Consider the following 259,139-nt stretch of genomic DNA (forward strand, 5'->3'; position numbering starts at 1 on the left):
AACATGAAATTAAATTGGTAACACTTTACAATAAGGTACACAAAAAAAGTAGTTACTGTTCGAAAAATAGTATTTTTTCCATAATAATCTGTTCAAAGTAAGATATATGTGGATGACTGAATAACTTTGTCTTGTAATTGAATTGAAGACACAACATATCACCATTTTCCACATCACATCTGTCTGAACTGGCTATGGCGTCCCTGGCGTAAATAAAAGCAATCACTGTGGCATGGTGCCATGGTTTAATTGTATTTTGCAACATCAACTCTAAACAATGAGTAGCAAACCTATCTATAAAGTTCAGGCCAAAAAAAACTTTCCAAAGCTCCACACCAATATTGATGAAACCGTTTCATTTCTATATCTGTAGATCAGTATTTTTGGCACATATTGCTTTCTTTAGATCGTGGATTTTCCTATAAAACATTAAAACAATACAGAACTCCTGAGGGGACCATCATTTGAAGGTTTTACTGAAATAATTTACTGTCCATCAGAGACCTAAAATCCCTCATCTGGTGAGCTATAGACACAAGCAGAAAAACAACAACAACAAAGTTATTAAGTGTCACATTTTTGTAAGCTAGCTAGTTCACTATGAGAGATGTGTTTCTGATATTTTTGCCATTTCCCATGTCATCAGCTACAAGGCGGATGTAGAAATGTACTGGGGGTTAAAATGTTAAATAGTTTTATTTTTTATTTTTTTACAAAATTTAAGTACGCTCCATTTAAACAAACAATCCACATAGCCTTCTCCATCCGTCAATGAACACGTGCACATTTTCCTCATCTTAATAAACATGGTTTATCGATCATTTTCCTTCTCACTTCCTGTCCCTCTTGCTTTTCTCTTTTCCCCCTTCTGTTCATTTGGACCAGTTGACACGATGACGCGGACATTACAGAGCAAACAAGCTCATCAGCCAGGGGGTCATCACAGGTCATCTTCAGCTCAGAGGTCAGCAGCAGCTAGTCTGAGAGCAGCTAGAAGAGCAATGTCGCTGTCATTGGTAATTACCACGGGAGATTAGCATCGCTGGGACCTTTAAACCTGACTATGATTGCTGGTAGACATGGGGAAAGTAACCGCTCAGTAACCTGTAAGCCCAAAAAATGTCTGGGACGTTACATCATTTATCCAGTGACCATGGCGATAGAGGCGAACCAATCGTCACACATGAATCCAGTGTGTGGACCACAGAGTAGATGTAATAGCACATGATGAATAATAATTCTTTGCACATCCTTTCGGCTACAGCCTTTTATTTAGCAGAGCTGAACCCTCCAACCTGCCTGCGGTATTTACAAAGTCTGTCAGGTCGTGAGAGACAGAAACCGTCTGAGACGTCACTGATTACTGCACATTCCTTGCAAAGAGCCTCTGATGGAGGAGGGGGGTTAATGGCACAGGTGAGTATGGCTGTGGTGTGTGTGTGTGTGTGTGTGTGTGTGTGTGTGTGTGTGTGTGTGTGTGTGTGTGTGTGTGTGTGTGTGTGTGTGTGTGTGTCGGTCCATGTGTGAGCCGCCAAACGCAGACATTCACACACATGAATCTAAGCTGCTCAATCAGCTGCTCAAATGCACACAGACACATTAGTTTGGAATGAATCACTCACACTTCACAGCACAACATACTCCCATCACCTGCCTTTGCTTTCATAACGATGTTCACCCCGTACAAAATAAATCACACCTTGTCTAATTTAAGAATTGATTTGTGTACGTGTATGTCACAGCATACCAATACAATAGTGTTCATAATGGATGGTTCCGGAAAATCCAGAATAGCATGTACTATAGCATTTGTGATATTGTATCCACGCTTAATGTGTAAACAGCTTTCTACAAATTGACCTGCAGATAAGTTAATGTCTGTACAGTAATTGTTATTTTTCATGGTTTTGTTTATTGCAAAATGGATTGAGTTGCATTGGTTTGTGTATGACATCTCTGGTTTGAACTATTTACACATCCAGCAAGCAGGGTGCAACATTCACTTTCATTTGGAGTCATATTTCTGTCCACCTGATGAACATGATTCCAATATTCTTTGTCCTTTTAGCACTGGTTTACCAACTCTTGACAAAAAAAACATTGTATTATTTTGCAGCCAGATGTTTTGATCAGTTAGCCGCTGACTTTATCTTAAGACACTTTGTTGCAGTGCAGGTACTGTACAGTAGGTTTAATAAACCTACTGTACAGGTTTATAAAAGCGTCTTTAACAATAAACAAACTGTGTTCCAATACCCATACTATCTACTATTTCGTATGGTAGAAAAAAGATTTAAGATTTCCCAATTCTTGTGGCCAGATTTAGTACGGTTAGAAATACCCGGATGTCTACAACATCCGGCAGAGATTTTCAGTGTTGAAAACAGCATGCTAGTTGGGCGATTCTGACCCAAAATCCAGTGCGTACCGAAATTGACGTCACATTGATGGAGCCTCCATATGAAAACAAACAGGGATGCGACAGATATAAAAGCAAGGGGCAAGATCAAGGCGCAATGTTATTGTGAAATAAATAAGTAAAAGTATGTGCAAGTGTATGCCTACTGCATCCTAACTAGATTATTTTTATGATCAGATGGAAAAAGTAGAATATAAAAAAGAAAGAGTATGCAATTTGGAACGCAGGGTTTGTTATTTAATTCCAAGTCATGCAAAACAAAATACAATTTATAAACTAAAACACTTGGGTAGGGTTAGTGCAGGATGAGGGCAGGGCTTTGCAAAGCGAGAGCATTACTGGTGTGAGATGAGACCCAAATCCCTGTTACTGACATCCAAAGCCCAAGTGATATGTCCATCCTTTACCCTTACCATTTGCCTTAGACATAAGCAGTGTTGGGGAGGAAGCTGGGTTGTCAGCTCACCTGTGAAAATATTTGGTTACGGTATTGTTTTTACTGTTTAGTTTTTTTTTGCTATAGTTTAACCTCCTCCATTCTAAAGTAATTGGTAGTTTTCTAAGCTATGCTTTCAAAGGAGCTTCCCCCGAAACTGGACATGAGTCATTTGGCAGAATCGTCTGACATTAGCGTAATTACAAGCTTTGTGTGATATTTTTTAGGTCATCTGTTGACATTGCTGAAGCTCATGGGTTCCTCCGATACCTCCCAGGCTATAGTCAATCACCTGGCAGGGTCAGTCATGAGACAAGGGTGAAGGTGAAAGGTCAGTGGTGTTCGTTGGACCGAGCGGCCGCCGGCACAGTCAGTGTCCTCAGGGAAACTCCAGTGACCCAAATGAACCTTGTCTGCTCACTGGAGGAACAACACCATTGGTAGGCAACGTTCAAACACACAAATCACCAAAACAAGCCATCAGATACATGTCCTTAAAAGTAAGCACAACCAGTGTGTGTGCAGACACACACAGACACACAGATACACACACACACACACACACACACACACACACACACACACACACACACACACACACACACACACACACACACGCACGCACACATACAAAGGCTTGAAATGTCTGTGTGAGCTCCTCAGAGGGTGTTTAGCTCTAACCCCTGTGCGTCTCAGTAAACAGTGTTTTGAACTGAAGAGTGTGAAAGAAGAAGTTTATGCTCCTGTCACTTGTCCTTTTTAATCCCAACACTTTGAATACATATTTATCTAACAGCAAAAGACAGTCAACAGCCATATGCACCCATGCAATCTGCACACACACACACACACACACACACACACACACACACACACACACACACACACACACACACACACACACACACACACACACACACACACACACACACACACACACACACGCACTGTGCAAGCCTTGAAATGACTCACCCGTGCACAGATTACCTCTCATCTCTGTCAATGGAAGGTTTTCCCCTCTGATTTCGGGACCTGTTTTGGGGGGCTTTTAAGTAAACTAATCTTTGAGCAAATACCACAGGCTGTTTCTGAAGTCTGCACATAATGGGAAGTCTTAATATATTGGAATAAGAGCAAACAGACTCAACAAGAGGCTGGCTGGAAGTTTGGGATCAAAGCTCCGGGGCACAAAGGCAGAGATTTAGCTTGTTAGAGCCTTCGTCACTATTCCACAGCCAAGTATTGTCTCTGCGTTTCTCTCCTCAAGTTCTTTGAATTCCTGCTCAGTGTAAAACGCTTATTGTTATCCGCGGCTTTTACCGGCACAAACCGTGTTCTTGAACATCTCTACTCTGCCTTTTCAGGCTCCCCTCTATTGAAGGGAAGATTAAAAAAAGAAGGGGGGAAGAAAAGAGCAGGGGAACATCAAACAGACTGACATTGTGGGTTCATGTTTTGCTGCTCAGTTATTGTCGACGGACTTGACCGGGGTGTAGTGAATCCCAGCAGCTTGAAAACACTTCTTTTCTGTGGTTGTGTTTAAAGTGGTTGTTGGGCCCAGTTGCTATGTATACCGGGCGTGTTCCAGGTGTATTTGTACACCATGCAGACTTGCTGTGTGTCTAAGCAGGTTCTCTCCCCATCCCAGCTCCCCTTTTTTTTAGTCATAAAACCGTTTGATGATTTTGGCGTACGTGATCACTGGGTTTGTCTTCATCAGATCCAAATACAGTGTAAAGGCATTGCACAACATTTAGTGGAAATGATTTTGTTACCAAGGAAGCGGCACCGCAGTTAACAACTCCCACAACACACGTGAACAGGTTTCATTGTTGTGAGGGCCGATCCGTATGCGAGCCCTGCGGTTGTATTGATGTTGTTCGATCCATTAGAGGCTATTACACATTGCTTCCATCTGATTGTATCCAATAAGTGCCTGCACTGTAAAATGTAAATTGTTCTGTTCATTTATCTTCAGAAATCTCCTTCTCCCAACGTTACAGTGTGTGGGAGGTTTAAACCCCTGTGATGTTTGCATAGCACACCTGTGCAAAGCAGGTCAACACTTTTCCAGTGTCGGTGGGTGTACAGCTTATTTGAGCCTCAGAGTTGATTAATTGTTCATATGTGTACACAATAAGCAAGATGAGTGTTAAGTGGTTGAAGACAAAAATCATCAATATATGTACTAGGGGGGAACGGGGGAATCTGAGGCATCGGGTAATGTGAGCCATCCCCTGTATCTAGGCAACGGAAAGCATTTGTGGTCATGTGAGATATATGTTTTCAAGCCCCTCTCATTTCCCCATGGCCCTGAAAAAGAGGACCTCATGGTGCTGTGGTAAGCATGTTTTTTTCACCAAAATAGGTATTTTGCATGTAAAAGTGAATTTTCTTGCTGTCAACTTAATCAACTGTTGTGTCAAAGTAAATGTATTCACGTAGAAAAACTTCTATCATACGTGTTGATGAACTACCAACATATGAAACCATTTGATGCTGATAATTGGAGATTAGCCTGAAATGCTAATAGAGGTAGTTTTTTCTCAAATTGTGGTGGTGGGGGAAAGTGAGCCAAATGCTGTGGGGGAAAGTGAGCCACTGTCTCACTTTCCCCCACCATGAGGCACAAGTTAAGTTTAGTCTTAAACATATTTTAATGTAATATTACATAACATATTTTATATTTTAATGTCATACACATTGTAGAAAAGCCATCATGCCAAGGAAATACACCAGGAATACGACCTGGGGCAACCACACGGAAAGAGCACCTTCTCATCTTTCCCTGTAACCTTCAGGGCTGGAATTTACAGTAGGCCTTGTTGTAGAGTATGACAGGCTGATGTTATAATCCAGTTGGGTCTTCTCCTGTGTTCTGAGTCCCAGGCTGTTCTTGCTGGTTCTGATTTTCCTATGCTTTGACCCCCAGACACTAGCTGGCTTTAAGGGTCCTGTGTTCTGACCCCCAGACTGTGTTCTAATCTAACTGGTTCTATCTTTCATTTGAATCTTAAAACCTTTTGAATTATAATATGTTGTATTTGATTTTGTTCAGAGTTACTTTCAAGTGTTTAGAAAATTTCCTTTGCTTAATTGACCAAACCCCATCATTCTTTTACTAGTCCGACATTAGTTCTGAAATGTGTGGCTAGCTTTCAGGATTCTTACTGTTACAATATGTGTTGTTATGGTAGTTTCAGAGTGGAAAAAGTAAGTGGATCAGTTTACCCCACAGCTGGGGTAAAGTGAGCCACATGACAACTTTTTTTAAAACAATCATATTTTCACTGCCCTTTGTCTTGAAAACATTCTGCTAATGCCCATTTCTAGGAAACATCCTGAATTAATGGGAAATGTGTAAATTTGAGTGATAAATCATTTTAGCTCCCTTAGAGGGGAGTAAATGTAAAAAGTGGCTCAGATTACCCCGTTCTCCCCCACATATTTTTTTTTATGTTTCCACAGAAAAATATGATTCCATTTAATTTAAATGGCTCCAACTAGAGGACCAACACAATTAGTACACAAAAGAGATGAAAAGAAAACTCTCACACAGAGGCCATTGTAGCCCAGTACTTCCCTTATTATCCTAAACAGAAGCACTGATCTCAACATTACCAAACACGTCAAAAAACAAGCAAAGTGACAACAACACAACACAACTTCCTTGTGGCTTGAAGTTGTAGGTCAAGACATTTGTTCAACTACTCAAATTTGGACTCTAAGTGAAAGCACTCCAGAGATGTACTAAATAATAACAAATGACAGTAAATAAAGGAATTCCGCCGAAAAAAAATCATACATTTCAGTCCAATGTTTTCCTGATTTGAATGTGTGACCAAGCCCTTGTATTTTCTGAAAACTAAGCAGTGAACCACACTGTTGCACTGGATGACTTGCAGTTTATTTTGATACACAGCCCTGCTCCTGCCCAATGTTGATTCATCCGCCATTGAAAATAGTCCCCTACAAATGTTCTATTTCCTTTTGTCTGAGAAACGTTAGTTAATATCTAAAAGGCTAAACAAAAATAGGACTAAAGGACTTGGGACTGAGCACAACGTGCAGGATAGGGAAGTCAGAAAGTATTGTCTTGTGCTTTAACCCGTACTTATGACCTGCGACTTATTGGAATTTAATTTAGTTTTAATGAAACCAAGGCGTGTAAGACTGTAAGATTTTCTCACTTTTCAACCAAAAGTGAAATTATTTACTGGAAATTGTTCATTCTTTTTTTGCTTTAGAAGTTATCTGTTTTTGTTCTTGATCTTCTTTTTGGCAGGACTTCAGACACTAATCAACTTTTTGGTAAACACTGCCTGATTATTCATCAACAGATTACAGCGAAGCCTTTTCTTTCTCTTTTGAAGGGATTAGTGGAAGATGTTAACAGCACGAGTGGCAAAACCTTTTAGTTTCCTTTCCTCACCGCACTGCGCTTTTAAGATCTTTTGTGCCACCACCTGCATCTCTTTAAATTCACAACTTCCACCCGAGCTTGGCAAAGCTGATGGTGCTTCCTGGCACATGATAACTTGTTATTATTTTACAAAAGGTCATGATAAAGGATGCAGAATAAAGTATGACGTGGCTGTGATTGTTGCAGCATGCCAGTGGAGGTCATGAACTACGTTTGGAACATTTCTGTCTGTTTCACCTGTCTGTTGTTCAGTCATTGTTGTTGTCTGTTTTTCCTGCTTGTCAAACAAAAGACTCATAGTTCAACAGAAACTTAAAGACCTTCAACACTTTCCCAAGAAGTGTTTGACATATTCAGGTACATAACTTTCACTATGGCCAGAAGGAACAGGGTCAGATTTGACTTTCCATGCCATAGTTCATGCCCTACTCTGTTGTTTTCTTGTCACTCGCAAAAAAAAATGCACCCCAAGCTAAGGAATCACATTTACCTACAAGCAACTTTAAAAGGTTAAATCACTGCTCATGGCACATCAGATATGTGTAAATAGGATCATTTGAACGGTAACGGTAGGTATGGGAGTGCTGGTATCTTTCTGATATGTGAGTGCAGGCATTGTGCACATTCATGCATGCAACCTGTTTCACATGCAATGATAGTTTCAGTAGCTTTAGTAGTATAATTATATACAGTAGTATACGTAACATATAACTTGTGTGAAGGCTATTGACTAAAACCACGTGAACATACATCAATGGTTGCACATATTTGTTTAGATGTTTGTATGCATGTTCACAGGAAACTCCTAATTTTAGCCTTTAATCTGTAAATCCTGCTACAGACATATCTCATCATAAGGTGAAGTTATTACAGCTTATGGTTAAAATGTTACAATATTTAAGACTGGTAAGGTTTGCTGTAGTGTAATGGAATTATGCACTGTAAAACAACAACAGCAACAACATAGTCTACCAGGGCAAACTGTACAAGTAGTCTGGCAGGTTTAAAGCAAGTTTCCAGATTAACAATACTAATATGAAACCAGCTATTTGATAATGAAAACATAACTGACGGAATACACAAAAGGTGCTTTGTAAACATCCATTAGATGTAGTTGAGCTTGTTGGCAGAGAGCATACACTGTTCTTCAGTGTGACGATAGAAAACCCACTGGGACGCAAACAATAGACCAAAAGGGAACAACTTTTGACGTGGATGTCAGTTATTGCTGTTCATTGTGACTTTAGTCATGATAATATGTTTCACACATGATGGGTTTGGCCCTAGTAACATCTTCTGTGATTAGTTATTAGAAGAAACAAGAGTGTCCCGACAAGTGAAACTGAAGGCAAATCTATCCAGAGCAGAGGTCGTCTACTTGGTTCCAAGTGTTTAAGCACTAAATCCACCTGTCACAGCAGTGGAAAGTCATTAGTTGGCACTAATAAACTGAAAAGCAGATGAATTGAAAAAAGCCACGTGCATAGAAATTAGAAGGAATTTCCTGCTTTGTGAAACCAAGGTGTTTGTTTATGTCTGTTTATATTTTGTTCCACCGAAAAGCCGTTACTTATCTATCCTTCTTCCCTGTGGCTGCAGGTTGCCACCTTTAAACGGCATGTTGCCCTCTGTTTGCACCTTAGCTGCCAGGTTACATCAGACAGACACATAAACACACACACACAAACACATGCTCGCGTTGGCAAGAATGCATCTCGGCTCGCATTCAGTAATGGGTCATGGCATGCCTGAGTTTTATAGTTGCGTTTATTTGCCATGGAAGACTCGGAGTTTCGCCCTGATGCTGAGTGAGAACTCTCCCAGGGGTTCACTAAGGGTTCGCCAGCCTACGACTGTGTGTGTGTGTGTGTGTGTGTGTGTGTGTGTGTGTGTGTGTGTGTGTGTGTGTGTGTGTGGTGTGTGTGTGCGTGAGTTTGCACAAATAAACAGGTGAGCCACAGGGTGATTATGCTGTCAACTGCTGCTGACTCATACACATCTCCACCAAGTTAATTAGAGGTGGCAGAGCATACCTGGGTTTTCACACACGCATAAATACATATACAGTATGTACACACATAGGCAAACACGTACAACACAAAAAGATTAGAGAGAAGAAGACAACCGATGTATATAAATAAACTTGCGTGCCATCCGTTGGTGTACACTCAATACCTTGATGCAGTTTGACACCATCATCCAAGTTGCACATACAGTACATACACACCTGCAGCGCTCCTTACTTCGGTATCAATTTTTTCCCAGGAAACCTCCAACACTAGTGTACATAGAGTTATTATCATGAACGTTAAGAAGTTGCTGTAGCTAGATAAATATAATACTGAATGTTCCACTAAGATATGACTAGGGTTAGCCAGTGTATTCCTATGCAGGATACGACTATTTTAATCCTATTGTGTCGTTTTTATCCCAAAGACTTTATCCCAAACACAAAAAAAATTAAAAAAATTTAATCAACAGTGGATAGTAGCGAAAAAGTTATAATTCAAGTATGAATTTTTCATTGAGAAATAAAATTATGAACAGTGCATTAATTATTTTTGCCTTGATCTCACTATAGTGTGCTGTGAGGAAGTGTTTTTTTCTCCAACATTTCGATCAGTGTTTTTGCATGTTTAGGCCCGTTAACTGCAAACTTTTCATGCTCTACTTTACTGCTGACGATTAAACATGTTGCAGTGATTCAGACTTTTAACCCGTTCGTCAGCCAGAAGTTTCCACTGATAAAGCCAAAGTGATATAATGCATTTGCCGAGGACTGAGTAATCTATCATCAATCCTGATTTGTTGGTTAGGCACCATTATTGATTATTGTCGTAAAATAACTGAGTTGGAGAAAATGTATCTTATAAACAGAACATGAAATCTTTACACGTCATAAAAAAAAAATCTTTTTTGTGTGTGGGGAGCGGGGGGACTGGAAAGTTAAAAAAATACATATCATAAGTTTTCGAACAATGGTCACCAGAAATGTAATGAAATGGGATTTGCAGTGTGTGCATGAACAGGGTTCTTTTACAATACACAATTTCACGATTGTTGTTACCTACATAGTTTGGATGTAACTTCTCTTTACCTGCTTTTGTTTTTACACTGCAGCTGCTGTGACAGTGAAACCACCATGGGACAATTTCACCAGAAGGACACATAGAGAAAACCTCTACAGCAGCAGATTACATGAGTCCAATCACTTCCGTTTGTCCTCGTTCTGTTGTTGGTGATTAGATGACAGGGTTTACAGTTTCTAGAAGGTGAGATCCGAGCCCCTCCATTGGCCTGTCGTGCCATTGCATAATAATCCATTTTGAGAGCACACAGTGCCCTGCGGTCATTTTGTCACTGACACCGAGTCACACCTATGAGAATACACTGGGACGATGTACACTTACAGTATGTCTTTGTCTCATGTGGTCTGTGTGAGTATATGGTGTCGACTCTTTACCTTAAGGGGAACATTACATCTGAGCCGGTTACCCAAAATAAACACTGGATCAGGCTAACACTCACATCATTCCAAAGTAAAAAAATAAATAAAAAAAAGCTGATCTGCATGATGGGGCAGTGCTTAGTAATGTGAAATTGTCGGAGTGGAGTTTGCATCAGACCCTAAAGGAAAAGCAAATTTAGCGTATGGATAGACGATATAGAAACAACTATATAATATTTGGGGGGGGACACATTCTCCAAAATATTATAATTGCTCAAATATATACTGTATATTTATATGATTTAGAATGTTTGTCTTGGTAGGACCTCCAGACCTCATGGCAGATTTATTTTTCAGACACATTATGATCTCTCGAGTATAAACAAAGGTAGAATGAACATTATCATATCTTCTTCGTAACAAGTTATGTTACATAATGTGTCATGTTCACATTTTTAAGAACACTTAACTGCTTAATTATTATTCAACATTACTGTGTCAAGAACAATGCAGACTTAAGCTTGACTGTGAAGGATATCTGCATCAAACATCTTGAATCATGATTAAGTTTCAAGAGTCTGCTAATTGATTTCTATAACATTTGAAAGCAATGGCTTCCTGGATGGAACGAAATAATAAAAAAAATCATATGTGATGTATTTGAAATTGGTCAGTAGTAATGGTATGGTAAATTGACTTGTATAGCGCTATATCTCCGTTTATCACAGACCCAAAGCGCTTTACATTGTTTTTGTACACATTCACCCAGTCACACACACATTCATACACCGATATCAGCAGCTACCACGCAGGGTAGGCTTAGCACTAGGGTGCTAAGCTAACTAAGCTAACTATCGGGAGCAATTTGGGGTTCAGTGTCTTGCCCAGGGACACTTCGACATGTGGCGGGGAGACGGGGGATCGAACCTCCGACCCTGCACACCAGAGGCGAACTCCCTACCCACTTCGCCACTGCCGCCCGTAAAGTATTAGTATGTGAAGTATTAGAGAGAATGAAACAGTGGTGTATACATTTAAGTAATGGAAACTTTAATGTGTCCGTTCATTTGATACATTGCTTTTTCACAATGTAAACAAATACTTTCCAGACATTATTTCCCATCAAACATTGCTGTGCTGTTATCATTGTAACCATGGTACTGAAGTAGGTTCCAGTGCTGTATTCATGCTTATTTATTGTATACATACGTTACGTTGCTAAAAAAAAAACTTTTAGAGTCCACATATGCCGGCGAATGAATGCCATAATAACCCTGAGCAAATCTATAAGGCCTGCATTTTGAATTGTAAACCAAAGCGAGGCGAAGCGCTGTTTCACATTTCACATGCTCACTTACAAGATGCATTTTTCATAACTCCTTGACTTAGGGTCCTCCCAGGGTGTGGATGGAAATACAGAGAACAGTCCACCTAAAATGTAAACAGCAGTTTCTAATTTCTCGGCCTTAATTTCAATGTAAACCAAACCAATCGCTCCCCCTGCTCGCGCTCAAACCACCAAACTTGATGGTTTCTTGGTGTTCCTTGCCCCAGGCCACCCATTTGGCACATCGTTCCATACTGTGTGGCTCATTACTGGAGGTTTCAGAGGAAAGAAGAGGCACACAAAAGTCACTCTTTTGGTTTTTTGTTGCCATGTCAGGTTTGCTTTTGGAAAAAATAAGGAAACTCTTCTGTGATCGGGATATTTCTTTAGCTTCTGTCGGAGCCAAACAACAGGTCTAGGTTATTCTTTCAAACTTCAGCCTCGTTTAAAGAAAAAAAAGTTTAATGTATCACTACATTCAAACAAGTTGAACCCCACAAACCAGTTCTTATGTAGAGATAAGTTGCGACTCAATATCTACTCTCAATTAACTGCCAGGACTTACTAACTAAACATACCATCCTGGATGAATACTACCGACTCTGAAAGACAAAAATCTTTATGTAAATATTATCAAGCGATACCTGCATTTACAAAGGATTCAAAGGATTTAAAGGATTTAAGTGTCATTTATCACTTAATGTTACAGCTCATGAAGCCACATTGGTGTTCTGCTTCCATAGTCGATTAGAAATGTTTCCTATAGGAACCAATTTACAGTTTAAAAAAGTTGTAATGTTCTTCTTTTTCTTTTACCCACGATGGATGTAATACCTGATGCAACCCGATCCTGTAAAGCAAGATTTACTGAACACACTGTACTCTCAGTCTTTTTTTCTTTTGACCTCCGCTTTGATTTCTTTGCTCGGCTCCAAATAATAGGCATCAAAGCTCTCTGGAGACAGCGTTTACTGGGTGTGACATGTTCAGTGTATACACATATATGTGACACGCCGATAGACGGGACCCACTTCGCACGGCAACACAATTAAGACCAGGATGTGGCCTATATGACATAAACCTCCATACCGCAGCGTGTAAGGGAACATCCTTTCCGGTAGATGAGTCTTGAGTGAATCCAGGCCTCTGCAGCATGGATCACTTGTGCTTGTATTGGACGCCTGTTCCTGGAATGCCGTTTACTGCTGTTTGGATCTGAATATTATTTAAGGAGCACCTACACTGCTCAGGCAATTTTTAACAATCTTTAACCATTCATTAACCACTAACTGTCTTTTTTTCCCCTTATTTGCACGGATAACAAGATCAATACCCGATGAGAATTCATGCTCTAGTGAAAAATGTATCAAGTGAACCACGAACGGCTGCAGTGACATTCAGTCCATATCACCTTAAACTCTAAAACAAACTGTCCCTTGATTACACAGCTATAAAGTAATCAGCCGGGAGATAGCAGGAGCTGCATTATCAGCCCCTATTAAGCAATCCTTCCCTTCACCACGGGTGTGTTGCCACCGTGTTGGCCCGAGCCTGCAGGTCATCTGTTTCCTTTGTCAACACTGATATGGCTTTCACAAGGCCAAGAGCTGCCCTGCGCCTCGTTAACCAATCCATATAATGGGAGCCAGGATTGACACTGTGAATCCAACGGCACACACGTACACAGCTACTGGGTCTGATAAGCCTACAGTCAAGCTGCTATTGATTTATATTAAGGTTTACATGTGATGCAGAAAATATTCTCTGATGTGTATTTTATGATGTATTTTTAGCATTATTTCCAATTATTGATTTGAAAGGTTAGGAATTTCAGCATATGGACTATAAAATAAAGCTAAATGTTGGCATATTTTCTGAATTAAATTATTATTTTGACGTTTCACGTCAAAGACAAGGGAAAGATGAGAAATCCTTCAAGCGCGATTCACAGTAAAAACAATCTTCTATGGACTGTTTGGTCATGAAACGTATCAACTGTATTGATTACTGATGATAAATTGTTTTATTGACTGCCTGTAAATGAATTAGCTGGTGGTCACACATGACAAAGTTCACAACTTTATCATAATTTGTGATATTATTTTACAGCGGCAGTTCTGATCTGTGCAGCCAAAAGTTCATCTGTAAGCAATCACCTAGGTCAGCGTTTAGTCTTTTGAAATGTTGCACAATTCTGACTTGATTTAGCAAATAATGCTATTTTCTTTCAATATGTATTTGACTCTGATTTCACTTTCATTCTTATTGTGAGCCTCAAACACAGCGAAGGCACACAGTAGCTCTGTGCGAGAACTTTTACTCACTGTGTAACAACTTTCTTTTTTTCCTCTTTTACCAAAGATCATGGAAGGACACACATTCAGAGGGAGACGGTATGTATTAAATGCAAAATGAGTTTGAAGGCTAAAGCGTCAGAGCTGTGGGGAAATATTCAGAGCAAGAAAAAATTAAAGAAAAACAATCACAGTAACGTTACACCTATTACGTTCCAATCAGCACAAGCCCATTAAACACAGATTAGATGTACGGTCGACAAACATTTATTCTAAAAACCACAAATAGGTTTATGTGATAACAGGTGCAAATGGACTTGGCATTATTCACCTGTCCTATACAATTGTAACATTAGCTGATGATTAAGTTAAAGCTACTTGGTTTACAGTAATCAGGGTGTGGTTGAGCGGTTGTACAAATTGGACCTAAGTGTGAATCATCAAAGGTGTAGTCGACTATCGCGTGATTCACTGATGGAAAGTGCTGTTGTGTATGTCATTCTTTAGTTTGATCCTTGTCATTTATTAATGACTGTATTAGTAACAGTCATATTTTGTCTATTGAGAAGCTTTTGTTTTATTATTACGATGCATCTATGAGTATGTTGGCATCAGGTAAAGGTTACGGCTCAGGTGGTATACTCTCTGACAGCTGCAAAATTGGTTCACTTAGGGACACATCAACTAAGAATGGATTGCGCTCGCTAATAGCTCCATGAATTGTGGCAAAATAGCGCCCGCAATCTTTTCCTTTTTAGCAGCGTATCCACTAGGGAATTTGCACTAACGTACGTATATACCGGCACTTAAACGGCCACAAAGTTTTGCAGCTGGGATCAGTATCCCCATGTTTTGCATTTACGTGAGTGAGCGGGCAGGCCCGCTATCAAGGGGGAAACACCTGTACAGTTGTCCCGGGCCCAGGAGGGATGGAGAGACACTCGTGACAAATGACCTAAACAAGGACATTCTCATCCCACTTCTGTACTGGAGCATGTAATGCAATTTCCCCCCTTTGAGCGTGCTCTGTGGATAGTGTGCTATTTTTAAAATTTCATTTGCACCAGTTTAGCGCCCGCAAAAGCGGCGCAATCCTTTAGTGGATGTGGCCCTTATAATGCAATCTCAAGAAAATTGTCTTATTATGCAACATCACAAAAAATGTAAACATTTCGAGCACCAGGACAACCTCACACATAAATACATTCACAACCTTTGCTAGAGATTTGTAGTGAGACAAACATTTGGATTATATGTTTCAAGCAACAAGAGCATTAAGGTTTCCCAGAGTCACCTCAGCAGCTACTGTACAAGTTGAGTCAGCGATACTGGAGAAGGCTTGTTGTCAAATTGTTTGTCTAAATCTCTGAATATCTCCTCACGATCCTCTACCTGTCCGCAGAGTGTCCTGTCTAAGAACAGTGTCCTGTCCGAATGTGGGCTGAAATAAAATCTAGTGTTAATACACAGCCTAGGCTCTGTAAACAGGCAGGCATGTTGCTAGCTACGGTACTAGTTGGTGTTTTCAGAAAAACACCTTAATGTTACATATCATAAACTATTCATTACTTCTGATTCCTTATCATAAGACCTGAAAAGTTGTGTGGAATTAATTGTTGGGAGCATTGTATTGGGTAAAATACTTAGTTTTGAGTTTAAACATATTATAAAGCAAAAGTTCCTTAAGTTTTTAAGATTTGTTTGTCTGAAAGTAATCAATGAAACTTTTAATTAAAGTTGCTACGAGGAACTTTTAAACATTTAATTCAAATGTTTGCTCTGATGATCATTAATTACATGTAACTGCAAATGAGACCATCAGTGCAAAGAATGCTATTTTTATAAATATTTTCTTAATGCCTTTGCCATGGGTATGCTCACCCAGGAACTACACCTGGTGTAGTAAAAAAGAACTACCGCTTTTGTCCAAAGGGGGTGCAAGAATGAAAACAAACTGAAAGTTCCTCTGAGCACCTTTAAACAGTGGAAAATCAAAAACTACTTTCATGAGCTTAAACTTGTGCTGCATTTCCCAAATGTTTTTAATTGAATCTTCTCACATAAAATCAAAGTACCTGGAGCTTTTCTTGAATCTCTTGTCAAGCTGTTATGATGTTGCTTAAAAACAATGAGTCAATCTGGTGCTTGAGTGAGTTAGTTGACTAACACAAGTGTTTGAAACAGTTGTCTTTCCACGCAATTGTCTGGAAAATGGATTAATGAAGTCGGGATACTCCCAGGTTTCACAATATTGAATATGAAGCCTGAGCAGTCTGAAGAAAAACATAATGTAAGCGTCCAGCTGCGGCCAAGCTTTATGAGTCACCAAACTGTGGAACTTTTTCTGAGCCTAAGGAGCTGCACGCAAAAACATGGGCGGTTGATGATTTGGTCGGTGTGGTTGTCACACACTCATAATGAACACCTCATCTGTTGGCCTGGTGCTGCCGTTTTGGCTGGACATCGAGAGCAGAACCACCTCAAGGCCCAGTTGGTGGGCCATAGCTTACAATATTTTGGGTTTGAAGGGTGCTCTCTGTAGAAATGTAACCATTTTAAATTGTTTCACTCCATATCAACATGGATTCTCTGCCCATCATAATGGTACAAGTAGCACTCTGACACTAAAAAAGCCGTCTGTTCTGAGTCACCTTTCCCTGTGTGAACAGGTAAAAAGATAATGTTCAATATCTCTGAGCAGCAAACACAACATTACTCTCACATGGGGTGGTGAAATCTCAAAAGCTGGACAAATACTTCCAAAACTATCAGCACAGTTGGATAACTATGTAGAAGTAAATGCTGTAATTTGGGTGAACCAACTTTATAAATCTTATTGATTTTCAAGCACAGAGGCGAATGCAAATAGAAACAGACATGTGTTTTTAAGCTTCTAAACATGGGACCTGTATCACATTTATATCAACAAGAAGCTTCTTATATGCAGCACATGCGGAGTGTACACAACTGTAAATATTAGTTTTTGTTGTTGGAGCACAACAATGCCCTTAGTCAGTATAAGAAGGATGGAACTTTAACGATCCCTGCGGGGAAATTGGGGAGATCATATTGAAAATATGAAAAGATGTTTTTCCGACTTCATGAGGGTGCAGCGCGGCAACGACATAAAGAGCAAGTTTTCTGCCTTTGTCATTTTAATATGGCTCGGCGGTGTTTAGGGGTTTTGGAGTTTGGGAACAAATGTCACTCCTTGTCACGGCTGCTGTTTGCTTCCCCTCTGTGCTGCTCCCTCGCCTTGTGACTTCTGTTTATGCAGAAGTGGGGGCTCGGCTTCTTATGCCCCCTTTACAAAGGAGTGCAGCTCGTGTCGTTCTCTATGTTAATGGCGCTCCCTTTTGTGTGTGTGCTGCACATGTCGATAACTCCCAGCTTTAATCCAAGCCTGTGTCTTGGGAGTGGAACATTCCCCGGTGGCGCGCGTGCAAGGATTAGCCGCAAGGGTCGCTGTAACGACGCCCTAATCTACAGCAGGCCTGTTCTTCAGCTACTTTGGTGCTTTGAATGCATCTCTATAGGAAACACAATAAGGGCGCTAGACATCCCGGCTCTGCATATGCATGGCTTTAGTATACCTCTTACAATAAGAGGCAGGTTTTTTGAGAGGGATGCGACTTGTCATGCATTCCCAAAACCAGAAAGTATTTGTGTGTGAGTGTGTGTGTGTGTGTGTGTGTCTTGAGTCAGCTACATATGTGTCGAAATTATTCCTGGACTGCCTAGAGTGAGATATCAAAAGTTGAAGGCTGTTGTTTATCTGCCAAGCGATCCTTTCGTGACTGGATATACTGATATAATACATGACACATGCACATTCTCCCACTAACAACGGCCACGGTCAGCCCACTTGTGTAAGCAGCAGTAGCAGATATAGCCTGACTAATGGCTGCAGATACACTTCATACAAGCTGTGGGTGTTACCTCAAGCCTTTGTTTGCCCTGTCACTCAAACTCTCGCAGGTTAAGTGGAGGTAGGCTACATGTTGATATTCGGTGTCCTGATCTCCCCCCCTCTTCATGACCGATCGACCCGGGAGCAGAAGTTCACAGCTCCCCTGTCCTGCAGGTGAACCGTGAGATGTGCTCTTGTATGAAGGTGTTTTACATTGTAGAGATATGAGGTCTGAGGGCATCTGGAGTGCGAAAAGACCTCTGATGACTGACAGATGGAGAAAGGTAGAAGAAGAGAGAACATGTCGGCCCAGCCCTTATTTAGCTCGGTGGTTCAGTAGGTTAACCCCCTTAGGGCCAAGAGTACGAAGAGATTGAAGTCAAGAACGAAGGACAGCAGGGTCAACATTGAACAATTTGAAACATGGAATGTTTTCTTGCTTTTTGTGTCCTAATAAAAAGATACATTTTGGGATAAGTGCTTACGTCCTCAATTCCAACTGTTTTTATATTGTGAAAACTCCCATTAGTCACATGTAAATAAGATTAAAATCCACTAATTATTTGAGCTTGTATTAAGGCACATTAACCTAAGTAAAGGAATCTGAAGAATATCTTCTTCCACCACAACATACTGCTAATTTAATACTCCTGCGTTCCAATTTGTTTCCATGATTTTAAGCTATAAAAATTGTTTCTGTAAAATATGTAGGGGAGAACGGGGGAATCTGAGGCATCGGGTAATATGAGCCACCCCCTGTATCTAGGTAACGGAAAACATTTGTGTTCATGTGAGATATATGTTTTCAAGCCCCACTCATTTCCCCATGGCCCTGAAAGAGAGGACCTCCTGGTACTGTTGTAAGCATGTTTTTTTCACCAAAATAGGTATTTTGCATGTAAAAGTAAATTGTCTTGCTGTCAACTTAATCAACTGTTGTGCCAAAGCAAATGTATTCACGTAGAAAAACTTCTATCATACATGTTAATGAACTAGCAACATATGAAACCATGTGATGATGATAACTGAAGATTAGCCTGAATTGCTGAGAGAGGTAGTTTTTTTCTCAAATTGTGGTGGTGGGGGAAAGTGAGCCAAATGCTGTGGGGGAAAGTGAGACACTGTCTCACTTTCCCCCACCATGAGGCACAAGTTAAGTTTAGTCTTAAACATATTTTAATGTAATATTACATAACATATGTTTTATTTCAATGTCATACACATTGTAGAAAAGCCATCATGCCAAGGAAATACACCAGGAATACGACCTGGGGCAACCACACGGAAAGAGCACCTTCTCATCTTTCCCTGTAACCTTCAGGGCTGGAATGTAGAGTAGGCCTAGTTGTAGAGTATGACAAGCTGATGCTATAATCCAGTTGGGTCTTCTCCTGTGTTCTGAGTCCCAGGCTGTTCTCGCTGGTTCTGATTTTCCTATGCTTTGACCCCCAGACTGTGTTCTAAACTGGTTCTATCTTTCATTTGAATCTTATTAAAACCTTTTGAATTATAATATGTTGTATTTGATTTTGTTCAGAGTTACTTTCAAGTGTTTAGAAAATTTGCTTTGCTTAATTGACCAAACCCCATCATTCTTTTACTAGTCCGACATTAGTTCTGGAATGTGTGGCTAGCTTTCAGGATTCTAACTGTTACAATATGTGTTGTTATGGTATAGTTTCAGAGTGGGAAAAGTAAGTGGATCAGTTTACCCCCTTGATTTTTCTGGTCTGTCTCAGTTTACCCCACATGACAACTTTTTTTAAAACAATCATATTTTCACTGCCCTTTGTCTTGAAAAAAGTCTGCTAATGCCCATTTCTAGGAAACATCCTGAATTAATGTGAAATGTGTAAATTTGAGTGATAAATCATTTTAGCTCGCTTAGAGGAGCAAATGTAAAAAGTGGCTCAGATTACCCCGTTCTCCCCTAAGTGTCATTGTGAACGAGTAGATTTCAGTTTGGCTGTAACAAAAATCATTTTCTGTACAGCTTTGGAGGATTTTGTTGGACGTAGATGAGATGTGAAGGAAATACACAAAATAAGGAAAACATGACAAGGAGAATGGACTAAATAATGCTGTCATTTACAATGTTGTTAATCATCTAATGTTAGTGTTTCATAATGTTTAGGTAGAACTGATGTTTTGTAACGACAATATCTATGTCCTTCATTCTGTGTTTTGGAGTGAAAATTGAAGCAGGAAGGTAAACGGAGAAGCAGAAAAAGCCAGAGGGCAGGCACAGAGTATGGACCAAGCAGAGAGAAGTTTTCGTCACCTCTTTAGCAGCTGCTTCTGCCAGACACGCCATCCTGCGTGGGTTCACTGACATGCATTACTTCACCTGCCCTGTGGTTACCCAGCCAGAGACCAAAAACATTGCATCAGGACAACTTCATTTTATACAGGTTTGGTATGTCATCCATTCATCCTCACACCAGCTCCTTTATTCCATGCAGGACTATTCTTAAAATGTATATCTTACTTTATTTACAACTTGTTACGTTTTATTTAGTTGCATACCGAAAAAGAGCAGATTTATCACTATGGTTTCACTGAAAGAAGCTTGAAAAAAACGGAAAACGGAGACATCCAGTATCACATCATTTTCTGGCAATCATTTTTAGCCCTATTAATACATTGCAATTCCTTATTACATTGAAATGAACAAGGGTCCGCATGTGTAGTAAATTAATCATGACCCCTTTAAAAACAAATCATTACAAAAAGAACCTCAAATTTAGCAAATAAATACACATATTTAAACATAATAATAACAGTAAGTATGTGATTGAGATATTTATTTATTGATATGATTTATTGTATTGTAATCCACTGTATTCAGATACAACTTTGGATGTAAACTCAAACTCATTTAGTTTCCTTTCAGTTTTGTAAAAGTAAAAATAGACATGGTTATTTCAGTAATGGAGGCCTCGGGACATGTGGCAGTTACACATTATGCAGACACAGACACTCAGGAGACTTTCCAAACAAAGGCAGCCTCCGGGAAAATGACAGTTACACAATTGTGCTTCTGAGTGACTTCTGAGGTTTCTGTTACGTGTCATATTGTTATATAAATGATCCCCATTACATAAAAAAAACACAGATGGGACAGGGTTATCCATATTGCTTATCCGTATCACTAACATACACGACTTACATACATGAGCATTACCCTATACTCAAATGGATCCCAGGGGATTCAGTCATACGTCACCAGAGTTGTCGGTCAGTATCATGTTTTTCCTGTTCACATTATGATACCATTTGGTTACTGGTGTCAGTCAGAAAGACCTGTTGTGTTTTGGATATTAACACATGCTGTGCCATATACAGTAGGTGACTCTTTGCCGTTGCACACCGGTCTATTATTTCAGGAATAGACATTTGTTTTACGCACCATGTCTAACACTGTTATCTGTCATAAATTAGCCTGGTACCGCCTGCCTACCTACTTCCGCTCAATTTTCATTTCCCTTCAATAGTCAGTTTGGGTGTGCGGTATGTTAGTGGGGTTTCTCCTGCAGATTTTCTACTGGTCCAATCAGTGAACAGAAGGGAGTGGCGGAGAACAATGACATGCGTCACGACCAAACGTTATGCGATCGGTTGGCAGATCCAGAGTGGCACTGGGCAGATCCAATAGTTTTAAACTTGAACAGACACCCGCCTGCTAGTGAGTATACGTTTGTCAATTGAGCGATTGTAGACTTTATGTACAAATGAAATTAAGTATGGTGATCTGGTAGGACCAGGCTAGTCATAAATGGTTTCAGAACCTAAACGTGTCAAAAGCTATGAATAAATAGCAACTGTTGGAGAGCGATGCTAGAGATTTGTAGTTTACGATAATGTTTCCCCAAGGCATCATGCAGTGTACTGTGTAGCTATCAATGTACCTGTGTGTCCATCTTACTCCATCTGCTGTTGTGGATCAAGTTCAAGATCAAGTTTTGGATTCCAAATGTGACCTTTCAGATTTCTAAGCAAAGTATCAATCTGGTGTACCAACATCTAAATGTGATTCTGCAGTTCCAGTCTCATCTGCTACTGCTCTTTGTTCCTCATCAAGACAGACTGAATCATCACTACTTGACAGCTGCATTTTATATCTGATAGAATCTTTTGCTATTAAGGTTTTAAAGCCAACCGGTCACAGATGTCAACAGCTGAGGGGCAGATAAACAGTGGGTGCCAACATAGTATAGCTTAAAATATTTCAGTTTCATTTGTTGCCTGTTTGCTGTTAATTTTTTTCACCAAGCTTCTAGTTGCTGGTTGTCTTTGATTAATGGGAAGTGTAACTTAGATAATAGCCACAGGAAGTAGGTGAGGGTTAGATGAGGCTGCCAGGATTAAGGAAATAAAATTGATCTTTTCCATGGACAAGAAAGGTTGTATTTTTGTAGAAGTTTACGTTTTTAATTGGTTTACTTTTGGATTCTGGACCAGTCAAATAAAGCCTTTTGCAAAAGGTAGAAATTAATATATGTAATTGTTTTTCATCAAACTAATGCAACCAAGCAAACGTAAAAAAAAAAAAAAAGATAAAAAATGAAGCTTCCTAAACATAAACTGACAACATTTGTCCCATTCTTGCCAAACAAAATGAGAAAACGGTTAGCAGAGGGACAGAGAAAAGGATACTATAGGTGTACTGTCCCTTACCAAACAAGCACTCCCAGAATCCTGTGGTAAAAAAACAAAGACACACTTATTTAAGTCACAAGACAAGAAGGAAAGTCTACTCAAACTGGGAGCAGTATCTTCACAAACTATTCTTGGACAGTTTGCAGCACTGACCGTGAAACCAATGACATTTGGAGGTGGCTTTTATAAAGTGCTATAATTGTTTTCATATTGTAGAAGCCATATTTTTATGTCCTTACGTTTTGGATGTCTCAACCAGTGTGGAATTTACTGTGTCACTACAAATGATAACATTCACAAGGAATAGCACTAATGAAATAACAAGTCTTTACATGCTTATCTGTACATTATGTGAGCTTAAATTAATATTTACAATTCCCAAGTTGGTTCAGAGCCATGTGAAGCTACATTACATCTGTGTCCTTAACTGCACTTTAAGTGTGTGTGTGTGTGTGTGTGTGTGTGTGTGTGTGTGTGTGTGTGTGTGTGTGTGTGTGTGTGTGTGTGTGTGTGTGTGTGTGTGTGTGTACCTATGTGGGATCCAGGTGCATGTCAGGAAATGAGCCATGGTTTCAGCAGAAATATCTATTAGCGGGTATGTAGCCTAAGGGTAAGGCGCTGAACATTATGAAAAACACGCAGCTGTTATGCGTGTAGGATTTCACGTCTATATGGTGTTGTGTGTACAATGGAGGGTCAGTATCTGATAAGAGCCAGGGTATGCAAATGTATCTGAATATTTCTGCAGATACTTTAAACCGCTATAAACATATTTTTTGTCAAGTCATAGACTTTCCCAAACTAACATTTAATACAGAACAGGATTACATTTTGGGTAATAAATAGTCAAAGGATATCTTTGTGTGGCCTATGGTGGATATTCAAACGCAATTGGTAAATTATTCGAGCTACAAGTATATTTGCAGGGTTATGTTTAGCTGTGTCATATATATGTTTTCTCATATGTGAGTCGAAGTTTACTTTTGAAGCTTTGTATTCTCTGGACTGAAATGTTCAATTTGAGTTTTCTCCTGCTAGACCAAATTGAAGTCTCCTTCTAAAAGTGCATAGAAAAGAGAATAATTGCTGCATATGTTGAGATCAGATGAGATAGTAGAAAACCACATCTTTTGCTTCCGCTTTTATGTCTGGCTGTGAAGAGAAAAAAAGCTGAGCATATTCCATCATCTGTCAACATGTGATCATTACTGCTACTTTAAAATTATTGCTAGTGGTAATTATTTCCATTGTTAGTTGTTTTATAGATTTACAAAAGCAAAGACAAATCGAAAACCACCTGAAACAGATGCGGGGCTGACCAAACCTTTCTATCCGGATAGCGTGACTGCTGACTACAGAAGTGTTCTGACTATAAACTGAAGTCATGATTTCTGTTCAAGGACCTGGGCCTTTGCCAAGATGACAGTTTTATGGTTGTTGAATGGAGAGCAAAAATACTGATGCAAAGTGGCCAACAGTTATCAGGTAAAGAGCAACTTAGGGGAAATCATTCTGAAGAGACGTTTCGAAAGTTCACTTTTTTTGTATGCTGTCAAGAAGGCCGGAACAAAGTGTGAAGTTCCACTCATAAGACTCAAATCCCATACACAGATTCCTGACACTGAAAACTGTATGTGCATTTTGGTCAGGATCTCATTTGGGATTATTCAAGTTTCAACCAATGTTTTTTTGACACAATGCAGAAATTAGTTTATAATGTGACTATAGCTTGAGAGAACAATGGTGGATAAGTTTCGGAGCAATGTTGTTGCTTGTTTCTAGGTGTGAACATGACTATGCCTATCAACAATCAGCACTGTTTAAACTAGATAAAGCCAATCCATTACCAACTCAGGTGTCTGACCATTCAAATCTGGGTTTTGAGTCAACACGTGTAACACCTGTACTGATAAGTTGCTCAAAAGTTTACCTACTAAAAATCCTCAGACAAAGACCTGAGAGATTTAAAATGCCGTTATTATCAGCATGTGAAATGACAGCCGTTTTATTCCACAGGCAGCGGTTAGTCATTTCAATACAACCAGCACTCTTTTATATAACCTTTCTCCATGACTTATTACAGCAGTAGCGTCCGAATATTGCTTTGTTCCTATATGGTTGAGTATTTAAAAGATACTTACATTATTTCCTTTTCACTTGACATGCAGGTACATTAGAGTGTGTGCTATAGATGGATACACATTATTCAAATAAGTATATATACAGTATATATGCAGTATATGAATAACCTCTGCATACTTGTCTGTTCCCCTTCAGACTGAAACAGTTTTAAGTAGCTGTCCAAGCACATGTCACTGTCACTGCACCCATGTGTCATGTCATCTCATCAATCAACATCAATGACTTTTCATTAACTATGCAAAGTTCACCTTTTCTGAGGTGAACTTTCTTCTGTGACAGTTCCGATCCCTCATTTGTATATGATGCACACAAGCCCACTGTGAATGTCAGTATCAATGCACAACATCGCACCTGTACATCTGTAAATTCAAATAACGTGTCAAAAAGGCACATCGGATCCTTCAACTGCTGATATTTGCCTGTCAATTATAGGCCATCAGACCAGTATATTGCTTTCCACTCACACACGGGAATTATGTTCTGTTTTTATTTTTGGCTGCGTGGGGAGATGTTTGGGTGGATTATATTCAGTTTATTGTGTATTTGATGTATTTGCAATGTATATTGTGTATGTATTGTTGTTTTTGTTTCTCGACATCATTGCAAATAAGGGTCACCCCTCAATGTTATCGTGAGTATAAATAAAGGTTAAATAAATAAATAAAAATTCAAAGTGAGGAACAAAGGATTTTGTAAATATGGGTACATTTAGTGCTTTAAATGAAAACCCACCAAACTGGTAAATTGTTGGCGGGTAACATAGTAAAGCTACTAGGCAAGGCAAGGCAAGTTTATTTATATAGCACAATTCAGACACAAGGCCATTCAAAGTGCTTTACAGGGGCAAGATTAAAAAACACAATACACATTAGAAAAGCGAATGAATAAAACATTTAAAAGCGAATGAATAACATTCAAATTAAATAAAAATTGCAGGTTAAAATGGAAACAGAAAAGTACATTTTGTCTACTAGCCAATTTTGTCTGGTGGTGATCAGTAGGCTGCAGAAACGATGCGACAATTCAGTGTTGCCAGATTGGGCTGTTTTCAGCCCAAAGAACTTGGGCGGTTCTGTGTGTGTTTGGCTTGGAAACGTAATCTGGTTATATTGACTGGTGATCAGAAAAGTTCATTTAGAGCCCTGGGTACTTTGCAAGAGGAACTGTGTGTACGAAAGAAGAGGGATGGGATGGATGCTTTCAGAAGAGGAACCAGGAGTTTGGACGTGTTGCATCGGTGCTGCGGGTGTGTGTACATTGTATTGAGAGACAACAGCGTTGCAGCGTGTGCCTGTGCATGCTTGTATGAGCCACTGTATTGGAATGCTGGCCCCGGGCACTCAGCAGCTCACAGCTTTAACTTCTGTAAACAAACTAATAGCAGGAGGCTGGAGGACCACACAGCCTCTCTGGTGAAACACTAACTGCTGCCTGTAGTCCCATACTACTGCTGCTGTGGACACAGAGACTGGTGTTGTAGATGATTTACATTACTGAAGGAGGCCTTAAGTACTGGCTTTGAATATTATCTTTACTTTAGTTCAAATGTAATGCACATGGTTCACATAAAGGAAAAAAGTAGAATCCCTTCACTGCTTTATGCTACTAACTAGTTTTTGCAGCATTATCTGTAACGCATCTTTAAAAGTCATGAAGTAAGTAAAGTAAAATATGGAGTCATTCTTTGAGCCTTGAAGTATTCTGTGCAAGTTCACAGATGCACATTTGCCTGGTCTAGATGGTGACCTGCGGAGTTGATTAAAGTCCTCATTGGGTCAGTATAGTGAAAATCAATGCTTTTGCTATAAAGTATGGCAGTTGACAGCGAAAAGTAAACCCAAACCATGCGTGTATTTAGAGAACTGTATACAGTCTTCCAAGATTGCGCGTCGGGTCATTCCATTCAAAGTGGCTCATCAGAGATGTACTATGCCAAAAAAAGTTGTATCCGGCCTCTTCGGTGCATAGAGAGTGAGCATCCAAGTCTTTATTTGGCTGAGCTGGCTGATTTCCTGCTGGCTCCCTGCACAGACGTAAGCACAGACATCATTTACTTAAACAGCTCTTGTAAAACCCTTGCAGTGGTAAGAAGACTGAATGGCTGAAATTGTGATAACACAAAGTCCTGTTGGACTGTTTGAGATGCCCCAAAAAAGTGAACTCGTCATTTAATGGACAAGTTTTTTTCTGATGATTGTACTCTCTTATGATAAACAGCTCCACCACACAGTGTAGTTCTGGGGGCTGGAGCCAGGTCAGCTTCATCTGGTTATTTTGTACTATATCATCCCTATTCTCAATTCCAAGACTGCAGCCCGTGCTTAAAGCTATAGCGTGTAGCTTTTCATGAATGTTGGTTACATTCAAGCTATTGCCAAATGAGTTGACACAAAGTTGTACTCTCTATATTTCTCTGTATGGCAGCGTTTACAAATTGGAGTCGCCGCCCACCCGCACTGGTGCAGGAGCTCGAGAAGTGCCCAAGAAATGTTTCAGTTGTTGATTCTAATGCTAAGAAATAACTGGAGGTACAGCAGAAGGTGTTATGCCTCGTTTCCACCGAGTAGAGCGGGTCGGGTCGGAGTGGTTCGGTCCGGTTACTTTGGCTTTCCTTTTGCTAAAAGTTGGGTAGGGTACGGATATATCGCCGTCTCTGTGCGTTTAGTGGCGTATTACGCTCACAACAACACGGGGAGAGTAAATAAAGAAGCGGCTGGTTTGAAAGAGCAAAAACGAGAGACCGCTGGCTAGACCACAGTTGTTCCACAGCCCCATAGTTTGAACAATATTCTGGCGGCGGCTATCGCAGTCCAGCCTAAATCCCGCCCCACAAGTAAGGGTAGGGTCGGTGGTGGAAACACCACCGAGATTCTTAAAAGTGAGCTGTCCCGCTCTGAGCCGCTCCGACCCGCTCTACTCGGTGGAAACAAGGCATTAGATCCATGCCTTGAACTGAAAGCTTAGCTCATGTAGATACTCCAACAGTGTTGTTGTAATTACTCAGAATTCCTCATGGGGGCGACAGAAGTTACGCACCTTATCTTTAAGACCACTTATTGTATTATAAAGCACAGCAAAGGATGAATTTGGGGAGTATCTGTGTCCGTGTTGTCTCATATATTACTGTAAGATCAAGACCTCAAAGGTGACTGAGGTTAACAACTACGGTCATTTTAAGAAGACAATGGATGTCATGGAGACTGGTACCGAAACGACATGTCATTATTAAACTATATCCATATTTTGAACCATCATCACGTCACAATCTCCTGTGGATAAAAACTAAAATATTTGATTAAATCAAATACAAATGAGACAAAAATTCAACCATTCAACAACACAACAAAAAATCTCACACAGTAGAAGCTTAAGGTTGAAGCAATAATTGCACCTACGCATAAACAACTCAAATACAACAAACTTTGCATGACTTGGGTTTGAGTTTGATGCTGCTCTTTGATGTTGTTGTGCCTATAGTCGAGCTGATCCCAGGTCAATGAGCAGCCCACTGAGGTGTCAGCCTGCCTCAGTCCTGCCTTTGTTTTGCTCCCTGATAACAATCCAACTGTCACATCATAATGAGCTGAAACAGGTTGGATGACATGCTAAACATCCAAGAAACCTCCCTGTGCACTCGCCTTCTGCACAGCCGTCACACGCGATGGGCAACCCTTGGGTGTTGAAAGAATACATCGCAGCTCTGCCTCTGTGTCAAAGTGTGTGTGTGTGTGTGTGTGTGTGTGTGTGTGAGTGCGTGTGCGTGTGTGTGTGTGTGTGAGTGCGTGTGTGTGTGTGTGTGTGTGTGGGTTTGTGTAAACCAAATGCTTTCAGTAACATCTACACAAATCTTGGGAATTCGGTGTGCAAGTGTCTACATGCTAACATAATTTATTCGATCATGTGTGCGAGTGTCTGTGTTTGTGTACGTGTATATGTGTGTGTGTGTGTGTGCATGTGCAGAGTGGAGCGCTGTATGCCTGTATGCTGGCTGTAGACCCATGATGGATGTGCGTTGAGGAAATCTTTAATCTGTAATGATACTCTGATTGTAGAGCTTATGAAATGTATTAAACAATGCAAATGCATCACATTCAATTTCCTGCTGCACACAAGGGAGTGGGGGTGGTTTGTGTGGGGGCTGAAGGCAATTAAATATGGAGTGCGGAATTGATTTTGGAGTTTCCTTACCTTTCCTGTTCCATCATACAGTCATTACTGTACACAGATATGTTCTTTCCTAAAGTATGTGTACTTAACTTTAGACTTTTCTTTTTTCACAATATGTTTATTGTCTTTTCTTTTTTTATTACAACACAATGAAACAAAACAATTATAATAAAATATGTATTATAAATAAATAAAAAAACACAACATATAAAAAAAATGTAAAGGGTAAATGTGTCTTGTATTTGCATCTGTAATGCTTGCCATGTATGGCTCCCAGAGTTTAATAAAGTCCCCCCGCTTGCCCCTTAGCTATGTATGTGAGCCTTTCCAGTCCAATACAGCGCGACAACTCCTTAATCCACATGGCCAGTGTTGTAGGATCCACACTCCTCCAACATAGTGCACTGGCTCTCTTTGCCTGAAGCAGTCCAAAGTCTAGTAGTCTGGCCCTTCTCAACGCATGTGGAGAGTCCTTTGGGTACACTCCAAGCACACATAATTTGGGATCCAAAGGGACCCTAATTTTAAAGATCTCTTACAAACATTGTATAACTTCATTCCAGAAATCCTGGATCCTTGAACATTCCCATTAGCAATGGAATAGAGTTCCTTTCTACTTAACTTTAGACTTAATGTTTTTTTATTGTATCCTGTATTACATTACATTTCAGTTGGGACTTTTCTCGTAATGATCGTAGGCGATTCATATAGCTTCTTTTTTCAAAATAAACATACATAGTATTCAAACACATAGTCATAGTGACAAAAAAGGCTAAACTATTACACAGTAAAAAAAAATATCTATATAGTTTTAAAAAAAGCCCCATTAAAAGCATAGGTAAGGTAAGGTAAGGTAACTTTATTTGTACCCGAGGGTAGATTTGGTTGCAGTTAAAAAGAATTGGCTGCTTACACACGCAGACAACATTAAAGGTCCCATATTATGCTAAATGCACTTTTTAAATGTGTTCTAACATATCCATGGGGCCACGGTGTGCCTAGAGACTGCCAAAATATCAAAAAAAATAACAATCTCTCCTTTTCTCACTCTCCCCCTTTCTGAAACCCCCACCCCTCCCCCCAATATACTCCAGTCAAAATTCTGGCCGTCTATTACGTAATAGACGGCACAGCCACCTCCCCATATTTTCTTTATATGTCCATGCTTCCGATGCTTCCCCCCACATTAGTAAAGTCCACCAGTTGTCTAAAAAAAAAAAAAAAAAAAAAAAAAAAAAAAAAAAAAAAAAAAGTCTGATAACCCCACTCCCCCATTTCTTATTGGTCCACGGCTCCGAGATCCGATGGATGGCTGCATGTTGTTTTCCCCGCTAAGCGACAAGATCCCCATAGTGCAGCAAACCATGCAGAGTGTTGCATAAACCAACACAGAAGCATTCTGCTCATAATCCACTCATTTATCTTAATCACAGCAGTCTTAATAATGCTGCGTTTATAACGAGACAAAGCTTAGGGAACTACTTGTGTAGTAATTCCATCGGTGAAACTAAAAGGAATCTCCTCAATGGTTGTTTGCCTGTTATTTACCTAGTGTAGCATGTAGCTTCGGGAGTAGCACCCAACGTTTGCACCTATTACACTAAATTAGCTTTCACATTGCAGTTTAATAATGCCTCGTTTTTAACACCACAAAGGGTGGGAAGTTATTCCTGTATAAATCAAACTGTGAGGCTACTGTTTTCGAGTGTTATTTTTAGCCGTTAGCGCACATGTAGCTTCGGATTTAGCATCCAACGTTTGCACCTATTGCACTAACGTAGCTTTCCCATTGGAGTTTAATAATGCCTCGTTTTTAACACCACAAAGGGTGGGAAGTTATTCCTGTATAAATCAAACTGTGAGGCTACTGTTTTCATTGGTTTTAATCATGTCAAACTGTTATGTTAAAGTATGGCTTCGCTTCGGCCGGTAAACACGCAGTGTCTCTCTAGTATCGCGAGAACACGGCACAGACGGTGGGAGAGCCCATATAAAGAAAGCCCGGCAGAGACGGTGGGAGGGGCTAGCCAGATCGCACCAATATAGGTCATCCGGAGACCAGAGGAACATCAGGGTATAGAGGCTTGCTACAATAAATGATCTGAACGGGTTTTTCAGCAAACATTTAAAAAAATAAGTATTAGGGACTACTTAGACCATATAAAATTGACAGCAAAGTGCATAATATGTGAGCTTTAACAACATCGACAGACAGTGACATAAAAGCGACAACAGTGCTCCAGACATAGGAACATAGATTAAAAGCATACAAAAAGGTATTACTATCAAAAGATAAATAAATACTGAATACAAGCCATCGCATGGCAGATACAAAAAACAAGGTCAGAATAAATAAATAGATGAAGAAGGCCATACAGTCCATAGGTTAATAAGTTAGTGTCTAGCATCTACTATTATCTATTGTTATACTGAGCAAACAGTGCCTGAATAGTTATCAGCAGAATTATTAAAACTCACAGGGAGCAAGTGATTAGAAGTAGGACTAGCCCCTTTCTTCATGCAAACTTTTTTGCTTGTCCTAGTAAAAAAAATAGATGCCAAATTCAACTCAGCCTTTATTCATTATATAATTTACACCTCTGCTTTTCCGACTGTGACATGTATGAATGCAGAGTCCTATCGGTTTAATGTTTTTCCTATAGGCTACTCTATGGCTGGTGTCCACATTTGGAAGTCGTAACTATAGACATTGTGTAAATGAAAGAGAAGAAAAAAAGGGAAAATATAGTTGTAATCTCTTTTCACTTTAAAATAATTGATAAAGACTTTACATACAAAGAACATCGGCAATTTGATGCACTTTTGCAGATATAACTGCCCAAACATTACTGAAAGTGAGTAAAATGGTTTCGACCACCAGCTTTAACATAAAAATGTTAATTGATAAGTAAGTGTTATACATGTAAAATAACTCTCTAAAGGGGCATTTCTGCATTATGAGTACTTCAGATTCTTTAATGTATTTATTAAAAACCCTCCCAAAGATAGACCATTTGACTTGAACTTGTAATGGAGTTTCTTTTTCTATTCTTTTCCTTAAAGAGATCCTATTATACTACTTTTCTGGTCTTCATTTCTTGTTAAAAACTGCTATAGAGCAACTTGACACGAATCACATCACAAAAAACTATGTAGATTTTCGGGACACTCTTCCTCTTACCCTAGCGAGCACAGCAGTCTCTCTCTACACACTGCTTTGAGCTTCTCCGACCCTCCCCCCCTGCTGCAAACCCCACTCCGTTGAGATTGGTTACCTTCCTTCCAGCAGCGGGAAATTTTCAGGAAGCTGGGGGCATGCAGCCGGAGCTTACCTGAGCGGCAGCATTACCATACATGGAAACATGACAGAAACGACCCGAGCGTGACAGAAACAATCCGGAAATTTGAACGAGTTCGGCTCGACCGGCTGCCATAGTGTTTAGTGCTCTGCATAGCCACCCCAGACGGTCAGCAGGGAATATGTCGAAATGCATGTACGTAATTTTTTGATACTCTAGTATGGTTAAACATGACTATAAATCATTATAACAACGTTTATAGGTCATAAAAGTCGAAAAGTATCATAGGTTCTCTTTAATGCCTTTTATACCAAAGGCTAACTGTATGCACAGCCTGACAAACACCTGTGAATGATGACATAGTTGCTGTTGATTTCAGACTCAGATGAGCACTAATCCATTACAGAAGAACCTGTTTCTCAATTCATTGTAAAAAAAAAGGTGTTTTCCTGACTGCGGGAAGATGTCAGGGAAGATTACTTTGGAAAGCCAGAGAGATCCCCAGCTGTTGGGACATGTATCATTATGCAATATAGCTGGCAATTCCTTTTCCCATTTTAAGAAGCAGGATGGCTGAATGAAAAAAGGGTAATTCGCTAGTTGATGCTGCGCTCCTCCTCGGAGAGTATCCGCATTTGGGTGTGGAACGTCAACATGCCCATCAATCAAGGTCAAGCTCTAAATTAGACACCTGGCAAACAGCTCAGTACAATCAACCCGTACATGCTTTTGTTTGTCGTAATTGGGTGCTTTATGCTAACGTTAGTCATGCATTGTGACTGGTGACTATTTTAAAAATCACATTCCTTGTGCGCATGTCTCCATAGTGTAATGTGAGTCATCATTATTTATGCTTATATAACATCTGCCATAGTATTTTGTAAAGTTATCTATGGAGTGCACTGTGCAGCCTCTTCTCAAAGGCTCTGTTCCTGACACACTGTTTACTGGTTTGAAGATGCTGTGTGTTTCCACACACAATGGCAAAGGGTCCAGGATGAATGGATAATTAATCACATCGGTTGTGGTCATAATGTCACACCAAGGCAGATTATCGCTGGAGATTTGCTTGTGGCTCCATTTTCTTTCACATTCATTATTTGCATCCTCCCACTGCTCCCTTAGAGCTCCACACTAGCACGCACACTTCCCATGCTGTCCCATAACATTACTGTGCATTCTCTTTTCCTTCTATTTTTGGTTAATTAACTAAACCCTTCTCTTTTCAGATGACGTTTTTCCTTGTTTCCACATGGAAAAAATCCTACTCCAACTAAAATAAACATACAGGAAAGTGGCCCTCTATTAATTGTCTTTGTTCCTGAGCTCTATTGTATTTGAACTTATATCCTGTCATGTATGTTCCATATGTGTCTGTTCTTTCCAGTTTGAAGAAACACTTTGAAGTATTTCAGCTCAGAACTGAAAGGTAAAGACGAAGGGAGAATAAAAAATTAAATGAGAAATGACACCAAGATAAGGTGAGAGCTGCAGAGTTTATTACAACTTATTTTACTCCTCATTTGATTGCATCCTGTTCATTATGGTCACATTTAATTCACCAAGTTAAAGGTACCATGTTGAGTTTTCTAGTTGTGTGTGCGCGCCAACGCATGAGGAACACCTCACATCCATGTGAGTCCATGTGTTCCATGTCATTTCGATGATCGACATTTGGGGAAAGTAATGAGTCAAGGTAATGAGTCAATAAGCTTAGCAATGTGCCAACAAAGACAGTAAAGAAGACGAACTGGAAGCTATCTACACATGGATGTAAACGATGCATGATGTTAAACAATAATATGCTGAGGAGGAAGTTAATTGTTTTACGGGAAAAAAATGTGTTTTGGTGAGAAACTCTGACTTTAAACATAACTTTTGCAAATTCCACATAGCACCTTTAACTTCTAAGATCTGAGAAAACAGCAAACATGACTACAACATCGGGTTTAGACTACATGATAACAGCCCGGTTATTGCCCAATTTCTAGAGTTTTCAGGAACAACAGAGGGCGACAAACAATTGATCATTTAATCTTGTGTAGTGACATAGTGGACGACAAATCCATCACTCTTACCAATTTTCCACTGAGACAGAGCCGGTGCCTAGTTACAAACCATTGCCGTCTGTAGCACAAATAAGCTTGACCAGTCGTGTTTTTCTATGTAAGCTCCCAAAGCAAAGCCAGAAGCATCAGAATACATTGCAAAAAAACAATGGAGTCCGATGTTTTTGTTGTTGCGCTCAAAGTTAGCGCTATCGTTACTGGGCCTGTGGAGCTGATACAAACATGAACAACAGTGACATAATGACATGGCTCTCCTGCCTGTGGAAAAGCAGATCGGTTTTTAGAGGTTTCGCTGGTTGAACCGTGACAGAACACTTGCAGGCTCGGTTTGGGTAGGGCTGGATTTTTTTGGGGCCTGTGAATATCTCCTCATTATCCACAACCTGTCCATACTGTGTGTGCGCGTGCTGAAAATAAAATGATGTGTCAATACAAAGTCTAGGCTTTGTAAACTGAAGTGTTGATAGATACAGTGGGACACCTTTGTTTACATACCAGATAACAGAGCCTAGGTTGTGTATAAATACCATTTTTTTTCAGCGCATACACATGGACAGGAGATATTCCCTGATTTGACAATAGAGATTTTGACAACACACATATTTCGGAGTCGCATCTTTCGGAGTCGCTTACTCCACCCTTAAAGGCATACTAAGCGAGCTCCAGCGAATGTTTGTTTATGTTTATACTAACCGCGGCAATAGTTGACGCTCAGAGCGAGTGACCAGGCCGGGTCGTTCCCCGAAACGTCAGTCAGCAACGTTCTTGCAGCTGCTGGCTTCGAGACAGCTTTTTTAGAACGCTGTGAGCTGCTGTGTGTAAACAACATACAGTATATTTGGACCACTTTGCTTGATCTAATTTTGTTCTCAGATAAGTTTGGCTAAACTCTTGGTTTTGGCTTGTTTATTTCTGGTTGCTTCTTGCTTAGTTGTTTTGTACTGACATCTGTATGTAAAATGGGCATGTTCCCAAACTTCAGAATTTCCTTTGGTGACTACAGTGTTATTCTATCTGATAGAAATTATGCTCACAACCACAAACTTAAGACCAAATTTAAATGAATTAAATCCCAATTGAAGTAATAGTCACAACACCATTACATCCACACTGGAGCTCTATTTCCAGGTGCTATAGTCACATCGGCTACACAGGGAGTTGACACCATACTCCCATTAACTAATTATTTTCTGATCACACTCAGTGATTGACATGTTGCTGTTGCTGCAGATTGCACATGTGCAAAACGCACAAAGGGCCACACACACACACACACACACACACACACACACACACACACACACACACACACACACACACACACACACACACACACACACACACACACACACTCACACGCAAACAGTGGATTGCTCCAGGCTTCGGGTGCTCTGTCTGACAGGTCGTGGGAGGATCAAAGTTCAGATTTTGAATGCACTGTAAAGGAAAACAACAGAGGAGAGGGAGTCAGGGAAGAACAGATCGAGAGACAAAGGATTGATAAAGCCCATCAGGATTTATATTAACAGGAAAAAGGGGGCGGGGTTGATTTACAGAAAGGCGTGGGCGAGGACTGGACCAGGGTCAGGCAGAGGAGAGGAACGACATGATGAAAGTAAGAGATTATCCTCGTAATAGAGGAAACAGTTTGCGCTGTATCAAGCCATATTTGTCAGGTAGAACACTGAGGTCCTCCCCCGGCTCGCCTCCCCCCCTTTCCTCCCTCCTTGGCGAGTGGAAGCAGGATGTCTTTCATCCAGTTCAGCTGAGGGATCAAAGCTGAAAGGCTACTCGGCTGAAACTGACCTCCATTTGCACTGCTGCGCGCTTCTCCGCACCTCTCCAACATACACAATCCTATAGTTCTCTGCACATCCCCTCCACCACCTCCCAGTCAACCCCCCACCATCATGCTATTTCCCTTCCTGTATGTCACACTACCTCATCCACTTAACACGGGAACTCTCTCAATGCCTCCAACCCATTGATAGTACAATTTATAGCCTCCATATTAACACTACAACACACCGCCTTTAATCTGCACTATTTCCACGGTACAATCCGATACATCACGTGTTATCAGATGTGCAGATGTTCAGATAATGTCCTATGGGCTAACGTACATCTTGTGTTTTATTTGTGTTGGTTGAATAACCTGTTCACAATAGCAATACGCTGCGCTGTACTTCAAAGAGCCGCCGGTGTTTAGCTTCCTCTCTGTCTTCTTTCTCACTGTTTTCACTACAAACAGCCTCTCTTTCCTTAACTCCCCACCCACACACACTTTAATGTATATACATACAGCATGTGTAGACTGTGTATATACACACACTCTCAAACGTAAAGGCCTGTATTGTTTAAGCCCCAAAATAAATCAGACATTTTTTTTTTGTTTTTGCATTGGTTGCAAGGATCTCTGTTTCTGTGTAGTTTTTCTGTAGTTACTTGCTTGTGCACATATTCAACTCTTCATACACACATTTTCTTAATGTGCATGGATTCGTAAACCAAAATATAGGCACCTTCCTACTTTATTCACTTAATTACCTGCCTGTTAACATGACAAGTTTCATTTACACATTACATCACGTGTTACCAATGGATACATTAAAGCACAGAATGGACCTAGAAAAATGTAAAATAAAATCCAACGCAACACAACTGCAAGTACATTTCTGTGTTCAGTTTTCATTGAGGTTTCAGATAGGTGTGGCTGTTGGCTTTGGTTCTTAGAATGCTGTCTCTTTTGCTTTAAATTTGTTTGTGTCTGATTTATTATTTTCTTTTTCTTTTCCTTTTACTTTCATGTTGTTCTTCCTATAATACCATTATTTTCTCTCCAGTGAAAACATGCCTAAATACTGAACTGAAAGCCATCAAGGTGTGCATGGTCACATTTGGATTCATGTTTACTTTTTCCTCCCATCAGATTGCTCCTTTCTTAAATTTTAAGACAAATTAAATGTTGGCCAAGTTCATGGACAGTTGCTTGTGTTTAGCTGTTTACAACATTTGCTTATTCATTTTATTTTATTTAGTTGATATTCCTCAGTGTTAGGTAGGAATTAACGTATTTTGGTATCACGTCAAATTGAGGAAATTGCATTGCCTCTCGTATGAAAACATTTCATATGACACTTACTGCAATAATCGTATTGGTTAACAATAGTTTATATGGAGCTAATATATAGCGGCTCCATTAATAATGGGTTATTGTAGATTAAACTCTCACATTCCCATTGACCCTAATTTTTTAAGTTTTTAACAAAGTTGTTTGTCCATTCACCTTTTATGTAGCTTACATCTTTAGCTCTCCTCCTGCATCAAACCACAGAGGAGAGGCAGAGTTCATAAATGATATTCTTGGGCGCCCCCTTCTGGGCTGTATCAACAATTTATTTTCCCTTTTTTTTCTGGAAATTTTTGGTCGGCACAAAAAGAGGGGAAAATCCTGAGGACACAGGGATGCTGCCTGCCAAGGCCTGAATCCATACGGTCATTGATGTAACAAAGGAAATGAAGACGTACTACTAAATCATTTGTGAGACAATATGTCGCATGTTAAGTCCAGTTAATATTCACTGAGGCCAATTGAGTACTTCCTAAGCGTGTTAAATCCATACAGGCTGATCCGTGGGATAGAAAAACCCATGTGTGTGCATTAGAGGGCTCATTCAAGTTAAGACCCTCTCTTCCTTTCACACAGTGGAAAATAAGATATAATGTTATTTTCAGTTTGTGTCGTGAGGGATTTTTAATCCCTAACTTCTCCTTAGATCCCCTAATATCCCCAATTATATGTTTTACTTTAAATTCCACTTCTTAGCGGTTTTATTTCAAACCTTTACACATTAATTTGATTTACATATCACTCAAATAATATTAATTTTCTCATGAAATAAAAAATATACTTGACACGTTTTACTAAAATAATGCGATGCAGACATAATAAAAACGTGGTATCAAATGAAAAAAGTCTCTAATCTTTCCAAAAAATAAGTTTTTATTTCAGTATATAAAAAAATAATTTTATGGTTGAATTATATGAAGTGGTCTAGCAACAGTGGGAATGTCTCAATACTAATGCAGCATCTGACCAATGACGACATGAAAGAAGAACCTGAGTGAATAACATTTTATTACTCTCCTCTTGATTGCAATTGGCACGGCCCCATTCCGCACACAAATAACCCGCAGCTGTAACCCAGTCCACCTGTTATAAACACAAACAGTTATGAACACACTCCGACCTGCCACATCTCATCACAGAGGAAGCACACACTGCAGCATGCATCCATGACTTTAGCTGGCCCCTGTGGACCGAGGCTGTTTCTTCTCAAAGTTAACCGACTCATTTGAGAAATTGGTGAAAACCTATATGAGTCAAATTGCTGTACGACATCTCTTTGGAAAGACAATATTGTGTCATAGGAAGTCACTCTGGCTCTACTTTACATCTCCAGCAGCCTTGTGTGGCTTTTTTCATTTGACTTTCTAGACTTTTCCCAGAGAGCGTCTCTCCACAGTTCTCAGGGGCAGATCCTGTCTGTGCCTCCTGAGACACAGTAGCCTGTTGTCTGGCCTGGGGGGGGCCGACGAGGTGGTGTTTTGAGAGGGCCAGGAACATGTTATGTTAACCTGGGTGGTAAAAGCCTGAACATATTTTGGAAAATGCCCCCTTTATACCCTCTCACGTCCAACCTCTCTCACTTTTTTTTTACACCTAAGTGTGGGAATCCTCCAATCTTGCCTGTGTGTTAATACTTACTGGATTTACACACAAAACAAACTCATTCACATATTTGAGTAAAATACTGAGGTCCAGTTTCCTCCAACTGCAACCTTGTCCCTGAAGAAAGTTTGGACTAGCCACCAGAGGCATCATCATTGAATTTCATAATACGTTTTCCTCACATTTTACACATTTATTTACTCAACCGTTCGATTCCAAATGTATGGTCTAATGCTGTTTCAAAAACCCCTTTATTGTTATTTATCTTTTTAATTTGCGATTAATTGATTTGTGCAATAGGTTCTTAACACAACATTGACACCATGTTAAAATAGAGCAAAATCAGAATTCATTTGGAGTTGTGTTTGTGTGATGAATTCTGTCTCCTCTATGCTCCCTCTGGAAAGTTGACAGGGACTTTAGAGTGAGGTGATAAGTGCCTATGAGTTTGCCACAACTTGTTTAATAAGAACACGTTGATTGGAGCGGCTTTAAATACTGTGAAAGAAGAAAATCAACACATGCACCGACTGTAAGTGTCGTTTTAGCCCCCAATGATAATACCTTTGAAAGGCTTCCTGTTCCACTATTCTTGCCATTCCTTGTCCACAATCTTCGCTAAAAATAGTTTTCACTGGAATTACTTTCTACTCAAAGACATAGTTCCTGTGAAAACTGTTGAAAGTATGTTCTGTGGATATTCCAGAGTAACAATGATACTGTTTCTGAGAAGAGTTATTACTGCTGTTGAGTTTTTAACCACACTATATAATACGCTAACGTTTGGTTAAGCTGTGGTTAACTGAATATATCAGTCTTTATAACTTGGTTATCCCTTGACTTTTCCTCTAGATCCACCACTAGGCCAAGAGCTTGTTTTGTTTTTTTGTGAAATCTGATTCATGTAATTCATCTCAGAATGAATTTGAATCACTTTGGACATCCATTGACTTCTCATCTAGCGCCATCATACGTCCAAAACTTTGGCTCTTTACCAAACACTTCTTAAACTGAGAACATTCCCATCAACCTCAACTGTTGGGAAGCTATCCTAGCATTATCAATATGAGCATGTTGGTGCTTGTGCTAATGTTAGCACAAAGCTCAAACCATGCCCTTATGCCCCAGTACAGTCTCATAGTGCCCCTGGAGTGGCCTTTTCAAACCCTTGTTTTTTTTGTTTAAACATAATTTATATGATACTGTGAGCACCCCAAATTGTATTCTGACGGAGTCGGAATTCTCAGAGATGGACATCTTCAGAGAAAAGAAACCAAAACCGCATGACTACAAACATCTACTTGGCAAGATACCACTAGAGGTGAGGGAGAAATTAAGTGTTTTGGGTGAACTAACCCTCGAGGTCATGGGAGAGATATCATCAGAGGTGGATCGGATTATTTTTGGCCCACTTGTTGTAAAATCCTTTTTCTGCAGCCCCTCCCTCATCCCTCCATCCATTTATTGGTCGTATTATCCAGCCACTGTGTCAAGCAATGTGTCAGCACTCAGACTGAAAGACTCTCTGTTCCCCTCAACTATTCCCTCTTCCATTGTGTTGATCTGGATGCTTTTCCAATCATATAAGCCTGGCACAGGCCTGGATTTCCGGAGCCCAAAATGTGAGCCCAGGGAAATGGACTCCTCCGGGGGAAAAGGGGGAGCAGCCGGACATGGAGCGCCACTCAGAAGCAAAAACCCCAAAAATCTGGGGTTTATATCAAATCTTCCTGTCTTATATTAACAGCAGTGCCACAGGCTAGTGATTAGCCACACATGGGTCAGAGGTTGCTAAGCCTCACTGAATTTCCCTTTGGAATCCATATTCCGTCTACTCTATGAAATGCAAAGTACAGGCAGGGATTGGATTTGTGCCTTGCCGTTAATGACATACAGTATCATTGTTGCTCACTTAAGAGTGACAGAGACACACTGAATAGCAATATGGAATTAATTTTCTCAACATTGGTTATAATGAGAGAAAATAGAAGTAATTAACTTTTATGATCTAGTTTTCTTGATAGATTGCAGCTTTTTTGCGATGGCACACGGAGCAACATACGTAGATATTATGCTTTGTGATGTGCCTCACAAAGACCTGCCCAGGTTATTCTAATGTCAACACTGAGCATATGATCTCACTGCAGCGATCTTTGACATTGAGGGATTCAAACTTGTTTGATGTCTTACAGTTGAAATGCCCTGTGCAGGAAGGAAGTGCTCACCCACTGGTCGCCTGTTCCATCTTCAGGAGCTCTATGGGAGGGAGGGAGGATTTCAGTGCAATATTTACAGTGACCTTTTCCTCTCACTGGCCAGGGGCCCATGGGAAAAAACTGGAGAAGACAAACAATGAACAATAGGGTTCAGGGATGAGCAATGGTGCCAGCGCAGCATGTGCCATTTCGGGATGTGGATTACAGAGGGGTGGAGGGTGGGGGGTCACCGCAAAGATCAAGGCTCCAGCAGGGTCCCTCAGGAGCACACCTGGGACACCTGCTCAGAAAGCCATGTGCTATTTAAAGACACAACAAGCCATCACGTGTTCCTCGTCAGCAGAGGGTGAAGATGTTTAGAGGAAAAAGTTTGGCATTCTTTGATATTGCATGCTCTCCTGCCAAGAGTTGGATGAGAAGATCGATATTTATTTCCATTTAATATGAAGCTATGGCCAGCAGCTAGTGTGAAGACTGGAACCAGGGGGAACCAGCTGGAGCTAGTATATATGCCAGTGGCTAGCCAAGAAATTGTGCAGCACATAAACTTTAAGTTAACCACAACATGTCATGTTTACTCTTGCTTTTATTGTGCAGATTTATATAAAATGAAAAAATACAAAAATAAGAATACAAGATCTAATGTTTTATTACTGAGCTGTAGGGTTGATTTGGTAACCTCCAGACAAAGCCAGGCAAGCTGTTTCCAGTCTTTGTGTTCCGTAAAACCTGTCTGTAGATTCACCAGTTAGTATGTGTGATCACTGATGTGCATCTGAACATGTGCCCATTCAATGGCAAAGGCTGTACCACTGAGACCAAGATAGAAATCTTCCAGCGTCATTGCTGTAAGTTGATGTTTATGTAGCCAAACAGCCCCTGTGTTGCATCAGCATCTGTGCAAACTCCCAAGTCACAGTTTGATCCCTCAATTATCAGATTACCCCGTCTAATTGGACAATATGGTTTCCCTGGGGATTGGGCCTTGCCTTATCACAGAAATTCTTTCTGCCCTGCACAATTTGGTGAGATAAATGTAATGGTATCACTGTAGCAGTGTGTGCCTGGGTGGTCTCTGTTGCATTTCTAATGATGCTGCGCCTTTCCCAGAACAAGTGGAAATACCTCAGTGATGCACCGTGAAAAGAGAAGAGAGGAAAGAGGCAAGGCTCCCATTGGGCCTCAAAATTCTCACACAAAGGACATCCAACACTTCAGAGGAGCACATGGGCTAATAATGCTTAGATGTTGTTACAGCACATCAATATTACACAGTAGTTCTTATCAATCATGTCAGACTGTAAACCTCTGCCATCATAAAAAAGACTTCACGTGCAAACGTGTAAATCAAACCGCTTGAAGCTCTCGTTTTTCCAGCCTCCGTCAATCTCCTGAAAATGTTAGTACAACATACACTTTAGCACTTTAACATTTATGTAACATTTCACCTTATGGAACTATGATGCAGATACCCTATTACAATATATATATTATACAATTGTTTTATTATCATTAATGCATTAAAATGGAAGCATTTGAATGTCGCAGTTAAACATTTTTTGAAGCATATTTTAAAAGATGATCACATGTTTTTACAACTTTTTCGTCTCCACTCCTGACCTCTGTCCACTTCCATTATGTTTACATCTGTTTATATATTTACATATACTTACTGTACATTTATATTCAAAGCACATGTTCATAACATTATATTAATATCTGTCCAGAGTTTAATTTTTTATTTATTTATACACTTCTGTTTATACCACCAATACGTATCTCTCCACATTACAGCATCTATTCTACTGTACAGTATTTTATTCTGCATTCATATTTAATATCTATTTTATACTTCACATTACATTTTACATGTTTACACTATTATATCTCTTTGCAATTTTTTGTATTTTGTATTCTCTTGTGTGTTCTTCTTTCTTCTTTTTATGTTGCATTGTTGGAGGAAGAGATAAAGAGAATCAAGAGATTTTCCATTGCCAACGACCAATTGCCTGTATTTGTTGAACATATGATAAAGAAGAAAGAAACGTTAAACTATACCTGCACAACTGCAGTCCACTTTAGTGTGATAAAAATGAAACTATATCCTGATAGTACTTTAGTAATTAGGCTACTGGTTACTTTTCCCTGCCGATGGTTATATCCCGGACAGAGTCAAATGATGTGGAAAGGGCTGCACATACACTGTTTAATTTTCTAAATATTGCTATTTATTCTTCTTCATTTAGAATTAAATTTGAAGTCATACAGATTAATTTATCACAGAGGACACAACACATGAAACATATGTAATTGTGTGTAAAGGTTGTCATAGTATTTATCAGGAGGAGTAGGACATATAAATTAAATGACAAATAAATAAATGACATGTATTTGTATTCAATTACATTTTTATTTTGCATCGTGGACAAAGTAAACGTTTTTAAATGTGGAAAAAGCTAACTGATACACTTTTTTAGACACAAAATATGCTAAATATGGTATTGTGTGTATATGTTGTCATAGTATTTATCAGGAAGAGTATGACTGAATGAAAAATAAATAAATTACATGTATTTTTATTTTATCATACCTTATTTTGAAGGCTGTATCTGGAACGGAAAGCCGGAAATAGTCACGTGATACAGGAAACGGTCTCTGCAGTCGAGCTGCTGTAAACTGTAAGTTATCATCTTTCTGTATGATATTTCTTTACTTAACCCTCAAGGATAATGTCTTGGTAACTATGGTATGACATGTGATAGTGTAAGCTGTTTCGAAGATTAAATGACAGCCACTGTTGACGCTTCCGACGTAAGGAATAGCTTAGCTTAGCCTAAGAAGCTAACGTTAGGTGTCAGACTTGTAAACAAAGGAGGTTAAGCTTTCTCTAAATTCACTATTGTGATGTTTCGTATTAGTCTTTTGGATAGTAATGATGGTCCATGATAGAAGCAACAGCTGACAGATGTGCATAATGATGTTACCGAACTCCTTTGACATTACTATCAATTTAAAGATGCTGTTGCGTTGATTGTGAAGCAGGAGACAATTCATCACGTATTCCTGTCAATTAATGTCTTCTACTATATTCGGCTTGTTAGTGCCACAACAAGCACCACGTATGTTTTAATCTAGCCGTGATCACTGGTTTAACTGCTTTATTCGCAAACGTACCGTCGAGTGCCTACATCTCTGTCTTTCTTCTTCTATATTTTTGTTTGTCTCAAATTAGTGACTCATATAGAGTTTAGTATACAGTCAGTGCTAAATAAATAAATATGCTGTCATGCAGAAGCATTTCTATTTACATAGTCCAGTAACACATATCAATGTGTACAATCTGAACAGCATACAACACTGTCTGCCCTGAGTGACCATCTCAGTGTTTTCGGGCAAAAGTGTTTGAAGCAAACAAGCTCTGTTGAACCCACTGTACAGTACACTGCCTGTCTAGCATCAAATGGTAGGTAGGACCTCCGCATGAGAACAACTGCTGTAGTTGGTTACTCATTACAAGTCCAGTAGGCAATGGGCATGATTTATCTAATCTCCTAACTTCTGTAAACATTGTGGTATCCATTCCAATAAAATAAATTAAGTAAATGCCTAATAACACAGAAATAGTGGACTCTTTAAAGACAAAGCAGGGCTCTAGAGTCTAGACCAAAGGCAGGAGTGCCTACATACATTATTTTTTGAATCTGCCTCATGAGCGCAGGTATCGCAAGACACCAGAGTATATGCAGATTATCTCAAAATGACATTTATCGGCTCGATGAATCAGTCTATCTATCACTACATTTAAGTGCTTGTTTATTGAAAACGAATATAGTCGCTGGAACCAGTTATAATGTGATCTCAGCTTCTTTTGTTTTTTAATGATAAATCAAGCCTAACGTTCCTCTCATATCTACAGCATGGTTTCAGCTGTCCATGCACTATACAGATGTTTCCCAGTAGGTCTTAAGGTTAAAATATTACTTACTTAAAAGACCTTACGTCTTCCCTATATGGTGATATTGTTTAAGCCTCATTAAGTGCAGTGTTTTCCAACAGAACTGAGACTAAGCCTTTATAATACCCTCCTCTTGTGTACTTTTGTCCAATATTGTTCTAACACACTTTCTCTAAGTAGGCTTTCTTTGGGGAAACTGTACCCGACTGTGTGTGTTTGTTCAACTGATTGATTATATGAGAGAGTGAATGAGAGTAAGTGATTGACAAGTCGGTTGTCATTGAGCTCCTCCATCATTTGTGTTGACATCCACGCCTACGTCAAGTCCTCGGAGTCTTTCAGCCTGCAGAGCTCTGTGTGTGTCTCCCTCTCCTCTCCACAGTCAGTACTGCTTAGCTGGGGGTAGGGAGGGGGGGGGGGCAAAGCTACACTGCTCCATTTCCTGCAACCCCCCTCCCTATCCCCTCCTCCTCTTGAGGCTCTAATTGAAAAATTTGGGTGGCCCTGCTTGTTTGTTTTGGTGGAATGTGGTGGGTTGTATTTTTTGAGGCTTTTCCTCAGTGCCGCTGCTCCGTAGAGCTCAGGGTGAGTGAGCGGCGGGGGTCAGACCCAGAGAGCCTTGTTTGTGAAGCAGCACTCTGCAGTCTGACACACCTGGTGGTAGAGCCTCTGACAGGCACGCTGGGACACTGCTATTCGCCCTGTGGTTTCTTTGACGCAGACACAGACAGTCAGACAGACAGACAGACAGACAGACAGACAGACAGACAGACAGACAGACAGACAGACAGAGGTTCGGGCTGGGAAAACAATAGGTTTACAGCAAAGCTCCAAGAGACGAGATCAATGATAGAGACGGCTTATTCAGTGTGTGGACCATTGCAAGAGGCAGACGTATTGAAACAATTTGTTGATTAATACAGTGACATAAAATGAATCCATCCATGATCAGTTCAGTTTAAGTCAGTCTCAATTACAGGGACTTGGGTGGTTTATGTTGTGTTATGTGACAATAAACTGATTATTTAGGGTTTTAGATTGTTTTTTGATTGTATTTGATTGACAGACAAGATGATGTCCTAGATCAGACATGATCACTATTTTCTTATATTTCTTAGACCTAAGATGAGAATTAAAATAATTGTGAATTACAGCTGGTTAATTATTTAGTGAATTCCAGGGCTGTAACCAACAACAATTTTGGCATTTCCAATTGTGAACATTTGCTGCTTTTCTCAGTTTTTTTATATTGTAGATTTAATACCTTTTAGGTTTTGGCATGTTAAACTAGCTTAGTCGGACGCCCTTATATTTAAATTACTTTTACTATTTTTTCTTAATTGATTACACCTATAGTATTAATCGAGTCAATTGTCAGAGAATTATTCTGCAACAATTACAATTTGTTGTTCATTGTTCTTATCTTTAATTCTCTATTCTTCTATGCTGGTAAATTTAATATTTTTGGGTGCTAAACCGTTTGCCCCCCAAAAAGATTTGGACGACTTCAATGGTCGTGTTACGAAAAAACGGGAGTTACGAAATTGTTGTGGGTATTTGTCAATGTTAGGGATGCACCGATCCACAATTTTTAGTTCCGATCCGATTCCGATATCTGGGTTTCGGATATCGGCCGATACCGATACTGTCCGATACGATATCATAATTGTTATACATTTTTTTGTTGGTGGTGATGTTATGTATAAGGCTAGGAAGGCTTAAGCAATTCTAATTTAAAAGATGAAGAAATATACACAAATGCATATAGGTTTATCTTAAAGGCAGACTATGCAATATTTTAATGAAAATATCAATTATAGAGTCACACAAAATAAATCCTTCTTAATGATCACTTGTGCCCCACTAGAATATGTGGTGGTCTGTTTGTCTGCACAGTCTTCCTCTCTCTGGCTGTATTTTACAAAGTAGAATGTGACACAGTGCAGAAGCCTCTCCACTTCCTTGACTTGGGTTAGCTTTGGTTAGATCACTGGCTAACAAACTGATATGTACTGTATGTCAAATTAGAAAGTGGTGTCCTCTCTCCCTCCACCGAATGTCGGCGCATGCTCGCACGACTCGTTCGCTCTTTCATAGTAAAAAAAAAAAAAAAAAAAAAAAATAATAATTTAATTTTTATTTTATTTTCTATATCGGAGCTGTCAGTCCGACATCCGATACGCAGATTTCGGCCATATCGGACCCGATACCGATACTGGATCGGATCGGCCCCATCCCTAGTCGATGTGTTAATACACTTTATTGATAGAACAAACACATAGGGAAAACAATTGGCAGATTTAGATGCAGGTCTATAAGAATGAACAAAAAAAATAAAAAATCAATTGATGAATTGATGACGAAAATATTAATAATAAGTAAAAGGGTTGATTTGTGTTAATATGCACAACATTGTTTGCCTAACTCATGATAGCATGTGACTGTGTGAGGATGGTTCTCACGCTGCTTTGTGTTTCTTATGTAAAAAGGCCGGAGGCAGCAGCAGTGTTGTAGCCAGGCTCCTGAGGGTTCAAATCTCTCCATTTCGCCATGTCATCGGGCAAAGCCGCCTGTCTCCAGTCTCCTAATCCTCCGAAAACATCTTCCTGCATTCGAAAGCCCATACTTCATATTTCTGTTTATTGCTCCAGGATTATTATATGGGAAATTGAGGGACTTGCCTTGGTTAGGGCCTAACTCTGAAAATCACTTGAGACTGACAAACAAACAAACAGACAGCCCCCAAAGATAATAAAGCCTGTGGGCAGACATCATTTGTGATGGTCGGATAGTGCAGCCTGTAGGCAGGCACACACACACACATCACTATTACTCTGTCCTGTCTCTCTGTCACGAAAGACTCTCCCTATTAAAAACGCAGGGACCGGCCTGCATTGCATGGGAGAAGAAGCTGAGTCACTGTGGAACAACTCAGTGACTGGATCGCTGACCGTAGTATAGCATCTGTCTTCAAACAGAAACCTGCACAGTTCCACGTTATTTAAGATCCATTTATTTGAAACATGATAGCCTTTTTTTTGGAGTTGATCAGCGCTCCATAGCTCGCTCCACATCTTAGAGGCACGTCGTTGCGGTGTTGGCTTGGGTGTGAGAGAACACTGTGGAGTTGTTCAGGTCTGTGTGATCAGACCCACTCATCTCAAGCTGGCTGATGTTTGGCCCGCTCTGTCCATTCAGAGAGGAGGCAACTTTGATGGAATCTGGTGTTTGTGTAATGTGTAAAAAATGTGTGTGTGTGTGTGTCTGAGTCGTGGGGTGTGGGAGGTTCTGAGATGTTTTTGATGGGAGACGGTGGGGGTAATGGGGTGATGAACTGTCTAAATGGGTCCCTTTGTGCCCCCCTAAACTCATTACACACTCTCTCTCTCTCCCTCTCACTCACTCACTCACTCACTCACTCACTCATTCACTCACTCACTCACTCACTCACTCACTCACACACACACACACACACACACACACACACACACCTTGATCATTTTAGATTTTTATCCAGAAATATTTTGATTCATATTATGGTTATTTTCATATATTTATTTTACAATTGACCAATTCATTTTGTTCCATGTATGAAATGTCAGAACATTACAAAAACACCAGTTTTTTTTTTACACACTCAATTTTGTTTGACCAACACAACTTTGCCGTACAACTGGGAAAAGCCGAAAATCCTTAGTGGAGAAGAAAATGTTTGGCATTATTTACTTTTTAAATAAATGTCACTAGTTATAATGTTGATTAATAGTCTGTCCATTAAGTCATTGGTTAAGCAACTACTCGTTTCAGTTTTAGATCATTCAAGTCAGGTTATTGTTACTTGACATTTAGTGGAATCATATTTCTTATGAGAATTAATTTTTTTAGCAAAATTCTCTCAATCGACACAATTATATTATTGTATACGTAATATATTTATTTTTTGACATTGGGACATTAATTAAATCCATGAAAGTCAATCTTTATTGTCTCTTGTATTCTTAGTTTAATGAATTAATCACAACCTACTACCAATTGAAAAGGATTTATATGGAAAATGTTGTGGCGTATTTACTGTAAATGGTCTTTGCTGCGGACCAGTTGATCATGGTGAGATTAATACAAACACTTGTGTTGTATGCCAGCTATGTGCCAGTAATCAAAAGCATCAAGCTTCTATTGTGTATGCTGAAAATAGTAGCTGAGATCATGAGAGGGTTTTCTACAGCGTATTTGCTGTGTGCGGCCCTCGTCTTTCCTCACACCAGTAGCAGGGGGAAATAAAGTCCAAATCCTGATCTGGAAAACTTGGTGTCTACATGACACTGCCTTGTCACTTTTTCCTCTTTTTTTTTCAATATTTTTTTTAAAGGTGGAGTCAGCAATTCTGGAGAATGCTTGTTGTCAAAATCAGTGAATATCTCCTTGCAGTCCGCTTACCTCTACGTACTGTGTGTGCGCTGAAACAAACCTAGCACTGTAAATAGACAGGCATGTTGATATCTATGATGGGCCCCCTTTGTTTATATACCCATTGTTTACATACCAGTTTACAAAGTCTAGGCTGTGTACCACTGGATGTTAACACTGGATTTTATTTTCAGCACACACAGTACGGACAGGTAGCTAAATGTGAGGAGATATTCACATATTTTTACAATAAGGTGTTCTCCAGAATCACTGACTCCACCTTTAACTGAACTCAAAATGAATCCATCGCTGCCATCTACCCAGATCATTGTGCACGGCATTTTTTGGGTGCAGTGCAGTGTGTGTGGAAATGAAATGGTCTCATGTTACGAACAAATTTGTTTGGAGCTTTAATGGAAATGTGTCTGCGTACTCCAGCACAAAGCCAAGAGAGGCTTTTGACTGCACGCTGTTTTGCTGCAAGAGCCCCAGCCTCAGACTTCCACAGCCTACCACACCGATTAGAGCCAAGCCCGCTGTTTGTCAGTCAGCCTGAGTGAGAGAGAGAACAGAGACAGAGATAGAGAGACACAGAGAGAGAGAGAGAGAGATAGAGAGATCTGGTTGTGTGTTGTCGTTGATTTATTTTTAGCCCTTCACAGTACGACATGGCTTGACACATGTTGGAAGTATAGGTGGGGTATGTCGTCTTATGGGGGATCCCCTGATGCCCCCTAGAGGTTAATACCTTTATCCCTCTTGTGGAAAATGTTGTAGCTTCAGAAACAATTCTTTTGTTTTCCTCTTCATACTTTACGGACAAGTTCATTCATTTTCAGTCTGTATGAAGTTATAGTTTCTGTTACCTAGCTAGCTTACAGGATATTTCTGATGGTGTGTTACATAAGTTTGCAAGAAGAGTCCCCCCTTTAGTGTGTGCGTGTGTGTGCGTGTGTGTGCGTGTGTGTGCGTGTGTGTGTGTGCGTGTGTGTGCGTGTGTGCGTGTGTGTGTGTGTGTGTGTGTGTACGCTGGTGTTATAGAGAGGGGTCTGGGCAGTGTTCCCGTGTCCATGCACAGCCCCCAGAGTAAAGTAAACACAGCGGCTCTTTTCTCATCCCAGCCGTCAGCAGGCTCTCCCTAGGCCCGCGCCAGAGACCACACACCCAGACCACACACACATACACATACACATACATACATACACACACACACACACACACACACACACTGCCCAGACCTCTCCGCAGATCCTTCCACATACTCTCATACGCACAGACCACACAACACCAGCTCGGGCCCCTCGCACGCAACCTAGCTGAGCTGTCATTCTGCCCAGCGTGTGAGTGTGTGTGTGTGTGTGAGGGGGAGGGGGGGGGGGGGCAGGCTATCTGTGTGTTTGTGCACGTGTATTTCCAAGATGAGGGGGGGGGGGGTGCAGGATAGTCTAGAAACACTCCTGGAAGCAGAATCATAATCTTACTACGAAATAAAGATCCCAGTCCTCTGCCTTTCGCCGCTCCCCACTCCTCTAAACATATGGGATTGATGAAGGCTACACGGAGCTCTTGTTTTAGGCCTGTGTTAACCTCCTATCTCCTGCATGTCGGATCCATAGCCCCTCCATTTCCTCTGACAGGCAGCAGCAACAACCTGGGCTAAATCCCCATTGGACAGTTATTTTGTTAACGCCAGGATGTTGGCGACGATGGGGGGTGGGGAGGGGTGCTGTAGCAGGTTCCTATACCCTTGGAGCTTTCTAGGTCAAGATGTGTTGCTGTCCAGCTGGGGTTTTTGTTGTGTCATCATCATGTGCCTAAATACATCTCTCAATATGAAGCAGTCCTACACTAACCATGACCTCATTGTTAATAAAATAATTGAATTAACACGTCGTCTCTGACAGTGTTGACCAAGTCTGAACATTTAATAGGCATCATGAAAGTCGACTTTATGGCAGAACAGTTGCATTTGATTGCGCAGGTGTACCCAATAAAGTGACTGCGGAGCGAAAAGCAATAATACGTTTGTAATGTTTATGTGAACTCACCATGTCTAATGAGATGGTTGTACTCGCACATGGCGCTGCCGCCTGAAGTATGCCACTTCACATGTGGGGTTGGGGTACAGTTTGCAATTATGTTATTCATCCATCAAAGAATGACTTGATTAATGGGTAAATTGTTTGGTCTATAAAATGTAAAGAACATTGTGAAATATGTCCAACTCCAAATCAGTCCAAGGTGATGTCTTTATATGTCTTGTTTCTCTCTTCAGACACAATGCAGAGATAAAGTGGCTAAAGCAGCATTTTCTTTTATTGTTTGATGACCATGACATTTTATTTTTTTGTTTTTAAACGAGTTTTTAATGAATTGAATTTATATTAGTAGGCTGTACTATTTACTATTAAAGAAAAACAATAACTTTTTTTTTGGCAATTTTAATGTGACCTGTTGTGGGTTAAAATAATGAAGTTACAGCCCTGGTGAATAGCTCCTGATTGGTGAACTCGCTGCATCAGGGTTTGACATTTTGATTTCCTTTTTACAGGAAAGTCTCTTGAACCACTAGACTAATCAGTGTCGTGCTGTGTCAGTTTTGATTTCCTTGATATCGGTAGCCCTCCTCCCCCATGTTTGCTCCTGGAATTCTTCTTGCACCTCAGTTGTACGCCTACACCTAATTAGTGACTGTATAACTGTGCAAAAGGTTACCGCCATTGAACTCGCTGCAGGTCCGAGTGTCTAGATCGGTCGGGCCTTTTTGTCAGACCTGGCAGTCATTTATTAGCATTAGCTAGCATCTGTAGTCCTGCTGAAATACATCCTTTCATTTTTTTCAACATTTGGAATCTTTCCATCTCTTCCTTTGCTCAGACCCAACCTGAACTGATTTGCATGGGTGCTCCTCGGTTGGTACCCTAATCTGTGTGCTGTATTGTGTGGGCTTATGTGGAATGATTGGGGAGGCCAGGTTTATTTATTCTTCGCTGTAAGGTTTACATTCTTCCTTTCCTCCCTGCTCTCTGTCTGCTCCTTCATTCTTGGCTCCCCCTCTCTATTTTTCCTATTATCTGAGAGATAACTGCTGCAATGCATACATTGTTTGGAGACCTACCGGGTGGGGAAATGAACACACGTTGCCAGCCAAATGCGGCTCGTATTTTGCTGTCCCCCAGTCAATTCTTAAAACCTTAATGTCCGTCTGGTGATTAACATTCTTACCATATTCATATTTGTAGAGGGTGGTGGGTTAACAATGATATACAGTACGGTTCAAGGTGACAAGGCACGCTTTACTGCAGATGTGTTTCGTTTAACAACTGGGAAATGTTTGTCTATTTTTCTTGGAGCAGTAAACACGCCTATTATATATCTTATAATTTTAGAAGAAGCTTTCACCAGGACTTTGATTTTTTTTTGTTTTTATTGTACTCTGCAGTCTTCACTTAAATGAACTAGGAACAATTAAAATGGTTGTTAAAACTCCTGATTCAATTTCTGTTAATGCGCCAATTTCTTGACACCCTGACCTGTTTAGTGGCGATTGCTTGAATATGAGCTTTTGTTCGTGTGTGTGGAGTTATTTGACCTGTGTGATACTGACCGTGTCTTTTCTCCAGTCCAGGTGGTGATTGAGCCAGTGTGTTGCTGTCTCCCCCCCCCCGGCCACCATGTCTCGTGCCCGTCAGCCCCCGCTGGTCACGGGCATCTCGCCCAAAGAGGGAGCGGCCTGGACCAAAGTCACCATCCGCGGAGAGAACCTGGGCACGGGCCCAGCCGACCTCATCGGTAAGACATCTTACAACCACACCACTAACCACACACGCAGCTCTGTCTCGGTATAAAATGCCGTAGTCTCCACATGTTTGTTTAATTGTTTTAAAATGAATTTCTGTTCAGCAATATTGATTCGTCAATATTCATCCTTCACATGGCTCCACTTGATAATTTTCCCTTCTTCCTGTCTTCATAAAATATGTTATGTTGGTATATAAATAACTATATCAAGATATATAGAGTGTATATATTTTTACATGAGCACACAGATTATGTAATTAATACTGATTTTATTTATTGCAAAAAATCATTCTTGGGTGATGTTTATTTTTATTTTGTATATCTCTCTGTGGTGTGTGTGTGTGTGTGTGTGTGTGTGTGTGTTTGTTTGTGTGCTTAATTCTGGCCATTTACCCTCGGTTCGGGTATGTAGAGTATTAACTGATTTTATTAACGTATCTATCAACAAACCATAGCGACCCCCTTTTTTAAACAGGCTGGTGTAGTGTTTGTTTTCGTTTAAATGATACGTAAGTGGACATGACGCCCGACCCCTTTCCTCCCGTTCAAATTATGAATTTCATCACTTTTTCACTATTCAGGTTTTACTTTTAAGAAAAAAGTTTTTTTTAAGTTAAGTAGAAAGAACTATGTTTAAGCAACTTGTTTTTATATATATATATATGCAAGTAAAAATGTACTTTTCATTTAAAGTGGCTGGTGTTACTTTTACATGTTTCTTCATAAATTGAGGCATTTTGCTTCTTAAGTAAAATTAATTTAAATCATGTACCGTAACATGCAATTATGACGAGAGATTTTTTTATACATGAAAACATCTGAACAAATTGCATTGTTCTGAATATCACACTTCAGCTCCTTATTCTTTCCAATGTCTCCTGTCCCCCACTACTTTGGTTTGAGCGGAGGAGGGGAGAGGGGGAATGCAGCAGGCCGGTGGACTCACTCACTACTCCACGCTTGGCATGCTGCGCTAGGCCCGTAATACGGGTCTATTTCTGACCATGAAACGTCCCTGGGGCCAGGAATTACACAATTAGATATGCACAAATGTGTGCGAGTGCTTATGTATTCAAACAAAGTGGCCAGCGGAGAACAGAGGCAGGAAATGGGGCTCTAATGGGCATATTATTCAAGGTTTTATGGGCTATTTGTTGATCGGCTTTCACAGGCTTTTATGATGTTTGATTATACACACGTGAAGCTTTCCGAATCCCCCCGCCTGGAAAAGTCAAATCACAGTCATCCCTGTCTGTCTTCTAGTGTCCAAATAGTTTCCCTTAAGAGGGTTCTAAAAGGAGGGGGACAGATGTAGGGGCAGAGTGCTCGACGGGACAATAATGATCCACTTAGCACTGAAGTGACACAGGTTAGCTTAAAGGAGCTGAGTGAGAGGGAGGAAGGAAGGTCACGGCCACCCACGCCCATGTTGACCCCAACTTGAGCTTTGACCCGTGGTGATAGTTTGACTAAACTCGCTGATGGACGCCAATTCTGTCTTGAGTGAGCCCTCTTGTTACTCTGTGTGTGTGTGTGTGTGTGTGTGTGTGTGTGTGTGTGTGTGTGTGTGTGTGTGTGTGTGTGTGTGTGTGTGTGTGTGTGTGTGTGTGTGTGTGTGTGTGTGTGTGTGTGTGTGTGTGTGTGTGTGTGTGTGTGTGTGTGTGTATCTCTCAGCCTTTTCACCTTTTCCGTCTCTCTTTCTGTCTTCCGTGTCAGGACTGTCAATCTGCGGCCACAACTGCCTGCTGACGGCCGAGTGGATGTCGGCCAGTAAGATAGTGTGCCGCGTGGGTCCTGCCAAAGACGACAAGGGAGAGATCATCGTCACCACCAAGTCCGGAGGCCTGGGCACCTCCACCGTCTCATTCAAACTGATCAGGCCAGAGAGGATTGGTAAGACTCACCAGACAATTCTTTTTTTAAATGTATTCACTGATCCAGGCCAATACGTTGCAACAGGGGGAATCTGATGATGATCATTCTTTAATCTCCGTTTTAACTTTCTTATTTTTCTGGATTCGTCTCTTAAATGTTTAGTCTGTTAAAATGTCAACAGCAAAAAAAGAAAAAGAGTGAAAAGTGCATATCACAAGTTCCAAGAGCTCAAGGTGATGTCTTGACATTGTTCCTTTCTTTCCAAGCAGTAACTCAAAGCCAAAGTATACACTCAAATGACAATGATAGAAAGCAGAGACGAGCGGGAAATCCTCAATCTCAAAAGGCCAAAAGCAGTATCTTCTGCATGGTAAACAATGACGACAAACAGATGAATCGATTATCAAGAGAGCTGCTGAATAATTTACAGATCAGCAGCAGCCAAGTCAAGGGAAGTTTATAAAGCCCAACATTACAAGGTTGTCCCAGAAGGCCCTTTATGCTTGCAGTAGTGATTCAGATAATAATAATAAAATATAAAAATATATTTTCGGGATAAAGTAATAGGAGAAGCATTTGGAAGAGCAGCAGAGCAGAGATCTGTAGCCTGCTAAAGAGCTCCACGGTTTACGACTTTAAAAACCAAACATTCAAATAGACACAAACCTCTCTTCCTTTTTTATGACGCAAATTATTTTGTATTTACAGTCGATTTCTCTATGCCGCATACAGGTTGCAAATCTGTCAATCTGTTTTTTTTTTTGAAATGGCCCGTGTTTCCTTTTTGCATTTGTTTTCGTGAGTTGCAGAAAAACAAACGCAACACATAATTCTTAATTGTTTATTACAACGCATGGGAACATCATTAAAATATGAAGCATGAATCAATTGATGAATGTTTTTTTTCGGTCATATATTATAGGGTACAAACGTAACAAGTTGCGTGAATGTGCTACTGAAAAAAAAAAATCCACATACATGTTTACATCAATTCATTTCCAACAAATTAGAATTCACACAATCATTGACAAAAAAAAGGTATAGGCTTATTTTGACCATCCTGTAATTCATTTAATAAGCAAGAGAATCCATTGCAACAAAAAGAGAAAAATAATTATTCAGTTTTGCAGTTGTATACAGTTTTGTAATCCCTAATTATTTTACATTTGAGCTTTTTTTTTATAACTCAACATAGAGGCGCACACAGAAGTCAATAACAGTAAATGGTGTCTTTTTGTACGTGTACAGAGAGTGTAGTTCTCACATCTGGGATGTGTTGTGGAGCTCAGTGACGTGTGTCATGCCCCTGCCCTGTCCTGCAGGTATCCTGGACCAGTCTGCTGTGTGGGTGGATGAGATGAACTACTACGACTTGAGGACCGACCGCAACAAAGGCATCTCCCCCCTCTCCCTGAGACCCAGCAATCCACTGGGCATCGACATAGACAAGTAGGAGAAACACACCAAATACACACAATCACACCGCCGTAAACACGCGCGCTCTACTTATTGAGTCATGGTTTACATCCCTTAAACAGAAACAAACTCTCCCCATATGCAGGCGTTTGAAATATTGTGCCAACACAGCAATGGCTGAACAGCCTCTAACCGCTGCTCACAGGGAGTGGAAACAGAATCATTTTGTATAAAGCAGAGAGGACGACGAAAGAAAGGCATTTGGAAAGAACTAAAGCGGCGACCCACACACGTTTGTATACCGCCTGAGAGAAGGCAGCGTGGTGGTGCTGCCTCCCACGCGCCCTGGCAGGGGAGTGCAGGAGTTGTGATATGTAGTTTGTGTTGTCAGGTCCTGGCATTTCTAGCTTAGTGTTTGTTTGGTTTAGAGGGGCCGGGGGCAAGTGACCGCTCGTGGCCAGAGACGAGACCCCAATAAACAGACCGTACCACTCACTCTTCTCCCAGGGATGCATTAAACATTCCTAAAAAAGTCCACACACAATTCTCTTTGACACTAATACATGGACACACTGTCATCTGTGTGCATTAACGCATATACATGTTGATCTGACATAGGAAGAGTTTCAAAATGAAATACTCCTCTAAGCATTTAATCTGACGAGTTGTTTGTTAGTGGAAGAGCATCACTCTTTGTATGGTGATGTCACTCCATGGTTATTCAGCTGTAGCTGTTTGCACCAGCTGTTTGTTACATCATACTTGGCCTAGATATAGCGTAAGTGTTTAAATGTGCAGTATGTAAAGTCACTAGGTTAAAACAGGTCACACCATACAAGCTCCTTTATACATACAGTAAAGCTCAGGTGTAACTAAACATTTCCATATGATTTACTATAAGGTGTTACCAGCTGACAAAGCTAGATTGCTACAAAAACACAATATGTCACCTGCCTAAATTTAATAGGGGTGATATGGACAACATATATTTGACATGGCATCCATTAAAGGTGAAGTGAGCACCTTCATTCATACAGTGATCACTTATATAGTGTGCGCGTTTCATAAAGCCGATCTCTGTCACTCGCTCTGCATGTAATGGGCAAATAAACTTTTCGGGGATCCCGAAACTGGTATCCAATCAGAACGCTACAAACCGACACCCGTCTCAGTGCCGGTGCACGTGCAGAGCGACAGATGAGTGAATGTGTATGCGCCTACAATGGCGGAGCAGGTAAAAATCCTTCCCAATGTCTGTTTTGATAGTTTTTATCATGGTTTATCACACTTATGGATCTGAGATGATGCTAGATAACTTGCTGCTTGAAGACTGCAGTGCACTAATGTGGGGACGAGGGAGGGGACTGCTAACTGCAGTCAGTGACAGGAAGTTAGCTAAACTGACCATTCCGCTTACTGAACCTTTAAAGCTTTAAATCATAACCCACAAAATAACAGTGTGACTCAAATTACGAAATTATATTGCAAAAAAAATTGCACACAATAAGGTCACGAAAAACATGTATTTCTCCACCTATACCAGATGTACATATGGAGAATAGAACAAATGCAAACAATATAATCGAGCAATACTCGTCACCATGCAAAAGATGCATATATTGCTTGCTTCAGACAAAGTGCAGTAGCACAATATCTTTTTCAGGGAAGAGATTCCTAGAGTTTTAACGCTGCAACCCAATTTATTTTAGTGAAACACTACAAGCAAGAAGTTACTAAGAACTTCAATTTACTCAAAAACATGTATAGGTGGCATGTGCAACCCAGTCCAGGTTTTAAGAGGAAAGGGTCTTATCTGGTCTAAGATTGGAGGGCAACTAGACTGTCTTTAGGAGGCATCTTACTGTTTGATGGAGTGTTCCCTTACATACATACTCAAATACTTTTTTAAATTTGTCATAATTTGTTTTGTTTGTGAGTTCAACGACACAGAGAAATAATGAAAGGCTTAAAAAAGAAACCCAAAAAAGTACAAAAGAACAATCGCTGCTCTCTTACTCTATTCTTAACCATTGCAATTTCTCTATCTTCAGTATAATATTCAGTGACCAAAATATTGAATATACAGTGCATGTGTGTTCGTAATTGCATACTGTATATGTGCTTAAATATTGAGGACAGTTGAACTTTCACTCAGTTGTGCTATAGTTTCCTTTTGAACATTGCAACAACACTGCAGAAGTAATATGAGGTCATACACATGCATGATTGTGTGTATGTGTCTTTGGTTTAGTGTGTGCATACGTCATCAAGTGTATTCTTGTGCATGGCTCTTTTTGGTTCACAGACCTTCATACTGCACTGTCCGTTTGTTGCTTTTTCTACGTGTGTGTGTGTGTGTGTGTGTGTGTGTGTGTATGACTGCAGAGTGGGTGGTGCTGGTGGTGGCGGGGGCTTTGGTTTGTGTAGGCCACGGGTCATTAGTAGAGATCAAGCTTCCCCTAATGAGTGCTGGGTCCTCCAGGGGAACCCAGGCGTCACACACTGCACTTCCCACGCCAAGCTGTACCCAGACCAGACACTTTTTGGCCAAACACTGCCCCCTGCTGGGAAAAAAACTCACCCCAACATCACATTAAAAATGCTTCTCACAAATTACACAATTAGTATATTTAGCCAAAAAACACCTCACTTCAAATTTGTGGTTTATGTTTCCATACATTTCTCCTGATTAAACATTATTAGAGTGTATCCCTCCTCCTCACCCCTTTGCATTAGGTACAAGCACTCTGATGGATCCCTGGCTCATATGTCTTGGTTCTGTCCTAAACTCCACAATGTCTGGTCAAGCGTGTTTCGTTGTTATTCAGATGTCTACAGCCACATCCTCCATCCCAACCCAGAAACGGCCATTCTAGGCTCGTCACAACAACTAGAGACTTTAGGTCGTATGAAAGCTTTGTCTATCCAGTATGGGATGGTTATCGCTTTAAAAATCGAACATTTTTAAGGTTTGAAATATGAGATAGCCACCTGCTTTGATAAGTGGCTCATGGAGTTCTCAAATAAACTATACATGGAGAAAATCCCTTATGAGATCTCAGGGAATGCAGGAAAATTTAAACCGATATGGCAGCCTTTCCTTCGACCATACAGCAGCGCTGAAGTGACCTTCATGACACCTTTTTGACTTTTATTTTTTGCTTAACATTTACCTTTAGTTTAAACAATGTCCTTAGAAACACGTTAAGTAGAGTAGACCATGTTAGTTGTTTATTTTATTTTGTCTCTTGTTTGTGTGTTCACTTTTTCAGTTGTGTGTTTGTGTGACTTTAGAGAATTTAAAACATCATTAGAGTTTGTACTGGCGGGTTTGATCCTTTACTGTTTATAGTCTGTACATCTTTTAATACAGTGGCGTTCTCCTGTCTTCCTCTTTGTTTACCTTTCTTCTCTCAGAGGCAAAATCCCGCCCAAAGACATGGAGCTGACCTTTCCCGGAATGAGTGGAGACTTCACCTGTGAGAACTTCTCTGCCACCTTGTACCTCATAGAAAACCATGCAGGCTCCAGGTACGTCCTTTTATCACTAATCTTAAAATACAGTTCCTATAACTAATAGTCATGAAGAGAAAAGTAATAATTAAACATCCCTCCCCATGTTCACTTGCATAACTTTATAGTCCTTTTAAAGGTTTAGTCAGCGATTCTGGAGAACACTTGTTGTCAAATTCAACTTTTTCAACAATTTGCTAATCTGTAATCTGTAAAAGATCTGGTGTTTATCCACAGCCTAGGCTCTGTACACTGGTGTGTGAACAAAGGCTATGTTAACGAAGGGGACCCACCGTAACTAGCAACCTAGGCTGTTGATTAACTGTATTTTTTTTCAGCGCACACACACTGACCGTTAGTGGATCATGAGGAGATGTTCAATTATGATGACGAAAGTGATTCAAACCCTAACCCTTACCCTAACCCTTACCAGGAATTGTGATTTTCTTTTCATTTACAGACCGAAAGAAAATAAATCAAAATATTAATCGATAATGAAAATAAGTGTTGCAGACTGTCAATGACTAAATTGGGATGAAATTGAGTAAGTTTGAATCCATGGAGAAAAGAAAAGACGTAGAATTCTTAAAGCTAGGTTATTATCAAGGCGTTCCGTTTCTAAGGATGTAGTTTCTTGGCCACATCTTCACATGGTCGTTCGGTTGAGAGTGTGAATATTTGGGTATGTACTGTAGACGAGGGGGCTGCAGCCTGCTGACCCAGAAGCCTGCTGAGCTTGGTTGACTGTCATGTTGGGGGCAGAGGAGAGTTATTTTGGACTCTCCTGGCTTCCGCCCCGCCTGCTTAGCCTTCCAGTAACCCAGACCCCAGGATCCAACATGACCAGGGGCCTCTGTTTGGAGCTCGCTGGGTGACTGTTTCTTCCTGCGGAGGAAACCTCACTCAGGACTCTTGACACACGTACTCACATTGCCCCAAAACCGTGTGTGTGTGTGTGTGTGTGTGTGTGTGCGCGTGCGTGCGTGAGTGTGTGTGTGATTTTGTTAGAGATGCATTTGTGTGCGAGCTAAAATAACAAAATGATATAATGTTTAATATAATGCGGGGCTGAATTGAGTACTTGACTAATTTATGAGCAAATTCAGTCAGATGGAAATGAGCAAACTGCTATCATACCGGTACAAATAATCTTTTCTCTGTGAGACTAATGTTGTTTTTGTACATGGTCCCTGACGAATCAACTAATGAACCAAACTAATGTATCGCCAGCCCTTTTATTAAGTAAAGTTGTTTTTTGTTTCCCCAGTTTTGAGAACTTGAAGTCGGCTGCCGGTAATCTGAAGAAGCAGGCCACTAAAAAGAACGAGGGGAGTCTGGCCTATGTGAAAGGAGGCCTCAGCACGTTCTTTGAGGCCCAGGACGCTCTGGCAGGTGAGAGGGATTAACACATTTTTTGTGTGTGCTGTGGAACCGCACCAAATGACCCACCAATTAATACACAAACTTCCAAATCATCACTCTTCAACTCTACTCCGAAAAAGAGCTCTTGATTTTTTGGAAAGTGCGCAAGCGTTCGTGTCCTGGGCCCTTTTTTTTTTTTTTTTTTTACTCTCCCCACATGTGGTTTAGCAGCGGTTGATTAAAGAGGCTCATTTGGCCGCTGTGTGAAAACCCTCCAGTTTCTGCTTCAGCTACGCCAGCCAACCACAACACGGCTAATTCACCTTCATCAAAATGAGATCAGCTCTCACCTGTCACACACACACACACACAGTCTCACTTGAGTTTCCCTATAGCCTGTAACTAGATGCGCGCACGCACGCACGCACGCACACACACCCACACACACACACACACACACACACACACACACACACACACACTTGGCCAAATTGACCTTCGAATGCCAGAGAAATTTCAAGGTAGCAAGAGACTGACTGCTGTCGCTCTGCCAGGTACCTCACATCAATTGTTTGCTTCATCATTCATACTTTTGTCTGTTTACCCTCTTCTCCCGCCATAGCCGCTCAGTTACTTCCCTCGACTATTTATATGTTCACTTTTTCTGCCTCCATCATTATTATTATTGCTTTCCGTATGTTTGTGCCCCGGTTGGGAGAGAGGCAATGTTTTCATTGTTAGTGGCTGAATCTAAATAAACGGAGCAGCCCCCAACACAATGCAGGCCAGAGTATTAGGACTGATAGTGCTGATAACAGGCCCAATATGACCAATGGGAACAATGCACAGTCATTCTCACGTTCAGACTGAGCGTGCCTACTGTGTGCCCACTTCGCCAATGGGAAATGTTACAGTCTCTCTGCAGACGAAGGAAGTGGAACACCACGGATGTACTCAAGTGACCTGTGAACTAACAGGGCATAGTGATGCTTTATGGCCTGTGTGACAAGGTTGGATTGCCCACTTTAAAAAATATTTTTTTTTTGATTTTTGTATGAATACTTTTAGAAGGTAAACTTGTGGGTAGATGTAAGAGTAGGTGTAGACTTCGGTGTAAACAAAAAAAAAGGAGTTAACATTCTGCCTGGGCCACTGATCGAAAGGAGTGTTTACTTTACTCTGTGTCTGCTGAATGCGTAAATATGCAACTGTTTGGTAACACATCGATGCTAAATACTTTATAAGGTGATAATATGTCAGTGTTTACAGTTTGTGCTACCTCACTCAAGTGAACAAAAATAGCATTAAATGCTGCTTCTTTTTTTCACAATATGTTTATTTTCATTTTCCTTTTTTCCACAACAATTAAATGCTGCTTTAGAATTAGATCTCACATCTGTATTGCATAAACAATGCTATGATAATATTTTTTTTCAAGAGGCTCGCATGATTATTTTTAGCTGTTAGCATTCTCCAAATTTTTTTTAGCTTGACATTCTCTATACTTTGCACTTGTTTCCACTCTCTATGAGTTGGTGCCCTTTATGGAAACAACACAGAATACAGGAGCCATTAGAAGCTCTGGTGGCTTAAACTGGGCTCACTCTTATGGCTGATTATTACTATGACGGATACACTATAAACGAACATCAACAAACGTGCTGGCTCGCCAAAAATATGGCTACAAAAAACCCAAGATATGGTATGAAGGAAAAAAAGGAGGCTCACTCTGTCTACACTTTTCAAATGTCATTTCCACTCAAAAGTTGGTCCTGTATTTAACCCAGCAACTTGAAGATAATTTTTTAAACTTCCTGACTTTGGTCTTCTCACCATGACTCATTACAGCACTACGCCATCCTTTCTCGTCCAATATTTGGCTCTGAGTCATAAAAAAACTGAAGTGGTAGCCCAGAATGGATAGCTCAAGTGGAGATATTCTGTATACTTAGGTATGGTCAGCCAAACCGACATACCAGCCGACATGCTGCTCACAGCCAGCCAGCTCCACACAGCTCTGCAGTCACTCACTGCCACGCTTGGTTAGCACAGCTGTCTTGAGAAACTGTGAATCCTTTCTTTGTCCCTTGGCAGCATTTGACAAGTCTCTGTTGTTCTGGGTCCTTTCCAAATGAACCTCACCTGAGATGTAGCTAAGAAAAAATTAAAAGAAATTCGCTTTGAAAAAGAGTTATTAACGGTGTACATGTGTGTTTTTTTTTTCTTTCTTGAATTTGCTGTATTGCCTCCAGCCTTCTCAATCACCATCAAGACATTTTTTCTTGTCTCATCTTGTGTTTATTTTCTCTTCTGCTTGCATGTGAGATTTTTATTGATGACTTTAATAGAAGTCTGGAGTTATTTTTTGATGCATTGCAAAGCGTCCCCGCTGCCGGCAAGGTTGGAAACAAGGAAGAGAGGCCAAATCTGGGGAAAGAAATGAGGCGGATAGAAAATATTTAGAGCAAGCGGCAGGACTATGACTTTCAACATCCGTGGGGTTTCTCTCCCTCCCTCTCTTTCTCTCGTCCCCCACTAATTGCGTCTTAATTGCTCTCCAATAGAGCTAACCATCTCCAACCCCAAAAAAGCAAAACAAAATCCCATGTCTCATTTTTAATGAACTATGAACTCTGTGTCTACAGTTTAGACTTTTACATCTGCAAACCACAAATCTTGTTAATTGCAGTTGCCGTTTGGGTTCGTTAGCTAATGCAGGCTCTTGGCAAATAGAGAAGTAAAAATTGGGAACTCCAGGCAGCCTTTTATGCTGGGGTTTTGTACTCAGAACTTCAGATTCAGTAGTGCATGATCAAGTCGCGTGGCCTCAAAAGATTAGCATGCTACAAGTATCTCCATCCCAACCGTCTGAAGAGTATGGTGGCGAAGACCTGTTATCGACCATTGTACCCTAGGTACAGTGTCTTTGTCAATGTAATTTAAAAAAATTCAGTGTTACTTCTGCATTTATTAAGTCAGGTCGGCCCGCAGTTTTTAAACACCACAGTTATTTACATCAAATCAATAGGTGGTATGGCATGATATCGGATCCGAAATTTGTATCTGCAGATTCGCAGAGTTCATGTATCGGAATTGGGTGAATCCTTAGTTACACGGAAAAAAAGTTGTTGTTGATGTTATACTACTTTATACTAGGTAGGCATAGTAGACAAAAGTGTATCAAAATGTATTTAAATCAGATGGGGTTTGAACCAGTGGGGATTTGAACCCTGAATATTGCTAGACGCTAGAGTGAGTGATACTACTGTACCTGAGGTTTGGACCCAGAGACGTAATACAGCATCATACAGGTTCTCAGTGTCAGACAGGGTTCAAAAGAAGTCAAAGGTTAGATCCTCTTGAGTTGTAAATGTAGTCAGTCAAACTTTGTCAGGTGGCCTCGTTACTATTGATAGGTCAGACTTTATTTTGTAGTGGTCTGATTCGTATTCCACTTTCAAGACATCTCAAATTATTTCTGCTTACACTATTGGTCGAAATTTTGGTTGATGTAATATTGAACTTGTTTGCAGAAGGATGTAATTTTTGGGATATGGAAAACAAGTGGGCCTATAAACATTCCATGTGAACCACCGCAGATGGCTGATAGGAAATGGACAGGTTTTTTGGGAGCAGTGATTGTTTTTGGTCGTGGAGCCTCACTGACAAGCCGAGACTGAAACTTCTGAGACCAAGCTTCTCTCCGGCTGACTGGCCAAATGACTGACAGTGCGTCAGGGAGTCCGCGAATTGTTTCCACTGAAATGTTGAAATTTGAGAGTTTTTTCATTGTTGTGTGAAAGGGAAGTCTCCCAGTGATGCAGGAAACGGAACGGCTACCGTGGTTCCAAAAATGCCAGATTCCCAGGGCCCGTTCCCCATTGCCCCCCCAGCCCCCGGCAGGAGTCAAAACATCTCCAGCTTTAGAATCCAGGGACACTGTATTTTTATTCTTATTCATTTCTTTTCCCTCCCCTCCGACGCTTCCAGGAAGTGAAGCGGGAGCTGCGGGCTCTTCCTCGGGTCCTGGCTGCGTGTGTGTGTTATCCGGACTCTGACCTGATGTTTAGGTTAGCCGTGACGTCACCGTCCCTTCAGTGTGTGTGTGTGTGTGGGTGTTTGTGTGCGTGTGTGTGACAGATGCAGAGGACACACAGCTGGCGAGGGGAGAGTGTGGAGACGTGAAGCAGACCTGCGAGCGAGCGATGTGTGTGTGTGTCTGTGTGTGTCTTAGGGCCAAACACACAGGAAGACTATCAATCCTGTGCTATCCATAACCCCCCCCCCCCCCCCCCCCCCCGACACACACACAGCTACGATTCCTTTGTCCTAACCTGCATCTGGCCCATTTTTCTGTCTGTCGGCGAGTGAGCAACAAGAGAGAGGTCCACCAAAGGGCCAGCGGGACGTCCATACTGATTAGGGCAATGGCATGTTTGAACAGTGTGCTTTAGGAATACCTCAGCGACTGCCTTGAGGCTTCTGTCTGTCAGACCAAAACCCACATATTTATTTACAGAACTCTCGCCCCCTTCTCTTTGCCCCGCTCTCTCCCTCTGCTGTCTCCCATGCTTCTGCTAACAGCCCCATGTATTTGTAGTGGAAGAACTGAACTGTGGGAGGAGAGGGGAAGGCATGGAACTGTTGGATAGGAGAGAAGAAGTTTTCTCTGCTTCATTCTTGAGATGTCTGCTTGTTGCATATTTGAATCGCTGCTCCACAAGTATGTATGAGAAGGTCTCCTAAGCCTTCCCCACCTCTCGAGCACTCTGTCAATAAACCTCCACTGCGGCTCTCAGCGCCCAGCTTGCCCACTACTGCACACCATTTATTTATTCACTGGCGTAGCCCTCACCGCTCGCTAAGGCCTCTCCTTTCTCCCGCTCTCTGTTTTCTCTCCTCGTTCCCCCTCTTTTTTTAAATTCCTTCTCCCGCGTAAAGCTCCTCATGCTAAGTGATGGATACAAGCCATCAGACAGTCCCCCCTCCTCCCACCAACGGATCAACAGTCATTTTTGGCATCCAAAGACCTTCAGCTCGGCTCTCCCAAAATGTTATTTTACAGAGAGCCGAAACATTTTCGATTCACATTACATCCAGGGCAAAGGGCTCCAAATGTCCCAAGACCACAAGCATGTGCTGTTAATGGCTCTGCTTTAGGTGAATTGATCCGGTACAGTCACAACAACAGGAACAAAGTCAGAATCTCCCTGTTGCGTGGGAACATGGGGGAGGGGGGCTCAATAAGCGGCATCTGTGGGCGGAGATCGGCGAGGTTATCTCCAATCTACCACTGGGGTAGGGCCTGTTTATTGTTTTACCTTCGGTTCCTGAAATTGAAAATGTTCCTGTCTCCTGGGGATTGCACGTTGGTTACTCTACAGTGAAGAGAACCGTTTTTCACTTTGCTTTCCCCTATTTTTTTTCTGTTTTCACATCGTACCACCTCCACAATCAAGCCCACATTTATTAGTGCTTCTATTTTAATCATTTGATTATGCTATATGTTTTCCCTTCACACTCATTTCATAATGCAATTCTGACTTTTGTGTTGCAGCGATCCACCAGAGGCTGGAGTCTGATGGTACAGAGCGGGTGGAGGGATCAATGACTCAACGACTAGAAAACATTCTCAACAGTAAGTGTCTTTTCAGTCCAAACCCAGCAGAATTGGCACATTGTGTTTATTGACTCCCCATGTTACTGTACATGTTATGTTTTTTGGGAAACGTGTGCAGCCTTCTCGATTTTGATGTGCATCTATTCGTGCTGTTACGGTAGAAGCACACTCTTGTCTGGTACCATAACATCTGGGATAGACGCACACCGAAGTCTGACCATGTTTTCTACTAAACCGCTGATCCAACAAATACTTCACACTTGGCACTGCATTCCCTTGTGTCCGCAGCAACACACCCACCAAGTGTGAAATAGATCGGATGAACGTTTGCAGAGAAACTGGAAGAACAGACAGACCCATCTTCCTTTTATGAAACAAAACATGTCCTCTCACATAGGCCCCATTGTATGTGTCATTTCATACATTTTTAGACCATGATAATCACACGTACCATATCTCAAGCTGGTTTGAAACACCATATATGAATTTCTATTTATTTATTTATCTCATTGAGAAACAGGGTCTCATTATCAAGAGACTTGTTTACGACAATTGAACATAACAACAATCAGTTACAGACAGACAGACAGACAGACAGACAGATTTATAGTTTAAAAGATGCATGAAAAAGCTTAGTCCTTAAGCATTGATGAGAACAAATTGTTTATTTTCTGAAAAAAAAGTATCTAAATGTATTGGTACAATTGGAAAAATAAACCATTATTATATTAATCTTTTCATATTGCATCATAGCACAGGGGAAAATGTTTTTAGGGACCTTTCCGAATGATTCTCTTCTCCAAAAATCCAACCCCCTTCAATCCATTCACTTCTTTAGCTCCTTTATTTTAGAAACATTATCTTTAATGTTGGCTTCCTACGGAAGATTAAAATCAGAAAAGCGAAATTTTCCAGGTCATTAATTCAAACAACTTCACAGTCACTTACCCACTCATCTAATCTCTGGTTTCCTAAATATCTTAATGGCAGAGAAATAAAACCGCAGTCTCAGTCCTCGTCTGCGAATAGAAGAATACGGGCGCAGATTGTAGTTCTCTGTAAAGTGACAACCTTTTATGCTTCAGAAATGAATGGCCCTGATCTTTTTCACAATATTTATTTTTTTATTTTTGATTGTTAAAGCTAGTGGGGAGCAGCGGACTTTGAGTTGAGATCATTTAGACCAGGGGTCCCCAAACTACGGCCTTTTATTGGCCCGCGGCCAATTTTAAAAAGATAATGTAATATGGCCCTTTGAATTCTTCTTCTTTTTTTTTTTTTTTGCATTTCTTAGTTAACCCACTAGTGCAGGGGTGTCAAACACTGATTGATTGGCCCGTGGCACATTTTAAAAATATAATGTAATATGGCGCTTTTAATTTTTAAATAATTTAAATGCACTCATTATATTACAGAGAAATATGTCCCATAAAAGAAAATGAGCAACAAGCCCATCCCAGAGGACCCTGCATAATATTTTATTTTAAATTAATATTATTATGGAAAATCTATGCGTCCTTCTCCAATAGCTTCTAATTCATCTGACACAGTGTCTCCATTTTTTTTCATACAAAATTCTTCAGATTTAGCCTCTTAATTTCCCTCTCAAAGTGCACCAGATTCATGCATTTCGCTTTAAAAACTTTAAAAAATCTCCCGGGGGGGCATACCCCCGGACCTCCCTAGGAGGGTCGGGACCTCGGCTGGATACTATTTTCACCCTGCTGGACATTGGACGCAAAGGCAGAAAACACAGGGTGTATCATTGGCATATAAACAAGAGGGGAAATGGGTCTGTTTAATGTGCAAGGAAAGTGTTGCCGTGAAGAAGGATTACAATTTACGAAGACACTATGAAACTAAACATCAGAGCAGCTACATGTCCTGATAAATGTGTTATTTTTGCAAAGTGGCCCGGCCCTTCGTAGATTTTTCTGTATGTGGCCCTTAGTGAAAAAAGTTTGGGGACCCCTGATTTAGACGTAAATATATATGTTTTTCCTATATATTATACATATACGGTACTTTGAATACATTTTTTTTGACATTTTTCTATATTTCTTAGGTAATAATAACAAAATCCCTTTTTGCCTTCCTCTCCCTGCACATTACTTAGACTTTTTACAGTGAGTCATTAGATTGTGATTTTAACAAAACAATAAAAAGAGAAAAATGCTCAAAGTGATAATGATAAGAGATAGGCTGATGCTCTGTACTACACAGCACACTGACACACCAAACACATGCACATTGTGTCACCTTTGTAGATCTTCCCCCCTTTTTTTATGAACAGCTCTTGTGTTCCCGCCCTCTCATCTGATACATGATAATTTGACTGTTTTAATGGAGGGTCAATAAGCAGGTCCTTTTCCCGGAGTCCAGAGTAAATAAACCTCCCAGCCGGACGTAGCTTTCATCCCCACAGCCCCAGACTTGTGGGCCCAGGGCAGGCCACCGTTCAAAACCCAATGCGTCAAACACACATCGCCAATCGGTCAATCGCAAAATAGGGAATGCTAGTTTCATGACAACTCAGATTAACTGGTGAAAAATTTGAAATATTCCTCTGTTCGCTCCCATGCTGTTTTTTTTTCCTTTGGGGGTTTTGTTTTGGGGGTGGGGTTTTTGTTTTGATTAGAAGAACTTTTTTTTTTCTTTTTTTTTCTATTCGACTGCACATCGGAGGCCACCCACGAAGCCAGTTTGCTGTGCAAAGGTTTCACTGAGCTGTCCGACTACGAGATAGCTGTCACTTTCAGTCTTAACCGTGTCAGAAAGCATACAGAGCAGGAAGAAAACCAGAGACCGACACTAAAAGGGAAATGTGGTATCAACATTTATTTTTATAGTATCCCAGTTTCTCCCTTTTCTCCCGCCTCTGCCACTTGCACTAACTAACTCTCTCTCGCTCTCTCTCTCTCTCTCTCTCTCTCTCTCTCTCTCTCTCTCTCTCTCTTTCCTCGTAGGAGCGAGTGACACCGCCGATACTCTTTTCCAGGAGGTCTTGGGGAGGAAAGACAAAGCTGACTCCACACGCAATGCACTCAACGTCCTGCAACGTTTCAAGTTTCTCTTCAACCTGCCACTCAACATTGAGCGCAATATCCAAAAGGTACTATCCCCATTGTACAGGTGTGCACCTAAAAAAAATAAAAATAAAAAATTCAATAAAAAGTTAATTATTTTCTGTAATTTAATTCAAAAAGTGGAATTTTCATATATTCTAGATTCATTATACAAAAAGTCAAATTAATCTAGAATACACTTACTTTTCAGAAGGTTGACATTTCTGAATTGTAAATTTTTTTTGTAATTTTCTAATATTTTGAGATACTGGATCATTTATTCCATGAGCTGTAAACCATAATCGTCCTAATTAAAAAAAGGCCTAATATATTTCACTTTGTGTCCGTAGCATAACGTGTTTAGGTCTGGCTATTTGTACGGCTTATTGTTTTCATCGTGGTGTTCAGGAAACTAATCTGGAAATAATATATCTATAGCCATTACTAGACATTGTCATCTAAAAAAGGGAAGAAATAAATAGTGCTTGCAGTAGAAGGTGAACAGAGTCCTGTGGTTTAATATTCCTCGGTTATTATAAAAGCCAGCAGAGCACTCATAAAACTTAATGCCTCCCGTGAGAGACTTCCCATGCCATTACACGCCCTCCCCCCCCCATCTTTAACTTCACCTCACTTCACTTTACTTAATTTTATTGTCCTTTCACCGGAAACTGGCCTCATGGCAAGGATTAAATACAAAAATATACACATATAAAAATAACTCAAAAGCACAGCAGCATCCACCAAAAACAAATAAACCAAGCTACCAGAACCACTTCTTTACAAATGTAGAAACAAATGAACTCATAACAAGCAAAGTCATATTTGTATGTGTAATAATAAAGGCAGTAGATTTTTCATTCATAATTTTTTTTGTCTTTAGCATGAAGTTGTTATGAATAGCTTTTAAATATTTTCCTTCCAGTTTCAACAAACATTGTCATGCATTTTCAAAATCGAGCTTAATACAGTAAAATAAATTTATACAATTTTTGAAGTCTTACTTGTCTCAAGCTACCCCCCCACTGCCCTAACAGTAAAATATTGTGAATTCCTTTTAATTATTAATTTATTTTTATTAGAAACTTGTGTTTGAATGCATTGTTATCTCTCCGTCCCCAGTATGTACTGCTGTCATCAGAGTGTGAAGGTGTAAATACACAGTGAGTTTCACGATGATTTGGAAATGAACAAAAAAAAAACGGAACTGTATTTTTTTCCTCTCAGGGAGATTACGATGTGGTGATCAATGACTACGAGAAAGCCAAATCTCTCTTTGGAAACACTGAGGTCCCTGTTTTCAAAAAAGGTAAACTCAATTTTTTTTCTATTTCGTTATTTTCTTATTTTTTTTATACTTATCAAAAAATTAAATGAAGTAAAACATTCAATTTCAATGGTTCTCATTGTAACCTCCTCTTTCTCGGCTCTAGTGTATGCCGAGGTGGAGACGAGGATCAGATCTCTGAGGAGTCTGTTATTGGAGAAACTGCTGGAGACACCGTCAACACTGCACGACCAAAAGAGATACATCAGGTCTCCTTTATATATAAATATACTTTTTTTTTTATAATCCTGCGACGGCTATTTCATACAAAATGTCTGTATTCCTTCCAGTCGTCATGTTGTGGTCTTTGCACATCTCGTACTCTTATGATTTGTTTTTTCCTAATGTGTTCATTATCTGCACGACTGCATGTTAAGAATGTTTCTTCTTTTTTAATCTGGCAGTTTCCACATTTCTCTTACACAATCTGTGTCTGTTTACATTCAATATAAAGCCATGATGACATATCTCTTACACCCTTTTGATTCTTTGATGTCTGCCTGTGTCATCCTCCATCCTCTTCACTTTTTCTCTGAACCTTTACCAATCTTGTCAGCTCTCTTTTGTCCCTTTCTCTTTTCCTCTCTTCCCTCCATTTTTTCTTTACCTCTTTTTCTTCTCCCTCCCTCCATCCGTCTGTCCGTTTCATACTTGTGGTCTCTCCCGATTTATTATTGTTAAGACCGACCTGTCAGGATCACAGAGACCAGCTCTCGACCACACGGCAACATCTTTCATCCTGCTGCATTAGGCACGGCTCTGAACGCCCACTCAGCTCCTGTTTACTCTAGCTGTGTGTGTGTGTGTGTGTGTGTGTGTGTGTGTGTGTGTGTGTGTGTGTGTGTGTGTGTGTGTGTGTGTGTGTGTGTGTGTGTGTGTGTGTGTGTGTGTGTGTGTGTGTGTGTGTGTGTGTGTGTGCGTGCGTGCGTGCGTGCGTGCGTGCGTGCGTGCGTGCGTGCGTGCGTGCGTGCGTGCGTGCGTGCGTGCGTGCGTGCGTGCGTGCGTGCGTGCGTGCGTGCGTGCGTGCGTGCGTGCGTGCGTGCGTGCGTGCGTGCGTGCGTGCGTGCGTGCGTGCGTGCGTGCGTGCGTGCGTGCGTGCGTGCGTGCGTGCGTGCGTGCGTGCGTGCGTGCGTGCGTGCGTGCGTGCGTGCGTGCGTGCGTGCGTGCGTGCGTGCGTGCGTGCGTGCGCATGAGTCTCGCGCTACCCTTTGGAAGATGCCACCAAACGAGAAACAAATGAGCAGTGGGGTTGGTAGGATGACAGTAGAGGGAGCCAGGCCACAGCTCAGAGAGAGGGAGTCATCTGATATCCTGTAGGTTTCATAGTGACGTGTGGATGTCAGATGTCTGTTCCCAGGACATCAACTCCATGGAGAAATATGATTATGGGCAGAGAGATGGATCAGAGGGTGAAGTGCATGTGAAGCTTGGCTCTTTTTTTAATATTTTAATTCATACAAGTTCTCTTCATATGTAATAAATTATTAAATTGATATTATGTTTTAGAATATTACTTTAGATTTGTATTTGCTATTTGACATGGATCCTTTCTTCTCTTACGCTTTATTATTACCTGTGATACAATAGAGTTTGTCTTTATTGTATCATTTTTAAGTGCATGTACGGATTAATATATTAGGCTAACTGTGGTAGGCCAATGTGATTTGGTCTTATTTCGAACTGTTTTGGTTAGAGCCTGGCCAACACAGGCATTTAGGGTTAATACTGATAATATTTAATGTTTACTGAGAACATAATCAAATGTTTTGCCTTAAAAAGTATTACATTTGGACTTCGGTCTAAGATATGCAGAACATGTTGTAATTTAATTAAAATTGTTATTATAATAATTTGTATCCCTTATCTGAAATAAATAAATGTACATCTTGGGTACATTTAAATGCTTTTCTTGACTGTATGGCATCATTTGAATTTTGCAGGAAGCATTTCTGAAGGCTTGTGGTGGAATAACACCTTACTACTAAAAGAGGAATTGTTTTCTTAAACTGGAGAGAGGCAACATTAGCTTAATTGTTTGAGTATCCCCCCCCCCCCACGCTTTGAATGTAATTATAACCCTTGTGTGTTCTGTGCAGGTACCTGTCTGACCTGCACGCTCCCGGTGACCCGGCATGGCAGTGCATCTACGCCCAGTACAAGTGGATCCTGCAGCTAATGCAGAACTGCAGAGATGAGTTCATCAGTGGCGAGAGAGGTGAGTGACTAACATATCACATCAGCCACACACACTGAGCTAACTCACTTTACATTTGAAGTGAAAAGCCCCTATTTAGCGTTTCCAATCAAGCTGAGAAAGAGAAAGAGCCAGCTGCGTCTCAAAGTTGTACCAGCTCTCTGGCTGCATTCCCCTCTCTCTGTCACCGCCCTCCCCTGCCTGCCCGCCTGCGCCGCTCGAGGCCCGCGTGTTTATTTTTTCATGAATGTATGAATAAGATGAAAGTGAGAGAGCATTGGCTTTGGATTTGGGTTTCAGGGCTTGACATGTTGCTGCACACGCACACATTAAAACGCTCCTTCTCGCTCACACACACACACACACACGCAGCTTCACAGATGGATTGGAACAATTAACCCCAATTAAGCCGTTCCTCTGTTAAATCAGCCAGCAGAAAAAAATGTGAACGTGAAACCGTCCGCTCAGAAAGAACAGCGATTCGCCTGCCACACTTAGACAGACAGACAGACAGATACACACACACACACACACACACACACACACACACACACACACACACACGTACACCCATACTTCCATACTTACACAAAGGCACCCATACAAATACATTGTGAGTGGGTGGCTGTTTCACATAGTGCAGCTGGAACATAAACATGTCTAATGCTAAGGGTAACAGTGGTTTCCGGGGCTCAGGCTTGATGGATCTGGGGGTTAGTTTGCTCCCTGCCTCTCCACAGTTAAGTATCATCCTGATTATCATGTCCGTGATGGCCCCTTTTCAGTCAACACAAGCATTCCACAGCAGAGCAACATGTGGCAGAGTGTACATCTGAAATCCCATGCAAATCACATGCAAACCCAACTATTGCTGAAAATTGCCAGTTTGCAAAAAAGCACCAAAACACACACACACACTCGGAAACGGACATTTACAGAACGTTTATTTTCTTTAATTGAATGTTGTAAGGCATATAAAATACAACTTTGGGATTCAAAAGGAACATATCATCCAAACAATATTCCATGCACAATACAATGCTGACACATAAATAAACACATTTAGTCCTCATACCATAAACAGGCCATTTGTCAGTGTCTTCCAAAACGACCTCTTTGACTTTTCCGAGTGTTTTCTCATCCGCCACATTTAAGCTCTCTTTAAGTTTAGGTAAGTAAAGATCAGTTTCATATTCAAAAGCACCCACATTTGACGGTTTCCATGCCCACCGCCTTTCTAAGACTTTTTAATTTTTTTGTGGTGCTATGATTAAAGTCACGCCACCTCCGTCACCGGAAGAGGACAGTCTAATTCACACAACCACATGAGGTCACTTTAAACGTGGGTCGTTTTAAAGGTACCCTGTGGAGTTTCTTCATAGATAAACACAATTTGGTTTACATTCAGTGTTTCTTATTAGAACATTTGCAAACCGAATTTTGTAATATTTTGAAACCTGAACTCTAAACATCCACGTTAGCAGCACTCTTCTTCCCTGCATTTTGCTGGCGCAATTTGTCTCTGTCGTTGGAATAATGCAAAACCATCAGCGGGAAATGTTTATCTTGTCACCCACAAGCTTTATTAAGAGAACTGTTTCAAGATGGAAATTGCTCACTGGGAAAATATGGTAAAAGAAAAAAAACACATTAAAAAAGAAATGAATACTCAGAAAAGGTTTTCGTCCCCATTTTCGTGTTTCCTTTTGGTTAAGCATCTTATCAGCTATCACCGCCAGTAATACGTTTTTTACTTCAAAATATGTGTTTTTTTCACAAATTCTGTAGCATTAAATAAAAAAAACATTTAAACAGGAGTCAGTTAAAGTGTGTGTGTGTGTGTGTGTGTGTGTGTGTGTGTGTGTGTGTGTGTGTGTGTGTGTGTGTGTGTGTGTGTGTGTGTGTGTGTGTGTGTGTGTGTGTGTGTGTGTGTGTGTGTGTGTGTGTGTGTGTGTGTGTGTGTGTGTGTGTGTGTGTGTGTGTGTGTGTGTGTGTGTGTGTGTGTGTGTGTGTGTGTCCTTTTGGGCCTGTGGTCATCATGTATAGCGGAATTTGACTGTGGCCACTTCGTCAAAACACCTTACAGCCAAGTGCTGTTCCTGGTGGCTTGGTTTGAATGGTAGTACGGCTCCCAATACAAACACAGCATTACTACTACTCAGATCTCCACAGGGTAACCCAACTGTGTTCAAACAAATAACAAACACTGTCATTTTTCTTGTGAAGAAATGTTTTATATAGGCTATGTGAGGTAAAACAGACACACACACAGACACACACACACACACGGTGAGCACCATCATTCTGTTTTTCTGTAATTTCTGCTCTTGTTGTTTGTCTAAGCCAGCTGTCTGCTGTCCCCCTATATCTATCTCTTCCCCTCACACAGACACACACCAACACACACACACACACACACACACACACACACACACACACACACACACACACACACACACACACACACACACACACACACCTGGTAGCTATTTGCCATCTTTGCTTCTCACCTCTCGCCCGAGTAGGAAACCCATGCCTCTTGAAACATCCCTCCACCCAGGCAGGCCGTGAACAGCCACCATCACTAAACCACATCCACTCCATTCCCCCTGACCCCACTCTTCCTCCCCCAACCCTAGGCCCTTACCCTTCCTCTCAAATAGCCAGCATCCCCCCTTTACTGGTACCTCACAGGCCTAAACCTCTATGCTGCAGGCACGTTCACCCGCTCTGTGTAATAAGGGGCCATGTTGTGTTCTATTGTCAGCATCACACGTGGCAGGAATTATTCTTCTGTGAAGCCTCAGCCATGTCTGCAGTAACTGAGGTCATTTTTTCTGTCTTTTGTGTTTCTCCGTCCAGAATATGAGGCCATAGGCCGTTCTGCTGTTATTATGATTCCATTAATTACAGTGTAAATTGCCTCAAACGTGAAATAGCCCCATCCATCTGTGTTGGAACGAAAGCCCCGAAGCCTGACTTTCCCTGTGAGGAAGCATAGGCGCGCAAGTTGCTTCCGTATGTCTAAACACCCCCATCGTGCGCCGGTGCTGCAATCCGACTCTGCCCGATTCAATTATGAACTGCAGTACTCTTACTTCCTGAACAGCGCTTCTTCTGCCAATATCAATACAATTAGCAGGACATTTTGTCCGTAGGAAAATAGGTTTGTCAGTGAACAATTTGAGTCATTCTAGTCTTCATACTTTTGGATGTGAAACATACGGTTGTGATTTTAGGCGCAGTCTGTACCATTGCAGGAGAAAACGTGTTAATTATTACACTTCAATTAGCCTTTTAATCATGTGTTTGTGTGTGTATCAGTGTACAGGGGTGGGGGTAATATTCTTGAGGGCCATTTTTTCTGGTTTCACTTTTTTATCCTCCTAGAAATCCAGAAACGTATCAGTTCATTTATATAATTTGTACTGTGTTTATTCGTTGTATCTATAAAAAAAAAGATATAAAGATTGGCTAAAAAAAAATTGATAAAAAACTAAAAGATAGACACACAAACATAGACACACAAACATATGTGTGTGTGTGTGATCAGTCAGTGACCCCTTAGGGAACAGGAACTCATCCGACCTGCAGAAAAACCTCAGACCTGGTGAGGAAGTGAGCAGAGGAGACATACATTGTCTCGGTGTCTTACACACACACACACACACACACACACACACACACACACACACACACACACACACACACACACACACACACCCTGGTTCCTTTTATTTTAACCTTCCAACTTGTAGCCACAAACACCAAAGCAACAGAATGTATAGCAACAGATCTGAGCACCAAACTAAAGCAGCTTTGTACACATACAGCGTTACACCTAAACGGTCTCACACACAGACACACACTTACACTTGTGCATTCTGAGGACGGTGGGGGTTCGGCTGACACCTGGATCAACAGCAGCTCTCATCCCTGTAAAAAGAGAGGAAAACATCACAGAGGCACACTCTGCACAGCTCCATAGTGTGTGTGTGTGTGTGTGTGTGTGTGTGTGTGTGTGTGTGTGCGTGCGCAAGCGCAAGCTTTGTGTGTTTACAGATCATCTGACTAAATTGAGAACTACCTTACATTTTTCCAGGCTGAATAGCAGTGGTGTGTGCAAGGCCAGTGCGACCGCATTTGCTCCTTTGCGTGGGCATTTCTCAATACATGCTTACACACTACATTCAGCCTGTGACTCACCAGAACACTTTTCTTTGTTTGTGTGTGTGTGTGTGTGTGTGTGTCAGTGTCAGACTCATGTTTTGGAGATGCGCCCATCCGTTTAACCTTAATTTGAAAGCTTACATGTAGGCGTTTTGCAGCAATGAACAAACTCGTGTTTCATTTTCATTGTTGTAAGTTTGATCCCCTCTCACCTCAGCACTACGGCGTTTCACTTTCATTCCTCTTTAGTCAACTTTAGTCATCACCCTTTTCTCTTATCCTTCATTGATCTCATAGATTCGTTGTTGCATTGAGTGTATCTCGCCGAGATAGTGAGGAGTCTGTGTGGTTGCATCCCTGACTTGTCGCTGCTGCAAAGCTCCCTGTTGCCATCTAGTGGAGCTCTGGGTTGTTGCCATAGTATCGGCCCGTTAATGGAGCCCAGTGTGGCCGGCCGTAAACTCACTTCACCCCGGCACTCACAAAAAAAGCCCTCCCCCCCAGCTCTGTTTCCCCCACACCCATGGAAACAACGGGACATTCTCTCAGCTGTGGTCCACTGGCCCGGGATGGATCAGAACACAAATAAAGAAAGGCCGAGAGGGGCGCGGGAGGATTGTTTGGTGTGAAAGCCTGCTGGGCTTATTGAGGAATGTGGAATTATGAAAATGGCTTCTTTTGATTATTTGATATCTGAAGTATGTGTTTCTTTCTCCTACGAGTTCATTTTTCATTCCCTCTCTCTCTCTCTCTCTCTCTCTCTCTCTCTCTCTCTCTCTCGTTATGTCTGCAGTGGGTGTCGGAGCCCTGGACGTGGAGGGGGATACCCGTCCATCGGCCCTTGGGAGGCTCAGCCACAGTGCGTCTCTGAATAGAGGGGGCAGCCTGCGAACACCTCGACCTAGCAGTGAGTGCCGCAATCAAATTACAACAACTCGCCCACACACACACACACACACACACACACACACACACACACAAACTCAGTGCTTGCGAGGGGCTTCCCTGTTTGAGCCACACTCTGACTGTGCATTTGTTTGTTTGTGTGTGTGTAACACTTTTTTGCACATGTACAAGTGTTTAGGGGAATCACAGTGTTTCATAGTCATGCGTAAAGGAACTGCAGTGCGTCTCCCTTACATCAGGCAGTACGGTTATAGTACAAACAAAAAAACAAACAAACAAGTGGTGTGCCTGGAAAGCTTAATAATTGTATCTTTGAATATTTGATTTGAAGAAGCCCTCTAATATGTTCAAGCCAGTGCAGTTTAAAGTCCCCCCCCCCCTCACCCCATCACTTTCCAGTAGGCCTAGAGCATAGATAGGTATTGTATCAGAGGGTCTGTGTAATCCAGTATGTGTGTCTTTGTTCCAGCCTGGCGCTTTGAAACACCTCAACAGGTGCAGTTTGTGGAGAAGCTGTCGGATGTTGTGATCGGTCAGTTGCCGAACTTCTGGAAGCTTTGGATCTCTTACGTGAATGGAAGTCTTTTTAGTGAGGTAAACACCTTAGACCCTTTTACACTGACTGGAAACCAGTGTACTGAAAACATATTTATAAAATGTCACATTTTCAAAACAAACTTTTGGATGGAGTTGACCCTACTCACAAAACCCGTTTTTGCAATTTAGATTGTTTGATATTCTTCTCTGAGATTTCTGCCTCCGACCCAAAACAAGTGGTGTGGGCAGAATTTCATTTTTGATACGTTTGGAATTTTGTCTTACAGCAGTTTCCCTGTCCCTGTGGTTATACAAAACACGCTGTGAACAAACTATTCCCTTTGAAAGCTGCTAAGAGTTAGAAAATATTTTTTTGCGGTAGATTGGCCCTATTAACTTTATAGCTAAAATAAAATAAAAAAATCTATGCATTACAGGCCTGTAGTAATTATTTTGCTGTTATATAATTACACCACTAGGTTATATTCAAATAAACATTGCAATAGATCTAGCTGAATGCTGTGTTTTAGCTTCTGTAAATGTCATTTTCTTGGTCTAAATAAGAGTACTGAAACCTAAACATTAAAGAAAAATATTCAGAAAATGTTCTTCTTAAAAACCCATAATAAACCCAGAGATTTGTACAGGTTTTGATATAAATTGTAAAATGATGAACAACTAGACCTTTTTTTTTATTCAAATTAAAAGTAATTCATCTGAGGATCGTCGTGCTGACCAAGTGATGTCGATGAATATCATATAACTGCAATGTCCCAGCTCTGATCTTAATGGAGACCTATTGTTGCTCTTCATAACCCTCTTTTTCCTCTGAATTGCCTGTCTGCCTCTACGCTGTTAAGTATGGAATTAAAGCAGAGCGTCAAAACATAATCAATAAAGAATGCTGTACCTGTATTACGTGTTGCCATTGGTAGATTATATTTAACATTAGTGTTTCTTGTGTTTGTTTGTTTTCTGCAGACTGGAGAGAAATCTGGACAGGTGGAAAAATCCAAGAAGAATGCCAGACAGAGACAGAATGACTTTAAAGTAGGCCTCATTCTGGCTATTTCCTCTGGAATTTTAATTATGATATTCTTCAGTTGTTTTTAGAATAAATGCCACCTGCAGTAAACCTGATGTTGTTATGTGTTTGCTGCGTGTATTCATAGAAAATGATCGAGGATATGACCAACCAGCTGGTGAAGCTGGTTCGAGGGGCTCTTCTCCCCACCACCCTTCCACAAGGCGAGCTGAGTATTTACGGAGGCTGGGAGAACAAGACGGAGCTCACTGGAGCCTGGCTCACACAAGTCATACACACAGTCAGGTGCTCACACTCCACTGTTTGAACACATGTGTCATTGAGATTACATGCTGTCCTGACATGGTTATACAGTATGTCACCATAGCATTTACTCTCTCCCTGTTTCTGTTTCTGTGTCTTGTCTTGTCCCTCGTCCAGGGCTTGTCATGAGGCTCAGTCTGCTCTGGAGATCCCAAATGACTTGCTGCAGGTGATCCAGGATCTGCTGCTGGAGTTGAGAGTTCACTGCCTCATGGTGACTCTGCTGCACACCACAGAAGGTGGGCTGAGCAGGGTTAAAAGTATAAGGGTTATCCTCTTAGGTTATAAGTGACCTTCATTGAAAATGAAAAATGTAAGGCTCCCAGAAACATGCCTTATTATATTTTGTTTGGTTATGTTATGTTACATGCAATTTTGTGTGTATTGAGTTATGCCAAAATAGCAAATATTATGATGATTATTAACTGAAGTCAACGTATTTGGTAAAATTATGCAAACACAACCTGTATATTTTGGTGTATTACTTTGTGTTAAATTATTTTGTTATTTTATTATTATTATTAGCTACAGAAACAAAACAATATCATTTTGCAGATGAATAAAATAACTATCTTTCTATCCATCTACAAAACGTTTTGATTAAGTGTGTTAACACTGGAAAACAGTCAGTATGTTCTTAAACAAAAAGCCTTGATCCCTTAGCATGCTGCTGTCCATATCCACTTCTGTCTAGGCCTATAGATTTAATATTAAATCTTTAAAATCACATTAGTTTTTCTATTTTTCACTTATCAATTGTAATGAGCTGTGTCATTCTGAAGTTACAGTTTGATTAGCGTCTGTTGACGCATTGTAGTGTATCATTTCCTGATAGCACAGAATGGTAAAGTGCTTTGGTTTCTTGTGTACTAAATGAAAAAATGGCATACCATAACAATTATTATACAGGAATACCTGCATACAATAAATAAGTACTGTATATCGTATGGAATTTAGACACAGGAACAGATCTTTTCTAAAAATACAAATTGAAGATTTAGGACAACATTGTTCCCCTCTTCAATCCTAGTATGGACAGTAAAGTGCTATATCTGTTTATGCTGCTTTCCTCCATTGTGTATTTGGTCAGTGTCCTCATTTCTCACCATTTACCTCAAACAACTTCCAAGGTAGTAATGGAGAAAGTGTTATGAGACCAAAACCAGACATGCTCACTTTCACTTGTGGTTAGGCATGGTCATTTTGAGAAAGAGCAACTGCTTTTCACTTACCTTTCCCCCACACTTGCATCAAATTGTGGTCTGAGGAGGTATAGTAAGATTTTGTATTATTTTACTTAATTCTATTTATATTTGTCATGTGTAATGACCCTGTATGAAAGAAAGGTTTCCAGTCATTTCCCTTTTGATTCATATTTGTGCCTTTTACACATTTAGATGTCAAGAGGCTCGCTGAGAAGGAGGACTGGGTTGTTGACAATGAAGGAATCACCAGCCTGGTAAGGATGTGTTATTGCATCAAACAAAATGCCTTATTAGAATCAGAAATGATGGTCATACTTTAACAAATTGTCATTCACATGTCAGAGACACACAAAGACAAGGGCTATTTATTTTTCCCTTCAAAAATAAGAAGTGAATGGACTTTTACTAACATCTCTATGCATGTTTTATGTAAAATAGAATTCCCTTTAACCATTTAATAATGTGTATTGTTATATTTGTCACATGTTTTCATTCCTACTGAAGATACCAACCCTTATGATGCAGTTAAAGATTTTAGGATATTTCCAGAAGCCATTTTCTTTTAAATGTTCTCTTCCCCTTGTTTGTTTTTTGCAGCCTTCGCAGTTTGAACAATGCATGGTGCAGATGCTGCAGTCGCTCAAGGAGCCGCTGGAGATCAAACCAGGAGAACTCAATGTGAGATAATCAACTGCAAACACAATGATATTACTAATAACCTTAAGGAACAAACGCAACACATCGTGTCAATAAAAACCCACAAAATAACTTTAAAGTAACTTGTGTATGTATAGAAGGACTTTTCTGATATCTTTTGTCCCTCAGGTGCTGCTGTTGGAGCAGGTCCAGGACCAGGCTGCAGAGCTCAGTGTGGGCATCATGAGGGTAAGATGTGTCGGCCATTCCTAAGCCCTTTAGGTTAAAGGGGACCTATTATACTACTTTTCTGGTCTTAATTTCTTGTTTTACACTGCTATAGAGCAACCTGACACGAATCACATCACAAAAAACTATGTAGATTTTCGGGAAGCTCTTTCTCTTATTTTGGCGATCCAGCACGTCCTGTCAACACTTGAGTGTGTGTGCTTCGGCAATCTCTGCTCCCTCCGCCTGTGCATCGGCCATCTCCGCTACCCCCCCCCCCCCCCCTCCTGCAAACCCCACTCCGTTGTGATTGGTTACCTTCCTTCCGGAACACTTTCAGTGGCGGGAAGCGCGAGCATGGACCTATAAGGGCGCGAGGCAGACGCGAACAGGGAAGTGACAGCATTACCATACATGGAAACATCCGCGTGGTCACGTCACAAATTTTTATGCGACGTCACAAATTATGAAAGGGTAGACCGCTTTGAAGACGTGACTTCTCGACTGGCTAGAATAGTGTTTAGTGCTCTGCACAGACACCCCAGACGGTCAGCAGGGAATACGTCGAAATGCATGTAAGTCATTATTTGATAATTTAGTATGGTTAACCATGACTATGAATCATCATAACAACGTTTATAGGTCATAAAAGTCAAAAAGCATCATAGGTCCTCTTTAAGGTTAATATGTGTGTACCTCTGTCATCTGTTTTTCACACCATGTGTTCATGTGTTCAACCCAGGTTTTCGTAAACAGCTTGGAGAAGCTCAGCACAAAGACAGACAAAGACATGAACACGTCTCAGTATGTTTTTTTTTTCTTTTTCAAGATTGAGCCTTTTTTTGATATCTTTGATTATAATGTGCCTGACTCTGACGTCATGTTAACATCTCTCCTGTTGCACGCAGCAATATTGCAGTGGACATGTCTTCTCCGGATCGCTTTGCTGGTGTTCAAGAGGGTTTCACTCCAACATCTGTAAGTGTGATGTTTTTTTTTTATTTATTACTATTTCCTTTAAACTGTCTGGGGTTATAATACGCCCGAAATCCCACTGCCATCGTCACCAAAGCGTGGGCTCTCTCTACTTCTACACAACCAAATCAACAACACGTGTCTCAAGTCAAACCACCAAATGTTATCAGGCTGTTTCCTGGTTGTGGACAAGAAGCAGATACGTCCTCGTTTCCTGTAAGTTGTTCTTGATGAAAAGGAGGGGGTTCAGAGCAGAGGAGGACAAGTGGAGGAGCAGGGCGTCGAGTGCTTCTGGTAAAGGGAAATGGAGCAAGGTGCAGACGGGGGTTTTCCCCCTAGGCCCAGATATGTGTAGCGGGGCTAAGGCAGCCACACATTCCACTGAGTGCAGCTGACCAGACTTATCACTGGTCTCTCTCTAACATGATATTAACTCTAGTGTTTGGCATGTTGGCTAGACGGAAACCACCACCTACAAACGAGAACAGCACCTGGCATCCATCACCACCAGATACACCTCAGTTTTACATCAGTCCACTCATGTCTCTTTATCTTGTCCGTAGGTCTTTAGGCTCGTCTAGATCAAGTGCGCAAAAAAACAAATTGCTGCCAATGACGACATCATTTGTGGTTTTCTAAATCTAGGCTAACCAGTCTGTCATTGCCCCTGTCAGGGTTTATGAAGCATTGTGTTTGTGCATTCGTACTTTTTAACTAGTGTTTTTAATGGCGAATGTGAGTTGTATACATTCAGAGTGAGGACATTTTGGGAAGTAGGGACATATTAGGAAAAATTTAGACACTTAAGAAATTGGGGCATTTTTGCAAAGGACATTTTAGCAAGGCGTAAATGTGTTGGGAAAGTGTGGACCTTTTGAGAAATCATTTAGCAAAGTGAAGATGTTAGAAAAATAACCATTTTTGCAAAGCTTGAAGATTTTTTCACGGCATTTTAGGAAGTGAAGACTTAGGGACACGCAGAAAAGGGCGGACATTAATAGAAAGCGAGAGGATTTTTAGGGTGGAGTTGAAGAGATTTTTGGGTTAATTTAACACAATAAAAGTAAACACAGTAAAAGGGGAGGACATATTTGAAAAGTGAGAACTTTTTAGGAAGTGAACACATTTTTGGAGATCAAAGACATACAGAATTAGGATCAGTTTGAAAAGTTAGGACACTTGGAAAGGGTGGACATTTTAGAATACGGGTGCAGTTTTAGCAAATTGAGAATTGGAGAGAAGAAGGTATTTTAGAAAAGTGAAGTTATTTCAGCCAAAGGGGGTAACATTAGGTATTAGGGGGTAGGGTGTCCTTACTTTTTACTCAGTTAGAATATGCATTTATGTTGATGTCTTTTGTTTAATGATTAAAACAATGATATGTTTTGCTGTCTTCCTGCAATTAGAACTTTCTTTTCCAGAAATAAATACAAAACAAGATTAGACATCAATATGTGAACATTTCTTAATGAATAACTGAATATTTAATGGGGTGTCGTGCATTTCGTGCATAAACCTTGAAACTTGCCAAGAGAGGAAAGAGAAGACTTTTAAGCCAAGTAAGATCATTTTAGTGAAGTTAGGTGATGGAAAAAATTAGTACAGTTCAAGAACATGACTATGTTTTGTACGATTTTTTTTTTTTTTTTTTTTTTTTTTTTTTAAGAAACCTGGCTGAGTTATAGTCAGGGCACAGTTTGTGGTTATGTATGTAGTTGTGAGAGGTCTGGGGTCTAAGGAATGCATTATCTTTAAGACAATCTTCCTCAAGTATAAAAGTATGAACGTGTTGTTGTTTTTTGTTGCGTGTAGGAGCAGCGTCTACTGATCATCCTCAGTAACTGCCAATACCTGGAGAGACGCACCTTCCTGAACCTGGCCAATCACTTTGAGAAACACGGCTTCACGGGGACCGAGAAGATCACGCGGGTCAGCATAACACACATCTCCTATCACAATATAATTAGCATTCAAACTGTAGGGACCTCACATAAAGGGAGGAGGACTTAACACGTTGATGAGAAATGTGTGGTCTCTTCTTTCAAAACCAAAGCTGGTGAGAGACGCTGAAGGCTCTCTTCTGAGCTAGAGATATGACTCCTACCTTTTAAGAGAAAGTAAAGGTTGTTGTGTTGGAAGGTCACTTCCACATTTTCTTTTCTTCACACTTAGACACAGACAAACAGTCACACCGCTGCACACAATGACTAACGGCTGAATCACAAAGCAAAGAAGTGCTCACTTGGTTTTCCAGTAGAACAGGCCAACAACGTTTTCTTTGAAAGATCGATTTAGGCTTTGAATCGTTTTAATTATGATCATTTATTTGTCATTAGAAACATATAGTGATGATATGATCACGATATGACTGAATTCGTCATTCCTAATATATACAACTCCAAGGCAAAAATATGGGAATAAAACAAAACAAAAGCAGTCTTGACGTTTTTCATTTTACACATTGGAGGGAAGGCAATGCATAAGAGTCACATCGTAAGTGCTGCAATGCCTAAAAAAATTTACCGACAGCAATTCTGATAACCAAGTATCTATCGGTCTTTTTTCTGGTTTTATATGTGCTAATGAATATCTTGGGCTGTTGGTAAGACAAAGCAAGACATTTGAAGATGTCAGCTTAGTATCTGGGAACTTGTGATCTATTCACACCAGCTGTAGTACCTGGGTGAGCCTTGATCAGAGCTGGTAATATAACCTTATAATTATTATCATGATTTAGCTTTTAATGCCAACCCTACATACCACTGTCAAACTCAGTTCAAGGATTTTGACAGATGATTGTCAGAAGCTCTCACGTTAAAATTGTGGGCATGCAACTTAAGAAAGACGACAAAGCTAAAATTCAGACATTCATTATGTGTGTGTACAGTATTACAAATTGCTTAAAGGTAGAAGTGACGTTAAAAAAGAAATAGTGTATACATGTATTTCTCAGTTTCTTTGTGGTAATATTATGTATCCTTGACCACCAGGTGAGTGTGGACGCTGTACGAGAGCTGGACAGGAAACTGTTTGAGGCGTACATCGAGAGGAGAGCTGACCCCATAGCAGGCTCCTTGGAGCCCGGCATCTACGCCGGATACTTTGACTGGAGAGACTGCCAAACACCTACAGGTACTGCACTGACTGCTTGCATGGCGTTAGGATTCAAGATGCAAGATGCTTATTTGTCATATGCACAACAATTACAGCAGCAGTCATTGGCAATAAAACACCTCTCAACAATGAAATATAGAGCAGAAAGAAAAAGGAGAGACACCTGCGATGTATATCGGAGATGACGGTAGGGAAATCCCCTGTTGAAACCACTTACTGACCCCGAAAATATCCGACATTAGCCCCGCTGGCAGTCCTGTGGGACGGGAACCCAACAGCTCCGCGCTCATTGTGTTGTTGTGGTTGTCATGTGTCATTTGTAAAGTACGGCTCTTTGATGATTTACTGTAAGGATTGATGATATCATTCTATTGGTTGCCCCTGAGAGCCTTGTGGCCTTTGTGTGTGTGTGTGCGTGTGCGTTTTCGTGCCTGCACATTTTCGTGGGTGTTCCTGAGCTCCGTCTGACTTTCTGCTCACCAGATGCACACTAAACCCAGGTGAAACTTAAATGTGTATATGTGGTTTACCTTAGCTCAGGAAGTGAAGCAATATGTCAGAATGTGTGTGCAGGAGCCTCTGGGCGAGTCTTCAGATGGGCAGCAGGTTTGAAGCGGCAGCATTGATCGAAAGTTGGGCCTGGCTCTGGTTTGTTCCTGCCTGCTGAGAGCTTGAGTGTGTTGGGCCTCATGTGAAAGCGGAACATTTTGGACACTAAACCACAGATCTAGGATATGATACTTTCACTTGTTGCACTTTTGGTGTGGGACTCGTGTTGGTGTGTGGGTGCTGCAAGGCATTAAAGATCTAGTTTCAGTACTTTCAGTCTGTTTCACTGTTTAGGAGTTTAAACTTCAGGCATCACATTGCCAACCGGGAGAATATACCCCTCTCTCTCTTTCTCCTCGCTGAACAGTGTGAAGTAAAACAATGTTTATTCATTAAAACTGTGAAGATTTTATTCAACTTTTAACCATGTATTGTTGGACTGTATATACCGACCGTTTGCTGAAATCAAACATGATACTTGTGTGAGCAGAGCCGCGCCTATTAGGACCTATAATATCAAAGCAATATTTACCTTCGGTTTGGATATCTGCTTTTCTTCTCCCTTCATCACTACAACTCCAAAAATCTTCTAATCATAAATGATCAATTAGGGTCATGATCATTTTGACATTGCCATAGAAACTTCTCTTATGAATTTGGTGTCGATACAACTCCTAACTCTAGGTATTAATACCACTATTCAGATTGACACATAATGGCCACTGTATTTCTTCTGTCTGCATTACCTGTGTGCTGTGTGCATCAATTGACACATGTCAAATGATGCCACACTTTGTGATGTAGCTGTTGTGTCTTGCACTTTGGACTCGTCACACACCTTATATTTTTCCATGTTTTATGCCCCCCCCCCCCCCCCCAGAAAATGTGGTGCTGATCTAATCATCTACCAACAACTAATGGATTTCTGTTGATGTTTTGCCTTCTTCTCCCTCAGGTGTGAGGAACTACCTGAAGGAAGCTCTGGTCAACATCATTACAGTTCACGCCGAGGTACAAACAACCTGCGCACTTCTTAGACACCATTTAAACATCTCTCATTCTTTGTTCTTTTATCAATCCCTCAATGTGTCAGGTGTAGTTATTCTAGTGCTTGTAACCCCGACTCTGTCCGTCGCAGGTCTTCACCGTGTCTAAGGACCTGGTTCCTCGGGTTTTGTCTCAAATTGTTGAGTCGGTTGCAGACGAGATGTGTCGTCTCATGCAATGTGTGTCCTCCTTCAGCAAGAACGGAGCCCTGCAGGTACGCATGCACAGACACACACACACACACACACACACACGCACACACGCACATACACACATATAGTTACAGGGCCGTTTATCACTCATAATAAGACCCTGACTCATAAGTAGACCCCCACACTTGTCGGGGATTCACCTGATAATGCCGTATTTCAGTTCAAGCTGTTGACAGTTGATGTTCGTTTGACTTCATCGGCACTGTTGGCCTTTTTTTTTTTTTATAACCCCCCAACTCCACCCTGCACCATCTTCAGGCTCGACTTGAACTCTGTGCTCTGCGAGACGCCATCGCTGCATACCTAAGCGCAGAAAGCAAGTAAGTGCAACACACACACACTCACACATTCACATTGTGGCATGTACGGGAACTCACATATATGCCCAGTGATTTATGGTAGCGAGTGTCACAAACATAAATCTTAGCAGTCGCACATCCCTCACTACAATCCCTATTTATGTTACTTGGTGGGTTGTGGAAAGGAAGTGAAAGTAATCTGGTTCTGCTGTGTGCACGCACTGTGTGTGTGTGTGTGTGTGTGTGTGTGTGTGTGTGTGTGTGTGTGTGTGTGTGTGTGTGTGTGTGTGTGTGTGTGTGTGTGTGTGTGTGTGTGTGTGTGTGTGTGTGTGTGTGTGTGTGTGTGTGTTAGGAGGTCAGTGTGATGGTCTAGAGCAGGGGTGTCCAAACTTTTTTCATTGAGGGCTACATACAGAAAAATCTACGAAGGGCCGGGCCACTTGGCAAAAATAACACATTTATCAGGACATGTAGCTGCTCTGATGTTTAGTTTCTCTGCCTCCAAGGGGCCCTATGCAGAATTTGATTATGGGGCCCTCTCCAATGTTAGCGCTGCCCAAATCATTAGCTGCATTCCATTAGTAGTTGCACTTCCCCTCGTTCATTTACCCTCAGCCCTTGGTATGACGTACCAGCATACGCTGTATGCCCTCCCGGGAGATTTATTTTAACTTTTTAAAGTGAAACGCATGAATCTGGTGCACTTTTTTAGAGTAAAATTAAGAGACTTAATCTGAAGAATTTTGCGCAAAAAAATTATTTGGAGACACTGTCAGATTAATTACAAGCTATTGAAGAAGGACACATGGATTTTCCATAATAATATTAATTTAAAATAAAATATTATGCAGGGTCCTCTGGGATGGGCTTGGTGCTCCTTTTCTTTTATGGGACATATTTCTTTGTAATATAATGGATGCATTTAAATTATTTAAAAACTAAAAGGGCCTTATTACATAATATTTTTTAAATGTGCCACGGGCCAATCAATCAGTTTTGACACCCCTGCACTAGTGGGTTAACAAAAAATAAATAAAAAATTAAAGGGCCATATTACATTATATTTTAAAAATTGGCCACGGGCCAATAAAAAGCGGGGGCCGTAGTTTGGACACCCCTGGTCTAGAGAAACACACAGTTGTTTCTGAACTGTATTTTTTGGTTTCATGGGTTAATAAATGTGAGATTTTTTGGCAAATAAAGTTGTTGTTGTTTTTCTAGTGCCAGCTTCAAACTGGCTTTGGACGCCCTCCCTCAGCTGCATAGTGGAGCCGATAAGAAGTGAGTCTCACACTGGTTCATGTTAATACTAAAGGGGATTTCACATGATTCATGGATGTTGATATTTTTGATTTTTTTTATCTTTTCCAATCCAAGGTTATTGGAGGAGCAGTTGAACAAGTTTAAGAGCAGCATGCAGCTCCAGCTCACCTGCTTCCAGCCCTCCTGTGTGCAGCCTGTGAAGAGATAAACTCAGTCCACTCTGCACTGCACCGCCTCTCTTTCACATGTGTGCTAATATATCAGCTAAGGAATCTTATCTTTTGACATTCAGTTATCACTAGTTTTTCAATCATCGCTTTTTTTCAGTGTCACTTTCAATTTCTGCTTCACTAGATTGGACACAAATGTCTGTTTTATCTAATCTCAACGACACTAAATGAGTTGATTTCATTGTAACTGTCTAGGACAGTCCCAATCACGTCAGTTATGCTAATCGCATGCGGACTCTCACGCAGCTAACAGGCATGTGGCTAACTGAAAGAAAGTTCTGGGTGCAGTGGGATATAAGGTGAAATATAATTACGTCCTAATTAATGTAAGTGTGAGAGTTGATTTTCCTTTGTATGTGCCAATCTCTATTGAAATAAAATAAGAGAAACTCACTGTAAAGGCCATTTGTTTTTATTTGGTTGCTTTGTCAAAAAAGTTACCCTTACGCAATTGGTGATTTTGACCTCAGCACAAGCAAAAAAATCAAAAAATTTAAATAAATGTATTTGAAAGTTTCTTCATATGGCTGGTCCTTGGCTGGGGATCTGTGAGAGCCAAACCCTTAATGTTTTTATTAGGTCTAATGTTGGAGATTCACTTTGTTGTTGTTAGTAAACACTTTGATCATCCGACATGGATATATTTAATGAACGTTTGATATTTCATTCTGTTTATTAATGTTAACTGCAACAACACGATTCTCCTTAGGTATGAATAAGGTATCTATCCATCCATCCATGCAGAAGTTATGAGTCAACATGTACTTTTAAAGGTCACATGAATGCAAAATGCACACCAAAAACATATACTTATTGATTTGCCCTTCGTTTTTTGTTTGTTTCCACCTAATTTTGCTAAAGATCCAATGTCTCAGTCACCTAATACACACGTATTGGGTAGTTTAACTAACTGACAAATTTACGAGACAAAGAACTTAATCTCTGGTGGACCGATCTTTTCTTATTTCACTATAGTCTGTTGTTTGTTGGTTATCAATACAAATTCTAAATTATTGCATTTTTAATTATCCATTATTGAAGACACCGTTCCCTATAAATGGTATGCTTGTGTTACAGTGTGTGTGTGTGTGTGTGTGTGTGTGTGTGTGTGTGTGTGTGTGTGTGTGTGTGTGTGTGTGTGTGTGTGTGTGTGTGTGTGTGTGTGTGTGTGTGTGTGTGTGTGTGTGTGTGTGTGTGTGTGTGTGTGTGTGTGTGTGTGTGTGTGTGTGTGTGTGTGTGTGTGTGTGTGTGTGTGTGTGTATGACTGCAGACTGGGTGGTGCTGGTGCATCATGGTTCAAACTAGCAGGTTTAGCCATTCATCTCAGGAGCTCGTGTTCACCGTTTCCCTCACACTGTCTGGGGAGGGAGCGCAACAGGGCGTGTGCAGGGTGGGGACACTGCAGGCCGTTAGACAGGCCACATGTAATCAGATGTCAGAGGTAGAAGGTGACAGGAGAAAGTGTGATTAAGATGGTGGGTGTAGGGACTCACTGAGCAAGCAATACGGTTGTGAGGGCAGACAGTGTCACACCCACCACAGCTCACATGAGAAAGTTATACAATACATGAGAGGTTGACTGAGGACATTATGGACGTGCTGTTGGGCTGGAGCAGTATAGTCAACCAATTTAACCTCAACATCTCGATGTACAAGCTACAACTGCTTTGCTTTGAAGCTGTCTGTCGGCTACAACTTTCTGTTATTGTCTCCGCCTTGTAAACCCCGAGCCTTTGCTCTGTCTTGATGTCCACCCCCCCCCCCTCCATCTAGATTTAGGGGAAAGCCGTACAGGGCAGGCAGGAGTTGTTTTGATTCTTTCTGCTTCTAAACTTAGCTCTCCGTCCACCCACGGATTCATTCACAAAATAAGTTCAAAGCCCCAAAGCCTTATCCGTTCTCCGCCAGCTCTGTGTTTACAGTAACAGAGGTGAGAAAGGGGAAGTTATTTTCATGTTATTTTTTATTTGCCGGTACTCTGTTCCATTCAGGAGGTGAGGTGACGAGACCTGCAAAACACATTTTACTCTTTGATGTGACTTGACTTCACAGTGAGTGGGTTAGTAAAAGGATGGAAAAATATGACACATCAGAGGAAATATGATTGAGATCACCTTTAGGGTAAAATGTATGGTTTTTGTAACGGTTGTTTTCTTGAAGTCTAGTAAACATTTTATACATGGTTTATAATGCCTATCATTTTATTGTAAGCAGACATAAGGACACGTGCGTTAGTGAACAGTATATTACAAATAGGTATGCATTTTACGATGTAGTCATTATTTTTCATGAAATTCATAGTTCTAATCTTAACTACAGAAAACCTTGTTATAATACAATGTTCATTTTAACAGTGACCTGGCTAATGCGACATAAAAAAATAATGGCCAAGAGATAGGTGCTATATACAACCCTAGTATAATACTTTTTTTATAATTTTACTTGTTCAAGTTAATGGGCCTATCTGACTCATCTCTTAAAACTTAAAGGAATACTTTACACCCATATGGAACCGGCGTTCTATCATTATAAAATCGCTATTATAATATAATGAATGAGGTTTTTCTTCCCTCAGTCTTCCCTCAGTCTTGGCCCAGCTGTCCTGTTCATCCTAACACATGAGAAAATGTAGGGTTGGACAGTAAGACCATAAAACACTCTTTCTGGCTTTTCTCAGGCAATGATGAACTGATTTCCAAAATGTTTGCACATTTATAATACATAGGATCTCAGAGTTCAATACACCGTCATATGTTCACCAGTGAAGTAGGTCTTTAAGGGACAAACAACGTAAGCAGATTCTTCCTCTTTTTGACATTTGCTTTCAGCCGCCGATTAATACACAACACCTTGGTGCATAAACTATAGGTAAGTTAAGTTAAGTTACTTTATTAGTCAATGGTTGGTTACATTGAAATTTGTCTTTTTCGCATATCCACAAATTAATTAAAATTTCAATAAACAATCATTAAAATGATTTTCTTACATTCTATGGACCAAGCTGAGTCCGTTATTAAAAACCTACTGAACACATGAACGAGAAGGATATTCATGAGTTGCAGCTCTGACTTGTTGTGTGCCGTCTCTTAGCTGTGTTAGTCATTAAGCATCAAAGTTGAAACAACATTAGTCAGTGGATTTCAAAGTCAAACGACTGAAAACTGTTTTTCACAGGTAGGCTCGTCATCAGTGATGACACCTTTCCCTTTTCTTCTAAATCTTTTTTGTGGTGGTGAGTGACAAATGTTTTTGCGACTGTTTTTCCATGGAAGTGGAAACAAACGCTGATCTGTAAAGCAGAAGAAGCCAGGAAGATTTTTTTTCTGTCTCCAGCACAGCGTGGAAAGCGCTGCCGACCTCTCTCTCTCTCTCTATCTCTCTCTCTCTCTAGCTCTCTCTCTCCTCCCCTTGTAATGTCATCACATTGTTTGTGATAATGAAGCGTTTGATTAACCAGCCTCATCCTGCATCTGAACCACACTTCCTGTTCAGCAGACACGCACACATGGTACTACTGACACTATACCCAAAGGGCTCACACATTTATGAACACAGGTCTTCACTCTTTACACTTCAGCCCTTTTATTGTTTGTGTTTGTTTGTTTTATAACAGAAATGTGCTCTGTCAATACAATACATTCAGTTCTGCTCTTTGACAGATATTGATTCATGAAACTTAAAAAACTTACCATGTAATTGAATTATTTGACACACAAGTTAAGTTGAAAAAAGCTTATCTAGAATCAGCTCCCTGAGAGTTTCTAACACAAACACAAGCCACCGGGCAAAAGACTTCAATAATCACTTTCCTCATTTATTAAACAGTGCTGATAGGGTCTCCAAGCAAAGAATAATTCAAAATGATTTAGAAGAAGAATTTGAACAGAGAAAAAACCCACACCACTCTCACGCCTGTACAGTTTATGTATCAGTTTAGCTTAACATAAAGACTGCTAAAGCTAATAGCTAGCCTAGTTCATTCCAATGGTAAAGAAGCTAGTATTACACAATGTATCAAGTGAGGTTTTTGTACAGGTTAAACTAATTGCAATAATAAAAAATAACATTTTATTGGAAGTTATGCACCATGAAATAAATAGTTCTGACCAGGTTCTGATTGGTTCTGGTTCTGACTGATTATTACAGTCTTTGGTTCTGACCAATAAATATAACGATATAATAACATATAACAGCAAATTGATGTTTTTTTTTTTTTTTTTTTACATTTTATACTTTTACTTTTATACAAATGGGCAAATTATTGCCAACCTTGAGAAAGGCCTGTTGAATAACTAGCTGTTTTACCCGTGTGGAGTCTTTGTGTTAAGCTAAACTAAGCCTGCTGGCTCCAGCTTTTTTTCATTTATTTTATTTTTTATTTTTTTTACTGCACAGACTCGAGAGTGGTACCAATCTATACAATGTCAACACATTCAACACATATCAAGAAGTTTCTGTTTTTAACAAATTAAAGCAGTTTCTGGGCCAGAAATCACTCTTCATTCTCTACTGCTTTCTTACCATGTTTAAACTACAAACGTTCATTAAATGTACAAACTATTCTCCCAAATAAAGCAATACACATTATCTACAATGTCAGATAGACAACACTCACTCATTTTCCCCACAGTCAAAATTATTAAAAATGTACAGATCTGGTGGAATTTCGAAAGCTACAGATATATATTTTTTAAGTAGGCTAATGAATCTAGAGATAACAATGAAAGATAAAGGTATAGATTTAAATCAATAAGGTAGCTGATTTTGAGTTATGGATACTTGATTTAGGGAGAAGGGGTGTGATTAAATAAGTTATTCTTCTTCTCACCCCTTTTCCAACATGTAAACCAAGTATTGGACAGTTTATTTTGCTTTGTGCTTTTCATTGTTTGTAAATATTATTTTTGCATGTCTGTCCACTTTTTTGATCATTTTCAAATCCAATCTTCCTTCATCTAACTCTCAGCCATGAAGTGATATTGAGTATTTTTCCCTCCACACTATCTCCATTAAGGCACTCAAGTAGGCTAAGACACAGTTTTGTACAGTACAATTACCTAAGCTGTCGGTTTTCGGTGCATGGTCAGTATGGAAAATGGTGCATTAAATATACAGCAAGTAAAAATGAAAAATATTTTTAAAAATACGACTTTGGTTTCAACTCCACACACACACACACACACACACACACACACACACACACACACACTGACAAACACACACAGGGCAAACAGCCACTAAATGTCCATTATTTTATGTATAACACTGTCCAGGTTTGTCCTCCTGTCCTCAGAGTTGCCTGCTCTCCTGTGTAAAAAGGCTGACGTTTTCAACAGTCACTTGAACCCTCCCTTACAATCACTCCTGCAGGCTGGTGCTGTGGTGATGTGTGACGGCTCTGGGGTAATCCTCAGAGGCATTTATGTGCTCCGGGACAGCCGGGTGTTCATAGCTGCGGTAGTAGTGGCTGCCCATCTGCTGGGTGTAGTACAGGAGCTGACGGGCAAACAGCGGCTCCACCTGAAAACATACATATAGTTTTTAGACGGGGTCAGTGAAAGGCTTTAACCATCATTGTTCTATTTCAGCTAGTTTCTATGAGCTCAAATCTGTATCAAAATATCAAAGCTAATACTTGAAAGCCTGAAAAAGGTATGTTGTGAAAGTTTATAGGGGAAGGTGGGGTGATTTGTGCATTTTGGAAGTTGCAAAACCCCTTGTTTCTAGAAAACCGTGGAAGAAATTGGAAATGTGACCACATATTTAAGAAGAGCCATCCATTTGACTCATCCTGTAAAGAAGGGAGACACAAGGAATAAGATATAAGCACATTTAAGCTCAAAAAACTGTGTTTTGCCTTTCAAAGTAAAATTTCCATGATCAAGGTTTTTCGATTATTGTGTCTGAACAATTATAGACACGTTTGAAAACATTTGACACATGTTTTAGTGCTTTGGTATGCTACACTTTGAGTCTATATAGTTAGCACAATGTCAACCCTAAATTGCTGCATCATGCCTATTATCCAAAATTCTGGGGATGGGGTGATTTGTGCGCAAGGGCCTGGGTGAGTTATAAGTAAGTAAGTAAGTAAAATGTATTTATAAAAGCACATTTATGACAGTTTGCACTGTCCAAAGTGCTGTACATAGTGCATTCAGTAGGTAAACAATGAAGGTACAATAACAATAACCAAAATAAAAGACGTAAAGCCCATACATCCACATAAACACAGATAGTAGTGCAGAGGTAAGATAGTTAATGGGGAGGAAACACCAGGGTGTACATATGGGTTTTGAGCCTTGATTTAAAGGCAGAAATGTAGGGGGAATCACATTTGTCAGGTGGCAGTTGGTTCCACAAGCACGGAGCAACTAGTGCAAAGTACATTTCTGAGAGTTGTGCCAGTGGCATGGCTGTATACGCTGGTCACCAAAAGAAAGTGATTGTCTACAGTAGCTCAGAAGAGAGTGACATCTCAATTCCACTTAACGACACCACTGATGAGAGTTCAGATGGCCAGAAAGATGATGATGGTGACTTTGTCATTGTGACACAATGACGCACAAATCACCCCACTACGTGGGGTGATTTGTGCGACAAGACAACTTTTTTTCCGAAAGCCATATTTCTTAAACAGTTTATTCCAGATCCAAAGTTTTTATTGCCAGGGATGCACAACATCCTGAAATATATGTACATATTTGAGTTGGAGACATAACTGTCAAGGCCTCACTTTAAAATCACTTTGAGTAAAAAGTTGCACAAATCACCCCACCTTCCCCTACTATGGTTTGAAAATTTCAAAATTAGGATTTGAAAGACCTGAAAGTCTGTCAGAGCTGTTCTTTTCATCTTAACAATGTTTCATAACTTTCAATTCACGTTTGACAAAAAAAAAACTTTTGTGGTGGGAACAGGAACCATAATCACAAACAAACTGCATTTGAGCCACTGAAGAGCAGTGCTGTGCCCGTTCTGGACGTGCCCATGGGGCCTTTTTGGATGTACTGTAGATACACGTCTATTTGTGCAGTTACCATATTGTTTTTTTTTCACTGTTTAGTGACGTTGTATTCCTTCACCTTAAAAATGAAATAACTCCTTAATTTTCACTTAACCCAACAAAACAAAAGTCAGACGTCTGGAACCAGAAAGTGAATGTTTCAGAACATTTGAAACGGTATGACTATGAAGAAGTTCTTACAGACTCTCAAATCCTAATTTTCACTTTTCAGAGAACACTTTGAACTCTCGAGAGGTAACTCCCATCATTTCCGGTTTTGTTTCATTGAGCTCATGCTCATGAAATTAACCTGAGTTTGTGTGGAAGTAGGCCTACTGTGTGCAAATATACGAGGAAGGGCCCATTTTCATTTTGACAGTCTATGGGTAGGGCTAATAGAACAGTGCTTTAATACAGCTTGTAGTACAGGGTGGACAGTCACCTGCACAGTGAGGGTCTGCCTTTGCCTCTGCGGATCCAGACAATCGTCTCCAAAACTCAGCTGCACCTGGAATCGAGGCGTCGGCCGACCGTGGAGACCGTAACTCTGGAGCTCTGATTGTCAGGAAGGAGAGATATTGTATCAGATTGGCAGCTTTGATAATCTCAAAAAAAAACTAAATCTAAATCCAAACTGGTAAGATTCAAATGAATTCAGCAGCATTTCACTTGAAGTGGTATGACCTTTGGGGAGATTTGAATGGAAAGTCCTGGTCACAGCAGCTCGTATGTAAATTCAATTAGCTGGCAGTTTGCTTCACAGCTGTCTTAGCATGTGGGCGGGGGGGATGATGTGGCGATGAAGAAGAAGTCACACGAGTGTTGCCTCATTATGAAATACCAGTTTGAAAAGGTTTGTCCACCACAGTCCTTAGGTGAAATGGACTTGGAGGGGGGTTTCGATCATGTAATAAGTTTTGTTCTTAGGTGGCCTTTATCCAAAGTGATTGACAGTCAAATACAAATAATTCAAATCTGCTAAGCTGATCTGCTGATCTACTGTAACTAAGTCTGGGTTGATGAACAACACTTTCTGCTTTTCTAAAGGATTTTTTCCAGAATCCTAAATGTATTTTCCAAACATCTGGATCAAAAATCCTATATCTGCTTCACTTAAAAAAAACATCTTTGTTTAGTGCTGAGATAATAACTTACTCGTAAAAAAAAATCACAATCAAAATACAGCATTGAACATTTCAAGTTCGGCCACTTTTGATCATTGAATATACAGTATGGTATCACTAGAAAAAGTATAATTTTGATATTGGTATCAAACATTGTCTAGGCTCATCTAGACAATCAAAGACAAAGTAACCAAGGACAGTAATGAAGGTGATGGTTTGGCTGCTGTCTCACTCACCTGTGAGGTAGTCCTGTGTGTGGAGGAGTTTACAGGTGACCTCTCGCTCCAGTTTGTTGGGCTTGTCTCCGTACTGGGACAGCCCTCCCTGCCAGTACACTCTGCTCTGACACAGCCTGCGGGCGTAGAGTCCATCTGGGCCCAGCCACAGTAACACTCCCCTCTCCAGGGCGGATGGTGGGGGACTGGGGGGGCACTCGTCGGTCCTCCTCTGGTCCATGGCGGGCAGGGGGACCACCTCAGGGCCCCCGGGCTGCAGGTAGTGCTTCTCTTCTGGGGGGCAGGGAGTGAGGTGGCACCCCTCCGGACTGGAGACGGTCACCTCCCTCACCAGAGCGTCCCGGAAATATACGGACACATGCAACCGGAAGTCTGAAGGACGCAGAGGATACAGGTAAAAGTCAAGAAAACATGTTTTATTTTTTTATTTTTTTCAAATTTTCTGATGTATTATTGATCTTTTCGAATGTTTCTCGGTGTAGTGTTGAGCTGGTGCGATTTTCTCTGCATACATTCATTCCTAAGCTACTAATGGGAGTTTATACAATGACTCCAATATAAGCAAAACTACAAACTGGTGGCAGGCAGCTTCACTGCTGAACTTGATTGTTTTACTATTTCGCTGAATGATCACCCAGTCTGGCTTTAATCTCAGTGACTTTACCAGTTGTTGTAAAGATATTCACGGGTGATATAAGTAGTACATTGAGTTGAAAGTTGACAACTTTTATATTCACACGTGACAAATAATTGTATTGCCCTATCTGCTGCAGCATCCGAAGGTCCGTTGACCTCCAGCAAACAGGTAAACAGAAAAAATTAACTGAACAAACCGTAACAAGCCGTAAACAGTGTGTGAATATGCAGTCAGCGCTAGAAAGCACTTCTGAAGTACATATATCTTCTTAGTCACTTCAGACATGGCTGATCAATCACCAACACATTCAGAGCTTAAACTGAAGCTAGTTTAAGTTTAGAGCCTCCCTCTGACGTATTGTATTTACATTGCAGTCCCTCTTAAGTTTAATTAAAGCTGCATTAAGTCTTTTCGTGCCACTAGGGAGCAGTAAATAATTCAATCTAGCTGAGAGACGCACACAATTAGGCTACATCCTTTAGAAAGTGACAATTACACTCACATGATACATAATAGGATATTCATATGTGTATAAAGATGTCTTCACTGATTGGTTGTAATCCATAGCTTCAATAAAAATAGATTCTAGGGCTACACTGAGCCACACTGAAATCAAATAGAACGCTCAGCTGAGGATGTCACTTTGACCAATTCTGATTCCATACCGTGCAGAGAAAACAAGAGGTGAAGTGAAAGTGTTTACCCGAGAGCGCTTCTGCTGATCTGATGCTGGCGTCCAGTGTGAAAGGCGAGGGCTGGCTGTCAGCGGGACCGTACGAGTAGATTGAGGCTCTGAGCTGGTATCCTGCACACACACACAGCAACAGACAAGCGCTCAATATCAACAAGACAGAGACACATTTACGTGTGCAAGACTTAAAACCTGTTAAGGATGCTGCAGTTGCTTGTATCTCAACATTGAGTACCGTACCATTCTCCATGGAGGGGCCCTGCCATGGCAGGCTGCGGGGGGGACAGGGACACTGGGTGAAGGGTAGCTCGGGCAGGGAGGCCTGCTCTTGACAGTAATCCCTCCAGCCACACTCTGCTGTGGGCATGTACTGAGGCATCTGTACACAGAGAGACGATACCAACATGCACATTTAATAACAATCAATTGCCAAGTGTGTTATTGCTGTCATGTATAATCCTTTATAGACGCATAAAGGGAGCACCACAGCTTGATTAAATGGCAATCAAACCTTTTAAATATATTCATATTGTTAGTATTCAGTCTTAGTTTTGTTTTGTTTTATACGTAAGAAGTTTACATGTTATAGTTTGAGTTATGATACAAAAATTTTACTATTTTGAGACATTATAAAAATAATTAAATACACTAAAAGGAAATGTATTTAATCATTGTCCACCCGAATGCTATTCCTAAGAGTGTGCAGCAGCAGAGACCAATACAACAACAACTTTTTAATGTAGGGAACTCAAATTTACAAAAGATATTACAGACAAAAAACATCAATTTAACCCAGTGAATGGTGGTATTGTGCTGGTAGAATTTAATCTCCTGACATAAGTATTCCTTACATACTGCTTGTGGCTTTGGCACAGACATATATAACATACAGTCTTATACTCATAAACCTGTGACATCTACTCTGCATGTGGTGCATCTGATATCATTGATGCATATACATGGGATGCTTTCTCATCCACTGTTTCTGTTCCACCTCCCTCTCTCTCTCTTTCTCTCTCTCTATCTCTGTCCCTCTCTTACTCTTACGCCCCACCCATATCCTTTCCATGTGTGTGAAAATCACCTGAGGCTGCAGTGCAGGATAGGAGGGGTGCACCTGAAAGCTGGTCGGACTCAGTGGACTGTCCTCCTGTCGGGGTCCTACAGATGCAAGACAGAAAAAGAGACAAAAACTGAACAAACTTACTTTTTTTAAAACACACACACACACGTGTTCATTTTGAATCATGACCTTCACTGGTATTTTACATCACAGAGGAGTCAGCGACCTTTACCAATCACCAAAGGCATAGTCAGAGAATTTCCAACACTCTCAGATAAAAGAGTTTGGCTTATCATTACAGCAACAAATAATCATATGAAAAAGTTCACCAACTTTGTTAAACTTAAAACCACAATAATCCTCATGCTACATTAGTCATTTAGCCTACTCACTCAAAAAAACTAGCCTACTTTTTAAAAGCTGTGTGGTTTTGATATGAGAAGTGTTTTAGGTGGGACTGACTTTTCTTGGCTCCCTCGGGGATGATGCGGTAGACTTTGTACGGGTCTGAGATGTCCAGCTGGCTCCTCTCCACCAGTTCCTCAAAGTCATTGCTCTTGTTGAGGGCGCAGCGGAGACGAGTCTTCCAGGTCGGCGGGTCCGGCTTGTCGATCCCCTCCCGAAACTTGCCTTTAAACAGCGCCCAGGCCTGCAGACAGGTCACCGGTAAAAAGTTGAACAAATACTGACAGGAAAAAGATTTCAACCAAGGTCTCCAAACTTAGCTCCTGCGTGTTTTACAGAGGCCGCAGGAGTGAGTTTTCATGGAAGCAGATAAGAAAAGGAAAAGCTTAGAAGCTTAAACAATTAGCCTAGTTGAAGTCTCACTAAGTAATCAATCAACAGAAACTGAATCCGTATTATAAATATTTCCTGTTGTTCCTCGATTGTTATGACAGTAGACGCATTAACTATGGGTTTGTATCGGGTAAAAAACGCATAAAGAAGAAGTGTTTTCACAATTACATGCCATTCTGACAATAATCGATGCAGCCCTATTTATTTTTCAGTCTTTATGCACAAACACAGTTCTTAAGGCTAGGCCTACATACAATCCTACATTAAGAAATATAAAAATGAAAAAAAAAAAACATTAAAAAGTCTTACTAGTAAAAGTTTATGATTAAGTTGGTTGTAGGCTAATTTAGTAATAAAAGCATCATGATGATAAAAGTATACGTATAGGCTTTTAACTAATATTTACTTTCGCTTGGACTTTAAAAGCACACGGAGCGATGTGTTAGCCTATAGGCCTATATCACTTTACCCTTATTTTTCTATCTTTTATTCTGAATGTGGCACGTGTTCAAGGCTACTCCGCTGTCAGATTCACACCGGAGGAAGCAGCAGCAGGTGTTTTTTTTTTACCTTGAAAAGCGCGGCATCCTCATCCCGGTTGTAGTCCTGTTTCCCGGCGTGTTTCCAGGGTATCCTGAAGATGGACTTCTCGTCGTTCTCCCACACCAGACCGGGATACTTTCCGCACTCCACCTGCTCTATCAACCAGGCGCGCAGTTTTCCGTTGCCGCTGCTCCCGGAGCCTACGTAATCCGCCTCTTGGTTCATCTTCTGAAGCATACAACAACATCCACTGTTACTTCCCCGTGATGCAGTGTGTGCAATGTAGCCTACTGGTGTGTGTTTTGAAAGTAGGCTAGAGATAGTTGTTATGCACAGAAGGATGAGTCTCCAAGTTAAGAGAAAGTGTGCCGGCCCTAGATGCGTATATTCTTACCTGTGAAACTCGAAACCCGTCCAAGTTTTGAAATCAATCAGTCTCAGAAAGCCCTCATCATTACGGCGGGCCCGCTTAAATCCTCCAGCCTAGCGAGCAGCGGGAGGGCGGAGACATCGAGCCGGGGATGCTGAGGAGGACGCACCTGCTGCTGCTGCTGCGAGCCCCGCCCCCCCTCTCTCTCTCTCTCTCTCTCTCTCTCTCTCTCTCGCTCGCTCGCTCTCTTTCTCTCTCCTGCGAAGCTTATCATCGCGGACATAGCGGCCGATCTCCAGTAAGACACCCGGGGAAGCCCTGCCGGCGTCAGCCACAAAGTGTCACACACACACACACACGCACACGTGGAAAATCACGGAACGGAGACGAAAACAATTCTTTGAAATTATAAAGCTTTACGAAAAGTAGCTATAGAGTGATTCTGCAGTAGAATAAAACCACCAGCACAAGTTTGTCCCCATTGGAAGATTATTTAGAAACAGCTGTGATAAAACCGACAATTTGACAACAACAGCCTGACTGACAGATAAGATTAGTAGACTATAAACTGTGATCATGCTTATCACAGAGAAACCAATGTTACTACGGGCATTTGTATGTCCCAGCAGTGAAATTTGGGATTTATGTTAAAATTTGTCATATGATGCTTGATCAATGTAAACACAGTGTTATTATACACCATGGCTTAAATAATTATCACAAAAAAAGTGATTTAATGCAATTTATGAAGCATTTAATAATTGTATGGGTCCAAAAACACCACTTTTGTTCATGTCCCACACCTGTGTTCTCAATGTTGAGATATGTAAATAAAATAAGACATTATTTCAAATGCAATTGTTTAATAAACATATTACTTTACACCATATTAAAATAATTATTTTAGTTTACTGCTTATTTATATGATTTTTTCATCTTAATGTGCCTGTCCCACACATTTGAGTCCTTACCGCAACACTGAACAAATACCATTAGTGACATTTTTTTTCAAAGCCAAACAAATCTAGTTTCTATAGAAAAATAAGTAAGTAAGTGAGCACATGGTTGACAGGCTGGGCCACCCACACTAGGTGACCCTCAAAATCCAGAATAACAAAGTAAATATCATCTTTTCTTTGGAAGTATTAATTGTGTGTCCTTACCATACAACTTAGAAATTGTGTATTTTGGACTACATTTAAAAAATAAGATAATATTACTGTAGTATTCATGTATATTAGTTGCCAAGAGTCAAAGCTAACATAGCAAACCTTGATAGCTGCCATGAATCTGCAATATTAGCAAATATGTCATTTCCGCAACATGTCTTTACCGCAACAGCTTTAGGTGTTGAGGTGTTGCGGTAGAGACAAATTCATTTTTTATTATTTTATTTTATCAGTGATTACAACTATGCACAAAGCTTAGTAATGTTATAAAAATTAAAAAAGGAAAAATATATGAAATTAACATTATTGTAATGTTGCGGTAAGGACATTGAGGAACAAACACATAAGAACAAGTGATGAAAACGATAACAAAATAAACATGTTTCCAGATTAAACTCTTAACGACTATATGCAATGCTGTGTACCTGTTCATATATATTACTGACCCTGATGGTTCAAATTCAAATTCATAGAAGTTGATTTTTTAAATTTGGGAGAGTCAAAAGTGACCATAGTTGCAGAAACACCCAGGTACTACCGTAAATGACGTTATTACCTAACCCTAAAATCTATTTAAAAAAATGATTTGAATCAATAATTCTCGACATATCAACATCCTTTAGCCTACTTCATCACCAATAATAGGCTAATTGAATAACATACTGCGTTCAAAAATTCTGCATGTTTAATCAGATTTCATGTGAAATATTCATAACATTAGTAACTTTTTCTGTCAGATTAATGTAAAAAATAATATGAATAAATATATCATTCAAAAACAAACATAAATGAATAAAATGTTAACATTACAACAAACCTAACATTACAAACAATCCCAAAAAGGTAATACGATGAAAATACACAAATTAAGGGAATTTTTTCATATATAATATGATGGATTGAACACGCAGCTGTATATAAAGTAGTAATACATCTACAGAATTAATGTTCTGCTCATGCTCACATGACCTTAACTTCTAATGGTTTAACTATAGCTTATTTTTCTTAAGGGTGCTGCGAGGAACTTATATATTTCTGAAACAGAGACCATCATTGCAGAAGATGCTATTTTTATATAGTTTTTCTTACTGCCTTTGTCATGGAACTATACCTGGCATAGTAAAAAACACTACCGCTTTTGTCTAAAGGGGGTACAAGAATTAACAAAAACTGAAAGTTCCTCGGAGCACCTTTAAGCAAAGGAGCGAAACACTTAAAATAGTGATCAGTTGTGTCAAGTTCAAACAGAGGCTGAAATGCCCTAAAGTGTATCCATTAAATCACGCACACAATTATAAACATATTTCAGTTTTGTGTAGCAAAGGTTTTTTTAATGACTTTCCAATAATTGTTGTTCCCCTAGACTGGGAACCACTGCTCTTAACAGACAAAAATATGAATAAATAAATATTCACATGAAGAAAGAAATAAGAATATAAGAATAATAATGGATATTTAATTAAAGAAAAATGCAAATGAACACTTTTAGGAGCAGAAAAAGTACAGTAGGTGTTATTAACTCAAGCTGAATACAGACTTTTACTGTGAATCATTTTCATGAGGACATAATAACTGAGGTCTTCTTTAGACTGTGCACACTTTTCACAAAACAAACAGCCATTAAATAAACAAATACTGCTTCTGATACTGTTTGACTGGAAGACACAGTATTCTTCAGCTCCCACACTATATATGGAGAGTAATACTCATATTTCAAGTAGACGACATCATAACGTTACTGCCAGGGGGAGTGCATGGGGCTAAATGTGTTCACATTCTGGCCTGTATGCATGTACAAATTTCCTTGGTGACGCGCTTGACTGCCCTTGCATGTTGTTTTGACAGTTAGAGACGAGGACAGTACACGACATGACGAGGGGGACCAAGATTATGTGTACAAAAAAAATCCCCGCCTTGCTCACATGACTATTATGGCCATTCTGCAAACACGAGATTCAACAACTCATGTTGAAATAGGGAAAAGGAACTTCTGCTGTAGCTTTCCTCTGAATAAGGGTCCAGCTTTTGGGGTCTCAGTGGGGTTTAATGGTCCGAGCAGAAGCCCCTCAGTCTCTGGCTGCCTGAGTTCAGGGTAAAAAGTGACTGAAAGAAGATGTTTTGTTTCTTTCTCTTCAGGTGCCTCCTGTGCCCAGTGCAGGGCTGATGCTGCTGCTGCTTTCAGATTTACGGGTTAAAAGGGTCTCCACCTCCATGTCATCGTCGAGTGAGTTTTTCCCGTATCGGTCCTTATACCAGGCCCGGTACTGCAAAGGGAGGGGAAGGGGGGGGGGGGGGGGATTAAGTTGAATCAGATGAATCAATGACAGCCGGGACAGAATCAAAGAGATTGAGGGTGTTTCCAATTGAGTTAGAAATAAAGACAGACAGGAGGGAAGTGACATCTAAGGTTACCGTTGGTTAAAGTGTTTTATTATGGAGTCAGTTGTGTCTGAAACACCCTCCCAACACAACCTCACAAAACCAACATTCAGAAAAGCAAGCCCGCTTTACCCAGCAACAGGCCAGTTGTGCAGAAGTTGCAACTTTTCTCTCAAAGTTTTTTTTTTCTTCACACAAGCAACTTTGTCACATGTGAATGGCTGAATGGCTTTGAGGAAATACTGTCCGAAAGTGTCAGCCCCTATCATTATCCTTTTGGATCATCATGTCTCTAAGACAGACGGCTTCTTACCAACCTTGGAGAGTGGCCTTTGGGTTATTGAGGCGCAAATAACAAATAACTGTTTTTTCTTAATATCAAAAGTACAACAGAGACCAAGAGCATTCATTCTCTCTGATGTACACTATAGATGCACAACATGAGGACCACCCAGAAAAAGTTTGCCACTGTTCAAAACACCAAAACAATCTGGCAAAACTATAGTAGATTCATCATTGACCATGGTTATAGAGATAATGCCTTAATGTGGGAGTGTGTGCTTGTGTGTATGCATGTTTTCTCTTCTATTTTTTAAGAAGTCCACTAGGCTGAACAATACAATTAATTTCTAACTCCAACAAAAAGGCTATAAATACCTATTCAATACATGGACCTTTTTGAATATGTAGGCTAATAATGCCATCTTTATTGGTATAACTTTAGGTGAGATCAGTGGAGCCGTCTCTCTTACTTGTGTCAGCTCTATGTTTTCAAACTCCTCCAGCTGTCGGAGGAAGCCCAGGTTTGGCCCCGCACACGGCCGGGCGGCCCTCACTGCTGCCAGGCTGTCCACCCAGCCGTGGCTCGTCACAGTCATGATGTAGGCCACCACCACAGTCACACTGCGCGACACGCCTGCAACACTGAGAGCACAGCACAGGGCTTCACAGCATCACCAATACTAATTCACATTCTCCTCTTTACTGTGCAAAGAAGTGAAACTCCCCCCCCCCCTCCTCCCCATAGCTGTTTGATATCAGAAAAGATGAAAGGTAATGAAATCTACAATGAAAGGGTTCACCAAAAATATTTAGTCCCATTTGGTGACAGTGGTGTGGTTGAAAATGAAAACTGGGTTTAATAAAAGATGAGAACTTCCAGCCAATATTCCAATTCCAACCTTGAGAAAAAAAAAAAAAAAAAAAAAACGACAACTCATCGTTTTAAACAAAAATCAACAAACTGAATGTTTATGCCTGTTCCTCTCGACATCCTCAAATGCAAATGACTTCAGTTTCGTACCATATATTACTATACAGGATCAAAGTGCAGTTAAAAAAAACAAGACATAAAAGAAAATTAAGAATGAAAATCCCTTTAAATTCAGTAAGGTTCATTTTGAAACATATCGATAGTATTTTAGATTTCCCCTTACCAGTGGACTAGGCAGCCCTCTCCTTTCAGCCGGGCCTCGTGGATGAACATGATGCTGTCTCTGAAGAACTGAATCCTAGAGGGAAATGATCACACACACTGAATTAACATTTTAATAATACAGACTTTGGATACAAGTATATATTACTCCACCACATTTTATATATCTGTATGTTATGGCAGTATTTCTTTAAAAAGTGTACTTTAGTCAGTCGTTCTTATTGTGTAATATTCCACTCTTGGACTTTTCTTTTTGCATTCACACTTGCCACAGATCAATCCAATCCATAATACCTGTGTGTGTGTGTGTGTGCGTGTGTGTGTGTGTGTGTATGTGTGCATGTGGCTCTGAGGGGCTCTTTATATATCCTGTTGTATAAGTACTCACAGGTTTTGCTTCGAGTGGTCAGCAGCAGATATGCACAGGTACGTCATGTCCTGGAGGGTGAAGAGGGGAGAAATGCACTCTTAATCAAAACATTAGACATTTGTGTTTGTACACATAAACCTGTTGAAAGACTTAAAGCTGGGGTATATGATTTCTGATTGGTCAAAGTGAACATGAGCGGTACACTTTGACCAATCAGAGTGAGGCTCCGATTCTAAAAAGAAAAGAAAAAAATCCGATTCTCTGTTCATATCGGCTGTTGGGACTTGGCACCGACGTTGTTGGTGTAGAGCGTGTCAGGGAGGGACCATAGTGGAGGGACCAAAGAGAACAAGTGGAGCGGTTGAGGTATTTGGATTCGAATCTCTATCCCAACTGCTATTTTCTCCCCAAATCATATACCCCAGCTTTAATGAACAACAGTTAAAAAAGTGCGCCAAGCCTTTTCATCCTGTCAGGTCATCGGTTCCAATACTGGGTCTATAATGAACTTCCTGTTTTCTCGGTGGATGGGACGCCCCCCTGAAACCTTGCCCCTCTGACCCTGCTAGTGTGGTAGGTCATGACAAAATGTTGTTTGGCTGTGTGTGTGTGTGTGTGTGTGTGTGTGTGTGTGTGTGTGTGTCAATGTGTGTGTTTTTTTTGTGCTGTGCACCTGACAGCTGATAGTACATGCAGTGGACAGAAACTACCTTGTCCCGTTATGACTGCAAGCTGCAAAAACCCCTGAGCCCTCTGGGACACAGCGAGCCCTGGAAGCGCTTCAGACAGGTTAGATCGCACACCACAGCTACACACACACACACACACACACACACACGCACGCACGCACACACACACACACACACACACACACACACACACACACACAAACACAAACACACACACACACTTAACTTAAATATTATCAGACTTGCATATATTGAAGGAGAATGTATTCATTTCGGTGAAATTGTAATTATTAACAGAAAAGCCTTTGTATGTCTTTGCACCATTTTAATAACCCATCATGAACATGACTCAGTGATTTGTAAAACCAAACCCATACTAACAAATAGCATGAACACATTCCCAAACTACAAAAGCACAGTCCCACAAATACCACAATCTGCGTTCAAATCTTTGATAAGTGCAGGAAATTATTTTCTTGACTTGAAAAAGTCACTGCTGTTGAGGCTCCTTTCTCGGTCCGTTTTGACATTTTACTTTGCGGTATGTTAATTGATAAAGCCACATACTGTGCAGTAAATGGCAAATCCGACCTGGTGGTTGCAAATTTCTACCTTCCTCTCTCAGGAACCATCATTTCCAAGAAATCAAATGACAGTCAGCAGTTTGACTGTTAGGTATGCAAATAAACCATCCCATCTGGCCATTTGGGCTACAGTGTTAAAAACAGCCCTGAGTCATCATTATGCTACAGAACTCAAAAAAAGGCCCTGGGAGGGCCTTACTTTTGTACATCTTTCCCCTCCCCAAATGAATTGTGTTTTACAACTATTATTTTTTTTACAAACTTGCATATAACATACTTAATGATACAATCTGTATGATGCATGGTTACTAAGTCAATACTGTATATTGTTCAACTAAATCAAATACTTGAGTAATATATAGACTATTGGTGATTGACACATACATTTAGACCAATAATTATTCAGAATACATCACTCAAGCAAGTTAAAAGTTGAACTACTTTGCCGCTTACTCTGGAGTTAGTTTAAGATCCTAGTTTGGACAATTTACCTGTCATGCCAATTTAAAAAAATGAAAATCACATTCCCTCTCTACAGATTTGCTCTGGCGCACATCTGGATTTTTATGCAAGAACAATCCCACGATCAAAGATGTGCACAGCCGGCGGGATTCATGAGCTGATCAATGGAGGGTGGTGCATGCAGTTCAGGGAGTCAGACTTATACATTTCAGTCCCAAAACCTTTTTAAAACGTTTTGGTGGTTGACCAGTTTGGGTAGTGATACTGTAATACGAGTTGCTCTTTCTTTTCAGTGTTCAATGAAACACGCTAGCATGGATGGAGAAAGTGTACAGAACTCTCTGAGTACATTTTCATGCTCGCTTTCAACAAGAAAAGATGAAAGTTGCGAAAGCGGACATCAAGATATGTCATAAACTAGTCAGAGAGAGGAGAATTTCACAAAAATAAAACCAAAACTATTCAACTGAAATTCCAACAGGGCCATGAATTATTATGCTAAAAGTGTATAAAAATGTCCCAGCTGCTAAATAAAAAAATTTAAAAATAAAATAAAAATTTGTCCAAGAAGTGATTTTTTAGGCTTACAGAAATGATGTTCTTACTATTACTACATTTCTACTTTCAACTCACTCACTCACTCACTCACTCACTCACTCACTCACTCACTCACTCACTCACTCACTCACTCACTCACTCACTCACTCACTCACTCACTCACTCACTCACTCACTCACTCACTCCTGTACACACATGAAAACACACTCTTTCAAAAACAAATCGCCACGTCTAAATGAAGCCATACAACTGTATGGACTTCAAGCTGCTGAGCTAAAAAGATCTTGTGTGAACATATATTGCATTGGCATAACAAGATATTTATAGGTTCTCACCATATTGAAGCATCACAGTCATCACAGAAAACAACTTTTTTTAGTGAAACCTGGTGATTTCCAGGTCTTGTGACTGATTCAAAAGCAAAAGATTTCCCATGAAAATAAGAGCATCTGACTTTCACACCAATATGTGTGAAAGTATTTTTCAACAGCCTTTAATAAAAGTCTGGCTTGTATGTAATGGATATCTATTAACATCTCTCTTCTTATGTATCATTTTAAAAAGCATTAAAAATTACCTCATATAATAAACAGATTATTGAAAAATAAACACCAGTGGAAAACAAGGGTGTAGTGAAGATTAGAGCTTAAACAATTAGTTGATTAAAAAATGAATTGATATTAAATGAGTACTTTTTATGAAGCCCAATTGTTTGAGTCAGTTTTCAGGCATAAAATACTTCAACCTTACCGATTCCAGCGTCTCTAATGTGTGGAGCCATGTGTGGACATTTTTTCAGACTGAAAAACTAATCAATTAATGTAAAAAGGAATTGACAGATTAATCAATTGTGACAGTATTTGTGAGTTGCAGCCCTAATAAAATAATAATAAGAAACTTTCAGGATGAGTACTAAGCAGCAGGGACACTGAGGGGGGAGAACAACAATGGTGTGTTCAGGGGAAATTGCACGAGTTTAATGGCTGGATTGATTTGGGGGTAAGAGGGTCACACAGGCCAATATGAGACAGAGAAAACAGCTCACCTCCAGAATGGGTGCAGCTGTGTCATGGATGGACAGGATGTGGGTGATGTTGTTTTTCGCCAATAGCTCCTTGTCTCGTGCATCTGTGGAATCGCAAAATCAGGACATTTTAAATGTTCCTCACATCCAGTCAGAAATCCCCCCCCCCCCCCCCCCACAAAAAGGTCAAACCTTAATGAAGAATTGTCTACCCGACAACAGCCCCCCTCCTCTATGGTCTCCCAAGCAAATGTGGCCTTATGGTTTAAAAGATTTGCTCTTTCGTTTGAACCGAAAGAAAAACCGGAAAACCAATGTTTCTAAAACAGGCAAACAGCTTGGCCCAAAAGCAAGAAACAGTAAATGTTCTAATCAAATTTTGGTCTTCAAAAGGAAGCCAAATGTTTTTCTACCTTGGACAGATGTGTCTTCAGCACTTTTTTTTGCATGCTTTGCAAGTTTACAGGATGCTGATGCCACTGAACTCTTCAGTGGCATCAGGTCAAGTGTGCATTATGAGTTTGTATCAACTGTATTTATAAATATATACGTATATATGAGCACTTCATATTAGTCTTGCAGATTCTTGCAGAGGAAACACAGTCTGATTATATAATTTAAACTGTAAGCTGATGACTTTAAGGTCATAAAATGTATCCAGTCCCCAAGACTGTTTGTCATGTAATAAATATGTGTATGGCTGTCATGGCGGTGCTACGACATTAGAGCCGGTTACAGGCCATTGACACTGCCCTATGAAGCCAAGACGCAGTCACCAAGTGTTACCATTCAATGATTAAGACACAGCTAAAGAAGGGAGCTAACAGCACAGAGTGAAAGCTAACGTTGGTCGGTGAGATACATCTGCTAAAGCTATAACTAAATTAACTACTGATATGTCCTTTGCTGTCATCTCTAAATAAACAGTTTTGATAAACTGACATCCTAGTAATTTCGTCTCCACAAAATGAGACAGAATAAGAACTAGCTTAGCCGAGTAGAAATCGGCGGGAGCTTATGTTCCCATGGCTCAATAGTGCCAGGGCTCAATGTTCCCAGACTCAATGGGGTAATATGTCAGTTTCACTCCTATTCTAACCTCTCCCTGTCCCCTTACCCCATCCCTAACCACCCAGCTGTCATGCCTGAACCTAATCACCTGTCCCCTTACCCTAACCCTAACCACCCTGCTGTGATGCCTGAACCTAATGTCCAATTTCAGGAACATAGGGCTGTGGGATTAATGATGTCCTATTTGGTGCCATACAAACCTGGGAACATTGAGCCTTGGGAACATTGAGTCCTGGGATCATTGGGATGACCCCCAATGGGCTATACCAGTATTTTTGGTGTAGAAAAGCTACCTCAAAATTGTTCAAGTAAATCTATTAACTACTAAGTTTAATATATTTTTTAAGTTTATTTTTATGCGTGTACATACGTTTTCCCCATATTCCCTAACGACTGTATTGGTCTTGGTATTCTGTTGGATCTGTCTAATTAAAGGGATAGTTCAGTATCTTTGTATCTTATTATTCTGTAACTTTATGGACATGGCTGTCATTTTTGCACTTTTTTCACACGTATTTCGGCCATGTATTACTATGCCAACGTGCGTGGTGCAGTGCAGCGTATCAGTCTGCAAATCAGCAGTGGAAAAATCTTAAATTTAGCGTACAATTGAATGGAAATGTATTTATATACAGTATGTGACATTTATCTAGTGGCTCCCTCTGCAACAGTGCAAAGCTGACTTCTGCTACAGCGACACCTCCTGCAAACTCCTTAAAATGAATGCATTGACAGCCATCTCCATAAGATAACAGACTTATAGACTTAAGTACAGGTACTTGTATTAGATCTAATACAACTCCACTTTAAAAAATTAACTATCCCTTTAAAAGGCTTCAAATTGAACTATTACTCAATTTGTGAGCCAAAACATTTTTTTTTTTAAATTCAGCGACACCGTAAGAGAGTGAGAAATTGTGAAACAGGCCATCAAAAATAGATAAAAGATGTGGTTAAACATGAAAAGTTTCAGATTTCCCATTTGGTGGTGGTTCCTTGAATGTGTCATGTTTTTAAAATAAGTGATCCATATTTTCAAGACATTTCCTGTGCAGTCATTATCTCACGTTTGCACGGATAGAAAAACAACCTACTAGTTGCATTTGCAGCATTATGGAAAGATGTGGATGACAATTGAGTGTCCAGGGGACACCCCCATACCGTGGGGCATCCCCTCCCACACCAAACCCTTACATACTCCCAGCCGTCTTCATCCAGCTGCTGACACTACACAGTGCACTCACATACAAAGAAATACAGAGTAATAGTTTTTTTAAAACATCAAACTACACTTCTTCAATCATTTGGCTCCACGCTGCGTCAACTCCACTCTATAGAAACTGAGCTCAGTGTAGCATCTCAACCACATGCCTCTCTGTATGAGGAACTGAAACACACGACACTACTAAATTGTCCTGGAAATAAATACATTCTTCACTCAAATGACAAGAGGCAGGACTTCTTACCTTTGATATTTCCGAGGTAAAGATCAGGCAAGATCTTTAGAAATTGAGTCAAAAGAAGAACATAGCTTGTGTAAGCAAAGTGAGGATGTACTGTAAGGAATAGAACATTAAGGTTTCGGTAATGGTAAGAGAGTTGATGCTATACCTTGTTTATTCCATTACCCATTTCAGCCAAAGGTCTCGAGAAGCAAGTTAGGGACACAATTTGGACAATTCTTTGTTGTTGTTGTTGCTGTCTTTCACCCAGTGCTCCAGAAGTGTTTAGCCCCAGGTCAAGCCCGATCCCCCTCAGTCACCAGGTGTTACTGTGTCCCAATGTTCTCAGAACAACCTATGACAACTTGCAAGTGTGAGCCAGGGTATCATAAAGCCTTTGAGGCGTCCGCAGCACATGCCCTCATGCTTCTTAAACTCAGACCACGCTGCTCGGGATGATGTAATGTGACCTTAGCTTTGGAGCACCCTGCTGGGATATATTTAGAACAGGAGAGGGTCATGGGACTGTCCATAGGCACATACCAACCAGACAAAGATGGCCCAGTGCCAGAGGTCAGAGACGAAGAGATACAACAGAGGCTATCACTTTCTGCTGAGGTGTTCTACCTTACAAGGAGAACTCCTGAATGATGCTCAAAATAACCGCTCAATGAATCTCAATTGAGGTAAAAGTTAGAGGTATACGTGACAGGGGGATGTGCTGTTGCTTAAAGGCCCTGTTTTTTTTCAATTAGCTCCTAAAGTGAAAGTGTCATAGTTTAAAACGCTTATTTCACATGACTTTTACTTTTTTCGTCTGTGCTCCTCTTTCTACTTGAAGTGGCCGGGAAAGCGATTGGAAACAAAGGTGTTGTCACACGCTTCTGTGAACCAATCTGGTTTTATCAATATATATAATAGGTATATATATCTTTTTTTTGTGGGTGGGGGGGATTTCAAAGATCTAAATGCAACAGTTGTGGGGATGTTTGATTATGTTGCCATGTGATCAGACAGTCCGGATCATGCAGATTAGCTGAGTTTTAACTAACAATGTTCTTTCCAAGCTGTAACTTTGATTGTTGCACGTTAAATTGTGAATATTTTTTATTTTATAGAGATACACTTCAGATTTGAGACCCTGTTTTCAGGGGCTGAACTCTGATTCATCTATCAGACATCGCTTTGATTTCTCAAGTGAGTTTTTTTCAATTCTATCACAGCCAATCTATGTTATACATGTATTAGTTAGTAAATAACAAAAAAACCTTGACCAACTGGTCAAAGTGATCACTCTACCCCTTTGAACCCTGAATGTTTACACCAAATGATATGTCAATCAATCGAATAGTTATTTCAGTCTAGACCAAAGTGGTGAACCGACCGGCCGACGTACAAACATTGCCATCTCCAGAGCCATGCACCAAACATTGTTTTATCAGCCTCAGCCTTATACTCATGACTTTTCCTAATTTATGATAATTGTTTATCAATCTGATTTTTTTCTAAGGACTAAGAATTCCCCCTTTTATATTGAATTGTGTTTTGATTGTCAGTGGACATGCTGAATCTACTTCAGTCAGTGCATTTCCAGTAAACAACACGGCTACATCTTCAACCCGTCGCTTTAGGTAGGCCTATTTTTAGCTCCTGGCTTTGTCATGGTGTCTTGTGTTCCTATGTGTGGTTCAATGTGTGGCACACAACTCAGACATGCTGACAGGCAGAGCAGAGTGGAGGCGTTTACAAAAAGCTGCCTGGATGCCTGTCTCAGGTCTGAAGAGCTCATTGGCAAGTGACAAGTCAAACCCATTCATAAACTGACACATCACACCTCAGCAACAAGGGCCTTTTTTGAATAGGCGGTGTATAATAGAAACACCTAATGGCAAAGCCTCACTGTGTGTGTGTGTGTGTGTGTGTGTGTGTGTGTGTGTGTGTGTGTGTGTGTGTGTGTGTGTGTGTGTGTGTGTGTGTGTGTGTGTGGGTGTGTGGGTGGGTGTGTGTGTGTAGGTGTGTGTCTGTGTGTGTGTGTGAGGGAGGAGTGGGTGGGGGCTGTTTCAGACACTAAAGGATATAAGATGTTGATGATTAAATTGGTCTTCAGAAAGAGAAAGAGGAGACATTACTTTGGGTATTACTTTCAACGTTGTTGCCAGTTTGTTTTTGGTAGCCTACAACCAGCAGGTAGTTGTTAGGTCTGCTACAACAAAACACTGTGAAGAACCTAGTTATTCTATGGCTGAAACCAATAATCATGTTAATGGTCGATTAATGATGATTGATTTATTAATTAATTTATTAAATGCCAAATTATTTGATTTGATTTATTTGAAATTCATTGTAAAGACCTGTTTCCTGTTGGCACATTTCGAATAGGCCTACGTCAATTTCACTGATTTGCTAGTGTCACTTTAGGTCAGCTGAACATGCCAGCTTTGTTGCAACTTTGTTTCCAGGCAAACAATCCACACATAATAAATAAAGTGTCCAATAGTTGTTAAAAATATTAGGGGAACAGTGGTTTGTTTGGAACGTCCAGAGCTGGAAAAATATAGCCTAATATATATTTTTTTTTAAAGATTTTAACTCATATAATCGCCTGTTTTCCCTGTTCCACATTGCATAATGTTGCCTTCCGGGGACACTTCCTCAGACATTATTTGGAAATGTGTAGACCATTCAATTCGACTCAAATATTGGAATATTTTACGTGTAAGCCTATCTTAAAATAACACACAACCTTTACATGAATGGTGCCTTTCGGTTCGTTTCCGCACTTTCGCTTTAAAATATGTTTCAATAAAGATAATGTGGAAAGTGCCAAACTTCCTGGATACCCAATAGAGGGGGAACAAAAACGTGCAGTGCAGGTCCGGTAGTAGGCTATATGACCTCCTGTCGGACTCTGATCTGTTGTGTAGGCTACAGCCTAGGAACACCAGCTGGACAGACACTGTACTCCGTCTGAAGAATGGCGTTGTTTTTACTCGGACGTCGTTTCCCTAAAAGCAGAGCAGGCATTAACAGAGTCATGACAGCGATCCAGCCGCACTGGTAACTCACTGTCTTCAATGTGTAGGTTACACTGTGGTGTTTGAATATTAATGCACATCAGATATGGACATATGGCCTTAAACCCCGGACTGCTGCAGTGAGAAAACTGGGAAATGCCTGCCATTGTCGACATGTTCGTCCTTTTTGTTGCAGAATTTCTCTGAATGCTTTGTTTGGTTTAAATCCACTAGATGGCGTAGTAGCCTATAGTCCATATATATTGCACCATGCTATGAATGAAAAAAACATTGAAGAAATGTTTACAATCTACAGGAAAAACACAGTGCAAGTGGTTGTATTCATTGTATAATTGATACTGTAGTGTTGTTTTGGTAGCTGCTTTTATTATTTGTTAGGCTAGTCGTGTGTAGCATTGAAATGTGAGATTTTATATTTAAAAAATATTTTTTAAATGCCATTTATTAAGAACAGCAGCATCCCCTCTGCATTTAGGTAATTCTAGGCTAAATAGCTGAAAAAAGTCTTCAAATACATGCCCACAATTTAGCCTTTTAATGGCTTTCTATAGGAAAGAATTGTGATAATTGGTCGTGCATAGGCTTTTATTCCCTATAAAGATATAACATAATGCATTTATTTGCAGTGTAATCAAATAAATTGTCATGACTGTCATCAGGATTTTGCATCCTACAAGATACGGTTTAGAGGTCAGAACAAATCAAAATAGCTACACTTCTTTTGTTTTACAATTAAGGTGAGACTGCTGTAAAAAACCCTCCTGTACGAAAATAATAACTTTTTCATAATAAGTCAGTGTTAATTTCACAACTCTCACTATCTGGGGAAGTACGGCTAACAAATATTAGTGTAATTTCCAAATCTCCTGCAAGACCACAAAAAGCCTACAGGATCTTTAAAATGTCCACAAGAGTAATTTTCATGTGTGACAATTAGGTGCAGTTTTATGAACGTATCGTTGCAGAGATCTTTCGGTGAGTGACTCATGTTTCACAGTTGGTTACAGTGAGGTGCAAACTGTGAAACCACCACAAGCTTCTAGTGCAGGAAACATTTACTGTAAGCTTTGGGGACCAATTGTGTTGTGCATGTACTGCATCTCCTTCACTTATTAAACTTACTTTATCAAGGTCAAGAAAGATGCATAGACGGATATATATATTCTCTTCTTTTCACCTGCTATGATCATTACTGTACCCATCTAGCTGTGTGTCTCCCTGTAGCACCTCAGTGGCCTCAGGCAGGCAGCATGTTAACGGAGTGGATCTGTACTATGAGCAGACAGGCAGAGGGAAACACCCTGTGCTGCTGATTCCTGGTGCTCTAGGTAAATAAATCCACCAACACAGCTCTGGTTAATAATGGGGAATACCCACCACATACACATACAAACAACATCATATTTGTTCTAGGTACTAATCTAAAAAAAATTTAAAAAATGTGTTTCTCTACTACCACAGGAAGCGCTCGGACTGATTTTGGACCCCAGCTGAAGTCTCTGAATAAGGAACGCTTTACTGTAGTGGGCTGGGATCCCCGTGGTTACGGACATTCCCGCCCCCCAGACAGAGACTTTCCCCCTGACTTCTTCGAGAGGGATGCAAAGGATGGAGTGGATCTGATGAAGGTCTAATTTTAGTCAAATTTTGACCAATGGGTGATATACTAAGAAGCCTACTAAGAGGGATTAGTATATGGTAGAAAGTAACATGGGTCGGTGTGATCAATTGTTTGCTGAGTTTTGAAAAACTTTGAAGCAAGAGGCTGGAATATACATTTGGCATAGGAATAAAAGTGGGAAATGATTATTGTGTAAAATAATGTTTTACATTGATGTATTGCAGCATTCAAATTTCACACCGGCTATATTCAAAACCTTTGCTTTTCGAGAAAATAACAAATATATTAGGGTGATATCAAAATCTCCTGCGACAATTCTGCCTGTCTGACTGTCCCTGTGAAAGCAGCAAATCGTCACTGCAGCTTCATGCTTTATGAATATATCCTTCTAGTGGTCACCTACTTTTGCAATGAGAATAAAGGAAGCACAATTTTCATTATTAAGTGACATTGGAGAATTTGTTAGTGATGTGTAGTATTTAGATTTTTTGATTTTATTGTCAGGCATTGGGCTTTGGCAAGTTCTCTGTGTTGGGCTGGAGTGACGGAGGAATCACAGCTCTGATCGCAGCAGCAAAGAACCCAGACCTGATCCGCAGCATGGTCGTATGGGGATCCAACTCCTTTGTCTCTCAGGAGGACCTCAAGCTTTACGCCGGTAATCCAACTCTACCTTACATTGTCATGCCGGCAAGTATAAAGTCCTATAAACTGTGTGATCTGTGAAAACTCTAATCTCTTCTTTTCTTTTTTTCTTCTTTTTGTGGAAACGTGTAGCGGTGCGTGATGTTTCCAGGTGGAGTGTGAGGATGAGGCAGCCCATGGAGGAGGTGTACGGAGCAGAGGCCTTCGCTAAAACCTGGGAGGCTTGGGTGGACGGGATCGCACAGTTTGCTAAGAGACCGAAAGGTGAAATCATAAAGAGAATGGGAGTCATAATTCAGAAAAATGAAGGAAGCTGTGAAATTGATGATCTTGGTTTATAATAAACTTTATTTTGTATAGCATCTTTGAGAACTATTTTTAAATGTTAGCTTAAAAGTATAAAGACAAAATGTTGACTCTGAAATGCTGTTTGCTCAGGGAGTATCTGCATGGAGCTTCTGCCTATAGTCAGCTGTCCAACGCTCATCATCCATGGAGAGAAAGACCCCATGGTGCCTGGCTTCCACCCAGAATTCCTCCTCAAACACATCAAGGGATCCCGGTGAGACCACACGCACACACGCACGCACGCACACACACACATGGACAGACGCACACACACTCAGACACACAAATGCACGCAAATGCACATACACACAAAAATAAAATACATTTAAACAACAAAATACTACAAGCATCCCGATTTCAGGAAATGACACAGTTTGTTATCCCAAATGTAGATTGCACCTGATGCCTGAGGGGAAACACAATCTCCACCTGAGGTACGCTGATGAATTCAACAAACTGGTGGAAGATTTTCTGCAAGACTGAGTGTTTCAATTAACAGAGTTAATACCAATAGATCCTATATATATATATATATAAAAAAAAAAAAACTGTAATAAAAAAAAAATGTATGAAGCAAGTGGGTGGATATATTGCATGTGTTACTACATTTTTGTTTGATGAATTCAATTATTAGTTCCTTTATAGATTCAGATTTTTACAATACCATATAATATCAAATTAAAGATGATAATATGCAGTAAGCAGTAGGCCTAGGCTATATAAGTTATTTAAAATGAGCCCGATTTGTTTTCACAATAAGTGTATGTATGTTACAGAATAATAAACAGTGTTTTTCAGTACACAAGAGAAAACATGACCAAATGAGTTCAAACTAAAATATTAAGACGACAAAAATGAAGATAGGCTAAGTGACGGATAGAAAATCAGAAAAAAGAACATTTTGTCCTTGTGCCAATTTCTCCTTTGAGGCGATACAAAAACAAAACTAAAAAGATAAAGCATAGGCCTATGTTGGATGGCTGTCAAATAGATCTGCCGTGCTTGCAAATATTTAGATTTTATTTTTAGTTGATTTACGAGGTCAGTATTGTTGTGTCTTTATTTCGTAGCTAGGTCGAGAGCTAGTCCTATACAGTATATCTAGATCAGTTGTGCTCGTTCTGCACATGGACATGGTTCTGCACTCATGTTGCGCTGCACATCTTGATCATCGATGATCGATTGCTTTGGGCTGCCATTATTTTCATTAACCAGGAAGTAGCCGTTTCTTGTGCATGGATCATCCGTGTACGGCTCACGGCTAGCGCGAGTTTCAATGGGATGCTACAAGCGACAGCTAAAAACAAACAAAAAATGACTGAAACACAAGCAGAAAACGGAGCCGTGTGTGAAGCCATCACCGTGCACAACTTCTCGGAGAGGATCCTGGAGCAGACGGTCCACTTCCACGTGATGAAGCACAGCGGCGGGTTCTTCCTGTGGGTCGGGTCGGCCCCGGAGCTGTCCAACCTGGCGGTGTCCATGAGCAGCAAATATGTGAGCTAAACACTTATCTAACTGTTTGGTTTGACTCCGTATGGGCTCCAATAGTTTCTATTAAGACAGTTTTGATTCTAAATATCAATTTATGTCACTAGGGTCATTAAAAGGTTCGTCCAAAAATAATAATTAGGCTTTAATTGGTCCTAGGCTAACCCGTTCTTGCATAGTGGTCACTACAGATTTTAAAAGCTGTTTTCTTATATGGGGGTTTGATGGTATAGTTGCACATCAGCCACTAAAGTGACTTTTACATATTAGGCCTATTTATCGTATTCTATAATTTCACATAGTAGGCTAAAGCCACTCATTGTTTTCATTGCATTAGGAGGAACGAATCCTGGCAGAGTTCGTTTTAAAATGTCAATCTCAAGTCAACTATTTATTTTCTTGTTGATGCTGTAAGGACCCAGTAATTGATAGCTTTTGTTTTTCAAATGATTTAATGCAGATTAGTAACCCTAACCTGTTTCAATGTATTCTTTAGGTGTAGGCTATATTTTGAATAAACTGAAATAAAATGACAGACCAATATTTTTTTGTAAAATTGGTCTTTAATTTAATTCTGAGGGGCTTTAAGAAGTGTTAAAATCGAATTTGCCTTAGGAACCCTGTCTTACTAACATTAACTTTTTTTATGAATCCTTTCATGCATGACAACTTCTGTCAAATTACTGAAGTATTATCTGTTTATCAGACCAAGGGATGCAATATTTTGTGAAAACTATAAAATGCAATATAAAAATATAAAATCCACTGTGGTGGCAACTATACCATCAGACCCCCATGCATAAGAACAGGTTTTGAATCCACTGTAGTGAACACTATGTGTGAATGGGTTAAAACGCATGCAATGGTAACACTTGCATGTTTTCACTTTTAGTTGTATTGTCTCATACCAGATCACACTATGATAACAAAACTATAAAACCAGCGTAGAACCACAGCATGCATGTTGTATGGGAACTTTGCAAAGTAATTCAGGGACTTCCTTGATACCCTTACACATTATTTTGCCATTAGTTTGAACGGCCCTGTATGACTTACAGTTTTAAAGAAAGTAAAACATTATTTTGGAAATGGGAGCAGATGATTCATGTCCCTGCAGATAAGACTCATGCTGTTGTTCTACCTATTGTTTTCTCTTTCTGCAGGATTCAATGCCTTTGTCTACTTTACTATTGGGGGACCCGTCAAATACTGCTCCAAACTCCTTGGCACAGAGATTAGGTAATCAATGTATGACTATTGAATATGTGTTTCTTTTTTTATTATTGCCGCCAGTGTAGAAAGTTATTATAAAGCTGGAAAGTGATTTGCAGCTATTATGTCATTTAGATTTTTTTTTGTAGGTTTTAGCCCAAATCACTACAAATGTACTTTACTGCTTACAATTCTCCAAACCTTGTCTTCCTATAAATTCCTATGTTTTTTTTTGCCTACCCTCAAAAGCAGCCGCTGGCCTCCATTATTTTTGTAAATGTTTTACATTAAAATGCCAACCCTATATGTAACCATGAATCTATGATACAAGTTTGACCAAAATAACAGAAGTTATAATGATGTTCAATATGATGGGTTTGCCGATGTCAAGCAAGTTTGAAGTCTTTAACTTTATATTTGTACCACGTTTGTACCACTGTTTTTAAATGCATGTAAAAACAGCGGATTCTTGACATGTGCAAAACACATACAAAATAGCTTTATAGACATTCAGATGTCCTAAAAGATGCCAAACGTAATGACTCACTCTCTACAACTTTAAAGATGGATGAATTTGGTGTATATGTGTGTGTAGTATCTAAACCAAAAGTGTGATAATTGTCTTATTTCTGTCCGTTTTGCAGCGAAGAAGACCAAAAAGCAAGTTTTTGTGAGTTACAGTGTTCCAATGACGGACTCCAAGCTCAGTCTTTTGGTGGAAAACAGGATCAAAAAGGAGCTGGAGATTCACCCCGAACACTTCTGAACACAATGGATTGTTTCATCGAGCTCTTTGGTAAAGGCACTGTAATCATAACTCCATCACAACACAATAACCACAAACGGTCACAGCGAGTGTTCTTTTATTGACATAATAAATTAAGTGGTTTATTATCAAAACATGTAGGCCTATGGCTTTTTGTACAAATGCATCATATTAAAAAAATAACACTTAGCAAACAGCATTAGTGGTTGAGTTATTTCTTTCTTCTTTTTTTTGCCTCAGAGTGTTTGAACAATTGAAAACATACAATCTAGCAAAAAACATACAGGTTGTTGAAAATACGTGCTGTGTCCTAAATATGATGGTAAAAAAAATGGAGGATGTTTGGATTCAGGTACATTTGGATAAAAATGGTTCATGGGAAGGTTCCTCTATTCACTGTGCTTATATCCTATAAAAGTAGGTTGCGGGTCCATACATTATAAATGAATGGCACATGTATACATACCTTTTTAGATCTTGTTTGCAGTCCTAAGGGATATCTACATAGCAAAGTGTATAAACGTCTACTAATCACAACTAGGTCAGGACTACGCTGTCTATATTCTAATCGTCACAAATGTTTATTTCAAAAAACTGTAAAATATTGTGCTTTCTGGCTAGAGTTACACACCCTATTTGAAGGATTACAATGTTACCACAGTACAGAGAACCAGAATTGAGAACTGGAGTGAAGATATATGCTAATCAAGAAGGTATAATTTGAAGCAACACAATTGCCCCTCGGCAGCATGACAAAATAAATACTGTTTTTTTTTTTTTTTTTTTTTTATTATTACATCCTCTGTTTTGTTAAAAGAACAGAGCCATTGTGATAAAGCCCATTCAAATGCTGAGGTGCATCATTAGACATACAGTAACACACTGACAGGTCCGTTCAACTCTCAGATTTGTTAAGCATTACTCACAGTCTCTATAGGCTACACACAGTCTGCCAAGGTCTCCAGCTGTTCAGACAACCATCATACACCCACATTAACAGCTGTAATGCTTTCTATGTAAAAGGCAGCCTCTACAATGAGCCTCACCTCTGAGGATAAAGTGCCACATTGGACTTCCAGTATACAGGGACCACAAATAAGAAAATAACAGGTCAAACTATTTGTGCCCTCATGCAAATAAAGAGTGGTAGTGGTTTAGCCAATCCCTGGATCTACAATGTGTTGGCTTCAAATCACAAACACTTGATTGTGTGTCTGACAATTAGTGCAAAAATAACTTTTAAGAATTATAAGATGCAGTGGAATGGTCTCTAAACAAGTCCAAACCGCTCGACTTTGCCTCTTCGCTCGCCTGCGTCGACAGTGCAAGAAAATCACAGACACCACTGAATACTTTCATATTATAGAACGCACACACCGACTTCAGACTTCAAACTTAGTCCAGCACAATATTTTTTTTTGGCAACTCCTGAAATAATCATAGTCACTACTACAAACTACACAAATGCACTATCATCATCACCTTATCAAACCTCACCTTTACAACATTTCATCTGGTTCTATTCACCTATTCTTTTTTTTCCCCTTAGAAAGTTTGCTTTTTTTTGCACAAGTCCATAATCATTCAGTCAGTTGTAATGCTTGAGCAATTGATAGCACTGTAATGATGAGACTATTGCTATATGGTGCTGCTCACACCCCATTGGCTACGACACGATTTCCAATCACCTCCCCGCAAGTCGCCAGGGCGTATGTTGCAGGTACCGCTGCCAGAGCGGTGGCCACTGCTACTGTGGCGCCCCCGGTGGCTGAGAGGTGCAATGGCGTGTCGTGGACGCGGGCGTATTCACCCTCAGTCTTGGCTAGCAGGAGGTGCTGCTCCCCCGGATGGAGCAGGGTCTGGCGGGTGAAGCTCTCCCCGTCGGCCAGGCTCTCGGGCAGGGGCTGGCCCCGCGGCTCGGGCAGCAGCAGCAGGCAGATGATGCACAGCAGCGTGCAGCAGGCGAAGATGACGTGGTGCAGGAAGTAGCCCTTCTGGTTGTGGAGCTCCATGATGGGCGCGGTGAGCATGCCGAAGCCCGCGCTGGCCAGCACCAGGCCCAGCCCTCCACCCCTACACACAGAGAGGAAGTATAGTAAAGTCCTTTAGCAGGGTTGTCTGACGTCACTACAACTATCAGGAGCTCTTAATGCTATCGTGCCTAACGTCTAACTGTCGCCCCCCATGAGGAATTCCAACAATACTGTCTGGTTCAACCCCAGCTATTCTTCTTTCCCTTAGAAAAGTTGTTTTCTTTTGTGCACAAGTCCATAATCATTGAGTCAGTTTGAATGCTTGTGCAAATAATAGCACTGTAATGAGACTATTGCTATGATTCTGCTGACACCTTTGGATCATACTTGGTACAAACTAGTTTGTTCGAGGCATAATGAACCCTTTACAGGCACACCTGTCATTCAAAAGTGCACCACATGATTGAACCAAGAAGCAACATAAGAAAAGGGAGAGCACTGTGTCCAAAGATTCAGTATGGACTACTTGCCTAGATGTCAAATTATACTGTGTTTGCAGTCATTACACAAGAAATCAATGCATTTCTATAATAGATATTCTCATATTCAGTTTAATTGTGGTTCTGAGGACACACTGTAACCATTTAAGAGTTAAAAAGTAAACCGTTCCCTATGGATTGCAAATTGAAATGATTTGTCATACACTGCCTGCAACTTCCCCCTGCAGCTGGCCGAAATGAAACATAAAGAAAGGCTCCACCATAGGGTTGTAAATATTTGTTTATGACCATGCAGCATCCAGGCTCACCTGATGACGGTGGGAGTAATTTCTGCGCAAAAGAATATGCTGAGTGTGCTGACTGCGTGAGAAGAGAACATGCCGATGATTGAGAAGGCCACCGAGAATTTCCTGTTCAGAGAGTCTCTCAGAACTGTCCAGAGGAGGACAAGAGAAACGTTAGTTCATACCAGAAACAAGCAACGTGAAACACAGAACAAAAGCTACGCCGAGGGAAACTACTACATTGACCACAGTGACTTATTATAATAAGTATACAACAGCATATGGAACCTCATTTTATATCACAAATGAGCAAACTGTAGTTGTACCTGTGTCGTGGCGCAGGCTATACTTCCCAATCACTGGATGCCATTGGCGAGCATCGGAGAGCAGAAGAGAAAAGAACATGTCGTTAGTAAGCACGAAGGGCAGCACAGTGTTGACTTGAAACAAGCGGAATATAAAAAAGGTCTTCGGGAGAAATCTGAGCAATTTACTGAAGTATGAAATAACGACTACTGTCCAGCATATCTAAATCCAAACTAGCAGAATGAGGGCTCCCATATTAGGCCAAGAGTTGAACTGCAGTTTTAATGACAAACTACTGTTCTAACGACACATGGTTAGAATGCAAAATGTCAGAGTACAACTCTACAAGTCTACTGTTGGATGTCAACTTTCTGCTTTACAATTCCAAGACGGAAATTGATTTTTCTTTTGCTGAACCTTTATTTAGCTTAAGAAACGCGACTACACACGGCAGGTCTGTCAACAGTTCAGCACAGCATATTCTCAACATGCAGATTGAAGTCCATGTCCACACAGACGACATTGTGTTGGTGCCACTCTAGGCGGGCGTGTTTGACAGGTGTTGTAGCAGCAGTAGCAGTAACTAAGGGCTGATTACTCACAGTTGAGTAAGCCCAGCTGTAGTAGAGATGCCAGGGCTGTTATGATCATGAAGGTGAGCAGCCCTCCACGCCGGCCCATTAACCCCACCGCGGGGCAAACCGCCAGGCAGGTTGCCACGGCGATGCCAGCCATAGTGTAGTAGTCGGCGTGACACAAGGCGATAGGCTTTGCCTCTGGGTCCATCATACTGCGGGCGAAGCAGTGGTGGATCCCATAACCTGTCAGCCTGATGAACAAACAACACACAGGGAGACCATAAGAGAGAGGACGGGGATTTTGGTATATACCTGAGACGCGTCATGGTTTACTCACATGCATGCCTGTATATCTGGGGGACATGCTCATGTGTAACGCATGCACTCTGTCAAAACAATGGCTGTCGGCTTTTATTAGAAACGGTCATAAACATGACACACTTACGAGTTGACACAGAGCACCACAATGTTTTTCCACAGGTTCCTGGTGCTCATCATCTTGACAATGCATGTCCTCTTGGGTTTCTTGTGCAGCTCCTGCTCCAGCTCTGGTATAAGGAAACATGAAACATGCACCGTGGTGAGACCCTTGACAGACCAAAGTAATGAGAGAGAGCAGCCGCTAAGGGACATTTAGTACATGCCTTTAGACAGATATAGCACATCCCCTTTGCCACTAATCCTCTATCTGTGTGCTTGGCCGCCATGGGAGATGCAGGAACAATGAGTCAATCACCAAAGCATTAGAGGAAGAGGTGTCGCTGGCAGAGAGAGTGAGAGCTCTGAAGGAACATGTCACTTTAGGCCTACTTTGAGGCTGCAAGGTCGCAGCACAGTTAATTATTAGCATTCTTGATCATCCATTCATTGTTTAAAGGTCACATATTATGCTAAATGCACTTTTTAAATGTGTTCTAACATATCCATGGGTCCACGGTGTGCCTAGAGACTGCCAAAATATTACAAAAAATAACAATCTCTCCTGTTCTCACTCTCCCCCTTTCTGAAACCCCCACCCCTCCCCCCCAATATACTCCAGTCAGAATGTTCCCCTTTTCTGACCTCACAAACTGGAAAGCCAGAAGCTTCCACTGTGCAGCCCACACCCCTATTTCTTATTGGTCCACGGCCCTGACAGACAGAGGGCGAGGCGTATCTGGCTTCGCTTCCGGACAGGGGGCGGGGGCAGCTCAAAGATTGTATATTTACGAGGGGAGTTGCAGCTCTTTTTAAAAAACAGGCCATTGTGAGATTAGCTGAACATCAGCATAGTACAATAAATTATCTGAAAGTTTTTTTCAGCAAACAATTAAAGAAAAACGTATTAGGGACCACTAAGACCATATAATATGGTGTATAATAGTACCGAAAAGTGTATAATATGGGAGCTTTAAGTCATGTAGGCTACTTGTGTTGCCAGGTTTGCCTCTAAAATGGAATAATTTGTTGGGGCCTATTGTTATTGTGAATTTAATATCTTTGGGTTTTCTGCTGTCGATTGGCCAAAATCAAGCAATTTGAAGATGTGACGTCACGTTGGACTCAAAGAAATAGTCAGTTTTCATAATTTTCAAGAAATTATGAATCACAAAAGCAACTGTCAGATTAGACTTTCATTAGTCAGCATTAGACAGAAGTCTGAGTATAATGCTTTTTCATGGAGAGATGACTAAAGATCAAGAGGGGCATGCATGTGTTTGCCTGATTACGATTGCATTTCGTCATGTCAAGAGTCGGAAGATGCTGCTTGAAAGCTACAACGCGTTTGCACATATGAGAATCTTTGAGTCTTTGTAGTGATTAAGAGTCTTTGTCTTTGTTGCATGTCCATTTCATCACACATCAAGAAGCAGCTGCAACACAGCACAGATGATGAGTTAATATAAATTGCATGACGAAGTGGATGACCTCAAAGTGAACTGGATGGGGAAACGCTGATTTTGTTTTAATTTTCATCCTAAATTCCTCCTCACCTGTGAGAACCCCACTTGGCTCGGTTGTCATGTCAACCTGGTTCTTCTTTGCGATGCACAGCATCATGGCTTTGGACCGTCTGTAGTGCTGGGTGGCCAGCAACCAGCGCAACGACTCTGGAAAAATCCTGCAGATAGAGAGAGAGAGAGAGAGAGAGAGAGAGGGGGGGATAGGGATGGGAAGTACATGGAGAAAACAAAAGCAAGGAAGGATGAGCACACATTTGTAAGAGCAAGAATAAGAAACAGACAAAGTGGGAAAGGAGACAAACAATAGAAGAAAGGGGGCATTGTTAGTGAGTGTGCTCAGTGCTGTACTGTACAAGCCATCGCCTGGCTCAGCGGAGAAGATTCTGCTCCCCCTCCGCCCTAGCGTGGAATTCCTCCGAAGGCGGGACTCACCAGACGTAGGGCAGCATCAGAACGAAAGGGCTGATTATGACCATCTGCAAGACCTGCCAGTCATCTCGGTCCGGCCAATTACGGCAGAGAGCAGCAACTCCTGGCATCAGTAGCTGCCCGCCCACCATCAGAAAGCTGGCCACCATGGTCATGGAGAAGCGCCAGGCTGGCAAACAAAGCTCGATCCCTATAATAAAGACACAGAGAGAGGAAGATTAATCCTACGTTCCAAATCACATACTGTTCCTTTTTAATATACTACATACTGCAGCTGATCATAAAAAGTATGTAGTTTGCATGCAGTACAGTAGACATACAATTGCAACCTACTTATATTTGTATTTTTCATCATAACATCGTGCCTTCAACTTGAGTCGTTTGCTTGTACATTATATCTGTCGCATTGCTTGTTGTTTTCACTCTGAGGCTCAGTCGATGTGACAAAACTTCTGCTGCACAGTGGTTTGTGGGTCAGAACCGCCCAAAAAGCATGCTGGTTTGCACACTAAAAATTGCAACTGGATGTAGTAGGACTTCAGGGGTATTTTTCGGCGTACTGCATTAGACCTCATATGTTGGGACATCCTTAATATTTTTGAACCATACTAAATAGCAGAGAAGTATGGGTATTGGAACGCACCCCTAGTTTCACATGAAATATACATTATTGTATTGTTGGCACATCAACAGGGACAAATTAATTATGTAGAAACTGTATGTGTATACAGATATGTCTATAGATGTGATTACCATCATAAACTAAGCAGCTGCCTTAATGGCCTGGAATAGTGTGATTTGTGTCTTTGTTTATTGGGGAGGCCAGTATTGAATTTCCTCTGTAAAAAATTGAGGACACTATTACTGATTGTTCCCCTGAGAGCGCACAAGAAACCCCAGACCTCTTTCAGAGCTGAGGATGAAGTATACACGGCAAGGCTTTTGAGAAGGTTCAGCTGTTTCGGTGAGAGCGTCGCTGTAACCGTCACTTCATTTGCCTCTCTCTCCTCCCTCCCCTACTGCATGTAACATGGTACAGTCCAGATGGCCTGCCCCATATGGCAAGGTCTTTTTGAAGGTGACCACTGTGGGAGGGAGGGGGGAGACTCGCTAACCTGGCCCCATGCACCACCACTTCTTATTGTGGAGAGGGGGAGAAAGAGGGGGAGAGGAGGGAAAAGAGAAAGCAGATACACATGAGCAGAATACAAATGACCCCCCCCCTCCCCCCTCCCAGAAGGACACCAAAAAGTCCCTCAGTTGGCCAGCGGGATCACCAGAGGAATGATAATAAAGAGCAGCGAGAGGGAGGGAAAGAGACAGAGGGAAAAACACTTGGAGTGAGGCGGTGGGAAGAAAGGAGAAATGGAGAAAGAGACATAAAAAGACAGAGGTTTTCAGATAAGACAAAGACAGGAAAGCGATTCAGTTATTAGAAAGCAAGGCAGGAAGGCAGAGCAAAACCAAATAAAGGGATTAATGGAAATCCCTTCATCTCTGTTCCCAGACACATAGTTTTAGAGCTTTGCCGCAGGAACCTAAACAGTTGAAGGAAATTACATCTGAACCATAATCCTCAACCTGCATGTCTTCTCTCTCTCTTCTCTCCCTGTCTATGTGCATCAAATTGCGCTTTTCCATAACATGGTTCCTGCTTTACTCTACTTGCCTTTTTTTGGTTTTCTACCATGATAAAGTACCTGGTACCTACAAAAGTAGGTATCAGGTACCAAATGGTGATTGGTCGGAGATTGAGCCACACTGTGGTCGCTCAACAAGGCATAGCCGCTCCTCATCTTGGTGGCCGATGAGAAATGAGAGAATCGTCCAGCGAAATGGTCAGACAAATTCACACAGCTTCACACAGGTTGTGACAGTATAGACACCTTAACCACCTAATTGGGATACAACTGAAAGTGAATGCACTTGAAATGTTGCTAGTAATCCAGCATTGTCCCTCACAAGAAAACTGTGGGTGCAGTGCACCAGAAGTATAGGTCATAGTTGATCCAGGAAGCTTGAGTGTCTCTGCACATTGCTCGTCTCAGAGGTGCTGAACTGCTGTATACTACGTACTTAGAACCAAACAGACAGACATATATTGGACAGGTGCACAAAAACACAACTCCTGTCAGATTGATGTTGTGGATTAAAACTATGGGGCAATTATTGCAGCAAAGCATATTGCCTTTTGAAATACAGTGAAGTAACAGCATGGATGAAGTGGAATAAAATTGTCGTGGAAAAGTGTTGTCGTACAAGTACCTCAAAAAAATCATACTTAGCCTAAGGACAGTGCCTGTGTACATGTACTGTATTTATCTACTTTGTACCACTGCTGGCGCCCCGTTTTTCTGTCCTGACAAACAACAGTCTTTGTGGTACCCCCTGTCCATAGCGGTCAATAGGTATTGAACACACACACACACACACACACACACACACTAGTGGTATCAACTGTACTGTTGTAAAGGTAATGCATCCCAAAAACCACTCCCCAACTCTCCAAGGAGGTTTCTGATCCTACCGACTCTACTGGGATATCAAAACACACACACGCACACACACATGCACTTGCAAGGACCTTTTGTTCCAGCTGAGTGGGAGAATAGTTCTCCTTGTGCTGATTATCTCATTGCTCCCCCATGTGGGCTGATCCTCCCTCGCCCCCCTCTCCTGCCCACTTTCCCCTCTTGCTCATCAGGGCTAGAGTGGCTCTCTCACCCTTTGTAAGGGCCCCATCCCCCATCCCCCACCTCTACCCATCCCTCCTTCCTTTCCCTCCTCTTCCTTCTCTCACCAAGCATGCAGCTTCTCTGCTGTCTTTACATCTGAAAGCGAAGAGTTGCAGAAGGCGAGTAAAACTAGAACTAAACTAGAATGGAAGAATGAGAAACAAAGAGACGGCAACAAAAAGCAGCTGATCTATTTGGCCACAGTAGTCTGTGATGACAAATGGCTGCCACCACCGCCACCACACACTTTCTGCTGTCTGCTGCTCTCTTGCTAATCTTGCCTGGGGCATGAGAACATAGAGTGCAGAGACAATTGACATGCTAACAGCATGAGTTCAGAGTGAGAGAAACGCGGGCTGTGTTTGCCTGTGTGTGATGTGGACCTATAGGAAGAGTGTATGTGTTGAAACACACATTTAGATTTGTGTATAGATACAAATGTATGAGTGGAGATATCAATTTATCGAAATACATCTTTGCAAATGAATCGGCAGCAACGGTAAGGTCTGCTGAATAATGCATGCAGCCCTTAACTCCAATTGGTTCTATCAGCACGGACTTTATTTGATCATCTTTGACAAGGTGAATTAGACACCCCCTCATTGATGTTTACACATTTAAAAGCCTTTCAGTAAAATGATCAGATGACTTTACAGCGAGGCAGGAATGGGAAACCGATAGCAGGCCTGACAAGGGCACAGCATGACAGCACAGTACTTTACCCCAAGCTGAGTCAGCAGGAGCAATCCCCCCATCCACACTCACACACAGACACACTCATAAATACAGTATGCATGTCTTGGTCACTATCTACAGGATTATATTCAGCAGATATAGATTGGAAGAGGCAAATATATTAACCTTGTGTCACTGCTGTAATGTTGTTGCAGCCTTATTCATTTGGGTGCATGCAAACCTATCTGTTGAGTACGGACTGCTTGTTTGCTGTAGGCCTTGAAAATTGTCTCTGAAATATCTTGTGGCTTTAGTCAGCTGGGAGTCACAGCATGAACAATAAATTCAAATGATGACACACTTATTGTGGGAAAGGTATTCTTTTTAAACGACTCATGCAGTAAAATGTACTCATGCTCTTGTTTGTTCCAACTCAGAACTGTTCTCTCAAGGCCATCTTTTGTGTAAAGTTCAAGTCAAATACGTGCCTGAACAAGTCCTCAAATCCTTGTCTCTAAATAAAAAGAAATAAGTTGCGAGTCTTTCAGGTGACAGTTATGACTGTCATCTGAAAGACCTTTTTATGATTTTTTCATTCTTTCAGGATTTTTACAAAGTCAAAGCTTGGAACTTTTTTTTATTTTTTTTATAAGTTTTATAAGTTTATTGCCGGTCAAGTCATAATACGGGTTGTGTTCAAACCAAGTTTGTTTGAAGCCACGTCCCTCTTAATAATCTGAATCAGGCCAGTCGGTCGACGCAACGCAGAGCCAGAACGCAAACGCAACATCATCCAGCAAAGCAAATTTGCAAGTGATTACTTTGTAACATGAAAGCCATGTTTCTCTTGTTTTCCTGGCAATCAGCTTAGATCCTTCCTCAAATTCCTGATGTTATAAACTGTTGCAGTGTGTTGGCTTGAAACTCAAGGATGTTATACTCAAACTCTTGATTTTCAGTCAGTGTGACCCACAATGTCAAGTCTCTCAGCCGTGATGTGCAAGTCAAGTCTCGAGATCTGTTGTTCCAAACATAGTTGTTCAACACAGAGCTAAATGCACTACAGTAGGATAGTTAGCAATGTTACGGATGACGCAATGATTTTTAGAAACATATGAGCCTTTTGATCAAGTGGTCATGCTACAGCACTGGATTGATGTTTTTTTTTGTGCGGTGAATTTGAGTTGCCATTGGAATTTGTTGTATCTGTAATTGCTGTAAATCCAAAAATGAGTACAGCAGCTGTTGGCTGTGAAGGAGCAGCCTTTCAAGCCAATAGAGTGTGGCCATTAAATACTCAAAAGATACTGAAATGGTTTGTCTTTTCAACATTGGTATTACCATGATAATACATAGCAGATGGCCCTGGATAATGGAGATGGGATGACGTACAGTAGCCATGTTGCCGTCAAATGTAGAGAGAAAACAAGAAAACTGAGGACAGAGAGGCCCCTTCCTTATAGTACCCGGTGGACGGCCCTGAGGAAGGTGCTAAATTACAAACTAATAAACACAAAGCAGAATTGGTGCAACAACCAAATATGCACACAGGACACACACACACACTAAAGCTTCTGCTGGCAGCTCCAGCGTAGTGTATTATGAGCTGTGTGCTGCAGACAGATAACCGAACGATGAGAGATTTTGTAATGAGCCTCAAGAAAAAAAGAGAAAGTGAGGGTGAGAGTAATAAAATGGTTGAAGGAGTTGGAGGATGGGGTGAATGGGGCAGAGAAGAGTTGAGGAAAGCATAGAGTGCAAATGAAAAAAGGCCAAAGAACTGCATGATTTTGAAATAGAAATGTGTTGTGCATTTACACACATTATAATAAAGATGGAACAGTGTAACCGCAGCATACAGTATATGCTTGCTACATGCATATTTTCATTTTTTTTTTATCTGCCCTGTCCCGCTGCCACCTCAGCATGAATATGCCTCTGCTGTGTGGAAGCATCATATGCTTCATTAGAGAACAGTTTAAGGACGATGTTTTGATCACATTGACTCATTATTTATGCATGTGCGATTCCCATATTGTGCAAATGCACTTTTCCGATGTTTTTGAACATAATTATGGGTGTACGGTGTGCCTACAGACTGCCAAAGTATCAAAACAAAGAAAGCTCTCTCCTTTTCTCGCTCTCCCCTTTTCTGAAACCCTCCACCTATCCCCCCAATATACTCCAGTCAGAATTCTCCCCGTTTCTGACGTCAAAAACTGGAAAGCCAGAAGCTTCCACTGTGCAGTCCACCCCCTATTTCTTATTGGTCCACGGCCCCGAGATCCTCTCGAAAAATATTCCTTCACCCCCATGTTGTTTGCTTGTTGCTAAAGGACAAGATGCCTGTAGTACAGAAAAGCATGGTGAATGTTGCATAATCCACTCATTTATCTTAACCACAGCAGTCTATGCCTCGTTTTTAATAACACAACGGATAGGAAGCTACTTGTGCTTTTTTTCAAACAGTGAAACTGAAATAAATGTTTTTATTGGTATTTCTGGTGTATAGCTATTAGCTTTGGGACAAGCATTCAGCTTTTGCTCATAAAAACATATTTCTATTCCCCACACCAGTCTGGAAATGCCTCGTTTTTAACAGGACAAAGGATTGGAAGTTAATAGTGTAGAAGTCAACTTTGAAGATAATTTTTTCACTGATTTTAGTGGTATTTTTAGCCGCTAGCTTCCGAGCTAGCTTCGAGACAAGCATTCAGCTTTTGCTCATAAAAACATATTTCTATTCCCCACACCAGTCTGGAAATGCCTCGTTTTTAGCAGGACAAAGGATTGGAAGTTAATAGTGTAGAAGTCAACTTTGAAGATAATTTTTTCACTGATTTTAGTGGTATTTTTAGCCGCTAGCTCCCGAGCTAGCTTCGCAGTAGCCACCATCTTTTGCAGCATTTTTATTGTGAACATGCCGTTTCCATTAGCTTGTGGCTGTCAGTGCATCTGTATGAACATAGTCTTTCATGTAGACAAGGATCGGTCATGTCAAACTGTTCAAAGTGCGTTACTAGCACTAGACTTGGTTCTTCTCATGGGTAGGCTAACTGTGCTAACAGGCTCAGCAAATACGTCATCATTGTTTACAAACAGACAGAGGGCGAGGCGTATCTGGCTTCGCTTCCGGACAGGGGGCGGGGGGAGCTCAAAGATTGTATATTTACGAGGGGAGCTGCAGCTCCTTTTCAAAAATAGGCCATCGTGAGATTAGCTGAACATCAGCATAGTACAATAAATTATCTGAAAGTTTTTTTCAGCAAACAATTAAAGAAAAACGTATTAGGGACCACTAAGACCATATAATATGGTGTATAATAGAACCGAAAAGTGTATAATATGGGAGCTTTAATTTGAAGGTGGTTGCATCCATAATGGTTTAAGGTGTGAACATCTGAACCTCTTTATACAAAGTGCATTCAGCCTTTGATTTAAAGAAATCTGTTCTGTTAAAACGTTGGACACTGATTTGTTTGTTAAAAGTGAAATAAAGATTTTTAACTGGCTTTACCCAACATCCAGGAATTTTTTTCTTAAAGAGATGCAAATCTTTGCATAATTAGATAGATATTGCTTCATTTGCACATCTATTTAAAAAAAATCTAAAAATTGAAATACAATAAATAATTGTTTAAATTAAAATAATCAACTGGCAATGTTTCATGATGATATCTATATCGTAAGTATAATTTTTTTTTTACCCTATTCTCCTGCAGTGTCTATATGGTAACATCATGTGTTGACCACACAGAAGATGTGAAAGCCTGACACAAGCAATAAGTGAAGCTGTGAAAAACTGTGAGTAAGAACAGCAGATCAAAGGTGAACAAGGAGATCGATTGGTTAACTGTGATGGATGCGTTCTCCTCCAAATAAGACTGGATAAGACTGCTGGCCTGTTAACAACCTGTGTGATTGCCAGCTGCCCGTGTTTCTTGCCTTTTTAGGACTTCAGGTTTCAGCCCAAATGGTACAGCCATACAACCCTAATCAAGGCGGTGTCATCTCATTTTAGAAGGCCGTAACTGGATGGAAGACTCCTTGTGAAAACTACAGTAGGTTATGTTAGCTCAGTCAGTGAGTACAGTATGTATAACTTCACACAGGAATAGTGGTTCAAACTATTAAAATTAGGTCAACATTTCCCCTTAAATAAGCCAAATTTATTCCATCCTACGTTTGCCCCCTTAAAGTGAGAGAATGTTTATGTAATGGGATACACTGTTCTTCTATCTGATGTGGATGAAAACACAATGGGTTGCCTTGTTCGTTTCCAAAGGATCACTGTGCTGCTACATTGTCTTTAAAAAAGAACTAGAGTCCCAGTGTTCACACTATATGGACGTATACACTTTCAAATTACAGCTGCAGGTCTACACTTCAAGCTCGGCATCATTTTTCATTTCAAATCAAATGTAGTGGAATACAAAGCCTGCAAAAAATATTTTCCGACTGTTGCCCCTCTCTTGGAAAACGATAAAAGGGAGAAGCTAGGTACAGTAATGAGACATTACACATTCAGTGCAGACTGCATTGCATTTCCCCCACAGCTTATTTGTCTGTATAGTGAGTATACAGCCTTTGATGTGTTTTATGGAAGCTTCACATTTCACATGTCTTCATGACACGCTTATATATATATATATATTAATATACTTAAATGGGATGGATGCTAGGTTCTATAATTTGCCGTCGTATTGTGAGTTCCCTTCCAAGCAAGTAATTCGATGGCAGGGAGCCTGCTGCTGCTGCTACTGTATTCATCCACACCTCACACAAACTCAAATACACACCTTGGTTGCATTACAAAGTGTTTGCATACAATCTGCTCTCTCATGCAAACAGCACACATACACACACACACACACACACACACTGTTACTTATCCCATCAGCCTCAATGGATAGACACACAGACAAAGTGAAATATAGAAAAATGTTCTCTCATTACAAGTGATCATGCTTGGCATCATCAACTAATAATATTCCTTGCAGTGTGGAGACAACATGAACAGTTAGGTGACTGAATAAATGATGGCAAATAGTGTTACTGTGTGATCAACGCAGTAACAATATATGTTATTTTTTTCTCTGTACTCCGGAAACAATAACATCCATCACAAAATAACTCAGAGCATGCTACTGTCACTGTCTCGAAATGTCTATATAACATTCACATGGACCACCAAACACAACATTGCGCTTGGCTTTTGTATACGTCACAGATTAAATCTCACTCTCAGGTGCCTCTCGGCGAGTGGCTCCATTGTGTTTGTTTGTTTTGAGAAGCAGTTCTGCAGAGACTGATCGGGAACCCCTGCTGAGAAGGGAGATAATACCCCTGTCCCGTCCCTTAGCGCCCAAGCACAAAGTCTGTTCCCTTGGCTTCACGCATAATGTTACTACTAATCCCCTACTGGCCTCAAAGAGAAGAGGCCTGCATAGGGTGAGAAAGAGGGGAGACGGTACAGTGGGGGAATGCAGCGAAGGCATGCTCGGTGGCAAACAAAAACACTATCAGCCGTTTAAGGGTCATTCGAAAATCACCTTGAACACCGGCTTGTATGCAGAGCCACAGAAGGGAAATATAGAGGGTACATTTTCAGATGAACACAGCTACTTTTAGCTTCGCACTACTCAGGTAGCATGGTCTGTATTTAAAAAAAAAACACAATAAAAGGAAGCGGAATGAGGAAAAACAGCAGCTGGAAGGCAAGAGGACAGGCATGACGAGGTGACAGCGTGTACTTACTGAGGACGTAGAGGGAGAGAGCGAGGCCCGCCAAGCAGAAACCCTCAAAGAAGCGCAAGGTGCTGAACATGGTGACGTTTACAGAGAAGGCCACACTCACACCAAACACCAGCATGAAAAACACCGAGAGAATCAACACCGGGTGTCGACCAAACCTTTAGGAACAGAGAAAAGCAGAAAAAAGGAGAAAGACGAGGCAAAGCGTTTAAAAAAAGGGCCACAAAACTGAGAAACTAAACCTTTTTGATCTGGAGTTATCGGGGGGTGGAGAAAGCAAGTGGTAGTGCCACTCATTAGTTATTTCAGATTCTGTGGACTTCCCGGTCTATGGGATGGGGGGGGGGGGGGGCAGTGGGTCAATGGGTCAGGTCAGAGCGGAGGCCTCCTCAGACCCCACATTTCTTTACATTGTTTCTATGGCTACTGATCCCAAAGACAATGCAGGGCCATTTTTTTCCCACGAGGCACCGGGGGGCGGCTGACAGGCTGAAGTGCAGACGTGAAAGCAGCACAGTGAATTTAAAGGACAACTTAAAGGGTCAGTTGACCCAATTCACAAATAAACACATTTTCTCACTTACTCATGCATATATTTAGTTTTAATTGTCTGTATGTTTATTTGAGTATTTGTGCTACTAGAAAACAATCTCCTGGTTACTCCTGGACAGTTTTTATTAGAGCTATAGGCTTACATTATATTCCCTGTTGGCAGTAGGGCCTGTAGATAAACCAGACATGGAAGAATCAATCACAATAACTGATGTGTGTGTATGTGGCTTAAACAATTGATTTCAGACAATGTATGACATACATCAATTTATTTTTTTGGTTTGGTTTATGACCTAAATGTGTACCTGCTAAACTCATGACCTTATTTATGAAATACTAAATGTGAAGGTAGTGAACATATTCTGAACATTATACACACTAAAGCCTGTAGCATTGTTATTTTGAGCATGATAGCAGGCTGATGTTATCACCATAGCGCCAAAGTACAGCCACACAGACCCACTGGCATGGTTTTGAATTATTAGTCTTTTAAGAATATAATTTAAAGTACTAAGCGAATGAACAAAACTCTATTCTGCACTATTGTTTTGTGTTGGAGGGAAAGACCAAATCGTTTAGTGTTAACTCACAGACGCTGTAAGGAGGAAAAAAACAGACATAAAATAGGCAACTTACCAGTCGGCCATGACACCCATCACTAGGTAGCCAAATATGGAGCCCACCAGCAATGAGAACTTGGCAATGTGCACCTTCCAGGCTGAGTCACAGACCAGGTTCCACTGAAACAGGAGACGAAAGACAGACATAGGAGAGCTTGTCACATTTTCTGAGAAAAACAACAGGATAAAAGGGAATTAAACATCAGCAGCTGAGTAGTTTTATTTTGAAAGCTGCACGGTGACAAAAAAAAGAAAAGAAAAAGAAGAAATGTGGGCTTCTTTCATCAGATGTCTGTCAAAACTCTTTCACTCTCTGATTCACTGGTTTTATAATTCATGAAGGCTGATGAGTGTGCAAACAAGCTACAGGCACTTTTGAAATATTCAAAAGTGTGTGTGTGTGTGCGAGTGAGTGAGAGAGAGAGAGAGAGAGAGAGAGAGAGAGAGAGAGAGAGAGAGGGAGATAGTATGGGAATGTGGGCGCGTGTCAATGATAACTGAAATCAATAACTTTACTCTTTCCTCTGAGCCCATGGGTCAGTGCACACTCCGCCACAGCTCTCAGCCAAGGACACATGCGGAATGCACGATGTGTACTCTATATTTGTGCATGACCCTGACATTGTCTACAACAGCCCAGCAGTGACTCGGCTGTGTGTGTGAAAGTATAGTGTTGGTGTTTAACAGTGATTTACAGAACTCCCCGTTGGGCTTCCGACTGTGCCGAGGAGCAAAAAGAATTGAACAGAAGCGGAGGGTTATTGGTTATGACTGATAATTTTGCTTGTGAAATGGCCAGCGGTGATGTGGATAACTCAGTCAGTATGGGTTTATTATGTACGGGCTATTAGCACCGAGGCTATCTGTGAAAACACATCATTCATCATGCACACATGCCAGATAATTTGAACGATTTATATGATATAATGTTATTTAAGGTTTTAATTTTACACAGGTGCACGGCAGGATTAACCCTTTTTTTGCTAGATTTGGCTCCAGATTGGTTTTGCTGTAAAGTGATTGTGATGTAGCACATGGGCATACAACTGAAATAATTAAGGTTTCAAAACTAGATTTTTTTCCACATTGACCCTCTTTAAAACAGGATTATAAAATGAGGTTACAAGGCACATGAAGGTCCCTATTGTGTAAGTGTTTTAGTTTGGTATATTCCCAAAGGCATCTAGGGTTAAATTAGCACAATCCAGTTAAACAACAGTAAATCTCCCTGGAGTCCTTGGCAAGGACACATTGATTATTATTAAGTACAGTTCCTTTCCCAGTGCCGATAAATTGCAGTGTTTCGCTTTTAGTTCAAGCACTAAGTAACAGCAATTGACTCGGTTAGTTTAATAAATTCTGGAGAAGGATTTATCGATGCATCCCCAGGTCTCTGGCTCTGGGATACTTTGCACAAATTGGTAATCCAGCCTCGCCAAAAAAACAAGTGTTTTGTGTGATGTAATGCATGTATAAAATAAATGTAAATTTGGTGATTTTATTTGTAATTTGGTTTTAAAGTAGGCCTACCATGTTAGGATGTCCAGACCATGTCCACACACACACACACACACACACACACACACACACACACACACACACACACACACACACACACACAAACTCATATTGAGGTCAGTGGGTAACTTGTGTTGGTGCTCTGGCAGTAGTGATGAAGACACAGGACAGTGAGGAGGAGGAGGATGATGATGGAGACCATAACGCCTCTCCTCTCTAGGTCTGGTACTCAGTTGTTACCTTGGTAACCACATTCTGACTAAGTCCCGTCTGCAGCTCGAGTCTCCACTCCTTACAGGCGCACAACAGAGCACTGCCATCGCCGTATCCCTCCCCGGTGTCGTTGTCTCTGAAAAGCAGCGCTGGCGCGCCACCAGTGCCACTGCCCGGCGGGTTTGGCGCGGTCCAGTTACTGTGGTTCGAAAGGGGTTGCACGCACGTGCCATTGGGTTGCGCCAGGAGGAAATAATCCGAAAACTGGCTAAAGCCGATGAACAATGCCGGTATCCAGGTCAGGACCACGAGCTGTTTCTGATGTTTCCCAAAGCCCCCCAGAGACGGCAGAACCGAGCCGTCGATGTGCGGTAGCAGCCGGGGCACTGGGTGCTCCAGCGGGGTGAAGCCGTTCTCCGGCGGGTGGTCCTGCGCCTCCGTCCGGCCGGCTGCCATCGCGCTTCGGCTACAAAGAGAGTAGCTGGGCGCAACAGCGGGCGAAGTAAAGCCCCCGCTCTGTTGCCGTCCGCGCACTCTGCGTTAAGCCCTTTGACACAAAGAAGCCCACGGCGCAGATCAATCCTGTGTGTAGGCAACAGAAGCCCAATCTAAAAAAAAAAAGAAAGAAAAAAAGATGGTTCGTGTAGGCGTGCAGTGGCACCGAATCACCGAGCAGCAGTCCTCATGGCGAAGGGGCTCCAATAAGCGACCAGGGGATGTCCGAGTAGAGCGACTGTGTCAAGAGGAGAGGGCTGTGGAGAGGTTCCCTGAGATGGTTGAACTTGGACAGGCAGGCATGCTCACCAGCATGAGCTTTGTATTCCATGAGTAGCCTACAGCTCCTAAAACGGGATCCATCCATGTGGAGCTGCACTGGGCCTGCTGGAAGAGTACAAGTGGAACATGGAGCTACATCCACACTGGGATCCACTAAACATCTGCTGGTCCTTCATCCTTGAGTGCCACAGGTCTCATACCTGTCCATTCTGTGTCCTCCTGGAGGTGTGCATCACCTAGTTTCTCATTTCTTGATTATCTGATATCCACCCCAGTCCTCCCCGGTCCACTCATGACGGTGCTGAGCGCAGAGACGTGGTGGAATATGCTGCTCGGTGTGTCGCTGTCTAGTCAATGGGACACGGTGCCAGAGCCGGGCTTGGAGCAGAGATGGGGAGGGGGGACATAAAGCCCCGCCCTCGCCCGGTCGCGCTATGCGCTGCGATTGGAGAACCTTCAAAGGGCGACTGCACCACTGACGGGCATCTGCAGGCAACAATGATCCCCTTTGTGAAGCCTCTGCCCTCTCCGCTCAATATAAAGCTTTATTTGGATTATTCACACATTCACGTTTCCATCGACGCAAGAGTATTCATCATAGAGTGATAGATAATTCTGTAGTGTTTTTTTTCTGGCGGTTTTTGCTAAACGTCCCGCGGAGGCTGAATTGCGTCATATGATTACATTTTTATTTCATTTATTTTTTTCATAGCCGTCATATAAATAAGCAGCAGCAGTTACTATAGCAGACAATAGGAGGATGCTAAGGTTTTGGGATGATGTGCTGCCTGTTAGCCGCGAGGGGGCGTCAAACAATCACAATACGCGCCCTTGCACCAGCTTGTCTCACGCAGTAATACTTTGATTATCATCACAATTATAGAAACGAAATTACAACGCATACTGCGGGACAGTCAGTTGTGCAATGAAGCGAGGAGGTGACACATGCACTGAAGCGAATAGGCCTACTACACGACTGGTGGATGCAGTAGTTGAGTTTGAGTGACCTTGAGATCCAAGCAAGTGACACATAATCTACTGCGGCCAAGATACTGTAAAATAAGGTGTGTTGTGTGTGTGCCGGGGGGGGGGGGGGGGGGGGGGGGGGTGTATTATTAGCCTGATAGCAACACAATGCGTATGGATGACATTGAGCTGATATTCAGGGTGCGGCTGACAGTTTAACAGAGAGGTGACAACTTGCTCTCACCTTTATCTTCCTCCTCAAAACACTCCTCCTATTCAGAGACTTAATTAATGTGAGACTTAATTTGTGTGTGCCTGTGCGCGCGCGTGCATTTCATCTGTTAGAGTGTGGCGACCACACCCATGACAGAGAACATACCAGGGCCTGCTGAGGCATTCTTGGGGCCCAGAACAGACGCCACCACATCAAATTAAATGATGATAAATTGAATTAAATGTCACTGTCAGCAGTCCAGTAATTAGTTTTGGTTATTTATGACAAAATAAATAACAAGGGTGCCATCAATCAGTTACACAAAAGGTGGGCATTTTTGGTGCCACCTGCTGGACATTTTTTATTCGCAAACCCCATTTAAATCCAGTCAGCCTGTAAAGTCAGTGCTGTAAAGAGGATACTGCGACTCCTGCTCATTTCCTCCCACTTCAGCTGCTTCTTTATGCTAAGCTAAAATAAGCTAAGCTAATGCCCTAGGCTGTAGCTACATGTTTAACGCACGCAGAGTGGCATCACTGGCTTCTCTCTAATCAAGACCTATGAAAAGAAAGAGAATATCTATCCAAAACCACTGAATAATTTGTAGGATATTTTATTCAATGCACACAAGAACTTAAGGAAATACAATTTAACTTCCTAAACACAAACCGACAACGTTTTGTTCCACTTTCACCAACAAATAGAGAGAAAAGACTAAGGTGAGAAACGGAGACATTGACAGTTTAGGTGGACAGTCCCTTACCAAACAAGCACTTTGAGGATTATGTGGTGTTCCTTTATACTGTAATAAAAATGTCAAATTTCCAACCAATCCGTAAACAACCACTGACCTGACTGTGACCCCCAGCCGCATCGTGGGAGGCATAGCTGTGCGCATTCTAAACAAAACACTAAACTAGACACTAAACACTTGCAAGTTTACCAAAATGTTATAGAGCTACTTGCTTAATACTGTATAACCTGGGCTTGATAGCCAAAGGAATAAAATCTCTACATCCAAGGAGAATATTTATAAGTATGCTTATATTTTATACTGTTGGCATCAAACTAAGCCCTCTAAGGCCTCCGAAATTCTAGAGCTGGCCCTGGTTAGTGCATTCCATGGCAATATGATGCTTATTGTGTTTGACATCTAGTGTGACAACTTTTCCATACAGTTAAATACGTGGAAGTAACTGTGGAAGTGTGTTACAGGACACTGCATCATACTTTGGATAACAGAGACATGCATAAACACCACTGTGGTCCTTTTAAGTATTTGAATAAAGTCACATTTTACCACAAAAAACTTCTACTCTAAGAATTCACCTGTATACGAGGAGGTCTTTTGTCTGGATACCAGTGACCCAGATTGGTTCAGGTGTCATGTGACAGCTCTCTGATGGCCCCTCTGTCCTATTCAACCCCCCACCCCTCCGTGCCTCTGTCTCCATACCCCCACGAGGCATATCCATGTCACCCTGCTGCACAGGTAGGCTACACTTCTGTCACAGGATCAGTGAGCTACATGCACAGAAGACACATTTTCTTATTTATAACTGCTCATGAATATAGTTTCCTCAGAGGCACTGTTTAGGTTACATTTTAAATAATTAACAGGTTTAAGGACATATTAACAACACCTAAGACAATACACAAAAAAACAAACAAAATACAATCATATGCACTCTCACACACAAATGCACACACACACACACACACACACACACATCCAGGAGGAGAGTCACTATTAGAAGAACTAAATTCATCGTAACCATTTGTCTAAAGTACACAAGCTCAAGCCAGTACCAAGCATCCACTGCAGCCAGGGCTTGATATAAATGAAACAACTTTGAAAATACAGCGTCGGTAAAATCTATGGGGATGGAGTCAAAGTCCAGCACTAATATTTTATAAACATGAAAAGAAAAACACAGGACTTGCAGGCAGCAGAGTTATAATTGGGCAGAGCGCTACTCTCAGTTCTCACTGTTTCTCTGCACAGTCACCTGTTTTCACCTCTGATGCAACGTCCCTCAGGCCACGAATGAGACTTGTGTTTTTCTTATCCTCCCTAACTGGTCATGGCTCTGACGCACACATAAACATGCAAACACACACACACACACACACACACCTGCACAGGTGCAGACACAAGAATAAGAACGCATGATTTCTTTCCCCTCACTCCCTATGATTCAATGTGCTCCATTAAAAATGAACAGCTGTCAAACCCTTCAGAATAAACAAACAACAGTCTGTGTGTGTGTGTGTGTGTGTGTGTGTGTGTGTGTGTGTGTGTGTGTGTGTGTGTGTGTGTGTGTGTGTCTGTCTGTCTGTCTCAAGGGAAAGTTTTCAGTCATCAAGTGAAAGGATAAAGACTATGATGAGTAATAGTGATAATTGCTGGTGTTTTGGGTGCGGCCGCATGACTGGCATTGTTCTCAGGATTCATGAATATTAAAATGAAACCAGAAATATAATGACAACCCATCCTTATGAATACGTTTCACTGTTAAGTTACTTTAATGCTGTTGAAAGAACGTCTTCACCCAATTCTGCCCAAAGTTGCAGTGTCCACCGTGTGATTGCTGCAATGAAGAAGATTAAATTATTAAGATTAACAACATACTTGGTTGTTGTAGTCCACTTAATTACCCTTCAAGCTTACTACTATGCTGTTGAGGTAGGAATTCGTATAAGGAAGAAGAAGGTAAAAGGAGAGCCGGTTTAACAGTGATGCATGGGTGCGGCCCTGCGTTGTCTCTCTCTGCTCTAATGCCCTCAAGGGTAATGGCATCCAAATGTAACAACCATGCCGGCACCTGTAAAAGAAAGGCGGTGCAGAGAGGATCGATTATGAGGTAATTATGTCCATTTATAAGGAACATTAATCAGCGTCTTTCTAAAAAAGAAGAAGAAATGTTGAAATAGTTTGCAGAAACTGGATCTTACTGAGTTTAGGTGGATATCAATTGGTATTTAGGGAAGGAAAAGACATCAAACGTGTATTTAAAACATGAAGCGAACAATCAAGCGTCTTTGGGTTTCTTGAAAGACGCTATATAAAACAAAGCTATTATTATCATCATTTTATGAATACAATCAAATTTAGCCAATGACGATTCACAGGGCGAACATCACTGCAGAATCCAAATCCAGTATTTAATCATTTTCATCAGGATTAATTAATCAGAATTTACTGCGATATTGAAGCTAAGATTTGCCATTTTAGATCTTCTAGACGTTGGCTTATCTAACAATATAAATATAACGTAAAGAAATAAACATGAAACATTTATTGATTTTTTATCTTTTCCAAATCCCGTATTAGATCTATTTAGGTTATGCTTTCAACTATTTTATTTAACTAATAACCTTAATGACCATGTGAAAGCTTTGTGCATTACTCAATGCAAGTGCTATATAAAGAGAGTGAATCTGGGATATTTTTCATCTTGCAACTACAAATGAATAGAAGCTACTGAGCATTGTTTCCTTTATATGTTTGTTTTTTAACTTATTGAATACTTGTGAATTCTCAGCGCTGAATGTTTTCGGGGATTTGTGTTGTACACACACAGACACTGTTTGCACACACTTTGCATTTTTCTGATACTGACTCAGTGGTGCAGGTAAGGGTGGAGCAAGGTAGTAGCAACAAGAAACCAAAAAACACACACACACACACACACACACACACACACACACACAAACACACACATATACACACAGGCTAAAGATGCCAAGGATCTGACAAGATGAGACGGTCCCCTCAGACAACCAGAAACTTAAAAAAACAATTACAGCATTCAACGCAGTGTGAGGAGAGATGGGCTGTCTGTACTTGCACTTGTGGTCTGAGTCGTTTTTTTATTTTATTTTGTGTGTTGGAATAGGGGGGTTTTGTTTGATAGTGAGATTAAGAACTCCTCCCTTTAATTCAAACCATTCTTGGGTGTGTTCTTGGGTGTGGAGGCTGCATTCGCCCAGGGGGTTCAATCAGCTTAACCTGAGCGTGGGACAATGCCAAGCTGGAGGTGATGGCAGGGCGTTGAATATAATAATAAAAAAGGAAGGCCAAGTACAGGTCTAGCTGTTCTTTGCATCAGTGCAGGCACACAACTCTGAGGCTGTCCTCAATTGACTCCCATAATGCTAATATGTTCCTAAGAAGCCAAAACTGAGAACATATTGTTTATTTAAAAAATATAACGTGTATAAATAATGTTGATTATTATTTAACTTACAAATATCGGGTTGCTGCTGATTTTAATGATGTTACTGATGTTATTTATTTTTAGTTCATGGTAAAGACCAAGAAATGTCTCGGAATCTGACACACTGAACTGTTATACACCAATAGAAAAAGCAATGAAGAAACTTTAATTACAAAACAAAGTAAATCTACCTAAATGTCAGAGATCACTCTGCACAGATAAGATGTGCTGTGTCCCATTTGCACATTGTGGCGGGATTATATAGAGGTGTGGCTGAAGATAAAAGACTGTGAATACTGTGAGGATAAAATGAATTCTGTTCTACGGTATATTGTCCTTTATATCATGATCTACTGCAAAAATCGTTTAAAAAAGTTTATGTTCCTGATTTAGATTTGATAGGCATTAAGAAAGGAATATTGAATTCCATTTTGATAAGGTTTTACATTTTCTGAATATGTCTCTTAATCCTGAGATAGGAAGAGGAGAGTAACGTATGAGGGATAAATCCTCAGACGTTTATTTTTAATGTCTCATTCTGATAACTGTAATGTGTCATACATAAAGGGGGCTGTGTTTTGTATTTACGAATTTGTTGTATTCCTATAGTGGAATATATCCTGAAGGATTATTTTGAAAATCTCCATATTTGTTGACGTAGATAATGTTTGGGTTTTTATGTATGTTTGGTTAATGTAGATAGACAATGGTGGGAATACACATCGGAAGGTTTGGTTTGAATAATTAGCACATATGTATGTTAAAGTTCTCAAGGTGGGAATATGTCAGGGAGTGGTCGAGGAAATGATCCGATAAGAACAACTGTGTCATTGAATTTTAGTCTTTAGTGTTTTTGCACCCAAAATATTGACATTTGATCTCCAAGCCTTTTCATATTAGAGAGCCCATATCGCACACACGCACGCATGCACACACGCACACACACACTCACACAGGAAGACCTTTAGGTGTGCAAGCCTTGTCCTGTCTCTGCTGACGGGAGTACGGAGTGGGTGGGGTAACTGCTACTACGCCTAAGATGCACACACCCTAAAATAATTCAACTTATTCACATAGAATATGAACAATAAATGTGTTTAATTAAAAGATTAGTTTGATTTGCTTTTTTACAATGGAATAAATATGCACATGCCAATGAGAATCTGTTTCTTCCGTCTTCATTTAGTTTTTCCTCTGAAGCATGTAGCATGCTCTTGCAGACTCAAGAGTAACAGTTTAATACTTAATCATTTGAAGTGACACCAGAGCTTGCAGAGCTGTTAATTGGGGCACAAAGTGGAATGCTGTTTTGGCACAAAGGAGTGAATCTGTGTTCATTTACAGGCCAAGGCGTGTTCATGAATACCATTTGCCACGGGGAATAACATGATGGTAAGGTGGGACTCATTTTTCTCCCTGAGAATTTTTTTTGTGCAGCTTATTATCTTCATGAATCACTCACAGTGAGAACTGAAAGGCTCCAGGACTAAGTCGATACCGATGAAAGTGCAGGGCAAAAAAAAGGGTGGGTACAGATTCCCTTGCACCCACTCAAACAAACCATCATGCCAGGCATAACGTAAAACAACATGTTTGCAACAAATCTTAAACAGTTAAACAGACACTGCATAATACACTCAACCGTGTTCTCGCTCTTGTACTTTCACTCTTGCCTGCTCATATGCTGAAATTACATTCACACGCTACATTCCTCAATAGCTGCTGAGCTTATTGGGTGGCACAGTGTGTATCAGAATACTGTCTTTGAATTGTAGCGTCTGGCTGCCTCTTAAATATATATATTTTTTATTGGTATACATTTTTTTACTACTTTAATTGTTAACATTATGTGTGCTGTGGGCTGTATCAGGTCAGAGTAACACAGAACTACTGACACACTAGTAACCTGCTTCTGCCCTGGGGCATTCTTGTAAAGTGTAAGAAGACATGATGGGTCTTGACAGCAAAACTGAAAATATACAATCTGGATTTGTTATTATCTTTGCTGCTATGTACCGTCTGCAGTTTTCTTCTATGTGTTCTGTCTTTCCTTGCTCTTCCCGCTTCTGTAAATTGTTAATTATGTGTAATTTGTGCAGTTAGGAAACAATCTTATCCATTGGTATAAGACATGCTAATGAGGCCACTGTTTCAGAATAATACATGAAACGATGAATAACATTTCGCAGACAGATTTCAAGATCAGTGACTTTAATGACTATTTTCATACGTTTCCCAGTTATCATTTTTCACCAGTTAAACTTTGTTAAAGCTGGGGTATATGATTTCTGATTGGTCAAAGTTAACATGAGGTGTACACTTTGACCAATCAGAGCGAGGCTCCGATTCTCTGTTCTTATTGGCTGTTGGGACTGTCCATTCACTTTGGCACGACTTTGTTAGTGTAGAGCCTGTCAGGGAGGGACCATAGGGGAGGGACCAAAGAGAACAAGTTGAGCGGTTGAGGTATTTGAATTTGAATCTCTATCCCAACTGCCATTTTCTCCCCAAATCCTCCACCCCAGCTTTAATAGGATACAACCAAAGTTAGTGTCATTTAAGAACAGCCGCCAAACTTGTTTTATCCGAGCTCCACCCATTGGCCCCAGGCAGGTGTAAGTAGTTTGTGTGAGTCTTTTTTTTCTCTGAAGAGGAGACAGTGGAGGAGAAGGGCGTGTTGAGCAAAGGTTTGACACTGGAAAAGACCAGAGGAACTGTTTCCATGGTGATTACACTGGACCGTGTTCAGATGCTGCGGCAGCCGAACAGATCATTTCAGCAGTTTGCCTCGAAGCTCTTTGACATTTGAAGTTGTCACTTAAAAAGCAAGTCATCTATTACACAGTCACCTTCAACATTTCCTCCCAGTCACACCCACGCCCTGTAGGCACAAAACAAAAATGATTAATTCTGCCCAAAATCCCCATGCATACCCCGAACAAACTAAAATAAGCTCTGCAGGAACTTTTTTTTATTTCTAAAGGTAAAACATACTTGAGTTTTTTTCATAATGCAAATATTGGATGCATTTTTATATTTTATGTATTTCTTTTTATCATATACCATATGTGTTGTAGATATATTATTTGTATACTTTGTAATATACAGTCATATGAAAAAGTTTGGGAACCCCTCTCAGCCGGCATTATAATTGACTCTGCTTTCACAAAAAATATATAAAAGTGGTATGTCTTTAATTTACCAGGAACAGCTAAGTACTGGGATGTTTTCCAAACAAAGATTTTTTGAAAAGCAGTATTTGGTTGTATGAAATAAAATAAAATGTGAAAAACTGGCTGTGCAAAAATATGGGTACCCTTATGGTTTTGTTGATTTTAATGCCTGTAACAGCATGTAAAACTGATGAATTTAAACACAAAGTTGGTTGGATTATGTTGTTAAGCCTTGAACCTCATAGAAATGTCTGTTTAATCATGAGAAAAAATGTATTTTAGGTGCCTAAATGCAAGTTGCACTTCTCTTTGACTCTCTGCTGAAGTGAGACAGAATGGGATCATCACAACTGCTCCCAAAAGATCTTAAAAACAAAGATTATTCATTATCATGGTTTAGGGGAAGGCTACAAGAAGCTTTCCCAAAGGTTTCAATTGTCAATTTCTACTGTAAGGAACGTTGTCAGGGAATGGAAGGACACAGGCACAGTTGCAGTTAAACCCAGGTCTAGCAGACCAAGAAAAGTACAAGAGCGGCATATGCGGCGGATTGTGAGAATGGTTGCACACAACCCAAAGATCACCTCCAAAGACCTGCAAGAACATCTGGCTGCAGATTGTGTATCTGAACATGGTTCAACAATTCAGTGCAATTTGCACCAAAACATCTGTATGGCCGGGTGATGAGAAGGAAGCCCTTTCTGCGCCCACGCCACAGATACAGTTGCATGGAGTATGCAAAAGCTCATTTAGACAAGCCAGATTCATATTGGAAGAAGATGCTTTGGACTGATGAGACAAAAATTAAGTTATTTGGTCTTTATAAAAAGCAGATGTTTTGGTGCAAATTGCGCTGAATTGTTGAACGATGTACAGATACACAATCTGCAGCCAGATGTTCTTGCAGGTCTTTGGAGGTGATCTGTGGGTTGTGTGCAACCATTCTCACAATCCTCCACCTATGCCACTCCTGTTTTTTTCTTGGTATGCTATGCCTGGGTTTAACTGCCACTGTGCCTGTGTCCCTCCATTTCCTGACAACGTTCCCTACAGTCGAAATTGACAATTGAAACCTTTGGGAAAGCTTCTTGTAGCCTTCCCCTAAACCATGACAATAAACAATCTTTGTTTTTCAGATCTTTTGGGAGCTGTTTTGATGATCCCATTCTGTCTCACTTCAGCAGAGAGTCAAAGAGAAGTGCAACTTGCATTTAGGCACCTAAAATACATTTTCTCATGATTAAACAGACATTTCTATGAGGTTCAAGGCTTAACAACATAATCCAACCAACTTTGTGTTTAAAGTCATCAGTTTTACATGCTGTTACAGGCATTAAAATCAACAAAACCACAAGGGTACCCACATTTTTGCACAGCCAGTTTTTCACATTTTTTTTTATTTCATACAACCAAATACTGCTTTTCAAAAAATCTTTGTTTGGAAAACATCCCAGTACTTAGCTGTTCCTGGTAAATTAAAGACATACCACTTTTATATATTTTTTGTGAAAGCAGAGTCAATTATAATGCCGGCTGAGAGGGGTTCCCAAACTTTTTCATATGATTGTACATCTTACCCTAATACATCTATTTCAGGCGTAGGTAGGCCTACTGGCAAATAAAGGTTGTGCATAGTGTGGCACACCCACATCTATACGGTTAACATTAATTCAAGTAACATTTAAACTGTTCTTACTTTGGATTTCTCCCCACTTTCCAACCTGTTTAGGCTTTTTCTTCACCCTGCAAATATGTCTGAACCTGTCAAAAGTCACCCACTTTTTTTTGTATCAAAATTTTGACAAATGTCCTCACATGTTTGCAACTCATAGTGGTCCCCACAAAGATAGGAAAACGAGAGTAAAAACACACTCTCTGCCTCCAGCTGAGTTTGAAGGGGCGTGGTGGGGAGAGAGAGAAAACACTTTTTGGCTCAGAACTTTGGGGAGAGACAGAGCAGAGAGGTGTGGTCACCCGCCGCCAAAAGCGATCCTCTCCTGCTGTACGGGTTGCAGTCTGCACCAGAGGGGGCAGAGGGACAGGTGGAGACAGAGAGACAACCTGCCTTGCCTGCTGCGCCTCTACTCCGCGCGCAGACTTCCCCCGCCGTTGGCTTCCATTGAGCCACTTCTGCTGCCATCAGAATGAGTTACGACGGGTCCAACAGGGCCCTGAGCATGAGCCGGTTTACCAGTTCCAGAGGCGAGATGACTGGCATGCCGTCTGGCATGACGACTCTGCCGTACGCACGGAGCGATGTCATAAACGCAGGCGGTTATGGATTCGACCACTCCAGAGAGGGATATTCCACCACCGTCTCCAAGTCCTTTTCAGGTGGATTGTCGGCTGCGATGGGTGGAGGCATGAGAGGTGGAATGGAAGGCGGAATGATGGAAACCGAGTATACAAACTTTTCGATGGGAAGAGGAGGCTTATCGATGAGCAAGGGAGGGTCAAAAGGAGGCGGAGGAGGCGGAGGAGGGTATGAATTGACTTTCTTGTTAACTGTACAACTATTTAGTTTTTGTCGTACTCTTTTCTGTCACCTGTGGTCCGTCTCCAGGAGAGTATTATGTTGCGTTCAGTGCAGGCACGATGCACGTCAGTCTAAAAAGGCCATTTGCTATTAAATATTAATTATAACTACCTGTCTTATCCCAGTATTACTTTCGTTGCTGCACACCTCAAGCAAACATATAGGCAGGCTAAGTCTATATGCCAAAACATTTACCCAATACACCCAATTTACCAACCAGTGATATTACTTTTACATTATTAATTACTTATTACAATTATTATGGGGAATTGCTTATAGGCCTACTTGAAAATTCCACAACTCTAAATCGGAGATAACATTTAGAATAGTCTCCATAAGGCTAACAAGGTTACCAGGAATTGGCCTTGTTTATTAATTTCTCATTAATTGGTTTAGAAAGTAGCACCGCTACCTGCCTCTTTCCTAACATAATTGACAGTAAAACTGTTGTTCATTCTTAGCGATTACTTAGCCTACCTAAAGCGGCTGTGTTGTGCAGATTTTTGAAATTAGAAGTCAACCTCTTCTCTCTTTCTCTGCTTCTCTCCCTGAAAAAAAACCGCTGAGTTTGATTTATTGCTCACAGTGAACTGCTAAAGTTCCCTCTGTTGCAACAGCGTAACACTCACTTATTCCAGAAACATATGTGTGTCAGTGCCTGCACAAAGCCTCACCCACAGTGGAAATATGTCACTGTGATACTTTAAGAAAAGGGCAGAGAGAGTGATTGGCCGAGATGACCGACATATGTTCAGTGTCTCCATTTTAAATGAAAGAGACCATAAATAAAAATGAAAACATCTGCTTGTAAGAAAACTGATATGGCATATTGTTATCCATTTGTATAGGCTCTTAAATATGTAAATCCTGTATCATCTAGACAGCAGTGACAGTCTAACTTTGTTCTGTCTTCGACTGAAGCATCAACTCTGTATTAACAGGTTACAAATACACCCTCTAGTTGTACACAGCTGAGTGTATCCAACTTGGTGTCATTCTCTAATAGGTCCGTGCTGCAAAGCAATACTGTTTATTTATTGAAGAATTGTTTCATAGAAAATGGAAGATGCCTTTTCGATGTTTCTAGTAACTACTAGGCCTACTGCATATGGCGATAATTAAATATTAACTATGCCCAGCCCACATTGGCTTATGTGCTCCCAAATGCACCCCACTACAGTAAATCACATTTACGTCATCAGATCAAATTAATTCTGACTTTCCTGTCCACAACATAATCCCCTGATCACTAATAAAGCACACACAGTTTTGAATTAATGCAGATATTAAAGTAAAGACTAATGAAAAAGTCCATCTTTTATTATTTTTCGTGCATTTCAGATTAACGGGGCAAACATAAATAAAAAATAGTTAATGATACATTGTTTATAACTTTTCAAAGTATAAAACCTGTTGTCTGGGGTTTTATTCAATTGTTAATATCAATGGATTCTCGCAAGAAACATGTAATAAAAATGACACATAAACTTCCTCCAGGAAATATTTAATATAGTATTTGACCCCAAGCTGAAGTGTGTCCTCGAACATGTGTAATTCTGCAGCTCATATACATGACAGGACAGCACATTCAACCTGAGAATAGAATATCCTAAATCAATTTGGTAACGCAACCTTGATATTGGTGTGGAAACGGCGCCATTAAAGGCACTACGAGTAAGTCGGCACGTTGGCGACACCTTTGAACAAAAGCGGTAGTATTATTACGACGCCAGCTGTCGTGAAGCTGTTTGCTTGCTCGTGCAGGGCTGCAAGATTCAAATAATCAGGAAGCAATATGGTGCGTGTCCGTGTGTGGACTCATTTCGGCTCGGTGAGAGTGGTGGTGACACAGCATCTACTAATGCCAGTAAGTGCTAAACACACCTGATTGCAATGAGTTGATGCATTGTCACCTCTCACGGAGCTGAACGAGTCTTTAGTAGGCTACCGCTCATTCATTTAGGAGTAAACACTGCAGTCTAGGTTCACTCCGTGAAATTGTGTAGGCCTATACGTTGCTTGGCAACGCCCTCCCACCCGCCTATCACTCTCCCTTTTTTGCTTTTCTTCATTGCATTTTCTTTTTTTGCTTTGATGGTTCAGCCCCGTTATCAATTATGACGACAAATAACTGTCTCAAACAAGGCTCCCGCTCCCCTTCTAGGGTGACCAGATCGCATTTCCATTACTTTTCACACGTCCCGCAAATTGAGACGTTGTCCCGCATTGTTATTGAAAGTGAGCCCCCCTTTTTAAATGCGTGTTTTATAATCTGGTAGCCTATATATCCGATAGCTGTGTGGAGACAGCAGTCTTTGAGTGTGCGTCTCTCCGTTTGTCTCTGTGTGTGTGTATCGCACTGTCGGGGGGCTGCTGGGCTCAGCTGGCTCTGTGAAGGTGCTGCCTGCTTCGGCATTTCCTTTCTGTTACTTCAAAATAAAAGCCAACTCACGTTTGTCAAGTGAAATGCTTATGTGAAGCCAGTGAAATGCTTTTAATGTGAAGCCGCAGCCTTAACTCTATTTGTTTAACAGTAGCTAACTTAACTGCTGCGCGCTGATCTAAAGATAGTGTTTTTTAATATAGAAAGCCGTGTCTCTGGCATTACCGGTGGTGACACGAGTTTATTTTGCTAAAGAAAACGGCACTTTGTCCCGCACAAACGTAGTCTTTGTCCCACATCTGGTGAATTGGGATCTGGTCTCCCTATCCCCTTCCCTCACCTGGAGCCATAGGCTTCTCAAATCGCGTTCCTGCGCCACACTGAAATCTGCGACCAATGCGGATATGTGACCATAGAGCATGCACGCGTGAACCGAAAATCGGACTGGGTGTACGACCAGATCAAATGCAGTAATAAAAACTATATAAAAACGTCTTTCTTTGCACTGATGGACTTGTTTGCTGTTAAAGGTAATTTATGATTATGAGAGGAAACATGAGGCTGTTTAAAAGATATTTAAAAGTTACTCGTTGCCGCTTTAATACAAGTAAATAATGTATTTTGAGATTTATTATAGTAATGAGTTTAATGGTGATGAGTTTTCTCTGTCCCCCCTGCAGTGGTGTATCCATCCATCCCAACCAGAAGGCCCAGTTCCTGTTCACCGAGATCCAGGAGATCCTGACGAAAGCCGAAAGAGTAACTATTTGGGGTTTTCCTTCAGCAGTGCAAGTTTACCATATACTGTACCTTACCGCAGAGCTCATGGTGTAGGTTTTTATTTCAAAAGAAAAGCATCAGCTTCACTGAACAAGACAGCATCATAGTAAAAGCATTTTGTTTATCTCTCTATTTCTCTGTTGGTTTGGTTTTTGGAGGCAAACAACCTTGAGGCTAAATGCAGCTGTCAAAACATTGATCAATCAGCACACTGACTCACACACACTCACACACGCCCTCCTAAGTTAAGTGTAGAGCAACTTCTTCTTGTGAATTACTTGTTTTTCTGCAAAGTTTACCAGAAATGCAAAATCCATCGTTGCATGCTTGAATTACATGGGGGCTGGCTCTATCTCAGTTCGCAAATAGAGAAATTTGCCGTTTTGCCATATTGATTCATTTCCATCACACTTTAGTGGTTTTGTATACACACTTTTCTGAATGCTTTTTTTTAACCCTCGTAGTGCGGGGTTGCAGGTGAATCAGAAGTCTTAATGGAGTACGCTATTGAAAAAAATAAAGAGATGATCACCTGCGCCCATGAACTCCATCAAATGGGCATTCCCAATGAGCAAGTACTCAGAAAGTAAGGAAAATTTCCTCATGACGGCAACCTCTCTGCTCTCATTTCCCTTTTTTTAAAACAAATGTCATCTGGAACTGAAACGATGTACACACAAATTCAAATGTCTTCCGTGTCTCTTCCCTAATCTGTAGTGTTCAGAAGTGTAACGAACGTCTGGGCTCAATTCACAAGAAGGTCCGCAGGAGCAGCTCGGGAGGCTGGGACGAGGCTGGAAGGAGCTTCAACGACGCTATACTGTGGATTACACAGCAAAAGGTGCGCACACACAACCACAGCTACATCCCTACAACACAAGTACTCGCGAATGTCTTTGCACATTTTCGAGCAACAAATAAAAACACTTTGGAAATGTCCGAAGGTAACCTCTAAATGAAAGTGATCTTGAAATTGATAAAAGGTGCTACGTGCGATCTCTTGACCGTAAAGTATATACATTCACAGTGCAGTATATTCACATCTGCAGGTTAATAGTCTGATTTATTGATGAAACACTTTAATTTGTCAACTGATGTAAATAAACAATCAGCATAACACATTAATATGTTTGTTATTAGAGAGCTGTCTGGAGGTTCCAATCCTAGCTTTTTCTTTATATTTTTTTGGACATTTTGTTTATCTTTCAATAGTAAATTATTCATTACCACCGTGCAAAAATCATGTGACGTGTTTTTTTCGATTTTAATTTTTTATAAGGGATAACACATGTTACAACATGCATTGTGAATATTGCAGCTTGATCCATCAAAAATAAAAAATTTTGCAGCCCTTTTTCCAGCACAAAGAAACACACACACAAAGTAGTCATGAATCTCATTAAACCAGTATAGTGCACACTATTATACGTGATTAAACATTAGACATGAAAGCATTCCTCTGCTGTGCATCATCAGAGACATTGGATGGTAGCCCTAATAATCGCAGCAATTATATCTGACCTTAACAGCAAAGAACTTGATGAGGAATCCAAAGGAGAAGAATGAAAAAATAAGAACACACACACACATTCTCACATGGGAGGAGTAGAACACTGAAATAGACACTAAAGGATTTTTTTTTTTTGTCGTTAATCCTCGGGCCTATTTTTTTTTTCTGGTAGATTCCTGAAATGTTTTCAGTCAAGAAGCTCATAAATTCACAAAACAATTCCTGATCCTGCTCATTTCTCTAACACCACCTGCTGGTCACATTGAATAAATACCAGACAGATGTTAAAAAAAAAAATATGAAATCCACTTTTCTGAGACACGTGGAGTCATTTTGTTAATCTGTCTCAAAATGACCACTCTTTGGTTTTGAGCTTCACAGTGATACCATCTGGGTTTATTTCTGTGTTGATTGTTAAAATGAATATTAAAGAGTGTCTGTTTGCTGTTTCAGCGTCTGATTGAGACTTCTAACTGGGGAGACGATGCTGCAGCCATAGAGCAGCAGATCACCAGCCACCAGAAATACCACGGCTCCATCCAGAGGTCCTCCGAGATGGACAGAGCCAGGGACGACCTGGTGGGCTCACAACACTTTACTGGAGTGTCTTTATGAGATAAAAAAAAAAAAAAATCTTATAAGAAGAAGCCCAATAATCTGTGTCCATAATAACTAAAAGAGGCGCACACACTGTACCTCTTCTGAATGACGCACAATCTATATCTCTAGAGCTAAAGATGTAAATGATGAGAATTTGTTTATTTGCACCAAGAAACACACAGAAACACTGGAAAAAAGATCCACACTCAATTTAACGCAAAAGGGGGGCAAATTGGACTACCAAACTTTGCGGGCGTGTTAGCCATGGCATATACTGTAGGCTAAGTTGTGCAAATTCTTAGCAGGCGCAACCCATTTGTGGATCATTAACTAATAGTGTTATAGTAGTATTAGCAGCAAAATACTGTTTCAGTTAAGGGGAAAGTCACACCTTTATACCTACCAAATTGTTTTCAGGCACTATACTGGTGCCTTTAATTGCCTATGAAAAAACCCTTAATTATGTGCATCAATAAAACATTACAGTTGTTTAAATCGCTATGTAAATTAAAGGGGAATTTACCCACACCTTACATTTTACTTGTAGCTTGTGAAGGAAAATAAAGATGTTTTCAGTTCAGTTTTCATCTTTTCATACGGGTGGGCATATAAAGAGAGCTAACACCTTAGCTTAGACGTGTGTGTTTTTTTCCCATATTTTTAGGGATAAATGAAGGATTACTTGATTGAAATTTAAGGGTTGTTTGTTTTTAAATTTTTCTGTATTTTTGAGATAACAAATCATGGAGAGTCTCTTAGCCAATCAGTTTGATTCTCTTCCCACAGGCAAAGCAAGGTGGCAAAGGAAATCTTCATGCTCTGGAACAAGAGTGGGACAGTTTACAGGTGAAAAAAAAGAAAAAGAGAAAAATGTTTGAATTTAGCTTGTTGCTTCTTGTTGCTCACGTATTTTAAACTTACTCTCTCGTTCCAGCAAATGTCGAATGGCCGGACCCAGCAGCTGAAAGACCTCCAGCAGATCATTGAAGAAATTTCCAAAGAGATCATGTGGGTGAACGAAAGGGAGGAGGAGGAGCTGATGTTTGACTGGGGAGACACGAAACTCACAGAGTACATTCCACAGAAGCAGGAGAGCTACTCAGTGAGTTAAACGTACACAGATGGGTTCATTTTCATACCATGATACTACAAAATCCTTTTATTTCTTATTCCAATATTCTCCAAAAAAATGCCATACTGAGAAATACAGAGAGAGCTCTGTGGAGCTGATAGGCTTAATCTTAAACTTTTTGTCAACCCATTTGGTGATGGCTTGAATGCAACCGACATTCATTTATATGAAAAAATTAAACACCATAGTTTTAAGAGCTTCATTCTAGTCGATTAACATTCTTGGCAAATCCTGTGAGTCTAAATTACACTAATGCCTTTTGAATAAGTTAATCTTGTGTCTCATGAGGGCGCAATCATCTGCGATAGATTATATTTGGCAGCTGCAGTCAGTCATCCACTTAGAGCGCAGCCATCAAGTGTTCCTCCAGCTGCACCCTGATGTTTGACTGTGTCCCCTGTGATTATCAAACCACGTCTTCTACAACAGAAACTGATGAGCGCCCTAGAGGTCAAAGAGAAGGAGCTGAATATTCTCAAGGCCAAGGTGGATAACCTCCTTAAGAACAACCATCCGGCTTCAGACAAGATCGAGGTGTGGACCCGTCCATCCATCATGTGTATCTATGTAGAAAACATCAGACTAATACTCTGTGTTTACATGCAAGTGTGAGAGTCATTTTTTGTGTTTGTGCATTTATTTCAGGCTTACCAGGACACCCTGCAGACTCAGTGGAGTTGGCTCCTTAAAATTACCAAGTGCATTGATACTCATCTAAAGGAGAACGCAGCTTACCTACAGGTGACATGACGAACCATAAAACTAAAAGCTGCTCTGATTAATATTTTTATATAAACAAATTATATAATGCCCATGTTTAATGTGTGTTAGTTGTATGGACAAACTTACACATCCCAGTGTAATTGTGACTGATCAAGCCTCATTTTCCCAACTTCAAAACTCTCGGGAGGTTCTCTGTTATTCTCCAATCGAAGTCGCAATGTGCTGAATTAAAATGTTGTCTTGTTTTTTCATAATCACAAAGGACAGAAATGGATGGTGCTTCTCCAAACCCTCACATTTAAATTGTACACGCAGGGGCGTTAATCAATGCAAAGGAAGCCTTATGAGTTATGACGGGATCAATCAGTCACTGTCATGTGTTGACACCTCTCATCTCTCGTGATCAATTAAGTTACCATTTGGTGCAGCCGCGCTCATTAAGCATGTGGACTCTTTCTATTATTATCTTTTATATATTTCATAAAAAGTACGATAATATTTTTCTGATGTAAACAGGCTAGACCTGATACTAGGTGATAAGCGGATTACCTTTACTCAATAACACTGATGGAAACCCCATAATGAATAATATAAATCACCGGTTTTATTTATCTCACACTTGTGTGCAACATTATGTGTTGTTCAATAGTTCTTCAATGAGGCCAATGAGACAAACGGCATCCTGAAGAAGGAACACGAGGAGGTTTGTCAGATGTTCAAGTGTGACAAGAACACTTCACTGGAGGACCTACAGGGGCTTTTCAATGCACTTCAGGTACGGCTTCATTAACAGATCAGCCAGGCTTTGGCCAATGGACATGAAAGTGTCACAATACTGAAGCACTTACTACTACTTACACTACTTAAGGATTGATACCATCTTAGGCCATGCTCCTCTGACTCACAGCAAAGGAGAATAAAGTGCTGCCACTTTTAAAACACATCACTTTTTAAGTCTCATACAATGTCAGTAGATTGTTGAAACTTTGTCTTTACTTTGTAATTTATTGATTTTGTCTCCTTATTTTATCATGTGCATTTGCGTGTGTGTGTGTGGTTTCCTGATTCAATAAGCTAAGTTTGTAATTGTTAGTTCACATCATAGTTGTTTTATTTCTCATATTCACAACAAATTGATCTTCATTTTGGTTTTGATTCTCTCCAGGCAAAGAAGGCGAAGTATATAGAAAACAAGAGGCAGGTTCAACATCTGGTCAATAAGTCCAAGAGCATTGTGAGACTTAAACCCAGAAACATTGACGACAAGAGCAACAAGAGCAGCGAGCCCATCCTTGTCAAAGCCCTGTGCGACTTCAAACAAGATCAGGTCAGCTTTCTTAGAGCACGCCACACTCTTACACTGTATTGACTCCTACGCATACGCAGGGTCGGTAATACATTCACATTACCAAAAGTGCATTTGTTGTTCAACCTTATTTTCTCCAAAACAAGCCTTTATGATCCAGGTGTGTTCTGAGCCTTGTCTTGTGGAGCCAGATTTCATTCTGTTTGTTTATGTATTTGGTGTTGAAATCCATCTTTCTTTGGGGCTTCACAGAAGGTGATCCTTAAGGACGATGAGGCGATCCTCAGAGACAACGATCAGCGCAGTAAGTGGGACGTGATAGGCCCCGGGGGCCTGGATATGCTGGTGCCCTCTGTCTGCCTGATCATACCACCTATCAATCCACTCAGCGTCAATATGGCCAACAAGTAAGATGAATGGCTGCAGTTTTTCCTGTTTGGTTTCGATGACACATAATGATGATTTTATAACTCGGAAATGAATATGCTGAGAAGAAAAGACAAGAAGGTTCTTAAATGTTTCCTATGTGTGTCCTCCAAAGGAACGAGGATTACTATGAGTCCATCTTGACGATCATCAATCAGCTGCACATTAACATGTGGAGTCTCATCACCTGGCAATACTTTCGACTGGATCACATACGTATCGAAACCCTCACCATCAGAATGGTAATGAATGGATAGACTCTCTAGCTCTGTCGTAGTGTTGGGCAAGTTCTTCCAGAGGGTGTAGTGATTTACTCTTTACTATAACCTATTTAAAAAGTAATACAATTACTTTTCTTTTTATTTGGTGTAAGAAGTTATAAGTTACATTACCTGTAATATTACTATATTACTTTTACAACAACCTTTTCAAAGACAGTTTATAACAACATTAATTGAACATACTGGAAGGACATTCTCTATTGTTTTTCCTATAAGTTTTACACCGCTGTGCTGCCTTAACCAACGCCTGCATGTACCTTTTGTAACATTAAAAAGCAAACGATGCAACCAAATGGAAACTTTTTAAACAGGTACATAAATTATTATTTACTTGCCTTGTGCCTATGGTATAAGTTTTGGTTTCTGAAGTTTAGACCTAAGTCAAAAATTGTGTTTTTTTCGTTTCAGCTGGCCCAGATGCCTCCTGACCAAATCCACAATATCGTCAAAAACCTTGAGGCTCACTTTGAAGATTACAAAGGGAGCTGCCACAGCTCCCAGATGTTTTCTGATGATGACAAGAGGAACATTGAAGAACAGTTCCAGGCTGACTATAACAAGTTGACAGTTCAGGTGCATGCTTACAGTAAGTATTACAAAAAATGCTTGCGCTGTGTGCTCCAATCTTTAAACATGGGCGCCAAAAAAGAAAGGCAAACACAAGTGAAGCAGGCATAGGATGTGTGGCCCGGGCGTTAGCATAGAGGACGTTCAAGTTGTGCTGTTGCTCATCATTCTGTATTGCATCCAAAATCCAAAATGTATTTAATGCTCACAGGAAAGGAGATGATTGTTTATGCAAAGCGTTTTCAACATAAGTTCCTGAACTTTTGGAATGTACTACTGCTGAGGGTAGATCAATTACCTAGGAACTACATTTAGACCCTGGTTCCTGATGTTTAAACACACAGACTTCCTCCAAAGGTTCCTTTTCCTGGGGAAAGTTTCTTAAATGGAAAAGAAGCTTATATTGTAAGGAAGCTTTTGGGGATTTCGTCACAAATTTAGAATTGTTTTAAACGCTAAATATAGGTGATTGCCCACTTTCACAGTCCCTTAATAACACTAACTTGTTTTACCGTGAAATAAACTGTTGCTTAGGTGTTTGAAAATGCAGCACATCCTGCTTCTGCATAAACGGGAATCAATTTGTGGGACGAAAACATTTGAAATTACTTTTTAATCACTACTTGCTTTCCTCCACAAATTGTGAAATGCAAATCTGTGTCTACTCACAGATGATCAACAGAAAGCAGATGATCAGAAGAAACTCCTAGATGATGCCGCTGCTGAAGCCAACAGGCTTGCACAAGAAGCTAAAGAACGTGAACGGCTTGCACAAGAAGCTAAAGAACGTGAACGGCTTGCACAAGAAGCTAAAGAACGTGAACGGCTTGAACAGGAGGCCAAGGATAAGGCTGCACAGAAGAAAGGAAAAGGCGGGAAAGGCGGTGATGGCCCGATAAAGGGTGAAAAGGTACCAGGCTTAGGGAGCTCTCAAAATTCTTCCTCCTCCTCCTCCTCCTCCTCCTTCTCCTCACAAAGCTTATCTGACTTGTACGAGCTCAGACTGAGGCTGTTGGCCATTGAGGGCACACTGAGTCAGCACGTTCACATCTGCCTCGGAGACGAAGGGGTTCACGAATGTGGCCTTAGGATCCCTCAGTTGCAGGTAGACACAAGAACCACAACCAAAGCAGACATGCATATTGTATTTAAAGCTAATCCTTTTCCAAATACATATGCACCATATTCTTTGCAATGACTGTATCTGCATCTATGTTCTCCTGTAGACGGTCCAGCGTGATGTCGACTTGATAAGTAGCGAGTACTTAAAATTGAAGCAGCTTATTTTGAAGGACCTGAAGGCTGGGAAGGATAAAAAAATGAACAGCCACCTTGAAAAAGAGCTTGGCGCCATTGACCAAAGACTGGAAAGTCTGAAAAGTTGCTCATCAGCTTACCTAAAGCGGTAAGCATACACACACAAACTTAAACTGGTATCATCAGAATAAAAAGGCACTTCACAATGCAGTGCTTGTGCTAGACTTTGTGGTTTTCCGTCATGTTGACGTCATACAAGTCATGTCACAATATTTTATTGACATCAAATGTTTTTAATGAAAGAAAGGCATATTTGATGGAATTTAATTTCCAGTTTAATATATATAATTAGAACCAGCTTGCAAATTAGGAATTTCTAAGCGCATGAGGGAAAAATAACAGAAAAAGCAACAGTGTAAACAATCTATAGAAAACCTCTAAAGCCTAGCCCCTTGCTCAGCAGGGATTTGAACTGTGCGCTCACTTGGTGCAATCAAATCAAATCAATCAGGTTCTGAGTTTTGGCCTCAGACAGACAACTTCTCGTTGGCCTTCTGATCAGATTTGATCAGTTTTGTTATCCGTTCCAGATAGACGAGGTCCAGCACTTGAGACTAAAGAAAATTTTGAAAAAATTATCAATATGTACACACAGGTGTGGACATTACTCTCAATTAACTGGCGTGGCCACATCTTTTAATCTGTCAAAATGATGGAAAATGGAAGATTTTTCCATCACTGTTAAAAAAATATTCAGTCAATGATGGAAAATATTTGGTTAACGTGACCTCTGGTATATTTTGTATATCCAAAGTAAATGATGGGGGATCTGTGAAATGTTTACAGGACAACAATCAAATCCATAGAACACAACCTATTATCTAAATGTTATATGGCTACATTTATATAGTGTTTTTTTCCAACGGACTTCACAAGGTTTTTGTCATTCATTCACTCATTCATGCACACGGTGATTGCACCGAGCTAACACACAGGGTTCCTGCAACCGCTCAAGAGCAGGGTCTTGTCCAGGGACACTTTTGGTTACTCTGCCAAATTGATCTCACACATCATCTACAAAATAACTGTATTCTGTAAAGATTTTCTCCAAACGCCCTTGTTGTTTTTCCTCCATTCAGACTGCACGCCATAAGGGACATGCTGCAGAGTGTGGCACAAACTGAAGACATAGTGAAAGTTCATGAGGCGAGGCTGACAGAGAAAGATACCACCTCTTTGTTGCCTAACGAAGTGGAGGAGTATATGTCGACCCTGGAGGTATTTTATTAAACAATTCTTGCAAAACCACTGCAGTTTTTTTAAAGTAAGATATTTTTACGTTATACATGTAGTGAAGAAGAATCACTTGTGATACTGCAGTTCTTCCAGCCTTTTCTTTTACAATACCCAGCATGAGAAGCGTCAGCTGTGACAGAATACCAGTGCATATGAATGTGTGGCTCAGTGACCATGCATCAGTTTGAATTATAAAACCTTGTGTGAGAAAGATTGAGAGCCCCTATGTGTTGCTTTTAGTATATCCCGTGATTACCCATTCTTTAAACTTATCCTGTCGCATTGGTGTTTTTCTCTGTGTTTCCGATGTCAAGACTATGAAGGCAGAGCTGGATCAGAAGAAGAATGTCCTGGCCTCCACTGAGAAAGAGCTGGCCAATGTGAGACAATGGGACAGCCAGGTTGGTGGACCCTATAGGTGTGACATACTGCTGTCTAAATACACAGAGGAGGTGGGCCTGCTGTCAGACCGCTGGAAACGAATCCAAGACCAGCTTGACATCAGGTAAGTCTCTCTCCCTCCCATGTTTGACCCCTGCTTTCCAATAATCTAAATAGACTATTACACCAAACATGAGGACCAGCACATCTTTGTGTCAAACCATTTACTAAATGTACAGCCATAGCACAGGGTCCAGGCAGGGTGTCACATTGTCATCTACTATGGTTCTAAAAAGTGTGAGCATTTTTTTTTTACTATTTCTTGACATTTTATAGATTAATTCAACAATGAATAGATAAGAGGGAAAACAATTATGTGAAGTAAAAATTTGCATTGGAGTAGAGCCTTGTGTGAAAGTTTGCTCACTCTCTCAGTCTTTCTCTGTATTTCACATTAATCCTCATCTTACTTAAACAAAAATTAGGTTTACTGACTGGGGTCCCCGGAGACCCCAATAATAAACTACTGGAAGAAATAACCATCATAGCAAAATAAACTATTTCAACACATTTTTGATTTGTAATTTATGTCATCTTTTTTTTTACTGATTATTATTATTTAGGACAATTAATTTGCATATTGTGTAAATTGAAAATATATGATGATTCATTTACCATTGATATATATATAAGGTTATATATATACAATAGGCTATATATATATAATATATATAACCATATTTGTTTCTTCAATTCAATTTGACAACTTTTATCCCAAGTACAATCCACATTAGAACTCAAACTGTTTATTTACTTGTATTTGCTCAGACTCATGGATTTGAAGTCGTATGAGCCTCAGCTGAAGCACTACAAGCAAACCAGCACGTCCATCACTGAATGGATTGATGTCACACGGAAGAAACAAGACACCCTGCAGGCCACCAAGATCGAGAACATCCCAGCACTGCAAGAGCAACTTAACAACCAGAAGGTATCATTATCAGCACTCCATTGTTATTGATTAACAGTGTTGAGTTTATATGTCCATGTGACATCAGAAATCTGAAATCTTTATATCTTTGTGTTCTCAAGGACCTAAACTCAGAAATCAAAATGAAGAGGGACACACTTGAAAGAGTGCTGAAGGACAATGAGGCCTGTGTAAATTCCATCAGGGTAAGGAGGCATACAAATACACATACTTACATTGTAACGTTGTTACTAACTTTGTTGAGTTGAACTCATCAAAAGAAGTCATTACATTACATTTCATTATAATTTTGTTTTTGTTTTACAGGACTATGAAACAGACCTTACCTCTTACACCTCTGGTTTGGAGACTTTGCTCAACATCCCTGTCAAAAGGACAATGCTGAATTCGCCATCGATGGATCTTAATCTGGAGGTAATTAAACCAATTGGCAATGTTGTCTCTCATTAAAATCCTGTAGCAGCTTTGGCATGTGGTGACCCAGTAGTGTCTAAAACATGTTTGACTTTAATTATTGTATGTTAATGGAGGGAATTGGTCAATTCAATCTGAATCATAATTTTTAACTAAAATAATCTTAAATTTGGTGTCCTTTTCTCAGGCTACACAACTGCAAACCCGTTACATGGAGTTGCTTACCCAGTCTGGTGACTACCATCTTTTCCTGGGAGAGCTGCTCAAGAAAATGGAGGAGCTTAAGGTACTGATGGTGTAGTTTGTTTGAAGTTGAAGGGGACCAAAAGAGAGCTAAAATAAGTCTGTGGATATGTAAATAGGCAAATGTCTCGTAACACCATATCAACTTGGTGTTGGTAAATTCATAATATGTGAGTGTTGTGTTTACAGATTGTTGAGCGGCCCCCAATTGGGCAAGAAAATCAGTCAGACAGGTTTAAAGAAACCAATAATTTGCTTTGGACATTGTGTGATTCCAAGAATATGTTAAACTCCAAATCAATAATTCAGTGACATCCATCAATTACACCATGTGTTGTTTTTTCTATACTCAATAACATTGTAATGCACTTAACTCAAAATTATTAAAACAACCGTTAATCTTGGCTCCGTCTTGCTTTCAGCTTGGAAACTCCAAGATTGGCATGTTAGAGGACCAACTTCGCCAGATGAGAGAAGACATCAACGAGCGCAATGCCAAGAACAAAGCTCTGCAAGATGCCCTTCACAAAAACCAACTGGGCCTGGCTGCTGCTCAGGACAAGCAGCAGTTGTTAGATAAGGGCAACAACGCCAACAAGGGTGCTCAAAAACAGCTGTCAGAGCTCCAGGATGAGATGGCAAGGCTCAAGTACTTACTTGAGGAAGAAAAGAGGAACAGGAGGCTGGCAGAGGAACGCTACACTCAGCAGCAGGCAGAGTACGAGTCTGTGCTGGGTAAGAGGCAGAAGGAGCTGGAGGCACTGAGCTGGTCCAAGGTTGAATTGGAGAAGATTGTGGCAAATAAGGACATGGAGATTGAACAGCTGCGACGGCAGCTGGCTGATGAAGCAGCAAGAATCAAGGACCTACAGATGGAGTTGTCAAAGGTAAGGAGCCAGTACAGTGACGAGATAAATAAACTTAAGCTCAGCTACGAATCCCAGATCAGCATCAGCTGTGACAATGCACTGAAGTTGGCATCCCAGGGGAATGAGAATGCAGGTGAGCTCCAGCTGCAGAATGACAAGCTAATGGCAGAGAGAAGAAGTTTAGAGGAGGAGCTCAAGAGGCTCAGAATGTATATTAACCAGCTCGAGGAACAAAAGAAGAGGGCAGATGAAGAAGCAAACAGACAGCGTGCTGTCATCACAGAGGAAGGGCACAGGAGGAGAGAATTGGAAAGTCAGCTAGATGCACTCATGAAGCAGAAAGATGAGGAAATCAGTCGGTACAGAGAGGAACTGGCTGAAGCCATGAAGAGACTACAGGAGAAAATTGAGGAGTTGGCCTACGTCACACACAGTCTAGAAGAAGAGACTCGCAGGCGGAAAACTATAGAGGAGCGGCAATGTGTGCTCGAACAGACTTTGGCCCAGCTGCAGGCGAAGCTAACTAGTTCGGAAACAGCTGCGACAAAGCTGGTGGAGTGTGAGGGGGAGCTTAAGAAGTTGCGTTTGGAGCTAGAGAGGGAGATCAGGGAGCGAAGTAGAATAGAACAGAACATGAGCAAGTTACAGGAACGCATGAAGGACCTTCAGGATGTGAGAGATGGGCTGGAGAGCCAAGTGGAGAATCTGAGGAAGGCTAAACAAGAGGAATTGGCCAGAAGTAAGCAGATCGAAAAAGAGCTGGAAAAGACCACCATAGCCCTTGCAGAGTGCCAGAGAACCATTTCCATGTTACGCCAGAGCCAAGAGCAAGCCTGCATGTCAGATAAGAAAGGAGAAGAAGAGCGTCTAAGGTTGCAGAAGGAGCTTGAGAAAAGCTTGAGACAAAACAAGAGCTCTGATGAGCGCATTTTACAGCTGAGCACTGAGCTGAGGGACCTGCAGCAAAAACTCCTCCAGGAACAGGCCAAAGTCAAAGAGGCAAACCTCAGGAATGAAAGTCTTCAAAGAACTCTAGAGGAAAAGACTAAGGCACTGAATGAGAACTCTGCTGAGCTTCAAAGGCTGAAGGAATTGACAGAAAGCCAGACCAAAGAGATGCTGAGGTTGGACAAGGAATTAAGGGCAGCACGACATGAAAAAGAGCAACTGATGAATTCGCAAAAGGGTTGTGATGATGAGTTCTCCTCCCAGATTTCTGCACTGGAGCTGAAGCTGAAGGCCAGTGAGAGGAACAATCTAGAATTCCAGAAGCTGGTCTCAGAGCTTTCCTCGGAGAGGGAGAAGCTCAAGCTGGAGACTGAGAAAATACAAAGGCAGGCAACCGAGGTACATGGAAGTTTGGCAATTAGTACTGGACTGCTCTCCACTTTGCAAATCAGAGTCCTTATTTGGATCAATCAAGTAGCTATAACTGTCTGTAGACACGTTTGTTTGCATGCTCGAACACCTCTAGATGCTTTGAAGACGACTCCCACTTGGTAACCCTTATTTGAACACATACATCTGAATGTGTTTGAATAAACTTGCATGTCAATCACTTGCATGCAAAAGCAATCTAAGCCTCACTGCCTGCAGACCTTCCCAACCCACTCCCTTACCCATACTGTGCAAAAATGTGCAGTGTTTTTTTTTTTGCATTACTACTTAATTCCAGAATGCTCAACACCATCACTTGACTTAATGATCTTGAAAATTCTTTTTGCAAACTTGTATGGAATAGCACTGATAATTGTATTTAAAATATCCACACATTCTTAAAGTATTTGAGGCAACTCCCTTCTGGCAATTTCAGACTAGTCTATCTAATTTGGCACCTTTCAATTGGCATTATATTTATTTTCTACTTGTGCACATTTGCAGAATGAAGACAGTACTATTACAATCTGAACTAGACATTCTGCTTATTCTGTAGTTTTAGTTTCTTTAAACAGTGTAGTTTCAATGTCATTTGTCTGCATGATTGGGAAATATGATTTCAATTGCATTTTGAAATTTCTAATTTCTAAATTTCTAGTACTTTTTTTCTGCTGGATCATTTTCTTCTATGTACTTTCACTTCCCAGTCTTGTTAGACATTGTCTTTTTGTCATGTATTTCTGAAGGAACATTGCAGTTGGCATAACACATTGCTAACTAAACAAAGCAAATTATGTATAAATAATTTTTTGAGGACACACACTTACTTGCTATTTATTTATTTTGTCAATAATTATAATCAATAGCGCATTTTTGTTTGTTAAATTGTTTTACATTTACCACTGTGCCATCTTGGGGTTTCATCAATTTTAAATAGAGATCAGGACAAATATGCGAGTATGTGTGCTGTCAACCTTGATAGATATTAAAGTTTACCATTAAGATTTACTGGCACCTGTTTATATTTACTGGGATGGAAGTGCAGTATATTTGATTGTAGCATAATGTCTGATTCTATTCAGTGTCATTAATTGTACAACAGTAAATACCAAACAAAATATCAATGTATTTCTGAGTTGACTTACCATTTGTCTCACGACTCTTTCTCCGCTTTTTTCCCTCTAATTTTCTGCAGATGAAAGCCAAATTGGATTCTCTTCAGTCCAAGTATGATGCAATTGTGAAGGAGAGAGATGCAATGTTGCTGAAACTGAAAGAATCAGGGAAAGACAAAGATCGCTCCCAAGGTCTAGAGGAAGAACTCAATCGCATTAATATGTTATTAGCGTCTGAGCTTCGCAATAAGAAACGTCTAGAGGAGGAGAATGAGAAATTGAAGAAAGAGTTGGCTTACTGGAAGGAACAGCATGATAGTAAGGAAGGCCTGATCAGACAATATGAAACAGACAGGGAGAATCTGGAGAAGGAAAAGGACTTGTTGAAAGAGGAGATAGCGCGGCTAATGAAGCAACTCCGGGAGCTTGAAGAGTCATATAAAAGTAAACTCTCAGCAATGCAAAAAGACCTGCAAGAGATGAACAATCTTATAAAAACCCTTAAAGTTGAGCTGAATAAATATAAGGAGGAAACCTCGGATCCTTCCAAACTTGTTTTTGATGGAGTCCGCAAGCAAGTCACAGCCAAACAGTTGCTTGATTGTGGTGTTTTAGATAAACCAACATTAAGCCAACTAGTGAAGGGGCAGAAGACAGTCCCTGGTTTGGCTAAAGATATAAAAGTCAGTCTAAAAGGTACAGGCCCTATAGCCGGGGTGGTAATTCAAGGCCCAAAAGGTTCTGCTCCCCTATTCAAAATATCTTTCACTGAAGCCATGAAAGAGAATCTCCTGTCATCAGATATTGTTGACCTGCTACTCGATGCTCAGGCTGCCACAGGTCATATAATTGACCCCAAGACTAACAAGAAGTTGACAGTTAAAGAGGCATGTAATCAAGGTGTGGTTGATGAAGGGGACAAGGAAAGGTTGCTGGAAGTAGAGGCTGCAGCTATAGGATACAGTGGCCCTGGCACAAAGACACCTCTTTCAGTATTTCAGGCCATGAAGAAAGGACTGGTTGACAGGGAAACAACACTACGTCTACTACAAGCGCAGGACTCTGTGGGGGGTATCCTGGATCCTGTACTCAGTGTGTTCCTTACCAAAGAAACAGCCATGGAACGTAACCTAATTGATGATGAAATGTATCGTTCTCTGAATCAGAGGCCTGAGCTCTACCTAGACCCAGAAAGTGAGGAGGGTGTAACTTATATGTCAATGATAAAGAGATGTAAGGTAGAGCTAGACACAGGCCTCCTGCTTTTTCCTATCCCTGAAAGAGTAGACCCCTCCAAACTTGTCTTTGATGGTGTACGGAAACATGTCACAGCTCAACAGCTGCTTGATTGTGGTGTGTTGGACAAACCAACATTTAATCAACTGTTGAAGGGGGAAAAAACTGTCCAAGAAGTGTCAGTGGATAAGAAGGTATTTTTAAAGGGGACAGGCTCAATCGCTGGTGTGGCAGCTGGACCTTTAGGGAAAATGTCTTTATCAGAGGCAAAGAAACAGATGGTCATGCTACCAGATAGTGCAGATTTGTTGCTAGAGGCTCAGGCAGCCACAGGCCACATCATTGACCTCACAAATAATCAAAAGCTGATTGTAGAGGAAGCATGTGCCAGAGGGGTGGTAGACAACAGAGATCGAGATAGACTCTTAACAGCAGAAGCTGCTGCTGTAGGCTTCAGGGAGCCTAGCACAGGTAAGCTTCTTTCACTGTTTGAGGCAATGAAGAAAGGATTAATTGACAGGAAGATTGGGCTGCGTCTGCTGCAGGCACAGGAGTCTGCAGGGGGCATTCTAGATCCACACCTCAGTGTGTTCCTTCCTAAAGACACAGCTTTGAAGCGCAACCTTTTGGATGAGCAACTTTGCCATGATCTAAACAAGAAGCCTGAGTGCTACCTTGACCCAGACACTGAGTGTGGCGCTACTTATGTGACTTTAAAGAAGAAATGCAAAGCAGAGTCTCACACAGGCCTGATTCTTTTGCCAGTCATTGAGAGGTTAGACCCTTCCAAACTGATGTTTGATGGTGTCCGCAAGCAAGTCTCAGCACAGCAGTTGTTTGATTGTGGAGTCCTTGACAAACCCACATTAAACCAGCTAGTGAAAAAGGATAAAACTGTTCAAAGTGTGTCTGTGGACAAGATAGTCTTTCTGAAGGGGACTGGACCAATTGCTGGGGTGGAAGTTGGACCTACAGAGAAAATGTCTTTTTCAGAGGCCAAGAAACAGAAGCTCATGTCCCAAGATAGTGCATATTTACTACTGGAAGCCCAGGCTGCCACAGGCCACATCATTGATGTTAAAAGTGAGAAGAAACTGACAGTACAGGAGGCATGTGCCAAAGGGGTGGTGGACTTTGGGGATCAAGACAAATTATTGGCAGCAGAGGCTGCCGCTGTAGGATACAAGGATCTTAGTTCATCAGAGCCTCTCTCAGTGTTTGAGGCCATGAAGAAGGGATTAATTGACAGGAAAACTGGGCTACGCCTGCTGCAGGCCCAGGAGTCTGCAGGGGGGATTCTAGATCCCAATATCAGTGTGTTCCTCCCCAAAGATTTAGCTATCAAGCGCAACATTTTGGATGAAAACCTCCGTGAAACTCTAAGCCAGAGTCCCAAGTGTTACATTGACCCAGATTCTGAGCATGAAGTCAGCTATGGGGCTTTGAAGGAAAGATGCAAAGCAGATCCAAGTACTGGTGTTTTACTTGGCTTCATCATTTTGCCTATCAAGGGAAAACAAGAGTCGACTCATATTCGCAGAAGGAGGAGAGTGATAATTGTGGACCCAGAGACTGGTAAAGAGATGACAGTAAAGGAAGCATATGACAAAGGGTTTATTGACAAAGAAACCTTCCTGGAGTTGTCTGAGCAGGAGTGTGAGTGGGAAGAGATCACTACAACTGATGCAGACGGTCAAACAAACATGTTACAAATCAAGGATAAGAAGAGTGGAAGACAGTATAATATTACTGACCTGGTTGTGCAGGGAAAGATAGCTAAATCAGATTTAGAACGATACCATTCAGGTAAGATCACCCTTGATGATTTTGCAGATATCATCACGAAAGTGATACCACATGAATCATTATCATCAACTTCAAAACAATCTGCATTATCGGCAACAAAAATCTCATCATCAATGTCCAAAACATCATCATCTTCAGGTTCATCTTCAGTCACATCCTCATCAACTTTAACAACACAAAAAAACTCAAGTCCAACGTCAGAGACATCATCATTCAAATCAGTTGTGTCAGGACGCTTATCACCTACTCTTGCCAAGATGACCACAACAAGAACTACCACTGTCACAGGGCAGAGCAGCACTATCAGCAGTTCATCTTCTCGAGACTCGCACAGCTCCCATAGGAGCACATCCAACATATCTATGAATCTGGCCCCCCCCATTGAAACAGAGGAGGAGCAGGAACCTGTGGGTGCCATCTTTGACACAGACACTTTAGAGAAGATATCCATCATTGAGGCTTTAGATCGTGGTCTGGTGGATTCCATCACAGCCCAGAGACTGCTGGAGGCCCAGGCATGCACTGGAGGTATCATCAATCCCACAAATGGCCAAAGGTTCGGCATCCAAGAGGCCGCCAAACAGGGCATAATAGATGATGACATGCTCAATAAGCTCAAGGCTGCCCAGAAAGCCTACATTGGCTTTGAGGATGTAAAAACCAGGAAGAAGATGTCTGCTGCTGAGGCCGTGAAGGAGAAGTGGCTGCCATATGAGGCAGGTCAAAGGTTCATGGAGTTCCAGTTTGTAACTGGGGGGCTTTATGACCCAGAAACAGGCTGTAGAAGAAGCATAGACGAGGCTTTCAAAATGGGCTGGCTGGATGGGAGTTCTGGTCAGAAGCTCCAAGACATCACACACCACACAAAGAACCTGACCTGCCCCAAAAGCAAACTCAAGATCTCTTACAAGGAGGCCCTGGATAACTGCATGTTGGAGGAAAGCACCGGGGTGAAAATGCTCCAGGCATCATTGATTTCATCCAGAGGGATCAGCAGCCCCTACAATGTCTCCTCTGCCCCAGGATCCACCACCGGCTCCAGGAGTGGCTCACGGCGAGGTTCCCGTAGGAGCAGTGTGGACTTAGGATCCCCCTCTTGCACATCAACTACTCATCTCAGCTTCTCCTCCTCATCCAACAGATAAATTCAGCAAAGGTCCCACAGAGAATGTTTTTTTCTTGCAAATAAATCAGAAATAACATTTTAATTGTTTAGAAAATAACTTTGGATAATGTGTTTGCCAGGGGGGGAAATACATAGGTCCTTCAGAGATAACATTTCTTAACTTTTGCATACTTTTAGATGTTTGCTTCGGTGTTTAAATGCTTTGGAAATACTATAGTTCATCATATTTATCATGAAAATGAACACTACCAATATATTATTTGTGGAAATGGACTTACATATTAACGGTAGCCATTTTAAAGATTGGGATTGAAAATAAAGTGTAGCCTATGATATACTGTAAGTGTTAGTACCCCAAAGAAAGGTTAGAAATGCATGCCATATTCTTGCATACTATACTTTGATATCTTTTTTTAAATCTTAATGGAATGCAATTCCTTCTAACGCTTTGCATTGGTAAGAAAATGGTTTTATGTTTACATTTATTTGACATATTCTTGTTTTGTGGGAGGGAAGGATTCAAGGTGGGCGTACACATACGGGCATAACTACGATATTTTTTTACTGAATCAGTTGTTCACCATTGGTTTCTTGCTGTTTAGTGCTACCGGTTTTGTAATAATTTCTCAATATCTCAAAATAAAATCTGAGTCATTTTGCTCACATGGATTCATGACTGAAATTATTCACTCTCTGTTGTATGCAACATTGCAGACTCGGTTCTAAACCCAGCTTGTGTTTAAATGTTTTTGATAATCAGGTTTTGATTTTGTGATTTCACTTATATCATGGATATTGTACAGCTTCTAGGTAGCTGGCCTACAACACAAGGGGGACCTTAATTCTATTATAGTATAAAATGTTACTAAAAATATGTAAGACTCTCTTGCCTATGATAATACCAAAGGATATTGTTGAGAACATTTTCAGTCAGGTATCATGTTTTCAGTTTGCAGTTGTACCAAATTGCTTTCAATATCAAGTTTTAACTGACTTGTTATAGGTTTATTTCACTTATTAACAAAAATATTAAACATTTCCTCAACCTGCCTTATGTAATTTTTGGACATCTATGCAGGGTCTGCCCATTGCAGGAGACTTTATTGAAGGTGAATAACAGGGTAAATAGAGAAAAATAAGCACCTATTAAAGCACTAAATGCCATAAATTATTATTTTTTTATTTTGAACAAGTAAAGAAAAAGAAAAAAAAGCAATAATAAACAATAAAATAAAATTATGAAGCAAGTGGACAGTTACAACAAAGTAATACGTACACACAAAATAAATAAAAAATTAGTCATTACATTGAAAGGAAAACAAGCTTATTATACCTAGGCTACAGTTGTTAGAAAGTCCTATTCTAATAAGCAAGGCATTTACTTCTAGGTTAAGGCAATGCAAAAACAGAATAATTAGCTTCCCCATGTTTTCATACACAATAATAAACATACCGTTTGGCAGATCAGAAATCAATTGGCCTATTGCTAAAGAGTTATAGGAAATGGTAGCATAGATAAAAGCAAAATACACAATCTATAATGTACCTACCATCTATCATAGGCCTAGCTAATACTGTATAAATTACTATCGGCCTATATGTGCTAGCCTATGTATATATTTATAATAAATATCAATACATTGAATAGGCTATATTTTGCAGTTTATAGCTACTGCTTATGGATCATCTCCCAACATGATTTTTAGTTTTCCTCTCTCCTAGGCCTATGGCTTGTCCTAATTGGATTTGTATACTATAAATGTAACTACAGGTGCAACATGGCTGCTGATCTGATTCAAACGAGTTGGTTTCGAATTATTTCTATTTTTACATTAGGCCTATGCATGGACATACAGATGCTACGCTCCCCTTTTTTAAAGTTCATCAACTGCATTTTAATTTGACAGTCTTACCCGGAAGTGCTTCGATGATAATAACACTGTTGGTTAGCATGGAGTAGGCACAGGCTATGAGGGTTGTACATTTATGTTCCCGTGTTCCACAGTGCTACCAGTAACTATACTTACATGTCTCCTAACCCGCTTGTCTTTCCGTACATGTTACAGTTATAAAGTAGCCTAGATCTAAAGTGTAGCGTTAGCTCGTTGGCTGGAGAGATGTTGTTAGCGAGCTAACTAGCTTACAGCTGTAGGCAGGATACATGATATCATCAGTCCCAGCGTGAAACACAGCACTGCAAGGTATTGAATATGATACTTTTAAACACGTATTGCTCGATAGGGTACAAGTCTTGTAGGACGGCGCTGTCAGTCAGTCTTGCTTCTTGATACATGGTTAAAATACAAACCAACTGTTGTGGTCTTGTTTTTATTCTCTGACAGCGTTTTAAATTGTTTGTGTCACAGGCTCACAGCTAACACAATTTACAGCAGAATATGCTACACTAGTAAGCACTTGACTAATAGACCGGCCTACACACTACACCGTTTTTTGTTCTTGTTGGAAATGTTGGGCAGGTGTCAGTGAGTGAGCAGGTCACAGTTATGGCTGACGACCCGCAGAGAAACTTCCGCTCCGCATATTATGAAAAGGTGGGTTTCAGGGGAGTGGAGGAGAAGAAGTCCCTGGAAATACTGCTCAAGGATAATCCTCTGGGTAAGTAATATCGGGCAGTCCCGAATACAATTGTTGGGGCTTCAGTGTGAATATTGGTTCATTCGCAACCCCGGTAAACATCACCCCATGTCTGTCGTGAGTCCTGACCTCTTATTATAGGTCCACATACGGCCGTGACTCACCTATTATAGGACCAGAATGTACGAAGTTTATGCAATCATTCTGTTAAATAACTTAATTCAGGTCGAATATAAAGACAGCATCTTTACTAAGCTTTAGGGGAAAACACAGATGAACTATGGTGTGCTGCATGCAAGCACTGAGAGATGATCACAGCTTCCTGTTAAGAGCAATTTAGCCAGGGTCTTGTCTGAGTTGTGTTCTCGAAATTAGATACTATTTTATAGGCTAGCTGTGACCAAAATGGTGAAGAGACCAACAATGGGATGACAAAAAAAAAACGTTTGGCTTCTGATGCCCAATGGTAATTATTCTGGATTCTGGATGTTCGCCAGGATGATACATTTACACACCTCACTGTTACTTTAGTCTAAGATGTTTGAGGTGTCGCCCCCTATCAGGCTGGGTATCACACCAACTCTTCAGACAGAGTTGTCATTTAAAACACAAGTAGATTTTGTACAAGAAGGCAAAATATTATTGAAGAATGAATCATATAAAACAAAATGTATAAAATGTGTGTCTACACTTCACACACTGGATTTAATCAAACATACTGATGTTGTCACTTGTCACGAGCACATTATATAATAAGAGTTATAATAAGTGAGTTAATTATTAAAGCCACTACAGCAGGTATCCCACATTGGTTCATAGATCTAACTTGCTTTAGGCTGGATGGATTGCATACTTACTTTATTTATCCCCATAGTACACACACACACACACACACACACACACACACACACTACAACAACAACAACAACAACAACTATACTACATATATAGCCTACATAAAATTTAATAAAAGTTGAATTATTCAAAATTTTAAGGCAAGCTATTGTGATTGCTTCACATACTTTCTCATCAGGTTGTGGCTCAGTTTTGATGGATATTATATGTCAGTCGTTGTCCTTTCACGCCTTTAACAGATCTAGATAAGCTGAGCACCTTCAGTCAGAGGTTCCCCCTCCCATCCATGTATAGGATCCATGTGTGGAAGGTATTGTTGGGTAAGACACACACACACACACACACACACACACACACACACACACACACACACACACAAACACACAATAATGGCCAACATTGCATGCAAATAATTCCCCTTCTCCTGTTCCTGCAGGCATCCTACCTCCCCACAGTGACTCTCACGCTCTGGTGGGAGGCTACAGGAAGGAGCAGTCCCAGGACATGGTGGAGGCTCTGGAGGTGATGAGATACATCAACTCATCCACACCCTCCACCCACGTCTACCTGCGCATGTTCCAGCTGGAGAACCAGGTTCTACCAAGGTGCTCTGAGACAGCAGCCCCGGTAAGATGAAACACAAGACATGGTTGTTTTTAAAGCGATTCAACAAATGTTTTACATTTGATATAGTGCATTAGAAGCATCCATATTATTTGTTACAAGTAAATCCTCGACCTAGCAGACGGAATAACAATTGTCTAAAAACGACTTGATGTGGATCCTCAGCTTTGTTAATTAACCAGGTTTCCATCTCTGAGTATTATAGTATATGTATCGATAAAAAGATCCTTGCTGCATTTCATCAAAATAACAATTATGACAATGAGTCTGACTTCGGATACACAAAAACAAAGATACGGTATATGGAATAATATATAATGTGTATTGTGTTTTTTGGATATTTCTAACAACTTTCAGTTCCAAATCAGCAGCCAATTGAATATACAGTACACTTGGTTGGGAACAGAACTAAATGTGGGAATGTTTCGAAATCATCGTTTCTACCATCAGTGTACCATCACTATATTAGCCTAAAAGGTGACTCATAATACCTGCATTTGTTAGGATAAACATACTAAAAGAATTATCCATCTAGTTCTGTTTTTGGTGTGGTGATTAATCTCCATATACCTTTTATTCTGCAGGTGGGCACAGGTTAGCTGTCTCTCAACACCATTTTTAGGTGGCTAGTACTCAAATTTCTCCTGCGCTTCCTTAATTCTTTGCCACTGTATTGATGTGCTGTTGTCCTTTTTTCCAGGATGAAGAGAACGAGGACTTCCTCTCCATCAGTCGATCCATGGAGGAGATCGTAGACGATCCTGTCGACTGCTATTGGCTGATCAAGTGTTTTGTCAATCAGTTCCACACAAAGTTTGGAGACTCCGTACCACACCTGGTTTGTGTTACATTTAGCTTAAAAGACAGTCTCTGTAAAAATGTTCCTTCACATCATATTGAACCATTTCGAATGGAAAGGTTTTCTATAGATGTTTCTTAATGTTGTGGAATGAACACATCCACTGATACAAAGCTCATAAGGGAATCCCATTGATAATTTAGTGTATAGAATGTCCACAGGATTCAGCAGTTTTGATCACATTATTTTCTACATTTACGTGACTATGAATCAAGACTTTGTTGTTCCCCCTCATTCTGTTCTGTTGTGCTGTAGCCAAAGAGCCTGGAGCATTACCTGAGTCAGGAGGAACCTCGACTGCTGAGCCATCTGAAGAACACCGGAGCCCTGGCTCAGCTGCCCTACAGCCTCTGGTTCACACGCTGCTTCGCTGGCTGCCTGCCTGAATCCAGCCTGCAGAGGTCAGCCTACTGAACACTACTGTCAGCACACAGCAAGGATTCATACATATCTTTTTATTTTTGTTTTAAATCCTCAACAAACGGAGGGTGTTTTTGCAACCTTAAAATCCAAACCAAGGTTGATGTTTTTGTTCCACCGATAGCTTTGATCCAGTTAGGTTTGGTTTTTCACAGAACTTTTCTTGACATACCTACGCCCTGTAGACATCCCTGGTGGTCGACCGTTATGTGTTTTTCAATTGTTTGATGCAAATATTTAGAGATCAGGTCCATCGATATACTGTACAATGCAGATATGACATTGCTGTTTTGTTTTTTGCATTTGATAAAATACTGTTTAATAACAAATGAGAAACAAAATTTAACTTAACAGACATTTATTAAATAAAAACACAGTGCTCACATAACTCCACAGCAGCCACACTGACGAGGCTGTCTGCAGACATTCTTTGTTTATTTTTCAGTTGGCATTGTGAGCGCAGGTATTGGCTGTTGCCGATTATATCAAAATGCCATTAATCAGCCGACGATTCATCCGTCTATCTCTAGTCATCACCGACGTGAGCTGTGTCTCCCTCTACTATTCATTCATTGGTTTTTAGATGGGCGTGTGCGTGAAATCGGGGTTTTTGTCACTTTGATGGTCAGCCCTTATCAGTTTGAATGAATGTAGAACAATCTAATGAACATATTTGTTTTGTTGCCTCTAAATTTAGTCAATTATTCAAATAATGTGTTTTGTCATATCTTGACCTGAAATTCTTCATACTGATCAAATTAACTTTGATTATTTTCAGGGTATGGGACAAAGTGATCAGTGGCTCCTGTAAGATCCTGGTGTTCGTGGCTCTGGAGATTCTGCTCAGCTACAAGATCATATTGATGGGCATCAACCGGCCTGAAGGCATGTACAAGTTTCTGTGCAATGTGAGTAGACAACAGCCGCACCAAAGTGATGTTATTGTCCAGCAAACAGAAATGCATTGTGTTCTGTCCTCATAGTAGGTGCACTCATTAAACCTCACAACAACATTCCCCCTTCTCAGACACCACAGGAAAACACAGACGCCATTGTGACTAAAGCCATCGACTTGTGGCACAAATACTGCGGCACTCCGATGCACGCTGTGTAGCCACATGTTGCTCCACACACCACAGAGACATCTGGGCCTAACAGGTGAGGACATACAGCAGGACCTGCTCTGAACTCCACTGAGGGACTAACAGACCATGTGACGTTCAGGGTCCGTGGGGATTTGTCTCTGCATGACTGACCTGAACACTCATCACAGGCTCCTTGCACTAATCCAGAAGGACTGTGTTATTGACAACCCAGCTTTTCCCCAAAGAATATGAAGAACTCTACATGGAAAGGAGTTCAATAAGAAACTTAAGAACTGCTTTAAGAACTGCTTCTACAAAGAGTGGATGGTCAATCTGATCAATGCTAATGCTGTTTGGATGAAGACAAGGAAGCATAAAACTTTTCTTTTTTTTTTAAATACGTTTCTTTCTTTAAGAAACTGCATACATCATCATAGGAGACTCACATCAAATTAATACTCACATGCAGTTTTTCTGCTTTACAAAAAACATTTGAAAAGTCTCGCTTTCTTTCTTTGCTATGTACAGGTCTTAGAATTCTGAGAATATTTTTTATCTCAAACAATTTTAAACATACAAGAGACAGCAATGTTACTGCCGCTTGCACATCAACACACACACACACACACACACGCACACACACTACAGAACAACAAGTTCTCCCATTAATATGGTCAAAACTGTCAATTCATGAACCTCATATGAACTGTAAACAATAAAAAAATAAATAAAAGTAAGGTGGCAGATTTTTCATGATTTGTAACTCATAAAGGTTTGTCTCAGACATTAAAAATGAAATTAATTTTAAAAAGTCTAGTTTCTGGTAGTGTAGGAGAGAGTTCAGAAACATTTGACTGTCGACACATAATACTCCTCAAATGAAACAAGTTAATTTGGCAGTTTATAAATCCCTGTAAACAGTACGTAGGCACAGTGACACAGCGGGTTACTGAACTCTCTGGGATGCATTCAAGATCACAACTTTTACAGCAAGTCAAGTTGCTTTGGTTTAAAACAGGAGATCTGAAGCCTGCAAAGTATTCTGAGCTCTTTTTTTTTAATGCAGCCCACACATAGAAAGACAAATAAGGAAATAAAATCAGAAGTTATTGCTATGTTGATTGGTGTTTGTGTGTTTTCATTTTTACTGTACTGGCGTTTTGGGACATTGATTCGAATTTTGTAGAATTTGGCTTATGATCCAGCTGCCTACAACAGCGTAAGCTGTCGGTAAATATTTCTATTCATCCGGCAAAATGAAATTAACGTTCATCTAGATGTAATTTATGGAGTAATACTGCAGCAACACAAGCACACCTCCAGAAAAAGATTTAGTCCAGTTGTGAGAGGAGAGTGAGATCATGGTAAAAAGGCAAGAAAACAATCCCTGTGTAATAAGAAAGAATATATTCGCCTCGTACCGTTTTCTGTCCTCACACTTGGCACAGAATGCATGTTTGACTTCCTAAAGCCTTGTTCAAAATAAAAGTGCAAAGTATATAAAAAAAAACACCTCTTCATCATAGAAAATTAAAAGCTTTTGGAAATCAAGAAGTCTTTGTAAAGCCCCGTTTTAGAGTTCAATCCATGTTACTTCTAAAAAGTGTTTTGCTCCTGTTCCCTGTAATGGCTGCTGCACATTATTCCATCCAGTCTTGGCCAGTTGAATTCAACGCTGGAAGTGGTAGCAGTCAGCAGGTAGCAGTCTGAACACTTGAGGTTTTGTGTGGGAGTAGAAAAGAACGGTTGAAGTCTGACTCAATCCTTTCATGGCCGATGAAACCTGAGAAAGAGGAGTAAGAGTAGGTGAGTAGCTTTTGAGAAACTGGTGGTCTTTCACTATGCTCCAGAGTTAAATATTTCAACAAATGCGTCATGAATAGTTTTTTCAAATTTTGTACAGACATGCAGGGACCCAGAGGATACACGCCCTGACTTTTCATCAAAGCACCACCAACAGGTCAAGTTATTTTCTTCACTTCATGACAGTTTTACACTCAAACTAAACCCATTGGGCTTTTACTTTTACTGGTGTCTCACTGGCTGCGAGTGCACCTCTGTCTCACCTGGTCAGATGCCGGCTCGACTCATGCACCTCCATCTCTGTGCTTTTAAACTCATTCAGCTCCTTCCTGATGGCAGCCTGAACAACACACAAACAAACACATATTTTCCACAATTTGCCTCTGGTCTTCATATAGTCCCTGCCTCTGCTAAATCATTTTATGTGCAAACAACGATAGAATCAGAAATATTCTCTCACTGTCAGCGCTAAAAATGTATGCGTGATAATAGAGATGACACCACAGCTACGTTTTTGTTGGCCAAACCGAGTGGCGCTTTCTACTACAGTGAAATAATACTTCAGTTTTATTTATCGCAGATTTGTTTTATAAAGTTTTTTTCTGGCAATTATGTTTATATGCAACTTTGATCTTGAAATAGTTTTTTTCTCAGAATATTATCCACCTTCCCTGGCTCCATAAATTATTATTCTTCTAACTACAATGGCCCTAATATGCCATCGTATATTCTTGCATGTTTTGTTGTGTATGATTTCAGCCACCATGTTTAAATAATCCTGCAACTGGAGATGTAAACATTAAGTTCCGAAACTGTTTTCACAAATCGCACCCTGTGTATATACAGTACATATGTGAACCATACAGTATATCATTGATTCTTGAGAACCGGGACAAAAGGCCGTCTTCCATATGTAACTGCTGTTATGTTTAAAACTAAAAATAAGAAACGTTAAATATGTCAACACCATCAGACAGGAAATCTGACTGAGTTGACATCTGACGGTGGTGATTGGCCAATGACGGTAAACAAAACAAAAGCTGAGAGGTTGTGTCAAAGCTTAGCTCAGTAGCTTAGTATATGTTGGATACATATACATGTAATTTAATTTGCCGAAACATAGGGTTTGTATTTTTTCAACATTGCACCCTGTTTTGTCCCTCTTCTCAAGAATCACTGATATATACACACAGACTACATGAGAAAGTGGCGTCATTGTGTTAAGATTAACCTTGTCAGCAGCTGTTAGCCGAGTCCACGGCTTGTCTGCTCTCCTGTCGTAGTCCTGGGCCTCGGCCACCTCCACATAGTCACTGAAGCGGATGAGGATCTTGGCCTCCCTCAGCTCCTCCACTGTGGGCCTCTGACTGAGCTGCAGCAAGCAAGAAGAGCATCTTATTAAGCAGCCCAATGCCCAGCAACATGCACACTGACAAACACGAGCTAGAAGGTCATGTGTATGACTGGAAAATAGCCGCTGCATGGCAAAATAAAATAAAAAACTACTGTCAATTCTCTACAGTCAATGCAATGTATTTATAATCATGTTCTCAAATCAATACAATATTCAGGATAAAGAGAATATGTGTGTCTTTTTTTTATAAGCTCAATTGAAATCAGTTTAAACAATCAAATTTTTATTTATTTAATAGAAAACTTAAAATAAAATAAAAAAACTGACGACTTAAAATAAATTAATTTGTGATTAAAAAATCCCTAATTGATTTTATTTTTTTTAAATGACAAAGTATATACATTCCATTTAAAAGTGATTATTTACTACATGATTTATCTCGAAGACAAAGAATACACATGTCTTTACCTGCAATATAATATTGGCTTTTGCTACATCTATCAATACACATAATCACATATCATCATCATTACTGTGCAACAACAGAGAACACACACACACACACACACACACACACACACACACACACACACACACACACACACACACACACACACACACACACACACACACACACACACACACACACACACACACACAGGATGATGTAACAGATAATACTATCATCCTCTCAAAAGGCTGCAATCTGAAGGACTGATGGTTCGGTCAGCACAGAAAAGTTCTAACCACTGATCAAACACTCCATCTTCTCCACGTCTGTCTCACCTTTTTGGACAAATGTTTCTTGATCTCCCTCTTCTCCTCCTGCTCCTCCAGATCGTTTCGAGCTGACAGCAAGGAGGAAGAGAGTGCAGTCATACACAGTCAAGATTCATTTTGGATTTTTTTACTTTTTTACTTATTTTCTTACTGTCTGATAACTTACGTTTCAGTATGTTTCTCTGCTCCAGCTCCTCTGCTGTTGGCCGCTGACTTAACCGCCTGGAAGAAATGGCAACAAAACCCATTTTAATAGGATGTTTTAGTGAATGTGTGTGCTTACTTCCACATTTACAGCCACAGGCTTTTCGCGTAAATGGCACCAATGTCACAAAATTCTTACTTTACAAATTTATTTTCAAGATTTGTATTTTTGTTTTGATACAAATCTTGATTGTAATTAAGTTTGGCATCATAAAGTAACACTGAGTTAGTTTTTAGATCTTTTGTCGATTTTGCCAAACATCCCCCTCAACTTCGAATGTGAGGATTTTATGTTTTCCTCTGGTTTGTATCATTGGATATCAAATATTTTTAGATGGTTTTGGACTTTTGGTTTGACCTATCAAAGGTATTTTTCTGCCTGCAATTTTGTAAACTCTGTTAAGTGGTTAAATATTTAAAAAAAATCAATGGTTACACCTCTATGGTCAGTGTTTTAGTATGCAAACATAGTGTTTAAAAACGGTGGATTTAAGATGGTGTCTTTAAATGTTTGTATTTATTTTGTGACCAAATACTCTTTGAAGTAATTGCACTTTTAATGAGTCTAAATAAGGAATGATTAGAGAAGATGTTGTATGCTTTTCCATTTACAGTGTTGTATCGGCACATGCTTCTTCCGCTTTCTATTTTCCACAACTTTAATCTCTCTTCTCCCGGCATCATGACTCATCCTCTGCTACCTTTGGCAGCCAGGTCACATGGATCACAGCTAACATTACAGCAGTAACGTGCACATGTGTCTGCACATGTGGCTCAGTAAAATCCTGATTCTCACCTGGTCAGTTTGGTTGCTGTTTGTTGTCGAAACACGAGTCTCTCTTGGTCCGACTGCAGCGGTAGAATGTTCTTTTCCTCCAGCTCCCTCTGCGAGGGACGGTTGTTGATCTTGATAGCCAGAGAGTCTTTTCGTAAAACCTTCATGGCCAGTGTGCCTACAACGAGCACACAAGAGGCAACATGTTTAGGGTATTAATACACAATTATCAGGTTATTATAAGCTGACTAAAGGGAGCCTGTATAGATAGTTCTTTTTTTCTTTTCTTAATGCATCCGCGTTTGTGATAGCCAAAGGCCAGCGGCATAATGGTTATGAGTTTTCCGTCCTTCCACCCATACGTACATCATACGTCCGACCGTCCAGGCCATTCTTGTGAGCGCAAAATCTCATGAACACTTTGAGGGATTTTTATCAAAGTATGCGCAGATATCAAGTCTGACTCAAAGGTGAACTGATTAGGTATAGAGGTCAAAGGGTACTGCAGCCTTACATACAGTATCTCACAAAAGTGAGTACACCCCTCACATTTCTTCAAATATTTCATTATATCTTTCCATGCGACAACACTGAATAAATGACACTTTGATACAATGTCAAGTAGTCAGTGTACAGCTTGTATAACAGTGTAAATTTACTGTCCCCTCAAAATAACTCGACACACAGCCATTAATGTCTAAACTGTTGGCAACAAAAGTGAGTACACCCCTAAGAAAAAATGTCCAAATTGGGCCCAAAGTGTAAATTTTTTGTTTTGCCATCATTATTTTCTAGCGCTGCCTTAACCCTCTTGGGCATGTAGTTCACTAGAGCTTCACAGGTTGCAACTGGAACCCTCTTCTACCCATTCATGACGACATCAAGGAGCTGGTGGATATTAGAGTCCTTGCGCTCCTCCATCTCCCGTTTGAGGATGCCCCAAAGATGCTCAATAGGGTTTAAGACTGGTGACATGCTTGGCCAGTCCATAACCTTTACCCTCAGCTTCTTTAGCAAACCAGTGGTCGTTCGGAGGTGTGTTTGGGGTCGTTATCATGTTGCAGTACTGCCCTGCGGCCCAGTTTATGAAGGGAGGGGATCATGCTCTGCTTCAGTATGTCACAGTACATGTTAGAATTCAATGAACTGTAGATCCCCAGTGCTGGCAGCACTCATGCAGCCCCAGACCATGACACTCCAACCACCATGCTTGACTCTAGGCAAGACACACTTGTCTTTGTACTCCTCACCTGGTTGCCGCTCCACACTCTTAACACCATCTGAACCAAATAAATGTATTTTGGTCTCATCAGACCACAGGACATGGTTGCAGTAATCCATGTCCGTAGTCTGTTTGTCTTCAGCAAACTTTTTGTGGGGTTTCTTGTGCATCATCTTTAGAATAGGCTTCCTTCTGGGAGGACAGCCATGCAGACCAGTATGATGCAGAGTGCGGCGTATGGTCTGAGCACTGACAGGTTGACCCCCCACCCCTTCAAGCCCTTCAGCAATGCTGGCAGCACTCATACGTCTATTTTCCAAAGCCGACCTCTGTGTACGACGCTGACCACGTGCACTCAACCTTCGTAAACTGGGCCGCAGGGCAGTACTGCAACATGATAACGACCCCAAACACACCTCCAAGACGACCAGTGGCTTGCTAAAAAAGCTGAGGGTAAAGGTTATGGCCTGGCCAACCATGTCTCCAGACCTAACCCCTATTGAGCATCTTTGGGGCATCCTCAAACAGAAGGTGGAGGAGCGCAAGGTCTTTAATATCCACCAGCTCTGTGATGCTGTCATAAATGGGTGGAAGAGGGTTCCAGTTGCAACCTGTGAAGCTCTAGTGAACTACATGCCCAAGAGGGTTAAGGCAGTGCTGGAAAATAATGGTGGCCACACAAAATATTTACACTTTGGGCCCAATTTGTAAATTTTTTCTAAGGGGTGTACTCACTTTTGTTGCCAGCAGTTTAGACATTAATGGCTGTGTGTCGAGTTATTTTGAGGGGACAGTAAATTTACACTGTTATACAAGCTGTACACTGACTACTTGACATTGTATCAAAGTGTCATTTATTCAGTGTTGTCCCATGGAAAGATATAAAGAAAAATGTGAAGAAATGTGAGGGGTGTACTCACTTTTGTGAGATACTGTATATCGTCAGGTCACAGTGACCTTGCACCATGTTGTAGCTTCGTAGGAGCATTACCATCTTTAAAGCATTGGCTTTCACCGTTCGACAATTGTAAAATAATAATAAAACATTTTATTTATAAAGCATTTCATTGTTAAAAACAATCCCAAAGTGATAGATTAGTGGAGGACATATCATCGGCAGGCGGTATTTAGTTACTGCATGCCCAGTTGACACATTTAGCCTATTCATAGGCCCATCCATGCATGTGCACACAGTTTGTTTTTCAAATTTTAGAGCAGACCACAAAGCCATGTTAGGTTACAGCATTACCCAGTCAAAGGTCATGGTCGAACTCTTTGAGATAGCAGACACAGAGAGCGGATGGGAGACACCTACTTGTAAACAGTGTATCGTCATCATCTTCCTCGTCATCTTCCTCCTCCTCTTCCTCATCGTCTTCCTCTTCTTCTTCGTCCTCTTCCTCCTCCTCTTCCTCCTCCGTACCAGGCCGGAGCCGATAAGCCGCGTCATTGGGAAGGTTCTCTTTGTCGTCGCCACACCTCATCGTCACCGTGGGAACGCCGTGCATCATGGAGCTGCAGGGGTTTCGGTGGGAAAGGTCAGAAGGTCAGAGGCAGATGCTCAATGTCCCATGAAGTCATGAAATAACATGGCTACTAGCTATGGCCAATCCCACCCTGTTCTTTTGAATGAATCGAGTTTGGCCATCTGTGATCGGCATGAGGGACAGACGCTAAAGGAAAGTAACAAAAAAAGATTGATTTGGAAAAAAAAAAGAAAACAGGTAAATAATAACCAAAAAGCACATCAGTTTCTCCGCGAACACCACCGCCACCAGCCTGGAGCAGAGCTTGGATTGTAGCAAAGTATTGGCAGACAAGGCGACCAATCAAAGTGAACACATTCTTCCAATTCTTCACTCAAATGTTAGGATATGTTGTTTTTCTGTGTTGTATAGTATTGTATATTGATTCTCTTTGGTTTGCAGGATGATTGCAGGAGATTGAATGTGTGTTTGATTTGTATATATGTTAACCCAGGCCAGTAGGTGATGTATGAAACTAGGACTGAACGGTTCAAAGGTGTATAGTGATGGTTGATTTATGAGATCACGTATTTTTTTCTAGAAATAATCCACAAAAGTGAGACCCAGGTTTTCCAAAGGAAGGGAGGAAGGAGCTGAGAGATTCAGTGGGACAAAGCTAGATCACAGGCCTGTTTTTCTCAGCATCTTATTAAAAAAGTTGGAATGTTTTGGAGGTGCAAGGTTTTCCATGGGACGTTAAAGGGTTATGTATGTATGAATGATAATGATGAGCATGAGATCTTTTGGCTATTAGGTCTCTGTATCCGAACTGTTTCCAGCTCGAGACACGGTTTTACAAGCTCACCTCTCAAACCTCTGCATGGTGAGGGCCAGGGTCTTGTTGAGCTCCTCTATGATTCGGCTGGGGGGGTGGAGTGCAGCGGGTAGCGTGCCGTACTGCAGGGAGTGAGTGCCGCCCATTGGAACGTGGCTGTGTTGGGCAGGGCACTTCTGGAAGGCAAGCGGAGAGGGCACCATGCTCCCGGCAGGAACGGCCATCATGAGCTTCTTTGGAGGCAGAGGAGGAGATAGCTTCACCGACATACAGGGCAACTTCACCGGGGCGCCGTCTGCACAAAGATGTGTGTGTGTGTGTATGTGTGTGTGTGTGTGTGTGTGTGTGAGTGTGTGTGTGTGTGTGTGTGTGTGTGTGTGTGTGTGTGTGTGTGTGTGTGTGTGTGTGTGTGTGTGTGTGTGTGTGTGTGTGTGTGTGTGTGTGTGTGTGTGTGTGTGTGTGTGAAGGGATTAGACGTGCACACACAATTACACATAGGGGTTGGGAGGTATGGTCAAAATCTTCTATCACAATACAAGTTATTTCATATCATGGTTTATTGATTTTTTTGTATTTTGTATTTTAGAGTACAAATATCAAAAGAAGAGAAGAATGACATTTTCCTGCAAGATTTGCTCATCTTTCATTTCAAAAAGCTGTCAAAATAAACTAGTGTGCAAATGTTTGGTAATAATTTCAATCTTAACAGTTGCAATATAAAATCACAGCGTCACACACATGTTTTAAAGTAAATATACCCCGTCAAAATAAACTTTAGGAAGCTTTATTTTTAGTTTGGTTTTTGAAGATGATGTGCCATACAAATTCATTTTTTTAACTTTCATAGTAGGCTACTGCTTTGCATGCTTCGTCTTTAAGTGGTAGAAGAAGTTGTTTTATTCGCTGCGGTATAGACGGTAGATACATTGCTACCAACAAAGACCAACCTTACCACCAGTGATGTGATTGGGTAGCCTGTTGAAGGGTTTGGGTGGTACCCCGGGAGGTTGTTTGTGTAACGTAGGAGGTCTGATTTGATTGGTTGACTCTGCGGCGCCGTCAGACGGACACAGGGCGGACTTCTTGGTGGGCGGAGCCAGGCTGGATCTTTGGCCGTGGTCCTGCTGACATGCAGCCTCGCCAAGCATCTGAAAGTCCAGAGAGCCTGAGGAGAAAAAAAAACAAAAGGAATATAAACAGTCAGATATGCTACGGTCCGGGGGACGAGAGGTGATGCAAAACGATGGTGGTGATGTGCACTCTGCTGCCTACCTACAGCTGCAGCCGCTCCCTCCATCAGCTCAATACCTTCTGACTCTGACAGGCGCCCGTTCTCCATCTTCACCTCCTCTTTTACAACACATACAGAGCCGTCTGAACAGACAGAGAGCAGGGGGAGGATGGATAAGAGGAAGAAAGGCAGAAACAGGGTTAATGGAGTGGAGACAAGAAAAGAAAAGAAAGAGGAGGCAGTGTTGTGTTACTGTATTTATGTTGACCCTCACCTTTCTCATAAACCTCCTTCAGCACTCCCTTCTTGATGAGCTCTTCTCTGCTCTGGCGTGTGGACATTTTCCTCTCCAGCACTTGAGGGAGCACAGGAGACATGACGTCAAATACACAAGAAAAAGCAACAACAAGAAACAGACTGTCAACCCAAATGTTATGTCACGGTTATCCTGGCCAAAATGATTGTGATTTACAATATTATCAACATTATTCATTAAAATATTCTTAAAATATTAAAATGTCTCTAATGTAAACATACTAAGGGTCACTTCCCCTTACGTTTAGTTAAGACACAAATATTGTAATTGCATCACAGATACCACATACATCTTTTTTTTGTTTTAAGCAATCTTTAAAATAAAGAAATCACTTTTTTTGTGGGGATAAGCCGAGCCTTCAGTAATGATGACAGGGTTAGGATTTAGGAATGACTGGAAATATGTAGCGCCCCCTTGAGGGAATTCAAAATAAATCAGGTGATAGATATATAATAGGACTGTACTGGATTTAATGTACTGACAACATTTCCAACTAAAACTATTGTCATTCACCATCAGTTTATGTTGATTCTAGCAGCCCCTTTGGACGAAAGCTGTAGTGTTTTTACAACAACGATCTTTGCTAGTGTGCCGGCAGGTGCGTGTGTATTTGTTTTGGAAGCGAGTGAAAGAGAAACCATGCACAGGCTGCATTGCAATCAGGTCATGCATTTATATTTGACTATGTAAGCTTAACAATGGTAATATAACAATGGTGAGGCCTTTACTTTCTCTCAATCAGACTATGATGAACCATTACTTTACATCACTTTACATGTAACACAACTGGACTGACTGATGGCAGGACTCCAGCATCAACACATGGTGATCACAACATGTTCCTTCCTATGTGCTGTGGTGAACATGTATATTGTGTTTGTATTAGCAGCACAGAGAGACAGGAAGCAGGTCTCAGGCTCCTGCAGTGTCAGCTGGGAGAGCAGCTTGTCTGTAGGAAGCCTTTGGTGAGCCCTGCACTGTGTTTGTTTCTCTCAGCGACGCACAGGATGTAAAACCATTCGACAACAACAGCTTCCATCTCTCTGTCAAAATCAAACACTTTGCTCTCTTTAACAGCTCACTACTGAGAGCACATACTGTACGCTGAGGTGTGCTAACATCCATATTTCTCTCTGATGGTTGTGTGGCTAACGTCGCTCTGGAGAACAACTCACTGACAATCACCTCTTTAAAGCTAATGTGTTGCCCTAGTTAACTTCCATGATCAACTCTTCCACATGCTGTTGTGTTTACATCACAAATGAATGCGGTAATCAACAGCTCATCATGGAGTCAGTTTTGATGATGATTTGCATCTGGGATTGTCGAACGATAAAACTTTAATTGAAATGTGTTGCACGTTGGTGCTGCTGCTGTAGAACCATCATATCAGCTCCAAAACTGTGTGTTAAGTTTTACAAGTTTATGCATATTCATGTAATCCTGCACAAAAAAAAACATTGGTTACACTATGACTGTGTCTAAAATCCATCCCTTATCATTATTCCATCAAATACGTATTTACCATTTTGTTGTGCTCGTATACCCTGTTGGGACTATAATCATCCCAGAATGAACAGTCTACTTAATACAGATTTAAATACCACCATGCCTTGCAGAGACAGCTACCAGATGAAAATAATAACCTAAACAGGGTCATAATAATCTTTTTTTAAATTATTATTATTTTTAGTTAATTATTTATAACACAGATGTTAAAACTGACTTCATAACCCTCACAGGAGGTTCCAGAAGGCCTAAGGCAGCTGCTGTGTTCATGAGCTACAGTACATCATTTTTATATTTTCTCTCAAACAAAAATTCATGCTCCAGATTTAGATTTGATTAAAATTGAGGATGGAGCTCTAGTTTAATACTTTCTATTGTTTTTCCGAATATATTTCTAAAGCATGGACTGGGAGGAGGAAAATAATCTCCTACAGATATAATCCTCATATTTGTCTTTATATGGATTAAAAGCGATTAAATCATGGACTGAATCAGATATACAATGTTTTGGTTTTACTGACAAAAAACGATGAATATATTTACATTTTGTTTGGATACAATTATGTTCATCTTTCATCAGTTTTTATCTGTTTGAATGGTGAGTAGCCTATGTTAAAAGTGGAATCAGCGATTCTGCAGAAGGCTTGTTGTCAAACTAACTGGTAACACTTTACATAAGGTACACAACATTTTAGTCACTGCTACATAGATATGCATTCCCTACTACATAGGTTTTTTCTTTGTTTTAGTAACTACTACATAGTTATGCATTACCTACTACATGGGTTTCTTTTTTGTAAGTAACTACTACATAGTTCTTTTTTAGTAACTACTAGATATGCATTACCTATTACATAGGTTTTTTATTTTTTTAGTAACTACATAGTTTTTTTATTAACTACTACATAGTTATGTACACCTATGTAGTAGGTAATGCATATCTATGTATTAGCTACTAAAATAAAACAATGTAGTAGGTAATGCATAACTATGTAGTAGGTACTACAATTGTGTATACCCTATTGTAAAGTGTTACCAAATAACTTTTTGTCAAAATCAGCATTGAAAAGAAATACATTGTTAATACACAGCTTAGGCTCTGGATGTGGAAAAAAAGGTATGTAAAACAAATTTTGACAAAAAGGAAATTGACAACAAACATTCTCCAGAATCGCTGAATCCACCTTAAAAGCAAATGTAGCCAAGCATCTGACTTGAAGCCTCCTGGTGCTTCTCCAGCCTTACATAACCATAATCACACAGCCCCTAAATCACCCCCTGCTCTGCAGCACAGGCCCTCCAAGCCTCCATCCATCAATGCTCCTGTTGCTAGGTGCAACAGGGAGACATTTATCTTCTGCTGGAGATGTGAGCGGAGCAGATTACTTGAGAGAGGGAGAAGAGAGTGGAGTTGGGTGTTAAACAGAAGTGTTGTGATCACAGGGGTTTTGCTTCTCACCGGCAGAGGTCTGCTTGAACTTTTCGCTTTTCTTCTTCCTCCATTTCCAGGGTTTAAACAGACGTCCCAGGTTAGCGAATTTGCTCCGCCGCCGAATGGGAGGCGTGTGCGTGCCTGGGACCAGCGAATCAGAGCGCATTGCTGCCAAACGCTCCACTTCCTCTGCTGGAAAAGAGACAATAAGACAATAGTCATTAAGCAACACAAAGAAAACATTTTCTGACATGTTTTAAGCACAGGGCAATAAAAGCAGAATTATAAGCACTACTATAGGTATTAATCTTCCTTTTTCCCCCCCACATAATTCACTACACTGTAAACATTCAAAAAGTTAGGAAAACTCTATATGTCAACAGTTTGATTTTTAAGGCCAACTGCCTAAATCTAAGCCAACTAATTATCTTTTGTTGAGACAACTTATCATTCAAGGATGAACACCTCAAAGAGACGAATACAAAATGTCCAGGGAAATGGTGCATAAGCAACAGGAAGAAAAAGTGTAACAGTGAACATTCATAACTTTGAGAAAAAAACATCTAGTTTTATGTCATAAGGTCTTTCTCTCCTCCACTTTTTGCGTTCACTGTCTGACTGTGACCTGTTAGTTCTCGTAGCCTACAGGGAGTGGACGTTTAATTGAAAGTAATCACACCGGAGGCTGCTCCTCACAGCATGCCACACTTTCTCATTCTGAATTACACCTTTCCCATTTCACACAACATCGACTCTACAGAACGACAGCGCAAGGACCGAGCCGGAGGCAAGGAGGGAAACAAAGGAACACTTTAGCAGGAGCAGGTAGTGGATGTATACACACACAAGCACCAGAAGAATCATAGGCTAAAAACACATATTTACAAATGGAGATGCTGCAGAAGTTCCACTTTAACATTTCATTTAATTGAACTGCTGTGAGTTCGGTCTCTGGGGTTTCCTCAACGTTTTCTACAATAGTCTTATCTCAGTAAGTGCTCTAAATAAAGTTTGTTTCCTTCCGATTTAGTTCTGACGTGATGTGTTCTAAGAATGAAATATCTACGACTGACAAGCGGCCGAAGCTGGTGTTTAATAATCTTATTTGTTTCATTCTATGATCATAAAGCTTGTGACCTCAAGCAAAATCATTCTTATAATCATGCAGAATGAACCAAACACTGCCAAGGAAATATTGACGGCCACCAAAAGAAAGTCGGACAGTGTGTCAGTGGAGAGGAAGAAAGAACTAATCCCCCTGAAGCAGTCAGCAGTAGCTGCAGACAGGTGGAGATGTCAGACCTTGATGTGGCCTTGTTACAAGAGGGGCTGTCAGTTCAGATCTGTAACAGCTAAACAGAGAGCATGATGACCTGAGCACTCCTTTTCCTTCAACAGCAACCATGTCCAACACCTCCCCTCCTCAGCTGCCCCTGTGGCAGATGTGCTCAGTGAACAGTTTATGTCTGTGGTTGCTCTCTGTGGCACCCTGGTGTGAACATCAGAGCACTTAAACAAACCCTCCTAGGACAAATAAAGGAAAGGTTTCTCTCACTATCAACATATTAGCAGGGCTCAACAACACAGTAACGCTTGCTTGCCCCTTTGGTTCCCATCAGTGGCAATCACTATTTAACATAAAAAACAGGAACAGTAAACAGCAGACTGTGCACCGTGCAATAAATATATTTTTAAATATATGCTGTTTTATAGTGATATCTAAATGCTGCTCTCATAATCAGAACCAGACGGCGCATCAAATGCTAGAGACGCACCGATCCACTTTTTCTCAGTTCCGATCCTATTCCGATACCTGGATTTGGATACGATATCCATACTGATTCTGGTACGAACCTGAGATCTTTTTACTCTTTTGTTGATAATTACTATTATCATCATTATTGTTTTGTTGCTTTATTGGTATTGTGTGTAAGGTAACATGTGGCTGCAGTAAACCAAATAACACATCGAATTAAAAAAGAAAAAAATTAACCAAATTTAAATTAACAGCATATTATATGAAATATTCTCTATATAAAAACGGAGACCAAATGTTCACTTTCAACAACAAAACTTGATGCTTGGTTGAACCACATTGAGCTCTGATAAGCCTCCTCAGGTGATTTTGGGTGTGAAATACGCATTATATTGCATGAGTGGATTTTTGCTGTGGGGTTAGGAGTTTCATATCTCTTTCCGAGGTGAACTCATAACCCTATAACCCCAGCTGTGGATGGAGTCAGAGGGCTCAGACTCACACTGCATGGCCACATTCCTTCAGACATACCCCGGACCTGTTCACTTCGATTTACTCACTCAACAACAACCTCCACCAAGGGCTGCTGCAGCCAAGACCTCAAACCAGGTCCAATCAAGGGCAAGGCAGCTGTTTTTTTAAATCGTCAGACACACTATGTAAACAATACAAGAAAAAACTTGGAAATCTTAGATTACTTGAAACTGAAGTGATGTAGACCTACTTATCACATAGCCTACTTGCTCTGCTTGGATTGTTTTATATAGCCTACTTTGCTTGTCAATAATAAAATGCCTATCTATTGCTCCACCTGAGCCAATATGTTGCCACACAATTACGATTTGCACTACATGAACAGTTAACCTGCTGTATTTATTGTCTTTTGCTCTTTTTTTCTTAAGTCAATCTTTATTGTTTTTATTGTCGGCTAACTACGGTCAATTCAAGCAAGGACCATGAAGTGGCTGATGCCGCAGATTCCCCAGGCAGGCAGGGAGCGGTCACCTATGGCAGTCACCAGCATCTTCATCAATAAATCCACCTCTTCCTCCCTCCCTGTCCCTGTGTGTAGTATAACCTGTGGGTCTTATAATAGGACCATGGTCTGTACTCTGTAGTAAAGTGAACCGTGCGCCCTCACCGTCCTGCGCCTCGGCTCCCCGGCAATTGCTGCAGATGTGTTTGATCTCTTTCCCGATTTGGCTGTGGATCATAAACGGCGTGTTGTTGTTGATGTTTGTTGCGGGCAGGTCTAGGTGCTGTCCGCTGGACTTCTTCATCCTGCTCAGACAGAATGCTCTCATCCTCCTCCTTCTCCTCCTCTTTCCCCCGGGTTTCTGCGCCTCAGACGCGGGCACCGCTGAAGATGGGGAGTCGGTGGATCCGGTAGATCCGAACCGGGACCATGAGCGCATCAAGTCGCCTCCACAGCCCTCCATGTTCGAGCCCGGACCGCGGTCAGTGGGACTGATCTTTGAATACGTCCATGGGCTGGAGTCTCTCCCTCTGTTCCGTTAAAGGAGGATTTTTTTTTTTTTTACTGGTTTGCAGCTCAGTCTCCCATTAACAAGTTAGCAAACAGTACTTCCGCTCATTTCTTTCAAAACAAAAGCATTTCATATTCGTTTTAGAGCAGTTCATATTTTCAATAGTCAAGAAGACCCACGTTTTTAGTTTGTCTTTTAATTGATCGTAGCCTATTGACCTCAATTAGGCTAGTTGTCAATTTCCTTTAGTTTACGATATTTTTCAATTACATTTAGGCCTATTTAACTTTAGACTATTTATTTGTATTATTATAAATACATTTTCATTTGTAAAGGCTTCTTATTCATTTGTATTGGCCTAATTGAGCAGGGCTGCATCGCTCTCTCGCACTAGGAAATTCTTACATACATGAAACTTACCCCACGTATTAGCATCAGCCCTACAACTATACACACCAAAGGATTTGATTATAGGATGAAGAGAAATAGATTTTCATAACCCTAAGTCAACCCTAACCCTGGGCTATTTACATTGACCTCCACTCATTTCCTGAAGTGCTAGGGTTAGGCTAGGGTCGCTATCTCCCACTAGGAAAGTCTTACATACATGAAACTTACCCAACCTATACAAGGTATCAAAACAAAGTAACAAAGTGCTTTATGCCAATTATTTAATGATACAACCTAGATGATACAAATAAGATTCGGAAAGCACCTAAGTGATACAATTTAACTTTCTTTAAAAAGAAGGAATGAAAAAGAATACAAAAAGGGATATGTGAAAAACCACCTGAAAGTCATAGAGATTTGACTTGCATTGCAAAGAGTTCAAAGCTCAGGTTCTAGCCCACAGCAAGTCTTGACAGTAATCAATATGATCATATAGCCTAATCAATTGTGAACTACTGTATACTGGAAATGAATGGCATTGTGCCAAGACTGGAGTACTATGTTCAGTCAGCACTTTATATTTATATTTATATTTATTATTCTTTCGGACAATTCCACACAATACACAATTTTCTCTTGCAAATATTCATACATCATACTTTGTGTTGTCCGAAGGGAGACGGAAGGTCCCGCCCCCATTTTCATCAAATTCGGATTCAGATACACAGATTACTGTTACAAAATAAAAATAAAACAAACAAAAAACATTATTTTTTTTATATATATATAGCTATATATGTATATATATATATATATATACATACACATACACATATATATATATATATATATATATATATATATATATATATATATATATATATATATATACATATACTTTTTTTTAAGAATTTGCAGTCCAATACACAGTCAATTTTAATCTAATTGCTTCGACATCATGTTGTGTTCGCATAATCTGCTGGATGCAAAAAATGATATCCACTTTGCAAACAGAGAAAGATAAGGTTAAAAATAGTAGATGAAAATGGTTTGTTAAACTCAACAGCCAATAATTGTTAACACTTTACAATAAGGTACACAAAAAAGAGTAGTTACTGTTGAAAAAAAGAGTAGTTACTGTTAAAAAAAGAGTAGTTTGTTCAAAAAAGAGTAGTGTTGGGAATTCATAGGGGGTAGATTTGGTCAAAGTCAAGAATATTATTAATTTCAAGGAAATTATAATATTAAGAAAAAAAATTACAGTTTTTTTCGATCGCTAACCCACAGACGTGCGTCTTTTGCGGAGGCGGCTATGAAGGAAGGCAGTTTACTGTCTGTTGTGTTCAGGAACGGCTCTAAAAATAAAAAGCTCTAAAAAAATACAAGCCTCTTGTTTCTGGACGGATTAAACAGAGCTACATTTGGAGAGTCATATACGCTTTTGAGAGATCATGTTTATGTTCCGTGGAGGCAAATGATGCGTCACAATCTGTAGTTACAAATCTCTACCAGCAGGTGGAGCTGACTAACAAGTATTAAGGAGAAAATGTATTTGTCTCTCCCTCCACAAAACAGTGACAGACTGAGCTACAAGGGGCAGACTGGTAAGGAGGAGTCAGTGTACTGTGTTGTGTTACACCACTGAGCTGCACATGAAACCTCAGATGTGTGTGTGTGTGTGTGTGTGTGTGTGTGTGTGTGGGGTGGGGGAGACATACCTTCCTTTTGGGGACAAAATGGAAGTTCCCATAATATAATAATGCCATTTTAGGGTGAAGAGTGAAGACTTGCTTTAAGGTGAGGGTACACTTAGGTTAAGGTATAGGGTAAGTGTTAGGCAAGTATGGTTATGGTAAAGGGGAAGTCTCTAGGAAATTAATGTAAATCTATGTCCTCAGAAGTGATGAAAACACTTCAGAGTGATACACAGTCTATGTGTCCGTGTGCCTGTGTGTGTGAGAAAGACAGAGCATGCTTGCGTACGTGTCTGTGTGCTTGTGTGTTTCAGATGCCAGAAGCGGTATGACTAGACTCGGTATGACTACAATATATTTTCGTCATCGTCTCTTTCACATAACACTGAGCACACATCTAACATTTAACACACATCTAAAGCATACGCTGCATTTCCCTTGCTGCAGGCGATGACGCACAAAGGCTTTCACATTCAGAGCACAGGGATGTGGATCGAAAGATGACACAGGGAACAGTTTAGTGAAACATCGTCCTGTTTGCAATCAGCCCTCCTTAGACTCTATAAACATTAACCTATAAGAGATTTGCATAAATCCGCTTAATGTAGAAGACAGTTAAACTATCAGCAGCACTAGATCGAATTGAAGACACTTTCTCTTATCCCAGATCTCAGCCAGGTTTTATTCTGGCCTTTTGTTCTCTTTCTGAGGAGCGGTCTGAGGTAAAGGACTTTGTACCTGTGGGTGCTCTCTCTATTGAGAAGGAGATGTGAGATTAAAGCACCAGTGGGTGTAAATTTAATCAATAAATCCATAGTCTCACTCTGTCTCCTACACACAGACTTAGACCTATATAGTTTGTCTGATTTGACCAGAAGCCAAAGCAGTGGTCAGGTATGATTCACATTACATGCAGAAGTGAAACAGGAACACATTGATTGATTGACGCTTAACGTACAGGAATTATTCACATGTTTTATCTAAGCACATTTTGCTGAGGAGATCTGATGCACCAACTGTGACGCAGGTTGGTACAGTTCAGAGGGGTTTATTTGTTGGACTGTCAGAACCTTAAGGCATATCATTTGGGTCTGTACTGAAATATCTAAACGTGATGGGTTGTCATTATATTTTCTCTATATAATAATGCAGCATTGAGGATCAATTCTGATGATTTTAGTAATGTTATCCTCTGTAATACTTTGTGTTTGGTGCTTTTTAGCAATTGTTAAAATAGTGATTAAAAAAACAAACCTGCTAAACATCGACATGCCATTTTGAGCATGAGCATGTAAGATGCTGATGTTCACATTTAGTTCAAAGCACGACTGCCTGCCTATGTACAACCACACAGAGCTGCAAGAGTAACAGTAGTTACTTCTTGTTAATAAAGGGATTATATGTAAAGGCCTTCAAATTAAATTGCCGTCCATGCTTCTCACTCTCCCACCAAAATGTCTGAATCTGACATTTAAACTAGCGCACCACTCATTTGTAACATGATTTATCTTTGAGCTTGGGCTGACATAACCTTGATGACATAATCAGTGGTTATTTTCTCATACTCCTCACACTATTCAGACATAGATCATCAAGAGCCAAAGAAGACACAATACAAGCAAGCTGAGTAGAGATCCTCATGATGAGTAAACTGACCATTATGTGTATAATAAATGAGCTTCCCCTTTTAATCTGCAAGGCAACTAATGGCTATAACTGTCAGAAAAAGAAAAAAGAAATTAAACCTTAAACCAAGCCTAATAAGATAAAGATATTTTTATTTGACTTTGTAATATTTTTATCTCTTCATATCCTGAGAACTACAACTCATCGTCTCACTGTACTCTGCCTCGTTAGTGAATTCTAAATTCCCAAAACCACATTAAAATATACAGCAGAGCTGCATTTTGTGTGGGTAGATTTTATTTTCTCCCAGCCCTCAGAAATAGCTTCCTGTACCCTGTTGGGGTTAGGGTTTGGGGGCATGAAGGTTTGGCAGGTTACAGCCAGATGTGCTGGTGACAGTAATAGACTTCATGCCTCAATGTGTTTGACAAATCAGAGCGCTGGCAGACATACAACATGCTCTGAGACATATCACACACACACACACAGACACATACACACACACACAGACACACACACACACAAATGTGTGAATGCGATACACACACATACTGTACATGAAATAGCCTGTGCAGCACCTGGAGATGGCTGCGTGTCCTCTGTGGTCTGTACAGCTGTCAGATTATTGTCTGTCTGTGACACTGAGCTATTTACATCTGTCTCACCACAAACCATCCTGTCCAACAGCATCTATCTCATTGTGCAGACAGTCAAGGCATGTATACCTCTCATGAGGTGCCCCACACTTTGCAGCTCAGTCACTCGCACACATCTACCCATGCTCTGGCTAAAGTGTCCGGTCAGCTCAGCACATAGCAAACCCATACACAGCCATTCTTATCTCTGTACCTTTGTGCTGTGACTGAGACCCACGTCTGCCTTGACTGAATCGATATTGCCTTGACCTGCCTGCAGCCGTGATTCATATCTCCATGGTGCCGAGTCTCCCTGGCAACTCCAACTTGACTCTGTGGCCCGTTAACTTAAAAAAAACATATCTTTTTAACCAGGTTTCTCCCAGCAGCACCTCATTGTATGTTCAAATGCCGAACGTAGATTCACACATGCTGTTCTTAAATTACTTTTCTTCTGCTTTTACTGATTTAAAACAAAAACAAAAACAAAAGGATATTTTGTTTTATTAACTGATGCCTTGTATGCTTTTAAATGCCTTTCTATTTAACGAAACCTTTAAATGGCTTACTTGCTTTGCAGCGCTAAGCACTTCATATTACAACTTTATTTTGTTGTAATATAATTATGAAGTCTAGGTTAATTTTATGGCTATTATGAAGCTCGTAATGCAAGTAATTGTATCACTGTAAAGCATTTTGATTGATTAATTTCTTATGAAAGAGTTTCTTTTTTATTACTATGAATAACTTTATATGCTTATATCTTGGTTTCTGTCCTCTCATTGCCGTTTTCTCTTAACATAGTATTTTTATGTCTAAGATGAATACTAAAACATGATGGTGATTTTGCTTTGGTTGCTCTTAGATTCCAGTTTTATTTATACGGGTAAATCCCATTGAGACCGGAGACTCTTTTGCAAGTGAGACCTGTTCCCATTTACACTTTACCATTCACACACACATTCATATACCGATAGCAGGCTAATCATCTATTTATTTACAGTATATATTTTCTGTCCTATGGAAATAATTGATCACAGTCCAGAGGTCATGTATCTGGGTCTCTACAGATCTGCACTAACTGTCAAGATCAATGGCAGCATTGTAGCCATTGTTCTGGTCGATGCTGGCCTCCCTTTTGACGGTTCAAACTAATTGTATAAGCCATGCCTTTAAGCTAAGTGCTGCTGCCTATAACAACTGATGTTGCTCCACAAAGGGAGTGTTAAGAAAGTCTATAGGTGAGATTATTGACACTGCTGTTCGGTTCTTCAATGCGTCAGTAAGAAGGATCAAATGATTATTTGAGAGTTTTTGCTTAAAAACCGAACTACAGAAAGGTTGCAGATGGACTAAGCTGTACAGAAATATTCAGCATCTTTAAGCGAATTGATTTGGTTTTTCAGCCCACAAAGTAATTTATCAACCAAATCATTTTCTTACATTTTTATTTCCTTTTTCAAGGTTTTCCTTAAAGACCATGGGACAATGTTTATGCACAGATGAACAGCTGTTGAGTTTTTTCCAAATGCATTTGTCAGTGCTGCAAACACAAACATCCAATTCACCTCCATTGTTTTGGGGCTACTTGCTGGATCAATAAAACCCAAACTATCTTCACAACCTCTTGTGGTAAGAGGTTTAAAGTTGATGGTCATAACTGTCTGGACAGCCACACAACCTTACCTCTTCTCCACCAACCCTCGTGACTATTTCTGATGACATTCCATTACCCCACATAATCACCTCTATCTCCATCAGACAAAAAAAATATTAATCATCCTCCGTCCTTTGATGGTGCTGCTGCTAATTCAGGTGCCGAACTGAGGCTCAGATTCTGACAGAGATGTAGTGTGCAAAATGAATGTCCTGCTCTGCTGTCGAGCTGAGAGGTGGAGACCAGCTGTTTGGAGTCTAAAACCGTCTGCCATTCATCTTTGTCACTCTAAAACTTTGACCTCCATTTTACCCAACCACTTCATCATCTGTCCACCCTTTACATCGCTGATTAAGATGCTGACACATCACACACAAACACTCATAAAGTTTTAGCTGCACCGCAGGGGCGCGGCCCCGATTCCTAACTCTCCCAGACTCCACAGCATTGCTATTCAGAAGACAGTCAGTCATGGCAGAGTGAGGTCCCTTCTTTTGGCTTCCAGTGGATAAACTACTGTTGTAATCATAATAACTGCAGGACAGGCAAATTATAGGGGCTTCCAAACACGCTAATAGACTGTCAGTCTGGGCGGTATGTCATTATTATCAGGTTTTTTTCTATTTATTTTTATTTTATTCATGACTTTATATGACCTTTTCAATACCGCAGAGTGCATAATGATTTATAAGGTCAAATGTGTCAAAGAATGACAGAAAACCAGTAGGGACAGTAAAAGCTAACAATATTTATTATGTATAAGAAGAATGTATTGACATTTATGACATTCATGTCAGTACTTTGCAGCTGTGTATCACAATATTTCAAAGTAGTATAATAAATAAATGAACCTGACCAGGTGGATGGATTTACCATTTTCAGTCTATATACTGTAAGTTGTTATTATTATGATTTCTTTATTTTGTATTTTTGCTAAATTGACACTTGTATTACACTGTATGAGTCACTGGCGCAATAATCATGTTACTACTGAGCAAGCAGTGACTAGATAAGACAGACAGTGGCTCCAGTCCTTGGAGTTTAAAGCCACTACGAGTAACATGGCACGTTGGCGTCCCCTTTGGACAAAAGCGGTAGTATTTTTACGACGCCCGCTGTCGCAAAGCTGTTTTCTAGCTCGTGCCAGGCGTGCAAGTGTGAACTGAGAAGGGCGCAATATAGTGCATGTCCGTGTGTTGAAAGTGTGAGGACTCTTTTCGGCTCCGTGAGAGTGGTTTTGACACTGCATCAACTAATGCCAGTCAGTGCTACACACACCTGATTGCAATGAGTTGATGCAGCAGCGTCACCTAACTACTCTCTCTCACGGAGCTGAAAGATTACGTGTCCTCACAGAAAGCGAATGAACGAGAGACGGCAGTTAGTATGGATCACGATGAGGTAATGTGTTTGTGTTGTTGATGTAAATAATGACTATTTCAGATAATGGTTATCTGATGATGGTGAAGCAAAGTAAACCTTGTGTTAGTACCAACCGCTCATTCATTTAGGAGTAAACAATGCAGTCTAGATCGCTCTCGTGAAATTGTATACACGTTGCTTGGCAATGCCCTCGTCCCGCCCGTAGCCTATATCACTCTCCCTTTTAGCTTTTCTTCATTGCATTCTCTTTTTTTTCTTTGATGGTTCAGCGCCGTTATCAGTCATTATGACGACAAATAACTGTCTCAAACAAGGCTCCCGCTCCCCTTCCCTCACCTGGAGGGATAGGCATAGGCTTCTCAAATCGCGTTGGTGCTCCACACTGAAATCTGCGACCAATACCGATATGTGACCATAGAACATGCACGAGCGAACCGAAAATCGGACTGGGTGTGCGACCAGACCAAAAGCAGTAATAAAAACTATATAAAAACGTCTTTCTTTGCACTGATGGTCTCGTTTGCTGTTAAAGATAATTTATGATTATCAGAGGAAACATGAGGCTGTTTAAAAGATATTTAAATGTTACTCGTAGCCGCTTTAAGAGCCAACTAAAACCTCATACGCAATAGGTTATAACTAATGTTACTGTCTTGAGGAACCTGAATTAAAAAATGTTTATGCTGTACCTCTTGAATCTAAATGATTCCGCTGCTGAAAATACTCCCTAACAAAAGCACCATTTCCTCTTTAAGTCAACTTAAAAACTAATGGTAGGGCCTATAGGAACTGATGTATTGTATGTGAAGAAATGGAACCATAGAAACAACAACACCTTCTTTCCCCTATTTTCTTTTGTTTTTTTTCCCCTACATAATCCAAAATCGGGGATCCAAGGATTACGTGGGTAGGAACCTGAGATTGTATGACAACCTGGGCCTCTGTGTCTGGTTTGGTCTCTTTGTCTTTCTCCACCTGTCTAGCAAATGTGTCAGCACCAACTGAGCAGCGAGCACATGGGGACAGTGTCAAACAATAGTGTGATGTGATGAGGAAGGGCAAAAAAAAGTTAGCGAGTTCAAAGGCAACACAAAGTTTTCTCTTCTTCCTACAGTTACTTCATCTTTGTCTTACTAGCTGCGATTCACTCTGCCAAGCCGCCTCCACATGCTACCTCCGTCCCTCACTCCTTCTCTCCCTCCTTAATGCTCCCCCTTTCTCTGACTGGAACCACTGTGTGTGTGCTGCATTAATACAAAGGGACAGAACAGCAGAGCCTGGAGGAGCTCATGTATGTGTGAGTATGGTTGTTTGTGTGTCTCAATGTGTGTATGTGTGTGTGAGTGTGTGTGTGTGTGTGTGTGTGTGTGTGTGTGTGTGTGTGTGTGTGTGTGTGTGTGTGTTCGTGTGTGTGCGTGTGTGTACATCCCTGTGAGCGTGTGAATGTGAGACTTGGCATAGCACAGGGATATGAGTCACCCCTCTCTATGTCTCCTGTATACAGATCATCTGTTTTGATTTGGTTCTTTCACCAATGCTGGCAGCACACTTAAAAAGGTGGAAACCTGGTTGCATTATGTGGTTTACTTTGTTCTTCCCTCAATACTGAAGTGCCCAGGGATGCACACCGAGGGGGAACACTTAAAACGACCACAGGGGAGGGCATCATACCAAAGAACAGTACAGCACAGTAGGCAAAAAAATGACAATTCTGAATACAAAACACCTGCACAACTACACAAATAAGAGTCTGTCCTGAAAGTATGAGGATATAGAATGTGTAAAAATAGCTACAACTGTAAAAAAGTATCTGATGTCTGAATATATGGGCTTGTATTAGTTTTGCCCGTACAGACAAACAACCTTTTATTAGAACAATGCCTTGAGTTTTGAGTTGAAGAAAATTATGTGCATAACACTGAGGCAGGATCATTTATGAATGCACAAAAAGCTACACAGGGTTGAACGGTTGAAAATAGGGTCAAATATACAGAACAATTGCAGCTACACAATAGTTATATAGCAGAAAGTAATCTAACGTACACAAATAAAAAAAACAATAACACCCCAATCCAAAACCTAATACTTTAACATTAAAACGCCCACACAACGATGCATCTAAAACAAGTTTAGAAATGATATCTGAGGGATGTGAAAAGGCAATCAAGGATAAACAAATCACTGAACTGTGCCCCAGTTCTATATTATTATTATTACCTATGACTGTAGGGCAGGTTTTGGGTTCTTCAGCAAAAGAGATGAAGGCAAAAGTAAAGACAACATTGAACGTAAACACAAAACCCTGTTAGCTTAATTGACCTACTTTGCCAGCTAGTAAAAACAATACATCGGTTTATTTCACATCACAGTAACTATGACATCACTATTACTATGCATTAGGCCTAACATGATGTATATGCTATATGTACTCGTCTGGGGTTTACAAACAACTTGAGGGAAGTAAAAGGAGATGAAGCAGGTTGTGGAAACGTGGGTTTAACCGAAAGATAAATAAGAAATAACATTTTCCTTCGATTACCGAAACCCGATTCCGCAGGTTACGTTAAAAACGTACTGTTATTTGGATATATCTGACAATCAATCCTAATACAGATTTTGAACAGCAAGCATCACACATTGCTGACAATAACAGAGTACAAACCACACTCTTATATGCATTCATGTTCTACTCTGACATCACACCAGCCAAGAGACATTCCCACTATCTTGATTCGTCATACGCCTTTTTTCCCTGGCTCAGGTCTTTTTTTCTCGGCACAATGGTTAGCTTGTCCTAGCTGAATGGACGGACCCCACGTGCCAGCGGAGGGGTTTTGTATGTTTGCTGTGTGTGTGTGTGTGTGTGTGTGAGCGAGACAGGAAGTACTCCCCCTGCATTTAAAGCCCTGACACTTCCTCCTTGTGCTTTTGTTATTCTGCCCAGGTAGCTCTGCTCCTCTGCTGCTCCAGACCTGGCTAATGTATGCAGACAGTCAGTGTTTGATGTGTGTGCCTGAGGAAGACAAAGAGGATATAATGGAGAGTTGGTCTGTATGCGCATCGTTCCCACCAAATTCAATGGGACGATAGCCAACTCTGTTTCTTTCTCACTGTGGCAGTCTTTATGTTTGCACAATTTTAAAAAAGGCCTCTGTCGTGCCACCCTGTCCTCCTCCCCAGACTCTCCCCTGCTCCTACAACACCTCCCTCTTGTTTAAGCCCTCTCTGCCTCAGCCTGTTATTCAGGTCCGTATCAGAGCTCCCTGTGTTTGAATGAGAGCGTGGTAATGCCTGCGTCTAGGTCTTTGTGAGACGGGCTGAGCGCTAACCGAGCTGACCTGGATTTACATTGAGTAGAACAGTACTGCCTGGGATCTGGCTTGCATGTTGTACTTGACGATCCTTGCTACTTACAGGACTTTACTAATGAGTACATTAGTCATTGCCTTCCAAAATACATACGCTTGTCTGATCCGTCCACTCCACTATCAAGACAACTCATATGACCATGTTGTAAAATGCCATGGTGAAGTTGGATACAACAACTATGTGGTAAGGTTGATGAAGGTTAGTATTAGGCATGACACTACTTTGTTAACGTTAGCGGGAATTTGTTGACCCACTCATTTGCCCACAAAGCACTGATAACAAAAACGGTACTATGGTTCAGTGTTGAACGTGGCTTGTCATGTATGGTGGTAATTACGTGTGATAAAACTGTTCCATTCGTACAGTATATGTATAAGAAAAAAGAAATAGTTTTATTGTGATAGGTAAAGAGTAAAAAGTTGGGTTCCGGTTTTATTGTGAAAAAACCAACGGAAGAGGTGTTGTTTTTTTGTTACCAGAGTGTATTTATTAGAAGTAATTTGTATACGCCTACTATGACGAGGTAGGCTCCTCCTAGGAGGTTTCTCAGGAATGAGACGCCTTCTTGTCTTAAAAAGAGGGAGCAGAGGAGTTTTGGGCTGGGGGTTTTTCACAACACGGTGATAGACGGACGGACATGCAACAAGCATAACCTCTAATCTTCTCTCTACTCTATACACACGAAAATGACTTGATCAAGAATTTTTAGAACTAGAAAAACGGACTGAGATGCAGGGGGTTAGATGGACACTAATGGTTATATGGGGCCCGTAGCACTGGGACTTGTACTCGCTAGTGTGTACCGCCATGTGTATAGTGTCTGTTTAACTCACTGTAACTTTTCTGCAAAGGGATAGACTGATATTGATGGTTATATGGGGCCCGTAGCACTGGGACTTGTACTCGCTAGTGAGTACCGCCATGTTGTACAATATCTGTCTAACTCCTTGTAATTCATGAAGTTTTGTAGCGCGGTGAACGATATGTACAGGCACGTAAGTGTTTGGATATTGTTTCAAGAGTTACAACAAATTTAGAAAATGGATCAAGTGAACAAATATAATGAGAAATAGGACTAAAACATTTAAATAATATGTAAGCATATACTCTCTTTTGTCTTTTCTGTCTCTCTGTTATATGAAATTGTAACAATCATGTAAGTTTGAATAAATATAAGTAAAACGTTCCGCGAGTCTTTGTCACAGTAGATTAAGTTGTGGAAAGCAGGACCTAGAATAAGGTTGTTTTTTATCCATCACGAGCGTCGCCCCGAGGAGAACACGGCGTAAGTATAAGACATCTTGGCATCGCCCACACGCTGACAACACAACAATACATAATCTCATACACCTAATCTTTAAACGTGAAAGAATAGGTTAAAAATGCCTTCTTAGGTTTAGACGAAGATGTTTAAATCCTGAAAATATTATATATGTTATATTTTAAACAGAAGGGTGGTTTACAGACTAAGTTACATACAACTTACGAACAATAAATTGTGAATTGAAATCTTTATTCTACTACAAAGAGAAGGTTTTAAAAAGCAATAGTTAAAAGTGTTAATGATTTAGCGGAGGTCGACCTTATTATAAGCAGAGGTGGCTCTGATAAAATAGGAATTTTAAACACAGTATTATATATTGAACATTATTCCTTAAGTAGACGTAAAACTCAGGTTAGTCTAGAGGGTAAATGCCGCGCTTTTAAATAAAGGAGACCGGGGTTCGCGTCTCTTTCTGGGCCTATGGTGTGAGATGAGTTGTTTTGATGAAGGAATGATAGACAGTTAAAGCATTGTGCTACAAAGTTGGTTAACAAGAGTTTGAGAGGACATAACTAATAAACTTATGGGACTGGCTTTTCATTTAGATTAGACTTTTATAGTCGAAATCGTAATAGGCTCAAGAGGGCCGGGCTCAAGAATGCCACAAGCCGTCCGGCAAAAGCCTGGATGATTTACCTCCGTTAACTAAATCATGAACCACCAGCCTCCCACAGGCACACAGGTCAAATGTATACAAGCACTTGCAAACCAGAGATGCTGTGGATATTTGTCACACATGAATGGTGACACACATCAAAGAAAAGAGTGGGCTGGATTTATCCAAAACAACAGGAGCTTAACACACAAACATGAAAGTCAATGGGAATCAAGGAGGAGTGGGCGGGTGGGCGGATTGCTGCACTGCATGGTGGGAGAAAGAATGATGAATATGGACCAAAAAAAGAAGGAAAAGTAAACAGTACTGCTTCATAGTTCATGAGGAAGGTGTGGGGACAAATCTCCCATCGTCTCACGTAGCTGGCAGTGCCCGCTGTGTTCTCTATGATACCCCTCCAGCCTGCTCAGTTTCCAGCTAATTACCACGAGCACCACTGTCTGTCAGGAAGACACAGCACAGCAGCAAAACCCCATCCTCCTTCAGATTCAAGCCATGCCTGACAACGGAAAGCGTGGCACAAAGCTCCGGGAAAGAATAGTGTTAGTCCCATTGTTAAGAGGAAAGGTGCTTGATGGAAGACAAAATGGAGAGGAAGTTTGTTGAAGGGCCAGGGAGAGGACAGCTGAGAGAGAGATTATGAGTAGGTGGGACTGAACACTGTGAGTCATAAAGGTCTAAGCAGGCTAAAAAGAAAAAAAGGAAAGAGAGCTAGAGAGGGGGGGGGCATAGTGGGCATGTCAGTTACTTCTGATCTCATTAAGATTTACATAAGGCTGGTTGATCACATACATGTGTGGCTTTAGGCTATAAATAAAGGTTTTAAGCCTTTTAAGCTTCTATTAAGCTTTAAATAGAAACAGATTATCATGTGTTATTTTGCCACACTAACCTTTAGCATTAACAGTGTAAAGACTTGATTTAATACAGCCTATTGAATAATTACTGGTACAAATCAAATCAGGCTACATGTTCAACAGAACAATAGGCAGACAGGGGAAGAATTGTCTATAGTTGGCATCCGTCCGAAATGGAAAATATAGGCTGGGGTCTAGCTAGTTTAGCCTACACTACCAGACTGTACACACACCATGTGACTGGGATTTGTCACATAGGGCAACTCTGGGGGAGGGTCGAGCACAATTCGGATGCAGTAGCTCATTAAAAGAAATAAGGAAAAAGCCCTCTCATGTAGCCTATGTAACGTGGATAAGCATAGCTAGGGAAAATCCTTAGGGCTTTATTCTGTTCGGTGGCATTTTCAGCACCGAGGGGCAGGGAACAGCTCCGCATTGATGCGATATTACAGCTACTCTCTATAAGGGACAAGGAGGGATTTTCATAGAAGAAAATGTTGATTTAAGAAAAACATGAACATATAGGCTATCTGGCTGTAAATCCATACCATGATGACGATGATCCAGCCGATCGTGACAGCTACCATCGTGACCATGGCAACAAAGGCAACAGTAACTTATCCTGTTTTCGGGCTTTAAAAGCCTCCGCATTGGGCGAGGATTTCGCATGCCAGAGCATCCATCCCTCGCCTCACCCCAGGCCCAAATGCGATAAAAACAAATGCATTTTAAATGAGTAGCCAGAGACGGCCGAGTTCGCACAGCGTGTTCACTGCGGCCCACAAACAAGGTGGAGTCTGGTCGGAGCAATAGCATATCAATCGTCCTATAGGGGTAATAGGTTCCCCATACAGTGGGTACAGTCAGAGCTGCAGTCAGAGCTGCACAATAAAAGCCCAAAGTCATGATGATGCGTGGGAACTTTCACTGAACGATAGAGCAATATCTCTCACAGCGAGGACCGATTAATTTCAATGTGTTCCCCTGTGGAGGCTGCGAATAATCACCCAGACATGGAGTGGAGAGCATCATCCGTGTGATGGGCTGGCTGCCTACCTGTCTCCAGGTGCAGAGAGATCCTCGCCTCGTTGATGTAAGGCGTGTCACTCTTGGACCGGACCCTCCGGATCGGTCTGCGGTCTACCTCCTCCTCCGGAACGGCCGCCATGTTCGGCCAGGCCGGGCAGCGTCCACACTGGCGACCGGCGGGACTGCGAGAGATTCGGCGCAGAGCAGACGATGTAGGAAGGGGGGGGGGGGGGGGGGGGGGGGGGGAGGGGGGCTATTGTAATGGTGATTATGGAGGGTAGGAGGAGAGAGAGACAGAGAGAGAGCGAGAGACAGAGACAGAGAGAGAGAGAGAGAGAGAGATGATGGGCATGTTGAGTTTCTGTTCTTTTATTTTCCTGCTCACTAATAAAAAGCAATGGACCAAGTTCACATCAATCACGTCATTCCAGCTCTCCCATGTAGTAGGCCCATCTTGTCAACTGAGAGAAACTCATCTACAGCAGTTTTGGCAATTGATTTATAATCATCTATATGAAGCAAAAATGGGTTCAGACTGTAAACAAAATAAGAAATCCTACCTTGGGAGAACTGGGAACTTGTGATTGCATTATTCCCCGTAATTTGACGTGTAGGCTAGGCCTATAGGCAGAACTGATTCATCAATAAATAATAATTGCAAAATGAAAATTGTAATTTCTTGCAGAACCTATCATCAGTTTCAAATGGATGATAGGCCTGGTTATGTCACTTTAAAATAAAACTGGAATAATGGATTATTATGCAGAATTAAACATTTGTGTTAACGTCTCCTGCTGTCTGTAAATTAACACATCTCAAAAGTATTTTCACACTGAGTAAACTGCCCCACAACATTTAAAGATATGTCCACTTTTCAATTCAAACTATTTTGGTCCAGGTAGCCTATTTCAGGTAGGTAGCCATTCCCTACATGGAGCAGAAGTAGGACATAATCTGGAGAAAAGGACTCAAGCTTTAAATTTTGGCACCACCCTTTGTCCTATTGAAATAGCTCTTGAATTTGGTATTATAAAATAGAATGGAACAATGGAAATTGTAATCTAGTGTCAGCTAATGCAAATACTATTATTCTTACCTGCTTAATTTGCGGTGTGTCCTCCTGGCTAGACTGTAACACTGCAATTCCCCATTGGGACGGCTGAAGTAATGATCTATCAAGCAATATTTGAAGTCTTTCGCTTTTATAACACAGGATTATTATAGTAAAACAATATAAATACAGTATATTCTTGGATTATAATGCTTTATACTCTATTACAATGCTGGCCTCTGGTGGAGAATAGATAATAAAACAAATAAAATTACAATGCCGAGCAGAAGCTGTACAGCAAAAGTAAATTTGGATAGTTTATTTAATTGGCAGCTATATAGCCTAGATAAAAGTTAAATAAGGCAACCCATCCGACAAATCAAAATGTAAGATATGTAACACTACTACAAACCCTACACAACCTACTGGTCTTTAGTCAGAGGTTGAGCCGCCGCAATAAGGACCTTTACAGGATTTCATCCTGTCCAAGCTATAACCATATACAGTACACATGCCTCCCCTCTGTGCAGGGGGAGGACACTCCTCCTGTGACTAACTAATATGCATAATGTACAATGTTAAGGCATTCTACTTTTGTATCTATATCTTGTATAGGCCTGTTTTTTTTCGGTTTTTATTACTTTAATTGTAGCCTGTTTTGTAAGTCAAGTGTGTTTTTTTGATCATTTAGCATATGCGATTTTGTATGACAATCAATCAATTGATCTATCTATCTATCTACAGTGGCTTGCAAAAGTATTCATACCCCTTGGAATTTTGCACATTTTGTCACATTAAAACCACACACGTACATTTATTTTATTGGGATTGCATGTGCTAGACCAACACACAGTGGTGCATCATTGTGAAGTGGAATGAAAATGAAATATGGTTTTAATTTTTTTTTTTAATAAAAAACTGAAAAGCGTGGCGTGCATAAGTATTCAGCCCCCCTGAGTCAATACGTTGTAGAACCACCTATCGCTGCAATAACAGCTGCAAGTCTATTGGGCTATGTCTCTGCCAGCTTTGCCCATCTAGAGACTGATATGTGTTCCCATTCTTCTTTGCAAAATAGCTCAAGCTTCAGATTCAGCATCAGATTGGATGGAGAGCATCTGTCAACAGCAATTTTCAAGTCTTTCCAGATATTCTCAAATGTATTGAGGTCTGGACTTTGACTGGGACATTCTAACACATGCCTATGCTTTGATTTGAACCATTCCATAGTAGATCTGGCTGTATGTTTAGGGTATTTAACCTTCTGGAAGGTGAACCTCCACCCTAGTCTCAAGTCTTTTGCAGACTCTAACAGGTTTTTCTGCCCTGTATTTAGCTCGATCCTTCTTTCCATCAACTCTGACCAGTTTCCCTATCCCTGCTGAAGAACAGGACCCCAACAGCATGATGCTGCCACCACCATGTTTCACGGTGGGGATGGTGTGTTCAGGGTGATGTGCAGTGTTAGTTTTCTGCCACACATTGCACTTTGCGTTAAGGCCAAAAACTTCAATTTTGGTCTCCTCCAACACTTGCCACAAGCCATGCGGGGGACACAGCATATTCAGATGAGACCAAACTTGAAGTTTTTGGCCTGAATGCAAAATGCAATGTGTGGCGGAAACTAACACTGCACCCTATACACACCATCCTCACCGTGAAACATGGTGGTGGCAGCATCATGCTATGGGGATGCATTTCTTCAGCAGGAACAGGGAAGCTGTTGAGAGTTGATGGGAAGAAGGATGGAGCCAAATACAGGACAGAAAACTTGTAAGAGTCTACAAAAGACTTGAGACTGGGGTGGAGGTTCACCTTCCAGAGGGACAACTAGCCTAAAAATACAGCCAGATCTACTATGGAATGGTTTAAATCAAAGCATAGTCATGTGTTAGAATGGTCCAGTCAAAGTCCAGACCTCAATGCAATTGAGAATCTCTGGAAATACTTGAAAATTGCTGTTCACAGACGCTCTCCATCCAATCTGATGCTAAATCTGAAGCTCAAGCTATTTTTTAAAGAAGAATGGGCAAAAATGTCAGTCTGTAGATGGGCAAAGCTGGTGGAGACATACCCCAAATAGATTTGCAGCTGTAATTGCAGCGATAGGTGGTTCTACAAAGCAATGACTCAGGGGGCTGAATACTTTTGCATGCCACACTTTTCAGTGTTTTTTTTATAAAAAAAAAAAAATTAAAACCATGTTTCATTTTCATTCCACTTCACAATTATGTACCACTTTGTGTTGGTCTATCACATAAAATCCCAATAAAATAAAGGTACGTGTGTGGTTATAACGTGACTGAATGTCGAAAATATCAAGGGGTATGAATACTTTTGCAAGGCACTCTATCTATCTATCTATCTATCTATCTATCTATCTATCTATCTATCTATCTATCTATCTATCTATCTATCTATCTATCTATCTATCTATCTATCTATCTATCTATCTATCTATCTATCTATCTATCTATCTATCTATCTATCTATCTATCTATCTATCTATATATCTATCTATCTATCTATCTATCATTGTTATAAACAAACAAAATAGTTCAAATATAGGCTACAAGCAGCAGTTTATTCTACAGCTAAGGCTCTTTTGGGCCAATATGAAATCACAACAAAAAAAAAGTTGCTGTGGTGCAAGTGCTTCCTCTGCTGGTCATATATATATATAGCCTAGAGAGGTTGTTATTTACCTCGCTGGCCCTGTTCATAGGCTCAGCTCCTGACAGAAATACCCAGTCCACCAACAGCTGCAAGGCTGGTGACCCAGAGGAAAACACTGATATCCTGCTTCCTGCAGCGGATGGTCCAGCTCCTTCGTTTTGACAGGTAGCTCCTTAACGTTAGCACACTAGGCTAGGCTACAAGAAAAAAAATAAGAAAAAAAAGGAAAAAAGAAGGAGCCTCGAAATATTTAAAACCGTGACACATTGTCCTCGCAGCAACAGCTTCACCCGTATCAATAGCTGCTTCCTCGGATGTCAGTGCTTGCTATTTAGCTTGCTATCTTTATTAGTTGCTTGCAGCTGACAAAGGGTGTTCGGGGAAGGTCCTGCTTGTCATTGTGCAGAAATACTATCCAAATATTATCGTATTACTAAATCAATCACATTTAATCCCTTAACTCGTGCCATAATTAGCACGTCAAACAATCTAGGCTAGTAGCAGCAGGCTAGCTGTGTGCTTGTTTATGTGAACTCATATGACCTTAGGCTTTCTAAATGACCTTTTCTGTCCAGCAAAAGTCACCACACTGTTATATTACCCCAGGTTGTTCCTCTCAATCATGGCGTTTACAAATGATGAAATATAAGCTTAAACAACTGTGGCCTTTTACACATGTGTGTATTGGCTCGGGTGTATTGGCTGCTTGCACTTTAAAGGACATATGATGAAAAACAAAACATGTCCGGTGTTTGGGCACACTTTGTAGGTTATTGGGGTCCCTACCAGCACACACAAGCTTCAAAAAGACAAATATGTCAGTTTCTTCTGGGATACTTATTTCGAAAAAGGGGGAATTTGATGGTCTGTTCCAAAAAACACAGACTGATGACGAAATTGGTCGGTTTCATTAACATATTATACTCCCACGGGAAAGCTCACCAGAACTCGACAGTTGCCCCCGTTGGTAACCACAATGGACATATAAAGATTTGGCATAATATGTCCCCTTTAAAGAAATGCATGCGCAAAAGGATGTCAGCCGGAAGTGACATAGCCTATATTACCTCTTTGCTGTTTTTTTTTGTGGTAGCCTATTGAATGAAAATTGCTTTTGAGTGCAAAAGTCTCAATTGTAAATAATAATAATAGGCTAATAATAATATAATTTATAACATTGGAGGCTTAAATTGTAATGGAAGTCAGCTGCTTTGTTTTGATATTAAAAAATATATTATTTTTCTTGCCAAGTTGCCAAATATCGATGCTACTGCGCCAGTTCACCTGTAGAGGTTTTGTAAACTCTCACCTCTATGCTCACCTGAGAAAACCGCGGGGCAGCCAGGACATGGCCCGACCTAGTTCAGGTAGGCCTAATGTTTACAGTCATAAACTGCTCCCTTCAAATCTGTTTCTTGATGAGCAATTATTATACGATCATGCTTAAGGCTTTGTGCTTCAAATTACTGCCATGTTGTGTAGGCTATTTGTGTTTTTATGTTCAGACCTGGCAGCATTCAGGGAGATCTTCTCCAACGCCAAGAATATAGCCATCATTACTGGAGCAGGGGTGAGCGCAGAGAGTGGAGTCCCCACCTTCAGAGGAGAAGGGGGCTACTGGAGAAAATGGCAAGCCCCGGTATGCAACCATTTATATTAATTAACTGTACTGCATTTTACTGAGTTTCTGTTATACAACCTCCAAACTGAACACACAGTTTAATAAACACATATCTAAAACAAAGCAAAGTGAACATTTGAACCTTGATGGAGGCAGAAACTATTGGTGGACTGCTGTTTTGGACTTGATGAGTTTTGCTAGTTGTACCTGTACCCTGTTTATTAGTTTATCGAACTTGGAAAAAATGGAGCTTCAGTCATTTATCATTTTCTCTCAGCACAGATATTTTTTGTCGGTGTCAAAAGTCATTTTTAACGTTTTCATCTTGCAGAAACTTGCCACCTCAGAGGCCTTCTCCAGGAATCCCTCTCTTGTTTGGGAGTTTTACCATTACCGCCGTGAGGTCATGCTCACAAAAGATCCCAACCCAGCCCACCTGGCCATTGCAGAGTGTGAGGAGCGCCTTAGCAAACAGGGACGTAATGTTACGGTAGTCACTCAAAATGTAGATGAGCTTCACCGCCGCGCCGGCTCCAAAAACATCCTGGAAATCCACGGCAAGTACAAAAACACTGAAGACACCGAATACCTTCATGGATGGAATAACTCATCATCTTGGAAACTATTATTCTACTCAATTAAGGATACACCTATTTATGAGGATTTGCTGCTTTCTTTTATTGCTGGTCAGACAAAGTAGGAGCTTTGATGGCATCATCTCTCTTATTCAGTAGTTGACTAATTGCCTAGTACATAAAATGTCACAGAATAAGGAAAGGTTTTCATAAATGAAGATATGCAAATCTTCCAGCTGGATAAGTTGTAGCTGACAAATGTTTGGCATTTTTATTTAACATATTACACTAAATAATTGTTGATTCATTTTCTGTATTCAAACTTATTGTTGTTTCAGCACTAATCTATTGTCTCTATTATCATCAATCAAGGAAGTCTGTTTAAAACACGCTGTTTGAGTTGTGGTCATGAAGCAACCAATCACAAGAGCCCCATCTGTAATGCTCTGGATGGAAAAGGGTAAGAGCTTTGTCTGGTGTCATTATGTAAAATTGGACTGTTTTCCTTGTAAATACGAACAGTTGTTATTAGAGATATAGATCATGTTCATTTGAGAACTAAATGCCAGCCGAATAAATATAATCAGTGACGCAAATGAAATGTCATTTTAAAAGCTACTTTGTCATTTATCTGACCTTTTTAAAATGCATTGTTTTAATAGCTGAAATGTTTCTCTAATAAACTCAGTCTTTGCCGCAGATAAAATTACTTTGCTTAGTCTGTGAACAGTAATTCTGATTAAATTACTTATTTATTTTATGCAGTACTTTTCTTCAGTCATACAGGCTGTGAAGCCTACTATTTTAATTCACAAACCACGCGCATGTGCTTGTCAATATGTCACCAATACAAAACGTCATTATTTACAAGTAGATGCATGTATACTGCCTTCCATTATGTATTGTATTAGAACATTACATAAATACTAAAACTATAAAGTGCAACATAACGTGGTATATCAACTATGTCCCAACATGTACAGGAGTGTCGTGTGATATTTATTTTTAAGTTTATTTTCTGACTGTCGGTGGAGGCAGGCTAATGCTCCCCTTGACTACTAGTGTTTGAGCTAAGCTAACCTGGATGAGTGACCTTTGCCCATTCCCCCTTCAAAAGAGCATGCACAGTCAAATAAATGGTTATGTCACCTTGTCTTGAGCCTGAGAATGAGGCAACAAGCTAAAAATCAAAAAAATGTAACTATTCCTTTAATGAACTCAAACCTTAATGAAATTTGTCCTCAGAGCTCCAGACCCAGACGTAGACGATGCCCAGATCCCTGTTGAGAAGCTGCCCAGGTAAGACACACTTCATGTTCTATTTTAGTGCTCTGCTCTTTTCAAATCATGTTATTTGTTTTGAAAAACTGTGTGTGTGTGTGTGTGTGTGTGTGTGTGTGTGTGTGTGTGTGTGTGTGTGTGTGTGTGTGTGTGTGTGTGTGTGTGTGTGTGTGTGTGTGTGTGTGTGTGTGTGTGTGTGTGTGTGTGTGTGTGTGTGTGTGTGTGTGTGTGTGTGTGTTTCAGGTGTGAGCAGACAAACTGTCACGGTCTCCTGAGACCAGCTGTGGTTTGGTTTGGAGAGACCCTGGACTCAGACATCCTCGGTCGTGCAGAGAAAGTGTTGGAAAGCTGTGACCTTTGCCTGGTGGTACGTGTGTGTGTGTGTGTGTGTCACAATCTTTATTGTCATGTACACACTACAGAAATGACAGTGAAGCATTGACAATGACATTTTCAAATCTCAAACTCCCTCTATTTCTGTTCTTACAAATATATTAGAGGTGGGCATAGATTAATTTTTTTAATCTAGATTAATCTAGATTAATTTTGGAATTAATCTAGATTAATCTAGATTAAAATGGCTCATTTGAATTCATTCATAATATGTGTGTGCTCCTAAATAATGACTCAAAGTAAGTCTTTGAGAACGTGTTTCTCAAGCCAGGTGGCGCATCAGACCAGGGGCTCATCTCCTGTTTCCAACATGCATCACAAACTGTTTGAGGAAGCTGTTCTACTATGATAATTTGTGATGAAAATAAATAATGTTCAACAAGATGTTACTTAGTAACGCGTTACCGGCATCGGACCTCTTTTTTCAGCAACGAGTAATCTAACGCGTTACTATCTCCAAACCAGTAATCAGATTAAAGTAAGGCCTACTCATCAAAGTCACTGTGCGTTACTTTTTCTGTCATTTTCCTTAGTGAAACATTTTACATAACTGCACAAATGACTGCGATTGCGATTTTATGTAAATAAATGTGTGCGCATGTGTCTCTAAACTCTCCAACTGCTCCTCTCGTCTTTTTGGTAGCGCCCTCGTCTCTGACATGCAGCGTGTGTGTGTGCCTGTCTGTGTCTGTGTGTGTGTGTGTGTGCAGCAGCATTACGGCCGAGTCTGAACTGTGGCGCAAAACAAAGTTTTCCCCCCGATGAAATATAGCGTCTGCTATGGGGATATTTAGGATTCGGGTACGGTGACGTTGAAGAGATAGTTGTTTAAAACTTGGAAACTTATAGTCACGTGGCGACCGGTGGCCACACACACCCACTCTGCGTTCCAATACCCGATTGTGTCGTGGGCAAGTGATGGAGAGAGAGAGCGGCGGGTGTGTGAGAGAAGCTTCGCCCCTCGTCTCTGACATGCAGCGTGTGTGTCTGTGTGTGTGTGTGTGTGTCTGTGTGTGTGTGTCTGTGTGCAGCAGCATTACGGCCGAGTCCAAGCTGAACTGTACAAATGACTGGCTCCCTGAGCCGAACAGGTGGAATAAGAGATTAACGGCGATATTTTTTTTATCGCCGATAAGAGTCTGGCGTTAACGCAGCACGTTAACGCCGATAACGGCCCACCACTAAAATATATATAAATATATATTTAAAAAACTATTTAGCTATAAGGGGAAAATCAAGTAAGTGGAACAAAATCTGGTTAGAAAATATAATACATCATATAGTCGAAATATAGAAAATAAATCAGAAGTGAACTATTCTTCTTTGGTAGCCTGGTGAGTGAGAGTAAAATGTAAAAACTGGAATATTAATATAACCAGCATTATGTATAAACATAATAAGAACAGATTGTAAACAGGGTGCATATAAATAGATAAACAGGTAGTAAGTAAATAAATAAGTATACTGATGTATACAGATGCAATTGGTGTTAATACACATATGAGTTGATTGGACCAACTCTGATCAGCTGTTCTGAAATTGAAAAACTCAGTGTTTCCCTGCTAGGGTGTATTTACACTGCTTTCTGCAACAGGCCCAAGAACTTTAACCTTTGCTTTTTTTCTTAAATAAAATTCTTCTTTACAGGTTGGTACTTCATCCATTGTGTATCCAGCAGCCATGTTTGCTCCTCAGGTGGCGACCAGAGGCGTCCCAGTGGCAGAATTCAACATGGAAGACACACCAGCCACCATGCGCTTCAAGTACATTTCATTTTTATTGTCATGCGGTCAGACGCACGTGTCATTTTCCGTTACTTTTGTCACATTTACAATATTTCTTTTTTTGTGTCTCAGGTTCCACTTCCATGGCCCCTGTGGGACCATGTTGCCCCCCGCACTGGCACGCCACAAGACTGAACCAAATTAGAAAAGAGTCCCGGACTACAGCTGCATACTACAGACCAGACTCTCTAACACTGAGAGACTTTATTGGTACAAATACCAAAAATAATGGGTTAAATACAATGAGTACCCACAGGAATAGTGTGGCGATGGGTTCATATACAATAAGGCCATCAAATTCAAAGACAAAAGGGAAACTGTTTGTTCAAGCTGTCGCACAGTCAACATGTACAATAAGTGTGAATAGATTTTAATATAAACACACACACTCTTCAGACTTTTTATTTCAAGTTTAAGCATTTTGTCTTTGTGTGGATTTTATCTAGCTTTAATTGTGTTATTTAATTTAATTTGGCATGGCAACTATTCCTATGATGCCAAAGCACACCAGTGCTCTTATGGCTGCCAAAACCAAGTTGAAGAGTCATAGTTATGTTTAATTTGTGTTCTTACGAGTCCTTGGAAAATAATTAACAGTGTGGTTTATAAAAATAAATACAATGTTGACAAGAACACTAAATAAATAGTGTTGACTATGATTATGATTAAATCCATAAAGGCAAACTTTATCACTTCTTTTTTAATGAATGAATGTTGGGTGTCTGACAGTAGGGGGCAGTGTTAAGCTGCTGCTCTGAAGGCTGCTATACCTCCAGTTAGGTGTGAAAAAAACTGATTTCTTCCAAAGGATTTGTGGGCTCTGCCTTTGATATTGTGTGTGTGTGTGTGTGTGTGTGTGTGTGTGTGTGTGTGTGTGTGTGTGTGTGTGTGTGTGTGTGTGTGTGTGTGTGTGTGTGTGTGTGTGTGTGTGTGTGTGTGTGTGTGTGTGTGTGTGTGTGTGTGTGTGCGTGTGTGTGTGTGTGTGTGTGTGTGCGTGCGAGTGAGTGAATCCAGGTTATCTGAATGTATAGGCTGTGACAAATACTGTGTGTGTTGCCTTCCAATGGCCATGAGTAAGCTTCAGGGAAATTAGTGACTGTGCACTACCTCGGCCGTGAAGAGAGTAGGAATGTTACATGTATGCTTCAATTTGCACGTCATTAAAACACCGTATTCATATACATAAGAATTGAATGTCTGTCTTCTTAACGGAAAGGTGCCTCAGCAGAGCTTCTGTGTGCATGCATGCATCTAAAATACTGCAAATGATGCATTAGTGTGAATCAGAAATGGTCAGGGTTTGTTACTGCAGTGTTTTGTGGGGATTGCAACAGAGTGTGTTTTAACTCTACGGTCCTCTGTATGCATGCTCGGGATGAAGATGAGATTGTAGCTGACACTTCCCTGCTTTGCCACAACTGACCCCCCCCCCTCCCTCCCCTCCTCTATTTCCATTGTGTCAACATAAACTCAGACTGCACAAGCCAAGTCCAGTAGGTACTGTGTTTGTGTGTGCATACTGTCATACCAACCAGAGGTACCTCTGCAGTTATTTACCAGTGGGTATGTGGGAACATTGTGGAGTTGTTCAGCTAAATTAGGCCGCCACATTCAGACTGCAAGTTCAAGTGGCCCACACAATTTGTCTGCTCATATGTTTAAGGTGTGAACAGAACAATTTACATGGAATCTGACATATGGCTGATATCATACATAAGTTTGAACTGGTATTTGCCATTTAAAGGATGAAATGATCCACATGCTGCAAAATATCAAAAACACGACTTTACATACATGATGCTGTCATAGACAAGTACACATGGATGATACTAAAGTCATCCCCTACGGTTTCATTGTATTGTTGAGTAATGTGCAGTGGGAAACTGAATGGATGTGCGCATGATAAGCAGGATGAGGATAATGAGAAAGAGATTTCTATCTGCCTTTTGAGTGATTCCCGTGGCCATGTTTCCCACAGATTGATGAGAAATGTCGATCTACAGCGACGTTAAAATCTGATATGACGGTTCAGACGGAAGTCTCGTAAAACAACAAACCTGTATCAGATTTAGAACCACATAGGAAAAGTGGGAATAATCAGAATTGGAAAATATCAGATTCCATGAGATTTGTTCTGTTCACACTGTCCTGATGAAAAAAAAACATCTGACTGAGTCACCTATGAGCATTAAATAAAAAAACTGAATTGGGTAATTGTTGCCTGCAGTCTGAAAATAACCTTATTATTTGGTATATAAAAACCATCCACCAGTTTTTATTGATGAGAAATAAGACTATGTTGATCGTTAATTGTTACGTAATTATCTTTCGGCTACAACACACCAAGAACCTGAAATAGAGCTAAAAGTATTGATAAATAGTTGGCAAATTTGACGGAATCTACTGAAAAAAGGATAAGTAGGCTGCACTTCTTTTTTCAAATTAGTTTAAAGCAAAAATCATATTCAGCATTGACATTGAATAAGTTATTGGTTGATCCTTTCCTAAAGTGATTCCAGAGTAAGTGATGGGGGACACAATATCATCCCCAGTCCACCTCTTTCTCTAAAATCCACCAAACGAACACATTAGGACCATGACAAGGGGTCGTAGGAGGAGGGGACTTAATTAATCTGATAGGGCTATTGCTGCATCTCAGACATGGAGAAAAAAGGGTAAAACCACTGCTCTGTACGTTCTCTGTTATGAGCGATGTTCTGATTTGGCTTACGATTCTATTGTTACTTACACTTCTACAACCAATCGTAACCCCCTGCCAGGGACGTTGGAACTATTTTCTTAGGTCGGGTGCTGCAAAAGTACAAAGGTAGGCTACAACCAAAGAGTTTATTTAAAAATTATTGAGAAAAATAACGCTAATAAAAAACACTATAAAATAAAATAATACGCCTATTTCCACACTTTGCACAACAAGCCTGATTCCAGTTCTGTCAAACACTTATTTGCAGGAGTGTCGACAGAGGTTATTAATATTTGGCTAATCTGATTGTGATATTCATCTTAGCCACCTCCTTCCCCTTCTACTTCCTCTAACGCTTAGCTTCCTTCCTTCCTTCTCCCTCTGTTCACTCTCTTCTGTAGCTGCCCTGTTTGTGTGATGTCTGAGACACCATCCATCCCTCCCTCCCTCCCCAGCTATGCCTCCATCACCTGCTCATTAGAGAAGGGATGATGGTCCGACGGTCCCCCATGACTCTGCTCCAAAAATAACAGAGCCAATTTCCCGCCTGTTAGGCGGCGATTTCACACCAATCTGAGTCGTACTGCCAGCACTGCCTGTCAGAGAGAGAAAGAGAAATAAGGAAGGGAAGAAAAGCGTTGCAAGGAAAGGAAAAATGTAGGTCAGAATGTAATGTGTCTGAAAATACAAGTTCTTTATCCCATGAACGCACCACCCTCATCAGTCAGCAGAAATGGTGGAAAAATTATCAGGGATTTAAAAAAAAAAGGATAGGCGGTTCATAGCCCCCCCCCCCAAATGAAAACACACAAGGTATAATGTGTTGGGGAGCTTTAGAGTTGCCCCCGAAATATACGCCTTTGGTTTGAAAGACAATATAATCACATCAAAATCTGTCACTTGGGGGCTTTAAGTCTGTCATGGATGGAAAGTAGAGTCAATGGCGGCGGGCTAGAGCAAGTGTTGCAATGAAGAGGGATCACAGCTTCCTCTCCTCTTCAGCCAAACCCGGTAAGGTGTTAAGGTAAATATCTCCATCAATGTCACTGTGTCACCAGCTACCACGTCAGTACGGTTACACCCCTCCACCCAGTTTTACGATCTTTGCGCCCGCAGGTGACCTCGAATGGACAGGGGCTTGTTTTTGTCTGTTTGAGTGTCTGTGACTCTGAGGATGGATTTCTGGATTTCCAGGAAGTTTGTCAGCTTTATTTTCTACAAACATTTGGAAATATTTCTCTGGTATTGGTTCAGAATTATCACCTCAGGCCGCATGTTTGACTTTCTGTATTCCTGTGGTAGGCTCGTAAAAAGCAGAGAAAATGAGATGCAAATTAACGTTGGGTCATGATTCAAGTTGTGTAAAATCTGTATATATGGAGCCTTATTTAAAGTAAATGACTGCACAGAGCATTTCTGTCCTATTTTTATCAATCTATAGATGTCCACATTCCAACATCAGTACAGACGTAGCTTACTCCAACACCCTGGCTGGGCAACCTAATGGATTTGATTAAATGTACAGTTTGTGTGTGTTTAAATAATGTGTCTCCCTGCAAATTCCCATTCAGCTGACAGAAAGTCCAATAAGAGAATATTTTCCTTCTTTTTTCGCAAAATGCAGCATCATATTTTATTTATCTGTTTGGTAAACTGAAAGTGAATAAACTTTGATTCATGGTCCCCCTCCATCCACATACCTGCATTATCCAACACTAACAATTTTTAATTCAGGAGAACTGATAAATCTGGAGAGTACAACTGTGTGTGTGTGTGTGTGTGTGTGTGTGTGTGTGTGTGTGTGTGTGTGTGTGTGTGAGAGAGAGAGAGAGAGAGAGAGAGAGAGTAGCATTCTGCTTGTCAAAATCACTTTTAGTCAAAATCATTAAATATTTCCTCACGATTCGCTTCCTATCTGTACTGTGTCTGCATAACGGTGGGCCCCTTTGTTTGAATACCTTTTGTTTACAAACCAGTTTACAGAGCCTATAGGCTGTGTAGTGAATTTGAAGAGGGTTAGGACCAGAAAATATCTGGTAATATATAGATTTATGTTCTAACGTAGTAAGTCCTCAATTTCCATACAATCCCAAAGCTATTTCTAACCCTTCAAAAAATGTCCTAACTTTAAAGAATATTTTGATGTTTTCACTTCTTAAAATGTTAAGTCCTGTAATATATCCTGTTATTCCAGAAAATAAAGAACAAAAAAACTTTAGTACACTTCCAAAAAAAATGTTTTGATCCAAAGAGTTAAAAAATATCTTTACTTTTCAAAATGGTCTTTAATTTTAAAAATGTCCTCATAAAGGTAAAAGTTCAGAAGCACACACACACACACACACACACACACACACACACACACACACACACACACACACACACACACACACACACACACACACACACACACACACACACATAGATTTTGTTTACAGGCTCCAACAGACTTGAGTGCTAATGTGTTGCTGTGGGAACTGGGATGTGTGTAGCGCCTCAGCAGAAAGAAGCCTGTAGCCCTGCTACTGTATACACATTTCAAGCCTCATTCCTTACACACTGCTGAGCAGTAACTGGACACATTGGCCTCTGCATGTACACTGATGTACATTGACATTTATTTCCAAAATTTAAACTTTTCATTTGGAAAAAAAATCCCTTGTGGAAACTTTCTTGCATAATTCAATATTCATTATTAATAGAGAATTCTTTACTGCAGCTGTTACTACTGTATCTTTATTAGCCTTTTATAGTTCATAGTTTTGGTTTTACATCAAATTAATCTGGTTCAGTCTGTGTTCATTGCAAACAATCACTACCACTGTGCTAATTATGTACAGCACCAAACAGTTAGCATTGAACTTTCTTTCAAGAGTTGCTCGCCATGCATACTGAAGACTTTAACTTTCCACCAGACGGGACCAACAAGGAGTTGTATGAGACGATAGATGAAAAAAAGATTGAGACACCCTGATCTTTGATCTGATCAGGTTGTGAAGTATCCCAGTTGTTGCATTGTTTTACAACCCCATTTACACTGAGGCAGTTTGGTTCCTGGTTTCAAAGACGGTGCCAAATGGCAACCCAGATCTATGTGTTTACACCGCAACGATACGGAACACATGAACCAGTTGCCTCAGGGGCTGGGGACGAGATTATTGTGATCAATGAAACCAACTGAAAACGTTGTGACGTAATTTTTTAAAACAGCGCAAGGAGAGATAATGTAAACATAATCGCCATATAGTGATCGCGATGAGCAGCACAAATGTATGTGTTTAGATGCCTAAAGGCATGAGAAGCTAAACCAGGAGCAATACTTGTTTCCTGCCACTTTGTGACTTAAAAACGATTAATTTTGTGTTTTGTCTGTTTTTATTTTTCCATTTTCCACCAGACAGTGACAGTTTCTGAGCGAAAGTTCTGCCATTTTACTGGTAAAGACGTTTCGATCAAAGTTTCCATTGTTTTGTTTTGTACCACAATAGTGTGTGTGTGTGTGTGTGTGTGTGTGTGTGTGTCCTGCAGGGCAGTGTTGTTTAACAAGCTTAGCAGGATCAGGTTCTGAGTAATCTGCTGATAATGAGGCTCATAGTGAAGTGTGTGTGTGTGTGTGTGTGTGTGTGTGTGTGTGTGTGTGTGTGTGTGTGTTTGTGTGTGTGTGTGTGCGCGCGTGTGCGTGTGGTAGCATTTTTGTGTGCATGTTTCAATTATGACGGGGCAAACTATACATCACTATACATCCCCTTTCCTTTAACTTAGTTCTCTATTCTGAAACTGACACCCCCCACTCATCCCGCTGCACTTCTGCTTCTACTATACTCGCTTAACATTTGTATGTATAGATGTATGTTTATATTTAGGGATGGGAATCGAGAACCGGTTCTTGTTCAGAACCGGTGCCTAGTGAACCAATTCCTTGGAATCGTTAACATGCCTGCTTAACGGTTCTGGTCGTTGCACATGCGTCATGACACTTGCGCTGCTTTGTTTTGGTTCAGAACGCAGCAAACATGGCGTCGAGGCAGAAGCGCTCTAAATGTTGGTTGTAATTCAAGCTAAAGGCGACAATACGGCCACTTGCTACAATTGCAAAGTTTCCATTTCGTCAAACGTCAAGCGCACAGACTGCGATCCTGACGGTTAAACTTTTAAACGTCCGCTGTCTTACTAGTCGGCACCAGAGTTGCCTATCACTTGGATTTGAACATAAAATGTATGAGAATTAACGTGTGTGTACGAATAGGTGTGGGCTGATAAAAGAGGGATATACTTAAAAAGGCGAGAGCAGCATAAAGCAAAGCAAAAAGGATTTCTTGACCGCTGCCTTAAGGCCCACTGTTTACTCTCGTTAATCAGCTGTTATAATGCTGCCTTTACGCACGGCGCTAGAGACGAACCCAAGACAACACACAGCGGGACTCGGCGGTCCGGTGATAAGGTTTAACAAGACACTTTATAAAGACAGTAAGACACACTTAAAATAACGATCTCTGCCTATACAAAAAAGCTCTGCCCTGGATTACTTGATGGAGCGATCGATGTGTATAAAACCATCCGCTACGTGTGTCTGATGACGGGCCATTATATTAATAATAAACAGCGTGGGGCGCTCCGGTGGCGTAGTGGACAGAGCGTGTACCATATTGGCTCCGGCCTTCCTTGCAGTGGTCGCGGGTTCAAATCCGACCCGTTGACCTTTACTGCATGTCATCCCCCCTCTCTCTCTGTCTCCCCATTTCAACTCTGTACTACAGTATCTAATAAAGCTTGAAAATGCCCAAAAATAATCTTTAAAAAATAAATAATAATAAACAGCGCGAAGCACACAAGAACAGCATGTACATTGTAAAGCTGAGATGGAGCGGTGACTCCTTGTCGCTGGGTTGGTGAAGAATAAGCAAAGCGATACATTCTCTTGTAGCCTTTATGGCGTATTTATTCTCTTCTTGAATAGTCTACATCAGTGGTTCCCAACCTTTTTTGACTTGTGTACCCCCTAAAGCTGGTTAACATGTTAAAAGTACCCCCTCGTGCATGTGTGATTTTTCGCCTTAATTTGTATTTATAATAAACTCTTTGTCTTCGTATCTAATCTAGCTGCCCATTACATTAAAACCATTTGAACAAATATCCCTTAATACAAACACATTTTGCACTTGAAAATTACAATTATTGTGAGGAGGGGTGCACAGTCATAAGCCATGAAAAAGGTGAAATTACATATGTTAACTAAACTCCTGTAGGGGGGTCTGGGGTTATCTCTCTCAGAAGATTTTTTTTGTGATTTGAACATGTAATTGAAGCCATTTTGGTGTATTTTTTGTGAAGAGAAGGAAAAGACAACATTTATTTCAGTTCAGATTAGTACTAAAATGAGCAAAACAAGTTAGTCAGCCATAAAAAGTGTGTGGTTATCAGTGGCGTGCACAGACATTTTGGGGGGCAGGTGCTCAGTGCAAAAAAAAGGGCACAATATATTCTATCGATGAATGACCAAATCATTTTAAGGGTACGCGTACAAAGTCCCCCCTGGCCTAATGACTTTTAATACCCGGCCACACATAGAGTGTTTCTCAAAGGAATTTGGGAGACTGTGTTTGGGACCCTGGACCTTCTAGGGGGAAAAATTTGAACCTTTTAAAGTCAAATGCATCAATCTGGTAGCCTGGAAATCCAGACCCTGATATCTTGAACGATAGAGGGTCTGGCGACGATCAATTGTAATTTCCAACTCAAGGGGCGGCTCCTAGTCGTGCATTTCAAATGCCACTGCACGCAGTTGGATAGCACTACAACCAATCAGAGCGATGCACAAGGCGACGTAAGCCCCTTTCGTTTAGCGAACAGCTGTTAAACTGTTAAATTAAACGTTTGCCGTTGTCGGTCGGCAAAATAGAACATTCCACTTACTTGCTAATGAAAGATTTGAGTGCCGTCTTCCAAATCATTAAGGGTCGAGGCCAAAGCAGTCTCAAACTCACACAACATATCCGCAGCCATCTCTGATGTTTACTATCACGGCTTCGACGTCGCATGCACGTCACTGTCGTCATCCGGTTATGTCCTCCCCAGAGTACCATATAAGGTGCTCTGGCGCGCCCGCCAGATTTCTGGCTTTCTTGATAAGCTTCAACGGAGCGTGTCCAGACCAACACGCGCAGCAAATTTAATTTGCCAGCGCCTAGTGGCAGGTCTGGGAATGCCAGGCTATCAATCTGGTGCACTTTGAGAAGAAAGCTAAGGCTAAATCACCTGTGTCAATGTGGGCTATTTAGTACTATTTTCTGGAATAATTTGGAGACACAGAATTACCAAAAAGCAGAAAGAAAAAATGTACATGTTTGAAAAAAAAAAACTGTCGCCTTCGGATTTTTTTAAATAATCCCTTATCCCAAATTCTCTCTTTGAAGTCTTCATTAGGCCCCTGATCTCCGTACTAATAATATCCTATTAAGGTAAATACAAGATTACTGCAAGTCTTGTAACATAGAAATAACTTATGGTTGGGACAAATAATATAATTAGCATATATAGCTTCATGACTGATTTAGTACCACCAACCCACTTTGCGTAGTTAAAATAAAATGTGTGGACAGCTTTTAAGATATTTCAATAACATTTATGGAACAGTTCAACATTAAAATCTGAGCTTTAAAATGCCCTGAACAGTTAACATGACTCTGGTCTTGACTCTGACCTTTCATCTTCATCTTCCTCCTTGCTGCTGGTGGATGCTTTCATCCAGGAGAGCAGAGAGCTGCTCCCCTGGGCTGCCTGCTGTAGCTCCCTTTCTTTTTCCTTTTTAACCTCTCCTTTCTAGGCATTTTACTGCAATTTGTAAATAAAAAGAGACCAACCAACCATATGAATAAGACTGCTTGGTTACAGAGTGCATAACAACAAGGCACAAGGCTACTTTTTCTGTCATTTAGCAAATAAATTACTGCAAGTGAAGAGTTAATTATATAGCCTAAAGTAAACCTAAACAACACTAAGGCCCTTTCTAGAACCACCCCCTACACCCTATCCCTATCCACTATCCCTCCGTTTGCGCGTTCGCGAGGAGGGCCCGCCATATTGAGTGTCATCCCAAACCACAGAGCCTCGAGTGTGAGTGGGTGATAAAGCCCTCGATCACCGAGTCTGCATCGATGGTGGCTTAGCCCTACGTTTGACACAGGTGTCCGCCAATCAATTAAGTCCGGAATGGAGGAGCCAAACCTACAAATGAGAGTTCCATGGAGTTTGTTTCCCGAATTATAAATAAAACGTTCTCTTACCTCAAACAGACATTTGATTGATTGTTTTTATGCATAGCCCTAAATGACGGAACCGGAGGGTAGCCTACAATATCGGAATTAACATGTTGTTTTACACTTGTTGATTTGATTATGCCACTTGTCTACCGTTAGTGTATTTTCAAGGCGTGGATAAAAGATAAAACGAAGCAGATGAAGAAAATGCCCACAAGTTAATAAGGGACAGTGATTATTGTTTCCTTAAATTGTTAGTAAGATTTGTGTTACTGTTAAAGCCGATGAGGGGTAGGCCTAGTAATAGCGGCGGTGACGTCAGTCAGCTGGAGCGCATGACTTTTCTTATTTATGACCACCCACCCTTGCAGTGCATTATAATTTATGCACGCTAATTAACTGCCGCGATTCGTGGGTCGAAATGGCAGATTAACGTATCATGACAAGTGGAATACATGCTTTAGCAGACTATTGTTCTTTTCCCTGGTTGTGTATGCTGCTGCGCATGTAAACTAAAAGGATAATTAAACAGCGGATAAAAACACCCACCCGTTTTCTCCACTACAGACTGAGCTGGTAAAATTAAGAATATGCAGTTACAAAATGTTTAACAAAAAATTAATTATGCAGCCAAAAAATCATGGGAGTGTTTGTTTTTATTCAATGCTACATTTTACTCTCACATGCGTAGCTTATGAATGTAAAGAGTGTTTCAGGTCAAATATAAAAGTGGTGGAATTTTATTTTAGGGTGAGAAATAAAGACTTAACAGTTTAACTAGTGTTAGTCTTCCTGTTTCCGTCTGACAGAGGCGAGGGCTTGCCAAAGCCGCGCCGTTGTTATACCCTCGCCCTTAATGATCGAGTGGCACTCCACAGCCGCGAGGGTGACTCCACAGCAAGTCACACTCGCTCACGGAGTGGGAGTGCCTAGGGAGTCGTTTGGGAAAGGGCCTAAATATTCAGCATACTGATAGATTCACATGCTGTACCAATGACAAACTCCGCCGACATTAGTTGTGTTGGGCTAGCTTGTTAAGCAGGACAGTCGGCAAATTTATGCTCAGCTGTGTGGCGCTGCATGATAGAGGCTACTTTAAAACAGAGACAAACGAATGCAAGTTATAGCTTGGCAACTGAGGCTTAGGGGGCAAACAATACACTCTTGACTCCATTCATGTATGTGTTACCTCGCTGGTGGGGCAGGGCAGGCCGGGGAGTAGGTGTGTGTGTGCAGCAACTGCTGCAGCAACGCGCCTCCGTTTGTGTCCACTCTGCACGTTCACGTTGACAAAGGAAGTGTGTGCGGAGGCGGAGGCGGGGGGGGGGGGGGGGGGGGCATATTTATTTGGGCATTATTGTCAAACGTTTTTAATCGTTGAGCATTATAGATGATAATGTCGGCATGGGCCACATACACTGTTAAAAAAAAAAAAAAAAAAACGAACTTTCAGATTTTTTATTTTTTTTTCAAAAGGGCACTTGATTGGGCCAGGGGAAAAGGGCAGGTGCTTCAGCACCACTTCAGGTCTACCCGTGCACGCCACTGGTGGTTATTTACCAAGAAAAATGGCAATAAACTACTCAGAAAATTGTGAAATGGCAGAAACCAGCTTGTTGATAAAAATTTCTTTAGAAAACGAGTGAGGGAAAACAGGCATCAATAATAATATGGAGCCTCAACTTAATCACACCAAAGTCCCTTACAATAAACTATTAAGATTGTGGCAAAAAGGACTTTCATTAACATTGCCACACAATGACCATCATTCAAACACATAGAACTAGCCAACACTACTCTCCAGTTTCACAGTTTCTCTCGTGCACACAGACACAGATACACACGATAATGTGCAGTGACTGTCCGCGACTCGCGTGAATATCAATGCAAACGGCCGAATAAAACAAGAAAGCAAACTCTGCGTTTTTTTTAATTTATTTATAAAAGTGATTCAGATAAAGTAGCATAAGTAGGCACATTAACACGGTAAAATAATAATACAGCGGCTTCTTGCAAGCTCCGATAATTTGGAGAGGAAAAAAAGTCAACTTCCCTGCAGAGGCTCTGACTGACTGATGTCACCGCCCCCAAAGACAAATACAGGTTCTGATTGGCCAAATGACCGTCAACGCACATATGATAGGAGTTACCATCTGTCACTCATAGTCAGTCACTGTGGTCACTCCGCACACACACACACACACACACACACACACACACACACACACACACACAGCCTCTCTTCAGTCTTTGCCTATTACGTGCATGCATAGATAGTGGCCTATTACAATCAACACGGGGAAGGAACTGTTACTCCTGGATGCGCAAATTAAAAACATATTATTATTAATATAAAAATATTTTTTCCTTTATTGTAGGCAAATGTCTTATCTTTCTGCGTACCCCCTGCAATACCCGTGCGTACCCCTAGGGGTACGCGTACCCCCGGTTGGGAATCACTACATGACTAGTCTGGCATGACCACTTCCGCCAGCGTCTATTCGCTTGCGTCGAAAAGCTACGCTGCCCCATGCGCTGCCCTGACACAGCCCCCTCCTTTTCCGGTTGCTGGCTTTCCCCTATTGTGATCCCCCTCAAATTCGGAAACAATTCGCTCACAGTCAACCCGTGTGCTTATGTGCAGCGCTCTCTCTCACACACACACACAGGGTGTGGGAAGTCACATTATTGTAGACAGAAATAAAGTGTGGCGATACTTCGGCGGTCCGGGACGCATCCTAGCTTAGCCTAGCTGTCCAACTTCATTGTACAACTACCCCCGGGCAGAAATACCCTCATAAACTCTGGAAAATGAAGCGTGGGGGTTTGAATTGAGCACCGGACCTTATAACCAGCTAGATTAAGATCCGCCGTTCCCTTTCTTTGGTGAATTAGGGACTAAGCAGCGGTGTTTTAGCGACGGGGAAAGATTCCAACGGCTTCCACTTCACCTAGCAACTTACGGCTACTTGCTGCAGTTGGTGTAGCGCTCACAACGTCAAAACCCTGTTCTGCCTGTAAACAGACGGACTACGGCTCTGACTACAGCGATAGGAGGTGGTGACATAAGTTCTCGAATGCTATAAATTCTACTCGACCGCCGTAGCCGTCCTCTCAACCGCCGATGATAATGTTACCAGAGATAACACTACGTGGCAAGTTAACTCCGGTTAAGTTATCCCGTGAGCTCCTCGGGGGCTAAAGTGTATGGTGTCTTGACATGCTGGTAAGAAAGCAACACACTATGTATATTCCTTTTGTCTTTAATAGTTTTTGGGTGGCGTTTGCGGGTTTAGCCATTTCTCTGACAGTCTCTGGGCGTGAAGACGTTCCATCAAAATAAGTCCCCCCCCCCCGGCACTATTTTGCAGGACACCGCTGCTGCTTCCCGGGGTTAGCCCCGCCCTAGATGATTGTGATTGGTTTAAACAAATACAAACAGGCTAGCCCAGTTTCCCCCGGTTTCCCCACCCGAATAGACGGCTCTAAACAGAGTGCTTCCAGACCATACTACTTGCTGTAGTTTGGTCTGGCTTTGCGAGACTACTACATGACTGACTACTGTGCAGTCAGTTAAACAACAACATACAACGTGACAGTTTTACCTGAGGCGCGTTAACGTAGTGACATCATCACGTTGCCCTTTCAGAGTACAGGCGCAATCATATAATAACACTTAACATTAAAGATCTCGTATCCTTCCTGAGAGGGCACACATAATGATTTTTCTGCATAAAAATGGTTAATTTGCCAAAGTTGATAGTTTGTCTTATCTTTTCAAAAGACTTGTTTGTATTTTTTTATGTCAGTTAAATTTTGTTACAAGTGCAAATGAGCACTGTTAATATTCCAAAAGGCACAAGCTCTTCCTTGACTGTTTTAAGTCTGTGTTTTTAGTTTTTAGGGCACATAATGGCATTTGGGCTTAAAAGCCAAACATTTAATTTTTTGTCTGGACCAATTAATGTGAAAATTGACAATTTCAAAAAAAGTACAAAAAGTACTCTTGATAATCTTTCAAGGCACACACTAGACACATTTCTGATCAGATATTAAAGAGAGTTAATACAAACAAACTAATTTGTACTTATTCTCTCACCCAATGAGAATCAATAAGAGAATCGATAAGGAATCGGATCGATAAGCAGAATTGGAATCGGAATCGTTACATTCTTATCAATTCCCATCCCTATTTAAATTTGCGTGGGAACATGCATGCATCTATGCTGTCTGTCCATGTTGCGCAGGGTTTAAGAGGTTAAGTGATTTAAGATGACTGAGGCTAGTGCTCTTCCCAATCGCTCCAGATTGGGCCTTGGAGTGAAAATCCTCCAGGGAAGCACTAATCCCCTGACTGTCGGGAACGATTTTTATTCTGTAAGCAAAGCTTTCTCGCTCTATCTCTCTGTTGCTTGCTCACTCTCTTGCTCTTCGCTCTATTTATAGCCCTCTTAAGCTGCTCTGCGTGCCACTGTTTACATTCAGGGCCCCCACTCTTTAGATTTAGAGCCCCACTCCTCATGCTCCTGGTCCCCCCGCCCCCCCCCCCCCCCCCCCCGTTAGGTATAGAAAGAAGGGGAGGAAGAACGAGGGAAATATAAAGTGACAAGCATATACAAATGTATGTTCAAGGCTTTTAGGCGAGCCGTCTTTGTTTCCAGAAGACAGATAGTGAGAGAGAAGATGAAAGCTGTTTCGAAGGAAAAGGGAGGGAGAGGAATTGCATTTTGTTTAAAGGGGGAAAGGAATGGAGATATATAATGAAGGATTAATTTTTTCATGTTTATTTAGTCACCTGAGGGCTTTACTTACTATAAAGCAAACTCAACAAACAGTATTGTCTATAGTAAGTTAAGATAAGGCCAAGGTTGATGATTTCTATATTTTTGTAATTCTCACCAATTACCACTGAAAGACTAAATCCGACAGAGTGTAAGTCCGTCCCTGAATTCTTCCTGACTTCCCACCCCTGTCTCCAGCTCTCACTCCAAGCGTATTGGTTCCTACTAAAGATCCCACAGTAAATCTATGAAACCTGCTCACAAGTTTATAGTTGTCTTTTTTTAAAGAAAGCTGGTTACTGTGGTATGTCACTCTAACAGGAGAATATGATGCTGTATTGAGTATTTGGGGCAGCAGGATGGTGTGTGTGTGTGTGTGTGTGTGTGTGTGTGTGTGTGTGTGTGTGTGTGTGTGTGTGTGTGTGTGTGTGTGTGTGTGTGTGTGTGTGTGTGTGTGTGGGACTGAGTCCGAATAAAATACATTGTGTGTGTTCATGGTGATGAAGGAACATGTTGCCCAGTGCAACAGTGTGGCTCACTGATGTTTGTAATGGAGGTCTATGGCTCAGAGGGAGAATACACACATCAGACACAGACAATCCTTCTTAATGGAATTTGTTGACAATAAAAATATATAGAATATCATCAGACTCAAAATTTACAAGAGGCTTCTTAAAAATGTATTTTCCCTTTTAGGTTACCACCATTTTGAACGTCAACATTGTCCTCAAGCCTTCCTTTCCGTTTCGGTGGAGGTCAGCTTGCCCCCTACAGCTGAGAACTAGCAGTTTAAGGCAGCAGCTAACATTTAGCTCATTATGTAAATGCATATCATCACTTGAAGCACAGACCCTGAGGGTTTTGTGATGCTCAGACACAACTACGGCTGGCAAAAACCAGCATGATGCATTAACAATTCTAGTACACAAACAGAGCGATGTATGGACTGCATGGCTCCACTGTGCTAATTTGTCAGTTTTGCTCCCTTCACGCTACCATGTAAACTAGTTATGTAATTTAATGTGATGGAGCAGCCTTGTCCTCTGTGTATTTTACTCTCTGATGAGGCATGTTTCCACTTGTGTTTCCTGCCCAGTGTCAATAACATAATCGGATGTGGGGCTCACAGCTGCTGTACCCGTGTGTGTTTTATGTGTGTGTGTGTGTGTGTGTGTGTGTGTGTGTGTGTGTGTGTGTGTGTGTGTGTGTGTGTGTGTGTGTGTGTGTGTGTGTGTGTGTGTGTGTGTGTGTGTAGGATAACCAGGCGATGGAATACAGTGCAGTGTTTAGACTGTGACACACTTCTTTCTTTTATGTAGTGTTGGCTCTGTCTCCCAGTAGCCTGGCACCGCCCACCTACCTACTTCCGCTAAATTTTCATTTCACTTCAAATTAAATTACTGTAAGTATGATGGTGTAGTTGGACCAGGCTAGTCTCCCAGCACATTGGATCTGAAATGGTGTGAAGTTGTGACCTTCAATGTTTGTTGGTTTTTAGTTATTTTTGTGAGGATGTTTGGCCTATGCCGGGTTGACAGTGTAGGAACTGCAAGTCTGACTTTGTCTTGCTGTTTCATCAGAAAAATGGGCAAATCCTGGGGCTGTAGTTTCAATACGATAGATAGATAGATAGATAGATAGATAGATAGATAGATAGATAGATAGATAGATAGATAGATAGATAGATAGATAGATAGATAGATAGATAGATAGATAGATAGATAGATAGATAGATAGATAGATAGATAGATAGATAGATAGATAGATAGATAGATAGATAGATAGATAGATAGATAGATAGATAGATAGATAGATAGATAGATAGATGGGTGGGTGGGTGGATGGATGGATGGATGGATGGATGGATGGATAGATAGATAGATAGATAGATAGATAGATACGTATATAGATGCATAGATAGTTATAGATAGATACGTATATAGATGCATAGATAGATAGATAAATAGATAGAATGGCCAATGAGTTCACTATGTATGATGACACTAGTCCCTTTTAACAGTGTACGATGCTGCTCAGCTGTTCACTCATTAGCTCCTCCTCTGCCAACTGAGAGCTCTGATCTGCAAACATTGTTTGGGATCAATAATTCACACTGATGCTTTAATATTTGATTTGCGGAGCTATGATCTGTCGGGGGATAAATGCCAGTGTTAGGTGTGAAACAATCACACGAACACACACACACACACACACACACACACACACACACACACACACACACACACACACACACACACACACACACACACACAGAGAGAGCTCCTGGTGATTTGTGATTATGCCCCTGGCTTTCCCTCCTCTTTGTCTACAGTGTGAGTGCCACTGAGCCGCTGTTGAATATTTGATGTGTCAGGTTGATTGTGAGGTTGACCCAAGACTGCGGTCGCAGAGGCTTTCTGCCCCGGCACCTGTTGCATTGATCAGACTGGCCACCTCCTCGTCCCTCATCTGAAAGTAATGAAACTATTGAACCGCACTCACAGAACAGGTGTTACAAAAGACAAAAAAAAATGTCTTAACTCATCTCAACATGCAGGAGCTAAACCCCCTCATTAGAGCATCCTTCGTATTATTAAACTCTCCAATCCACCTTTGGGGATTTTGGTGGAGAGGAACATTGTCAGGATGCAGAAGGTATTTGGCTTTAGATATTTTAATGTTTTATGAAACTCTCTGCAACGAAGGTTTGATGATGTCGTCTTTTACTCCTGTTTACAGTTCTGGACATATCGATTGAAGATTGAGAGAATTTGTGACACTGGCTATGTTTTTTTTTATCTATTTTTTATATAGGGGAAGGTGGGGTGATTTGTGCAACTTTTTACTCAAAGTGATTTTAAAGTGAGGCCTTGACAGTTAAGTCTCCAACTCAAATATGTACATATATTTCAGGATGTTGTGCATCCCTGGCAATAAAAACTTTGGATCTGGAATAAACTGTTTAAGAAATATAGCTTTCGGAAAAAAAGTTGTCTTGTCGCACAAATCACCCCACTACGTGGGGTGATTTGTGCGTCATTGTGTCACAATGACAAAGTCACCATCATCATCTTTCTGGCCATCTGAACTCTCATCAGTGGTGTCGTTAAGTGGAATTGAGATGTCACTCACTTTCTTTTGGTGACCACCGTATACAGCCATGCCACTGGCACAACTCTCAGAAATGTACTTTGCACTAGTTGCTCCGTGCTTGTGGAACCAACTGCCACCTGACAAATGTGATTCCCCCTACATTACTGCCTTTAAATCAAGGCTCAAAACCCATATGTACACCCTGGTGTTTCCTCCCCATTAACCTCTGCACTACTTACTTACCTCTGCACTACTATCTGTGTTTATGTGGATGTATGGGCTTTACGTCTTTTATTTTGGTTATTGTTATTTTACCTTCATTGTTTACCTACTGAATGCACTATGTACAGCACTTTGGACAGTGCAAACTGTCATAAATGTGCTTTTATAAATACATTTTACTTACTTACTTACTTATAACTCACCCAGGCCCTTGCGCACAAATCACCCCATCCCCAGAATTTTGGATAATAGGCATGATGCAGCAATTTAGGGTTGACATTGTGCTAACTATATAGACTCAAAGTGTAGCATACCAAAGCACTAAAACATGTGTCAAATGTTTTCAAACGTGTCTATAATTGTTCAGACACAATAATCAAAAAACCTTGATCATGGAAATTTTACTTTGAAAGGCAAAACACAGTTTTTTGAGCTTAAATGTGCTTATATCTTATTCCTTGTGTCTCCCTTCTTCACAGGATGAGTCAAATGGATGGCTCTTCTTAAATATGTGGTCACATTTCCAATTTCTTCCACGGTTTTCTAGAAACAAGGGGTTTTGCAACTTCCAAAATGCACAAATCACCCCACCTTCCCCTATCTATTTTTTTCTTTTTTGCACTTATCTTAGGACAATCGGGTAAAACTAAACCTGTTAGGATCGTTTCAAGTTGTGATGTCGCTGTTTTTCAGATTTTCTATTTGTATTGTGACCAATAGAATGTAACAGGAAAAATGAACATTCACATACATAATGTCATCATATACCGTATTTGCTTTTGGATCCCAGTGTAGTGTCGGAAGTTTTTGACCCACTGACATCAGAAGACCCCAAATAACCAGTTCGTACTGCAGCCTGCTTCACTGATTTACACAATCAGCTGGACATAGGTCATGTGACTATGGCTTGGTTGTGACTTGTTCTTGTTCACAACCGAAGTCTTTGGTTGCAAATCTACACGTTCTGAAAGGCCTTTGTGGCATTGGAGCAGTGTCACACTCGTCAGACAAACTAAAGAAGGCTTTAACTGTAAATGGCAAATATTGCTGTTTTTGCAACAAGGGTGAATCCTGTGAATGTGAGCCTTAACCGTCCCGAGAGTCTGCAGTTTTACCTCAGTAATAATAAAAAAAACGTAATTTAATACTCATGAACTGCATTGTTGTTTATGGTTGTCTCTGCAAACCGAGCGACATCAAGCAGCCTATACATTCAGAGAGTGTATTTCTACAGAGAAGGCATTTTAATCTTCTTGTGACTCACCTTTCGGGATCCATCACAAGTTTAATAATGTGCAGGTGCATCATGAGAGGCTCTGGAAATATTATTTTTATCCCCACTCATAGCCTATATGTCTAGAGTTTGGACGCTTATAGATTTCAGGCTGCAACTCTGTGAAGTCTGGATAATCCCACAGACTATGCGTATATATCTCTCATGCAGAGGGTGGCCATACAGTTCAAAACCAGCACACACACACCGGTGTGTTATTCAATGTGTGATTTAAACGATTGTGTTTTGTCACAATCTTCACTAAGACTGTGAGCAAAAAAAAATCAATTTACCTTTTTACTTGAGAGGATATCCTGCGCTGTACTCCTCCAGGACGACCTGTAATCCTACTTTGCAGTCCACAGTGACTTTAGGGCCCTTACTTAAAAGCAGTGGCATGGAGGAAAGTCATTAGGCGTATGACTGTTGCTCCTCAGGGCATTATTATGGTCATCATCTACCGTATGGTAAAGTATTAGTTAGTCATTGGCCTCCAGGGTTTTAGGAGAATTAAAAGCTTATTTTTTTGTCAAACCAAACACACACAGTCTTGGATGACTGACAGTTTTTGAGGTGGCTTGACAGGCATATTTTATCGTTCATTTGGATTCATCCGGAATTGTAACCAATCAGGATCGTTATTCATATTTGAATCGCGTTCATCTATTTCCCACACACGCAGGGACATTCAAAAACACCAGTCTGGCAAGACGTTTTTTTTTTACTTTCAAAGACGAAACTGGTGACACACATGAGTTATGAAACTATACATTTGTACAAGTGTGTGTGTACAGTATATGTATCTGCATGCAAACAGGCATTTGTGTGTGTGTGTGTGTGTGTGTGTGTGTGTGTGTGTGTGTGTGTGTGTGTGTTTAAATGAAATTTGCATTGGAAATGTTTTTATGCTTTCCTCCAACATCTATTGCAGAGGGAAATGAGAGGAGCTGACACACAGAATTAAAAATATATCTCAATAGCACTCCTACACACAGACAGCCACCCAAGAGGCCACACACACACACACACACACACACACACACACACACACACACACACACACACACACACACACACACACACACACACACACACACACACACACACACACACACACACACACGTAAGCACAAACTTAATCGCACAGGCTGCTCCGCATCTCTCTCATCTTTTTCATTCCAACTCTGGTGTTGCATATGGATGTATGGTACAATCTTCTTTTGAAAAGACATTGAAGCAACAGTATTCAAAGTGTCAAAACAGCTTAAAAGGTTTATCTATGATGTGTTTACATGTTAACACCATGTAAAGATGTAAGAGTTAATCCATTTAGCGTTGCAGAGTGATAATACGGACAATGCGGTTCATGAGGTCTATTAGAGGCTGTATAAATATCAGCATTTATGCATGAGAGCATGGTTTCTGTGCCCATCTATTTGTATCTGCCACGAGAGAAGCACGTAGCTAATTGTGTTTGTATGAATGGCAGCGAGTGGGTTCATCATGAATTCAAACAGCACTGCAGCAGCAGCAGTTTTCTCAGCCCCAGTGTAGGGCTCCTATTCTTGAATGTGCTGAAAATCCTAGCCTGCTAAGTTCCCCTTTATCTACAGTATGTCTCTCTGTCTGCCTGCCAACTGGCTCCCATCACACACACACACACACACACACACACACACACACACACACACACACACACACACACACACACACACACACACACACACACACACACACACACACGCACACGAACTGGGTCCATGCACAGGAAATCACCTAGCTGTGATCATGGGAACCGGGGGAGAGGGGGTTCAATGTTGGGGTCATCTGGTTTGAGACAGAGTCTGATATTTTCAAAGTTTATTGTATGAATTGACTCGCTCTGCACACACACACACACACACACACACTATCGTACTATACCACACACACATCTGTTGCATGTCCACAACCTCACTGTTGTCTTTGCGTTGTGGGTGGTGGGAAGGCTTGTGTGGTTTGGTCACCAGTGAAGCTTTCATCTGCCCCATCCTTGTCCTCTCATGTCAGAGCCTCAATTTGGAGAAATGTCAACGAGCACGATGAGGTGTCGGGGCAAGCCGCTGTGTCACCGCAGCGCAGACGGATACAAACACATCAGCATCTCAAAGCACCTGAAGGAAAGTCACAGGGAGAGAGGGAGAGAGAGACACACACAAAATACTGAGAGAGGGAGCCAGAGTGTCAGATTGGGAAACACCTCAGAAGCATATCAGTCACAACTGCAAGCCTTACTGCCTCTGTTGCCATGGAAACGGGGGACAGTCAGGGATCCTGAAGGGAGGGTTGGTCCAAAAAATCTGCAGCTGTCACTTACTTCAGGAGAGAAAGAAATGGAGCCAGTGGTTTGTGTGTGTGTGTGTGTGTGTGTGTGTGTGTGTGTGTGTTTGTGTGTGTGTGTGTGTGTACGTGTGTGAGGGCGGGCGGGCGGGCTCATGCATGTTTGTGCGTGGTTGGCTGTATCGCTTCACTTCACTTTACAGGGAAGATGCTAAGCAGGAAAGATGAGACACTTTGAATGAGCCGGTAGGGTTATGGGATGGAAAATGATGCTGCATTCTTATCTTCCAAAACAACTGTGGCTGTTTTAAGTGCTACACCCTGGTGGGGTTTGTTTATAAATAGCGACTTATACACTGAGGGATGCCGCTCAGAGGGTTTTACTTTGAGAGAAATGATTAGAGATAGAAAGCGGACAACTTAATAGTCCAACACATGTAGATGGACGTTACAAAGTAACAGAGGCCTCGTACTCAGATCTTTACCCCAAACACACTCTACACAGCCTCAAACACTTACAGGAATCAGATACACATGACTATACATTTACTGTACATGTACAGTATGTAGTCCAAGTTCATTCTTGGACTGTGAAAATATAGAGGAGAACAGGGTTATATGTCACGCGGGTTGGTTTTCACATTTGTTATATCTCGGCAGCAGAAGGCGCTGTCTCTGACATTTTGGTATGGAAATTTCCAGAATTGGGATCAGAGGTCACCTACATAGTCCTCTTTGGAGTTCGACAGCTACATTTGAGGTGAGAGGACGTTTTCTGTTTGTCATGTCAAATTGAAAATATTTAGCTCCTCAGTATTTTTCTTCTAGGCTTTTACAATTTGGGTTTATAACAAAAAGCACTTTTTACCCTTGACAAGTGTGAAGGGAAATCTATAGTTTATATTGTTGTTAGCTAGCTAACTAGTTGTTAGATGGTTGTAAGCCTTGATGCTAGCAAGACATTCCAGTTGGGGTTGGTCGTCACATTTTCTTTGGGGTAGGTTGTCACATGTTATCCAAAGGCTGCAGCCAGGAAAGGAACCCAAAAAACGAAAGAAAATGTCAAGCTGTGTCCTCACTGACACTCAAGAGAAGGAGAGAATAAAGCAGGAAAAGGCAGCTAGCATGCAAAAGAAAAAAAGTGCAACAAAATCAAAACGACCCAATGCATCCCAATCTTGACCAGCTGCCAAGGCTACTGCACCCCAGTGTACTCCATCCCAGCTGGGGAAGAAGAAACAGAAGAGAAAGAGACAGAAGGAGGAGTCTTCATCAGATGAATAGGATAGTTTTTGTTTGGTTTGTATGGAAGCCGTTCACGGGAGGTATGGGACCAAAGAAAGAAGTCAAGACCAAATCTTATTAGTCAGATTGTCTTTCTTCTCACTGTTGTGATCTCAACTCTGCAGCCTATCGATTTTAAAAACACACTGCGGACGATAGTGGATATTGACTCCATTTAAATTGACTGTGCACACATGGAGAAGACTTTTTGTGAGGAGGGCTCAAAGTGCTTCACATTGATTTCTTCATTGATGGACTGCTCCATTGATTTTTTATCTTAACAAAAGCAAGGTCACAAGTCAGGCCACCAGAACCCCTTCATGTGTCCTCCGCAAGAGGATGTTTTTGTTCGAAGCCTGTTATTTGGGCTTCCTCTTAGATCAGACTCACCTCAAGCTGCGAGGAAAAAAATTGTCAACACACAACACAACTGAGAAATACCAGTTGGATAAATAAGATGTAAAGCAATTCAAGGCATCTGCTAGGTGTAAGTAAGACGTAAGGCTGTGAGCAGAAAAGGTGTCAAACTGCTGAGGAGGTGTTTATTACAGGATTTTATTATCATGGGAATCCTGGACTTCTTTTTTACATGTTCGATAAAACTGGCAGATCTGTTTTTCATTCCTTTCAACTATTTTGAGATGGTGAGTTGGGTCTAAAGTGGGAAACTGCATAGGGCCCAAGATCGCCTGGGGGGCCTCAGGTTTACTTTAGTTTTTGTAGTGAAATATGCTGTAAGTGTGTCTGGAACTATTAGAATATAGACAAAAACAACCACTTTATCTTAATTAGTTTAAACTGTATTCTGGGGCCCACACCTTTAAAAAAAAGTAATACGAGGGGAATCTGCATGTACTCCATCTTGAGGTTCTGTGTTGAAGAACATTGCTTTGTCAAGATGTAGTTTTAAGACTGAATATTTGAACTTTTATTCAGATCTTCCCACACTGTGTTGAATCGGATCAGCGTACGGAAACCTTGGGCATTGTAGTAGTTCAGCATAGGAACACTGCACACAAACACATAGATGGGGAGAAATGGGGGATTAAAATGGGCCCAGAAAATATATTTTTGAAATTATTTTTTATCTTGAGTAGATATCACAATGGACATTCATGTAAAAAATGTTGTGATCTACAGTAATTAAATTATTATTATTATTATTATTATTATTATTATTATTATTATTATTATTATTATTATTATTATTATTATTATTATTATTATTATTATTATTATTATTATTATTATTATTATTATTATTATTATTACTATTATTATATTATCACTATTATTATTATTATTATTATTATTATTATTATTATTATTATTATTATTATTATTATTGTTGTTGTTGTTGTTGTTATTATTATTATTATTACTATTATTATATTACTATTATTACTATTACTATTATTACTATTATTATTGTTGTTGTTGTTATTATTATTATTATTATTATTAGTATTATTATTATTATTATTATTATTATTATTATTATTATTATTATTATTATTATTATTATTATTATTATTATTATTATTAGTAATAATATTACTACACATATGCACATATCGTGGAAAAATACTTCCCATACCTCTCCCATTGTGCACTACTGGTACTCAGAGGAGATCTTACTGTGATTAAAGAAAGCATTTTTAGATAGCTGGAAGAAGACAAAATATTTACTAAAAGTTTGAAGCATATCACTAAATATTTTTGCACTATAATGTACATTTTCTCCCTTTTGTTATGCAATTTCTAATTCATTGCTCATTTGTGTTGCACATGAGTACACCACTTATTTGAATATTTCCTGCAAGCATCTACTCTGCCTCTATAATTATTGCTCTTTTGCTCATGTTTATATGTCCATTATCTTATAGTTATATTTCATTAATGTTAATATTTTTCTGCAACTGACTTTCATTTTGAGGTGAAAGCTCGCAAAAAAAAACGTTCTGCACATGAAACCTAACCATAACTAATCTCAATTTGTAATCCACAGCATTTTTTAATTCAGACCCAAAGATCTCTCATTATTATTTTCTTATGTAACATGATTTCAAACTTAAATGCTGCTGCAATGTTGCAGATATTTCGCCTTCCCTTATTTTCTATATATAAGCTCTATATATTTAAATTCACACTTCTACTCCATGATTCTGGTTGGAATTGTGAGTTGCATTTCCTTCTTTGGCGAGTGGGTGTTTGAGTTTTAACTTGGAGGTAAAAGCTCAAATTGAATAACCTGCAGCATTATACTAAGAAATCATCACATTTGCAAAGGTAGGTACAATGGCTCTCGACCCCAACCCTACTTGCACGACTATTACCTTTATTCGCTGGCGTTTTCAATTATTATTATTTTCTGTCAATTGTATGGGTGGACTAAGCACTTGACTCTGCAATAAAATATATGAGGGGAAGATATGCGGGAAAGACCAAATTGTTGCTATATTGGACGATCCACCGGTGCAGCTGCAGCTATTTTTAGTCCGGACCTAGATCAGCTCTCACTGCAGACACTGTGAGGGGAAATCACCAGCGCTGTTTTGCTGCTGTCTTCACCCAACCATTGAACTGACATTTCACTCCAGCAAATTAAAGCAGGAGAAGAACACACAGCAGAATATAGGCTACGGTTTACTGCTTGTGTGTGTGTGTGTGTGTGTGTGTGTGTGTGTGTGTGTGTGTGTGTGTGTGTGTGTGTGTGTGTGTGTTTGTGTGTGTGTGTGTGTTTGTGTGTGTGTGTGTGTGTGTGTCAGCTGGGAGGGAGTGAGAGAGAGAGAGAGAGAGAGAGAGAGAGAGAGAGAGAGAGAGAGAGAGAGAGAAAGTGAATCCAGGAAAGATTTTGCCAAATTATTTTTAGGTGACATCGGCTGCTCGTCTTGCCTCGTGGTGAGGTGTTTTGAACATCACCGGCCAAGGGTGATCCTTTTAATGAGTCCTGTTGGAGCGCAAGATCACTGGTAACTGTCTGTGGCACTGCAGGTGGTCCGAGAGAGAGAGAGAGAGAGAGAGAGAGAGAGAGAGAGAGAGAGAGAGAGAGAGAGAGAGAGAGAGAGAGAGAGAGCAGACGTGCTGCACGTTGGTCGGGCTACTTTTCTGACGACACACCAACAATCGTCAACCTGTGGATAGGGCGCGCGCGGGCGGTGCTCTGTTGTCTCCACTGCCACCCTCTCCCCTCTCCGACACAGAGCCCAACATCCATCCATCCAGGACGCATGAACTGGAGGAGGGTGCCGGTTCGATTCCCCGACCGAGGAGACGAACCGAAAAGTTGAGGGGGTCGCGCGCCATTACCCGCTTCATGAATGGCCGGAACATGGAGGAGATGCCAATCAAAAGAGTCAAGACCCGGCGGAGGAAGGGTCACTGCCCGGTCGGTGCGCACCTTGGCGCCATCACCTGCGAGGACGAGTTCAACAGCCAGGAGCTGGAGGCTCTGTTCCAGAGCTACAACCTGAAGCTGGAGCAGACCGCCACCCTCAAAGCGCTGGCGGTGCTCATCGTGGCCGCGTCGTCGCTGTCCCTGGTGGAGCTCCTGTCCAGCCCGCGGCTCACCTTGTCCAAGGGTTCCTACCCGGTGCACTGCGTGGTGTTCCTGTCGCTCTTCATCGTCACCAACGTCAAATACCTGCAGGTGACGCAGCTGCAGCAGATAGCGAAGCTGGCCCTGCTGTTCAGCTTCACCTTTGCGCTGCTCTGCTGCCCGTTCCCGCTGGCGCTGGGCACGTCGGAGCCGGTGAGCGCCGGTGCACCTGAGCAAGGCGTGTGGCAGCTCATGCTGGTAACCCTCGTGGCTTACGTGCTGCTGCCGGTGCGGACGCTGCTGGCCGTGCTGTTTGGGGTGATGCTGGCTACGTCCCACTTCATTGTCATAGCGACGTCGGTCACGGGAAGGAAACAGAGGCTGTGGAGACCGGTAAGTGCTGCACCTGGCTGCACCCCGGTCAGCTCTTCAGTCACTCTACCAACTGTATTGCTTTATGCTTAGATAACAGTTCTCTAAACACCAGTATACTGTCCTTGTAGCAGTATACTGTAGTTGCTCCCAGCTGGATTTAGTTACTCTATGAATGTAAAGTTGTGCGGAAAAACAACATACTTATTCAATAGAATTTACCTGAAGAGGAAATGGTTAAAAACAGTCTCAGTTATCGATTTTAGCTCCAAGATAATGTGGTTGACAAATGGGAAACGAGCAGAAAGTTTTATTTTTGCGCACCACTGTAATAAAGCAGAGGAGGAGCTGTCCAGCTGCTGGTGCTGAAGCTAGGACGAATACACAGCGTATTGTTGGTAACTGACTGGTCCAGGTGCTAATCTAAGTATTTAAGATGTGAGTTCCCCTTTTAAAAATATTTTTAAATGTGGTGTATTTGATATTCCTGGATCTAATGAAGCACTGGTTGCCAATCTCTTTGGCTTGTGGCCTCCTAACATATAACGACCCCTCCTAGATCACAGATGTCTTTATCTTTTGTGTGTGCTTTTACTCATGATGCCTTATCTTGGCCCCCAGGTTGGGAACCTCCACTATGAGACACAAAGATTCCCGTGATTATTATGAGTAATGCATTAAATCAGTGGCTGCTAACATTTGGTGGTTCATTTTAAAAGAAGACATCTGCACTTGTAACCCTTCACTTTGGCAGGATAATCTTTGTCTACATTCTTATTTCAATAGGCCTGAGGAGGTCAAATGACTCAGAAATTCACTAGAAAAATAGCAGAGAACAGCTTGAAAAATGTAACATAACTTTGTGGAGAAGAAAGGTTTGTTTTGCAACCCTTAGGTGGGGACCCAGACCTCTCTGCCGGGAACCGCAGCTCTGTAGCCAAAAGCAAGTTTGTGCTTTATTTAGTTATAGCATGAACTGAATTGAAGTCTCGTTTTGTATTTTCACTAAAAAAGAGAACATGTATCATCCATCTGGCTGTGCTGGATTAGAGGTTGTTTTGACCTTTAACCTCTGACCTTTTAGGCCCAAAGTTCATCCTCCAAATGAAGTATTCATCCCGATCAATAGTCATTAACCAATAATGCACTTTGGCTACTCTGCTTTTCTCTAAGTCGCACCAAGGATTCATGTTGTAATCAATGTGTTGACCTTGATTTCCGCAGTTCAATCCGTCCAAAGGATTAATCAAGGATTGTGAAGTCTAATCCAGCCAGGATGTATGATTGCACACAGAAACGCACATATGGACACGTGTGTTCCTTTGGGCTCACATGCAAATACAGTTATGTAGCAGCTGCTGGCCTTGTTTGGCATGTCTGTTCTTGTTTGTGTGCAGCTGGTGGCCAATGCAGTGCTGTTCACCGGCGTCAACTTGTCCGGGGTGTTTGTGAGGATTCTCACCGAGCGCACCCAGAGGAAAGTCTTCCTGCAGGCCCGCAACTGTATCGAGGACAGGCTGAAGCTGGAGGATGAGAATGAGAAACAGGTAAGGAGTGAATTAGCGAGCACACACACACACACACACACACATCATTGTACTTCTATATTTGTGAGGACACTAACTCTAACCTAAACCTAATGCTAACTTAAACCTTAAAACCTAGTTTTAACCCTAAAACAGGGCTTTGAAAAAGTTAGGACCAGGAACAATGTCCTCACTTTCCAAAAATGTCCTCACTTCGATGGTTAAAAGCTATAACTGGTTTACACAAAAAATCCTTTACTAGTACACACACACACACACACACACACACACACACACACACACACACACACACACACACACACACACACACACACACACACACAGAAACAAACAAACAAACAAAGACACACACATATTATGATGTAGCCATGGATAGATGGGAAACAGCAGAACGAGGGCATACAAACGGACACATGCATTTCACCCTGTCTTGAGCGCATGTGTGTATAAAATCATCCATCTGTTGAGAAGTTTTTTCTTTAATGCGTTGTAACAACCTACCCACAGGCACACAGTAACTATGACAGCAGCTATTTAAGGAAAGAACAATTACTGTAGCACATGCACCAGCGCCAAACGTTCCACCCCCTCTGTGCACACCTACACCAAGCGATTAAACATAAGGAGCAATCAGGCAACTTCTTAACACACAGAAACACTGTGTTGTTGTGCACCCGACGTGTGCACTGAAACTCACCTACACCAGTCGTAAAGTAGATAATTAATTATTCCACGTATGTAATATGCCTTTCTACACATGTCTCACCTAGGTTATACACAATATTTGCAAGCGCACACCCACACTTAGCACCTGTGCTTTGTAGATTAGATGATGATATGCTGTGTTTTCCCCAGCAGTAACGGCCTCCCTTCTGACAGGTAATTACACAAGCAGATTGCTTTCATGGCGTCCCTACTCCAGTAAAGGTCACAGTTTATCTGGGTGAGTTAAACAAACACAGACCCCTGATTGAAATCTATCAACAGCCAGCCAACAGCCAACAGCCAACAGCCAACACCCTGCAACCAGGCCACTGCTTATGTGCCCACAAACAAGCGCCTCAGATTTAAATGTCACCCATCACGACACAGGTCTCCGGTTAGCGCCCGGGTGTTTGTTCTGGGTTCTTTTGCTATGAGCTGGATCCATAGGTTGTATTGATTCCTCAATATGTGTAAGCCATGTGCTGTGTGTCCGGGTGCTAAATTGACGCAAAGGTTCCTCTTTACTCGTGTGAAGCATCAAGGAGTACTATGGCACAGCGAAATTACAACCCCTCTGCAAATATTACTTTTAGGACTTCTCATGGGTCCTGGCATAAAACGTTCATTCTTGAATTATTGTTGAATATTATTTTGACAAAAACTCATGTAAAGATAATGGGAAGGTCAAAAGTCACACCAAAACAGAGAGGATGACATTTCAAGAAAATTGTGTTAAACTTCAAAGTTGATAGATACAGTTTAGAGCTGATCCACATATCCTACAAGTAGTTGCACTGTGTCTCCAGTCCATCACAATATGCCGTTGGCCTGTCCTTTAAGCAAATGTTTTTCTCCATTGCCTATTTTGTTCCTTTTTTATGTTTTTTCTTATTTTTTTCTATTTTTGTTCGAATCTTGTAAACAAGGGATGCAAGTCTTTTTGTTGTTTTCTTATGAAAAGAGCAAGCCTAAAGAGAAAATATTCCTTCCTACTGACTAAACATTTGTGCCAACAAGTTGGGCAACTTTTTAGCGAAGGGAGAGAAAGTGAGCTTCTTTAATAAATAACTACGAGGAGAGCCATACTCATACAGAGAATAAAGCCTGGACGAATTAGACAAATGGGAATCATTGTAGTGCAATTATAACATTTATACAACTGACACACTTACACATGTCAAAGTGTAAAAGCTGAAACACAACACACACACACACACACACACACACACACACACACACACACACACACACACACACACACACACACACACACACAATGGGATGGCTGTTTCTGGAAGCTGTTCCTAATTCAGAGGTGAGGGGCGATTGTGTGAACGGATGCTATAATATGAAAGAGTGTTAGAAGGAGACACAGGAGAGTCCCGCCTGCTTTTTATAACCCTGCCTCTCAGCAGCTATTCAGCAGAGCCGCCTGATGATTCATTGTGCATTCACAACTGTTTAACATCCAGCTGGAGTTGTACTTTATGCTTCTGCTACTGAAATGAATCACACAAAAACACAAATAATCAGTTCGGAATGAATACTGCTTCAGGCTTAGGTTGAAGAAATCAGTTGATTAATGGATTTGACTAAAACATTATTGACAATATTACAGCTTCTGAACTATGATGATTTAGCCCAGTAACATTAAGAATATTTGAAATATGTGTCTCATCATTTTCATCCAATGCAAACATTCAGGCTCAATGCAGGAATAAGTGTACATTCTTGTATATTATGCCAAACTCTATCCGCTTGCCATATCTACAATTCTCCCTTTACCTTAACTATACTTCCGTTGTAAATATAATTATATTGTGTTTTATTTAGGGCTGTCAAGCGATTAAAAAAATTATCTAATTAATTACAGGCTCTGTGATTAATTAATCTAAATTAATCGCATACTTTTATGACACTTTTATACCTGTTTATAAACAGCTGTATAGCCTGCTAGTACAGTTTGTTTCTCTCGCTCTCTTTCTCTCTCTCTCGCTCTCTTTCTCTCTCTCCGTCTCTCGTAACTTATGTCTCCACAACAGACAGCGCTGCACTGCCACAGATGCCTATGCCGATTCATTCACCATCGTCGTACTCATAGGCAAAAATATTGACACACACGCATACGCACACACACACACACACACACACACACGGGGCGGGTGTCCGTTTACGCGGGAGACGAGACAGCTAGCAAACAAAATTGAGACACACGGAGGAAGATTGAGAGATACTTTTGAACCTACATTGTTGCACCCACTAAATCAATAATGCACAGACACTGCGGAGAATAAAGTAAGATGTCTTCCTACCTTCATGCTTATTTGCCCGAAGCATCCCATAAACCGTCCATAGAGCCCTCGGCCCCGCCCTTTCCCCTGCTTCTCTCTTTACTTTTCTCCCTTTCACCCGTGCGGGCTGTGTATGCAAGCTACAGGTGCAGCTCGGTGCAGCTGCGCACCACTTTTGCACCGGGTCAAAGGGCATTATAGAAGTGCGATTAATCTGCGTTAATTTTTTTAATCGCGTTAATTTTTCTGTGATTAATTAATCGAAATGAACGCGTTAATTTGACAGCCCTAGTTTTATTATATTGTGTTATTGTGTGATATTTTTTAAAAGCACTGGATGAGGAGCATGTCACTGAACAAAATCTAATCAAGCTAATCGTCCCAACATCACTAGTTTCAGTTTCGTGATGAGATTGGAGTATTTCCTGCTTTACGCTATTTTATATCACTAAAAATTACGTTTGCCTGATGAAGGTCTAGCACCGAAATGTTTCCACCAAATAAATAAATTCATATTTTTGCAAGTTCAAGACAGTGTGCGGGAACCTCTCTTTTGGATAACACTGAAATTCAAATATCTTTGGATTCTTTTGGATTGAATGTTGAACTATCATCAAGAGATGTGAATACATCACATTTGAATGTTCAATATTTTTTTCAAAGTCAAAATTAAGAAATGCACGAACAGCAAACACAGTGCAAATACAGAAAGGTGCCGAAACACAGAAAAAACAAATGCAACAGAAAACATTGTATATCCCGTCAACACAACAGTCAGTAAAAGGTTAAAAAAAATTATTTCTGATGAATCCAATATTCTTTTCATGATAAATCATTTCATTTTCGCAGAAAATGCCCTTCATGATTTCCTTAAAGCCAAAATAGTGTCATCAAATTGTTTGTTTTGTTTGGCCAACAATCAAAACCCCCCCAATAAACATAGTGTTTGACAAATTACAACAAATATTCCCATTTTACAGTAACATTTGGCACATGGTAATCATAGAACAGAAAACAAATAGGAAATCCTCACCTGTCAGATGTGGAAAACAGTAGGCTAAATGTACAGTATATGTGGAGTTCTAGGTGTTAACACATTATAACAAAAGGAAATAGTTTACATTTCTTTGCTTATATCTGCAGACTTCTGTCCATGCTATGACCTGTTTCAAGTTCTAACGCTGCATCCTCTTGGGTTTGAACCCCTCCCTCTTCAGGAACGTCTGCTAATGAGCCTACTGCCCAGGAACGTTGCCATGGAGATGAAGGAGGACTTCCTGAAGCCGCCTGAGCGGATCTTTCACAAGATCTACATCCAACGTCATGACAATGTCAGGTACGGCGCTGTCATGACAACAGTGGAGCGTGGCGGTGTGCAGAGGGGGGGCTGGAGTGTTTTGATCCAGGTGTCACCTGCTGTGACGTCAAGGGTCAAGAATAGACAGAGAGCAATTAAGCTTAGCCATCGACCAAGACGCAATCAAACTAGGTGAAGGCTAGACGCAAAGCAAAAATCGCCTGTGCAATCGCCTCCAACATGAGATTAGAAAATGATTATTGTCATGTGCCTCATATCCCATTCGTGCTGTGTTTGTTTGTTTGTTTGGGAGAAGGAATTCTGAAACTGCATGAAAGTGTATGAAACAAATCTACGACCTCATCGTACCAAAATATTTAGCATACATGGACTCTACCGACTGGAGCCCTTGTAAAAACCCCAAGGATAAACTGCTGGGAGAAAAAACCATCATAGCAACATCTGTAGGCCTACTTATTTCTTTTTAAACCGTTTATAGTTAGGCTATGTCATTAACGTCATCTGAGAAAAGACTGATTATTATTACATTAGGATACTTACGGTTAATTTGCATATTGTGTAAAATGATATATCCATCCGGCCCACGCCTTTGCCCTTTAGGTTGATTCTCATAGCTCTGATAGTCTTTTGGTCTTATATCATTCTAAGTAGAATCTCTTTGGGTTTTTGACTGTTGATCACAAAAAATACCTTTGAGGACACTCTCTTCGATTCCTAAAACGTGTAATGGCCATTGTTCTTTAGCAATCACGTCTTGCAGCCTTCCTGCTGTAAATTCATATCAGCATTTTTCATGAGCCACCTCTATGGCCCCTTGTAATTTAGAAAATATTACCGAGCGTGAGAACCTGGCTTGACTTTGAGCTGATTTCATTCTGACGAGGCAGTAAAAAGAAACTGAGAGCTGTAACAGTGCTGCTGGGTGTGGGTGTGGAGGGTTAGGTAGCAGGTCAACAGCACTCCTGTCAAGAGCCAATCCTCTCCACTCTCTGTCTGTCTGTCTGCTCCCACACTCAGCCACAACTCTGGAACATCTCCGCCCGTAAACGCTAGCACTCGGCCAAACGTCAAGGTGCTGCACCCAGCCAGCCAGCCAGCCAGCCAGCCAGCTCCTGCCTGTCTCTAAAGGGAGCTGCTACAAACACACACATTCACATGTAAACACATGGCAAAATTAAATAAAAGCATCACCTTTATGTTGCATTGCCGTGGTGTGACATCTCCCTGATCCCCCCCCCCCCCCCTTTGAAGTGGCCCCCGAGAACGTTTGATGGCATATCTTTCCAGCCTAGCCACAGCTCTGCTCTCTCTTTCCCCACCCCCAGTCTTCTTCTACCCTCTTCTGTGTGTGTTCCTCCTCCTCACCCACCACACACCAGGCACGACGTGCAGACGTTCAAAGACAAATCGTACAACAGAGCACTTCTGTCGAGCAGCAGTCGTGATCCCAGCTTTACATACATCAGGCTCCCGAGCAACTACCGTATACTGAACTGCTGAAAAAGAAACTTAGTCACGTTGCAGAGGAAGGGCACACTGCATGCAACTAGAGGCTGTGTATTGAATCTCAGAACTTAATGGGTGCCTACATTTCCCTCGCAACAAGTATAAAAAAACTTTTACTGAAAATTTTTTTTCTGTTTACTTATCCTCGAAGTTTCTGAAAGTTAACGTCATCCCATTTTAAACCATTATTTTCTGCCAATGCCATGTACAGCTGCTGGTGTTGGGGCAACATTGCACAAGGTGCATTGGTGTTTTGCTGAGATACCTAAACAACTGCAACGTATGGGCTCTAGTGGCCCTTGTGAATTATGACTCTTGTCTGTTGGGAGCAAAGGAAAACGTAGGATGTATTTTTTGAATTAAAAAAACCCACATGGAGGAGGTCAGGGTGGATGGATGGATTAACCACAACAACCTCAAACAAACAGTTCTTAGCCTAAAGATGACCTGTGTTTAACCGTTGTGGAGGAAGATCTCAAAACAATAATATAAACAAAGTGTAAAAAAAGTAAATTTTTGACCATGGATGGTATAAAGTGTATACTGTGTATGGTCAGCATCTAAGTCTGCTAACATGAAGTACAGTTGAAGCTGATGGCAGTGACTATAGTTTTGCAGGTACAGTAGTAGATTTGACTTGATGTGACAAGATGAAAAGTTCAATTAAATAACTAAAGTGATACATCTGATCCTGTGGGATACATGGATATCAGTACCAGATTTCATGGTAATCGCTGTAATTGTTGAAAACTCAAAACTGCCAACTTGAACCTCATGAGGGCAATAGAGGAAAAGTCAGTGGATTTGGTCAGTAGAGAATCATCTTTGACCATGAGTATCTGTACAACATTTCCTCCAATAGTTTTTGAAATATATCAGTCCGGACCAAAGTGGTTGAACGATTGCCCAACCAAGCTAAATTGAGCATGAATGGCAGATAGGTCAACTGAGGCATCTCCATCCATTGAGGTAGACTGTGCAAGACTTGGAGAATATAGCTCTGGAAAAAGACAGTAGGTTTGACAATGAGTTCAGTAACACTTTACAATAAGGTTACATTTAATGAACTATTAGTTAATGTGTAGTTAATGCTTAATTTGATCTCCAATATTTTGTCAGAAAACTAAGATTTTTTTCTTTGGCGTGTGATGTTGCTAGTCGACTTTCTGGTCACGTAAGCTGCTGTGGCTTAGTTTTTTGGTCTTCATTGTCTCACAACTATTTTGACATTCCACTGACATCACTGCAGCATGTACTGTATTATATCCCAGGTTGTCCTGAAATAAAAAATAAAAAATCACATAGCTTGATTTTGTTACGGTGTGGCAGACAGGCAGGCAAGCAGGACCCAAACGCAAGACGTCGTAGCAAAAGAATAATTTATTAAGCTCAAAAAAAGCCAACAGGCAAAAAAGGACCAGGACCAGGAGCACAAGGAAACACAAAGGACAAGGACTCACCGACACTGACACGAAAACAAACCATAATGCACAGACATGGAACAAAGGAACACAAGGAGTATATAAGACACAACGAGACACAGGTGTAACACATTAGGGGAGGGAGCAGCAATCACACAGGAGGGAAACTTGACAGGACATGGGGAGGAATAAGACAGACATACCAAAATAAAACAGGAAACACGGGTAACACCAAAACAAGACACATCCAGACCATGACAGATTGTGCATCACAGGGCACATGTTTTACAAGCTTTATTAGATAATAAATACAGACGGACCAGAAATGGCTGCAGGCACGGCCAACCGTTAATAGCATTAACTGTTTTTGTTTTTGGCTATTGAAATTCACAGTTTTCTTTTTGAGTAAAATATCCAAAACAAAAATACAAACACTTGTGTCAGTGTCACACTCAAGGCTCAGGTATCATACCAGCACTATAGAGGGCTAAAAACATTTAAAATGATGCTGAGCTCTTCACACACTCTGTTGCCTCTCACTTCCCAGGAGCAATGTTTCTTTTCTTTGGACTCTCTTTTCTTTGGACTGATGAGTCTATATGATCTAGAAAACCGCGTTTCGTTGCCATCTGGCCTGCCTCTGAGAAAATTAATGAGCGGTTTCGTAGTTCTCCAACACTTTTCCTCATCCCCACTGTAGCAGCTAGCCAGAAGCAGGCAATTTAGCTCTGTGTGTTTGGCCTAAATGACGCTTAAACTTATCAGGGATGGGATATTGCATTGGTCACTTTTGATCGCCATTAACCCATTACTTTCCATCTGGTTTGATCCGTGGGTATTTTGTTCCAGATAGAGCATGCACATATCTGACACATTCCACAAAAACCAGGCAGACTGCAGGTGCTATTTCTTCCAAATCATGGAGCTATTAGCGCACGCAATCTATTATTTGTGGATCTTGCCACTAGTGTTTATGTCCCGGAGAGTGTGTCAAGAGGATTTGAGCCCTTCACATTAGATTATAACTGGTCTCTCTCTCTCTCTCTCTCTCTCTCTCTCTCTCTCTCTCTCTCTCTATCTCTCTCTCTCTCCTCCGACAGCATCCTGTTTGCAGACATCGTCGGTTTCACCAGCTTGGCTTCTCAATGCACTGCTCAGGAACTGGTCAAACTACTCAACGAACTCTTTGGGAAGTTTGACGAACTAGCTACAGTAAGTCCCCCCCCCCCCCCCCCCCCCCCCCGCTACAGTAAGTCCCCCCCCCCGCAGCAGAAGCTGTAGACACATTTAAATCTGTCAAATCTGCGCTGATTGTTTCAAAGCTAGATTATTTTACACAAATAGGTGCCAGGCATTTGGTGATTTCACCTTAAAAAGTTAATTTACAGTTTTGTTTCTGGCCACCTGCTGACCCTCTGGCTTGGTACCTCATAGAATAGGCTCTAGTCTATTCGATAGGGTTCATTGAGTTGAGTGCACACCACGGTTTAACTTAAACAGAAGTAATTGAATATACAGTTGTGCTTCTGTTATGGGATAATGTCAGCCTTCAGCCCAAAGTGACAGGGGCAGAGCCTGAACAGCGGGTGAGCTC

The 259,139-nt window shown here is 40.8% G+C and overlaps 11 protein-coding genes across 15 annotated transcripts in view; 7 read left to right on the forward strand and 4 right to left on the reverse strand.

Annotated features, from left to right (window-relative positions):
• The first annotated feature begins 44,168 nt into the window (after nucleotides 1-44,168).
• Nucleotides 44,169-91,188, forward strand: exoc2 (exocyst complex component 2). 2 transcript variants are annotated; one of them, XM_080033074.1, is made up of 28 exons: nucleotides 44,169-44,219; nucleotides 53,527-53,695; nucleotides 55,421-55,597; nucleotides 56,902-57,028; nucleotides 60,413-60,526; nucleotides 61,776-61,900; nucleotides 67,428-67,508; nucleotides 70,457-70,602; nucleotides 71,783-71,864; nucleotides 71,989-72,091; nucleotides 73,979-74,097; nucleotides 79,040-79,153; nucleotides 79,622-79,746; nucleotides 80,671-80,739; nucleotides 80,862-81,019; nucleotides 81,155-81,276; nucleotides 82,435-82,496; nucleotides 82,840-82,920; nucleotides 83,068-83,127; nucleotides 83,849-83,910; nucleotides 84,015-84,084; nucleotides 85,894-86,010; nucleotides 87,072-87,213; nucleotides 88,700-88,755; nucleotides 88,883-89,005; nucleotides 89,262-89,323; nucleotides 90,524-90,583; nucleotides 90,680-91,188. In XM_080033074.1, the coding sequence occupies exons 2-28, from the start codon at nucleotides 53,578-53,580 to the stop codon at nucleotides 90,771-90,773; spliced, it is 2,769 nt and encodes a 922-aa protein (XP_079889200.1). In that variant the 5' UTR covers nucleotides 44,169-44,219; nucleotides 53,527-53,577; the 3' UTR covers nucleotides 90,774-91,188. The 2 variants fall into 2 exon arrangements, with proteins under 2 accessions (XP_079889200.1, XP_079889201.1); XM_080033075.1 differs by having other exon boundaries at nucleotides 53,532-53,695.
• A 4,965-nt stretch (nucleotides 91,189-96,153) lies between these two features.
• LOC307254622 (interferon regulatory factor 4-like) lies at nucleotides 96,154-103,118 on the reverse strand (the record flags this gene model as incomplete). The annotated part of the gene is made up of 8 exons (XM_080033077.1): nucleotides 96,154-96,315; nucleotides 98,244-98,356; nucleotides 99,162-99,533; nucleotides 100,502-100,603; nucleotides 100,730-100,868; nucleotides 101,574-101,650; nucleotides 102,015-102,201; nucleotides 102,921-103,118. 8 exons carry the CDS (start codon nucleotides 103,116-103,118, stop codon nucleotides 96,154-96,156), a joined length of 1,350 nt encoding a protein of 449 aa, XP_079889203.1.
• Nucleotides 103,119-106,564: 3,446 nt separating this feature from the next.
• On the reverse strand, nucleotides 106,565-114,636 carry LOC307254630 (dual specificity protein phosphatase 22-B-like; the record flags this gene model as incomplete). Its single annotated transcript, XM_080033085.1, has 7 exons — nucleotides 106,565-106,696; nucleotides 107,564-107,735; nucleotides 108,248-108,322; nucleotides 108,635-108,684; nucleotides 111,955-112,037; nucleotides 114,471-114,504; nucleotides 114,616-114,636. 7 exons carry the CDS (start codon nucleotides 114,634-114,636, stop codon nucleotides 106,565-106,567), a joined length of 567 nt encoding a protein of 188 aa, XP_079889211.1.
• Nucleotides 114,637-117,300: 2,664 nt separating this feature from the next.
• On the forward strand, nucleotides 117,301-120,669 carry bphl (biphenyl hydrolase like). The gene is made up of 7 exons (XM_080033083.1): nucleotides 117,301-117,503; nucleotides 118,706-118,809; nucleotides 118,943-119,109; nucleotides 119,607-119,760; nucleotides 119,880-120,011; nucleotides 120,186-120,309; nucleotides 120,488-120,669. Exons 1-7 carry the CDS (start codon nucleotides 117,421-117,423, stop codon nucleotides 120,576-120,578), a joined length of 855 nt encoding a protein of 284 aa, XP_079889209.1. The 5' UTR covers nucleotides 117,301-117,420; the 3' UTR covers nucleotides 120,579-120,669.
• Nucleotides 120,670-121,293: 624 nt separating this feature from the next.
• On the forward strand, nucleotides 121,294-123,753 carry psmg4 (proteasome (prosome, macropain) assembly chaperone 4). Of its 2 annotated transcripts, none has more exons than XM_080033086.1 (3): nucleotides 121,294-121,592; nucleotides 122,750-122,834; nucleotides 123,443-123,753. In XM_080033086.1, exons 1-3 carry the CDS (start codon nucleotides 121,377-121,379, stop codon nucleotides 123,562-123,564), a joined length of 423 nt encoding a protein of 140 aa, XP_079889212.1. In that variant the 5' UTR covers nucleotides 121,294-121,376; the 3' UTR covers nucleotides 123,565-123,753. The 2 variants fall into 2 exon arrangements, with proteins under 2 accessions (XP_079889212.1, XP_079889213.1); XM_080033087.1 differs by having other exon boundaries at nucleotides 122,750-122,825.
• Nucleotides 123,754-125,216: 1,463 nt separating this feature from the next.
• slc22a23 (solute carrier family 22 member 23) lies at nucleotides 125,217-142,178 on the reverse strand (the record flags this gene model as incomplete). Its single annotated transcript, XM_080033076.1, has 10 exons — nucleotides 141,672-142,178; nucleotides 139,930-140,033; nucleotides 138,745-138,899; nucleotides 129,581-129,767; nucleotides 129,179-129,306; nucleotides 127,651-127,753; nucleotides 127,230-127,456; nucleotides 126,648-126,680; nucleotides 126,346-126,469; nucleotides 125,217-125,637 (listed from the first exon to the last, which is right to left on the reverse strand). The coding sequence occupies exons 1-10, from the start codon at nucleotides 142,098-142,100 to the stop codon at nucleotides 125,217-125,219; spliced, it is 1,911 nt and encodes a 636-aa protein (XP_079889202.1). The 5' UTR covers nucleotides 142,101-142,178.
• A 10,800-nt stretch (nucleotides 142,179-152,978) lies between these two features.
• On the forward strand, nucleotides 152,979-176,012 carry dspb (desmoplakin b). Of its 2 annotated transcripts, none has more exons than XM_080033070.1 (24): nucleotides 152,979-153,476; nucleotides 156,594-156,672; nucleotides 157,158-157,279; nucleotides 157,411-157,534; nucleotides 158,657-158,782; nucleotides 159,590-159,649; nucleotides 159,738-159,905; nucleotides 160,365-160,469; nucleotides 160,581-160,676; nucleotides 161,308-161,433; nucleotides 161,824-161,985; nucleotides 162,217-162,371; nucleotides 162,506-162,632; nucleotides 163,080-163,257; nucleotides 163,910-164,343; nucleotides 164,465-164,643; nucleotides 165,635-165,773; nucleotides 166,106-166,296; nucleotides 167,001-167,163; nucleotides 167,265-167,348; nucleotides 167,470-167,577; nucleotides 167,765-167,863; nucleotides 168,243-170,036; nucleotides 171,262-176,012. In XM_080033070.1, exons 1-24 carry the CDS (start codon nucleotides 153,139-153,141, stop codon nucleotides 175,366-175,368), a joined length of 9,264 nt encoding a protein of 3,087 aa, XP_079889196.1. In that variant the 5' UTR covers nucleotides 152,979-153,138; the 3' UTR covers nucleotides 175,369-176,012. The 2 variants fall into 2 exon arrangements, with proteins under 2 accessions (XP_079889196.1, XP_079889197.1); XM_080033071.1 differs by having other exon boundaries at nucleotides 152,981-153,476; nucleotides 168,243-168,707.
• A 1,276-nt stretch (nucleotides 176,013-177,288) lies between these two features.
• Nucleotides 177,289-182,955, forward strand: tbc1d7 (TBC1 domain family, member 7). The gene is made up of 8 exons (XM_080033081.1): nucleotides 177,289-177,550; nucleotides 177,827-177,965; nucleotides 179,039-179,119; nucleotides 179,236-179,426; nucleotides 180,124-180,261; nucleotides 180,538-180,683; nucleotides 181,481-181,610; nucleotides 181,730-182,955. Exons 2-8 carry the CDS (start codon nucleotides 177,854-177,856, stop codon nucleotides 181,814-181,816), a joined length of 885 nt encoding a protein of 294 aa, XP_079889207.1. The 5' UTR covers nucleotides 177,289-177,550; nucleotides 177,827-177,853; the 3' UTR covers nucleotides 181,817-182,955.
• An 894-nt stretch (nucleotides 182,956-183,849) lies between these two features.
• Nucleotides 183,850-197,693, reverse strand: phactr1 (phosphatase and actin regulator 1; the record flags this gene model as incomplete). The annotated part of the gene is made up of 12 exons (XM_080033080.1): nucleotides 197,612-197,693; nucleotides 194,742-194,906; nucleotides 191,732-191,812; nucleotides 191,499-191,600; nucleotides 191,182-191,391; nucleotides 190,257-190,521; nucleotides 189,241-189,440; nucleotides 186,725-186,881; nucleotides 185,891-185,946; nucleotides 185,731-185,792; nucleotides 184,822-184,962; nucleotides 183,850-183,930 (listed from the first exon to the last, which is right to left on the reverse strand). Exons 1-12 carry the CDS (start codon nucleotides 197,682-197,684, stop codon nucleotides 183,850-183,852), a joined length of 1,593 nt encoding a protein of 530 aa, XP_079889206.1. The 5' UTR covers nucleotides 197,685-197,693.
• Nucleotides 197,694-216,336: 18,643 nt separating this feature from the next.
• On the forward strand, nucleotides 216,337-223,017 carry sirt5 (sirtuin 5). The gene is made up of 9 exons (XM_080033079.1): nucleotides 216,337-216,429; nucleotides 217,516-217,631; nucleotides 217,770-217,903; nucleotides 218,217-218,446; nucleotides 218,837-218,920; nucleotides 219,706-219,759; nucleotides 219,985-220,108; nucleotides 221,782-221,897; nucleotides 221,991-223,017. Exons 1-9 carry the CDS (start codon nucleotides 216,404-216,406, stop codon nucleotides 222,061-222,063), a joined length of 957 nt encoding a protein of 318 aa, XP_079889205.1. The 5' UTR covers nucleotides 216,337-216,403; the 3' UTR covers nucleotides 222,064-223,017.
• Nucleotides 223,018-248,163: 25,146 nt separating this feature from the next.
• The window catches only part of adcy1a (adenylate cyclase 1a), a gene marked incomplete at both ends in the record, with an annotated part of 46,162 nt that continues 35,186 nt past the window's right edge, over nucleotides 248,164-259,139 (forward strand). For both annotated transcript variants that reach the window (XM_080033072.1, XM_080033073.1), the window contains 4 exons: nucleotides 248,164-248,778; nucleotides 250,155-250,304; nucleotides 254,518-254,636; nucleotides 258,646-258,757. In XM_080033072.1, the coding sequence (XP_079889198.1) occupies nucleotides 248,164-248,778; nucleotides 250,155-250,304; nucleotides 254,518-254,636; nucleotides 258,646-258,757 (996 nt within the window). The remainder of the gene's footprint in view (nucleotides 248,779-250,154; nucleotides 250,305-254,517; nucleotides 254,637-258,645; nucleotides 258,758-259,139) is intronic.

Source organism: Ammodytes marinus (genome assembly GCF_949987685.1).
Source record: "Ammodytes marinus genome assembly, chromosome: 8".
Taxonomy (NCBI): domain Eukaryota; kingdom Metazoa; phylum Chordata; class Actinopteri; order Uranoscopiformes; family Ammodytidae; genus Ammodytes; species Ammodytes marinus.

Bases quoted from the DNA above. Each gene is read 5' to 3' on its own strand.
- exoc2 (XM_080033074.1), top strand. From the start codon at position 53,578: ATGTCTCGTGCCCGTCAGCCCCCGCTGGTCACGGGCATCTCGCCCAAA. The intron at 67,509-70,456 runs GTAAGTGTCTTT...CTTTCCTCGTAG, and splicing joins ACTAGAAAACATTCTCAACA to GAGCGAGTGACACCGCCGAT. The intron at 89,324-90,523 runs GTAAGTGCAACA...TTGTTTTTCTAG, and splicing joins TACCTAAGCGCAGAAAGCAA to TGCCAGCTTCAAACTGGCTT.
- bphl (XM_080033083.1), top strand. From the start codon at position 117,421: ATGGCGTTGTTTTTACTCGGACGTCGTTTCCCTAAAAGCAGAGCAGGC. The intron at 118,810-118,942 runs GTAAATAAATCC...CTACTACCACAG, and splicing joins GCTGATTCCTGGTGCTCTAG to GAAGCGCTCGGACTGATTTT. The intron at 119,110-119,606 runs GTCTAATTTTAG...TTTTATTGTCAG, and splicing joins ATGGAGTGGATCTGATGAAG to GCATTGGGCTTTGGCAAGTT.
- psmg4 (XM_080033086.1), top strand. From the start codon at position 121,377: ATGCTACAAGCGACAGCTAAAAACAAACAAAAAATGACTGAAACACAA. The intron at 121,593-122,749 runs GTGAGCTAAACA...CTCTTTCTGCAG, and splicing joins TGTCCATGAGCAGCAAATAT to GATTCAATGCCTTTGTCTAC. The intron at 122,835-123,442 runs GTATGACTATTG...TCCGTTTTGCAG, and splicing joins ACAGAGATTAGGTAATCAAT to CGAAGAAGACCAAAAAGCAA.
- dspb (XM_080033070.1), top strand. From the start codon at position 153,139: ATGAGTTACGACGGGTCCAACAGGGCCCTGAGCATGAGCCGGTTTACC. The intron at 162,633-163,079 runs GTAATGAATGGA...TTTTCGTTTCAG, and splicing joins AAACCCTCACCATCAGAATG to CTGGCCCAGATGCCTCCTGA. The intron at 163,258-163,909 runs GTAAGTATTACA...GTCTACTCACAG, and splicing joins AGTTCAGGTGCATGCTTACA to ATGATCAACAGAAAGCAGAT.
- tbc1d7 (XM_080033081.1), top strand. From the start codon at position 177,854: ATGGCTGACGACCCGCAGAGAAACTTCCGCTCCGCATATTATGAAAAG. The intron at 179,120-179,235 runs GTAAGACACACA...CTGTTCCTGCAG, and splicing joins TGTGTGGAAGGTATTGTTGG to GCATCCTACCTCCCCACAGT. The intron at 180,262-180,537 runs GTTTGTGTTACA...GTTGTGCTGTAG, and splicing joins GAGACTCCGTACCACACCTG to CCAAAGAGCCTGGAGCATTA.
- sirt5 (XM_080033079.1), top strand. From the start codon at position 216,404: ATGGTCCAGCTCCTTCGTTTTGACAG. The intron at 218,921-219,705 runs GTAAGAGCTTTG...ATTTGTCCTCAG, and splicing joins AATGCTCTGGATGGAAAAGG to AGCTCCAGACCCAGACGTAG. The intron at 221,898-221,990 runs GTACATTTCATT...TTTGTGTCTCAG, and splicing joins CCAGCCACCATGCGCTTCAA to GTTCCACTTCCATGGCCCCT.